Genomic DNA, 255,849 nt, shown 5'->3' with positions numbered 1-255,849 from the left:
TACACTCAGAAGCTGATGATCAGAAAGTGGTCTCTTTGTTATGGGAACTGCATTGCTGAACATCGTCGCTGAAAATAGTGTGGAGCACAGAAATTCTGCTGCACTGATTCTACCAGTAATCATTCAATCTGATGGAAAGAATTGGCTTTCCAAACTTCTTTCAGAGAAGAAGAGGGTTTTGATGAAAATCTTCTGGTGTTCTGGTGTAATAAAAAACGGCCAGGAGGGGTGTGAGTGCCCTGACACTCGTGACGTCCCCTCTTCCAGGCGCTGCAGGCTCCCCGCTTCACGGAACCCTCTCGTGAAGTTCTCAGGGGTTGGAGGCTGCAGGGGGCTGGACAGGGAAGAGCAGCCCAACCCTACCAAGACTGGGTGGCTGTGGGTTCGGGGTCCCATAGGTCCTGAAACTCAAGATATCTCATCTTTGACCGGGGGGGGGGGGGGCGGAGTTGCACTACCCCACCTGGAGTCAGTGTGCAATTTGGGGCCCTCCTGGAGGACAGGTGGCAGCTGTAGCCAGAGGGACTTTTGCACAACTTAGGGGCCAGTTGGGCCCATTCCTGGATTGGGGGTCACTCATGCCTTAGTCACCTCCTGATTAGATTATTGCAACACAGTCTACATGGGGCTGCCTTTGAAGACCACCTGGAAGCTCCAATTGGTCTAGAGTGTAGCGGCACAGGTAGTTACGGGCATTCCTTGTAACATGGAGTCATTTGTTGAGACGGGCAGCTATAGAAATCAAATACATACATACCCACATACATAAAATGTAACACCTCTACTCTGTGAGCTGCACTGGTTCCCCATAGACTTCTGGGTGCAGTTAAAGGTGAGGTTATCATCTATGAGAGCCAGTTTGGTGTAGTGGCAAAGGCACCAGGCTAGAAACCAGGACGCCACGAGTTCTAGTCCCGCCTTGGGCACAGAGCCAGCTGGGGGACCTTGGGCCAGTCAATCTCTCTCAGCCCTCGGAAGGAGGCAAAGGCAAACCACTTCCAAAAAATTTTGCCAAGAAAACTGCAGGGACTTGTCCAGGCAATATCCAAGAATCAGACACAATTGGATTAAAAAAAAACACCTATAAAGCTCTGCATGGCATAGAACCGAATCATTTGCAGGGCTGCCTTCTCCCAAGGGTATCTGCCTGCCCCACAAGTGCCAATGGGGAGGGAACACTCCCAGTCCCTTTGCAGTGGCAGCCCTGGCCTTACGAACAATCTCCCCCCTCCCAATACGTGGGCAACCCCGACCCTGCAGGCCTTTTGAAAGGCAGTTAAGACGTGGCTGAGTCCCCGGCCCTGGGGCCAGGATGAGCAGAGATCCTGGCCTTTGGTTCATTGTTTCCGTTTGCTTTAGCAGTATGTGTTATTTGTGTTTTGGTTTCATGAGTTTGTACGTCATACATAGTCAGGCTGTTTGAGTTGGGTAACCATATGGATGTTCCAAATAAGTTAAAAAAGAAGGTGGAGGGTAACTTTAAGGTCCACCCCCAGCTCAGGTCAGGAATACAAATTAAAGCAACCCCAAAGGCTGTCCAGCCTCCACCTGAACCCCCAAGAGCTCCCATGGCTCTGGGTTGGTTGGTTCTCCCGCCCAACTGCTCTTCCTCTGAGGAAGTTTTTCCTAACGTTCCATGAGAATCTGCCTTCCTCTCATGCAGTCCATTTCTACATGCCCCCCACCCCCAGACAGAAGAGAGACTGAGTGCTTCTGTTCAATCCCCATGGAAGCCCCCTCAAGGGAATCCCTCCTGGGGGAGGTTCAGGTATGGAGCTGCTGTCATCCCAAGGAAAGAGTCCAACCTGGAGAAATGGCTGGGAGGATTTCACCTTCCCTAGAGAAATTTAGAGAAACAAGCCATCCCATTTTTCTCTCTACAAATTAGATAGATAATTTGGAAAGGCCAATCATGGCCAGGTTTCATGGAAAACCAAGAAGGAAGAACTTTAAATTGAGAAAAGAACGATGAGCATATTCCTGCCATGGGCAGATGGTTTACTTCTGAAACGTATATTCTGCTTCAGTCAGGTAGGCCCTAAAGGCTTCATGCTAGATATTGTAGCTTTAGCATCATTTGCCTTTTGGTGCATTCTCATGTTCTGAACCCCGCCTGCTTATGGGTTGCTCATGTATTGGGCGAACCAGAAAATGGTCTAATTCAGGAACCAGTTTGGCATAAACAGAGTTGTTCCATTCTCAAATTCTCACTCCCAGCTCCTTTTATCGCTTGATCTGGCGGGGGTGCAGTGACCTAGCCTTGGATCAGGCTTTCAAACTGCCAGATCCAGCAAAGAGGGGAGCTGGGCTGTCAGCCTCTGCATTGCTTGGCATTGGAATGACCATCAGAGCACTTCAAAGCTCTCTTGAACTACTGGACCACATGTTAAGTTTCCCAATATGCTTGGTTTTTAAGGGGTGTTTGGGACAAATTACAGCCGCCACAACAGATGGAGTCCATCCTTCATGGCTCTTTGAAGCAAGTCCTCTGTGCAACCCACGCAAACCATCTACTATTGGAAGCACCACGGAGGCCATGCTAGACTCTTACCAAGGAGTGAAGACTGTGGGGTTAGTCCCGGTCGCGGCCAGTCTCCTTTGTGCAGTCACGAGGCAGCAGGCTGGAACTGGGCTGGCATTACAAAGGTCCTCCCTCAACAAGCAGTGTTCTTGGCTTGGTCGCTCCTGGTTCCAGTGGCACCTTCTCTGCTAACCACTTTCCAGGGGCAGCTGTGTCGGCAGCCTCCCCCCACCCTGGCCATTTCAGAGTATCGTGTGCTCAGGATCAAAGGAAAGCAGCAGCCACTTGACAAACTGGTCGCAGGCAAGAGGTGGCGGGGTTAGGAAGGGGCGCCCGTCCAGAGGAGCATGCAAGGCGAAGACCAGGAAGGGTCCTTCTCTCTCTGCTGCCCAGTGGGGTGGGCAATCCAGAAGAACGCTCTGGGCTGAGGACCCCCATTCTTTTCAGCCCTTGAGTGACACGCCATGAGTGACTTCAGAAAAGTAGAAGAATGGGGCCAGGGGGAAAAACGGTTTAATTTAAACCGAGCCAGACCTGGTTAGAACTCGGAAGAGAGGCAACCAGGAAAGAAAATATTTTTACCTAATCTAAATGTAATTAATGCATACAGTTCATGATGATCCCTCATCTTGTGGGGAACTTGACACTTAATTGTGACAGTAAGAAAAAAACCAGCAAAAGGCTCCACTTTTCTGATAGGAAAAAATGTTGAGCTCTAATTCTTTTCCTGTACCCTTCCCCAGTTTCTTCTGGGCCTCAGACTCTCGCCTCTCACTGTGTTTCTCCTGGGATCAACACCCTGATGCACTGCCTCAGGTTCTGACTGTACCAGTTCATGGGTTCTGACCATACCAGAGGGTCCATGGGAAATAACCTCTGACTGTTTCCTTTTTCTCTTTTAACCAGAAAGATCCTTCGATTCAATATTTTCTGGAACAATTTTGACCTACACACCCACACACCCACGGTAAAATGCTCTCATCCTCCAACATCCCGGAGAAGTCCAGTGTTGGTCAACCTCAGGCCAAGGCCTCTCAGCAGCTCTCCAAAGGCCGGGATGGGATGGCTTGCAGGAGCCACGTGGAGTTGACTCATGAACCTTCTTCCACTGTCTAGGAGGGCACCCGGCTGCTCAGAAGTGGGACTGCTCCTTTTAAGGGAAGGGAACTGACCTCAGGCCATGTAAGTGGGTTTTCTTGGTCGGCAGCTTCATTGGGAAAAAATGCAGTGTCCACCAAGAACTTCTCAAGGTTTCTGTTTCCTGGGTCAGCCAGACTTCCCCCTCCCACACAAGTAGCAAGAGGATTTCCAGCTAGCGTTTTACTGCTCCATTAAGGTGTCTGTTAGTCATGACTGGTCCCTCAGGGACCATGTGGCATTTCAAAGTGGGAGGGGACGCTTCCATTCACAGTCCTGATGATGGTAACAGACCTTTCTTTCTCCTGGTTTGGCATGACTACAACAGCAGCTGGGGTTTCTTTTAGCGACCCAGTTCAAGCTTGCTTCGATCAATGGGTGCAATTAAAACAAAGCATTGGGAGGACGATAAATAATTCTTACCTGCTTACGCCACATGAAGACACAAACTATTCTGAGGGTTTCAGAGGAAAGATGTAAGTCAGAGTTTTACTGGATCCTTCTCTATTTGTGCATTTGTGCACTTCCTGTTTGAATCCCACCAATTATTATATTAAAACAAAATTATTTATTTATTGTCAAGTTTTCTACACCAGCCCAATCCAATGTAGTCAATGTGATATATGGAAGAATCTTGAGATTAAAGTAGTCTCCCAAAATACATTAGCTATTAAACAATAAATAAGATGATCACCCCTCTCTTCAAATAGGCTTCAGAATAATTGTTTATTTATGCTTGCATTTCTGTCCTGCCTTTATCTTGCACAACTCAGCTTCCCCCTATTCTTCCCATGCCAAGAACCCTGTACAGTGGGTTGGGATGAGCGAGAGCGACTGGCCCAAAGTCTCCCGGCTGGCTTTGCACCTAAGGCAGGATTAAAATTCAAGGTGTCCTGATTTCCAGCCCAGAGCCTTAAGCACTAGACCAGACTGGCTCTCAAAATTGGATTTCCTAACAATCAGGAATGAGGGAGACCAGCTGTTTCCAAGCAGCATATTCCACAATGTAGGGGCTACCATCTACTAACAGGAAAGGCAAGATAACATGTAGGGCTTTATAGGTGATAACCATCACTTTGCAGATAGTTTGGACGCCTCCCGGAATTCAACGCAGCAACCATAAAATCAGTGTTATCTGCAGTGGATTGGTCTTCCTGCCAGCAGTACAGCTGCTGCACTCCTTGCCGGCTGCAGCTTCCGAGTCATCTTCAAGGGCAGCTCAACACACACTGTATTGCAGGCGTCTAACCATTGCCTATGCTTCCTACTGCAGATAGGGCTGTGACTGGTGCACCAGCCACGACTACGTAAAGAATGCCTGGCCAGCTTCCACCTACTGTTCAGACAGAAGCTCTGAGTCACCACCGTCCCCCGCAAGACATGGGCTTGCCCAGAGTCACAGTTGGAACCGATGTTTCAGAGAAGCTAAGACATCTGAGTGGGATGGGCAGAGAACAAATGTGATATATAAGTAAATCAAATAAATAAATAAACTTGTGGATGAACAGCAGCCAGGCTTGCTAGGAGTTAATCTAAGCTAGTTTTATCCATCCAGTCCCTAGCAGCCTCTGGACACCAGCTCAAGGCCTCCACAGCATCTCTGACCTGGCCTGGGGTGGCAATGTCCAGGTCTGAATGCTGACTTGAAAGGGATCTAAATAACCCATTTCCTCTTACATCCTCTGTTCCTGTTTCTTCACCCAAAAAGGGAAGTTTGGAGATTGGGCAAAAATTGCCCAGTACAGCTGGACCAAGAGATGGCCTCTTCGGGAGAGGATACACCACAACCCACCACAGGTTGCTGGAATCTCACCCTACCTCAGATTGCCCCTTGAGTAGTCAACCACACCTGGCAGCACTGATGGAAATCACTTTTTGTTTAACGTGCAGATTATTGAAAACTAGAACTCAAGTTGCTCTTCCATATCCAAAGTTGGTTCAGGGAAGATTCCAGCACCTTGGACCATGGTCTATACTTCTGTGATGAAGTTTGCCTGGAGCAAAGGAACTGTGGAATTTCTTGCCATTAGATGTACTGTATAAATAGTCATCAATACATCGATCATTTTTAAAGGAGATTAGGGGCTTTCTACTGCCACTTTGCTATTTGCAAACACTGCAACAGCCATCTGCTATTTCTAACATCAAAAGTGCATTATTAAATAACCAGAGAGTAATAGCGTAAGAGAGAAATTGTCCTCCCGCCCAAGCACGTGGGCTTTCTGAATGCACACACTTGGCCCTGTGAGACACAGAAGGTGGGCTGGAGGGGCTCTTGACCTGCTCCTCTGGTGTCCTTCTCTTCCTACCAGTCCAGAAAAGCTTTCCACCAATCTTGAAGCGTGGAATGTTTCCCAGGGAGAGAGCTACTGTATGCTTGGGGATAGGAATGATGATGATGATAATGGGAAAGGAAAGGAAAGGAAAGGAAAGGAAAGGAAAGGAAAGGAAAGGAAAGGAAAGGAAAGGAAAGGAAAGGAAAGGAAAGGCAGGCTGCAAGGTAGCCGACAGTGGCAGTTCAAATAGTACATTACATTTCCATCGAAATGGAATTAAAAGAATATACAAGCTGGGCAATTAGACATTCAGTAAATGTCCTCTTTTATCCTGTCCCAAACTCTAAATCTGTAATGATTTGGGCCTCAGGTTATGTATTTCCACCCAGGGAGCCAGCTTAAACCCCAGGAATACGCTGGGATGCAAAGTTGTGGAACAGGAAAGGATTGATTACAGTGAAGAAGCTGAAGTTGAATTAAGAACAGAAAGATTACACTGTATGTAGGACTACCTAAAGAAGCATGTATTCACTCAAAGAAGAAATGCCTTTCTCATCTCTTGGGAAGTTGGACAGCACATGTTTGAAAAATGTAGACGACCACAGAAGAGCAACCGTCTTTGATTTCCAAGGAATACAAGAGCTAAACCAGGCAGGCAGTGAAGGCAGCCTGAGAATCAGTCGGTAGCAAGGGCAGCCTCAAACCATGAGCCACAGCTCTTGTTCCCCAGGGCCAAGGCTGCCTACCAAATGGAGGGCCATCTCGAGGCATCAGATCCAAAAGCTGGGGCCGTATTTAAGCAGACAAGAGCCTTGACCGGCTGCCTGTTATGGGCCTTGCCTCTTTCTAATGCTCTTGAGCAGGACCGAGGTTCATGATGTTCATTAATGGAACAAGGCCTGTTTGGATCTTTCATCCAAGAAGCCAAAATCCTCTCTGCTTTTTAAATTTATTTACTACTTATCTATTAAATTTATATCACTTTTTCTGTTTAACTGTTGAATAAGTGGCTCACAACAATTAAACATATAAATTGTAAAACACACATTCTTAAGCAAGACAAATTCAGTTCAATAAATTATTAAAAACATGTTGAAAGTGATGGACTTTTGCTATTTTCTTAAATACTGAGGAGTGGGGGCCACAGGTGGCTCCCTGGGGAGAGAATCCCTAGCCTGGGGGCCACACAGGAGAAGGCCCCCTCCTATGAACCATTTCTGACAATGGGAACATCTTCAGAAAGGCCACTTTGAAAGGAGTCTTTGGCCTTCAAAGCTATAAATAGGGATAGAATGATTGATAGAATGAGGATCGATGGATGGATAGAGAAGATAGATGATACACAGATGAAAGAGACAGAGAGACAGAATGTATTATAAGAAGCAGTTGTCTTATGAAAACCTCTTTCTATGACTAAAAACACTAGGATTAAATGGATTTCACTCTGGAGCTGGGGGATGTAAGCAAATACAAATTTGGCTGAACTTGTTCAGAAAGGATACCCCCTCCCCCATTAAGAAAACTAGAGACTAGATATAATAAGAGACGTGGAAACTTTACAGAACCCATTATTTTTTCACCATGAAATTTCCCTCTGCTCTTTCTTATATCTCGTAATATCAAATAATTTTTTCAGTCCATGCTTACTTTCCTTCTTTGGAAAGGTAAACCCACTGCTCTTTCTGATTCTGCACCCAGGGTCCCTCCAGATGAGCAGACTTCAACTCCTTGAAATCTCGAGCCAGGGTGTAGGTAGGTTGTTCAGGCTGGGGAAGAGTGGTCTGGTATGTAACTGCTGCAATTAAGCACAGACCTAGGCTAAGCCCCAATGTGATTTCTTTGATACTAGCTTACTCTGTGTGCCCCCAAGCCATTTGTGAGTTGCATCTCCTGCTGAATGGCTTTGCATGAGCTGTGAACCCAGCCAACTGTGGTATATTCAATTCAACCACCTTTTAATTAAACTATAGTTTAGAGCAAACTATGAATGGCTTTAACAACTATTTATTCTTGTTTTACTGTAAACTGCCCAGAGTTGCTTTTTGAGTGAGATGGGCAATGACTAAATTTGAATACACACACACACACACACAGAGTGTGTGTGTGTGTGTGTGTGTGTGTGTGTGTGTGTGTGTGTAAAAATAGTGTCCTGGTAGGAAGTGTGGGCTGACATGAATCTTTGATTGATCAAGAACAATGATATGTTATAGCTGCATTTAAGGAAATCTGTTCACTGAAATGGAAATAATCAACTGTGGCCATCAGAACTTCTGGACTCTCTCATCTTCATCTTTGTTCAGAAATGATGGGCAGAAAACAGTTCCTAAAGCCCAATGAGTTAGGATTATGAACTGGGATGGCACATCACAGTTGTGGCTCCTGATGTGCTTGGAGCTTCTCCTGAGTGGTGCTGTGCAGGAAGAGGAAAGCATGGCACACTGGGTCCCCAACGCAGGCAATGGGGAAGGGAAGGGAAGGGAAGGGAAGGGAAGGGAAGGGAAGGGAAGGGGTGGTTTCTTCAAGGAGGCCCAGGGTGGGCATCTTTTCCCTTTCCATCCTGCCAGCTCTGCTTCGGTGCTGTCTGGGGGAGCCACAGGCACCTCCTGCCACAGGTGCTTGGGGTACTTCTGGCGCGATAGGACCCCAAGTAAGTTTGAAGTTGGGACTGGAACCCTAACCCTTTCAAACTGATGCTGGACTCTTCCCCATTTTGAGGGCTAGGACTGACCGTGCCATGATAAGGCGGTTTCAGACAGCAGCAGGTGTGTTTTTCTGCGGTCATTATCCTCCCCCACAGTGGGCCAGACCATCCAAGTGCATCTTACACGTGTAGTAGAAGGTGGAGGGAGACCAAAAGGAGATGGGGGAGGGGTTGATGAAGGACTGACCTTGGATTGCATTCAGAAGAGGGTGAGTGGGAGGAAGAAAGGAGGCTGAGGCGCTTTGGAGAGCATGAACGAGGACGAAATTGCAGAAGAAACCTAGGAAGGGAGAGGGGATGGGCCGGGTGGCGGGGATGCCATCCCCAAAGGAGGAAGAACAAGGGGCGAGTTATGAAGGGGGGGATGTGGGGGGAGCAGGGCTGGTCTGCGAGGATGGAGAAGTGTGGAGAGGCTACAGCAAACAGTGTTGGGTGAACTCGTTTTAGCTGTTTCTATTCTTTTTCTCTGTCTCCTGCCTTGAACTTAGATTTTTTAAAAGACTTTTTTATCCCACTTTTATTATTTTTATAAATAACTCAAGGCGGCAAGCATACCCAATGCTCCTTCCTCCTCCTGTTTCCCCCACAACAGCAACCCTGTGAGGTGGGTTGGGCTGAGAGGGAGGGGCTGGCCCAAAGTCGCCCAGCCAATTCCTTCCACTCGCTTTGTCTGATGCTGCTGGACCTGAAGGGGAGCAACATGAGGGGTATGGAGGGGTGGATGGAACTCTGCAGCCTGCAGTCCAGATGGGGCTGGCAGGCCTCCCGTGCTGATCAAGGCCGTCGGGTGGAAGGTCCTTCTTTGCGCTTGGAGGACTAAAAAGCTTTCAGCTACTGGAATTGGAGGTGGGAAAAGAAATCTGGGGTTAAATATCTCTGCTAAATGTGGTGGACCTTTAACGCAATGCACAAAATCTGCTTCCTTGAAAAATCTTTTCACCTCTCTCCTTTTACCTAGAAAGCAGCTTAATTTTTCCCCTTGACCAAGTCAGGTACTTGGCTGTGGCCATGCTGCGCTCTGTTGAAGGAACTGCCGGGACAGATGAGCTGCCAAGCCAGGTCTGGCTCTCACTTCTAGCAGGACAGGTGCCCAATGCCCAGGCCCAGCTGCCCTCAGCGCTTACAGGCCCTGCCGAGGGGTGAGTGCCTGTGAGCGTCTGGGCAGCCTGTTCTGTGGCGTGCTCTCCCCCCAAAGGTCAGGAGATGCCTGCTGGAAGACCTTTCAGGTGTTGGAAGTCCTGGCAAATCCAGCATGCCTCATTAGCATACGGATGGTTGCTCTAGGATGCAAACTCTCCGTGCTACTGAGGAAGCTGTTTGTTGCCACTCCCACTTCCTCTCTCTCTCTCTTCCTCCTCCTTCCACCGGGAGCACAGCATGCAGCATGCTTTGCCTCCCGCTCCATCTTGGGCCATGCGGTCAGCCTAAGAAAAGAAACTTCTGCCTCTATTCTATACACAGCTCTTAGCAGCTGTGGGGCTGAGAGATCACCAAGTATAGGTAAAAAACAGAAGAAACAAGGAACATCATTTTCCACTAAAGATGAACGTAACTGGACCAAAGAATAAAGTCAGTAAAACTCTTTTTTACTTTACTTTGCGCCTACTCTGTCTAAGCATGTGATTCTTTATGCTTGGGAGGGCTAAGTGTGTAAGATCAATAACCTGTGTTTCTCTGATGTGCTCATTAAAGCTATTTTAGATAATATTCTTCTGTGCACAGCTTCTTCCACTGTGTTAAATTCTGCTCCATTATGTGGTCCTAGCTGGCCACTAAATGGCTTCATCAGGCACTTTTTGAAAATGCTCCTCTTGGCCCAGACTTCCTGGAATCAGTGTTGAAAGGGGGATTCCCCACATGGCTGTGTTTTAAATTTATGTTATGTTTCCCTTCACTGGGAAGGGAATGGAGGCTAGGGAGCCCTCTGTATGACATGCATTAGCATTTAGAAATGCTGAAGAGATGCTCTTCTGAACCCCACACTGATCAGAGGGTTGGATTAGATGATCTCAAAGGTCCTTCCAATTCCTACATCCCACAATTCTTCTTGAGAAGATGGAACACAAGTGCCCTTCCCTGCAAGGACTCCGCAACAGCGCAGTAGCGGTGGCCGAGTGGTGGCCAGCTGGGCTCAAGAGCCGAGCCTGTTTCTTGTGGGGGAGTCCATCTCCCCAGGATCCCAGTTCTGGGCTTCAGACCTACCGGGGGAAAGAGGCTTGGTGCTCTTCAGCGCCCCTCGTAGGAGCTGCTTGGGCTTGAAGGCAGGCAATGTGAAGGGGGGGGGGATGCTCACAGCATATCTGGCCCTCTATTCTGGAGGGGGCCAAGGGATTTTTGCTCCTGCAGGAGCTTCAGCCACACAGGACAACGCAATGAATTTTGCTCTCGTTCTCAGCATTTTCTGATCCACAGATCGGAGGGTGGTTGCAGATTCTCTTAGAAATGCTTGGAGGGACTGGGGAGAGGAAGCAGAACTGAGGTGGGACAGCCCTGACCAGGGGTGTCTGTGGGGAGGGGAGGGGGTCAAAAGGTCAATGCGTTGGCCACAATCATGCAACTGAAGCCCCGCCCCTTTTTAATGTGCATCATTCGAAGGGCGGGGCTTCGATTGCATGGTTGGGGCCACCATCTTGAATGTTCTGCCCTCTCCCTGTGGACTCTGCAGCACCCAGGTGGGGGACTCCGGTGCAGCTGAGAGCTCTGCCTCAAGGGCTGCTTTCCTGCTCTTCACATAGCCGCCACCTGCATGTGCACGCACCAAGAGAAGCAGACTTGTTCCTCCTGACGCTGGGGCAGCTGTGGTTTCTCTCTCCTGATGGCTCTGACAGCCCCCTCCTCAGAGGATGGACGGTGGAGACACCGGTTTGCTTGAGTGAGAGGAAACAGCCCCGTGTGGAACCAAACTCACAACAGCGATCACCCTTTATTTATTGACAGTGCTGGAAGATAAATGAAAGCTTCCAGTTGTTGCTAGGCTAAAAAGTCCAGCTTTTGGGCTCCTCATTCTCAGTTATAAGAACAGAACAGGAATGTCTTCAAACAAGCCTTCACTTTGCAGCTCCACAGAACTGGAACTGAGCACCCCACCCACCACCTCTGGCTGACATTGGTTTACTCAGAAACAAGCTGGACACTTCTTCAAACACATCCAAATAAACTCTGGGGCACGGGGGTTCTGGCCAGACTGTGTGCAGCTGAATGCATCCACAGAAGCTTCAAATTCCCTAATTTCCCTGACCTTTGTTCAGATTTTGGGACAGAGAAAAATACAGTAGAACAATTACTTCCTGTGATTTGGAAATTATACTTCTGGTTATGCAGCCTAAAATTACATTTGACTTTTCTGCAGCCACATCACACTGCTGGCTCACATTCAGTTTGCAATCAAACCAGCCTGCGATGGGTAGCGTAATGTGTCTCACATTCCTTTTGTAGGACCAGATTTGCACTTTGGGGGCGAACTTGGGTCAGGTTTTGGATATGTAAATTGTTGCCAATAGAGTTTCTGACCAGTTTTAGTCAGCTGGGACAGATACTAGAGGAATGTGGATCTGGTCATGGAAATGCAATGCTACATTGCCTCTCATTTAAACTACATGTAGTTGTATAAAAACTGTCCACAGGTCTTAAGACAATGGCTTATTCAAGAAAAAATACTATTTTGGACTGACGGTTCCCCACTATGTTTTATAGCAAAGGAATTAGTAAATCATTGTGTGGTTGGAGATGCTGTGAGAATAATGCTTCATTAAAACATGTTTTTACAATGTCCTAAAATTGTTATGTTCTGGGAAGCAGTAATTACACATATTATTTTGACTCTGAGACAGGATTTGATGTTATCAGAACATGGAATATTGTTTATATGCTTTTGAACTGTATACTTATTAGGTGGAAATTAACAGCTGGACAAAGAAAATGGATTCTCTGTGCCATTCTTATTGGTAAGAGACCAGTCCTTTAACATTGGAGCGGTAAATTTCTGGCCTCAGTTATTCAGTGAAGACCTGATACTTGCAATTCATGAATGAGCTGCTTACAGACACAGCTCTTATATAGACAAAAAAATCTTTTATTGAAACTCTTGTCTATAAGTTTATATACATATATAAGAAGACTTTGTATATATCATTGGAAAAGACTCCTGAGAATATTGTGGACAACCAAGAAAAAAAAATGGATCGTCAAACAAATCAATCCGGAGTTCTCACTCAAGTCACAAATGACCAGGCTCAGATTATCCTACTTCAGACATGTTATGTGAAGACCTAACTTTCTGGAGAAGGCTCTGATGCTGGGACAGGTGGAAGGAAAGAGGAAAAGAGAGGGGCCAGCAGCAGGGTGGGTGGGCTCGTTACAGTGGCGAGGGGGGCACTGTTGGAAGACCTTCAAGACCAGGTCGGGGACAGATCATCATGGAGAACATCTATCCATGTGGCCACTAGGAGTCGATGGCATGTAATCATCATTGTATACACCTATATCACACTTTTGCTACTGTTTTCTTCCTTTTTCTTCCTTTTTTCTTTTCCCTTTTTCTTCTTTTTCTATCATTTTTTTTCATTGCTTTTTATGAAATAAGGGGCCAAAAAAATCCCTACACAAGCTGCTCGTACAGGATGAGGCAACCAAACTTCACTGACATCTGTATAAGGGACCAAGCATCACTGGCATCCAATTTGCTTCTGAGTCTACTTGAAGGTGATGGTTTCTTTCTACCTCCATGGCCCTCGTTGCTTTAGGACAGAATATCCAAAGGACTATCTCCTTGCACATGTGTTGCGAGAATGGAACAAATGATCCAGAGAGGAGGTGGGCAGCCCAGACTGGCATCCAGGGTGTCACCCGGGGCAAACATGGATTCTGCACCCATTTTGGCACACCCCCCCCAGCATGGCGCCCAGGGCATGTGCCCCGCTTGCCCCCCTCTAGTTGTGGCCCTGGGGCAGCCCTCACCAGATGAGTTCCAGCCTCTGCTTGCAGGCTTCTGGTGACATGGGGCTGATTCTGGCTGACAGCTCCTGCAGTCAAGGTCCTCCTGTTTTCTGGCCTGGACCTCCTTCCTTGCAGCTTGAATCTCTTGGTGCTGCCCTCTGGGGCAATAGAAAAGAAGTCTACTTCTTGTCTGTGACAACTCATCAGATTTCTGAAGATTGGCGTCTCAGTTGTCTTGCCTGTATGACTGACATGGCCAGAACCTTTACATTCCTCACAGGGCTTGGTTTCCAGCTTTCTTGGTAGCCCTCCTTTGAATTTGCTACCATTTGACTTTGTCCTTTTTGAACTGTGGTGCTCAAAAGTGGGCATAGTTCTCCAAAATGGGTCTGGCCTGGCGCAGTAGAGTTATTTACCTACTTCCCCTGATCTGGACTCTACATTCCTATTAATGCATTCCAAGTAGGCAGTTGTGGGCTTGGCATCACATGCAGTTCTGGAAGGGGTCTGGTAGCACCTTTTCCAACTATTTTATTAGATGGTGGAAGCTTCTGTGAGCACTGAGGTGGATTTAAATTGGGATGGGGGGAGGGAGACCAATTACAAGCACCTTATCAATTCACCATTGAACTCTTTGGACAGTGCAGCCGGTTGCATGAGGCTGACAACAACAAGCTTTTGCCCACAAGGCAATTTCTATGGAAAGCTGTTTTGTGGAACCCTTGAAGGAGAAGGAACACCCCTCAAATGGACGGAAAGGTCTCACTTCTTTGCAAAGGCTGAGCCAGGGTGGGGGATCCAGAGTTCGCATTGGCTCCCAAGGGAGGGGAGGAGCTGGCGGCCTCTGCTCTGATCGCTTACCCACTTCGGGGATTGCGTGGCTGGCCTTCTTTCGGCATCAGCTGAGCCAAATACTGAATGGAATCATCTGATAGTGGAGCTGGAAGCGGATCAGAGTTAAGACTGGAGCGCAGTCGTTCCATGCCCGTCTGCAGAGCAGAGCACTTGCCCGCCAGTGCCCACCGACCACTGAGAAGCAGCCTGTGAAAATGACCCCATCTCTGCAGGCTCCTGCCGACGGAACCAGCCCACCACAGAAGGCTCCGTTTGTTTTTCATATGAGGTTTAGTGTGGGTGTACTTTAAGATTACCAGAAGTCTCCTTTATTATTTTAGAGGTGTGTTCCTTATTCCAGCATGTCACAATCTCTTATTTTTATGTTATTCCAATTATTTGTAATGGAAAAGACACCTACCAAACAGTGGTATTTGGGCATTCGCTGCCTTGGCCACTGTGCCTGATAAGCCTCAAATTCCAGACTATGCGGAAGCAGAAGAAAACCATTCTCCTGCTTGCTGCTCCCATCACATGGTCCTCCTAACTTGGCACTGAGGGAGCCTCTCCTCCTGATGGGGTTTTCACATGGAGGGCCTTCCCCCTGCGTTGAATCACCAGAAGAACATCCCCGGCAGCCTCTTCATTCTGCCATATCCCCACGAGGTGGCTTTCCCCCTCTCCCGTGCATGGGCCAGACAGCCTTGCAATGTCTGGGTTGAAGTTTTGTTTCCCCCTTTATTCTGGTAGCAACCAGTGGCAGTTTCTAGGTGTGTCAGCTCCAAACTGCTTCACTGCCCATCCTTCACTGGCCGAGCCAAGCAATCTGTGGGAAGGAGAGCCACCTTCCTCTAGGGTGGGAAAAATTAGGAGGAGACTAACACATTACGAAAAGGCATAAGCTTCCGTTAGCTGCAGCTTACCTCTAATAAAATGTATTAGTCGGAAATGGCGTTAGCACACCCTTCCTGATTTTATTTTAGACTAATGTGGTTCTCCTTCAAGCTGGAGCAGAAATGCCCCCTGCCCAGGCACTTCCCTCCCCCTTCCATTCTTCTTTTCCTTCCCAGGGAAAAAGCTGGGATGGGGCCAGGTTTTAAAAGTGTGGCACTTTCCTGACGGTGCACCATAAAGCACAGCTCTTTTAAAATCCCACATCTCTGTGCTCCTTGGCCTTGCAGACTTGGCGAGAAGACCCATCCTATCCTGCTCTGCCAAGAAGTATATCAAATGAGCATAGATCAAGCACCTGCCCAACTCCGAGCTCCATGCCTGCCCCCCACCCCCCACTTCACAGTTGTGATGGACGGATGGATGGATGGATTCCTGCCAGCTGGTGACATTGAGGGGAGGGGAGTCCAACCAGAGGGCTTAACCAATTGCTTTGCTTAACATGCCCTGCACACATGAAATGGGGACACCATCATTCAGCAGCAAGCCAAAACAAGGGCCAAAGATGCAGGATAGAGATTGGCGGTGGGGCAGCAAATGTCATGCCAGTAGGAATTTCTGCTGACTCAAGTACCGAACTCTGCAGTCACTGAGTTTTCTGATAGTGCTTTTCCTGGAGATGCTGTTTAGAAATTTAGGAAGGGCAAATTAGCAGAAGAAACAGTTATTAGCCAGCTCATAAGCAAAGGAAGAGATTTCTTAGACCAAACAGAGGAGGTTGGGAAGGAATGTTCCATAAAGAGTTGCTGGGAGTCAGGCGCCATATAAATTTATAATCATAATCATAATCATAATAATGAGGAGGAGGAGGAGGAGGATCAAACAAAGGAAGAAGCCCAGTGAATGTTACTGGCAACTGGAATCAGAGAGATAGAAGATTTTATTTGTTTGTTTGTTTGTTTGTTTATTGTTATAGGAGCTTGAGGCAGCATACAAAACTTTCCCCACAAGCACCCTGTGAGATGGGTTGAACTGAGAGTAACTGGTGGGGTAGAAGCATCTTTGGTTGAAGTATTGCAAGTTTGTTCAGGAAGGCTTTAAGCTGAATCCTGAAGGTGTTGTAGATAAAACTCCTGAAGGAAGGATCTGGTAAGTATGTGTGAACTGCAGGAGGTGACAGTATTATGGCATTGGATTGTCTTAAACCACCCAGTGAAAAATCAAGAACATTGGTTTATAATATTCATGGCCTTGGCTGTCTATACCCTAATGCTCAGAGTATGGGAAATGAACGAGATGAGCTTGAACTCTTTATACAGGAAAGTAAATATGCTTTCCTGTGTATCCCATGACTGAAATGCACAGTCCAGGAGCGTTCTTCATAGAAAAGGAGCAGGACAGAAAAGGAGGAAGTGTTGCATTGCATGTCAAGAGTAGAGGGTTAGAGGACATCCAGGCTCAAGTAAGTTGAGGTGCCAACAAATCAGAAGATGTGGATGAGGATAATCCTTCTGCTGGAGAATCTGATTCACCAGGAGCGTTATCAGAGGATGTGCTCCTCAGCATAAGCACAAGGGGGTGGAAAGAGGGGCACCCCACCATGGAAGGACGGGGTTGGGTAAGGAATGAGGCCGGCAGAAACAACAGAAAAGGCCTCAGATGGGTTCAAGATAAAAGGCAGGGAAAAGAAGCAGCCTACCAGCTGTTCCCTGGAAATGGAGGATGGATAAGAGATAGCAGAGAAAAAGCAGCCCTCTCATTTGGCTGACCAGGAAGAGACAGGGTGACCATCTGGCAAATGGGAGAAGTGCTGGACAACTGGAAGGACAAAGATTGTCCCAGTCATGGAAAAGGGGAGAAAGGGAGCTGTAGTCCAGTCAGTGTGATATCAGTATTTGAGAAAATGGTAAAACCATCATAAAGTGACCAATCTGCAAGTACTTTCATTAAGTTATGTAAATTACCAGATGTCCACATGAATTTCTCAAGAATAAGTCTCGCCTGAATAATCTTATCTCATTTTTTCATTGGGCAACTTCCTTAACTGACTGCAGATATGCTAGAGATATATCTTGATTTCAGCACAGCATTAAACCCAGTAACCATGAGATGCTGATTAGCAAACTAGCTGAGTCTCAGCTGGGTGGCCTTACAATTTAGTGACAGGGATGTGGTTTTTATCACTGAAATCTGGGTGGGGAAGGAGTGGGTGTCCTCCTCGTCAAAATATGCCTCCCCCACCCCCAGCTTTGGGCTTGGGACATCCTGGTCCCTCGGGTGGGAGTGGGGTAGATGTTGCCATCCACAAGGCTCTACTGGTGTCAAGAGGCACTACCCTGCAGGTAACTGGATAACAGATCCTGTTCACGGGATTTAGCCTGATGAGCTAGTTGGTGGTGCTGTCGGTGGTGTATCATTCCCCCTGCTGCCCAGTGACATCCTTGGCAGGACTGTTTGGCCTGATTGCTGGGGTGATAGTGAAGTCTCCCCAGCTAGTAGTGTTGGCAGACTTTAATTGGCCCTCTCTTGGTGAGGGATCTGGAGCAACCCAAGAGTTCATGGCCACCATGACAACCATGGACCTGACCCAATTTATTGAGGGCCTGATCCCCATGTGAGGTCTCACACTTTGCCTGGACACATTGAACTCCACCCCTTGCCATGAAAGATCACACTCTGACTGCTCTAGAGTTCTCCCCATCCACAGTACAGAAGAACCTACTACAGGTGCCTGATGGATCCTGTGGGTTTCCAAAGGGTCTAGGATAATTTTCTGAGGATCTGGCAGGCAATCTGGCTGGGACTGTGGGCACCCACTTGCTCTCTAGGTTTGATTAAAGCAACAAATATATGGAGCAGGTCTCTGGACCAGATTACACCAGAGCGGCCTCTCCCTGCTCACAAATTGCTGCAGCTCTCTGCATCAAGGAGCTCAGGGACAGAATTCATTTATTTGTTTGTTTATTTATTCCATGGATTTATAGGGCCACCCCATGACCGAGTGATCGAGGCTGGTGTACAACAAAAACGGTAACGATAACCATATAACATTAAAAAAGAACAACCCAATATATAAAATACAAAATGACACCCAAGAGGGATAATCAGGCAACCCAAAGGGGACTCCATTCAACTGGGCCCAAATGCCTGGGGTTTTAAAGCTGGGTCTTAATGGCTCTTCTAAAGGCGAGCAGAGTTGGGGCCTGCCATGTATTGTGGGGAGGTCGTTCCAGAGAACAGGTGACTGCTCTGGCTAGGAGGCTTTTGCACAACTACATCTTATGGTCCAACTACAATCATTCCTGCACTGGGAGACCCCACCCCCAGTCAGTCATTCTCTAGTCACCTCATGTTTGGATTACTGTAATGTGCTGTACATGGGGCTGCCCTTGAAGAGCTGTTGGAAGCTACAACTGGTATGGAATGTGCTGGTCTGGGCAGCGAGGGCCGTATCTCAATATACTTGAGTGACCCTACAGCTTTGGGAGCAACATTGGCTGACAGTTGGCTTCCTGCTATGATTCAAGGTGGTGGCTCTGGACCTGGTTATCTAAGGGACCACCTTTTCCTGTATTCATCTGCCCATCCAACCAGATCAATAAGGTCAACCCTTTCCAGGTCTCATCCCTACAGGATTGCCACCTGACAGGCCCTTGGAAGCAGGCATCTTTGGTGGCCGCCCCCACACTTTGGAACTGCCTCCTAGGAGATCCAGTAGCTTTGTCCTTCTTGGGATGATCTCCTTGTTCCATCATGCACAGGATGAGGGCGGGTCCATCACTGAAGAGGGGCATGCCATGAAAATACATGGCATCTGTATTTTCTGGCTTTTAATCTTTTTTTTTAACGTGTACTGGGGTTTTGCTTTGAAATTATTGGCCACTGTGAGCCTTTTGGGGAATGGGCTGCACACATACACACACACATACAGCCCATTCCTATAGAGAGAGAGAGAGAGTGCTATGCCCCTGGGCCTGGGCTCCTGAGTTTGTGAAGGGCCCCATTTCCTGGTTGTGCTGACATCAACGGATTATAATATCTCTTGGCTGTTATTTGTATTTTTTTTGTACTGGTTTAATTTTGTTTTTATGATTGTTCGCCACCCAGAGCCACTGGTTTGAGATAGATGGCTATACAAATTGAAGAAATAAATAAACATAAGCAAAATAAAATAAAATAAAATATTTTGATGAATGCTCTTCAATTGTTTATCATCAAACTGGATTAAGCTATCAAGCGGGGCCACAAGAATCAGTCCTGGATTTTCTACTCTTCAATATTTTCGTCAACGAGTGAATGTAGGGACTGCTTTGCTTATCAAGTAATTCAACACCCAAATTTGGCTACAAAAGCAATTCTGGCGGCATCAACGGAGGTAAGGGTGTCCAGGTGGCATGCTGTGATCATCGCAGAGGGGCCCTTGCTACTGACCTCCACTACCCACCACACTTGAGTCAATCACAGTTTTTCCCTAACACTCGTTGATAAGGCACAGAAAGTGTCGGCCAGGCCACCAGCCGTAGCCCAGCCAGGCCATCAAGCGGCATTTGCTGCTAGCAATAAGGAAATGCTGTTCTGTTTGGGCACATTTTGGCCAGTTTGCAACTCTGCAGCCAAAGTCCAGTTCCCCCCAAGCCTCCTCACGCTATCCTAGGCAAGCGAGATCTCTGATTCCGAGACTGCCTTATTCCACCAACTGGGAGGTGCAGGCAGTGTCCCAACCCAGACTTACAATGCCCTGCTTTGTGTTTGGGAGAGAGGGAGGGAATGAACTGATGCCAATGATCCTTTATTTATTCTTGTGGCTTAAAGGTAGTTTTCTGACAGCCACAATGGCTCTCTTCACATAACACACTTAGTCTGGTTGCAGAATGAAACCACCTGGGGCTTCATGCATCATGGTGGCCCACAAGGTAACCAAATGGACTGAGTTACAAAACAAGCTGAGTATGTTGTGTGAATGCTGCCATTGCAGACAGGTGTGTAACTGACCTGAACCCAACCAGGGAGAAAGAATGAAACTACATGCTACGATGAGTATTTTCTCATGACCTCTTGGGGCCATCTTTGCATGGTTTTTAGCGCACTCTTTTCTGTTTTTTGCGCTTCAGTGATGGAAGCAGGATGCATGAGATAAGGGAGGCTGGGAGGAGAGGAGGATCAAATCTGCCTGCATTTTCCATCCAGAATGTCACTGTGAAGCTGAGCGTTTTCCAGAAAGGGCCATTATAAAATGGGGAGGGCAGCACAATGTTGGCAATCAGTGCCCAGTCCATTGCTGTGCCTGTCTGGATCAAAACAACCTCATCCCTGTGTCAGATAGGGAAAAGGGAAACGTGGAAACCAAATGCCAGACTGTCCGGGTGAAGTCTGAAACCATATCGGCACATCCAGAGTCTTGGTTGCAATGCAGAGGTGGGTCACCACTGCCTTCCTCAAGGATGTTTTCTTTAATCCAGGTTTTTCCAGTGGGCCCCCATTCAAGTGCAGTCCAAGATGGACCCTGCTTAGCTTCTTCACATCAGCCACGGTCAGCGTTTCCGATTGACCGGACATAATCTCGGAACACGGTACTGGGAGGCCTTGTTGTCACTGAGAAACCGGTAAAGGCAGAGAAGACCAAGCGAACCTGCGTCAACCTCTCTGTGTCTGTCTTCCAGTCTATCGATTCTTTTCGGTTTCCAGAGCTGCCACCCTCCAACATTTTTATGGGACTTAGTCAAACTGGTTGTTTCTTCTGATGACATAAAAGATTCCAGTCCACTTAATACAACAACCAATTTTTATTGGAATTCCTCCTCCCATTTCATTCAGTGGCTTCCCTTCCCCCCGCCCAGTAATCCGGAAAAGAATGCCAGGACCAAGGGTGGCCTTCTCTTGGGTGCTCCTGGACCAATCAAGTGTGACCAAGACTTTCCAGAGATGGGAAACAGTAACGCAGGTCTATGTGAAGCAGAGTCTGTCCACCAACGGACCAAACATGGGATGGGCTCTTAGTCTGAACTCCCCACCATCTCAGGGAATAGTTGTCTGCCACGGGAAATTGATGTTAACATCAACTTAAAGCCAGCCAAGACATCTGTGCTGAGCTGAAAACTTTCTTGCAAACAACTGAAGGAAGAGGACTAAATATTTGCAGCTATCTGTCAAATGCAATTGATTCAAATGGCTCCTCTAAGTCAGACAGTTATGTTTGATCTGGTGCTGTGCAAGCTTTGCAAAGTATTCAAGAACAACTGACAAGGACCAAGCTTACTTAATAACAAAATGGAAAGAATATGCACCCAAACTCAAATGCGGATGAAATAACCATCAGTGCTAGAACCACTTTTTTACTCTTTTATTTATCCACTTGTTCTTTCAAGTTCCTTGCATTTGCTCTCCATGAGCACCTGCCCCCACCCCCATTTTCAAAAGAGCAGGTAAGTGGAGATGAACTCACTCCACACCCATAGTATGGACATATGAAGGCCCCCTCAGAGGAATCCTTCTCTTTTAACAGGAAGGTACCTTTGAGGCTATCAAGTCCAACCCCCACTCACGACAGAAGCCCTGATTAAAGTTTCCCCAACAGAGGGCTGCCAGCCTCTGCCTGAAACATTCAGGTGATAGGGAGCCCCCTCCCTCCCATTCTGGTCACTGGTCCCACTGTTTTCTCTAACATTCAACCAGACGCTCCCTTCCAATAACAACTTAAATCCACCGTTCCATGTCTTGTGCTCTGGAACGATGCAGGGGTCATATCTTCTCTTCATCAACTCCCTGTGTTTCCTTTCAGGTTTTTGAGGGGTTCAGTCATGTCATACTCCCAGTTCTTTCAACCTCTCTTTAGAGTGTTTAACCCCCTGATCATCATTACTGCCCTCCTCTGAAGCCCATCCAGTTGTCTGAATCCTTCAGGGCACACAACTGAACGCTCCTCTCTGGGTCTGACCCATGCAGAGTGAAGCGGACCGATGGCTTTCTACGATTGGGAAAAAGAGGCTTCTGTGGGGGCAGCCAAAACTGCATCTACCTCCTTTGAAGACATATCACGCTGCTGACTTCTCTTCCGTCTGCAGTCATATACTGTTCCAAGGACACTTCTGTTTCCTAGTGAAGAACTTTGCATTTGCCTTTCTTAAATTTCATTATGTTACTTTTTTACGATTCTACAACCCTGAAGATTGTTTTGAGTGTTATCTCTAGGATATTAGCTATTATTATTATTATATATATGTATATACTGTATGCATATGTATATATGTATATATTTTATATTAGATGTTATCACACAATTTTGCATCATCTGCAAATCTGATAAGCATTTCCTCTATTTCTTCATCCAAATCATTTATGAAACTGTTGAGAACCACGAGTCCTTGAGAAGAAACCTGTGGCTCCACCCATAATACATTTTTAGGAGGAACCACTGAATGGGACACCATGAGTACAAGTTTCAAACCAACTATGCTCCACTTAATTGTCCTGCCATCCAGCCCACATTTTACCAGCATGTAAATCAGAAAGTCATGGGGAACTGTGCCAGATGGTTTGCTAAAGTCATGATGCTCACATTTATTAAGGAAGTTGTCAAAAAGAAATGAAATAAGACTAATCTGACAAACCCTGGCTGACATCTGAAGATTATGCTCATGGCCTGTTCTGGAGTCTTCATGCAGGTGTTGATGCAGACTGACTGGTCTCCTGTTAACAGCAAATGAGCTCTACTGAAACATCTGGCTGAAAAACATTCATCTAAGGCAGGTTCTGCATCAGACACTGCATACATTGACCCTAGGTCAGCATTTGATTTTATTTCCAGAATAAGGCTGTGGGGTAAACTCATAAATACTTACATAGCTAGACAGCTAGTATTGTTCATGTATTACCTTTATGAGGATTCTACCATAAAGGTCACTGCAGTGGGCAAGGCCATTACAGTAAAGAGACCCCAACCCGAAGATTAGAGTGGCAGGGGTATATTTTGGCTCCCTTGTTGTTTAGCTCACTTGTGGCCAAAATAACTAAATGAGAGCACCACTCTCCGAAGTTAACTGGTAGGCAAACTGCAGCCCTACTGGGCACAGGCGATGTTGTGCTTCTGTTGCAAACTCCAGCTGGACTAATTACATCGTCCAAAATGCATGAAAAACAGTGGCAGCAACGCAGCCCTTCCAACCTATCCAAGGGGCCCAGCACATCCCGCAGCACTGAAAGGCATATCAGCAATTCTTGTTTGGTGCTCAGCTGGGACCTTACAGTCCTTTTGCCCTGTTGGAAGGGGTTCAAATCCAAAAGTCTTGTCCAAGTTGAATTCTTCTGGTCATTATTGTGCTCCAGCCCCTGCTAAAAAAATGCTTAGAGAATTTCTACTTCCAATGAAGAATTTGGAGATTCTCTACCCAGAAACTGAGTAGAGAACTTTAAAAGGCCATAAAGATCCCAAGCTGTAAGGAAAGAAATCTTTCATTTGACTTTTCACATCAAAAATGTTCTTACTCTTTCAGTGAAATTGCAGTCACCAGGAGACCAGGATTCAGCCCACAGTGGGGTTTCTTTCCATGCACTCATCAGGATGTTCTCTACCCTGACAAACCTCACATCACCTCTCAAACACACTTCCAGTGAATGTTTGACTTGAGCAAGATTTTCCGTCTTCTCCTGCCATTTCACTTTAGGTGACTTTTGGTCCTAGTAGTGAAGAAGCCTTTCCCTCGGTTTCTGGCTGAAGATTCTGCCTCCGAAATGTTGGCAGCACCAGTGAGACTGTCTGTGTCTTGGACTGGCTGCAGCTTTCAGAGAAATCTCTTGGCCTAACAGGGGAGCAAGAAGTGCACTTTCTGCAGGACAAGAGACGCACTTGAGCACTGCAGATGCTTTGGGCTGAGCCGAGCTGCCGCTCGATGCCTCGAGAAAAGTTCAGATTTCTCAAGCAATGAAATGCCTCGTTCCAGCAGCCCCAGCTTCTGCGACTAAGGTCGACCCGAGTGCAAGAAAAAGCTGCCTCTGCTTTTGGAGAGTTCCCATCTAAGCCTCTTGGACATCCACATTGGAGCCGTGTGTGTGTGTGTGTGTGTGTGTGTGTGTGTGTGTTGTGGGGCAGGGGAAGTACAGTGAGGAAATGAGGGAGAGAGAGGCAGAGATAAACAATTTCCTACCAAGATCTTGTGGCCCAAAACTGTCTTACAAGAAACACATGTTCCCTGACAGATGCTGTAATGCTGCTATTAACATGGTCCACTTGGAGGCTGGTGATTGTGTGGAGAGAACAGCAGAGTAAAACATTCCTGACTTTGAACGCACAGAGAGAGAGAGAAAAGGAAAGGAAGGAAGAAACCAGAATAAAATTAACCCCACTGTAGCTGCAAAACCATTTCCAGTAGATCCCTTATTTTTGGTGCACATCTGGAAAAGCGCCCTGGTCCCGGGCTGTGAAGGGTCCCCGTCCCTCCCTCCCTCCCTCCAGCTCTGGGGTTGTCGATCCCCCCTGCCCGAGGCAGAGCAAAGCGAGTCCGCCTGCCGGAGGAGGGTCTGCGGCCAAACAGCTGACCCTCTCGCAGCAACACAGAGAGGGCTTCGCTGGCCAGCGGAGGGGCGGGCAGTTGGAACGGCCGGGGGCTGGGCGCGCCAACCTATCGCCAGGTTAGGGAGCCTTCCATCACTCGGCCTCCAAGGAGGAGAGGGGGCCTAAGTGGAAGCAGATGGGCGCGCCCCCTTTGCCACTGCCTCCGCCTTCCTGTGGTCTCTTACTCCCCCCCCCCGCCTCCCCCCCCGCACATCCGGCCTGCCCCCCCTCAGGCAGAGGGAGAGGATTAAGCCTTGTGATCCGAAGGGGGGGTCCTCTTTCTCTTCCGTCCAGCCCCCCCCCCTTTCTTCCCTGACCCCCTTCTGTTTTGGCCCCCGTCCTCCACTCGGGGCTTTGCCTGCCTCCATCCCTTCCCCTCCCCACTTGGAGGCCAGGAACACCCCACCTGTCCTCCACGGGGTCGGGCTGGGCCAGGCAGGGCAGCTCTAAGCAGTCCGGCTCCTCCCCCGCTGCTCCGTGCACAAATGGAGATTTGCAAATGGCGCCCTGTGGGTAAGCTCAGCATCAATCTGTGCAAGCACCGGTCAGACGTGTGTGCTGAATGACTGCCACTGACTTCCCCCGCCATCAACCCCACACTCTGAGCAAAGAATCTGGCAGCCGCTTTTTTGCTCAGAACATTTGGCAACCAACTCAGATGAAAGAACCGGCTGAGCCGTCTCCAAGCTCGTTGTTCTGCCTCTGGTCCCACTGCAGGATGGGAGAAATGAACGGGGCTGTTGGTTTGCAACTGCAGAACGCCAGTTCTGCTTGTCTCCCCAGCTTTCTTGGAAGAGAGGCATCTGGGACATTCGTCTCACTTGCCTGACGGACTTTCACCTTTACCCAAACCCAAAGACAGCCTCTTCTTCCTGTTCCTCCTCTGTCCCTCCTGTTTCAGTGCAGAGCCACTTAAAGGATGAGGAAACCATAAAAATCTTTGGCAGGGTTTGCACCACAGGCTCATCCAGATCTGAGCAGCTGCAATCACATAACATGTTGGTTTGGGTTGTGCCTTGGCACATTATGCAAACCAGCTCACTGAGTTAGCAGATGGTGCAAGGTATCGTGCAAACCCAGAAATTGGGAGAGTCCACTAATCAAGTGAAGCATATAGTGCAAATCATGCCATTCTTTTGGAAGGAATCCAAAACTCATCAACCACCTGACAACGTAGGAAAGCTATTGCTACAGCATCTCTGGATGTTGGCCATTCAAACCTCTAATTAACATCTGTGATGAAGGAGGAGGCTCCACCTCAGAAATCTGCAGGAAGACCCTTTAAACCATCCACGAGAGGTGGCTGCCTGGCCTCTTCTTAAAAGCCTCCAGAGATGGAACACCCACAATCTCCATAGACAGGCTGTTCTACTGAAGGACAGACATTGTTACCAGGAAGTTCTTCCTTATATTTACAGTAGATGAAAGTTAGGGAGCTGCAACTAGTACCTGTTATTTCTGGACCAAGTTTTTGAGGACTTTGAGAATAGTTCCCTTGATGTACCTGAGCACAGCTAGCATAGCTCGCCTAAGTCTTGTTTACCTTCTCTCTGTCCACATTTTCCACACTAAGCATAATTTTGTAGAGGTCTGTCAACTCTCCTGTCTAAGCCCAAGTCTTCCTCTGGGGCTAATGGGGGCTGAAGACATTAGCCTCAGCAGAAGACTGCAGCACGGTGCAAAAAAAAGGGATTTATTTCAGTAATCCCTTCATTGTTTTCAACAAACATAATGGACTTTATTTAGAAAACCCAGCAAGTAATTCTGGGTGTTTCACAAAGTACATAGCCTGTAGGGCCAAGCTATGTAGAACTGGCATTAAACCTTAAACCTTCTAAACCTTAAACCTTTCTAAATTTACAATCCTACTTCACATAGTAGAAAGTCCTTTTCCTCTACAAGCATGGCTATCTATCCATCCAACTATACTGTATCTATATGTCTATTGTCTATCGTCTCTCTCTCTCGGATTTCCCTCCAAAGGAAGTGGACAGGGCCAAAAATCTCTCACAGGGGTTCTGTGGTGTGACAGGGGTGTCTGTCCATCCACCTGTAAGGACAGGCCAGAGGGAACGCATCCCTGGAGTTGGGGTGAAGGTAGGGGGGTCCTTTGGCTATATATTTATAGCCTCCTGACAGAGAATCATGAACCGTATCTACCAGGCTGGTGTAGGGCTGAGAGAGAATGACTGGCTGAAAGTCATTGAGCCAGCCTCAGGGAGGACTAGATCCTGGGTCTACTTCCTCCTAGTCCAGCACCTTAGCACCTTACTGGCTCTTAGAGATAAAGAGAGAGAGATGGATAAAGGGATGCTGGTGATGGATTACTAGTTCCAGTACTTTATACAATCATACCACACAGAATTTGAACCTATGCTTTATATATATATATATATTCTTTTAGAAGGATATTCTTTTAAAAAAAATAATAAGATCAGAAACTAGAAACAAAAAGGATAAGATAATTAGATTTTTAGGGAGAAATACCAGAAAGTGAATGGAAGTGAGTATGAAAAACCCCATTCCTAGATCCTCTTCTAGAAGCATATTTAACTCTGGTGACCAAGGCCTGTGAATTCCAAGGTCCGTTAAAAGCAATAATCACCTGTTGATCCATCAGAAAAAGACCTCAAGTCCACAGTTGAATAATACCTTTATTGGGATCAACTAGATCAACACAATCTAGTGTTCCGCATCTTTTTCAGATCTATAATCTCCTTGTCAAGCTGTGGTGGTGGCCACAATAGTCCTCTTCTCCAATACCTTTGTACACTGACGGGTGTTAACCCTTGGTTGGGGGGGCAAACCAGAGAGAGAAAGGAGGGCGGGTTATATCCGCAGTCCTTGAGGAGAAACTGTATTTCTCAGCAGATCCTTTAGAGGTAACAGAAGGGGAGGGGTGCAGAAAACCCAACAGATACAATGGGTGGGACTTTACATTTGGAAATGCTGAGAAGGGGAACAACTGATTGCATTTTGGGGTTACAGTGAAGGAAAGGAGAGTTATTTTCTAGACTGGGTTTCCAATTGAGCTGGAGAAGAATTTGGCACTCCTTATACCCAGGGTCTTCTTTTAGGAATGCCTCCAGATCTGTTAGAGCTGTTTGCTTTTAAGATACCAGAGCAAGAAAAAGGAACTAAGTAACTTACAAATGAACAAAAAAAGTTAGCATGACAAACTGTTTTCCCTGAAACTATCCTGCTGGAGAAGGATAATTTCTTCTCTGCCTCCCCCTCCATCTGAGCACCACCGGCTGTGTGTCTGGAGGGGTTCAACAAATGTGCTACATGCATCTGGGGCAGATCCTGCTGCTACTAAAGGACCCCCCTCCCCCTCCAGGGATGCATTTCCTCTGGCCTGTCCTTACAGGCAGACAGACAGACACGCCATCACACCACAGAATCCCCGTGAGAGATTTTCAACCCTGTCCGCTTCCTTTGGAGGGAAATCCAAGAGAAGAGAGGTAAGGACACGGCAAGAAGAGGGACCACCTATCTGCAATTCTTTCTGCAGCCCCCCCCCCCCCAAGTGGTTGATTAAATGAGGAAGCAGCCTCCTCTGCCACGCCTCCCACCCTCCGGAGCAGCCTCCCACCCCCACCCCCAGCCACGGATGGCGCCCTCTCAAACTTTTAGGCCTGGCTTGGTCTCAGGCTGGGGTTCACATGGGCCCCTGGAGTGTCTGTTATTGTTACGAACGGGCTGCCCATGCTGTTGTATGCTTTTAACTGTTTTTATCCTTTTTGTATTATAAGCCACCCAGAGTCTACTGGAGTGGGCAGATCCATGACAATCACAATCACAATCACAATAAAACACGTTCCCTCCTCATGAACTTTCATTTCATGCAGTCTGCAGCACCAACTACACATGTGCCTTTGCACGCACATCCACACACAGCTGCAGCCATTCCCGTGCTTGTGCTAAGCCTGACCTGCCATCAGGATGCTTCCCCTTGCAGGGACTTGCAGTCAATCTCAGCAGATTCTTTCCTAGCTGTTTTTGAAATTTCCAATCCATGTGCCTGGCTGGCATTTAGCACAAAACTGGGGACATTCCACCAGCAAAGAAGAATGAGAGGATCTCATTCTCAGTGAGCTGAATGGGATGCTAGTCTTTACTGCAACTGTCTGGCCCAGGGGGATTTTGTGCCACAAGACCGCCTTGCCAGGATATCTTGATTTCAAGGGCCTCTGACGCCAGTGAAGCGAGCCCCGTAGCCATTGTGGGATGGCGTTTGGCTCCGTGGGCCTGCTGGCGACTAGAAGGGGCAGCCCAAGACCTACTCCAGGACTGGGAACAATGCAGACTACAAGCCACACGACATTATCGTCGTCTTGTTCTCTCACTGTAAATTCTTAGATAGTGAAAATGTACCACTCAGGCAAAGCGCCAGCACTTGGGGCTTTGCAGAAGCACGAAACTCTTTTAAGGGGAAAGATCTTGCTGGAATGGAGGGGAACAGCCCCCCAAGATTGTGATTGTGATTGTCATGTGGTTAGGAGGAAGAAATGAAATCCAGGCAGGAGAGGAAATGAAATGGGGTAGCCTGGAAGAGGGCATGGCTGATGGTCCAGCACCCAAAACAGGAACATTTCCCCTTGCAAGATTTTGGTGGTGAAGAATCCCAAAGATTTTCCACAACATACCACCTTTGGCCCTAGTTCTAAGGCAGAAACTGCTAGCAACAAAGCTCCTGGATCTTTTCAGTACCACTGAACTTTGCCATCTTTGGATTTCTGAAGCTTGTGAGTCTTGTGAAAAGGGGCTATGAAGAAGCACGTTCCTTTTCCAGAGACACTTAACATGGTTCGTGTCTTGTCCACTGAGCACCTGCTGCTCCCACTTCTGCACAGCAAAAGGGAGCAACTTTAGGCCTTCCTGCAAGCCATGAAAGGTCTCTCCTATTGTCAGGGGGTACCTCTGTCACTCTATGTCCCATTTTTTCCTCTGGAGAAAGGAACATATGAGAAGCCATCAGAGCACCAAACGCCTGCAGTAGCATGTGAGATGTCCATCCTTGTGGCTCAGGCCTGGGAGCAGATGGGCCAGGGAGATGCCTGAAGAGAGGAATGCTGTTCCTGCAAAACTGCTCAGGAATTTCAGGGGAAATTAAAATCATTTCAATTTCTGAAAACTCTCAAGGGCACACAGAGGAGTGCCAGGATGAAATGCAGGGCACACAGATGTTCCCCAACTTCCCGTGCCTCCCCTACCCCTCAGGCAGCAGCCTTCTCCAGCTCTGGTCACCAGAGTCCCTTTTCTTGCTCAGGGATGCCAAGAAAGGAAGCAGGGCCACAAAATCGGCCTCTCTCCTCTTTCTCTGGTGGCTCTCTTGGGGATTAGAGAGAGATTAACAATCTCTAATGGAGATTGTTAATCCCCAAGCCCAAGAAGAAGGAGGAAGTGGAAATCAGGTGACCCATGTGACATCCCACAAGCACAATAGAGATGTGTTTGCTAGAGAGATCCCCTTATGCTTATGAGACAATGCTGAGTTGACCCCTGATAATTCCAACACTGCAGACACTGTAGGAAAAGACCTGTGTTAGCCTTCAGTGGCAAAACATTGGGAAGAGTCTGGCAGCCTTTTTTCCTACTCACATATTTTATTCAAAGGCAGACACTTTTTCTACACATCTGATGGAGGGAGCTGCAGCTCATGAAAGTTTATCATGAGCCTTTTCATAAATGTGCCAATCTGAACATAATTAAGCTTAATGTGCAAGTTCTCTTTTGGTTCATGCTTCTACTCTGCAAGATTGCTGTTAGCTGCTTGAAGTTCTTTTATTAACCTTTAAAAAACTCCATCAAGGGTTATGGGCCCAGGACAGACCAGTGCAACCCAGCAGAGTCCAGTATACCGACCAAGAACTGTTTTTGAAAAGGCTTTGGCCTCACAGCCAAAAAGAAAGCCGCTTGCACATTTAAAAGGCAAACTCTTTTGGTTTGCGGCTCCAAGCAGAGGAGAGCTTCTGCTTCCACCTGTCACCAAGGAGCCCCACCTCCCCTCTCCTTTAAGGAGGTATTCACGATCTCTGAGGAACATGGACCCAAAGAGCCTTCACCCAAGTTGTTCCTGTCACAGAGGCTGAAATAAAGCCAAAGCACAGGAGCCGTGCATCCCTCAGCCTCCACCATCTCGGACTCCGTCAAAGGGACGGGGCAGAAAACAGAGGTGTGGGAGAACTCCAAGAAGGAAAAGGCAGCTGAGCCAAAGGCCACCCCAGCCTGGAGGAGCTGTTGGTTAAGGTCACGGCTCCATTTTCCCCATGATTTGTCTGCTGCTGCCATCAAGGAAGGAGGCTGGGATGGAAGGGTAGCGAAAGCTGTGGGCGCCAGTTCTGTCTTCTCCAGACATGCCCATCTCCACTTTCAAAAAATACCAAAGGTCTTCCCTTGAACCAGACGCTGCAGAACGTCGGCACTTGGAAGTTTGAACGTCAAGATCGGAATGGCAATCTAATGCTTCTTTATAAGTGGGTGCTATAGATTTTTTAATTTTACAGATATATAAATAGTTATTAAAATGCATTATCTCTATCAATACAGTAGAAATCAAATTATCTCAACATGTCTGACTGAAAAGAAGTGACACAAAATGCAATCCCCAACTTTTCAGGAGCCCCCAAGCCTAAGTGCCGACAGATGAGTTTCTCTCTCAAGGAGTCTCTCTCACCGTCCTTAATATCTGCTGAGCTGGGTGGTTGTTCAGACAATTGGATCCAAAACCCTAAGCAATGCTTGACAACCAAGACAGGTATTTTGGTTTAGGTATACTACACCATACATGGAGAAGATGCTGATGCTAGGGAGAGTGGAAGGCAAAAGGAAGAGGGGCCGACCAAGAGCAAGGTGGATGGATGATATTCTAGAGGTGACGGACTCATCCCTGGGGGAGCTGGGGGTGTTGACGACCGACAGGAAGCTCTGGCGTGGGCTGGTCCATGAAGTCACGAAGAGTCGGAAGCGACTAAACGAATAAACAACAACACACCATACATGCATTATTCTTTACCAATGAACAACTTGGCTGCCATACATGGCGCCAGCTATAACCTCTGGATAGTGTTCAAGGATATCTGCCAGTAGAACATATTGCTGCAGTCTAACAGAGGCATGGGTAAATTTTGCCAGAGATTTTTTTTTTTTTGCCAGAGCTGACCAGCTCAGGAATTATTTCAAATGGTGCATCAGACGAAGACCAATGTTTTCCTGCTGTCCAGAAATAGCTGGAAGGCAAGGAGTTTTAGAGGCACTGCAATCTCATTCATAATGGGCTCAAACCCAGTCCAGAACCTGGTTTCTTGCTGGCCAAAAATCTTGTCTAGTTTAGTTTCAAACTGTGTAGCTTTGCCCTGTCCATTATCATCATTTAAGCAATGACTAAAGGAACTGACTGCTTACTTGGAGGTAGAAAGCAAGAAGAGGCAGAATTTGATGTCCTGCTGATGGTGTCTCATTCCAGTGATCCAGATGACCTCTCCGAGCAGTCTCATGTAGAGATTGGACAATATATGCAACAGCATGGAATTCTGTGGGACCCTGTGAGCTGGCTGTGTGCCAAAGAAGAGCATCACTACTGCAAAATGGTACCTCCCGAGGCCAAATACTGCCCGGTGGTCCAGAAGGATACCATGGCCAGTGGGAAACCTTGCCCACAAGAATACCAGGGCCAGTGATGTGAAGACCTGCCTTGCCTAGATGAGCAGAGATGATGACCTCTGAAAAATGGAAAGGCAGAGCAACATTCAAGCGGCAGAAAGCCTTGCACACAGAGAATGAGCAAATGTTTTGCTGATTTGGAGGAAAAATCCCACACAACATATTTTAGGAGGAAGAAGCTAGATAATTAATCCTTACAGTAAGTTGCTCCTGGTGCAGCAGACAAATTAACTCAAAGTAGTGTATTTTGCTCTTTCTCTCTCCCTCCCTCTTTTAGCAATTCAATCCTTTTTTAAGACAGAAATAAATAAAATGTCTTTGTGAAGTACTGTGTTCCTGAGTGGGGATCCCTAAAACGAAGGCATGCCGTATTCTGGGAGCTGCTGTGGGCTGGCATGCCACAGCTACCTCTTCATCCTCTTCCCTGCTTCCTCCGTCTCTGGAGGGCCCTTGGGAGTAACCACATGGAGGGCTATGGAGCAGTTTCACATCTGGGCTCAGCAGCTGCTTTTAAGCAGGGCCCAGTCATGCCCGACACACATCTGGCCTGCCTTTCTCCTCACATCAGCAGCAGCAGCAAAAGGTATCCGTCACTATGAGGACAGCCAGCTGGGCTCCGCAGGACCGCTGATCTCTCGAACAGGCAGGAGCCAGTGACTCCTGCCAGTGTGTCTTGCTGCTTCCTGGAACCCAACAAGGCCTCCCACAAAAACTCCACCCTCCATCCCCCAAGCAACGTGGCAGTCCCCCACCCCCCGCCCCACCCATGCCTTTGCAAAATGTATATAATGTTCCTAAACTTTGGCTTGTAATCCTGGAGCAATATCACAATATTTTGCAATGTAAGAAGGCTGGATTATGGAAAAACAACAAAACCAAACACGATTTGTCCTCTTTTTTCTGTATCACTGTTTATCTCACTGAGCTGGATACTTGCATTTATACGAAGTTTTATAATAAGTTTATTTAAAAGCCTGGGTTACCATCAATTAAAAATCTAATAAAGCATGCCTATAAACAAAATTTAAAAATTGCACCGTGCAATTGATGAAATGAGCAACAGTGCATAAAGCCATTTCACTAGGCATTTGCTTCTGGGTTATAACAGGCAAATATACAGTATGAGTCTTCCAGAAATAACCAGGCAGCAGGAACACGTGCCTGTCCACAAATATAATGCCAGAGGATCATCTGAAGCCCTCGGTATAAAGGGATGCCGGAGGAGCCCCTTCTGAAGCCCATTCCAACTATATGCACTCTGGGGATTCTCTGGTTTTGCTGCACATTTCACCCATCTTCCTTTGCCCCTTTCCTGTTGCTTTGATGAATGACCCGAGTGGAACTTTTCTGCTGCCATTTCCTAAGTGTTCATCCCATTTTCAGAGATCCTGTTCTCCCGCTGCTTGCCAGCTTTGCCAGACAGGGTATTTTCAGACAGATTCATGGCATAACCCACTAGGCTAAAATGAGACTGATTCAGTGTGTTATATGAACCAGCCTATCTTATTAAGCCAGTCACATCATGCAGCACATCATGCAAATACAGGAATAGTGTTTTGTTTCTCTGGATTAGTGTACTGTAAAAAGCCAGAGGAAAAACATCTAGTTTGTCTAGTCTTTATTGAGCAAAATCTTTGAAAGGTTTATCCAGCAGCGTCTTTGTAAACACTTAGCAGGCAATTCATGGGAGTCACTGTGGGTTTGTCACAAACAAAATGTGCCACACTAATATTGTATCCTTCTTTCATAGAGTTACTAACTTAGTAAATCTAGGGAATGTCAGTATCTCGATCTCAGAAAAGACTTTGACAAAATACCTCATGAGATTCACTTTCATAATGATAAAATATGAACTCGGTGATACCATTGCTAGATGGACCCCCGGTTGGCTGAAGGACAGCACGCAGCATGTAGCTGCTAAAAAGGCAAGTGCTCCCTTGAGGTGCATTGAGAGGAGCACAGAGTCCAGATCATGGGAAATAATTGTTCCTCTGCCCTCTGCCCTGGTCAGACCCCACTTTATCCGGTACCCAGTTCTGGGCAGCACTGTTAAAAAAAAGACATTGACAACCTGGAACAGGTTCAGAGAAGTGAAAGGGAGATATCATAGCAGTCTTCAAATGTTAGGTGGGTTGTCTCACAGAAGAAACGGAACAGGCTGCTGAGGACTTCTTTGCTAGAGGTCTTAAAAGAGAGGTTGGATAGCTGGAAAGTCACCTCTTAGAAATGCTCTAGTAGCTAACATGCATTGAACAGGGAGCTGAACTAGATGACTACCCTTCCAGCACTTTGATTTTTATTATCCTGTCTAGTTTTAGGGCTATTTTTCACATGCCTCAGTGTCTGCTTTTTCCTTTTTGACATGTGCTCATGGTGCAACCTTTGTCTCACGCCCCCAGCCCGCAGCTGAGTCATCTTAAAATCATCTTTAGCTCTTCTCATTTCTAAACAGTGTTTCTCCCTCTTCTTTCAAACCACTTTTCTTCCCATGGACACCATCTGGGACGCCTCACCAATGTCATTCACGAAGCCAGGGATGGGGTCTGTCCAGCAACTATTGGCCATAGGAGCTCTTGTGGGCATGCCATTCCTGTCACTGGACCCTGCCCCCCAGCCAATGGGCCCATTTTGGCCTGGGCTGTAGTAGACACTGCACACCTGGCTTCTGCAGAGGCCTCTGTCGGTGTAACCCTTCAAAGCATCTGTGGTTTCCTCATAAACATGGGTCTGGTGCTCTTTTGAAAGAGTGCTAGATCTGTCTTTGGAAAACATGGCTACTGCTTGGGAAGTGCTGGTCCTGTACACTCAGGAGGTTGAGAAAGAGACAACTCTTTCTTACTAGCTGTGTCACAACAGGGGGCATCACAGGATTTCCACTGCTTCTGCTAACAGCATGGCCATACTTCCTACTGTTTATTAGTTGGGTTGGCGGGGCGGGTGGCACCACCAGAGGTTCTCTCGTCTGGCTTTTGCAGCATTAGATGCTGCCAGCCTTAAGATCAGAAATGGACTCTTGGTGATCCAGTGCCAGGGTGCCAGTAACTTGCTGTACGAGTCCAGGATGGGGCACCATCCTTATTGTTACTTCCTGCTTCATCATATCCCCTCCTCCATGCTTGTTAGGTGTCAGCTTAGCTATGTCTAAACATGGGTCTAGCGTTCGTTCAGAGGAGCAAGACCTGCGGCCAGAGAATTCAAGGCTGCTAGTGGTGCTGCTCGGCTCACCCCATGCATTTTCCTCTTTCTCCATTTGGTATAAAATGGACATACATCCCCATGTCTCCTTCCACCCTAAGCGCCCAGCACAAACTTTCAGAGGAAAGCCGACTGGGCAGCCAGCCCATCTGCAAGTGGGTGGATGCTGAGCAAGGCACGGGTTTCCTGCTGCTCCTGGTGGCCAGAATGACAGGAGCTGAAGGGGGTCATCGCCACTGGAGAGGCCGTTGGGAACAAAGCTTCTGGGGATCACCCAGGGAATCCATTTCAAACCCTGTTTCCTCTCTGCAGGCAGCATAACTGGGAGGGGGTGAAACTCTTTTGGGGGTAGGATAGAATAGGGAGGCAGGAAAAGGATGACAATTTGGGACATTGGATATGTATGAACAAGGTTATGCGTGTGCGGTCCTTGATTCTCCACCTGGCCTGGCAATCAGGAAAGCAAATTTGGCCCACTGTTGCTCCTGGCTTGGAAGCAGAGGGGAAGTCAGGCAGGGGCCCTAAAGGAACGTAGTGTGCCTGAACCCTTTGGTGGAGCTGCAGCCTATCCTGGCTTCCTCTGCACCTCCGGCCACTGAAGAGGCAGGACTTCTGCCCCTCCATTCCTTCAGACTAATGGCCATCTTGCAATAACCAACGAGTCCATCCTCAGTTGTCTTCTTCTTGCCCTGGGGGATGGGGGCCAGTCAGATTCAGCCCCAGGTACTGCAGGGTTGTTACTGCCAATCACAGAGATGCAGAGCCAGGCTCACTTTGATGCGTGCACGTGGGTGGGCGGGTGAGTGGGTGGATGTGCATAGAGTAAGCACTGCACTTTCTGGAAGCAGATTGTGCTTAGCTTCAGCTGGACTGCCGTGACAGCTTGGTCTTATATAAGGCTAATGACAAAAACATCCAGGAAGCATCTCAGGGCACCTGGGTCGAATTAAGACCTGTGGCTGTCCTAATATGCAAATGCTTTAATAACAAGTCCTCAGTGCTTTCAAATTCATCCCATGTCTTGTTCAGGCAGACCCAATCATCTGCAGTTGCTGTTCCCAAGTTATTTTAAACTGGGCACAGTTAAGCGCTCCTGATGCCCTCTGATTACCTTTGCAATAGAACAGCCCTCCTTTACATAGCAAGGGGTGTCCTCCCTGCAGTTCCCTCATGTGGAAAATAGAACTGCATTGGCTGGTGCTTGAGGCTGCCGGGGCTTCACTCAAGAGAGGGTTTCCTCCTAAGCCGCATCTTCTACCTGCCTTGTTACTCTGATTTTATTGCCTTCCAGCATTACTGTGGGGAGTCACAATCTACTTTGCCAGCTCAGATAGAAAGACAGGGCTAAATTTTGTGTGGTAGACTGTAGGATTGGAAAATAAAAATCTACATCAATCCCCCATTTGATGTAGGGCAGACTCTCTCCTTTTTTGAAATTGTGTCTCTGGAATAAATTTGTTTTGTGATTCTTAGCTTCAGGGTACTACATGCTACTTTATATTTTCTTGTATGAGCGAGCGTGTGATTGGAGCACCGACAGAACGCTGCCCGTTTTCTATCTCTATGGCTTTGCCTCTTGACGGATTGGAGGTGAACAAGTTTGAAAACCCTTGGTGCGGTGGCCGTGATACTCATCTAACTTATGGAAGGTTGTTGGCTTGAAACCCAGCAGAAACTTTTTTTTAATTACAATTTTTCTTTCTGGGGTTACCTACTTTTTTCTGGCCAGGGTAGCATTTCATTGTTTTTCCAGTCTCTTGAGGCAAAAGGGCTTTACCCTGGCTCCTAAACAGACCAAAAACACTGACTTGGTGGGAGCTGGGGGTGAAATTAGCACGGTGTATTTCTAGATTTTTAAAATATTCTTAGTGTCCCATTTCATTTCATTTGATTTTATAATGGTCCGCATCTTTCTAATTTTCTTAATTGTTTAAAATTTGTATTTAATTTTGGTGCCTGACCATAATCATCATTATTTCACTATCTCATTTTAGTACTGGATGTTGGTATTTTTATTTGGTATGCACGTGTAACTAAGTGCAGTGCAAGACCAATTGTTCTGAACACCAAAATCAAGAGAGCCCAGCAGGAGCATCCAGGGGGAAATGCTCTCGGCGGCATAAAAACCTGACTCTCAACTTAACCCAGGCCTTCCCCCTCTGTACAGTTGCCGTATTATATCCCTTCCAGCAACCTGAACACGGAATTTGGAGGGGGGGGGTCCAAATACTATGGTGTTTGCTTTACTGGCTTCTGTCACTTCACTGACTCCTCAGTCTGTCTCCAGGTGACCGAAAGAGTGGCCTTGAATCCAGGAGACCCCAGAGCTGAAAGGCGGTGAGGTTTTTATTTTAGGGCCTAATTTCAGAAACGCGCAGCACAAGCCACGATGGAGATGCGGAGTTCTTTGTTAGGTCTTTGCCAAAGCCACGACTGGCTCCACTTCCTCCCGCCTCCCTCCTTTGTCTTCCTGCCTTTTCTTTGTCCCGCCCCTTCCTCCGCGCTGACGGCTCGCGTGATGGTGTCCGCTCAGTCTCTCCGTTGTGAACGGGGCTGCTGCCACCGGCCCTCTTCTCACCCCTTGCCCCTTCAGTACTTGTAGCCTCTCCTCTGTCCTCCCTTCCCTTTGATGTGTAAGGTTAGAGCACCCAGGTGCAGTGAACCCCTGCCCCTGGGTTCTCCATACTTACAAAGGCTGACCAACGTGGGACCAGTCATCCTTCCTCAGGCCAACCCCCTCACAAGATTTCTGTTGTCAGGAAAAAACTGAGGGAGATCCGCTTGCAAACTGCGTCGAGGTCTCGAAGGAAAGCCAGGGTGTAAATGCAGTGCAAAAACAATACATAAATTCTGCTCTCTGGTTTCGATGCCGGATGAAATACTCAGAGTTAATACATTTAACCTGCTGGGAAAGATACTAGGAATCTGTTTTGAACCAGCCAGATGAGGCTTTTAAACCCTCACGTACTCGCAGCCGCCTCTGTTTGGTTGCTCTGGAGAGATCCGGCTTCACTAAACTGGCAAAATGGCCTCGGCCCGTCGCATAGCCCTACGGGCAGTGGCCAGATTGAACCAATGAAATCCAGCCCACCCGGCAAGGGCGAGGGCGGAGCGGTCCAACCTGGGGTCCTGCGGCAGCAGGGGTCTGGTTCTCTTTGTCCGACCAGAGGAGGCGGCGGCGGCGGCCGAGGGCGATGCCCGCAAGGAAGGCTGCCCTTCCTTGGCCAGCATCCCTTCATTCGGTGCATCTCTGTGGAAGGGAAGAACCAAACAATTGCTCTTTTGATCCTGTGTCCAACTTTCCTCCAAGCCCAAGTTCATTCCATCCCATTTCCTTATGAATTCTAATAGGCACATTCCGCTGGAAGCATTTTCTCCTAATATATTTATTTATTCATTCATTCATTCACATTCCTATCACCACCCATCTCCCCCTAAAAGGGGGACTCTGGGCGGTTTACAATAAAATTCACCTTAAAACCTAACATCATAAAATCACCAATATTAAAATAATAAAAATATAAATATAAAATCCAAGTGGGAGATTTCCATTCTGTCGGGAGAACTCTACCTCACCAGCCACCCCCAGGAAGAGCTGTTGCCCTTCCCATCCCAGGCGAGGCGGCAAAACCAGGTCTTCAAGCCCCTCCGGAAGGAAGGTCGGGAGCGAAGGGGCCTGCCTCACCTCGGGGGGCAGGATGTTCCACAGGGCGGGTGCCACTGCAGAGAAGGCCCGCCTCCCGGACCCTGCCAGATGGAATTCTCTTGCAGACGGGGTCCGCAACATGCCCTCTCCGCATGACCGGGTGCGGCGGGTCGATGTTATGGGGATGAGGCGGTCCCTCAGGTAGCCTGGCCCCATGCCATGTAGGGCTTTAAAGGTGATAACCAACACCTTGAATTGGACCCGGAAGCAAACTGGGACCCAGTGCAGCTCACACAGTAGAGGTGTTACATGTGCTGGTCTTGGAGCACTCATCACTGTTCGCGCAGCCGCATTTTGGACCAACTGAAGCTTCCGGATACTCTTCAAGGGTAGCCCCATGTAGAGCGCATTGCAGTAGTCTATATGGGAGATGACCAGGGCATGAGTGACTGTCCAGAGGGCATCTCGATCCAGGAAAGGGCGTAACTGGCACACAACCTGAAGTTGTGCAAAGGCCCTCCTAGCCACGACTACCACCTGCTCTTTGAGCAGGAGTCGTGAGTTCAGGAGGACCCCCAAGTTACGCACGGGTTCTGAATGGGGCAGTGCAACCCCATCCAGAACTAAAGATGACAACTTCCGGGATACCGAGGAGCCATCAATCCACAGCCACTCCGTCTTACCAGGGTTCAGCTGAAGCCTGTTGCCCCCCATCCAGGCCCCCACAGCCCCCAGGCACTGAGAAAGGGCATTGACCGCATCACTTACTTCACCCGGGATGGAGACATATAACTGAGTATCATCAGCATACTGATGGTACCTCATCCCATGGTGACGGATGACCTCACCCAGCGGTTTCATGTAGATGTTAAATAGGAGAGGGGAGAGAACCGAACCCTGCAGCACCCCGCAAAGCAGGGGTTGAGGGTCGGATCTCTCATCTCCTATCACCACCGACTGGGACCAGCCCTGGAGGAAGGAGGTGAACCAGCGCAGAACCACGTCGCCCACCCCCAACTCCCTGAGTCGTCCCAGAAGAATACCATGGTCGATGGTATCGAAAGCCGCTGAGAGATCAAGGAGAGCGAGGATGGATGCACTGCCTCCATCCCGCTCCCGCCAGAGATCATCCATAAGCACGACCAATGCCGTTTCCGTCCCATAACTGGGCCTGAAACCTGACTGAAAGGGGTCTAGATAATCCGTTTCATCCAGAATCCTCTGAAGTTGTAACGCCACCACTTTCTCAACCACCTTCCCCAAAAAGGGGAGCTCGGAGACTGGATGAAAGTTGTCCAGGACAGTAGGGTCCAGCGATGGCTTTTTGAGGAGGGGGTGTACCAGTGCCTCTTTAAAGGCAACCGGAACCACTCCCTCCCTCAAAGATGCATTAACCATCGCCTGGACCCAACCACATGTCACCTCCCAGGCTGCTTTCACAAGCCAGGAAGGGCATGGGTCTAGAAGACACATGGTGGCGTTTACAATCCGGAGGATCCTGTCCACTTCCTCAGGCCCAACAGGATCAAACTGTTCCCAGATAACCAGGTAAGTACGTTCCATCAGCATCTCCCCAGACTCTGCCCCACACTTAGAGTCCAACTTGGACTGAATCTGAGCGATTTTACCCTGCAGATGCTCAGCAAATTCCTCCGCACGGCCCTGTAGGTGGGAGACAGAGCCCCCCCCCACCTAATAACGATTGTGTAATTTTAAACAGGGCCGTTGGGCCACATTCTGCGGATGCAATAAGAGCGGAGAAATATTGACGTTTCGCTGCTCTTACCGCCACAAGGTAGGCCTTAATAGTGGCTCTAGCTTATGTTCGGTCAGATTCAGTCTTTGTCTTCCTCCAGCGGCGCTCTAGGCATCTCTTCACCCTCCTCAAAACCCGCAGTTCCTCCGTAAACCGCGGGGAGTGCCGGGTTTGGGTGGGCAAGAGAGGCCGCACAGGCGTGATCCTGTCCAAGGCTCCGGCCGCCTCCCTATTCCAGGCAGCAGCCAGGGCCTTCGCTGGACCGTGCAGGAGAGACTCGGGTATAACCCCCAGCTCCCTCTGAAACCCAGCCGGGTCCATCAGTCACTGGGGGCGGACCAATCCAATGGGTCCGGCCTCCCTGCGGAGGGGGGCAGCACAAAAGAATCTCAGGGCCACCAGGGCATGGTCTGACCATGACAGTGGGGACAGATCTACCTCTCCCCTCAGGTCACATTGCCACTGCTCCGACAAGAAAACCAAGTCCAGAGTGAGGCCACTGTCTCGAGTTGGGTCCCGAATGATCTGAAACAGGCCCATGGCTGCCATGGTAGCCATGAACTCCTCAGCCGCATCCGAGTAGGTAGGTTGAAGTCCCCCAAGACCATAAGCCTGGGGAACTCCACCACCAACCCTGAGACGGCCTCAAGCAGCTCAGGCAGGGAGGTTGCCACGCAGCAGGGAGGCTGGTACAGCAGCAACACTCCCAACTGTTCTCAGGTGCCCAACTTGAGAAACGGTCTCACAACCGGCCACCTGTGGAGCAGTGCCCCCGAAGGCTACTAGAGATTCTCGGGTGACAACTGCCACCCCACCTCCCCACCTCCCCACCCCACATTCCACTGGAAGCGTCTTCTCCTAATATATGCTTTCCAGTATGCAATTTCCCCTGATACATGTGTTTTTGGACACTTTCAAAAAAAGTACACCGAAGAACAGCATTGCAAAAGTCAGAGGCGCCCCATTGTAGTAAAAAAGGGGGCTCTCCGTGTCCCCCAGGCAAGGGAACTTCCCCTATCTCTCTCTCTCTGCCTCTCGTGCTTCCCTCTCTTCAAGGATGGGAATCAGGGAGAAGCCAGGCTTCCTATTCATATTTCTGAACGAATCTAACCTTCACTTCAAATACAATAGATTTCTGTTATTCAGTAGTAGCTGGGCTAACATGTATTCCGCATCCAAGACAACTACTACATTATGAGCATTTTGTTTTAGTGGGATGTTTTGCTATTAAATTACTCAATATTCTTTCAGCACTCTGCTTATGCTCAAGAACACATCCTGCTGATGTGCACAAGGGCTCCTGCTGAAAGCAAATCTCCAACAGACCACCACGCTACCAAGAACGTTTATGTCTATCCCCCTGACCCCCATCACTGAGAGCTAAATGGATTAGATTGAAAAAAAATCATGTTACTAAATTTATTTATGTATTTATTTATTTTTATCCCACCATAATTATTTTTTATAAATAACTCAAGGTGGCGAACATACCTAGTACTCCTTCCTCCTCCTATTTTCCCCACAACAGCAACCCTGTGAGATGAGTTGGGCTGAGAGAGAGTGACTGGTCTAGGGTCACCCAGCCGGCATTCATCTTATTTTAGGGAAATCATTCAAAAATTTTGGTTAGCTTCCTACTGTGGATTTAAGTCTTCTGTTATGAAATGTGAATGATATATTTAAGACTTGCTTTGATACCCACATGTTAAACTGTTTTCATTTCTAGGGAGTTGATTTGAATATGATTTGGGAAAAGTGCAGATAAATAAAGCGGGACCAAGGCCAGAGATGGAAGTGTCCATCCATCAGGCCATCACGGCAATATCCTGGAGCAGCAGCAGAAGCGAAACAGTCATGGCATGGCTTCGGCTGCCACCAGGCTGGTGAGAGACGTTAAGTTGGTCTTCGCCCCCAAGCTCCACATGCAGTCACAAGGACCTTGGGAGCCTCTCTGTGATGCCAAGTATTTTTCATTTCCCAGCAAGATGTTTCCATCCAGCAGCAGGAAGCTTTGATCTTTACATTTGGCCTATCTGCATCTTTTTTCAATAACTCAACTATCCAGGATGCCAATTCAGCAAAGAATCTGCCCTGTATGTCACCCCACACATAAGAGGTTAGAAGAGGCCCAGCTGCCTTTCAGCACTTCAAGAAACAATTCCAATTTCAGGACCCAAATATGGGGAGGTAGCCAGAGGGCTGGGCGAGTCCATGACATGGAATCAGAATTTTAGTCCAGGAAGCCCATGGAAAGACAAAGAACAAGGCAGGTCAAGGTTCAGGGAGTAAAGCCAAAGGTCCTGCTAGCTGATCACAGGAGCTCCTCCGGCCTAGGTTACTCCCTAATGGAGCTCTTGACACATAGATTTCAAGCCTCTACTCCCAACATAGGTGGCTACTTAAAGAAAAGTTTCGTGTATGACCTTAAGAACTATCCAATGTATTGTGGTAAACCCTACATCAAGTTCACATAACATGCTAAGTTCTAAACCTAAGCTAACAAAACAGAATGGTTGTGGGTCACATAACATGCAAGAAATAAACCATGTTACGGCTTACCACGTTGGCCTGGTTCACGCAACATGCTGAGACAATAGGTAAGTTTCTCACATGTGCTGAATCATAAACTACCCGACTTAATTGTAGCCTAGCATACAAAGTCAGTTCCTGAACTTAACATTTGTTCATTCCACATTTAACAAGGACCACAAAAACAACCTCTCTCTTGCCAGCAGCATCAACCCCCCACTTTAAATTATCACAGGAAGAAAAAGGCTGAACAAATTTATGATGGCAGAAAAATGGTCCGATTAGCACCTCCTGCCAAGACCCATTGCAGCCAGTGAGGCTCTGCACGGGGTGCTCTGGAGGCACTCAAATAATACAAGAGCCTGACAACCCCCTGAACATCAAAGAGCCCCCACCGCCACCTCTCTGGTTTCCATGGGAACTTCCCAATATCAGACTCTGTCGGCATTGCTCACAGTCCTTCCCTGATTCTGCTTTTTGAGGATGAGGATGGGTGACATCTCAGAACAGAAACAGATCTGAGTTTAAAGACACTTAACTGAGGAAGGAACTTCATACCTCCAGGCACCCTTCTCAATGGCCCCAGGAAAGAGGGGTGCTGTGGAAGAGCAGAGAAATCTTGGGCTACCCACCATTCAGACTGGCTGCTGAGGACTGACGGTTGGGCCAGCAAAACTGGGTTTGCTCTTCTTTGTCTGTAATGAAGCTATCTGTTGCAGACAGGAGTAAAGACGGGGTACCATTCCTCCAATCCCCCATGGCCTCATGAGATAGGCTGGTCTCAGAGACAGGGGTTGACCCAAAGTTCGTCTGTGGCAGCCAAATACCAGGAGGAGCCTGGTAGCACCTTTTCTGGCTCACAAGTTTTATGAAAAGGCATCAGCTGTCATGAGCTGCAGCTCACTGCATCAGAAGCACCAAGAGGTTAGACCAATGTCGGATTTAAATCGGTGGGTATGAAGGGGAGGGAAGACAGGTTGGTTTTGCAGGTGCACGTTACACGTGAGACTGATTACAACCACCTTATCAATCAACAGTTGTCACATGCTAAAAATCCAGTGTGTTTCTGAGATTGCATGAAACCTTTGATGTTCAGCCATCTCTCGCTCAATAGGGCTGTCAATGTTCTTCCAAAATGGCCACTTTGAGGTCTGCAGCAAAGTGTCCTAGGCAACTGAAATCCTCTCCATTAATTTTTAACTTTGTCCCGTTTGTCCCAGGTAGATTCCAGAGTGGCTTTGTTGGCAGATGAGGGTGTGTGTCACACCGGAGGGCATGAAGGCACCAGTAATTTTGTGCGTGTAACTGTTGGGGCCTGTGATGGTGCTCTTGGTGTAGAAGTGCAAAGTAGACATCTGGGGTTGTGGCAGGGTCTGGTTCCCATGTTGGCATCATTGTCCTGTTGCTTCTTTTTGCTTGTGAGAATTGCTTCAGGTTGGGTGGTTGTCTGAATGCAAGTATGGGCCTGCCACTCAGGGCCTCAGAAAGTACAGTATTATTGTCCAGTATGGGTTGTAGCTGATTAATAATTAACTACCTACCCAGAGAAATCAATAACCAAATCAATACAGCCAGGGAGGACCTAATAAATGGCAGACCACAAAAAAAGACCTAGGTCAAGTCACTCAAATGCATTACTAACAAGCTACAAGCCATACAGGATAAATAAATACCATGTTATGCAGGAAGCCCTCAGATGGCCAGCTTCCATCCAGAACACACCACCAAATCTATCATCTATAGCCAAGATCTATGCTACAACCAGTAAAACATGAACTTTGAAGAAGCAGAACAGAAAAGTATTGATGCTTTTGAAATTTGGTGTTGGAGAAGACTGCTGAGAATGCCATGGGCAGCCAAGAAAACAAATGAATGGATCATTGAAGAAATCAATCCAGAGTTTGCACACGAGGCACAAATAACCAGACTCAAGTTATCCTACGTCGATGTGGTATGCAAGGAATCCTCCCACGCTCAGAAAGGTGGAAGGAAAGAGAAGAAGAACAGCAAGGTAGATGGACTCAATTACAGTGGCAATGGGGGCACCACTAGAAGACCCAAAGGATCAGATTAGGGACAGATCACCATGGAGAGAATCTATCTATGTGGTTGCTAAGAGGTTACATTGACTTGATGGCACGTAGTCAAAAAGTGCTACAACCGCGTTCGTTCTGACCCACTTGACAGAGATGCTCAACTGGTGGGGTTAAACCAGGCATTCAAGAGGCAGAAAAGTTCTTGACCATTGCCCCCCTCTAGAGGCATTTTTTGATGACTAAAATGTCTTGGTCTCTCCTTTCCACCAAACATTTTCACACCCAGTCCCTGGGGGGGAGAAGTTCCAGCTGTTTTAGTTGGCACTGACTGTCTTTTGCCTTTTGGGCAGATGTCTGTCTTTCAAGGGACTGGAGGGGGGCTTTTCTTTGCCACCCTTTTCATTCTAAAGATCACTTGAAATCAAGGACAGACACAGCAACTTGAGCAAAAAAAAAGAGAGCCAGTTTGGTGTAGTGGTTAAGGCACCAGGCTAGAAACTAGGAGCCTGTGAGTTCTAGTCCCACCTTAAGCACGAAAGCTGGCTGGGTGACCTTGGGCCGGCCAGTCTCTCTCGGCCCAACCCACCTCACAGGGTTGCTGTTGTGGGGAGCACAGGAGGAGGAGGGAGCGTTAGGGATGTTTGCCGCCTAAAGTATTTTTGAAAACAATAAAGGTGGGATAGAAAATCTTTCATGACTCATCCAAATGAACTTTCAGCATGGGTGTTTACAAACTGCTTGACATACTATAGCTAACCACTGACCTCCCTTCAACGGATGGGCAACAGAAGGGAAATGGGAACGTTATGATTTACAAGACAAGACCAGGTCCAGATCTGCTGCTGTTCTGCAACAACCAGAATTCAGTGCAGGGGTCTCCAGTGAGCTCCTGGGTGGTCAGTAACCACCAATAAGTCTGTAGTGACTTTGCAGACTTGGCATGACATTAACTGTGAAAATCGCTGTCCGGTCTTGCTCTTCACAATCAGCAAGTCACCTTGGAGCTCAAGCTGTAGCTGTTGCTAAGAGATTCAGCCTCACTGCCATTTTGAAAATGTTCTGGCCTCTAAAATTCCCTAGAAAAATAGTTCAAGGAATTAGCAAGCAGCCTGAAGTGGCCATCTGTTGAAAAAAATCAAGAGAATAACTGCCCTCCCTGCCCAGAATACCTGGGATTTCTGGATGTGTCGTGCTTCCTGCCAGGATCCTTCTGCAACCAAGCCTCCAGGTCTTTCAGTAAATCGATGGGTTCATCCAGAGCCCCAGAAAGAAAGCACTCCTTTAGCCAACCTTCCAGCCTCCTTCCTTTCTTCTGCTTTCACTCCCTGCTGCTGCTTCCTCTCCTTCCCCGGTGTTTTCTATAACCAGGTAGCTGCTGGCCTTTCACAGGCACACATTCTGGATGTCTGCAACCCCTGGCTGGCCCCCGTCTGCACTGTCCCCATCAAGGGGGTGCAGCAATCAGTTGCTGGCAGGCTGCTGGGAAGTTGCTCCCCGACCAGCGCATGGGGAGTGGGGAGCTCTGTCACTCCACCTAACGGCAGTAGTAACATGCCCAGAGGATGGGAGAAACCTTTCCAACGGCTCTGCTCAAGGCAGAAGACACCCTGGAAAGGCAGCATTTTGAAGCCGAGCCCTCGGAAGGGCAAGAAGTAAGGCTCCCTCCCTCCCCCCGTCATCCACGCTCAGGCTCACTGTTTCCCCCGGCAGGGATATAGAAGTGAGTCTACAAGGGGTCCTTGAGGCCATCAAACCTAACCCCTTCTCAGTGCTGAAACCCTAATTATATCTTTCTTGACCGAGGGCTCCCTAGTCTTCATTGAATGCATCCAGCAAAGGTGGCCCACCTTCCTAGTGAAGAATTTATGTTGCATTTTATTGGTTTCAGTTCAATTCTCGAATTAATCAATCTTGCATAGCAATTGTGTGCTACCTTCTAAACAACCAGGACTGGGAAGTTTCCAGGATGGTGGCTAAATTCCATGCCGTTGCAATGGCAGTCAGAAGCTACTGGACCTGAGGATAGTTTAGGTCTGTTTAGTCTCAGGTATGAACAGGTTTTTACTGGATATTTGTATTCTGTGCTATTTATTCAACCTACCTTCCTTCCTTCCTTCCTTCCTTTTTTCTTTCTTTCTTTTTTCCTTTCCTTTCCTTTCCTTCTTTCATTCTAAATACATTACCTAATTAAATAAGTTGCCTAACCAAAAATGAGGTAAGATTAGTCTGGCAAAATTTGTTCTTTACAAATATGAATTAGCACATTGCTTTCAAAGTCTTTCAAGAGAGATATCTTTACAATCTGCTCTAGAACCTTCTTGGGTATCTTTCCAGACTGATCCAGACCAGAATGCAATTCATCTGCTCCTCCAGACTTAAAGTCTTCAGGGATATTCCAGGACTACGTTTCAATCCACCTTCAGCTTCAGTCCCTGCAGAGCACATACCTTTGGGCTGAAAAAGGCTGAACCAGAACAGAGCAGCTGCCTTTGCTGCCTGTTAGCATCTTGCCATCTTCACTAAGCAACCAATAGACTCTTTTCTTTTCCAGCCAGTTTAAGAAGCCTTTTTGTTTTTGTAGCACCCTTCACTAATGCAGCTCGCTCGGAGTTTCTGCTTTCTGGGCACCAGCTGTACAGTTCCAGGCTGCCTGTCTGGGCCAACCCACTTTCCATTTCCTGCCTGTGCCGTTTTGCATTCAGATGTTTACTAACCATCCAGTACAGCCATGGAGGCTTCTTTTGCCGACCTCCATTGGGACTGTCTGCAACTGGGCTTTCTGTGTTCCTTTCTTTCAGAACCCCTGCTGATTTTTATCTCCTTTTTCCATTAGCTTTTCCTGCTTATAGGATCCTACTTATTGTTGCTACTTGACTAGGCTCAGTTTTAAGTAAAGGTAAAGGTTTCCCTACATCAAGTCCAGTCGTGTCCGACTCTAGGGGGCGGTGCTCATCTCCGTTTCTAAGCCGAAGAGCCGGCGTTTGTCCGTAGACACTTCCTCCGCGGTCATGTGGCCGGCATGACTAAACAGAACGCTGTTACCTGCCCGCCGAAGCGGTACCTATTAATCCACTCACATTTGCATGTTTTCGAACTGCTAGGTTGGCAGGAGCTGGGACTAGCAACGGGAGCTCACCCCACCGCGCAGATTCGAACCGCCGACCTTCCGATCGGCAAGCTCAGCAGCTCAGCGGTTTAACCCGCAGCGCCACCGCGTCCCAATTAGGCTCAGTTTTAGTTTCCCTTAAAATCAAGTTCCCCAATTGATTACTACCAAGTCACAGAGAGCACCTCCCCTTCTGAAAGAAAAAACTACCAGCCAGACGAGCCATGGATTTCCTGCAGTTTTACTATCCTTGGTAAAACTGGTCTCTCCAGGGATGATGGGTTATTAAAGGCTCCCAGCACTACAATTTCATGCCTCTTTGAAAGATCAGCAATTTGCGTTTGGAAGGCATCATCCACATTTTCTTTTTGAGAGGGTGGGCAGTAACAGACACCAACAACAGTATTGGTTTTATTTTTTCCTCCACTTATTCTAACCCAGAAGTTCTTTACAGAATTGCCAACTTCATTCATTTGGATTTCTGGGCAGGAATGGATATTTTTAACACGCACTGCAACTCTTCCTCCCTTCTGTTCCTTTTGAACAAATGGTGTCCTTCAGTTGCTATATTCCAATCGTGGGAGTCATCCCACAAGACCTCTTTTATACCTATTAAGTCATATTTTCCCTTCTCTACTAATAGCTCAGGCTCATATTGTTTATTTCAGACATGCTGATCGTCAATGTATGAACAATGAAAGCAGTGAACTTCATGAGCCACCATTCTGATTTTTCACTGAATGGTTCAAGACACACCATGTGAGCAACATTCTGACTTCCTTCTATGCCTGTCTTTATCTATGGTTCTTACTTGGGCGTACAATTTCCACCTTCCACAGGATTTAATTTAAAGCCCTCTCAATGAAGCCTACCACACTTCCTCCTAAGACATTTTTACTAGTGCTGGTGAAGCACCTGTCTCAGCCCATCAGCCCATCAGCTGGACAACTCAGACAATGGTTCCAGAAAGCAAATCCCTCCCATCAATGCTGTTTACGTAGCCAGTCACCGGTGTGCAGGAGTCATCTTTCTCCATCTTCTTCTGTGGAATAGAAAGATGGATGAATGAGAACACCATCCAGATGTCTTGAATTTCTTTCCAAGATTCTTAAAGTCTGTGCTGAGATGGTTATAGCTGCTCTTTGTTGTATCCTATGTCCCCACAAGTACACAGTCTGGAAGTGTTGGAAACAGCCTATCGCATCCCTGACCCTTGCTTATGACAAATAGCACACTTCACACACCAATGGGCATAGTTTAATATATTTGTTTACATTCTTCTTGATATTAACTCTTCTCTTTCTCTTCTTACGGGGCACAGCTGCCCCTTTGGGTTCCACACTCTTTTTCTTTCCATGAACATGCAGAGCACATTCGGCCTGATGGCCCTGAAAACGATGGTCTTCAGCAATGCAGAATATCTCTTATGGGGTCTTCCAAATGGACCACTAACTGCAGCTCATAGATGCCTTACAAAGTGGGTTTAGAGGACATGTTCTTATGACACAGCCTGTGTCTCACCCCCAGCCGATCAAAGAGGCAGCCTAAATTCATCTTTCCTTGCTCCGTTTGTAAAGTGCTGCTTTCTATCTTCTTCCAACACAGGTCTTCATGTAAGAATGCCTCATTCATGACCCTCTGGTGAAGATTCTGTTGAGAACTGGCATCCAAGATCCTGTTAGCTTGTTGAGGCTTCTGCAGACATACCACCTCCCCTCTGGTCACCTGGCCTTTCATGGTCAGTTTGGCTTGGATAGCAGGAGAAACCAGACATTGACAGTAGTTTCCACAGAAGCCTCTCTCACGTTGTGCCTGGCCCACACTTCACAGAGCACTGTTCAGGCATTGTCCAGCTCCTCTCCTGGAAGGCCAGTAGGCCTGTTGTTAAACAGGTGTCTTTCGAAAGACCAGGGAAACGGTCTGTTTAAAAAAAAGCTGCCAGTCAATTTAAACTGGGAAAGATCGGCATTGCTGGTTCTGTCCCAAATGAAGCATCAAGAGTTTTCTGCAGCATTTATCCATTTGGGATATTTAGGAGCTAGGGTGAAAGCGGCTAGAGTCCTGCCCAAATGGTGGGAAAACCAGTAAACCTAGCAGCCTACCAGTCTGAAGATGAAGGAGAAGGCAACTGTCTCAGTGCCCAAGGCGAGCTTCACCCCACCCCACTCCTCGGCCCCAGTGACTTGTCAGCTGGGCTATTTTGGGACATTCCAAGACTTCCAGGATGTTCAGAGATGTGTCGACAAGGGTCAGGGTCTCCAGCCACGGAAGCCCTGCCTCAGTGGGTTGTTGTTTAGCCCTAACTGGACCTGCAGGAGTTCCTTATGTGACCAGAAGGATGTGTGGAACCACACTATAGGCCACCACAGAGTAGAGCGGGCTCAGCGGCTCTCACTAATGCCCCCGGCCTGTTCCATCCTACCTGTTGGTCCAACCAAGTCAGAGAGTTGACTTAGTGACTAGGCGCTGCCTTTCCTCTTCCTCACCTTTGTTCACACACACACACACACACCCCGCGCCATGGATCACATCTGGCCAACACCAAGGCCGCTAGAGAAACCTCAAGCCGTCCAGCCAATGCATTGCCCCAAGTTTCTCCCCTGCAGCCAGGAAGGGCTGGGAGCGGCGAGTGCAGCGCGGATGCAGCCGGCTCCCTCCGCAGGTTGCCCGGGTTTTCCTTCATGCGCAGCTAAATCTGGCAGCCACGCCCGGCGCGGTCTGCTTCAGGCCGGTCTGTAAGAACGGAGGGAGGGAACCCAGATTGCTGAAGGGAGCCGAGTCCCTGGATGACCTCATCGCAGCCACATCTGGAAGTCTTTAGCGAAGCTGGGGCCATGATTACATAGGCTGCACTTCAGCAGCCTCGAAGCCGCAGCAAACGGCTCTTCTCCCGCCGAGCCTCTCTCTGCAGCCCGGGGAGAGAGGAGAACGCAGCCGGGGCGCGGCGGGGGGGACGAAACAGGAATGCGCAGACTCCGTTCCCCCGGGAAGGGGTTCCGCGGCTGCCCAAAGGCCGCGCAGCGCGAACCGAAGCCTTCGGGGGGCGACCCAGAGGGCTGCCCTCGGGCCGGAGGGGAGAGGGGCCCAGAGTGCGGCAGGGCCTTCCCCGCCCTGCGCTCTGGGCGTTTGCTCCCCGGGCTCACCGGCAGCAGCCGCTGCCCCCGGCCACGCCTGCTCCGGCGTTGCTGCCTTCGCCCGCGAACAGAGGGCAGGCGGCGGAGCCCCGGCGCTGCCCCCTGGCGGCGGTGGAGCTCGGCGCACCCCTCGCGCCGCCGCTCCTCTGGGGTTCTCCCCGCGGCGGAGTTGGGGAGCTGGGAGGCCGAGTGCCAGCACGAAGTCTTGGCTGTGGCCTCTGGGTGGGCTTGCAGCTGAACGGGTTGTGGGGATCCCAGCCCTCTAGTGAGCATCTGGTTACCCAGAGGACGGGTTAAGCCAGGAACCAGGCTGCGCGGTGCGTGAACCGGCCATTCCCTTGTGGCCCTAATGCCCCCTATAAACCTTCAGGGCAGAGACCTGGTTTTATTTTATTTATTTATATTTCAAATTTGGCAACCACCCATCTCACTCAGAGAGCAACTCTGGGTGGTTCACAATAAACAGTTTTCCTTTATTTTCTTACCCCTTTTCAAGAAAACTACTTTATTACCCAAATATACAGCAATATGCAACAGGGGAAGAAGAGCAAATTGCACATTCTGGAAAAGGGCCTCCTGCTTCCTGACAGGACTGCCAGAGACCAAGACGCTTGAAGGATGGGGATGCATGCCTCTCTCGCGGGGCTGCTGTCCACCACATTCCCCAGGCCCGCCGGCCTTCCTGCCTCCCTTGCCAGGGGTCTGCAGGCTGTGTTCAAAAAAGTCAAGATTGTGGCTGCAACAGTGTGATTGATTCTCCATCTGTGTTTGTGTGTGTTGCACACACCACGTGCCTAAAAACAGGCAGAGCTTCAACCACACTGTTGTGGCCGCCATCTTGACATTTTTGACCACGCCCTTGTGGACTGTCTTCCTCCTTCCAGCAATACACCTTCTTCCTCTGCACTGTTTGCCCCATGGGGGAGGCAGATCTTTGGGGGATGTTGCTGAGCCCCCCCACCTTCCTGCATTTGGTCTTGGAACCCATCCAAGGAGGGCTCTCCACCTTCTTTGCTTGGGGACACCCCAAATCAGCCAGCTGGTGATGGGGCACCCTCAGCACTCAGCAGTCCAAGGGGAGGGTGCAAAGCTGATGAGCAACAGTTGAGCAGCAGCCCCTTCCTCCTGCAGCAGCCAAGCAAACACTCTTCCCGGGAATTTCAGCGGCACGTCTTAAAAGCTGAAGCAAGTTTCAAGCTTCTACAGTTGCTACGGCATTCCCAAAAGTCCTTTGGCAGACTTCGATGAGGACAGAGGGCTTTAACCCCCTCCCCAGAGATGCGCTTTCCTCCCTTCACCCAACCCCTGCCCCAGGGCATTCCTCTGGCCATGCCTCCAAAATGAGGCCTGCAGAGTTGCTGCCCCCCCCTGCCCAGGTTGAGGCTGCGCCTGTCAAAGGCTTCTGGGGGGCAGCAGGGAAGGAAGGGGGGGGCAGTCCCAAGCGGGGGTGGGGAATCCCTGGAGCCTGGATGCTGGTCTCCTGCAGCAGCGCCCAGTGGCCTCTCCACTGCGGAGGGGAAAGCCAAAGAAGAAGAAGTGCATCCTCACCCCCCACCCCCGAGCCTGAAAGGGGAAAACAAGAACAGCAGCTTTATTCCCCAGACAGGTGCTCATCTCATCTCCAGCGGCCAAAGCAGAAATGGCCCTGGCGGACAATGGCCTGGTGACCGGGCAGGAAGGGTGGTCCTGCGGGTGACCAGCCTCCCTACGGCTCCTTCTCCAGGGGAACCAGAACATTGCTTCCGAGGCCTGGGGCAGCAGGAGACATGGATGAGGCCTCAGGATAAGCCAAAGTAGCAGCTGATACTGACTGCAGCATTTTTAAGACACTGGCAGATAGGATAATTCATGCAAAGTGATTTATGGAGAGGAAAAATGACATGTAGATGTGCAGATAATCACATTTTTTCCATCTGCACCAACTGTGCAGGAGACAGGATTTCACTCTGGATGTGTTGTTGTTTTCCCTCTGCAGAGTTCTTCGGGGTTTTGTTTTTTTTCCTCAGTGGGGGCAAAAGCTTAAGATGGCTTCATATACTGCACTGTGTCCTCACCATATTGGCTGAAGACGGCACTGGGCCTCGCTGCAACCTGGACATAAAGCTGCAGGCTGTGGATGATGCCCTCTGAAGGCTGGGCCCCCTCACGACTCCAAGACCCAGCAAGGTGGCTCAGCCATTCTGCGAGCAGCTCTCGCTCCTGCTAAAAGGCCCCTTTCCTCTTCTGAGCTGCACCCCAATTATCTACCGGCCAGCCTTCCTTGCCCCCCATTGAAATACCTCCCATTCTTTTCACCCAAGTGCCCCCATCCCCCAACGTCTTTCCCCTGTTTCTGCAATGCCTCCACAAACCCCATCTTTTCTACTGACATTTCAGCATGGCTCCTCAATCGTGCACTCCCACAAACATCTACTGCCTCATGAGCTGCCCTTGTTTCCTTTGTCTCATCCCTCCCGGACCTCCTGATTTTGAGATCACCCTCTATGCCCCGCCCAGGCTGGAGTCAGCTCACTGCGGGGTCTTTCTCCATTGCCTAGACTGAACTGGGCCATGATCCAGAAAACACCAAACCTAGACCTGTGTCTCTTCTCGCAGAGTCTCCTTGTTCTTTCTCGGTCTCCCACTGGAGTGGGTCACTGGTTGGACAGCTTCCTAGGGCTCTATTCTCTTGACAGTCTTTCAAAGTAACCATCTTGCAGCGATTATCCCTGCTGACTCCTCTCTGGCTCTTAGACCAGTTATCGAGATTGTCTGAATGCTTAGAAGGGCTTATGCCAAAACTTGGGCGATGGGCTCCCCTTCACTGGATGTGTTCAAGCACAAGCTAGCAGCCACCTGTCTTGGAGGTTTTAATTTGGATTCTGGCACTTAGCAAGGTGTTCCAAGGGCCTCTTCCAGTTCTCTGAATGCTGCCATCATTAGCAATGTCATCCGAGATCTCTCCAAGACCTCTCTGGAGATGCTAGGAATCAAACCACAGATCTTCTGCATGCAAAGGTTATATTCCACTCAGCATGTGAACTGGGAGAATAAACAGCAGTCTGCCACTGGAGCTCAACAGGAGAGAGAGAAGAGAGGAACCAAAGAAGAATGTGTCCAAGGAATTGTGTACTCAGCTGTGAAAAATGAAATAATTGTTGATTGCAAGGAGGTGTCCTAAAAATTGTTGATTACTCATTCAGGGTGATGATGTGATTACTTCTTGTGAGAAAGCAGAGACAGCAGGAAGAATATAAGGCTGCCAGTTCTAGGGAGTAAGAGAGCAAGGAGGTTTAAGGATGTTTGTCGGTTTGCTCAGTAGGAGAGCTGCACTCCCAAGGATTGGTAAGATGTATTTCGTCAAGCATGTCAAACCTGTTCAGGAGGGCTTTAAAGTTAATTCTGTGGGCAGTGGAGTGGAAACCAAAACCTTGACATAAAGGCCTTAGATAAAAACTTGGGTAGTGTGGAAAGAAGGGGTAGCATTCTAATCCCACAATGAACCCCACAATGAAAAATCAGAATATTGGCTCACTGAGTTTATGACTGTCATTGTCTGAACATTAATATCAGAATAAACAAAATGAGCTCGTTTATGAGGCATATATGATTTAACAAGTCATGATGGGATGATTTCTACAACTGAATTATTGCACCTGAAAGGTGCCAGTAGTTCAAAAGAAATAGAAGTAGTGTGGATGATAAAAATACTCCTGCTCAGAAATGTAAGAACTTCATGATACTGTAGAAAGCGTTTGGTTTAAAAAAAAGAGAGGGAGCAAATGCAGCCATTACTGTTGCTGGTGTCCATCAGTATCCACTCACTCAAAGAGGAGACAGAGTTGATGCTCCCAAAAGCAAGCTACAGGTCTTTCCATGCGCCATGAGGTTGTAGCAATGGGAGCCTTCGATTACCCCAACATCTACAGGGAGACAGACTTTACCAAGCATAGCCCTTCCAGGAAACCCACAACTAGTTTGGTGATAATGTTCCTTTTCAGACTGTGGAGGCATCTGGGAGGATCTACTGGGGAAGAAGAGCCAGTAGGGCCCTTCCCTCCGCTCTCCACATGGCCTGTTCACCAGCTCGCCTCCCTTACTGCCTCACTGCTGCCGCACATCAATTCAGACACAGCATCCTCAACCAGCCACCCTGACATCCTCCCAGCCCCTTCCTTCTCTCACCTCCCCTTGGCAGCTGGTACCGTCACCAACCCCTTTGCATTTCCTCTGCTGCCTCCCACCCCACGACTCCTCAGCCTGACACACGTACAGTCAGGGCCCAGGCTGGATGGAACACACTAAGCTGCGTGAGGGCACAGGCCACCTGGTATTGCCTACTCCATGTCTAGAATCATTGTATCTATCCCTAAGAGTTTCCAAGTGTCAAGAATCGGAAGCAGTATGGTAGCCCCTCTTCAGACTAACACATTTCATTGAAAGGCATGTGCTTTGTGCGCCTTCATCAGATGTGTACTTGCTCACTTACTCTGAAAAGGGGCTTCGCTTCTGCACTGAGCAGCAAGGTGGGTCTGATGCCCCCAAGGGCACCTGCCAGAATTCTACCAGTGAGCTTGGGTTCTGCCAAAATATTTTACTAGGGTGGGGGGCACTGTCCATCAGCCCCCAAACAAGTAGAACCCAGCATCTTGGCACAGTTAAGGTTTGGACCATGAAGGCTCCAGCTGGTGAGGGCAGAAGGACACAAGATATTTGCTGTGTTGTCTGGTTGGCTTCAAGAACTGCCCAAAAAGCAAGGGGGGGGGGTCTTGGGAAGCCTTGAGATTCAGAACTGTGGGGTTCAGTGGAAGACCAGTCGTAGCTTGTCACATTGTCAGAAAAGGAAAAAGTTGGACAGTGTGGAATTATTATTTTTTTCTACTGAATGCCTTCAGTAGAACCATCCCCACACCAGCTTTTGCACATTGGTGCCTGTATCTGTGCAACTGAAGCCCTGCCTTTTTTACACTTGACACACATAAAAAAGCCTGGGCCTTCAATTGCACAGGCACAGCTGCCATCTTGACTTATTTGACCTCCCATGTGGACATCCCTGTCCCCCCCTTCACAAATGAGAATGCTCGGGGAATGCCATGGCCTTCTCCATTTTCAACAGGCCAGCAAGGACGGTTCCACACATCAGAGGGCGGTCCTTCTCCATCCATTGCATCACAGTGCAGACTTTGTGGGGTGCCGCAGGTACTCTCTCCACTCCTCTTTAACATCTACATGAAACTATGGGGTGAGGTATCATCAATGTGCAGATGATACCCAATTATACATCTCCATCCCGGGTGAAGGAAGTGATGCCGTGCCCACCCTTTCCAAGTTCCTGGGGGCTGTGGAGGCCTGGATGGGGGACAAGAGGTTGTGACTGAACCCAGGGAAGATGGAGTGGCTGCGGATTAATGGCTCCTCGATTTCTGGAAAATTGTCATCTTTAGTTCTGGATGGTGTTGCACTGCACCAGACAGACCTGGTGTGTAACTTGGGGGTCCTCCTGGACTCACAACTCCTGCTCAAAGAGCAGGTGGCAGTTGTGGCTAGGAGGGCCTTTGTGCAACTTCGTATTGTGCACCAGTTATGCCCCTCCCTGGAGCAAGAGCCCCTTTGAACGGTCACTCATGCTCTGGTGATCTCCCATATAGACTACTGCAATGGTGTCTACATGGGGCTACCCTTGAAGAGTATCCAGAAACTATAGCTGGTGCAAAATGCAGCTGTGTGGGTGATCTTGTCACTCCTTTGCTCCGTGAGCTGCATTGGTTGCCAGTATGCTTCTGGGTTCAATTCAAGGTGTTGGTTATCACCTTTAAAGCCCTACATGGCATAAGTCCAGGTTACCTAAGGGACTGTCTCATCCCCATTACATTGACCCGCCCCACCTGGTCATGCAGAGAGGGCATGCTGCAGACCCCATCTGCAAGAGAATTCCATCTGGTGGGGTCCAGGAGGCGGGCCTTCTCTGCAGCAGCTCCCGCCCTTTGGAACACCCTTCCCCCAGAAGCAAGGCTGGCCCCCTCCCACCTGGACTTTAGAAAACAATTAAAGACCTGGTTTTGTCATCATGCCTGGGGCGGGAGGGAGAATAGTCACCTTTGGGGATGGCTAGTTCCCTAGGTTGGCCCTATTCAGCTTGAGGCTTATAGAGAACTTTTAGCCATCAGGTTCCTATCATATTTATATTTTATTACATATTATATTTATTCTATTGTTTTATAGGGTTTTTATCTATGTTTTATTGTAAGCCGCCCAGAGTCCCTTTTCTGGGGAGATGGGCAGTGATAAATTTGATAGATAGATAGACAGACAGACAGACAGACAGACAGAGGATGGCGCTAATTGTCCTCCATGAGCAGAAGGCAGTAGCTAGTAGCCAGCTGCACTGGGCTGCCACCTTAGGACACCTCCTGCCCATTCTGAGCAGCCCCCTGGGTTCTCCATCGCATCGGATCACCTAGACCATTGCAGAGCAGGCAGGAAGAGAAGTCTTGGGGCCTGGCACCAAACCAGCATTCACCCTGGAGCAGATGAAGGTTTGTGATCTCCCATTGAAAGCAAGGGGGGACAATTGCTCTTTTATGGGCAGGGAAAGGAGAAAGGGAGTAAAAAGCCAACCACTGACCCTCCCATTGGGCTCTAACTGAGACATCTTCTCTCTCCATGGGTCTCCCCACCCAGCTGCTCCCTGGAAAGTCCCTTGGTCCCTCTGCCCTTGTGAGCAAACCTCCCCTACAGGGGCTGCTGTGGGAGCCTTCGGTGGCTCTTTCATAAGGCAGGGGAAAGGGGTCCATTAATTTCAACTTCCTTCCCAATGGAAGACCAGGAAGCCTGTGATCAAGTTAACTCTGCTGCCTTTCCTATTCTGGCCTCCAGAAGAGAGCTTCCTCAATGCACCTTAGGAGTGCTCCTCTCTGCATCTCCATGTCAGATTTCCTACACCAATGGCTTCCCAGAAGCTCTTTCCCCAGTGATATTTGAGATCGGTATCTGCAGGGCCACAACTAGGGGGGGCAAGCAGGGCATGTGCCCCGGGCACCAAGCTGGGGGGCACCAAAAATAGTATTTGTATACTGAATGTTTTATTAATTTAATGTTTAATACAATAATAAAACTTGCTAACACCTCCCTCACCAACCAATGGGGGGGGGGGTGTCGCAGAATCCATGTTTGCCCCGGGTGACACAGACCCTAGTTGCGGGCCTAAGTATCTGACCCCCTGTAGCAACTTAGTTCAGTGTTAGTAAGCGCTCTTCAGCAGCCGAAGGCCCTGTTGGACAGAGGTCCTCAGATGGGACCTGCGCTGTGGACGTTTCTGGCACCCTCACTTGAAAGGATCTTGGGTATCTCCTTATAGAAGCCGCCCAAGAGAAAGAAAAAGAGATCAGTCCACTGGAGCCCCAGGATAGGACCAGGGGAAGGTCTGGGGATCTACCATCTCCCTCGCCTGTCAGCTGTAGCTCAGGATGGATCTAGGAATCCAACTGCTCATTTACTTGACTGGAAGCCACATTTATTCAGCCAAGAGCAGCTGGGCTGCTTGGCAACTCTGAGCTAAAGATCCACATCTCTGTTTATAACATCCACATGTTTAAAAGCAAACATATTTGGCTCTGTTTCTACCCCATCTACATTTTTTTTTAAGTGCATGAACACTGATGCCCATTTGAAGATTTGTGTGCCCTGTTTTTTCCCTAATACCTTCAGGTTTTTGCAAGTAAGTCTCCTTCTTGTATTTTGAAACAGCTTCACAAGACTTGGGGACATTAGAAAACAGAGGGTCAATTAAATTCTAGTTCACATATTAAATTCAGAAAGTGTAAAATACAATAGATCATTTTGTATGTAAATGTATATCAGTTGGATTTCCTCTGCTTCTGCCACAAATTCCTGGGATCATTGAGTATTTGCCCTGACCCATCATTTGAAAACCAGCAGTCTAGAACTCAATAGTGTAGTAGGGAAGCTTCACAGGTCCCACTGCCGAGGCAGTGATCAAAATTAGTTGCTATGGAAAACCCTAGAAAACTGTCTCAGAATTAAAGCTGGGAATCTACTCTTGAGTGCTTTTGGCAAAAGAGCCTTCTGTGATGAGAATATTCAAGTCCAAGCGAAAGTTGCAGGCTGACCAAATCAGGAGGATGGATGTACTTTTAGGCCTGCCAGATGGCTCCTTGCCACACAAGATGTTCCAAGAAACTTTTGTTGCAGCTGTGAAACATTTGGTGGAAGTAAGGAATTCTGGAGCAAGATGCAAACTGCCTCTAGAATGTGAGTGGGGAGATGGGCTTGCCCCCACAAATTCTCCTTCACAAATATTGACGAAACATTCACCAGCTGTTCTTTGTGCGTTCACGTTTTTGCCTAACTTTCATTGAATGGCTGAGTTCTTGTGGTATTTCCACATGAGCTTCTTTATAGACCTTCCCAAGACATTTGGACCCATAGAACTTTAAGCCTACAGGAAGCCTAGGAATTGGAAAGCTTAATTCAAAACACATTTCCATCCCTCTTGCACTTTTTGGACAGTTGTTTTTTCCACCCAAATCATTCAAGGAGTTTGTTGTTGACTGACCATTTTGCACTTCCAGCTAGTCAGGCAGAGAACCTGCATACAAGTCAAGGAGAAAGCTGCACAGATTGCTTTCAGAAACACCTGAAGAGGCCTTACAAGACCATTTGTGATTTTCATCACACGGTAGTGTCGTACCCTAGAGCAGCCTTTCCCAGCCTGGTGTTCTGTGAAATAATTCCCAATTTAAATCTTTAGGAGATTAAATCTCAATCTGCCTAGAGATTATTGGAGAAGAGAAGGTGGAATTGCCGATGGCCTCAGACCTTCCCGACAAGGGAAATGGTGTTCAGCCTAGTAATAACAGATCAAATGGTGAAGAAAATGAATCACAATCCAGGATAAAGAGATGGCTGTTAGCCACACTTAATGAGTTCAGATCTCGAGAATCAGGAAATCTGCACATTATAGCACTATCTTTACTATATAATCTCAGATACTTTGGAATCATCATCATCATCATCATCATCTTGTATGCTGCCCGACTCTCAGTGACTCTGGACTCTGAGTTCATATATATGATAAACATATATATGAAATTTCCTTCCAGCTCCTTTGAATGAGCTGTCATAAGTATACAATTGCAGGAGAGATGGTGGAAAGGAATCTGTCTCTGGGACCATTAAAAGACAGGTTGAGTCAGTAAACTAAGCTGAAAACCCAGTAAGATGGAGCAACCATTAGCATGCAGCTCATCCTGTAACCACCCTATATTTAAGCCCATTGGTTGGACTACCACTGTTAGATGGACTCCCAGCTGGATGGCCACATCCAAAGAGTTCTTATTCATGGTCCACCTCAGCTTGAAGGAAGTACCGTGTGGAGCACCACAGGACTTGGTTCTGTGCCCTGTAACTGCTCAACATTTTGATCAATAACTTGAATGAGGGACTTGAGGGGATACTTAAGAAGTTTGAAGATGACACAAAACTAGGAGGGGTGGAGAATAATTTAGAGGAGATAGAAAAAAAATTCAGAAAATTCTAGACAGGCTTGAGCAATAGGCTGAAATGAACAGGATGGAATTTAACAGGCAGAAATGTAAGGATTGGGGAGGGAAAACCTAAGGCACAAGCATACTAGCTTGGCAGTAGGACAGGCGAAAAGAATCTGGGTGTCAACCACAAGTTAAACATGACCCAGCCATGTGATGCAACTGCTAAAAAGGCATGTGCAGTCTTGAGGAGCACAGAGTCCAGATCACAGAAAGGAATTGTTCTTTCCTTTGCCCTGGTCAGACCCCATTTGGAGTCTAGTGTCCAGTTATGGGCACCACAGTTCAAACAGGACAGAGAGGGAAGGACTACGTTCATTAATATGTCTGGTTCTGAGCAGTGGCAGAGTTGGTCAGATGGACACAATTAAGTCTGGAACAGGAGGTGCGCTGCTGCATCTCTAAAAGAGATGGAAGTGAGGAAATGGTTGACAGGGAGCAATTCCTGTAGGAAGCAGGTAAAGCTATGGGGACAGGTGCCCGAGGCCTCAACCTAGCAGGACCCAGTCCTGGTACGGGCCTGAGCAACACAAGGGAAGCAGTCTGAAAAGGTCTTTCTCCCCCAGCACTTCTCAGGTGGCCCCCAACATCAAGGCCATTACACTTGCCATAGTCAGATGAACATCAGGGCAAATCTCCAAGCGTGAACAAGTGCCCCTTCCTCTTCTTCTTCCAAAGGCTAAGTGGGGATATCTGCTTGAGCCTCATGTGGTCTGGTCATGTCCTTTTCTAACTAGTTAAACTTGAACTGCAGAATGACGAGGGTGGAGTTGAGGAATGGGGATGAATTTCAGCCACAACCTCTCTGATTTCCTCTCAGGCGGCTCTTTTCCTGATCTTTGGTGGGTTTTCCCTATAGAACCAAAGGGGTTACTCTTGATCTATGCTGGGTTCAGGGAAGATGTTTTGTGAAGATAGGTCCTGAGTGGCTCCTAACATCCTTTCCCTCCCAGGGTGCAAAATGAGACTGTTCTTGAGGCAGGATCAATACATTCACATTAGTTAGTTTGTTAGTTTGTCTTTATTTCAGTCTCAGGATACAAATTCTCCTCAAAGTTCCTCCTTTGCAGCTCCGAGGACAAGGTGATCTCACCTGCGGCAGCCCATGTCTGAAATGCTCTCTCCAAGGAGGCTTCTGCTTGTCCATGCAGAAAAGCATTTATTTGTCCAGGCTGTTAAAGAAACAGTATATTATTTGTGCTGCTCAATTTTTAAGAAACAATATGTCTTATGCTGCTGAGAATTTATGGTTCTATTTTGGCCTCTCTTTACTGAATCCATCTAAGGCTCCCTGAAAACATTATTATGTGCAAAATCCAAATATATAAAAGAAACCAGCTCTGCAACAGCTTTCTTACTGGGATAACTGAGCTGGACAGCTTGTCTGGTTGTGAAGTTCCTAAAAATGCTTCCTGTTCCTTTCCTTTCTCACAAGTTCTGGTTGTTGTTTCACAGCCTCTCTGAACATTTGGTGGCATGTTAAGGTTGTTTTCAAAGTTTCCAGCTTGGTTTTACAGCGGCCTAAACCAAGATCGGGTGGTTGTCAAGCATCCATGTTACAGCCAGAGCATGTCAGCCAACCAGCAACACAGAGAGGTCTCTCTCTGCCAAATGGCACCACACACTGTGTTCCTTGAAATTTGCTGTGCTTTGTTTTCTTAAAAAAGAAATAAAAATCTGAGAGAAACAAGGAATGCAGCTCAGGCCTGACTTTGGTTTCCTGAGATCATTCAGGGAAAATATTCCCACCCAAATCTCTCCCTCAGCTACTTTAGCACTTTGTAAAAACTGAAAGCGCCCAGAGAAATTTCTGTTTGGGTCCCTGACTAGCAAGCTGCAGGGCCCCTGGGCCTCTCCTCCTTCCCAGGGTCCCCTGCCATGCAAGGCCTGGGTATCCAATCAGATCCAGCTCTGCAATGAAACAGAGAGACCGAGAATGCCCCCCATTCCAGTTTCATTAGCTGCGGGGAGTGGCGATCAGGAAAGGTCTCCACAGGTGAGATGTGGTGGCTGGAGCAAAGTCCCTCCTCTTCTTCAGTGGAGCCACCAGTGCAAGGCAGGGCCCTTTCTGGCCGGCAGTCAAATGCAGCTGTCCGTCCCGGCTCTCCATCCACAGCTACCTTGTGGCATGCTCAAGGCCTCAGCAAGGGCAGCCGCGTGAGTCCTTTTTTTCTTATATTTCGTTATTAAGAGTACATTCATTTCAAGGAATCCAGATCTGTTGCTGGATTATAATCCCACATGAGGGCTTGTATCCACATGCTTCTTTTAATGTAAGGTTTTAACATTTAAATCTCACCATGACTTGCTAAATTAGGATAGAATTTTTAGTTTAGGCAGAAATTATTATAATCTCTGGATTTCTAATTTATGTTGCCCTGGTTATTGTCAACTTTTGCGTATTATCTTGATTTTAATGATGATCTGAATTTTTCAATTGCCATGAGATAGCTTAATACATAGAACCAAATTCATGTTATTTTGAAATGTTGATTTGATTATATAATGCTTGTAAATCACTTCACTCTTTACCTTTTGTCTTTCCTACTTTCCCTTTTTCTTTGTGATTATGCTTTTAAATATTGAATTAAAAAATTAAAAGTTCATTCATTTCAGTTATTTTCTTAAAATCCTATTGCCTCTGCTGTTTCATTGCAATATGCCCAGCTTTTTTAACTCCCATCTCCTGCCCTGATATTGTGCGTGTTAATGGAACTTTGTGGGGGAAACCCAACCATCTGGTGGTGGAAGCGCCCACAAGCACACAAAGGGCACAAAGCCCCATCTCCTTGGCACATCACGGCCTGGCTCCATGCAGGAACACAGCAGGGGGAGCCTCCCCAAAGCCTCGGCTTCAGCACATTCAGGGGAGGGTGCGTCCCCTCCCTTAGGGGTGGCCCTGCTGCCCAGGCAGGGTTGAAGCGTTGCTGCCGGGCTGCCGTGGAACCCGCATCTGGCTTGCCAAAGGGACCCGGCAAGGCCACTGAGATGCTGCCCATCCATTCAGGAATTAGGAAGAGGTGAGCCCATTTTGTTTTGTTTTCCACACATTCTGGAACAAAGACGACCCTGCGGTCTCGCTTCCTTCATAGCGGGCCAGAGAGCTCAGCGCATCTTCCATTTTCAATTTGCACAAACTGGAATGGCAGCCGACAATAAGTCTTTACTTCCAGTTTGTGCAGAGCAGAAATGGCAAGCCTGAAATGTGGATAAGAAGCTCCTTGCATCAAGGACTAAGTGGCTGCAGATTTAATCAGGCTCTTTGGCTTAATGGGTTGTGCCTTGGCACCGCAAGCACCATTCAACAGCATATCACCATCGGAGGCTGGACCATTCTGTTTGGGAAGGGCTGATCTAATATTCAAATAGGATCACCCCAGATCCTGTTCTAGCCAACACCTACATTTTGCCTGTCCCCTTAAAGAGCCTCCCCTCTCCCCGCAGCACCCGTCCCAGGCCCTGCTTCCTGGGTAGATGCCGGGCGCCGCCTTTTCTTCCTTCCTCGCCCCATGCTGGCAGTTGCAGGAAACACCCAGAAGGAGAAGAGGAATCATGCCTGGCAAGGACTGGAGTCGCTCTTTCTCCCTCTCTGGGATGGGGGAAAAGCCCACCGCGCCATTTCCCTTTCCCAAAAGCAACTGCGTTTGTGGCTCTGAGGCTTCCCGGCCAGTGGTAGTTTCCAGTCGTGCTGGATGATGCAACTGGGAAACTATGAACGGCAGATTGTCTGAGGGAGGAAGGGGAAAGATATTAAAGAGTTGGTTTCTGGCGTCTATGAATCAAGAGGAAAAAAGAATCCAGATGTGTGCTTTCTCTCTCAATTGTTGACAGTGTCAGCCCAGCCTAGAAATGTTGAACACACAAGGAAGGAGGGGCAGGATGATTTTCTGCACAGGGAGTCGATCCAAGGCAGGCCTGCCCCACTGTCCCCCACAGAATGTAGAAGGCCGCACTGAACCCCTGAGGAACTGGGCAAAAGAGCTGGGAGGGCAGACTGCTGGGCACCGTTTCCATCTTTCCGAACTAGAAAAGAGGAAACCGCAGCCTGCTGCTCATGCTTGCTCCCAGCCAAAATAAAAACATAAGTCCAGCCCCAAAGTATTAAAAACAACAACAAACACAAAAATGAAAATAACACACGCATTTCTTTGCTTTAGAACGTCACTGACCTTGCACAGTGTACAGATGGGTGGAGGGGCACATGTCGGTGATGCTTCCATTTGGATCTCTGCTTTGAGCAAGGGTGCAACTCCAGGCTCTCCCTGGTTCCTTCCAGCTTGAGGGTCTTCCGAGTTATTATTATTGTGCTGGTGGTGGTTTTATCTTGCCCTTTTTATATGTAATTCAAGGCAGCAAACATACCTGATACTCCTATATTCCCCACAGGTGGGTTTGGCTGAGAGAGAGTGACGGCTCAAAGCCACCCAGATGGCTTTGCACCTGAGGCAGGATTAGAATCCAAGGCGTCCTGGTTTCTAGCCCAGCACCTTTACCACAGCACCAAACGGGCTGCTCCTAGAATATGCTCATCTGCGGCATTCAAATGGCTTGTTTTAATTCTTCTAAGAAAAAGAAACCCTTTTGCATTTCAGCCTGGACTGAAGTTCTTGCATTTCCTTCCTGCAAGATGAGGAAGTGAATTAAGTCATACTTCTCCAAATCTCACAGCATCAGTGAGGAACAGAAGACCTGGGGTAGCATGATGGTAGGCAGGCGTGTGTTGAAAGCTCTAACCCAGTCCCCTCCTGGCCTGGCCTGGCCTGGCCTGGCCTGGCCTGGCCTAGCAGTCTGGCCCTAGAGCTGCTGGGAACTGATGAGAGGACTTCCAGGCCATCCACGAAAGCACCAGGTTGGGACGACCAACATGAGTAGGCCAGACCAGGATTCCTGGTCTTAAAGCACGTTTGTTTGTTTAATTTTTATCCCGCCTTTATTATTTTTATAAATAACTCAAGGCGGCAAACATGCCTAATACTCCTTCCTCCTCCTCTTTTCCCCACAACAGCAACCCTGGGAGGTGTGTTGGGCTGAGAGGGAGGGACTGGCCCAAGGTCGCCCAGCCGGCTCTCGTGCCTAAGATAGGACTAACTCACAGACTCCTGGTTTCTAGCCTGTTGCCTTAACCACTAGAACCATCTCTGCATAGTTTCTCCGAGATCATTACCTGACCTGGATCATCCTTACACATTCTTTCATTTCTACATTATTTTGTAATTATTTTCTCCCACACAATTCCTGTCAAAAATGTATGTAAAGAATATATAATGTGTATGTATATAAATAACATTCTGAAATTGCTTTTAGCTGGTATCTCAGTGGATATTTTCAATAAAAGTACTATTGAAATACATTTAAACTGATGCTTTTAATCTGCTAGGAACTGATTTTCTACAGTAGGATAAATACAAACATGGATCTACATATCTGTCTGAGGGGCACAGAAGATGAAGTTCTGCTGGAATTTGCAAAAGCCAAAAGTCCACCCAAAAGCCTTTTCCCAGTTCAAGATCTTGCTCCTCATCTGCCCCAAACACAGGAGAGTTTCACAGCCAACCAGGGCCTTCCAGGGGTTGCTAGACTTTGACTCCCATCATCCTCAGCTGAGCTTTCTGCTGAGGATTCTGGAAATTGAAGTGCAACAGACATCTGGAAACCATCAGGCTAGAGGAGGTTAATCTAATCAATATTTTTAATATCACCCTAGGATCATAAGTGCACATTAAGTTGAATTCTGGCAGGCAGTATGTGTGCAGAATAGAAGAAGGTAGCAAAACAGTGTCTTTTTTAAAATTCACTCTATGTGTAAAATCCTAAATCCAGTTAACAAAACACAATGGCCACGTTCACGTAACAAATACACCATCTTACAGTTTCATTAATGACCAGGTTCACGGGATATACTAAGAGGAGAGCTGGGCCCCTTCAGCAGCCTGTCCCCTTCCCTCTTCGCCTTGCCCAGGCACCCCGTCCAGAAGTCAAAAGCCCTTCCGACTGTTAAAGCCCCTGGGTATGAAGCACAGTTGCAAGTCAATTGTCCCCTGCAGGCCCACTATCCAAGAGCGTGTCCACTGATACCATTGGGTATCAGGGTTAAATGTTATCAGAAAGCAAATAAAGCCAATATTCAACACCAGCATTTGCAGGGGACCCTTTTTAAGAGCAAGAACAGGGCAGGTAGGGATTGTCTGAGAGTAGCAGCCTGGAGATCTCTGACGTGGCACATTTTTCTTAGACCTAGTTCTCCTTCAGAGGGAAGGAAACTGGCTTTCAGTGTTTCTTTTAAAGGGGAAATTAGTTGAATTCTTGGGGTGGGGTGTGATCTGTGTGCTTTTTGAATGGCCCAGTCCCCCTGAAAACTGACCCCACAGTGGACTGTTGGTTGCATCTGGAGAGCAGCCACTCAGTCCTCCCAGCCACGAAGGAGGCAGAAGGATCATCTCTGGCTCCTCTCTGGGTATGTATTTTCCTCTAAATAGAGAAAAAGTGTTTATGGTGGCACCGTCAAAGCAGGTGACGCTGCAGGAAGTCATCCACCCCTCTTCTGTCTCTTCCATCCTTGCAGTCTAGAATGGAAAGAGTTAACCCCTGGAACGAGAATCCAAGAGCTCAGATTAATAGAATTTATTAGAAGGTGAACATCCCAGCACAAGAATTCCAGCAAGAACTCTATTTTCAATCGAGACACCCATATATATAGGCAATTTAGGGTGGCAAGACTCTTGTCCATTTCCTCCCACTTTTTCTATGGATGGAAGTTCCCTTTTTTGTGAAGGAGTGGCCATCTGCATCGGCCCCATTTGGAAGTCACCCAGCATGAGAAGAATTCCATGCCTCTCGTGCTTCCTCCATGCCCCATGTTGCAGTGAGGGCAGAAGGGGCACCAGGAGACCAAAGTGGCATTTTAGAGATGTGTTCTTTTTGTGTGGCTTCACAATGACTTCATCTCAGAGTTGGGAAGGGAAAACTGAACTCCTCCCTCCTGATAACTTGGTTGTCCATGCTTTGCATGGACTAAAACTAATCTCTTTCTGGGTAAATGTTCAGGGTTAATTGACTGGGTTGGCATGTTGGCATGATGCATTAACCTCTCCTGCCCCACTTAGCCAGGGTCATTAATTGTCACTCCATCCATCCTTCATTCCACATCACACTATTCCCATTTGGAGAAAATAATCTAATGCAAAGGCTAGAGGAAGAAAAAATTAAAACCCAAATAAAAAATAAAAATAATAAAACTAAAAAGCCAAAGGAGAGAAAAATCTGAAATAACTTTAAGGAAGTAGAAATTTAGATCAATCTCCTTAAGATCTGCTCCAGAATCTTCTCAGGTATCAATAAAGTTTTCTTCTAATTCTATCTCCCCCCCCCCCCTGCATTGTATCAGCTCACTGAGGTCCACTTGCTATAGTTGGTGAATCTTCACAGGAGGCCCCAAGAGAAACAGAAAGGACGGGTTGTAGATTTTCTCAAGGACCCCGAGGCTTGCTCATCAGTATTCTCCTGTCCCCCCGATCAGCAGTTGTCCAGATTCTTGGATGGTGTCCAACACCATTCCAAAGGGTGTCTCACTCTCCATCATATGGCTCAGCTGTTCCTTGATTTTTCTGAGGCTTGCCAGGGCTGGATTTCCAGGGCTGAACAATTAATTCCACTCTGCCCCACCTCCATTTTAAACCAGGCAAATAAGGATGCATGAAAAGCAGGAAAAGTTCTTCAGATGTTCAGGCTAAACTACGCTAATATTTATGGCGCTTGGGTCCAGGCACCATGGAATCAAAAGATTTGCATTTGCTGAGAAGTTAACCGTGGGCAACCTCTTCTTTACTCACTTTTTGGCTTCTTCACTTGGTGGACAGACTTTCCATTCCCCCTTTACAGCTGTACAGAGTAAGGTAACGAGCTTTTTATCGATTTGCCGGGTCCTCACCTCCTTGCTTCGTATTCACTCGCACGAGTAGTGCAAAGCACTTCGTAGTTTGCGGAGTTTCAGTGTTTGTTTCTTTGATTTATGAAACATTTTCATTCCACCTTTTGGTTCTAAGCTGCCCAAGAAAGCTGACAGTCACAAAAAGCTACATATTATAGATGAAACAAGAATAGAGCAGTGTCATGTTAACCACAGATTAAAATAAGAAACAAAAAAACAAACTCCAGTGAAGTGCCGCTTTTGTTGGCTCCTTCCCATGCCTCCCTTGGGCAGGTGGCCACTCCACGCTGTGACCCCGGGCCATTTGTGGCAATCGTCCAGTGGAGAATCCCTGCAGCTCTGAACCAAATTTGGTGTTCCTCAAATCAACAGCAGCCTGTTTCTCCCTTAAAAAGAGAAAGAAACCTTCCAGTTCTAACCACCCAGCATCCCTCCTTTGGGGGGAGATGGGCGGTGATGAAATTTGATAAATAAATAAACTGCACCAGCAATCCAACTTTTTGCAGGATTTAGGGGTCCCACCTGATGCAGGATAACACCCTGCACAGAGGCAGCCTTTCCCACAGTCCGCACAGTGGAAAGAGGAGCATCTGGCACACTCCAGTTTGGGGCTCACCAAGCCAGCTGAGAGACGGAAACTGCTCCCACCACCCCAGGAAGATTTGTGCCGTTGCCCATTTGAATGTGTCTCCTCTGCAAGAGGCTTTTGCAGTTTAGAAGAAGGAACTGTGACAGCAGTGCAGAAGCATCCTCACTAAGAGCATCAAGAATGTGGCTAAAATGCTACCAAAGGCTGAGCATACCCAACCGCAGAACAGGGCCTCCCCACAATGAATTGCCTGGCCAATTCTCTTGTCATTCAGCCTTTAACAGGGCTAGGCGGTTGGGCCGGCTTCTGCTTAGACACAGCCGATGATCCCCCTCTTGGGGAAGCTGCCCAGTATGTCTCTGGACGAGTCATGGCTCTGGACCTACCTCCTGCCTGGATCAGTGACTCACACAGAGGAATGGGCCCTAGGTGTACACCTGTTTCGTTGTGCCAAACACGCACCCAGTTTCAGAATTTTACCTTAGACAGCAGACAGAGCTGGAATGCAAAGGGCCCCTGAGTGAACAGCGGCGTCCCTGGTTGCTCCCTGTCTTCATGATGCACGAACTTGAAATTCTCCACTGCCCCTCCAGTGTGCCTGCGGAAGGCGAGCAAGGCCCCTTTTCTGTTTAAGCTTGTACCGAGTGCCTGGGAAGGAGAAGGCGGGGGGGGCGGGGGGTCCTCGGCTGTGGGCTTCCTTAAGCAGGGAGGAGGGTGAGCCCCCAGGAGTTAAGGCACAGCAGGGCTCGGGCGAGACACAGCCCTGCGCTCCGCCAGGGAGAGCAGGGTCGGTCCTCCTTCTCGCGTGGAGGCATGGCTCCATCTGCTGCCTCTGCGAGAGCGGGGCTTTTAACGCTCCTCCCCATCCTTGTCAGAGTTTTGCTGGCGGACAAAGGGGATGCAGAGGCATAAAAGGGATTTGCCCGCAGGGCCCCAGCCAGTCGCAAAAGCGGCAGCCTCGGCTCCCTTCCAGCTGCCGGGCTCTTGCCTTCGAGGAATCATGATAGGCCGGCGAGGAAGCAACCAGCTGAAGAAAGGAGCAGGCGCCGCTTTCAGAGGAGGGGGTTGCGGGGGCGGCCTGCAGGCCGTCGTGTCCCCGCGCGGACGGAATGGTTCGCGTCGGGTAGGACCCGGGACGCGTCCGATCACCGGGAGCGCCGGAGGTTCAGCGGCCAAAAGTCTGCGTTGCGAGGGGGGAGCGGGGCTCTGAGCGTGGACTCAGCCGCGCGCCTCGCGGCACGGCATCGCGGCTCCGCTCAGCTGGTCGTCCCCACCCGGCTTCCTCGCCCTCGGTGACGCCACTCGCTCAGACCCGATTGGCCCTGTGCTGTGACACCGCCTCGCTCTTGCCCTGGGGGCGGGGGACCTCCGGCTCCGCCCACCCACCCTCCGCGCCCAGCCTCGGCTGCAGCTCCCGCCGCAGGAGCGCCGGCCGCCCGCCGGGGGGCAGCGCAGGGCCGGTTTTCGCAGGCGGCCTCCAGCCCGGCGTCGCGGGTCTCGCGGGGTCGCGCTGTCTTGCAAGGACGGGCGCGCCGAGCGGAGTCCCGGGCAGAGGGGCTCGGCCTCCGCGGGGATGCTGCTCCGCCTCGCCTCGCGATTTGCGGATGCGGTCCTTTGCTCGCCCTGTCCGGTTCCCCACGCCCCCGCCGCCTCGTTTTCTTCCCTTGCCCCCGCCCTCGAAGGCAGCCCCCCCTCCGTGGACGGATCCAGTTGCGAGCAGGTTCCGCTTCTGCGGCCGAGGGCAGCGTCTTCCTCTGTCTCCTCATCCCCGGCCTCTCGACCAAGGCGCGCCTTCGGTATATTCCCGCGGCCCCCTCCTCGGGCTAGGAAAGTGGCCGTCGGAAGGCGCGGCCGTCTGTCCTGAGGCTCTTCGGTTTCTCTCCCGGAGGACGAGCATCGCGCTCCGCAGCGGGCCGTGGCGGAGAAAAAGCGGGCCAGACCGCGCCCCTTCGGGACCTCCGTCGGTGCTGCCGATTGCCCTTAGAGCCGTAGGTCCGTCGCGCCCCCGGCTGAGGGCAGGCCCCCAAACCAGGCCTTCCGTGGGGTGCGACACGCGACCCCCCCGTTGCCCTCCTTGTGGTATTTGGCGGCCGAGGTTTCCTTGAGAAATGAATGCCATAATGGATGTGCTACCATGTTACTTAGAATGTTACTTTAAATGTCTTGACGGGGTTTGGCTGGAAGAGATTGATTCTGAATGGTATTACTGCGAGCCTCCCAGAGTCATACGAGCTGGGTGGGCTCTAAATGTTGTCCAGTGCATGAATGCACTGCCAGGATGCGTCCCTGTGACCCGGGTGTCCTGCTGGGAGCAGCATCCTCGCCCACAACTCCTGGCCCCGGGTCAGGGCAAGAAGACCCCAGCCCAGCTGCAGTTAATTCCTCCCCTTTGTCACTTTCAGCAAAGCCTGCTCAGAAGGACCTGCCCGACAGCCGCTGCAGCCATCTCTACGCACCCCCAGAGGCCTTTGGGGCTTTGCTCGTGGACCCCCTGACCCAGGAGACCTGTCCTCTCTCCTGCTGGCGAGGCAAGGTCTTCCTTCAGCAGCCCTGTTCATCACCGGCAGCAGCTTTGCTGCAGCTTTTAGCGTGTGAAGTTCTCATCTGATATTTATGGGCCACTTTGTGTATCTCAAGGGACGCGGTGGCGCTGCGGATTAAACCGCTGAGCTGTCGATCGGAAGGTCGGCGGTTCGAAACCGCGCGGCGGGGTGAGCTCCCGTTGCTCGTCCCAGCTTCTGCGCACCAAGCAGTTCGAAAACATGCAAATGTGAGTAGATTAATAGGTACCGCTTCGGCGGGAAGGTAACGGCGTTCCGTGAGTCATACTGGCCACATGACCCGGAAGTGTCTATGACAACGCCGGCTCCAAGGCTTTGAAACGGAGATGAGCACCGCCCCCTAGAGTCGGACACGACTGGACTTTACGTCAAGGGAAACCCCCCCTTGTGTATCTCAGGCTTGAAATGGAAATCCTGATTATTTATGTTAAATTGATTGATTTACTGAGCCGCTCCAGTCCGATTACTCTGAAGGGGCAGCAAGAACTTGAAGTTCATTTCATTTTTTCTACATGGCTCTCTTTTCTCTAAAACGGGAAGTGGGCTCCTTATCTTGGTTGAGACAGTAGATCCCCAGGTCGCTAGCAAAAAAAGAGGGTTAGGGATCTCAGATGGAGAAAAGCAGTCCTTACATATTTTGCAGGGAAGGTTTTAGATCAAAACAGAGTATGTGGTATAGGTTGCTGAAAGGGGAAAATACAGAAGGTCTCAAACCAGTGGATCATTTGTGCAGAACTTTAAAAACACAGCTGCCTCTTTGCTAATTGCCACTTTGAATTCCTTAGCACACATTTGCAATTTAATTTTTAGGCTACAGTCCTAGACAAACGTATGTGCCAGTTAAATCCCACTCCATTCAGGGGGGCTTCTGAGTTGAGGGCTATATAAATCTCATTCACTTATCATTTCAGCCTGTATGTTTACACTGTCATGCTATGAAATAATAGTAAAAGTGTTAAATGTTCTTAAGCCTAAGGGGAGGGCCTTGGGTTCCTCCACCCCATGGCAGAAGCAAGAGTAATCCTGCTTAGCGTATTCTTGCTCAAGAAGCACAAACACTTGGTGTTTGGTAGCAGGCGGCCAACACAACTGGCAGGTGTGCCCAGGCGGTTCTCCTTCCCAACTGGCAGGAGGCAGACATTTTCCCCTGCTCTTCAGAAATGCCTGCAGCCTGCCAGCATGCCCACCCAAGGGAGCATTGGGCTCAACCAGCAGCAGGCTGAGCAAGGTGGTCTGGAAAGCTTCCCAGCCTGCTGCAAGAGGCCCGGGGTCTAAGCAGCTGAAGAGGCAGGAGGGGACCCTGAATGGAGCGGCTCAGGAGAGGAACATGTGCCTGCCTTCTCAGTCTAAACACACGTAATCCATTGGTCAAATGTTTCCCGGAGGGGAAATGCAGTTGAACCCAATTCTCTGCCTTCCCAGATTCACCCTCCTTGGGAAGGGGCCTCTGAGGTCAGAGCAATATGCTGAGCCCCTCATAAACCCTCCCACCAGATGCCCCATCAATCTAATCCAAACGTCTGCTTGGAGCATAAGCAAGATTTTAGGTGTGCCAATGAAGGCACACCTCTTGGTCTTCCCAGGGGTCCCCTGCAACACCAGCATCCAGGCAAGCCCCAAAGCCAAGTCCCTTCTGGCTGGTCCTCTCCCTGTCTCTGAAGGCCTTCAAGCAGAGGCTTTGATGGCAATTCCTGGTGGCCCCTTCCAAGCCTTTGATTGATTCTGTGGACATTGGTTGCCATCCGTGCACAGTTGAGTATTATGAAGTGCTTCCTGAGGTCCATGAAAGAAAAAACAATGGGAAAGCCAAGGGTCTCCCTCCCTCGAAAGAAGGGTCCAAGAGTCAGCTCTTGACTAGAGAATGGTAGAGTATTTGCTCTCTTATGCCAGGCAACTCCCACAAAAAGCAAAACAACAGTGGGGATTTGACTCAGCATCATCATCCACACTGTTTTCAGATAAGCATTCCTTTTTTCTGTTATAAAAACGTTCTTGGACTTCACATCTAATAAGCAGAAACTGAAACATGGCTGTGGTTGCAACAAAGCCAAGGGGCAAATTAAAGTGAGTGCAGAACATACAAAATATCCTTGCAAAACAAAAGAGAAATAGAATTCTATTGAATTTTAAAATGCTCATATATTTTCTTTAACTTTTTTTTAAACAATCCTAATACATTTCTTCAAAATACTGGCATTTCCAGCAGATTTTTAATTTTTTTTTTACTTTATTTTTAGTGAACAGTAATATACGGTAGTGATTTCACAGTAGAGTAGATCTGCAAAAGGAGAGGCTCAGAGGGGATGCAGCCAGAGGTTGCATTTTGTGTTTCGCGGTGGGAAGAGAATATAAACCCATTCATTGAAAAAATGATTTCTGAGATTCGGAATAAAGATATTTCAACACCATATAAAGCTTGTCCTTTGCTTCATACAGGTGTGTTTAAGGCTGAATACATTAATTTAGGACAAATTCTATAAAAGCAGTCTCCCTCCCCCCAAACAAAAATTATCTAAGCATATGTAAGGGATAAAATTACATTTGTACAAAAATAGATATTTAACTTTATTGACACTTAGATATTTTGCTCACCTTCTAAGTTTTTCCTTTATCATTTCCGTAATCCTTTTTCATTGTTTAAGCTACCCGCTCCAGAGCGAAGGCCACGGGTTTCCTAAACGTCGGGAATTGCTAAAGCCGCGTCCAGTCCACCCGCTTCTCCCCCACTTCACGCATCTTAAAATAGATGCAGCGTTTCCCTCTTCTCGGGTTACAAAGATCCAGTTTTGTTTACCACCAATTCAGGGGGAAGGCAAAGTACTTGCTTTCATAAAGCAAATAAAATATGAAGAAAGACGAGAGATTGAAAAAAGAATAGCACAAAGGCAACCCTAAAGGTGGGCGTAATATTACGTATATGTGAATGAGGATATTTATACAGTGTATATATCTACACTACATACATGTATACACACACGTGTGTCAACTTAAAATGCATCGCGCCACCGCAGCTGCCAGCCACTCTGCGGAAGGACCGGCTTGCGCGGGGGGGGGGAGGCGGCGGCGGCGGCCCCCGTGAGCTGCCCAGCCCCCCCCGCCCCGCCCCGCCCCGCCCCAGAACAGAAACTCCGGGAGGAAACGTTGCAGCCACCCGGGGCCGCCCCACACGGCTCTCCTAAGGGAAGGTCCGCCGCTGGGACTCCGCTTCGGCCTGCATCCCCGAAGGAGGCGGAGCGGCTTCCTCCCTCAGCAGGTCCGGCCCTTTCACGGCTGACTCCGCATCGCAGCGCGACTTTCCCAGTTTAGAAAATTCCACGCATTTCCTCTTCAAGCAGGTGTCGCTCTACTAGGCTCAAGCGCATACAGAGATGGCGCAGGCAGCTGCGTTCTGTGCCACGAATGAAATGAAATCGTCTCCTACCCGGCAGGGTGGCAAATGGGGGTGTGTGTGGGGTGTGGAGTGGGGCGGATGGAAGAAAAGCGGCAAAATCGGAAAGGAAACGCAGACCGGTCGCCCAAGTTAATGCTGCAGCCTGCAGGCGAATCCACGGGCCTGGGGGTGCTCCCCGGGAGGAGGGATTCCCAGCCGTGCTCCACCCATCTTCGCCGCTCCCCCCAGCTGGAAAGAGGGCCTCTACGGACGCTCCCGCCGCAGCTCACCCGGATTGGAGCGCAGCCCACGGCGAGCGTCGGGGACGCAGCACGCGGCCGCGCCCCGCAGAAGCAAACCCCGGCGCTTCCTGCGAGTAGCAAAGCGCCGGGCCGGGCCGCTGAGCAGTCGCTGGCCTCAAACGCTCCACCGGTGGTGCGCGAAGGAGCCGGGGCGATGAACTTCCAGGATGAAGAGAAAACCCCCCATTTCTCCGCAGCCCCGTCGCTGAACTGAACCCAGTTGGGATAGACGATTGCAGTGTAAGAAACAGGCACCCAGGCACTCAAGGACAGCAAGTACGCCGCCCCACCCCCGCCCAGACGTCCCAAAATACGATTCTCCTGTGAAGCATTTTCTGTTATCCAACTGAAAGCGGCCAGGCAAAAAAATGCAGCAGACTTTGGAACCGGCACAATCGGGAACCAGCCTCGCGAGGTGGCTCAGGATTTCCCTGCCCCCCTCCCCGCTCTAAGGCACCGGGAGTCCCAGAGACGCCCGCTCTGCCCCTCGGCTCCCCTGCGGCAGCAGGTGCGAGGCGCAGGCCGAGCAGCGGGTCCCTTCTCGGCTGCTGCTCGCGGGAGGAAGCGGGCGCGCTGCTGGGCGAACGGGCCAGGCGTTCTCCAGCGGCGCGCGAGGCGGCCCCACTGCCCCTTGCTTCGGGCGCCCAGCCTCCTTTCCTGGAATCCCCACGAAAGGCGCAAACTTTGGTGATTCTCTCCCGCCAAAGGGCCAGAAACGGCGCACGAGTACCACCGAGGACGCAGCGCCGTTTCGAGCGCTTTGACCGACGAGGAACCACCGAGCCCAGAGGCGCGCTCACGGCCCCAGATGGCAACGAAGGCCAGACGCCCCCGAGCCCCCCACCTGGGCGCAGCTAACCGACGGGAGTCACCTTCTCCTACCCAATCAACTCCTTCGCAGCCTTTCAACAGAGGAACCCCGCAGGGGAGCTGCAGGCGCCAGAGGGAGGCACCTGGGGGGCTCAGATTCAGCTCCTGGGGGTGGGGGGACACCTCCAAGGCAGGGCAGCCTGGGCGAGGGGATCCCAAGTGCAAATGAAAGGGGTTTTCAACGGTGCCAGGCCAAGGGAAAGCAAAACCTTCCCTGCCTTTATCCAGCCCAGCCTTTGGGATCCTCACAAAGGGTCATCCCAAAGACCCCCCCCCCCAGTTGTAGCCTCCCACCCCCCGTCTCTCTGAAGAATGCCGCAGTAGCCTAGTGTGTGTGTGCGGGGGGGGGGGGGGACAGGCTGGCACTTTTGACACATTCTAGTTTCCCTTTTCTTAGTTAGAAATCTACAAAAGAACCCTGGGTGCCAAGGAGCGTGCCTGTATTCACTCTTAGGGGTAGGTAGTCCAGGGCTTCACAGCGTAAGAGGTCCTACTGTTTCCATCCATGTCCAGGCCAAGGCCTCCTGGAAAACCTAGAGAAGGCCCAGGCTGAACTGTGGCTTCTGTGCGTCTTGGAAAGAAGCGTCAGGGCTAGACTGTCCCTGCACAGGGAAGCTCCACTTAACCAGCACTCGAGTGACAGCCTCAGCCTGAAGAGGGTCCGCTGGGGCCCAAGTCTGACCCTGGGGCCCACAGAAGTGTTGGGGATGGCAAACACATGGTAGTTTGGTAGAAAGGAAATGACCGTGCCTCAGACATTTGAACTGGAAAGTGCCGAAACCTGCCCTAGATGAAGCAGCTTTTAGTGCTTTTTTGCTTGCTTGTTTTTGGTGAACTGAAAGGGAAGGCGTGCTTTTATTCCCAAAAGGTTCTTTTTCAGGATGGGGAGCTTGTCTTTCCGCACAAGTCCCTCTTCTAGGCGCGGCAGGAGCAGGGATTCACACACAGGCACGTCATGTGTCAATTTAGGGCTTCTTGTGGGACCACCAGCTACAGCCAGTCCCAACTCTGGCAGAAGCAGTGGGGCTCCCGTGAGGGCAGGCTCTGCCTCGACAGCCAGCCCCGAAGGCCCTACTTCTGTTTCGTGCCTGCACCACGGCTCTCCGACACTCAAAGTGAGCCAGGGCATTCCTGCCCCCGAGAGCCCCTCTCTGGCACCCTGACGTTGGAACTTGCAAAGCATCGTGCTAGGGAAGCTGCCCAAGACTGGGAAAAGTAGCACCCCCCAAATTGCAGAGCTTTCCCGCAACTCCCATGAGCCCCAAATCAATTTTTCCTGGCCTGACTCACCGAGCCAACCCAAGGCCACTCCCCCTCCTGATGCGAATGCAGCAGGCTCCCAGAGGCGCCCCGATCCCTGAGTTGCTCTGCGCAAGGAGGTGGGGGGAGTACTTTATCCAGCAGCACTTTGTCCCAGGCCACCCCCCCCCCCCACTGGATGGCTGATATGAGCAAGAAGAGTTGGCCAATGGGGAGACAAAGGCTGGCTTGCAGCCCTGCCTGCCCAACTTGAAGCAGCAGCCTTGGGACCAGCTGGTGCCCAGGAAATGCCATCTCTGGAGGCAAACTGGCAGAGGTGACCCCCCTCCCTGCTTCTATAGGTCACTGGCCAGCAACACATGGCTTCGTTTCCCACAATCCCTTGTTCTTAATTAAAGGTGGCTTTACAAAATCCTGAAACCCTTCAGGGGAATTGGAGTAAATTCACCCTCCTGCACCCCAGGCAGACCCTGGGGAAAAACCAAAGCCTGAACTGGGGGGGCAGGGCCCCAAGTACAAGCAGACAGTGGCTGCTGTTTGAGCAATTCTCCATCTGCAAAAGCTGGTCGTCCTCGGGTGCAAGGTGGTTGTGGAAGCAGCAAAGGGCCAAGTTAGCCACGCCACCGTACCCCAAGCGGGGCAGGGCGGGGGGGGAGGGGGAGCGTCTCTTGCACCAAGGGGGGGGGGTGGACAGGTCTCAGGGCAGAGGTCCTGGTGGCAGGCAGCCCGCTGGGCTGAGGACAACAGCTGGCGTGGCCAAGCCTCCCTTAAGTCATCTGGTGTGGCGCTTCCAGCATCTCCATCAAGAAGGTGTCAATCGGTGTGTCCCCTATTAGTTTGAAGAAAAAGAGGTGCTCCAAGCATTTCAGACCGATGGACCGAAGGGCAGGGAGGCGAAGCAGCAGCTTGGCGAACCTAGAAAAGGAGAAGGGCGCATCAAAATAGCTCCAGTCAGTTCAGAAAGCGACTTTTCATCTCCACACCAGCTGAGGATCTGCTGAAGGGCCTCCCACAAAAGTTCCCTTTCACACATGCTGGGAAGGCCAAGGGACCTCCTCCCACCTTCAGAGGGAATTAATGGGTTGTTTTCTTAATTTTATTGCTGGTTTTTTAATGTTAAAATCAGCTGTACTGGCATCTCAGTTACCTTTTTCTAATTGCGTTGCTGATCCAGCCAGAGGAGGCTGAAAGGGGCTGTGTTCTTGTGGTTGGGAGTATGGTGGAAACCCGTCCCTGGTTTTAACACGTGGAATGAACCGGGCTGCCTGGTAAGCCGTGAAGTGGTTGATTGGTCTGGGCAGAGCAGTGTGTGTGTACACAGACCTTTGATTCGTGAACCTGGGTGCAGCGCTTGGCATGTGGCGCAAGTCCAGACCATGCATTTGGTTTCATGTATATTGTCTGAGAAGGTCTTTTAATGGCTGTGCAAGCTACTGACTCCAGTGTGCATGAGACAGTGCGCCCTTCACTGAAAACCCTTGCAAAAAGTTTGGCCTCCAGTTTCCAGTCCTTGCTGCTGCTTCCTGAGAGTCAGGAAATGCCACCACACACACACACACACACACACACACACACACACACACACACACGCGCGCGCGCGCCTCAGAGGCTGCATCCACTTTCCAGCAGCCCCTCTGATGCTCTCAGTCTCATCCTGCCCCCTTTTGGTCTTCCCTTCAAGCTCCCTCCATGATGGGCCAAGAGGCCTCCCCAGGGTGCCTGCCGAGGGCGGGGGGCGGGGCTGCGTCCCGACTTGCATTTCCTTCAGATGCTGAGCTGGCAAGTACGGCAGGAGCATGGCCAGGAAAATATGAATCAAGCCGTGCCACTCTTTTCCTTCTCCCCTATAATCCAAACGCTTCATGTTTAAACTAAAACAGATGACAGATGTACAGAAACATTTTAACTATGAAGTAACCAGCTTGAAGAATAATTTGGCTGAAGGATGACAGGAAGCCAAGGGGGCGGGGGCGCCCATGGCCACGTCTCCATGGTGCTGCTTGGATGCTTTCCTCTGGCCTTGTTACCAAAGGCAGGATGGTCATTTAGCACACAGATGAACAGCCATTCGCAGCCATCACCCCAGAGCAAGCCACGTTGGGTCCATTCTGGTTAAAATTCTGGGGAACTCCGCTCTTCCCAGGTCCTGGCACCCTTGTGAAGAAAGCTCCAAGGGAACAAGACATGCCAGAGCGAGGCTGTTCCCAAATAGGACATCGATCTCTGCTGCAGGGGGATGAGGTGGGGGGTTTCCTTCTCTGGCTGTGCACAGAAGTCTTCCCTCCCTGACCAAAAGATGCACAGAGAAATCGGGAGGACTCAGAATGCAAACCCCTCGGCCAGCGGAGTCAATCGTGCTCTCAACAGCAGCCAGCCCTGAGAGCTGCGATGGGACCCTGGCCCCAGTCCAGCCTGCAACTGTTAATTACCAGGACTCCAGTTTCAGCACGCAGAGGGAATTTGGGGGGAATTCTGGTAAAGCAAGACCACCCACGAAAGGTGGTGCCTTGCACGATGCAGGAAATTCCGGCGCCCCTGCCTAGGTTGATCCTGGAGGTGGGCCAGAGCGCGGCCTGAGGGGGATTTGGGGAGCTGCTGCCGCCTCAGGCAAAGCACCGGCTGTCTTCCAGCTCACAAGGATACGTTGCTCTCTGTTTCCAAGAAGGCGGTTGAAAGGCCACCCCGCGTGCGAGGAGGAGGGCAGCCCCTGCCTTCAGCGCAGCGACTCACCTCCCGGGCTGCTCGGGGTACTTCTGTTTGCAGTAGGCCTCAAGTGACGCGTAGACCTTTTCGCGCAGAGCTTCGACTTCAGCAGGGTTAGAAAGCCCCTTTGAGTCTGCAAGAGAAGGAAGGCCCTGAAGGCTGGAGATCTTTCAACCCCTCCCAAGGAACATTAGAAGAGTACAGCAGGCTTTCTGGCAAGGGGAACCGAAGGCTGTCAGGAGCAATTCTGCATTGTGCTTGGAGATGAGAGCAGCCCCAATTTTATGCTGTCCAAGACAGTTCTGTGAGTAGGAACTTGACATGAAAGCCAGCCCAGGATTGCACCAAAGAACGTCAAAATGCTCTTGATGGGATTTGGTTCTACATCAGTCCATTCCTCATCACATTGCTCCTTGATTTGTCAGGATTTCATAACCTGACAAATCTAATTACTCTGAATACATTTCAATGTTTTATTTACCCCTTTTGATTTATCTAACGTGACACTCTCATCTCACAAAAAGGTTTCCTCCTAAATAGCATCCAGAAAGATTTTCCCCAAAAGCTTAAGAGGATCCAAGAAGCTGAACATACTATGGGGCTGTCTGCTGAAATAGTTCTTCTGCAGGTCTCCTGCAGCAATGACCTGTGTTTCGGTAAGTCGACTGGTCTTAGCACGCTTGACGGCACCTCTCTGGGAAAGCCCAGAAGGCTTCCCACTCTTTGGAGCCGAACCCACGACGAGAAGAGCAGGCACGGAGTTCAAGCGATAAGTGCATCCAGCCTTGAAGCCGAGGGAAAGCGCTACACCAGTGCCCCAAGTGTGGGATTCTGGCGCCATCAGCCACAGTGATGTGGAACACCCCTCTTCCACAGATGTTCCATAAGCCTCTTTAGACTTCCAAAGCTGAACTGCAGATCGAGAAGCCATCACGAAAGGAATCCCAGTTAGAGCACCCCCAGCAGATGGCTGTCCAGACTCAGCTTGAAACTATCTTGTGGGGGGGGAGTCCATCACTTCTCTAGGTTACTGGTTCCACTGTCCAACTGCTCTTACCTTTAGGAAACTTTCCAGCTGGAGTTCACCTCCCTGTAATCTAAATCCAGTGTTCTGTGTCCTGCCCTTGGGAATGACAGAGAAATCTGGACCTCCTTCCATGTGACATCCCTTCAGACACTGGAAGAATTCTATCCCTTCGCCCTGTCTTCACTCTGCAAAGTTACAGCTGCTCAGCTCCTGCAGTTGTTCCTCATCAAGACCTAGATGCTGGTTCTACTGCAATTGCTAGTAACAGCATACATAACTTGCCGACATTAATCTCTTTAGGACCAAGGTAAGCATCTGCAAGATTGAGGAATATTTCCAATAGGAAAGTTGTTCACATCTCTTAAAAATGTTGATGCTTTGAAAGATGTCTATTTCTATTCTTTCCACTTTAATGAGTCAAGAGACAATGGTGGCTTAGCCTGCCTTTGGCCAACTTGAGTAGGCCCATCAGTCTTTCAAAGGAATGACCTTGCCAGAGTTTATTTACAGATGAAGTCACTTCAAGAATGCCGCCCCCAGAAACACAAACACCTTACAATTTAAACCTTTTGAAAAAATTAAAAACTCTAACCCTTATCCCTGCTTAGGTGATTTAGGGAACGCAAAGCCTACAGAGGCGGGGGCAACCCGAAACATTCTCACCTTGCCTTTATCCACCTTGAAGATGTGGGGCCACCAGGCCGCCTTTGAAAAGAATCGCTTAGGTCTTATCATGCATGAATGCTCATTTCCTTTCAGCCACCTCCCTCCAGGTAGAAAGGCTGGATGCAAACATTTTGAGCAAGGAAAGCCTGTCCTGACTGGTGGAAGATGCCCAGCTACCATTTCAAGGGCTTGCAAAGTTCTCCATGCTCAGAGATCAGCTTCATGAGGACGGAGGGAGCTGACTGCCAAAGGGAAGGCCTTCCCTCTGTTTGGCCTCGCCCAACCTCCCCTTCCTCTCTAGAGGAGGAGAGGGCGAAGTTACCTGGGTTGAAGAGGACGATGGCCCGCAGGCACCCAAGCTCCGTCTTGTCCATCTGCATGTCTCGCATCTTTGACACAAGTTCTGTCAATACCCTGCATGTGCACAGCCACAAGAACAAAAGGAACCTTGTGTAAGCAGGCTTTAGTTTTAACCCAACGTAAGTTTCCCTGATTTAAAACCGTTTGCACGGTGGCTGTTAGCAGCTTCAGCGTTTAAGGAAGCCTCTGAGACCGCAAGGGCGGGAGCTTGTGCCGCTCTTCACAACCATGAGCCAGGCTGGGGCTTCCAGGCGCGAGAGGGAAACAGGCAAGGCCTCCTCCTCACCTGTCAAAGATGGCCCCGACCCCTGCGCTGTGGGCGCTGTTCCTGTGGACATGGAGGCCTGTCGCGAGGAGGATCCCATCTTTCACTGCGATGGATCGGTGGGAGAAGGAGGCGATCAGCAATTCGTTCCAACCTGGGGAAAGCCAAGTGGGAGGTGGGGAGAAGTCGGCCAAAGCCTTGCAAGAGGAGGATCGTCGCACCCCAGAGCTTCATTTCAGGGTTAGATGCCTCAAAAATTAATTAACTTGGCACTGTAGGGTAAAGGCAAAGGTTCCCATTTAGTCGTGCCTAAGGACACACTGGGGGCGGTGCTCATCTCCGTTTCATGGCCAAAGGGCCAGCGTTGTCTAAGGACACTTCCGCAGTCATGTGGCCAGCATGACAGTCACGGAATGCTGTTACCCTCCCACCGAAGTGGCACCTATTTATCTACTCGCTTTTGCACGCTTTCAATTGCTAGGTTGGCAAGAGCTGGGGCGAGTGTGGGAGCTCACTCCATCATGCACTGCTCGGGTCTCAAACCACTGACTCTGCAACCTTCTGGTTGACAAGCCTGGCGTCTTAACCGCTGAGCCACCACGCCCCATCTTGGCACTTCACGGAGTGAAATTAAATAACAAATGAATTCTTCCATGAGATCAAGTAAGTGGGAAAAAGTACTAAGAGTGAATACATAGTTAAATGCTCAGAAAGTCTGGGAGACCGAAAGAGCCAGGTCAGGACCCCAAAGATGCCGCCCTCCCCTTTTCCATAGTGGGAAGCAGGGCTCCCCACTGAAAGGGGCTCAGTAAATCAGAGATTCTTTGTGCTAAACCCTCCTGCATTTGAGCATGGCTGTTTTCAAAGGGATGCTGGGGTGGGTCCACCCTAACCAATGTGGCTTTCTGGGAATGGAGGCTTTGGGGGCAGCCACCAAACAGTGGGAAAATTGGGGGAGGGCTCTCTCAGCTGCTGCTGCAAAGTCTTCAAAAGGCTCCCCAGCTGGGGATGTGCCCATCTGAGGTCCCTCTCCTGAGTCCCAGCTTGCCTGAGGTTTCCATACCAGCAATTCTGGCTGTGTGGATGCAGCAACTGCGGGCCGTTTCCCAGCCCAGTTAGCAGCCAGAACTGTGATAAGCAAGTGGGTGGAAGCCAGCGACATGGGCAAAGGCTCTCGCTCTGACTTCCAGGGAGAGGCCAGCCGTGGGTGCCAAGACGGCCAGGGCTCAGGCCTGCTTTCCAGATCACCCAAGCCTTGACCTGGGGGGCTTCCCTGTCCACACAGGCTCTCTCATGCAACCGGGCTCTTCCCTCCCATCTCCCGCAGCCAACTCGGTTCTAGCTCTTCTCATTTCCCACAGCAAGTTTCTCCCTACGGTCTGAGTCTAAAGGATGTCTTCGGATCTGTGTCTTTCAACCTCAGCACCAATTATATGCGCAGAGGAAATAAACAGCCCTTCAAGAGTAATAAACCTATTCTGGGACAGGCTTCCGTGGTTGTTGCCGACAAGTGCTTTGAACTCTCAGAATGACCTCCAGAGGTATGAACTGAGGCCTCCTTGCCAGGATACTCCAGGGACCCGTTGAGAAGTAGTTGGGAGGCTCAGCCCGCAGCTCCTTCTAGCCATTTCAGGACCCTGAGCATTCCCAGGGCGCATCTCGGAAGGCTGCTCAGTCTCCCCATATTCCCAGGCAGAAGGCCATTCTCCCTAAGCAGAGCTGGATGATCTCCCCCTCCTCCTCCTTGCTACTGCTGCTACTATTAACTACCACTATTATTTTCTCTCACTTGCTCCATCCTGACTGCTACCCTCTCAGAATTCTCAGGTTCTAAATCTTACTCCAGAATTCCCCTGAAGACAGAATGTGAAGTAAATTTCATTTGGATATGACTGTTGGTGTGTTTCTCAAAAGGTCTGAAAGGGGTACAGAGAAAGGGATGGGAAGAAAGTCATCTTTTGTGGGAAGGGGATTTATAACCCAGGAGGGTAAAGGAAGAGGTGAACTGAGGGGGATCAGTGGAGGCCTGGCTGGATCAAGTGGGAGGAAGCACCTTCCCCCAAAAGGCTAGAGCTTAAATTATGGCAAGCAGAGGAGATGCTTCTTCGTAGACTACGTGGTTTAATTTTGGGACTGGAAACTAGGCAATCCCCAACTCAGACTGTTTCCAGAAGGCATCAGGCCAATCCCTGCTGAAGATTCCTTGCATCAGGACAGGAGGGGGGAACAGAAATAGTGCTGGGGCCCTCATGTCCTCCGGGCAGACTCCCTGGAGGCACCTGCTCTGGTCCAGCCTTGGCATATGGAGACAACAAGGACTGGGATCCCAGACAGCCCTACATCGATCAGGGCTTCTTTGACTCATGAGAAGGAGGGAGGGAGGGAGGGAGGGAGGCAGGCAGGCAGGCAGGCAGGCTGGCAGGCACAAGAAGGAATGGCAGAGGCTTTATGGAACTGCAAGCTATTCTGAGGCCCTCAGAAACCATTTGAAACAATAGGGGACTCCTGGACTTTTGGTTTCATTGGCCAGATTGTTTGGAATTCACACAATCTGGGCAAACCTTTGGAAGCAATCCTAACTTTAACCTGCTCTCCTTGTGGCCATGGCACCCCAAGGGAGCTGAACACTGGCCTCCCTCGCCGCCATCCCTCCGTTGCCTCGGTCACAAAGAGTACGTCCTCCTTGGCTTGCAGGACTGGAGTGCCCAGGCTTTGCTGCTCTGCAGGCAGGGGGTGAGCAGAACCACGGAGCTGGGAGGGACCTTGTTGTTGTTTATTTGTTTAGTCGCTTCCGACTCTTCGTGACTTCATGGACCAGCCCACGCCAGAGCTTCCTGTCGGTCATCAACAACCCCAGCTCCCCCAGGGACGAGTCCGTCACCTCTAGAATATCATCCATCCACCTTGCCCTTGGTCGGCCCCTCTTCCTTTTGCCTTCCACTCTCCCTAGCATCAGCATCTTCTCCAGGGTGTCCTGTCTTCTCATTATGTGGCCAAAGTATTTCAGTTTTGCCTTTAATATCATTCCCTCAAGTGAGCAGTCTGGCTTTATTTCCTGGAGGATGGACTGGTTTGATCTTCTTGCAGTCCAAGGCACTCTCAGAATTTTCCTCCAACACCACAGTTCAAAAGCATCTATCTTCCTTCTCTCAGCCTTCCTTATGGTCCAGCTCTTGCAGCCATATGTTACTACAGGGAACACCATTGCTTTAACTATGTGGACCTTTGTTGTCAGTGGGAGGGACCTTAGAGGCCATCTAATCCTACCTCCTGCTCAGTGCAGGACCCAGTAGAGCACTGCAGGCAGATGACACCCAGCCTCTGTCTAGCAAAGAAGGATTTCTTTCTTAGGTAGCAACTGTTCCATTGGCTGACAGCTGTTACTGTCAGGAAGCTCCTCCTGAGGTTAGACTCCCTTGCTGTACTTTGAACCCAGGTTCTGGCCCTGCCCTCTGGAGCAAGAGTGAGTGAGCCCACTCTCTCTTGGGTGCCCCCTTCAGCTGTTGAAAATGCTGGGCAAAGCAGGGGAAGCAGCTCATGGGCCTGAATGCCACCCAGTTCATTTTCCACAGGGGCTCAGGAGCAAAAACACCCTGAGCCCGAGAGGGAACGGGAACCCTAAAAGCCTTGGGGGGTGGGGGCAGGCCGTCTCCCTCTCAGCTGCCCAGAGGAGATTAGGGCCAGGCTGCCTGGGAAGGCCTGCCCCTCCTCACTCAATCCAGGTGGCAGTCTTTGGCTCCAGAGAAGCGAAGGGGGCCCAGGGGAACCTAGCCTCGATTCCCCTTCCCTCCTCCCACTCCACCTTCTGGAATGTGGCAGGGCCCTTGAAAAGACCTCTGGATGCAGAGCCTGGACGGTTCCACTCTGCCGCATCCCCCTTCCACGCCCAGCACCTGCTGTCCAGAGACATGTTGGGCTGCTCGGCTCTGCACTCCCAGCAAACGGCCGCAACCAAGCTCTGCTGGAGCCCTGGGCCTGGCTCCCCACTCACCAGCTCGGAGCAGGATAACCTGGTCGTCCAGTGGGAGCTCAGAGAAATGGGGAATCCTCTTGGCCCACTCCACCAGCGTGAACAGCTGCTTGTCTGCCGCTTGGCAAATGTTGGTGACCGGGTCATTGGGCTGCCAAGAGAAGAGACCCTGGCGGTTAGAGGGGCCAAGGCCCTGGCTGCTCTCCCCATCCCCTACAGGCCCCCCTCCTTAGCCCAAAGGCAAGGCTAGCCCCCTTGCAACCTCCTTTGCCCACCTCCCTCCAGGGGGGCAGCCATCATTCCCATGCAGAGAGCAAGAGGCAGGCCCAGGGGCTCCCTTTGAGCCGAGGAGCCTGAAGCTGCTGCTTTGAAGCCAGACAAATGCCCAAGGTGACCAGGGTCTGTGTCTGAGGTGCTGCACCCAACTCACAGGGGCCACAGACTAGGAGAAGGCAGGAGAAGACAGAGGAAAAGGAGGGTGAGAAGGATGTGCAGCCCCTTACAGAGAAGGGTCTCTGCCCCAAAGGAGCTTCCTTCGGTGAGCCCTGGGATCGAAGGCTGTGGCACCCAGGCCCTGGCAGGAGATCTCCCAGCAGCACAAATACTGCAAACAGGGCACTGGGCTCGCAGATTCCCTCTTACCCCAAGCCCACTCGATCCCTTGCCCTCCCATCGGCGCGCCAAGCCGCCGGTGGTCCTGGAGCAGAGAGGGACACCGAGACCTCACGCCTCTTATTCTCAGTGGAGCTGCCGCAGAGAGACTTGGGGTGGCTGCCTGGATCCCCGCAGCTGCAGTCCCCACATCCCTGCCCTCCCTCTGCTCCTTCCACCAGCTGGAAGCTGCACAGAAATTCCCCAACCCAGAGGCTCCCGACTCCCCTCGCAAAGGGGCTCTTCCTGAAGGCAGCCCCCTATCTTAGCTAACCAGTCAAACTGAGTGGTCAAAGGCCAGACTCTCCAGCTAGGTTGCCAAGAGCATGGGTGGCAGGTGGCTAATCTTCCAGACAAACTAGGTAATGCCATCGGAGGGGGCAGAGGAGGTGGCCAAGGGAGCCCTTGCCCTGCTGTGCCTCTTCCCGTCCTGGTACTCTCCAGATGGGTGGACTTCAGCGCCACCATCCTCCAGCTTCTCTAACCTGAGCCCAACATCTGTTGTCTCTCGCTCAGCCAGCCCTACTAGGCCAGTGACCCATGCCTCTAGAGTCATCTGGGGAAGGGCCCAAGGTGTTGCCTCCCATCCCATAATCTGGCCCATCCTGGTTTTAGGAAATCACCTCTGCAGGCCTTAACAGAGAAGAGATGGGACTGTCTCCTTACCGAATTTGGGGTCAGGCCCATGTTAGCTTCAATGTAGGTCTCTGTCTTGGGTTCCACAGCCAGTTCAGCTTCTAGGATCTTCTCCACCGGCATGTCCTCATTGGCATTGCTGGTGGACTCAACCTCGTTCTCGTTGCGGTCTTTGCCTCGTTGCCGCTCCTCCTGGACAGCTGGAAATGCCAAAGTGGATGGGTGTCAACCTGTGACCTTTGGATGCCTAAAGCTTTCATGGCAGGTAGGCTTGGAAATGAAGTGGGAAACTTGTGGTCTGTGGGTGTGTGCAGCACCCCCAGCATCCCAGCTGCAACTTCCAGAGGCAATTCTGGCAATTAATTTACTGTCCAGCTAGTCCTCATTTAGTGACCACAACTGGGACCAGCAACTCAGTCATTAAGTGAAGCAGTCAGTAAGTGAAACTGCGACTGTGCTTATGATCTTATGCTTTCCTTTCCTTACTTCAGCTTTCCTGTAAAGTCAGCTTTACAGGCTTGCAAAGGTCGTAAATGCGAGGATTGGTTGTAAAGTTACTTCTTCATCACTATCATAACTGCAAATGATTGCTAAATGAGGCAGTCACTAAACGAGGACTACCTGTACTCTTCTTTACGTTGGGGGCGGAGCGATGGAAAGGGATAAATAATGGTTGTCTTGAGGTTTATAGGGGTGGTGTCCCCTTTTCAGGACAGGGGACAGAGTCCCCTTTTCGGGAGAGATGGGTGGTGATAGAAATTTGAAGAATAAATTAATAAAAATAAAATTAAGGAACAGTTTGCCAGCCCAAACTGAGCTGACTTTTCCCACTATTTTGTGGTTTTAAGGGGCAGTCTGCAAGGCTTAACATGCCCATTTCACCCAGACGCTCCCTCCGTGCACAATTAAGCTGGGCTGGAAAATGCATGCTGTTTGGTCTAGTGGTTAAGGCAGCGGGCTAGAAACCAGGAGGCTGTGAGTTCTAGTCCCGCCTGAGGCATGAAAGCCAGCTGGGTGACCTTGGGCCAGTCCCTCTCTCTCAGCCCAAGAGCCAATCAGGCGCGGTAGGAGAGTTCTAGTCCCGCCTTAGGCATGAGAGCCAGCTGGGTGACTTTGGGCCAGTCCCTCTCTCTCAGCCCAAGAGCCAATCAGGTGTGGTAGGAGAGTTCTAGTCCCGCCTTAGGCATGAGAGCCGGCTGGGTGACCTTGGGCCAGTCCCTCTCTCTCAGCCCAAGAGCCAATCAGGTGTGGTAGGAGAGTTCTAGTCCCGCCTTAGGCATGAGAGCAGGCTGGGTGACCTTGGGCCAGTCCCTCTCTCTCAGCCCAAGAGCCAATCAGGTGTGGTAGGAGAGTTCTAGTCCCGCCTTAGGCATGAGAGCAGGCTGGGTGACCTTGGGCCAGTCCCTCTCTCTCAGCCCAAGAGCCAATCAGGTGTGGTAGGAGAGTTCTAGTCCCGCCTTAGGCATGAGAGCTGGCTGGGTGACCTTGGGCCAGTCCCTCTCTCTCAGCCCAAGAGCCAATCAGGTGTGGTAGGAGAGTTCTAGTCCCGCCTTAGGCATGAGAGCCGGCTGGGTGACCTTGGGCCAGTCCCTCTCTCAGCCCAAGAGCCAATCAGGTGTGGTAGGAGAGTTCTAGTCCCGCCTTAGGCATGAGAGCCGGCTGGGTGACCTTGGGCCAGTCCCTCTCTCTCAGCCCAAGAGCCAATCAGGTGTGGTAGGAGAGTTCTAGTCCCGCCTGAGGCATGAGAGCCGGCTGGGTGCCCTTGGTCCAGTCCCTCTCTCAGCCCAAGAGCCAATCAGGTGTGGTAGGAGAGTTCTAGTCCCGCCTTAGGCATGAGAGCCGGCTGGGTGACCTTGGGCCAGTCCCTCTCTCTCAGCCCAAGAGCCAATCAGGTGTGGTAGGAGAGTTCTAGTCCCGCCTGAGGCATGAGAGCCGGCTGGGTGCCCTTGGTCCAGTCCCTCTCTCAGCCCAAGAGCCAATCAGGTGTGGTAGGAGAGTTCTAGTCCCGCCTTAGGCATGAGAGCCAGCTGGGTGACCTTGGGCCAGTCCCTCTCTCTCAGCCCAAGAGCCAATCAGGTGTGGTAGGAGAGTTCTAGTCCCGCCTTAGGCATGAGAGCCGGCTGGGTGACCTTGGGCCAGTCCCTCTCTCTCTCAGCCCAACTCACCTCACAGGGTTGCTGTTGTGGGGAAAAGAGAGGAGGAAGGAGTATGTGGTATGTTAGCTGCCTTGAGTTACTTATAAAAATAATGAAGGCAGGATAGTAAATAAAATAAAATAATCCTGGCCAAACCCTCGTGGCCCCCAGGCAGGACAGAGGGACAAAGCACAGCCTGCAAGCCCCAGAGGCTGCCCTCCCATTTTGCAGAATGGCACGAACACCCAGAGTTGTAGGAGAGTTACCCTGAGGGGCAGGGAGCTGCCCCTGCTGGGCCACGGCACCAGTGGTTCTCTGCTTCGGGGAACTCTGATTTTGTCCAGTATGTTGGGAAGTCAGGCCACTGCATTAAACTGAGGCACGCTGTGGGAAGAGCAGGACTGTGCTTTTTGACCCTGCCCATGCTGAGCCCCCAGAACCACAGTCTGATAGCTTTTCAGAACAGTGTGAAACTGTGGTAGGTTCCATGTGGAATTAGTGTGTTTGCTTCTGATGCTGGAGGAAACACCCACCGACCCTCTCCTTGGAGACACGGTGAAGGCAGAAGGCAAGCTGTGCAACCTTTGCCCTGGCTGCGCTCTGCATTCTCGCCCCTCAGTGTAGTTCATTGAAATACACGGTCATAGACCAAACACACGGAAGTTGAACAGCACATTACACAGCAGCCAATAACACCTATTCATCCCTGCTCTAGATACACCGGGGAAACAATCAGCTCCAAAAACTGCTAATAGTCATAGGAATGGTACAAAATATGGCTACAATTCTAGAGACTTGCCGACCTTGGTTGTTTAGTAGGTAGCTGGCAAACGCCCTGTGAAAGCGGTTTGAATAGTTTGTAATTAGAGGAGAAATTAACTAACCCATCAAACTTCCTTTCAAGGAAATCAGCCCCTTCCTGATTTGGTCAATGGCTCCCCAAGAACTCAGGGGAGGGCCAACTCCCAAGTCGCACGGAGTCTAGTTACACCACCGATGCAATAGAAACACAGCTTGCTTTCAGACGGACCCCCCTTCTCTCTGTTAACCAGCCAGAACAGGAAGCCGCCGTTCTTTGCTTTATCCTCGTCCACCCTGATTCTGCCCCCACCCCAAATTACGTTAAGGTTGCAGTTGACCAAGATACGTTTCCCTTGTACCAAGCCATTTAATGAAGGCTATTTCGATATCTTTTGACACATTTGCTGTCACATCTATACATGTCACCCTAACCCTGGGAAGGTCATCCACGATACAAGGACAGGGGGCCAAGGACAGCAGCTGCCCATCAGACAACAGACATCTGGCCGGCAAGGATGGTGATAGGAGTGGCCAAGGGGACGGTTGGGGGCCGGAGGTCAGGCCCCTCCTTGCTTGAAACTGCAAAGGGCAATACAGAGGAGCACCCCGCCTTCCCTTAGGTTAGCCATTCATTCCCTTTGAGGGCAGCGACCCCGGGGGCTTTGCCCAAACCTGCCCGCTCTTCTACAGCAGCCAATGACTTTCTCGGTGCCCCCCATTCCTAGTTCACCCTTCGGAGGGGCACGCGGCTTCCTTTGAGGGACCGATTCTCTTCATGACGCTCACCACTGAAGTGCAAAGTAGACTCAACCCCAGTCCAGAGCTTCACATCCACCGCCATCATTGGGAAACTGCTGCCTGAGGTCACTGCTGCCAGCCCCTTTGGCGTGGGTCACCCCGTGGCCCACATGCCCGCCACCTGTGAGAGCCTGCCTGGCAATGCCCAGGATCTGGCCAGGCGGGTCAGCCTTGCAATCAGAGATGCCTGCACAGTGCGTGAGGCTCCCCCTGTGTCCCACCATCTCCATGACGGGAGACCCCCAGCATCGCGACCTTTCTCCATCGCAGCCTCCCAGGAGCTGGAACTGGGGCCTTCCCCAAGGGCTTTGAGGGCTATGGCAGCGAGACTGGCTTCTCCTCTCCTTTCCCTTACGAATCTTAGCTTAAAGGGGCCCTAGAGGTCACCTAGCCCAACCCCTGCTGAGGCAGGAATGCCTAGGCCATCTCTGACAGATGGCCAGCTACACTTCTAGTGAAGGAAAATCAGCCACATTATGCTGCAGCCTGTTCTTCCCCAGGAGCCCAATTCCTCGGCATCTGGAGAGAAAGCCTTGGCTGGTCCTCACAAAGGAAGAGGATTGTTGTGCTTGCCTGGCTGAACAACCACGGTTTACAGACTGCACCTCACACATAGCTATAGGTGGGACATGCAGAACCTCAGCCCACCCCACAGGGCCCCAGTGGACCATCACCCATGAGGCCTCAGCCCAGCTCCAGGACTTTGGCCATGAGACAGAGTAACTTCTGTCCAATTCGGCTGCACCCTAGTCCACCTCAGCCTACCCAGGACACTGAGTATGAAAGCCTTAAGCAGAAATGAAGGCAAGTGGACATTGCCCACCACCTGTTCCCAGAACCACTGTAACTGAGCTACACTGCCTTTGCACATGGAGGCTCTATTTAGGGCACAGTCAATGGAACAACCCACCAGCTTGTTCTCAGGAACTGCAGAGCCCTACCTATCCAGGTAAAGAATTTAATCCAACTGTCCCCAATTCCACAATTCCCAAACCCTCAGGGGTGCCACGGAATATTTTACTACTTAATGAACAGAACTGTTGGTGAGTTTGTTGCGGCACCTCGGGGCACCGCGGCGCAGAGTTTAGAGATTGCCAGGGGCACCGCGAACCAAGAACTTCTGCCCTATCCTTCAACATCAGCAGCACATGGCCTTAGCAATGCAAGCGCTTGCTTAAAGAAGCTCCGAACTCTGCACTGGAAAAAAACGGACTGTGCGTTCAGTAATGCGGATTCTGAGCCACAGAAAACCATCGTTTCCAGCCTGCCTGAATGAGGCCTCTAACCCGCAGTGTGCTGCTGAGCCATCCCAACTGTTTGGGGCGCACTGAGGTTTGCGTGATGCAACACGGGCCTGGCCAGGCGGAGACCCTCGTTCAGGTCCACCACAAGCCCCAGCAGCCCCCGGTGCCTTTGGGCGGGCCCCTCCCTCTCACTTCACGTATTGCTCTGCTTCTTCCATTCCCTTTGAGTGGGGAGGGGCAGACAAAGGCATCTCCCACTCTGGACAAAGGGACTGTCTCTCCTTGACCCTCCGGCCCCTCTAAGATTGGTCCTCGATCAGGGGATCCCTTCAGCATGTATCTCCTTGTCTCTTCAAAGAATCTGCTCCTGAAAAGGTCTTGGTGGAGCAGGTGAGAAGGACTCACCAATCCTGGGAGGACTTTGCCTCTCCACTGACCTCCACAACCCTCCTGGAGACACCAACATATGTTGCTGCTTAACAGCTGGTCTAGTAATATCGAAATGGGAGTACCTGGTTGCTCCTGCCTTCCAGGGAGTCTTGTGGGCCGGGATGGATGGTGCTCCATCCCTGTAATAGAGTAGAAATTGTGAAATGAAACATTGTTAGAGGAAATGCTGCTGCTGCTGCTGCTGCTTCATGTTCCGACGGTTTTATCACTGCCCTCAGTTTTGGCAGCACCATCTAAACACACGGCACTCGTACATTTTACCAAACTGCCCCAAAGGGATTTATCTGAGATGAGAAAGTTGGGGGTGGCATTTTTTGTCCAGTTTTTATAAGGTGCCCTCCTTCCTTGCTCACCTCAAACCAGGTCTTGGTGGCCACGCGGGGACTGGCCCATCCAAGCCTGCATTCTCCCGCCCCCACCCGCCCCTGCTACAGGCAAGCCGTTGCTCGGCCGAGGCTGCTTCTCTCACAGAGGCTGAGGAAGAGTGGGGAGGGGGCATTATTTGCCATTTATTCCCATCAAAGCAGAACCAGGAATAGCCAGTGCCTGAATTCCCATCATGTCACATCTTCCTTTAAACTGAAATTCTGATTGCACAGAACAAGCATGTGCTACTTGATTTTATTACCTTGCAAATCTTTTGGGGAGCCTGCTTTAAATAAACCCTGGATATTTCTGGGGTCAGCATCTTTTTATGGGGGGATGGGGAGAGGGCCTGGCTGAGATTACCAGGCCTAACTGCCTCCTAGCCTCTGCTCCCACACCCCGGATCCCACAATCCCAAACTGAAATGAGAAGTTTTTTGGGGAACAAGGTGGACAGGCACAGTGCCACTTGCACCCCTAATCCGCTGCAGTAGGAAGGGGATGGGGCAGGAAAAGTCACAATGGAAATGTTACGCTGCTCAGGGCTCTCCATCATGCTGTCTTCACTTCAGATTAAATGAAACTCGTTTTTTCAGAATAATGGCCAGTTTTGGCACAGCCAAAGAAAGGCTCACAGCAGATGAATCACATCCAGGGCTGGCAGGAGATTCCTGCCACCCAAGATGGCAGCGTGTGACATAAAGAGCACCCCCACCCCCGCATTCCATCCCAGAATTTCTTCCCAAGGTGCAAAGGATGCTGGGGATCATGTCAAACACATTACTAGGACAAGAATGCAATCTAACTTTTGTGTGTAAAATTTGTTGCGGGTGTATCTCATTTTAAATGTTTGCATTTAAATTCAGACCATTTCTAGTCCTTTACGAGTTCTCAGACTGAGAAACAGCCTCTGTGGATTCCCTTTCACAAACGTCTACCACATGGAAGCCACAAACATTTCCTGGACTCAGAAGGCATGTGACTGTCATCTGCAGAGCGAAGTCTACTGTCACCATTCGCACACGTTCCAGATGAAAAGCAACTCACTTTGCCCAAACACGCTGACTTCCCTTCCGCTTGCGGGGGGGCAGGGGGGGCAGGCTTTTGTCACTGTTCTCTGGCGGCTCTGAGGTTGCCCACACTCTTTCTTGTCGTCTGCCCAGCCCTGGCATTGCTTTGGACCAGCACCACAGCTCCGGTGCAATTTTTTAGCCCTCTTCACTGTTGAAAATCTAGCTTTCATCTTCCTTACCATTCCTACTAAGGCAAGATTTAATGTGCCATGTTGGATTCAGCAAAGGCTGAACAGCTGCAAGAAAATAATAGAAAAAAACTGTCCCATCTGTTGATTCAAGTACAGATTTTTAGCCAGGCAAAAAAGTTCTTATTTGTCCTAGTGTACAGTTTCTGATCTGGAGCCTTTCTCAGGATAAACAACCCAGAAACATTAAACGGTCCTATCAGTGGAGACAAAGTCCACCATCTGGAGCGACAGAAAGATCCTGGGGCCGAGGGCAGAGCCCCCACCCCCACCCCCAGGGCTCCCTCCCTCTCACCTCACCCAGGACATCAGCTGGGCTCTTCGAGTGCCCTTCCAAACTGCTCCTCTGTTGCTCAAGCAACGCAAACGGTGCCAACTGCTGCGCCCCGGGCTCCATCTGACCAATCACCCCTTGGAGCTTAGAGAAGGGCAGAAACCCGGACAGGCCAATAAGGGAAAGCTACCAAGGAAAGGCCAAAACAATGGTAGCAACTGTTAGGAAAGCTGGTGCCCGGAAGAAACGGCAGCTATCAGGCAATGTTGAGGAGTGCAGGATGAGCTTCTGAGCTATGTTCAGCAAAAAAGAAGAAAGAATCGGTACATCAGATGCCCAGGGAAGGTAGCCCAGGAACAAGAGAAAGCAAGGCAGAAATCCTCAGCCCCCGGGGTGGGGGGGCAGTCTTCTCTGAGGAGAGGGTACGTGTTCCCGAGGGAAATTAGGAAGGGCTGGCTGAAGGAGCAGGATACAAGCTTGGGCCTCCCTGGGACATAATCAGGGAGTGCCTATTGACCTTGAATGAGTTCGATCTCCAGGGCTCAATGCAGGGTATCTCAGGGTACAGAACGGCCTGGGCCAAATCTTCACATACAACCTCTGGGAAGCCCCGCAGAACATACATCATCAGACACTGAAGGGAGCCCCTGCCCCTGTCCAGCAACAGAATCCAGGGAATGGCAGACCAGCTGGTCTGGCCTCAGTGCTTGAGGTTCGGAGAGCAGCAGTGAAGAGGATGGGGGAGCTAGAAACTAAGTATTCTGAGAAGGGAACTGGGCACGTCTAACCTTGAGAAAAGATGACTTAAGGGGGAGATACGATAGCGCTTTTAATTATGGCCAGCAGAGGACATGAGCAGGTACCACAGCGGCATCGCCACATCTTCTGTGTAGCAGTGTGGCTTCCAGAGAGCAGATGACCATGTCCTTTGCAACTCTGGCTGATGCCCAGTTTGCATCAGAGCCAAACTGCAAGCAATTTGGGTGCTGCTTCACAAACAGCTTGGGCTGGGATCCATTCCTAAGAAGTCTACCACACGGTCCAATAATGTTCCTTTGAGACAGTTCTGGAATCTGTTTTTCTGAGGAGGTGGAGAAGCTTCTCGAACCATGTCACTCCCTGTATGCTGGATCCCTCCCTGGATTAGCCTGTAAGGCCCTCTGCAGACTTTGCCCACAAAAAAAGAAGCATGAATGCTCTCAGCAACCCTTGGCAGGGCAGAATTTACTGCCCGCTTACAGAGGCAACAGGGCCGCTCTTGCTTAGGAAACCATCTTTGGAGCCAGCTGAATCCACAACAGTCAAGCCGTGTCCAATACCCCCTCTTAAGCCAGGTTGGTGGAGAAAGCGACAGCACAACAACGTGTCATCTTCACCCTTTGCAACCTGGATTTGGGCCTGGATTGGTCCCCTAATGGGTGCTCAGTATCAAGAGAGAGACAGGTTAGGGTTATGCAGCTCTTCCTTCTTCTGGCCACCAAGGGTGGGGGCCTCAGAGGGCTCTGAATGTCTCCAGGCCAAAAGGGAGAACAGATGTGAAGCTCACTGTGGACAAGATGGGAATACGACCTACTCTGAATGGGGAAGAAAGGGTCACACCACCCTCTCAGAGCAGGTGGCAGCCTGGGGCACCTCTTGGAACTGCAGGATCCTGGACACGTGGCAAGTAGAGCCTTTAGCAGCTTTGGCTGAGAAACCAACTGGTGCCCACCCGGGGGAGAAAGACACAGTTTTGATGACTTGGGCACCAGTCACCTCAGGGTGGGAAGGCAGGAGCACCCCTCCTGCACTGTCTGCCCGGCCCACTTTGCAGGTCTGCTGTGAACACAGTCATCCTCTGTGCCTATTTGCTTTCTCTGGGCAAGTCTAGGTTTGGAACAAGCTGCCTCTTTGCTAGAACTGGGGAGGATACTCAGAACACAGCTATTTATCCAGGCCTTTTAATTACACAACATTTAGCTGATTCAAAATCCAGTGCTTTATTGTTTTAAACTGTGCTGTAATTGTACCTCTATTGTTCTAATTAGATAGCTGTAAGCATCCAGAGCCATTAAAAGAGGTTGGTGGCCTACAACTGCTTAAATAAGTCATTAAAATAAACACCAGAAGGGGTGTCAAACAAGGGAGAGTCAAGACCTGTCCTCTACCTCCCCATCCCCCATCTGAAGCGGCAAGAAAAGCTTTCGGGGGGCAAGAGATGTTTGACCGCATATGAGAGGAGACCCCGAGAGGGTGGGCTCCAGAGGAGGCTGGCAGCCATCTGTGGGGGGCGTCCGAGGTTAGATTCCTGCCCAGAGGAGGCAGGGGCACTGCGTGGCCCCAGGGCTAAAGCCCCGAAGCAGGAAGCGCTGGCCGGGGAATCCAAGGGCTGCTTCCTGCACCAAAGCCCCCACCCCGTTGAAAGAACGGTGCCATTTCCCTGCATTCCTCTGCCAAACAAAGGGGGAGGAAGGCAAGTGGGACCCCCCTGAAATTCCCTGCGCCTCTCCATGGGGCCATTATCATCAACTGCCCTGCAAATTTTGTTTCTGAACAGTTGGGTGCATTTTTATTTACAGTTATTTCTACTTCTTGTAAGCCACAATTGTTAACCTGAAAAGAGGGGTATGAAAAATTGCAATCAATCATTAAAGAACAGCTTGCCCACAAGATTTTTGTGAGTCTGATGCCTGGAAAGGCTGGTAAGGGAGAGTCCTATCCAGATGGAAATTCCACTTCCAGAGGTAGACTATCTTGAAGACGAGCTCCCAGAGAACAGCAGGAGGGTGGAGGCATGTCTCTCCCATCCTGCCTGTGAGCTGCCACGAGGTCTCTCACTTCCTCCTCTGGCAACCAGGACCTGCACAGGGGTCTCTGGTCCAGAAGTGAGCCAAGCCTATACCCCGTCCATTCACAGATGGTTGGCCAACCTGCCCACACCGTCCAGGAAGGGACTGCCAGGGTTTACCAGCCCATCTGCTCACCAGCAGCAGCTGCTCCCCAGCTTGTGCCCCCAAGCGGCCTGTGGGCATGCCATCACCATGAGCAGCCTGAGTAGGCAGATAGAGAGGCTGGCTTCCTTGCCCCGATTCCAGTCATCTCTTGGGATTCACAAGCGCGGGAGAACGCCCAAAGGCATCAACTCTGTGGGTCCGATCACCTCACCAAGCACCTTCCGCAGAGCCAGCCACAGAGCAGATCCTGCTGGGGCCCACGCTGGGTGTCCTGGGCCTTCCACAGAGACAATGAAACTGCAGGAGCAAAGGGGGGTGGGGAGGCAACACTTCGCAAAGGGGCTAAAGGGAAAGCTGGCGCCACTTTCCTTCTGCACTCAGCAGCTGCAGCTTGGAAGCTAAGGAGAGACCACCATGGAATCCCAGAGTGCAGGCTGGAAGTCAAAGTGATGCCCGTGTGGTGCCAGGCACCAGGCTCAGCTGAAGAAGTCTTACTCATCCTGTGGATTTTTCTGGTTTCTTCCCGATGCCCTCGCAGGGGCTGTTTCTCATCAACCTGCCTAGCATTTTCTGCCCTCTGGAAGATGCTGCTTTCCAAGAGGATGGTGAGGCAAGACCCTTAAACTACGATTTAGAGTGACTCTGTGAAGCCCAGCATGAAGCGCTGGACAAGCCAAGGAAGGGAGCTCCCAAACCATGCTTGAGAACCTACAGAATTCACTGCCACAAGAAGCCCACTAACTTAGAAAGGCGGAAAAATCACGGAGGACTAGCGAGCAAAGCCGCAGAGCCGCTGGATGGGGAGGCCAGTGAAGTCGGGTTCCCTTCTCAAATTCCTCCCACAACCTGCTTTACAGCAACTCGCTTTGGCCTGCCACCTCCAAGCTCCCTTCTTCCCTGCGCTTCCTCCAGGAAGAGTGGGGCCTGACCTTTCCACCCACAGCCCAAAGCCCAGGGCACAGCAGAGTCTCCGCTTCCACCCTCCCCTCACCTTTCCTGCAGAGGCCCAGCCAAGTCACCCCAGACAGCCCAAGCGGGTGGCTGGGCTGGGAGAGGAGGAGACGGGCTTGGGTCCCCCGATGGGGCGAGAGCGGGGACAGGGCCTCCCAGCCCCACAGAAGTCCTTCTCCTCTGCCTTGTCTCTCTCTCGTGGAGATCAGTAATTGTTCCCAGCAGCTCCTCTGAGCTCGTGGCCCAGCTTTCCACCAAGGCAACAGAACAGCATGCATTTTGTCTTCACTACAACCCTGCAAGGAGGTACACGGGGGGAGGGGTGGCAGGAAGGGAGAACACACACACTAGTCGCACCCCATGAGTTTCGTAGCCAACTAACTTGGATTTGGATGATGCAAAAAATCTCCACTGAAGACTAATCCTTTTTCCACCCTGAACTCTTTGGGGAGGATAAAGAAGATGGCAATATTTTAAAAGACAAGTCAAAAATTACTCAACCAATTGGGCAAAAAGCCTGTAGGACCTACAAACATGGCTGCCTTTTCCTGTAATGGGCAGGAGAAGTAACCCTGAGGAACAGGAGGAAGAGCCGCTACCAAGACAACGGTCAGATAAAAAAAGAAGTCTGAGTCCAAGGCCGGAATGTAACCCGAGAAAGTGTCTGAGGCAAGACCCGCCCCATTCAGACGGGCACGGTTCTGCTACTGTAGCCTTATAATAAAAGTAGTCTTAGCATGCAGACTTTGCTAGTCTGGTCTATCCTGAAGGGCTGACACGTCCAACACACAGCAGGCAGCCGGCTTAATCACACCCATCTGAATGTTCTCCCTGAGATTTCCCACCCCTGCGCCCCAGTCGCAAATTCTGGAGAAGGCCACAGTTTGGAGAGAGAGAGGGGACGACTCCATGGGGGGGAAGCAGACAGGTGCGTGCAGGAAACCAGACCTCCCCAAGCCCTCCCAGAAGGTCCACAGGGCTGGTGATACGAATCTGCCTGCTGAAATTCCTGCCATGTGTACTTTCCTGCAAGGGGATGCAACCAAGGCCCAGCCTTCTTCTAAACCCACAGAAGGGGGCTTCTTCCTTGGTGGCTTTTAAGGACACGAAGAGGAGAAAGGACACACAGCAGCCAAAGTCACTTCCTGAGAAGTCCACTCCATAACATTCTCTGGGCAGACCATGTAAAACAATCCTAAATGGATTGTTTTAACCATAAGTCTGTAGTCCTTCTACAGACACATCCAAGTATTTGAAAGAGAGTGTTGCCATCCCAGGCCAGAGGGACACCAAAATAACTGTCCAGTGGCCATGGGATGGATGCTGATGCAAAATAAACAGTGTGGAATCATGGAAAAATGCAGAGTTGTGAGGATTTTAAAAAGTGATGCAGACTGATATGCTAAAGCATGTATTATTCGCAATACTCCTGTTTGACAAAACTCTGGTTTACCATTTGAGGGGTTTTCCTCTTCTTTCCTGAGAGCACAGTGGCCCCTAACCACACTGGGTCCTCTGCCACAGTTTGCAGACCTGACCTGCATGTTACAAGAACCAAGTGGCAGGGCTGGGACCTCACCCCCATCTGGCCCGGCCCGAACGCTGAAGGAAGGAGGAGCACACATGAACAAGGGACGAGGCAATGCGCGTGGGCCTAACAAAGGGCTGTTCAACTGATTCTGCTGTGCCAGCAGATAAATTCCAAATGCTCAAGCACATTCAAGAAGATCACAGTTGTCAACTTCCGGTGGGAATATGGCCGACTGAACAGCTGTCCGCGAGCTCTGTGGGCAGAACTGACAGCAGAGGCTTTTGGGGGGGCGGGCACGGACAGGTTTCTTCCTGAAGCCCAAGAGCATTTTTATGACAAAGAAAACGCTCAGAATTATCCAATTGTTCTCCAGGATGCTGTCTTGCAGCCAGGGAATCGCAAACAGCATTCACAACGATCCAGTAAGAGACAATGGGAGGCGGGGACACCTTCATTTCCAAGCTCCACTGCAGCCTTAAAGGGACACTAGGTCGAGCCACCCATTTCTAAACCACCCAATTTATATATTTTTAAAGCTTATGTACCCCAAGAGAGGCTTTCTACAGCAAGAAGCAAAATCTCTTGGTGCTTATCGTTATTTCTGGATTAATTTCAAAATCTTTTTTTTTTAAACTTTGGCTTATTTTCCATTTAAACATTAAGGAGGACTGAGAATTAATAATAATCTCCCCCACTATTATTTTTGTATCTAATTTGAAGGATTTAACATTTTCCTACAGTTGAAGCTGCCCTTTTTGAGTCTTCAGTTTTCTGTTCAATTTCCTTGGGAGCCTTGGCTGCTGGTTAGCATACTTTATTTTTTGTCAACTACTTTTCAAAGCCTTTCATTAACCCATTAGCTCCTATTTGCGCTAGCCAAGTGTGCCGGGGGTACCATAATCTACTGCCTGAAACATGGAGGAGTTCAAGGAGATTTTCTCAGAGCTTCACTCTGAGCTTGTTGTGGTTTCAAACAGATTTTCCATGACACCCTTCAAGTTATTCTGCAAGATATTTGGGATATTGCAGAAAATATCAGTTTTAACATCTGTCAACAGGCTGAGGATGTTCTAGAGGAAGAAGAAGAGTTAATTACCGACAGCGAGACTGGGCTCTGAAGAAATGCCAGGTGTCGAACACACTTTGGTGATGAAGACAGTTCAACTTGCAAGATACTGGCTTATTTTTCTCAGGGACTGTTTTAGGAACCAAATGGCTCTGTTCTGTGGGAGGCTTTCTGCTGAGAAGTCTGATTTTTTAAGGGGGGCAGTTGGGCTGTTTGATTTTTTTTTATGAAAAATGCCTTGTGTGTAATATGGAGACAAGTAAATGCTCTGGTGTATTTCGATGTGGGATAAAAAATTAAGAATATGTATTTGGTTTTATATTAACGCTTATATGATTCAATTTTTCTTTAATGATTTGACTGGATTTTTTTAAATGTTTATTTGATCTATAAGATTTATAAGGTATTTATAAGATATAATAATAAGATATAATAATAATTACTTGGTTTTTAGGGGCAAGTTTGTTGTAGTATTATTAATTATAAAAGTAGACAATTTATATGTTTTTATAATTTGATTTTTGTTATAGCTGCGGGTTAAACTGCTGAGCTGCCGATCGGAAGGTCGGCGGTTCGAAACCGCGCGGCGGGGTGAGCTCCCGTTGCTAGTCCCAGCTCCTGCTCACCTAGCAGTTTGAAAACATGCAAATGTGAGTAGATCAATAGGTACCACTTCGGCGGGAAGGTAACGGCGTTCCGTGTCATGCTGGCCACATGACCCGGAAGTGTCTCCGGACAATGCCGGCTCTAAGGCTTAGAAACGGAGATGAGCACCGCCCCCTAGAGTCAGACATGACTGGACTTTACGTCAAGGGAAACCTTTACCTTTACCTTTAGGAAGGAAATAATTAAATAAATGTTGCTTTTCAGGGGAAGGGAAGTTGATTTAGAGATCTATATATTTCTTTTTTTTTTTCTGTAAGGGGAAGGAGCAATTGCATTAGTGATTTGTATATGTGCTAATGGAAAAATTTATAGAAATAATGCGATTTTGGTTTGATATACGGTAGAATAAGGGATTGAATATGGAAATTGCTGTATATTCTTTTTGTTGAAAGTCGGAAGTCACTTTATGTATTCTCCAAAATTCTTTTTTCTTACATTTTGCACTTTTTTAGTTTTTTTCTTTTGGTAGTTTTTTTCTTTTTTTGTTTTTGTAGTTTTTATCTTTCTTTCAAACCTAATAAAATTCTTATTTCAAAAAGATCACAGTTGTCCAGTTTAGAGGAAGCTGGGCTAGATGACCTCCAAAGCCCTTTCATTCTATGATTCCACACTATTTGACCACCAGATGGACACTGATTATGAGGGACAGCATACAGAACTGTGACCCACCCCTCGATTCTGGCCTTACCTTCCCTCTTCATGCCCATCGCCAGGCACTTCTGGTACCGGCAATACTGGCACCGGTTCCGCTGGCGCTTGTCGATGAGACAGTCCTTGTTGTCCCGGCAGGTGTAGGTCAGGTCCTTCCGCACTGTCCGCTTGAAGAACCCCTTGCAGCCCTCACAGCTGTACACCCCGTAATGTTTGCCTGGGGGGGGGAGAGAAGACGGGGGGCCAGTAGTAAGGAGGCGGGCACAGACACCCACAGGCCCTGCATGGCACCATGAACCCGGTGGGGTGGGACAGGCATGGCAATGCAAGCTGGATTGCGGGGCTGAGCCTAAATTGCTGGCTTCAAAGAGATCAGTTCCATTTCACTTCAGCATCTTGATGGCCCTCCAACGCCGGGGATGGGGAGAGCCACCATGTTCCTTTCTAAGAGTAAGCCCTCTTGCCACCCAGGGGAGGACTCAATCAAAGGTTAATGGGACATGAGCTACCTCAACTCAGAGTGATGGCGCCAGAATCCGGACAGAGAGATTCAGCTGCCACACCCTGAAGTTCCCCCGAGTCATGCCTGGGTGGGGAGAGTCCCCTACACATGAAGGGCGCATAGGGCGCTTCATGAGAGAGGGAGGAGAGTCCTTAGTCAGTCAGTGCAAAGAAGTCTTGTGCCCACTCCATTCTCTGCCAAAAATGCAGTTAAAAACTAACTGGGGACAGAGACTTTGGCAGAGCACCGATTCCAGCTAGAAATTGCTCGATCACAGGCAACAGCGCAAGGTCAACATTACCTGACGATCTGTCTCCACAGATAGCACAGATGTGCTTGGTGAAGGAGGCCATGGCAGAAGAAGGGTGCACTGGCACTTTGAGAACCCCATTGATGCCCAGGGGAGGCTTGATGTCTTCTGTGCTGCTTACTGGGTTCAGGGGGGAATTGAGCTGTGAAGAAACGGAGACAAGAAATGGAGGTCTGTGGTTAGAAACCTGGCCCCAGCACCTGCTGCGGAGGGCAGTTTTGTGGACCAGCCAGGGCAAAGGTGCACAGCTTGGCCCAGCAACAAGGCAGGACCCCAGAGGGCAATCAGGAAATAGAGGCTTCTGGATGGACCTGCACCGTGGCTCCCGTTCTCCCCGCTGCCCAACCATCATCGGTCCCTCTTAGCACCCCTCAAAGGCCCTCGTCAAATCTCAGAGAGACGAGGAGGAGGGAGGTGGGGATCCCTGAACATCAAGCAATGGATCGGAAGCAGGGGGATCGTTGGGGTCTCTGAGCAGCAGCTCATATCCCAGCCAGGGCCCCAAGGGCAGCATCCACTCCTGTCCCAGTGCTGGGCGGCCAGGACTGCACTTTCCTCCAATGCCCCCCTTGAGGAGCTGGTGGGCCAGTTTGAATGGCAGCCTCAGGGCGGAAAGCTCACCTAAGTAGGGAGGCTTTTCACAAAACCTTAAGCCATCCTAGATGATCCCAAAGCACCCAGCAACCCCCTCTGTCCTTGGAAGAGTGACTTCTGAATGGCCCTGGGGAGCGGGGGGGGGAGGAGGGTCAGGCCTATTCACATGAACTAGTTGTGCTAATGCAAGTGAGAGAAGGAAGCGGTGCTTCATGCCAGTTCTGGGTTTACTCTATTTCTCATTTTTCACCTACTTCCACAGCAGTTTGCAACATACACATTTTCAAGTTCATTCTTTTAATACATATTTGCATCTCCTGTTTCAAATTGATGCCTTTTCCCAAACAGTTTCCCCAAATCCAATGTGGTTCTGTGCGCTTTTTTCATTTGTAAACCACCCTGTTCTCTCTAGAAAAATGCCGCCATCAGCACAATCCTATCTCGTGGTTCGCTTGTATGTTTGGGAAGTGAGAAGTCTTCCCGCCACAAAAGAGCAACGGAACGCCTCAGTCTCGCAGACTGTGCCAGCCCCACATGCCAGGCCCCCAATCTGCCCGGGCTGAGGGGGAGACCTTCTGACTGGGCTTGTTTGAATGTCACAGGACCAGGACCACCCCCCTCCCCCCCGTCACATGAAACCAACACTGCAGGCAAATTCAGCTTATAGATCTCCCTGTTTTGAACATACTTGCATTAAATATTCTTTATTTCTTTCAGCCATGTATAACACGTTTTCATGAAAAAGAAGTTTATGAACATTTTATCACGTCTTACCCATTTCTCTATACATTCCTGCCTCCAAAGTTCCCAAGGCAGCCTGGCTCATCCTTCCTCTGCAGGCCGCTCTCGCCCCAGCAGTCTGGCAACGTGGGTCAGGCTCCAAGACGGTAGCAGCCTGAAGAGCTCCACCGCTGGACCCTAACCCTCCCAAGCAGCTCGAGGCCCAACTTGGCCACCCAACCAGAATCCCCCAGCGGGCAGTGCGGAGGAGGGAGACTTTGGATTCTAGCCCTGCTAGATTGGGGCCTGAAACCCAGAATCCTCCAGGGGTTTCCGCGTGGGCCCAGGAGCAGCCGCATGGCACCCTGGTGGGACAGAAAGGCTGGGAGTGCACAGCCTGTCAGCTACAGACCCAGCAGCTGCAGTCATCCACGTAGCAGCCTGACTCGGTTAGCTGTGGGGCCTTGGCACGTCTAGGGAAGGCAACCCGGGCGCAAAGACGGCAGGCGGACCATCTCCTAGCGAGCCATCCCAAGCCGCGACGCCAAACTCCCTCATTTAACTGTGTCAGATAAGGGGGGATCGGCATAAAAGCTCGCAAACAAACAGCAGTGAGCAAGAAGCAGGCGGCCCTTGTGCGCGCTTAGCCGAGCTACTTCAAGAGCGCGAGGCTGCGCCAGGCGGAGTCGGCTTCCAGTTGTGAACTTTCCTGTGAGGCCTGGGGCTGAGCGTGCGGCCCCAACCCTGACTGTCCGGGGAGCCCGCGGCCCAACGGCCGGCACGAAGTTAACACGCGGCTGCTCTCGGGGACGGGCTAAGTGGCTCGTGGGAATGCAGCGGCTACTTGGCCTCCTCCCAGTCCGTCGTACGGGAAACGCCTGCTCTCCCGAAAGGCAGGACGAACACCGCCCGAGGCAAAGGCGAGCAGTCCCGCATCCCCGATCCGCAGGGAGCAGCTTCCTTTCCGGCAGCAAGAGGGCAGCCCGGCCCCAAGCGCTCCCCGCGCCCAGCTAGCGTGACCAGGCGGGCGGCAGCGGAGGGAGGCGGGGATCCCCACGCGAGGGCTTTTGCTCTCGGCCTTCGGGTCGCTACCTGCAGGAGCCACGCAGGGCCCGGCCGCTCAAGGGAGGCCGGTGGTGGGGCGGGCCTGGAGACGCGCAGGCTCCGGAGGGGCAGAGCTGGGCCGCCGCTTCCCCTCGTGGGGGCCAAACATGCAGGGCCCGAATGCGCCTCCCCGAGCCCGGCAGGGCCCTCGCAGGCAGCTCCGGCACAGAGTCGGAATCTCCGGCAGAGACGTCTTTGCTGTTCCTGTTCCCGCTTCCTCCCGGGAACCGAAGCCGCCGGGCGCAAAATCCCCCACTTTCCTTCTCACTCGGGGGCGAAACGGGGGCGTCTCTAGCAGAGGAGAAGCCCGGCTCTCCCCCACCTTCCCACTTGCCCGAGACCAGGAGGCAGACGGGAAGCGGGGGCCAACAGCAGCGCTATTCGGGCTTCCAAGGAACATTATTCAACCTTTTCGCAAGGGCACTCTGGGCAGGGGTCGGGGGGGGGGCGAGAGAACGACCCTAATTCCCTTCAAGTCTCATGAAACACCCAATATATTACAAGACATTTTAACCGCAATATTCTAAGGTATTACATTACCATTAAAGCCAAAAAACAATGGTCTTACTAACCTTCAAAACCCCGGCGTGCATTTGTTAAGACTGCAACGTGGGAACCACCACCCTCATTAAAACCAGGGAGGTCTCCCTGCCCTCTGCATGCCAGCCCCAGGAGGCCTCTGGGGTGAAGAGAGCGCAACAGTCCGTGGGGCTTCCGCCTGGGGGGCACCTGGCCAGTGAGAGGGGCCCAGCTCTTGCCCTCCTCGCATCTTTCATCTGGGCAACCTCCACTTAGCTTTTCTGAGGAAGGGGCAAAGGGGGCTTGGAGGACACCCTCCACTGGAGGAGAAAGCGTTGCAAAGGGGGTTAGGGGCTGTGTTTCTGCCCAGCCTGCACCGAGGCTCCCTGCATTTCTGACACAAAACAAGACAAGACCAATGCTCCCTGGGAGTTGGCTGAAACCTCAAGTGGGTGCTGACTCAGAGCCTCCCTCCAGAGGGTATGCCCCCCCACCCACCAGGGGTTCCCCTTTTGGCCCTGCCTGGAAGTCTTGGCGCCGCGTGGGCTTCCTTCCCCATCAGGCACCGACAGCCTTCCTCTTCCATTTGTGCAACGCCAGGGTGCCCAGGGTGAGGACCTGGCCCTTCCCTGTGGGTGGACTTAAGCGCCCATCGGTCCCAGCCACCGTGGCCCATGCTGAGGAATTGGGCCCCAGAGGCTGTCCAGTTCTGCTGCTGCTCATCACACAGGTCCAAATGAAAACACCCCAAAAGATGGGCGTCCAGACTCTACTTGGATGCGTGTGCACATGCACACACACACAAACACCCAGCGCTCTGGGTCACCGGTTCCAGTGCCAAATGCTGTTACCCTCAAGAAACCTCTTAGGGGAGTCCTTGGTGCTCTCTGAGCCTTGTTGTTTTCTTGCAGACGTTTCCTTGCCAGACTCAGCAACATCTTCAGTGCGAAGAGGGAGTGGGCCTTGCTCTCAGTTTATATACCGTGGCCTGCCCAGCTTGTGTTGGTGGGGGTGTTGTTCTCTCTTGGGAGTTCTTTGATTGGGCTGTTGTTTGCTGCTTGGTTGATTGACTGAGTTAACAGTTCCTTGAATAGGGTGTATTGTGCTGTTTGTGGTGTTAATCTGGTGTTAATCCTAGTGTTGATTTCTGCATATCTGGGTGTTGATTGCTGGCGAGGGAGTGCACTGGTCTTTTGGCTTTTCTATTGTCTCTTTTGAATGCCTTGCCAGCAATGTGCAAAAATACTCACTTCGATTGAAACCTCTTAGGGGAGCCTGAAACCTTACAAATCCCCTCGCGAGGAAGGGGCGGCACCTCGGCCCCCTCTGCTCTCCCAGCAGCAAAACCCTTCCTGCCACCCATCTCCAGAAGGGGCACACAAGGAAAGAGGGGGAGAGCCCTCCCTGGACCACAGGGCTCTTCCACTTGGGGTGCACAGTGAAATAAGGCTGAGAAGTAATCACTCCACCGCCCCCCAGTGCTTGTCTTGTTCAAATGGGACCAATGCTGGAAGGGTTTCACACGATAATATGATTGTGGATTTATCCGTGAAGTGTGTGAACAGGATCCTGCACCCCAAGAGACAGCCTCATCAGAAGGAACAGACTATCAAGGAATGGTGCCAGTCAGTCTGGCTGTCCACCACTTGTCTGTGTGTCCTCCGGGGCAATGAGCAACTGGCTAACTCCCCCTTCCCTGACACCATCCGGTGCCTCTGAGCTTCGCCTGTTCCTGGCCTCTGGCTCTTGTCTGAGGGAATTATTTAGAACCTGCTTGTGTAGCTGGGCACCAATTATTTTATTTATTTATTTAACTTTATTGGCAGCCCAAGTCCAGTGCACAATTAACTCCCCCCTCCTCCAGAAGGTCCTCCCCCCGCCCCCAAACAGCATCCCCAGAGAGCCCTCAGCAAAGCAGGCAGCGAGGCAGCCCTGATGGCTGCTGCAACCCACCTGGTCAAAGGTTGAGGTTCTGCCACGGAAGGTGCCAAATGAAGAGAGGGAGCGGTTGCACACTGCAGTGAATGGGCAAAAGGGGCTGATGGGTTGTGCTCAAATTCCCCAGCTTTGCAGCCAAAGATTGAATGACCTTTTTAAAAATATATAAATAAGCAATTCTATCCTCAGAACTCCTATCTAAATGGTAAAAGGAATTGAGCTGACTGCCCTATCCAGGGGCTGTGTGTGTGTCTGTAAGAAGACTGCACCACATACTTCGTGCTGATTCTTGGCAGGACAAGCTTCAAGCTCTGGGGCTGCTTAGATATGCTTGAAGTTGAGCAGAAATCATCTGGGTGGTCGCAATTCAGAGCACCAGAGACTCTCCTTATAGTTAGCAAAATTGGAATATTATTCTGCAAGATAATACAAATTGCAAAAGAAAAGGATGCACACTTTATAGGCAACCCTTAGCATAAAAACAGGCCAGGAAATTCCCCAAGAAAAGGGTTTTCTTAACACAGGGCACAGCTCTGATCACGGGCACCAGCAAAATCGAAAACAGCAAGATTGCCTCAAATTGAACCATGTGACAAGACCCATTTAACCCCTCGCCCCGGGGGAGGAGAGCCCCCCCCCCCCCGGCAGCTGCCCCTTTGCAATCCCTGGCGTCTGAGCATCCACCCTGGCACAAGAGCTGCAGCTCTGAGAAGGCCAAAGCAGATTGCGAGCGACCCAACGCTTCCATCCTTCCATCCGCACAGCTGCTGCTCCACCATGGGACACAAGCTTCGTTAGCCCTGCAGCCTGGTAGGCTGGAGGGGGCGGGAGGGGGCGGGAGAGCCTCTCCTCTGTCCCCCTGCCAGGGCCTGTGCTGGGCTCCTTCTGGTTGAGGGCAGAGAAGAGGGGGAGGGCAGGTGAGCCACGAGGGAGGGAGAGAAAGAGCCAGGAGCAAACAAGGACCACCCCTCCCTGGGCGCTGTCAGAATATGGAGAGGCATTTCCAGTCTTCATTTCCAGATCTAAAACTGGGCAGAAGGCAAAGCCTTTTCCAGAAATGCAGAGGGAAGGTGGATGAAAGCAGCCCCCTCTTCTCCCCACACTGGGTGCTGGAGTGCAGGGTATCTGACCAGCTATGGGCGAGAGGGCCGCTCCTGATGGGTGGCTCTCCTTCCTGACCCCCATCTTCAGCTTGACTCTAAGCTGAAGATGGACACCCTGGGGATGGGTGACTTTCACAGGACCCGGGGTTCCTGGGCCCCTTCCGCCTTGATGCTGCTCCTCTGACCCCCAGGAGAAACTATGCGGGCAGCCCTCCCACATCTCACACCCCCCTCGGCTCCCCCAAGAAAGGGAAGGGAAACCTATGACCAGTAAAGAACCACGGCACTTTCCGGCCAGTCTCTGGGCTTCTCATTGGCTGGGCTCCTGTGATGTCATGATAGGCACAGAAGCTTTCCAAGACCATCCCAGTCACACAATGGCACAGAATTAAAGAGCAGAGCAGGGGGTTCAACCCTCGAGTTGCCCGGCATCCACATTTGCCGGGATTCTATGGGCCGGTGCTGCAGGGGCCGGAGTTTAAGGAAATCCCCCATTACTCTTTCCCGAGCCACAATGGCATTTGAGGGTGGACGAAGGTGGGTGGGTGCTGCAAGGGCTGAATGCAGCAATCCTGAAAGACACCCCTGCCTCCGACCTCCACGCAGGCCATCTGGAAAAGCCGCTCGTGCATACTCAGAAGCCACCTGCCCTCAGCCAACAGCACTTCTCCACAAACTCCATGGGCTGAACCAGGCGGTTTGCAAGGTTGCCCATCTCTGCCAGAGTCTCTCTGCCAAAGGCTCTCCACTGGGCCTCACCTGAACTGAGCTTCTTGGGTTCCCTTTGTGATACAGCCTGGGGAGCCTTCCTGCATGCAAAAGGAATACGAGAACCCCTCCACTTTGTGTCCTACAGCTCTTTCCCATTCCAGCTCCCAAAAGGGCAATTCAGGCAGTGCGGATCCCAGGAGGGCCCCTCCCTCAGACACTCAGCACCCCCTTGTCATCCTAATCCCCAGGGCTGGCCAGGCTGCCTCCTCCCCCCCTTGCAGTCAATCAGGCCAATGAGCAACGCAAAGGCCTGGTGGGTGCCCAGGTCCCTGGGAGCAGCGGGAATCAATCAAGTGAACAGCAGCAATGCTGGTGGGCGGGAACCGTGTCTTCCTGGCCTCCCCCACCCCGCTGGGCCACCCCACCCCTCCTTCCCTGGATGAATGTGTGATGGGGAGCCACGGCGCCAGTAACAGGTGGCCAGCTGTCTGAGCTGTCGCTATTTTTATCTGAAGGGCCGATCTCCCTAGCAGGGGGGACTTCTCACTGGAAAACATCACCTTCGGGTCCATCCATCCTGCAGCCTCCCAAGAAGGATGCCCGACTGCTCCATCGCATGGGAGGAACAGCAACGTGGCTTTCCTGGGTAGCGCACAGCCCTTGGGCCTGACGGCTTTGGGACCCCTTCTTGTTCAGGAGCAGGACAAGCCCCTGGATCACACCACGGCCCTCCCGATCCTGCACCGGCTGCTTCAAAATGGCATGAAAGCAGGGAGGGTGGGGGGAGGCAAAGGGTCTGCACGCTTGGGCTGCCCAGGAGCAGTTCTGCATGAGGCCCTCCATTCACTGAGCATCGTTCATTCTCTTTTAGCAGCCACACGTTTCTCAATTTTCTTTGCAGAAGTGATCTCTATGCAGCCAAGGGGACCCCCTTTCAGGCAGCACCTGTGACAGAGGCCGCCGGACAATGAGAGCTTCGCTTCAGTGGGCACAAAGGGAGAGGGGGAGCACCAGGCATGCCTGGTTGTAAACCCACCACCGGACATGATGCTTAACGTGGCACTTATGGGAGAAAGTAGGCCCTGAAAGGTCCCAGGACGAACCCACAGCATTTCTTCCATGGCGTGATAAAAAAACAAACACACACATTTATTCTTAAGCAATGAGAAGCACATGTGGCCCTGCGTGTCTTTCTAAGGACCACACAGCTATGTACAGTGCAGTTTTTAATGTTTAATATATTCCTCAGAAAAATCTGCACCAAGAAGACAGAGGGTGGCTTGCCCAGCTGCCAAGGTGTGAAGGTAAAGAGGACCTGAAGTGGCAGGACGCAATCTGGAGCAAAAGGATGCTGAGCGACACACACACACACACACACGTGGCCTCCAGAACAGAATCGGCCACAGCAGCCCTTCTGTTAGAGCCCCCTCTCCACAGGCGCCCCTCAGTTCGGATAGCCGGTGACTCACCTGGGGGCTGCTGGTTCCGAATCCCAGGCCGGGGGTGGACGGTCCAGACATCACGTGAGGCCCCATCGGGGAGCTGATGACAGAGAAGGGCGGCCCCATGCCGTTGATGGGCGAGCTTAGGGTGCTGACGGGCGAGTGGAGCTGGCTGGGCGACCCCAAGGAGCCCCCAAGGCCGGGCCCCATAGAGGGATGGAGGGCAGGCGTGGTCATAGGGGCCCGGCTCGGCGGAGAACTTAAGGAGCTGGAATTCACTTGGGCGGAAAAATCTGTGAAGCAAAAGGAAGAAACCAAGCTGAGCAGAGCTGAGACGGGTGGGGGCATTTCCAGCCTTCCGATCTCGAACGCCCTTGGCTCAAAACAGAAGGGAAAGAGTCCATGACATGTTATAGAAACACAGTTTAAAAATGGGGGGGGGGGGCAATGCTCATTCCAGCAATGTTTGGGCACATAATGTCAGAGGTCACAACAGGCTTCATGATCAACAGTGTCATAAAAAAACTTTCGACACAAGGCAGAGAAACTCTCCTGAGTTTTGTGTCGGTTGCATGGCTGGTATTCACCAAAATTCCACATTGAGGCAATTGAAAAATTCTCATAAATAGTAAGTTCAAAAATTTGAGATCCCTGTGTTATTAACTGACCTTTAAGGTCATTCCTCTACTTATGGATCCACCAAAGTGGACTTTATATAAAATAAAAACCACCAAATGTAACCACCAAACTTTATATTAAATATAAAATAAAAACCACCAAACTTAACAAGCACTCCAGGTTCAATGTCCACGCTTCAAAACTAAGTGCTAAATCAAACAGTGGAAAGAGGTGCAAACCCCAAAACTAAGTTTGTGGGAAAACAAAGCACGTGATGCCCCCTAGGCCCTAAGCTGGCCTTCCTGTAGAAAAAACACTGTGCTCTTCTCCCCCCCCCCAACGTGAAGGTCTGGTGGGGCCAGGTGGGGCTGAGTGGGATGGGCTTCCAAGGCAGCAGAGCGCCAAGAGCGCCAGCCTTGCTGCCTCCAAGGGGGGTGTGAGGACAAAAAGAAGGCTTGGCGCTCCTTCCCAAACTCCCTGACGGGAATTCGGGGGGCCAGGTCCTCCCACTCTAACAGCCTCAGCAAGTAACACACATTCAGAGAGAGAGAGAGAGAGAGGAAAAGAAGCCTGGCATCTTGTGCTGGGAGCTGGTCTGGGTCAAAGCCATGGCTCAGCTGCAGAAGAGAACGGAAAACACGGGGCAGGGTGGGGGGCGACAATCCTCTTCTGGCCTCAGAGGTGAGTCAGGAGGCATAAAGAACATGCACACACCTGGATGAGCCTGCAAATCAATACCCCGCTCCACCAGATGTACTGGGGGCTTGACATTTTCTGTTTGTTTTGTGCTGACGGGGCCTCCTGCAATGCATCTGGAGGACAATCAGGGAGACTACCAAGGGGGAGGCCGGCTCTCTTGACTGTGGTCCACATCACTGGGATCAGTCCAGAGCTGGTAGTGCACCTCTCATGCACCACCCCACACTGACACCCACATGTCAGCCATGCTGCAGGAACATCAGTGACATATGATAGTGTGGAAATCGCTAAAATATAGAGCACGTTGAAGAGCATGTCCCCTTCTGACATGGGGGTGCTGTGGCCATGATCCCTTGGGTCATCTCTGACATGCTGCAAGAATTTCCCTCTGCAGCTGCACAGTAATGGGATGAGTGTCCTATAAAACGGGGGAAAGTCACTTCAATGCAGACCCAAAGGCACATCAAAAATTCAGTATTTTCAGCATTTTAGAAGTGTGAATGCAATAACCAAGCAAATCAGTTCTTGTTTTGGAAACATCTACTTTCTGCAGCCAACATTACACTGGGCAGTGTGTGAAATTATCTAATGGAACATTTTGTACACTGCCTCAAGGTAGTTTGCAAAATTAAAATCAAACTAAACGACCACCATTTAAACATTCTTCTAAAAATGCTTTGGGGAAAGACAGTCCAAGCCCGGGGCCCACCAGGCATCCCCCCTTGCTGCCACAGTGTCCAACCGTCATCCGTGCATGTAGCAGGGCCTGCTCTTTTGGGGGCCAAGTAGTCAGCAGAAACTGCTGCTAGCAGCCAGGCACAAGGACACCGCGGCCAGGGCGGCAGATATTCCTCTGGAAGTGCTGGCAAAGGTCCTTGGTTGCAACGCCAATGGGATGGTCAGTGTGGGAGTCTCCTCCCCCCACCACAGCATAGTCCACCCAGGTGAGAAGTGGGTCCTGGGTCAGACAACTTGCTTAATCAGATGGGAAGGCACAGTGTGTTGCACAAATGCACAGACCTTGTCAGTGTCTGGCTGACTGAGCCACTTGCCCTGCCCATCGGCCACATTTACCAAGCACAAAACCCACTGAAGGGGGCAGTGATGAAGCTCTGCCCAGTCAGTCCTCCGAGAAAACAAGGTCGAGCTGCAGAGCAGCTGAGAATGCAAAACTCCCTGGCAGGCCCTGACACTCCAAGGAAACTTCTCCAACTTGACCCGCTGCCCTGTCCAAGCCACATCCACTGCTGCCTGGCTGGCCAATGGGAAGGGCACTGGCAAAACAGAGCCTCGCTATCCTTTCCTGAGGCAAGGGCTCAAGGGCCACAGGGCAGCACATCAGTGTGCGTCGTGCTGCCCGATCCAGCGGCAAGGGCACTGGTTGCCTGGGTTAAGCGGGGACCTCAGAAGAAATGCCCGAATTCACACCTTTATGGACCCTGCCGCCGCCGCTGCTCACAAACATCCGGGTTTTGGGCTCCCCTCGCCACCACCCACTGCCCGCAGCCCAGCCACAGTCCCCGTGTACCGCTGCCCTCCATATCCCTGGACCTGACATGCTCGAAGCAGGAATCCTGGTGCTGGGCTGCTGACTGGGACCAAACAATGGAGACCCATCCTGCTTGCTGGGTGGGTCTTCCCAGCTTTAGTCCTCCCCCCCTACCCCCAGTGCTCTCCCCAGGAAGGCTTGGCTAGACCCCCTTTGTGGCAAAGTAAAGGATGCTGGAGACTGAAACTGGACTGCTGCCCTTGGCCCGGGCAGTTTAATTCCTGCTGTTTTCATTCCTTATCCTATGACAGGATTTCCTTGCTTTGCAGCCCTGAAAACACAATTAGCACCCAGCAAACAGAGTAAATGGCGGGTGGCTGTTGCAGCTCACCCCACCGACAAGGCGAGATGGCAGCCGTCGCCCAAGTCTTGCAGGAACTTGCATTCTGAAATTCGGGCTGACGCTTGCCAGCCCCCTCGGGCCCATCCCCCTCCAGCTTCTCTAGCTCATCCTGTTTACATGCTCTGTGCAGACACATGTCCGAGTGCCAGGACATTTTTGCTGGAGCCACGCTCTTAAAAAGGGGGGGAGGGGAGAAAGCGTTGACTGGGCAACAGGAGGGCAAAATATTACCAGGAACCCCAAACCCCATATAAATTCAATTAAATAAATTCAAAGAGGCCATGATCATGCACACAGATGCAGAATATGCTGTTGGGGGAGTGATCCATTTCATAACCTTAGAAACACACCAGCAGAGAATTCTCTCCCTTCAAATACAGCCACTTCCTTCATGCATTTCTAACCCTTTGGGTATTTCCATCCAAGCTTAATCTACTCAAAATCTGCATCCACCACACCAGGGAGGGACCTCCTGTATTCCAAGCCAGAGAAAGGAATTCATTCAGCAATTGACATCTCTTGTGTTCTGCCCTTGACAATTATTTTATTCATGTTCTAATGCCATGTTCTCATTTTAATGTTTCGTTTGCATTTTTATAGTTTATGGTTTCTTTTTCTGTATACCACTCAGATGATTGCTCTAAAAATAGTAATTTTTATTATAAACAAGTGGCATTGGAAGGCTTCCATGAGTTTACCGAAAGGAAGGCTGGGCAATGAGAAAAGCTCTGGCATTAATTAGCCCTCTGATTTTATTCCACAGACAGTTTTGAAGACATCAGTCGAACTGTTTGCATCTGGTTTGAACTTGAGAAAGTTGGTGGGGCTGAGCCCCAAACTCAGGGCTAAAGTTCAGTGGAAGAAGAATGAAGGGAAATGTCTCTCCTGCAGTATGGAGGTACAAAGCCTTGGGGTCCTTTTTCGACACCCCATTTCTGCCTGCGGAGAAAAGTGCCAAGGCATCCCAGGCACAGCAAGCAAGGGCAATTTTGCTCTCCACTGGAAGATGTCAATCTCTGTAAGGTCGCTGATCTATTTTCAAGACACTTCCTGCAGAATAAACATTCAGAGCAGAAGGGAGCAGGTCCTGTCTCAGCAGGTATGTCAGACTGCACACTCAGGTGTGCACACCCACCCCACCAAGTAAAGCTTGCATTCACCCACCTGCTTTCTTTCAGCCTCAAGGCAAGAGAAGGCTTCCCAGTCTTTCATCAGGAGGGCAAATATGGGGAGGATGCAAATCTCAGAGCCTGCTTCACCACCAGAATGCAATGCATACCTGGATTTCAAGGGGGCAGAAGGTTTGCCTTCCCCAACCTGACCCTTTCAAGGGCATCCAGGGACCCACCTACAGGGCCGTTCGGAAGAGTTTTCACAGCATCTGCAGGATAAAATCGCTCAGATCCATTCTAAGTTGGACTCTAAGCGTGGAGTGGAGTCTGGGGAGATGCCAGGGGAATGTACTTACCCTGTTATCTGGGAACGGTTTGATCCTGTTGGGCCTGAGGAAGTGGACAGGATTCTCCGGACTGTGAATGCAACCACGTCAGCTTGACCCATGCCCTTCCTGGCTGATAAAATCAGCCCGGGAAGTGACTTGCGGTTGGGTCCAGGCGATGGTTAATGCATCCTTGAGGGAGGGGGTGTTTCTGGCTGCCTTTAAGGAGGTGCTGGTGTACCCCCTCCTCAAGAAGCCATCCTTGGAACCTACTATACTGGGCAATTTTCGCCCTGTCTCCCACCTTCCTTTTTTGGGAAAGGTGGTTGAGAAAGTGGTTGTGTTGCAACTCCAGAGAATTTTGGAGGAAACGGATTATCTGGACCCCTTTCAGCCAGGTTTCAGGCTGGGATACGGGACGGAGACTGCATTGGTGGCGCTTATGGATGATCCCTGGCAGGAGCGGGATGGAGGGAGTGCATCCATCCTTGCTCTTCGTGACCTCTCAGCGGCTTTCGATACCATCAACCATAGTATCCTTCTGGGGGGGCTCAGGGGGTTGGGGGTGGGCAGTGTAGTTTTGCGCTGGTTCACCTCCTTCCTCCAGGGCTGCTCCCAACTGGTGGTGATAGGAGAGAAGAGATCCAGCCTGTGGCCCCTCCATTGTGGGGTGCCGCAGGGTTCGGTACTCTCTCCTCTCCTCTTTAACATCTACATGAAGCCGCTGGGTGAGATCATCCGTCACCATGGGATGAGGTATCATCAATATGCCGATGATACCCAGTTATATATCTCCATCCTGGGTGAAGTAAGTGATGCGGTCTCCACCCTTTCCAGGTGCCTGGGGGCTGTGGGGGCCTGGATGGGGAACAACAGGCTTCAACTGAACCCTGGTAAGACAGAGTGGCTGTGGATTGATGGCCCCTCAGGTTCCAGGAAGTTGTCTTCTTTGGTTCTGGATGGGGTGGCACTTCCCCATTCGGAGCCAGTGAGGAACCTGGGGGTCCTTCTGGACTCGCAACTCCTGCTCAAAGAGCAGGTGGCAGTCACAGCCAGGAGGGCCTTTGCACATCTCCAGGTGGTGTGTCAGCTACGCCCATTCCTGGACCGAGATGCCCTCCGAACAGTCACTCATGCCCTTGTCATCTCCCATATAGACTACTGCAATGCACTCTACATGGGGCTACCCTTGAAAAGCATTCGGAAGCTTCAGCTGGTCCAGAATGCAGCTGCGCAGACAGTTATTGGCGCTGTAAAATCAGCCCATGTGACACTACTGTTACGCAAGCTGCATTGGGTACCAGTTTTCTTCCGGGTCCAATTCAAGGTGTTGGTTATCACCTTTAAAGCCCTACATGGCATGGGACAAGGGTACCTGAGGGACCGTCTCGTCCCCATAACATCGACCCGTTCCACCCAGTCAGGCAGGGAGGGCATGCTGTGGACCCCATCAGTAAAGGAATTTCATCTAGCGGGGTCCAGGAGGCGAGCCTTCTCTGCAGTGGTGCCCGCCCTTTGGAACATCTTGCCCCCGGAGTTGAGACCGGTTTCCTCGCTCTCGGACTTCCGGAGGAAACTGAAGACCCGGTTCTGCCGCCTTGCTTGGGAGGGGGAGAGTGATAGCTCCACCTGGGGATGGCTGGCGCCATAGCACCTCTTAGTGATTGTGTTCCATCTCCACTTGGATTTTACAGTTGTTTTTATGTATATTTTAATGGTAATTTTTAGATGGTTATGTTTTTAGTGTTATTTTATTGTAAACTACCCAGAGTCCCCCATTGGGGGAGATGGGCGGTGATATAAATTTAATAAATAAATAAATAAATCCTGGGGGTTGCACCCAGGTCCTTGGCCTTCTCACAAACAGCTGGTCTCATGTCCCCAAGTCATGATCAGTCCCCACCCCAGGTTGCACCAGAGGGAGGCAAAAGGCAAGCAAGCAACCCTTGCAGCAGCTGAAGAGAACAGGAAGAGTCACAAGTGTGCCTCACCATGTTTGTGATTTATTTTGGGCACAGCTGATGGGTGAACACCCCGACTGTTGGGTTTCCCCAAGGTGCTTAATGGGCTTAGGGAGTCAGTACATTTTCCAATTTGCACACTGGAAAGCCACAAAAATAAACAAGCAAATCAAGTCTACAACTAAGCACATGGTAGAAACTCAGCGAATGCACCTGTTATATGACAGAGAAAGTTTTGGCCTACACAGCATGTGGATCAGCTTTGCGCTGAGAGGTGGTGGGAAAACAGAACAGCTTCATCATCCAACCACCTTCCCTGCAAAAAGGCAGATGAGTTTTAAAGGGTGTATTTCCTGACCTTGCGCTACCTCCCATCAATACAGTGCCTCAGACTGGAAGCCGTCATGGAGATACTCAAAGGTATCAAGTGTAAAAATCAGCACCGGCTAGCAAAGCTTGGCCATGCAGAGGGGTATTTCCTTCCTGTGCCAAGAAGATCCACACGGCACATGCATGCTCAACAAATCCCATGCAAACAGACATTTTGACAAGGGCCATGAGTTGGTGTTGCTAATGAGGAACAAAAATCCAAATGGAAAACAATGTCAACTGCAAGCCTGTTTTCTAAGTGGTGCTTGCTGAGTCCAGGCACCAATGTGCGCCCCCCCCCCCGCTAGCAAAACCAGGGTCCCAAGTCTTGCTCTTCCAACCACCCCTCTGCTGATGGAGAGCATTGGACCAGAGGCAGCTTCCCTTTCTGACCGATGGCAACGTCCTGCCTCAGCAGCCAAGACCCCAAAGAAGCTGCCGCTGCCCATCTGCAGGAGAGACGCAGCCTTTCTCCCCAGATGTTGGGCTCAAAACAGAGTGGCTTCTTTTTTGCTTCTTAATGGTAAAAACTAGTTTATGACAGGATCTGGCCTGCATGAGTACCCTTCTCAACAGCGGCTTACATTTTGGGCAACTTTATTTCATAAATTAAGCATGGAAGACCTGGGATCAAGCCCTAGTTCAGGGAATTATGAAATCCTAGAGTTGGAAGGGACCCCTGAGGCCATCCAGAACAATGTCTGTTCGATGCAAGACTCCAAACTGAAGCATCCCCGGCAAATGGGCTTCTGCTCTGGGTCAGTGGCTCCACTTTCCCACTGCTTGACATTATTTTCTAACATCCAAACAGTGTTTACATTCCTGTAAGCAAATCCTTCTTCCAGTTTCTGCACCCTGGAGCCAGAGAGCAGATCCTGATGTTTTTGGCATGGCACTTTTTCTATCATAACCCCCTTGGCCTTTTCTTCATACAATTAAACAGCCCCAGTTCCTTCAACCTCTCTTTATGGGCCTTGTAGTCCCTTAATCATTCTTGCTCAACCTCCCTCCTAGCACAAGGAGTCTGCAGGCTCTCCAAGAATCCCACTTGGTTACTTCTGCCAGTGGGCAGCCTAACTTTCAGAGCTGGTTTGTTTAATGTTGCATCCAGACCAGCATTCCTGGCTTCCCTTCCTCTGAAGAAGGCAGAATCTGAAGCACGGTTTTTGCTGGGTTTGGAAGGAGATCCAAGGCTAAGCCAACCCAGCTCTGGAAGTTTCCCGGGGTCTTCAGAAGACAAGCAGGAATGACCCACCACGTGCAGAGAAGTGGGCTTCTTGAGAGCAACAAGCTGGGATTCTTTACAATTTTGGGTTCCTGTTTCACGTGAACCACCTGAATATGCGGAGCCCCAAATGGTCTTTTTTTTTTCACCCTGTAAATGGCGATAAAAGCTAATGATAGAATGAAAGTAGGTAAAATTAAGATATGCCAAGAAATCCAGTTGAAACTATTTGTGGCTCTTCCTCAAGCCAACTTTACAGAAATGTCGGCAGTAGCGAGAAATAAGGAGGAAAGCTGAACCTCAACCACAACGCTGTTCCAGTGGTGACTGTGCAGCTGCCACACCTGTGGGACACCCTGGAAATGGCCTTGCTCTGGAGACCTCCATCCCGCCGGGATGGCGAGAAGTTCCCAGGCTAGACCACGTGGGAGGGGAGGCCCCAGCCCAGTCTGCGGGTTTCAGCCTTGGAATTGCAAGTAACGGCACTCTGATTGGAAGTGGTGTAATTGCCCGTGGGGAGGTGCTGAACTTTGATCAAAGAGAAAAATTGGAAAGGGTTCAGCAAGCGGGGCAGTTTGCAGTCAGAATAAAGTACAAGGTCTGTTTGCTGAGGCTGAAAACAGGCAGAGGAGGGAACCTTTCTGAGGCAGGTTTTTTAAAATTCAGCGGGAGGGTGAGAGAGGAGCGGTGCTGTAGGAAGGAAAACTCCAAGATGGCCCAGCAACTTCGCCACATCCAGCGCCTTCGTTATTCTGAGGGAGCCCTGAACAATCAGAGGCAGCTGGACAGAGGACGGGATCGAGCCTGTGAGGAGGTGCGCTTTTTCTAGGAAGTTCTCCTTCCTCGGCTTTGCAAGGACGATCAGCGCTCGAGAGTGGATAAGGCTGAGTGGGTAACCCTCGCTGTGCCCGAGCCTGGCCATGTAGCTCTTCCCACCTGACACACCTATCTATCTCCAGCACCTGCGACTGCCACCGCAGCCCCTTCCTCCAGGCTGACGGGGAAGCCTCAGAAAAGTCGGGCTACTTTAACCAAGTTCTGCTTGGCTAAAGCACTTTTCCTGAAGCACACACAGCCCTCGTAGCTGTCTTTTTCAGGATAAAAGCTTCCTATGGTATTCATTCATTCATTCATTCATTCATTCAATATATATATCACAGCAAGTGACTCTAGGCAGCATATAGTAGGTTAAAAGACAAAAACAGTAACACAATTTACAAAAAATGAGCATCCAGAAACAACAGCATAGCACAGGCCCGGGGTTAGCTCTACCCACTCTTTCACTCTCTCCCTCGCCCTATGTCTCCAGCACTGACTGAGGACAGCCACCCCAGAGCAAACCACTGCCCATCCAGGAGCATGGCCGCTCCCTGGACCTTTAGCACCTTGGCCCGTGCCAATCTCTGGGTTCCAACGGTTGTTTTCCAGCTGTGGGATCTTGCACCCATCCTGCACTTCCTCAACAGGGTTTGGGGGGATTCGCTCCAACCTGCCTGAACGAACGTCAAGGCTTCAGGCGTGGCGAAACCAGAATTCCCACCGGCTCCAACCAAAGGGAGCTGGAACTGAGCTTTTTGGTAGAGCGCCAGGAGGGGTGTCTCTAGGCAGCATTTCCTTTTTGTTGCCTTATGTTTCATTCTCAATTTGTTCACAGTGCGGATGATCACCCATTTCCCTATAGTTTCAAGTTAGTAACCAAGTAATGTTTTGCTGATTTTCCCTAAATGTTCAACCTTCCCCTACAGGACCTCATAAATGTTAGAACATTTTTTGCCTTTTTCACAGACACGGAATTATGGCGCTTGGTTTCAGGGACAAAAAAATGAATAAACTGAGAACGATAAAGCCAGTGTTTCCATCACCTTCCCTCCCTGCAGAATTGAACTAGAGTGTCCCAAGGCCGGAAAGGAGCACCAGCAGCCCGCACCCGGCAGGACTGAAGTGCCAGGGGTAGAAGGCTGCCTGGCCTCTGCGCAACACACCCATCAAAGGGAAGCCTCCGCCCCCCGTCACTGCCCCGCCCCGCCCATCCTGCTGGAACACGGTTTCTCAATTTCACGGAATCGGCCTTCCGATCACCTGAACTCCTCCGCTGGGTCTCGCGCTCTGGGAGGCAGGGGAGCTGCTCTCCGGCTCCTCTCCCTCTCCGAGGCCTCAGTCCTGGTCCCGTGTGTGTTCACCCCTCTTAACCTGGCTTTGAGGGGAGACCTCAAGAGGGGGAGAAGCGGCATCAGTTCTTTTGGGAAAGGGTTCAGCAGGGGGAGCAGAGACCAAACGCTGAACTCTCCAAACCCAGTTTAACCTTGGTCAGCACACAGGTTGAACCCAGCTTCCGCTTGCTGCTCTTGCAGCATCCCTTTTGAATCTACTTTTCTGCAAAATGTCCCCCCCCCCCATCACAAAATGCTAACTTGGCGCATTGGAGCAAAACCCTTTCTTCTGAAGAACAGGAGCTCTTCACAAGGACAGCCAAGGTAATGGGGCAATCTCAGAACTTACTCCTTTTGTCCTACCCACTAAAATTGTTTGGGTCTAATGTCTGAAATCACCGAGCAACACATCAGGAACTTGGTCCAAGGATTCATTTGAGGAATTCCAACAAGCTACTTTACCTGAGTCCCACCCCATTTATAGTGCCAGAATAGCCACCAAAGAAACCACGTAGGTCCATAATCAATTATCAAGCAATGCTTTTTCCTAAAACAGCTCACTGATCACAGAATGGGGCTACCTCTTCAGATCTTAGAGAGATAGCAAAACATGCATTTTGTTGGAGGGGAGGAGGCAGGGACATCTTGAAGCCTGCACATGGCCAGATGCTTCGGACAGGCAGAGGAGGAGGTGTAGGTCTCTTCCATAGGTCCCTTCAAGCTGAAGGCTGAAGAACAGCGATGGGACAAGCAGTAATGGCTGGTCTACCCGTCCCTGAAAACAGAGGATCCACTAAGGAGGGAGCATTGTCTCCTACTTCAGAGAAACACACAAGCTGCTTGGTAGGCAGAAACAGGCATCCAGACCAGGACAGCCTTCAGATTTGCAATCTATTCCAGCAGGGCACAATCTCCCAGAGTGGCCCAGATCCGAACCCAACTGAGAGGTGGAGTGGGCATTTCAAGAGGTGAGCTGGGTTCCTCAAGTACCTGAAAAGCTTAAGCTACTCATTTTTTATTCTTAAAGGCCACAAGATATCAAAAACACCTGACATTTTTGGCCCATTTATTTCTTGCACCCATGATCTACTCTATGAGAAGATGACCGTAACACCTTCATCACCACCAATAAACCTGGGAACTTCTGAGCTACCACATTTACCATTAGAACTATATCCCAGGTGAGCACAGATCTGGCCTTACAAATATTTTCTTTCTCCTCTTACTCCACCCCAGCTCCATTCCATTCCATGTGAGAAAAATTATGCTTTATTTTCTTCCCAGCTGTTTGGACATTTTCCTCCTTTCCCCTCCTCTCTGCTCATCCCTTTTATGCAAGGAAGCTGCTTGGAATGGATTGGACCGTCACCCCTGAACCCAAAGGATATTTCGTTCTACCCTCTCCCTCCCTCTCTTGGCTCCCGGCCTAATTAGGAAGGAGCAAGGTCCTTTAATCACAGCTGCAAGGTTGGTGGTCTGGAGGCAATGTCCAGAGAGTTAGCAAAACTGAGCAGAGAGATTCCTTGACCTGGATTTTCCTCAAGTTCCTCCCGTGGGAACCAGCAGCCCAACGTTAACGCTCTTTGAGCTGCAGAAATTCTTGCCACAAAGTCACACATTCTGCATTTTGCTCCAGAGCACATCAGCACTCTGAGCCTCCAGCGAGAGCCCCCAGCCTTTTTCTAGCCAGGACGCAGTAGGTCTTGAGAAGGATGCGGGCAGGCAGAGCCGCAGTGGCCGTGGGGAAGCGGTCTAAACTGGGGAAGGTTCATCCCAGGACCAGGAATGCGAGAGCTCAGATTCACAGTACTTATCCGGAGAAAGCTTAAGGCCACAGCACAAGAATTCCAGCAAGGCTCCCGCTTTCAGATGTGGCAGGAAAACTCCTGTCTGTTTTTTGTGACGCAGGGGGACGGAAGCGCGCCTCTTTGGAAGGGGGGGCGTCCGCCTCTCTTGTCTGGTTTCAAAACTGTCAACCGCTTTTTAAAAATCCAAGTGAGAAGAATTCGCCCAGGAGACAGGAGGGTCAAGTGGTAGAACTTAACCCAACAAACTTGTCCCACCAACACCACAACCGACGTGCGGGAAACAAGGACACAGTTCCAATGTCTGCGTGAGGATGTGGCCTCGCGAGGGTTGGTTTGGGGGCATCATTGTCCATTACTTAAATGTATACACAATCAACTCCGTACACACTTGTGACAGCCTACCATAAAAGTTGAAATGCCAGAGGTGTCTAAGCAAAACATCCCCCTCGACACAGCAAGTTCTAAAATGCTAAGTATCAACACGACGACAGTAGACACTGACGGCAGTGCACACCAACCGAATGACACTCTGACATAAATAAATTAAGTCAGACCACAGATTGCTCACACTAAGGGTGGGCTGCAGATGCTGCCAGACAGAACCAAGAAGGGAAAGGGCGGGAGACAGGGAAGAAGCAAGATCTAAACCATTTAACCTCAAAACTTAAACCACTTTGTCACCAGCTGGAACCTCTAAAATGAAGGGGAAATACTGAAGTTGCACAGATGAGTTCTAAAATATTTCTGAAATGAAGTGTCCCTTCAAACAAAACACCTTCAGATAATCTGGGTCTGTTCCAAGCCCGTTATGTGACTAACTGCCAGGGCCATGGAGGACTTTTTCAAGCCTGGAAGGACAGTCAGTTGCCCACTCCACCCCCACCCGCCACCCCCGCCAAAAGGACCTGCAGCTGAAGCAGGAAGAGGCCTCCCTCCACAGGAAAGGAAAACGCAGCAGCCCAGTGGTTGTCCTAGTGTTTGAAAACTTCTGGCCCACTTCCTTCTGGGAGGCTGAACTTCCTAGACCCCTAAAGGGGAGTGGAGGAGTAGGTGCTACACCCCTTCTCCCCCTTCTGTGCATGCTGAGAACTCTCTTCCTCTCCCTTTTCTCCCCCACCCCCACCCCCAGGTTTGCAACTCTTCCATCTGGCTCCCCCTTGCAGCCTTCCCAGGACTTGGGCAAAATGATCCTTGGTGGCATGGAAGGGAGAGACTACCTGACAGAGGAACACCAGCTCTAACCCAGGAAGGCAGCTTTCTTTCCTGGGGTGGGGGGATCCTTTCACTGGCCACGGGCATTTTGGCTAAGAGGAACAGAAAGTCCTTGGATCCAGAAGACCCCAGGTTTCCCAGGTGGGTCCCCAATGCCCCTTTTCTGCTGCAGCCTCAGGAACGCGGAGTCCAGTGGGGTAACACCAGACCTTCCTGAGCCATTTTTTACAGACTCCCCCCTTGATCAGGCCTGGGAGGCGGCACTCTGGTTAAATGCCAGACCCGATGCCAACAGCTCAAGTCCCCTGCTGTGCTTGTGCCAATAAGTCCACCAGGCTCATGCGAAGTTGGTCAGCTCCACTGGGCGAAAGAGCCTGGAGAGCAATGAGAAAGGGGAATGAGCCTCTCTCTATTTGCCCCCTCTAACCGCCCTTGCTTTTATTCAGCCCCAGCACTCCTGCTCTGGGCTCAATCGCAAGGCTCAGGACTCAAATTGCAAGAAAGTTGACCGAGAACAGAAAATCTCTGCCCTGGTTTCAATGCTAGAGCTGGAGAGAGAATTTCTCCTGCATTCTGCCACTTCCCTTTCCGTTTGACGAGGTGGCATTTCTTTTTTTAACTCCTTTCGGAAGACAAGAGAATTCGGGTGAAGTTCCCCTTAGTTGGTGGTGAGGCAGCCAAGGGCTGTGTGTACAGGTAGTCCGCGACTTATGACCGTTCGTTTAGTGACCATTTGAAGTTACAATGGTGCCGAATGAAGGGACTCACGACCGGTCCCCGAAGTTATGGCCATTGCAGGCCCTGGCATGGCCCAGCCCTTCTCAAGGCAGCTGCTGGCCATGTGAGGCTTCCTTCCCAAGGCCACGCATGGCAGTTTCCTCATGAGACCTGGGGAAGATGGACTCATCTGGCCAGCAGCTGCCTCCCAAAGGGCCGGGCCAGGCATGCTTGGTCAGCAGTGGGAGCAAGACGACGAAGAGCAGCCGGGGCAGAGGAGTGCAGGGCGACTGTGGCTGGGACCGGATCTCTCTTTGGGCCCCTGGAAGAAGAGGGAGGCCGCGTCCTAGGCTAACCAAGTGAGCCTCCTTGTGGAGGATATCTCAGAGACGGAGGCAGGGGGGTGTTCTGCTTTGCCAAGAAAACCAGCTCAACCTTCTGGAGAGCCTCTCCCCCCTTCACAAGGGACTCCCGCGTGGCTTCTCCCCACCCCCCACCCCAGTCCACTGCAGCTCTACCCAGTGAGTTTGGTCGCTAGACCTGTTCTGAGACGCCTGGATTTTCTTCTTCTTTCCTCTTTCCCCCAAACATAATTGAAAGCTTTGACAATGGGGCCTCATGCTTAATTGCACAAGCATGTGCCATTAAGCCACCACTGTCCCACCGCCTACAGGAACAGCCCCGGGAGCGCCGAGCATCAGGGAAGAGCAGCTGGGGGAAGAGCCTTCCCTGCTCAGGGTGGGGGAAGGCCCACAAGTGGGGGGCAAACCCAGGAAAGGGGCGGCTCAGAGCAACTTCCCTGCTGGAGCAGGGGAGGGTGGGAGGGAGAGGAGTAAACATGGTTCTAACTGGCTGAGCTCACACAAAAACACAGAGCCCATTCAGACCCGGAGGCTGCATTTGCAAAACCTGCCGAACGTGGTTCATGTTCCTCTCAACTCTTTTCCTAACTGTTGTGTTTGCTTTGCTTACAGTTTGCTAACATTTACAAAGCAGGTGCAGGGTGTTACCCTTTAGCGTTCCAAGCATTTTGGCCATCCTTAGAAATAAGGATATCTAAGGTTTAAAAAAGGAATATTATTGCAAACGTGGCATTTTGTACAAAGAACAAAAACGCACAGGTAATAAGGCACGTGTGTCACACTGGGAGGCAGCCATGGTTGTTCACATGGTGCAAGAGGTTCACCCCAAAGTGTCGAGGGGGGAGAGCTCTGGCTGCCACTGCCACAAGACTGGGGGGTCCCGGAAGGGAGGGGGGTCTGGAGGAGCTGGACCCGCAAGCCCCGTGTGCCGCCCAGCCCGGGAGATCTTGCGAGGAACAGGAAAGGGCTGGGCTGAGCACGGGCAGGAAAAGCCACACTGGTTGATTCACCCGGTGAGGGGCAGCAATTTTGGTCTAGGGAGCGAATAATGATCCTACTTGGGATGCAACCACCAACCAATTTGTTTGATGAAAGAACCGGGACATGCGAGGAGAGACGGGAAGAGGATGGGCAGAGCTGGCCCTCGCGATGCGGTAAGCCAGAGGTGAGCTGCCAGCCGCCTGGCAAGAAAGCCGAGCTGGTTTTTTGCAGCTTCTCCCTGGGTAATAACAGCCCGTCTGGCTATCTCTGGATCCTGCAATTTGACTCTTGCGAGCAGCGGGAGAGCAGCTGCAAGGATCTCACTGCCTTTCTTGAAAAAGGAGGCGGGCTGGATGCCATTTCCGTAAGGATGAACAAGGAAAGGGAAAGGTGCGCAAAGCAGAAAGCATCCGCCGGGCCGCACCAAGATGCATTTCCTCCTGGCTCCACAACCCTTCCTGTTGATCGGCACAACGGAGAATCCTCACCCCCCCCGCCCGCCCCTCACATAGGGACAGACTCCAGACTGAAGCCGCTGCCTCTGGCACAAGCGGACCGACTCCTCTTTCGATCAGGGGCGTCACTGCCCAGTTAGGAAGGTCCCCCCCCCATGAGTGGCAGTCAGGGTTCCTGCAACAGAGCTCCTGATTCCCCTCAGGAACAACAAAGAACAAGGATGACCGCCTTCTTGGAAATGGCGAGGAACCAAAGGGCAAATGATGGATGTCTTAACAGCGGTTTTTCCAAATTCACTCAGCAATTCTTTCTGATCCATCCTTTGCGTCAGAAACCCCAAGAGCAGCCTCTTCCAAGGGAAATATGGCTCATCCCCTTCCCCTCTCCTTGTCAGACTCGGCTTGGATTAGTTCTCGACTGCCCTGTTCCGTACCTGCTCCGGTTGCCCAAATCCTCCTTCAGGGGCAGGTCCCAGAACTGGACTGGCCATGCCAGCTGGGCTTTGCCTGAAGCCAAAGGGTGGAACTGTTATCCCCCTGATCTGGAAATTAGATGTCTTGCTGCCACCACCTTAGACTGCTTTGCTGTCCTTGCTCACTCTGAATCATCCAACCAGCAGCTTCTTCGCTATAATCTTCCTCTGAGTACCATTGCCAACCCAAGTATCACCACCCTATGCGTGTGCATTTTATTTCTGTACAGTATTATTCTGTTACTTCCAGCCCATTTCTCTAACCTACCAGCAAACATAGCCACCACATTGTTTCTTCTGGGTAAGCAGCATTATGCAAAATGCAGAAAAGGTTCACCATCTAGGCCTGCAACCTTACCATGTTTGAAAATTCTCACAGCATGTGGGATCTCGTTTTCATAAAAGTTTTGGGGGTGCTAACTTTTACAGCATTCATTTCAATTCCACTCTATGACCTTTCACTATCCATTTCCAAACTGATCTCCAAAATATTCCTTCTAGCCCTCCCTCACTTCCATTTCACCCCAATCATTTCATTGCTTTTATTCTTAATTCTGTTCCTTTGCTGAAGGCTCCTTGTTTGTCCTTTTACCCAACTTCCAAAACAGTTTTTATTTCTATATTCCTTCTCTTTCATTTGTATTTTCTCTTCCACACCCCCTCTGCCTTCCTCATTCCACCAAGCATCCCTTTTTCATAGTTCATACACAAAGTAACCCCACACATTTCTACGGCTCTTTTACAGAACTCTAAGCACTTTCCATCCCCTTTTCATTCACTCTGCTGGGAAACAAATCTTCTAACGGTTTTTCAGTTACTTTTACATTTTACTTTTACATTCTCATTTCTCTCTCCTTCATTCCATTATGTACCAGCCCTCTGCTGGCCCCCCTAGCTGAGAGTTGGGGGCGACGTGCTGCTTGTTTGCAAAGTGCCCCTAGATCAGAGATTGTCCCTTGCACAGAAGAGGGTGAGCACATTTGGGACAAAACTGGGCTTTGTGCGAAAATGAACGGGTACTGCCTTTCCTGTCAACAAGGACTGCTGCCTGTGGCACAAGAGTCTACACTTTCTCTACCTATCATCATAGTCTTGAATTTTATTTAATTTTGTTTCAGCCTCAGAACTAGCTCTCCCACCCAATTTTGGGCATCCAGGAGAGGTTCCTGAGTGGGAATCGGGGGTTGTCTCCACCCCACCATGTTGCTAAGCCCAATGAGTGAAGTCCAGCATCAGTGGAACAAAGATCAAGGCAGTAACCAGCACCAGGGACAAGCCTTATGGGTAGCAGTGAGGGCTGGGTTCACACAACATGTCAAGTCCTAAACGTGAGTTAACAAATCAATAACATGAATCAGGTAACACGTGATGTCCAAACCAATTATGCCTTAAACTGATGACATGCTTCATACAATGTGCAAAGACAGCAGCTCAGTTCTCAAAACATGCTGAACCACAAACTACCCAACCACATCCAGCCAGAAAGTTGAGAAGAGCTCTTGGAAACTTGGTTAGGGCAACCATATCTTGGCTGCAGGATTTTGAACACCCATTAGATGGCAGCAAAGAGAAACAGAAATCTAACTTTTGACTGCCATCTAATGGTTATCCAGATTCCTGCAGCTTGTTTAGGTAGCCCTAAACTTGTTTCCTGAATATTTTATTTATTGATTCATTTATTTTCCAATATATATATCTCAATGGGGTCTGGGCAGGTACCAAGATAAGCCATGTGATACCATTCCCTACCCATAAATAAAATAAAAACACTAAAGAAGGTGCCTCAGACAACTAAGGGCCAAAACCACAATCAAACAGATCACTTTTAACTTGCTTGCAAACAGCAGCAGGGTTGGGGCCATCCATACCTCCAAGGGGAGGGCACTCCAAAAAGTGGGGTCACCCCCAAGAAGGCCTGTCACCTGGTCCACATCCCACATTCCTTACCACAAGGAGGAACCCACAACAGTTCCTCTCTAGTAGTCCAGACAGGACAGGCAAATTCTCCCCTCACAAGTGTTGCCTGAAACATGCAGGAATTTTGAACCGGGTCCAGAGCCCTACCGGTAAGCCACACAGTGACCTAATGCTGGGGTCCCACCAGAAATCCAGCCCCAAACTCAGCCAAATCCTGTGGCCCCCAGGCCTCTCCATGGGCAGTCCCACTAGAGCACCCCACGCTAGTCCCACCAGGGGTGAGAGATGAAGGCAGTGATTTGCAGCAAGAGCCCTGAGGCAGGCGGGCCAGCTGCAGAGCACGTAATGCTGCCTGCCTGCACATCCCTCTCTCCAGGGGACTGGTGAAGCCCACCCTCCAGCGGGGTCTAACATCGGCCTCCCACCTCCACCCAGCCATGCCATTCCACTCTCGGCAGCTGGGGCGGGCGAGGGCGGCAGAGGCAGAGGCAGGCCGAGCAGCAGCCCCTCTCTCTCTCTTCCGGCCTCCCCAGTGCCCCACCCCCATGAGTCGGGAGGCCCCCAGAGCCGCACCAGCACCAGCACCATGAAAACTAAACTTGCTGATTTCTGCCAAGGTCATTTTTTACATCCATGCCAAGGAGCGCACAAAGAGAGACTTGCAGTGAAACTGATTGGAAGCCAGCTCGGAAGAGAAAGAAAGATCGTGCTCCCACATTCCTACCCCCCTCCCAAATGCCAAGACAAAGGAGTGGAGGGGATGCAACGGATGGATGTTAAGCATTACAGCTCAGCGGAGCCTCCATTTTCAGCAGCATCAAAACTTTCAGCATTCCATACAGTTGCAGTGGACGGAGAAGGATTCTTGCTTTGGCACTTTTAGGAAGTATGTTGCTGGAAGCTGAAACATTAACACATTATGATTATTATTGATGAAATGCTTATAATTGCCTCGTGTCTAACCTGCATCTGCAAAACCACCCTGTCTCCCCTCCTCTCCCCCCAGCTCCTCCCCCCATTACACCCTGCATCATTCTAGCCCTCTGTGCCTCTGAGAAAGTGAGCTGCAGCTTGCAAAAGCTTCTGCCTTGGAGAAACATTCGTGAGTCGAACCCTGATTTGGGGCTGGAAAGAGAAGGGAGATTCTTTGCTCAGGGACAAGAGGGGGGTCTATTTTGAGTGTGTATGAAGCATCCTGTTGTCCAGGCTTGTTCCTGTATTCAAGACCAGCTACAAAAAGAAACAACAACAGAACTGAATTTAGAATTGAAACAGCTGCAGGCTGGTTTAGCACATCGGGCACTCGCAGCAAATGTGGCTCCTCCACTCCTGAGTCCCCAGCCCAATCGCACCACTAAGAAAAGGGCAAACGTTTTCTATCTGTGAGTTAACAGACCCAGAGGGTGTGCGGTTGGGAAACGAGCTTACTTTAGTGAGCTGATTACAGTCCTAGACCTGAGCAACTTAAAAAGTAAACTACTGTAGATGCTCTTTGCAGAACAAGCCAGGGTGCAGCACATAGAATGAAAAATATTCCTGCCTGTGAGCGTCAAAAGCGTCTGCCTTTCTCTTTTGGACTTTCTGTTCCAGAAAAATAACATTCAGAAGAAACCCGAAACACAACAGCACGCACCAACCCATTTCTCCTGTTGTTGCCCTCACCTGCCGTCGGAGCACGCTTCCCCCCAAATCGCCAGACACACCTGCACCGAAGGCCTTTCCAGTCACCCACCGCATCACCGCCCTTTTATGTTGAGGGCTGGATGAAGCCCTTGCGACTGGATGGGTCTCCCCTGCGCGAATCTTTCAGGAGCTCAGAGACAGCAACACATCATCTCAGCAAGGGGAAGGAAGAGGGGCTTGCTGGGCATCCTGCCAGCGAGAAGCAAGATCGAGGGACAGGTGCACGGGGCAAGAGCTGTGGCAAACGCTCCGGTCTGGGGAAGAGCAGAATTAAGGAACAAAACCTTGAAAGCAGAAGCAGAAATTGCCAGAGGCTTTCATGGCGATAACATGTGGCTTATCTCAAGGTATACATTTTAGCAAAGGAGGCAACAGTGTAGTTAAGTCTTGTGCAACACTGCATAATGCGCCATGAAACTGGCAGCATTTCAGGGGTCGCAGGAACCATTTCATCAGTTTGCCTTCTTGGAAATAGGTGACCTTTGACTGGCCACATCCTCCCCAGCAGCATGTTGTGGCAGTGCCTCCAAATACTCTTAAAAGTCCAAATCTGCCCCCTCTGCTAAAATGATTGGGACTCCAGGTTTATAGATTTCAAAAATATCTTTCAGAAATACGTTAAAAACATCACACACATACACACATGAAACCCAGATCGCAGGTAACATTATTTGTCATTGAAACACGCAGTGCCACATGTCCTCCAGTAAGTGTGCCCGTAAAGACGAGGCGCCTGCCCGTCCCTCTGGGGAAGAGCAACCCCCCAAAGGAGTCTGTTTGGAGCAGGAAGAGAAGCTTCAGGGTGGGTGAGCTCTGGCCAGCAACGGCACACTCACCAGATTGGGCTCTTTCAGGCCAAACTCAGAGAAACACAGGCAGATGATGATGTCCCAAGGGCAACTGGGTGGAAAACCAAATACACTGTACATGTTTATACAATAAAATGTGTACAGAGTGAAATTAAATGCATCCAGACTGCACAGCGTTATCCTAACTAGCTAAATTTGGGGGGCGGGGGAGACATTTCAAAGCCAATTTCATGCCAAGAGAATAGCAGCATCTTTTAAGAAAAAATCTGGGTGGAGAAGTCAGGGAAGAAGGATGCTATGGGCACTGGGCAGCCAGAAAGGCCCTCTCCCTGAAATCAGCATCATGAATGCACGATGGGCCTCTGACCCTGACTGAGAAGGGCCAGGATGGAGAGTAGAAAAGACCAGCCTCCAATATTCTGCCCACAAGTTCTTGAGACCAACCTTGGTCAATGTAGGCTCAGCCAGGCTTTGGACCCGAGCAGGGCCAGCTCTTAACTGGGGACTGTCTGGAAATTTTGGGGCAAAGGATTAGACTGAGAGGCCCAAAAAACAGTTGCAGAAGTCAACAACCCCAAGCCGCTTTGGCCAAGACACCTGCATGGCTGAGTTCGGCTTAAGAGTGATTGTGCTTACAGCACCAGAAATGCACCAAACTCATGCAGTATTGGCAAGAGGTGTTTGCTCGTCTTACCCCATGCACCCAGACTTACCCGGCACTACTCTGAGCAGACAGCTGAGACTGCCCCTGCCTGCACTAGATGCGGCTGCACTTGTCTTTGCAGCCTGCATGGCAGAGCTCATGCACAGAAATGTTCCCCGCAGATGGAAAGCAAAGTGGATCAAAACCAGGAAATGAAAGGGTGTGAAACTGCTAGCCTGGGGGGGGGGGCAACTGGCTGGTGGCTGGTCTGGCTGTTAAAACCCAGCCACTTTTAGTATGCTCTGTGAAGAAGGCCAGGTTAAGCCATTACAGGGTCTCCCTGTTGGAGCAGAACCCACCACGTGAACACAGAACGGTAGTTATTAAGCCAGGCAGGCTGTGCCAACCCAGCCATTAGACAGGCCACCCTCAAGGACATTTCAAGGGAAAGAAGGTCAAACATTTCCTGGAATGGAGACAAGGACAGGAGGGCTAGGAAGAGGCCAGCATCTGGTTCAGCGCTTCCCCTGGCTGCATGGAACCACTGGGGGGAAATGTTGACATCTTTGGGCACATAGTTGGGGGGGGGGGGAGAGAGAGGCCACCCCCATTTCAGCCTAGCTTTCCTATCTGTCTTCCCCACAACTGGTGATCTTCCAAGAACAGCCGGCAGGAAATGGCAGCCCTCCCCATCCCTCTGAGCCCCACCAAGTGACTCTAAACCGGTTTCCCGCCTTCTGTGAAAGAAATCCCTCAACCCAACAAGCAGAAATGGGCGTCTCCTGGGCGGGTGCAGCTGCTGTTCTTGGGGAAGCAGGTCAGGTAGCTGCCCTTCCAGGAACGCAAATTCTGAGGCTTGCGGCCGGTGGAACAACCCAGGTAATTCCCTTTAATCTCAGGACTCCCTTTGAAGTGAGACATCAGCAAGCACCTTGTAAGCCTCCCCAAGAAGCAGGGTAGGCAGGAAACAGGAATCTAGGCGGGATCTTCCAATTTCCTCTCCGCGGGATCAACAGGGAATGTTTTATAAGAAATATAAGAACTGCCTAAGATTCTGTTTTCTTAAAAACAGAGAATAAAGTTCAGCTTTATTATGAAAAGATGCTTATGAGTGTGTGGGAAATTGTTTCTCAAACCTCAGAAGTCAAGGGGGGGCCTCTTCCCCGCCCCACAAAGAGCAGAACCAGATTCAGGTGCAGGAGGAAAAACAACACAACCCACTGTGCGCTCTTTTCTTGGGACAAGATCTGGATTCCTTAGGCACCAAATTATACTTGGAAAATAGGCCTGATCTTTCTTTCTTCCTTTCACGACAGCTCTGGTCTTCCCAAACCACAGGTCCCCGGTGCTGGAAGAACGAACTCTGCCTTGGCTGTAGGCATTTCTCCCCTGCTGGCTCTCCCCCACCCGCGCAATCTGCACATCTCATTGTGTGTTGCTGCTGCTGTATTTCTCCTGCAAGTGTGGGCGCATTCTTTTTGCTTTAAATGTGTTTCATAAACTGCCATGAGCAATTTCTGAACTAGCACAACAGGATACCAAAACTCATATAAATAATTAATGTTACTAGAAATGTTCTATGATTCTCTGATCTTTTTGGATTTTCTCAGAAAATAAAAACTTCCCTGCCAAATTCATGAAAACCTTACAAAGAAACAAACCAACAGTTTTAAAATCCCAAGACAGTTGTCGGCTGCAAGCAACGGGGGCCAACGCTGCAGAACCATTTTCTCTGAGCAGCAGCAGCAAAAGCTCTTTTACAAATAACTACTGTCCCTCACTCTCTTGGCACTGCATTTACCTGCCAGGTAAGAGGGGTGCTGTGCTCATGGTCAGTCTCTAACCGAAGCAGACACCAGACCCCAATCCTCGTGGGAGGGCCCGCCCTCCATCTCAGGAAGGGTCTGCTACCCCCCCTTCTTTCTCATGCCCTCCCAGTTTAGCACTTGCCTCTGGCGCCATGCTTGTTGACTTTGCAGAACGATGTCCAGGTCAAAGGCAGCGTGTTTGTTTGTCTTTCTAATGCTCACCAGGTGACAGGAGAAATCGGCAACCATTTAAAGGAAAGCAGCATCGCTTGCTGTCCACCATGTTGAATGTGGCTCCCCAGCTCCGCTAAGGAAGTTGGTATGGGCCGAACTACATGCACTGCATGAGATCTGGAACTGGTTACACTCCAGCCACCCATCTGTGAGGCACCCTATTTGGATTTCCCTCCACACCATCCTTTCCTAAGCTCCTGCAGTGAAGCCGCTCTTCAGACGTGTCTTAATCGTGTTGCCTACCCCGGACTGCAACGTCTGTGGTGGGCTACGCAGACAAAGTTCCAGACCCTGGCTGAAAATTCTGGACAAGCACTGAATGCCTGCAGAGGTGCAGAAAGTGCCTGTGCTGTGTTTTCATGGGAATCTGGCAGTCCTCCCCAAAGGGCTTGCAGGGACTCAGTGTACTTGCTTTGCCCTGGGATTGGGGCAGAATTCATTCCAACCCAACAGGGCTTCTCAGGGCTGGGAATGAGGGGCCCAAACCCAGGGAAGGTGAAGGCAAAGAAGGCGCTGCAGGGTTCTGCAGAGGAAGCTGCAGGGGAGAAAGGGGAGAACGCCATTCCCCGCTCAGTCGGCCTGCAACCTCCTTCTGCCTCTTGCCAGGCTGATGGGAAGAGAAGAGAAAACAAACAGGATAACGGTCTTTGGTATTTTTCACAGCCTCTCAAGAGCCACTTTGTAGAGCTGAGAAGACCCTGAATCATCAGCACAAAACCTCTTGAGCAAGCTCAAAGGCTGAAGGGAAGCACAATGTCCTCTCTCCAACTGCTCTAGCAAATGAACGGCCAGCAGCTTCAAGCAACAGCCGTTTCACCCGTGAAGCTGCAGCAGACTTTGGAGAAGCCACAAGCTCACATTTCCGGGATCTCTCAATGACCTCTTGCATCTCCATGCGCACAGAGCCAACATCAGCCCAGTGCAGCTGCGCCATTGCGTCTTCCTCTGCCTGGCCGGGCGAAGACACACCAGCTGCACCTGTCTTGCAGAAGGAAGAGGATGGCAATGTGCAGGGAGGGGGCGTCGTGCAACCAAAGTCCCCTCTCATTGCTGGGGAAGAGTCTGAAGCAGCATTGCTTTCCCCGCCCTTCCCCACCCTCTTCACTGGCCATGCCTGAAGTGGGAAGCAAAGGGCAGCTGGCCTTCTCGGTGGGGGCACCTCAATTTCTGAAACTCCTTCGCCTTGTCCACCTCCCTCATCAACAATGCCAGGCCCTGGCAAAAATCATCATCACCTGAGCAAGCTTTGGGAAGGTGATCAGTACCATCCTAGAATGCATCTCTTTCCCCAGTTTGAAGCTGGCTTGAGGTTCCTGAAGGTGTATATTTCATTTTCACTACTATTGTTTTTGTTCTGAGGTTGGGTTAATTCCACCCATCACCTGCCATACTGCTGGCTCTGCCGTACTGCCCTGGGTTGACAAGCCCGTACGTGCATACAGACAAGATTCTCACAAACATAAAAAATACCAGGACAATGATGCCAACAGGGGAACCAGATCCTGCAACAAACCAAGGTGTCCACTTTGCCCCCACAACTACACCCACAGCACCATCTCACACACAAGGTTAGAGGTGTCTACCCATGCTCTTCCTCCAAGGTGGGACATGCCATCATCTGCCAGCGATGCCCCTCTGGATTCTACACAGGACAAGTCTTGGGCAAAAGAGTTAAGGACACCAGTTTGTCATCAGGACTGAAAGGAAAGCAAAGTTTAGAGCATTTCATCCTCCGAGACGCTCCACTGCAAGTCTCAAAGTCACCACTTTGGAAAAAAGAGACCTTACTCGCAGAGCTGAGCAGGGGACAGCTGAGCTCCCGTACACCTCCAGAGGTTTCAGGCGATCTCAGAAGGTCTCAACAAATGCAATGGGTTTTTAACCCTTTATAGTGGCAACTGATAAAGTGCCTGTAATCTGTCTCACGTGTAACCTGCATCTGCATAACCAGCCCTTCTTCCCCCACCTTCCCCATCTCTCCCCAATTTAAATCCTCCACCTGCCCAGCCACTCCTCCGTGTAGCCGATGAACTGCAGCTGACAAAACCTGGTGCCTTTTCGTAACATCTGTGACTCAGAAAAGGTGCTACTAGATTCCTTCTGATTTTTTGCCACCCTCGGCTAACACGGCTCTCCTATAAAGCCTTAGCCCTGAAGCTGCCACCAAAAGTAATGACCAAGAGTCTGGGCACAACACTTGAGAGATTTCTTCCTGCACTTTAAAAATTTATTCCTGCGAGGCAAGCTCCAAGAACAGCCCCAGATATCCAGAGCCCTCACGGCTGTATTGTGACTATATATGTTGAAATGGAACAAAGTTCTTTAAAAAAAAAAAGATGGGAGGCACTGAAAAGGCTCTGCATAGGTCCCTCTAGGACCATCCCATGGCTAGCAAAGCAAATTAGGCCAAGGTATGTCCACCAGCTTAGCATCTTCTTAACTAGACAAATCTGAAATTTGGACAAGTATTACTGATTTTAAATTGCAGGTGTATGCCCCAGCTTTCTGCACACATCAGCCTTCAAAAAATAATCTCAGAAAAGAAAAGCAAAATTTTGTTGTGCTGTCTGACAAATTCTGAGTCAAGGAAGAAAGCAGAGTTAGCCTAACCCTCTCATATTCACACAAGCAGATGCCTCCAAGATCTCCCTGAAAGAAAACTCCAACGCAGCAGAGGAGAAAATCCCCAGGAAAGATTGCTGGTCCCACCACAGATCAGTCTGCTTTTCAACGCTCTCTGGATGCTTTGGCCAAGCAGAAGTGGCCACATTCATTCAAAGACGGGATTTACGCAGCACACCAAACTGAGCTTGCCATGCTAAACCACAAACATTCCTTTCTCCAGTCCGCGTTATGCCCACAAAATAAACAACTAATACCAATGTGCCACTCTTCACATTTGCAGTTCACACCCTGTACATTTGTCTGGCCATTTGCAAAAACCCAACACAACAACTCAGGCTGCTAAGAAGGGAGAGCAAAACGGTCTTTCTCCCATTGCTTCTAACAGCTCCTCTGAGCTGGGACGTAAAAGGAGGGAGTAACTTGCATTCAGGCATTTTTGCAACCAGGAGCTTTCCCCAGTGGCTGTCGCCAGTGGCTGGGCTGGTGGTGGAGAGATGTGGGGGGGACACTGAGACTGGAGAGAGGGGGCAAAAGTTCCCATCAGGAAACAGTCCATCAACTCCACAGAGCGAGAGCTGCAGCCCCACTGCGAAGAAACCTCCCCGCCACCTGAGTTCCCAGAAGCCACAGTGAGCCAGAAAAAAAGAAACCCTAAAACAAGGCCCTGTCAAAATCAGCTTTCTGATAATCAGGCTGCTTGTGATCTCTAGCTGGGGATAAGTTTACTTTGGAGTTCTTTTTTTAAAAAAATATTGTGTTTGTTATGAAACTAATGATTATCATTATAGTTGCCTTGTTTGGGTACTTTCTGTTTATTCTGGAATGTTTGGGGCACAACTGGTGGAAGGCAAGGCACAACAGGAGCTCTGACCCAATGAGGCACGGTCCAAGCAGTCCGGGGAAAGCTGGGCAGAGATTTAGCTAGGAGCAGAGACCGGCAGGCCTGTTTATTGCTCTATTTTTATTCTTTGGGTCTGGCATGATGACCGGAGGCCATGCCTGCTCGCTTGCACCGATACTTGAGATGGGCAGAGAGTGTTGGCAGCTTCTGCTTACCCAGAGAAAGAAGCAGACTGCTACTTTCACTCTGTGCTAAAACGAGAACTAAATATTTGGGGAAACCCATGGGATCGGGTGGAAAGAGGGCACCAGGAGGGCCACCAAGAGGAGCCACCCTGCCCTTCCCTGTCCAAGTGTGAGAACCCGCACAGCCTTGCCAGGAGCGGCTGTGCACTCTGGACTCCTTCGCCTTGCCAAGAAGAAACCAGCTCCCCAGAGCGGCTGGACTCTGCTCTGCCGGGCAGGATGAGCTGGCTGCTATCCAAGGTGGACGGCCACAGGAACAGGCACGGGCAGCCACCCCAACAAAGCCCACCCAGTTCACGGCCAGCAAAGCTGCTCTCAGCAGGAGACCACGTGGAGACCCAGACCCCCTGCTAGGGGGTCCCCAAGCACAGGGCAGCCTTTCCCATTCACTCGCTTGAGTGACGCAGTGTGTCACTCGTGGCCCAAATTTCAGCCAGTTGCTCACATGCTGTGCAACTCCTCGGAGAGGGGTCCCAAGGGGTCTGGGCACTGCATGTATTCTTAAACTCCCTCTTGGTCTGGCAGAGGGGCCTCAGGGGGCCGCTCCCCGGTGGCATTAAAAAAGGCAGTAAGGTTCAGGAGAAGGACTGGGGGGGTGGCATCCACACTGCAGAGAGGGGGCTCAAGCCACCGCTGGCCAGGAGAAGGGCTGGCGAGAAAGTCAGTCAGCTGTGCAAAAGGCCACAATTTCGGATTGGGGTTCATAAGGAAAAGGATCAGAAAGGACCCTGCCAATCTGGCAACTCCCTTCCATGGGAGTGTAACTGTGTAACGCAGCCATTTCATCACACCACTCTGCTTGTCTTGCCGCCAAAGGGCACAGCAGAAAGGGGGGAGGCGCTGCAGAAAAGAACAAGAGGAGTGTCCAGCCTCGCTACAAATCTCACGACGGGTGCATCATGAAGCTTTCCTCTGCTGGAATCATTCTTCTGCTGTAGCTCAGACTGAATGCTCCCCAAAGGGAGAAACTCCTCTACACCGGAGTTGTGGGGTGGGGAAAACCAAGTTATCTATGACGTGGCGTGGCGTGGCATGAGGAAGTGGGGGATGGAGGTTTGGGGTCATCCAATGGTGGTGAGTCAGGACAGAGAAAAGGGCTTCTGTGTCTAGCCCACCAACAAGGGCATCTGCTGCCCAAAGAGGGGGCAGCAGAATGGAGTGGACAGATGACCACTTGATCCAGAAAGTGCCCCTTCACTGGCTGACAACAGGAAGAGCAGGTTTGGGCCACAGCCCTCGATGCCAACCTTCTTCCTGTGCTGGGAACCCTGTATCGACCAGCGTCGAATCACAAGTAACAACAGGGGAGGCCCAAAGGCAGAGATCGCCCCCAGGGGAGCCTGTCCACACACGGGCTGCCAGTTTCTTGTTTGGAATAAAAAGGAATCTAATTTGACAAGCTTTCCTGGCACAAGAGAGGGAAAACAGGAAGGTGCTTCACTGCTAGTTTCTGCCCACCTGCAGCCTGCCAGGGCCTATGGGCCACTCCCGTGCCTAAGCCCCAGCACTGCCAGGCCTCACTCAGCAGCCAGAAGGGCAAAGCATCTGCACTGGACACTTGGGGGATGCGATCCAAGGCCTGTTTGCCAGGCCCCAGACTAGATCGTATGGCTGGAGATGGGCCCACTGCTTCTCCCCTAACTATCATCCGCAGTCAAAGGAGTCCATCTCACAGTTCACCCACCATCCTGTGGCCTTCCTCAGTGCCTCCATGCAGGGACAAATTCAGCCGCATTTGGTTAACAGGAGCAGCAACAGATTAGCCAAGAATGCCGGGCTTTAAAAGCTGCATTCTTTTAAGAAGGGTGATTTTGGCCAATGCCAGACCCCCCGTGCCTTTCACAGAGGCCACTGTCTCTTGTGCCCAGAACTCCTTTAGTGTGCCAGTGATGCTGGGGGGACCCAGGCCACTAAAAGCCAGAGACTCATGTGCAACTGCAGGTTGCATTCATACCTCACACTTAACCCAGTTTCTGAATTAAGCCATTTTCTGGGTTCGCAAAGTACACAGAATCATAGACTTGCCAAACAGGGAGGATTCATCCAGCACACTAAGCCACAGAAGATAAACATATGAACCAAGGCTAACGCTAATCCCTGATCAGCAGGTTGGACAGTGAAAGGCGGTGTAACGGTTCCACCCGATTCCGCCCCTCGTGGGCCACGTCCGCGTGTGGTGCCCAGAAGTGGACGTGGCCAACAAGGGGCAGAATCGGGTGGAACCGTGGTAGTTCTGGGTACCACACGCGGAGGAGGATTCCGAGACCCCAAACCAGCTTCAGAGGAGCATAAGGAGGAACAAAATCAGAGACTGGAGGAAACCAGTAGCTTCATTCCGAGAAAGGGAAGCAGAAGGGAGGATGGAGAGAAGAGAGGTATCGATAACGTTCATACAGAGAACTTTGTACCATCTTGGGGGCAGACCCAGAATAATGAATGTGAATTCCAGGAGGAGGATCCCAGTTAGGTCTCTAGAAAACCTTCCAACCAGGAAGAGGAGCTGGACAGGGAAACCATCCCTGCCCCTTTGAAAGACTGTGACAAAAATGCTGTGCATCTCAGAACGTCCCCGTGCAGCGGGTGCCTTCCTGCTTTTTAGGCTCTGTTGCGCGGAAGCAGGCAGGCACTTGCCCAAATCCGCCAGGACGCCTCTGAGCAGCTCATGGGGGAAGAAATGCACAGGAGCAGCCCATTTGCTGCCATCCCATGCACACACACACAAGCACACGCCTGGGCAGGCCTGCAGAGGAGCCCCCCTTGTCTGCCCGCAGGACGGAGGAGCGCCAGGAGGCGAGGCCCAGCCGTCTCTGCACTGAGGCCAGCCCCCGCAGTAACCATTTCCAGATGCGGGTGAGGAGGCAAGGGGAGCGGCACTTCTGGCTGGGGAGGGCGGAAATGGTTTCAGGAGCGGGGCTTCCCTGGAAGGGGGCAGCTGCTGGTCCAGGGCAGGAAGGCCCCCACACACAGGGCAACCCAGCCCGCCAGCCATCCTCCCTGCAGCAAAGGTGCCTGGCCCAAAGCACAGGGGCGGGGGGCCCTCTGGAGAAGCCTTCCCAGGGCCCTGGGCTCTGACCCAGTCCGCCCTCTGCCAGCCTCTCTGGGAAGTGGTCACCATGCCCAGCAGGAGGTCACAGCCACCCAGAGAGCTGCTGTCCCCTCCCTGCCCCTCCCTGTCAGTGTCACCCGGCCAGGGAATGGCTGCTTGTGCCCTCCAAGCCTGCCCGGGGCCTCTGGGCATCCCTGGGAGAAGCCGCAGCAGCAAATCCAGTGGGCCTGACCCTAGATAAAGTGTCCCCAAGTATCTGCAGAGGAGGAGGAGGATGAATGCACTCCCCTGCCTTGCTCCAGGAAGTCCCTTGGGGCAGCTGAGTGGGGAAGGGAAACAGCCCCTTTCAGAAGGAGGCACTCTGCCCCACCGCGTGGGACCACTGCTCCTGGGGGACATCCGGATGACACAGGCGGGGTGGCTTCACGCGGGCAGAGCCAAGCATGCAACCTGGGAACGGCAGCTCTGCAAAGCCCTGCCCAGCAACCGGGACACACGGGGGCTGCCCATCCCGTGCCCTCCTGTCCAGCGCAAGGGCCACGGGTATCATGGCAGGCCAGTTTCATCATCGTCACCCACCATTCCTCTATTGTGGGTAGTGCTGAACTTTTCCACTTTTGAACATATAGTAATCTCACTGCGGTTGTCATATATCCCTTTATACATTTTAGACAATTTCTCTGGTGACAAATACCAACAATACATCATTTTATAAAAATTCTCTTGAAGGTTAGAACATAATGTCAGTTCAATCCTTTCAACCACGTATTTTCCCATTGATCCATTTGGATATTGTAGCCAAAATTTTTAACCCACTTTATCATACATTCTTCAACTTGTTCTTATATTTCAACAAAAGTTTATACATTTCAGCAATAACAGGTTCATCATTTGTACAGAGTTCAGCTTCAAATTGAGTCTTGCGTTGTTCTTTGCATAAAGAATTGGGTCTTGCATAAAATATTTTATCCACTTTAAACTTAAATTGTACATAAGAAAACCACTGACGAGTGTATCCTTCTGTTATCAAATCTTTTCTTGGTTTTATTTTACAATTCCCTTGAGAAAATTCTAGTACATCACAATAAGTTAACCATTTATGTTTACTTATCCTTTCTCATTTATAACATGCTTCTTGTACTAAAACCCACAAAGCTGTTTTTGGGCACATTTATTTATTCCATACGCTAAGAATGGCCCGCCTGACATAAAGATTTTTCAAATCTGCATTAACCTTAGCTTTGTCATACCATAGATATCCATGCCACCCAAATCTCAGATGAGAAGCTGCTTTTTCCTACTTCCTTCTTCTGCCGGTTGCAAGTCCCACTTTGCCTGCACCTTCCAGGCAACCCCATCCTGCTTTCTTTGGGACATTTCCTCCACTGCATCCCTGCAATTCAGAGGTGCCCCCTTCCAATGGCCGGCCAGGGCAGGCCCTGCTTAGCTTCTGAGATCCACCGAGGTCCGCTCAGGGCTCCCTCCATAAAGGGCTGAGTCTCCATTCATGCCAGAAGCTCCAGGAAGAGCTGGGAATGGTCTCTCTCTGCTCCTCCCTGATTGTCAACACTGAGATTGCAAGATGGGGGCAGGGAGTTTTCCCTTTCTTCCTCCTCCTCCATTTATTTATGGAGCAATGTGTGCTGCAGCAGTCATCAAGCATTTGGCAGATCCTTTTATGAACCATTGCATTGACACCCTTACGCACAAACACAAACGCTCTTTGGAGCACTTGCATCTCAAGTCCACAGTGAAAGAGGCCAGCTCAGAATAAAGCAGCACCAAATTAAAAAAATTTAAAAGTCAGAAAGCCTGCTGCTGACAAAGAAAAGGCCAGCGTGCTGGCAAATGAGGGCCCTGTCTCCATCCAAGGCTGTGATTTGTGGTATTAATATTTCCAGGCAAAACAGTGAGCAGGCATGAGTGACCGAGGCAGGAGAAATCACTTCCTCGTGGACCAGTTGCCAGCCAAATTGGCCAAAGGCGCTGCAATATAGCTGATGGATTTGGAAGTTCAAGGAGTGAAGCGACAGAAAGGAGAGAGGGCTGTTTCTATCAGGGCCTCCATGCGCCCCAATGCAGCTGACACCCTGCCAGGTTTTAGCAACAGGGCAAGCAGCACCAGGCGGTGCGCCAGGGCACCTTTTGCCTGGGACAATCCTGCCGAACAGTTGCCTGGTTTGAAGAAGCGCTGCCAACCGCACCATGGCCAGGTCTGCACCCACCAGTGGGTCAGAATGGTGGGTCAGAAAATTATGCCAGCAGAAGCCATAAAGCTACACTGAAAACAGCTGCTTAGTCTCCCATCCAGGTGGGCCCTTGATGCTGAGGCACTCCCAATTCCCAGCCGCCCCTGGAAAAAGCCGCTGCAGGTGCCAAGATGCTCCCGAAAGGCTGCTGAAACTTCGTGAGGCAGGAGCAGATCCCTGGCTCCTCCCTTACAAGTTCCCAAATTGCTTACTGTTGCTATTTTCAAAAAGAGGCTTAAAAACATCTCCAGTGTCCTCCTACAGGCTCCAAGGGGCCCTCAGAGCTTCAAGGACAAGAATAGCTGGGAAAACTTGGCAGAACCCACGGGCTCCTCTTTCAGACCAGCAGCCCAATCCCACACCCGGCACCTCTCCTTGGGGGGGCCATGAGCTATGCTGAGCAAGAACCCTTGTACAGCTGAAAGCAAGGTGGGCGAACACAAACACTGGCTTGGAGCAACCCATCAGAAGAAAATGTGGTTTCGTCTCACTCTCTTAGCTGGGAAGAACAGAAAGCTGCCCCCCAGAGAACATCCAAAGGCAGGACTTTGGCCCCAGCACGTGACTGATTTCCAGCACCATGTAGGAGGGACACTCTTGGTTCAGCAAAGTCATGGAGGAAAAGGGGAGAGGCTGTGGCACCTGCAGGGTCATGGTGGCATGCTCAGAAGGAGGGAGCTAGCAAGGGAGGACCATGGACTTCTGCTTCCATGGCTTCTCGTGGCAGGACATGGAAGCCGGACTCCCATTTCATGGGGAATGCTCATGGGAGGCTGGAGGTTCATTCCCTGAAGACGCTGCCATTGGATGAGTGAGTGGGGGTGGCCCCCAGGCCCTCAGGGCCCCTTCCAGCTGGAGGATTCTGCAATGATGGGGACCAAAACTGGACTAGGAATTTTCTGAATAAACACATCTCTGCAGCTTTTGCCATTTACACTGTCTGAGAGTGCCACCGTCACTGGGCAAGCTTCCTTTTCGCTCGGCATCAGTAGAAAGTAAGCAGCCAGCTCCACCCAGGCAGCCAGGCAAGGCATGCTGAGAAGAAGAGAAGGGCTGCAGGCCGGACCGAGGGGCTCCCCTTCTCCCCCAGACGGGCCACCCAGGTCTTCCCACTATCCCAAAGGCAGGCCACAAACCAATCCTCCCAGATCAGGCTCAGGGAAAGCTGTTCTCCTGCCAGTGGAGGGCCGGGCCCAGGAAGAAGCTGGAGCCAAGCTAGAGGGAGCAAGCCAGCCTGCGCATCACCCAGGAATCCAGCTGGATTCGTCTGGCACCAACGGACTGGGAGGCCAGGGGGATCAAGAGCTGGAAACTTCCTTCCTTTATTCAAACGAGTACTCAGAAAGGCAGATTCACGTTTCACGTTTGGCCTGGTGTGCAAATCAACTCACTTTCTTGGTTCACATAAGGCAACAATCCATAAACTGACCAACTAGATGGTGTTCACACAACAAGCTTAGCCACAATAAAACTAACCAAGGTTAAGATTAGCCAAAGCCCAAAACAGTCTTGTGGAATGTGCAAACTCGGCAACTAAAAGGATTGAAATGTAAAATTTCAGGGATCGCAAAGATACGGCTTAAGAATATCCCTCCCGTGACTCACTTAGCCAAAGAAACAAACCAGTAGCAGAAAGGGTCATTTTCATCCAGAATCTCCAGAGGGCGAAGGGACTGCCTCACTTGGCTTCCATGCCAGAAATAACATGCAAATGTAGTTCAAGTTCAGCCATACATTTGCCACGCGGTGCAATTTTACCCCTTTTTCTGGGGGGATCCTCAGGAGTGGCTCTTGGGAGGAAAAGGAGGTGGGGAAAAAAGGAAGTGAGAGACACAAGGCTGAAAGCAGGAGGGCGGCAGGAAGAAAAGGGATGATGGAAAAGAAAGCAGACCAAATGGGTGGAAGGTGGGCAGTGAAGAAAAAGAAATGGAAGCAGGAAGGGAGAGGAAGGAAATTGGAATGGAGGGAAAGGAATTCTGTCACAGGAGCCTATAGAGTTCTGCTGATAGGAAAAATGAAAAAGGATGCTTGTTGCAACGATAAAGTGAGGGCTGTGGAGAGTAAAAAAGGCACTCAAGAGGTTTTGATTGCCGCACTTCTTAGGGTGAAAGGCCCTGTCCGGTGGGTAGACAGAAGAAGACACTGCACAGAACACAGACAAAGAGAGCAGGGAAGTGACGTTGCAGAGACAGGAAAAGTGCAGAGAAATTCTGATGGAAATGTAAAATAGTTAAGAAAGTGGGTGAAGATGGGTAAGGCCAACAGAGTGAAGAAATTATTTGGGATACAAAGTGAGCAGGTGCTGGAAGGAGTTTTTTAGAGATACCCATGAGAACAACTGCGATATGTCAAAGAATGGAACTGAAATGAGTGTTATAAATGTTAAGAGTCCAAAAACACTGGATGAAAAGGAAATCATAAATGCTGTAAGGAAGGCTGCAGGAGCCAAGAATGCTAAAATATGGGTGTGAGTTGTTTATGAAGTGGTTGTGAGACACATTTACTGTGTGTAAGAAGGCTACATCTGCGCTGGACCAGCCATGAGTATATCCCTCTACAAAGGGAAAGCAGCAACAGTGAATGCAAAAAGCACGTGGGAATTTATTTGCTAGGTGTCCCTAGGAAAGGATTTAGCAGAATTCTGACTGGGAACACAAGGAACTACAAGGGGCAAAATTTGGGAACTGTAGTGTGGCTTTACATCAGGCAGGGGGTATGCCGATTGCTGTGCGAATGTAAGGAAGTTGGCTGAGAAACTGAATGAAGTGTATCGAGTGTGAGATTATACAGTTACAGTTACACACCTTAGTAGAATGTTGTAAAGATGGAAAAACCGAGCGACGTTAAAACATTCAATGCTGGAAGAAAAGCAGTAGATAGCACACGGCCTGTAGGGAAGGGTGGGTGTTTCAAAGAAAGAAACCAGAAGGACACCAGATATGAACATTCTTCTGCCCGCTTTGGGAAAACTGGGTCTGTCCGGAGAAGCATAAAAGCTGGCAGAAGGCAGTGGGAACTGGGAGCTTGGCACATGAGAGGGCAGTGTGAAAATGGCACGTTTTAGGGGATTAGGCATATTGAGAGACATATGATATGATATGATATATGATATGATATGATAGTTTTATATTATATATAAAATATATCTATTTATGAGACAAGAGTGAATGGATTGTGGGGGAAGGGAACATGGAGAAAGCAACCGTTGGATGGAATAGTCAAGATGCCCTAGAAGAGAGATGAGAAGCTGAAAGAAGAAAAGGCGATGCACAAGGCAACGTATGTACAGTAGAAGGATAGGAAGGTGCGGAAGAGACAGTCCCAGCCGTGGGGTAGGCACGATCTAAGCATCGGTCCTTTTACTGCCACCTTAACTGTCTTCACTCGCCCTCCTCCTTGCTCCTTTTCTGCCATTGGCACACGCTGCTCAGCCCAAAGGGAGAAGCATTTGGGGGCATCCCACTTTTATCGCCAGCGCCTGCGGAAACCAAGGCCTTCTGAGCATCAGAAAACAGAGCAAAATGTGCAGGTTGGACGCTGCCCAGTCACATTCTGAAAATCACACTGGCCGTGGCTTCTTGCTTTCTAGACCAGCTACGACAGCCAGAGAAGCTCTGCTTCTCCCTTTGGGCTGCACTTTATTGTGCTATTGCTATTATGGATTAATTAAGCCTGCTGCCGATCCACTATAGCTGCTTGTTTGCCTTGCCCGCCTGCATGTATCGCAATTCTTGCGGGCTGACAGGCTCCGTAAAGGAAGCCAAGGAAGTCGCAGACCACATGCCCAGCTCCTGGCCCCGCTGTCTGGGCCTGGCCAGTGGAAAAGACACACACGCACACACTCCCATCTAGACCGGCAAGAAGAAGAGGCTGACGCCACCAGGAGTGCTCCGTGGGGAGCTTCACTGGCCCAGAGTGCTCTTGCGCAGCTGCTGAAGGAGAGGCCGGCCAGCCTGGCCTCCAAGGGCCGTGAGGTGGGCCTTGGGGGTCCTGCTCTTCCATGCAAGGACACGGGGGAGGGGATTCCTAATTAGCACATTAGTAATGGGGGGGGGGCGATGCTGTGAGAAAAAGCAAATGAGGAGAGCAGCAGCGGAGGGGCACCGGCCAGAGGAGGGGCGGCAGAAGGAGCCATGTCTCACACCCACACCCCGGTCCAGCCACCAACTGCTGGGGTGGCGCCTTGAAAGGAGGGGTTGCAGGAACGCAGCTCCCCACCTTCCCCACCTTGCAAATGGCTATGGAGCTCCAAGAAAATCACAAATGCTCTCAGGTGCAAAGCAGCCCACGTGCTCTCTGAAGAGCGCACACCAGCTGCAAGGGCTTGCAGGACACAGCATGGGGTCACGCAAAGCCACAGAGAGCCCGGGTACAAGGAAGCCCCTTGCTCTCTGGCTTCCCTAGGAGAGGAAGATTGTGAGTTCCCTCCCCTTTCTCAGCCATTCCTGTTGCAAGGGACAGGCGGCTTTGATTAGACCTGACCTTCCTTCTCAGCCCTCCTCCCTTTGCACTCTGGAGACGATGAGGAACCACCTCCTTCGAGGCAGCAGCCAGAAACCCAAACATCCACGTTGGCGTTTGGGAGCAGCTGCAAACACCACCCGTCTGGGCTTCATCCACCTCGTTTGCGCACCGGCTTCACCCCTGCTGCCACCTGACCAAGGCTTCCCTTCTGCTACTCTGTGTGTGTGTGCGCGTGCGCACGCGTGCATGCATGCATACGTGCCAGGGCTCTCTGGCCGAGCCTCAGAGTGAGAACCTGAGCACAGTCCTCACCACAGATATAAGCCGCGAGGGCCTCACCACGAGCCCAACTCACCTGGGGAGGCGGAGGGGTCCTGCCAACCTGCCCACTCCCTTTGGCACGGAAGGCCAGGATCCCTGTGCCCAGGGAGCCTCAGCCTCAGGACCCTGGAGGGAGTCCTCCTGTTTCTTTACCGGCTGGGGGAGCCTGGACTAGATTTGCACTGGTGCGGAGGGAGGGGGGGTTGGGGCAAGAAGTCCTTGCCTGAGAAAGGCTGTGCTTGGAATTTAAAAAATCCCCCAACAAAGCCCATTCTGTCCCAGGCAAAGCCTCCGCATGCCATGACCACCACCCGTGCCGAACTGCTCCGTTCTGCCAGCTTACCTGCCCTCCACGTAGCCAGTGGGGAGGCTGGCCGGTTCCTTGGTGCCCAGGGTGGTCCCCAGGCATTCGGGACCAGCAAGACTCCCCAAAATCAGCCTGTTGGTTTTCTTCACATTCAGGGTGCCCATGTCCCGCCGACTGCAAGGCCAAAACACGCTGTGCTATGAGGCCCCCAAGAACCTAGGCTTTTAAAAAAAAGTTGCCCGCCCTCACTAATTGCCACCAAAAACTGCCAGTGGGTTGTATGAAACCAGGCAATACCTCTGAGTGTGCCCAGACCTACGACAAAAGGCTTGACCTGGTTTACCCAAGAGACTCGCCCACCAGGGCACCCTCACAGGACATGCCAAGCCACCAAGAACCACCAAGGTGGACCTGTCTTTAACGGGCCTGGCCAAGGCTGTCTTCCTCCTAAGGACGGCCTCAAGGCAGTCATCTCCCCATCCTCAGCTTCTATTCTCATCCAGAATGGAAAAGACATCTCTGCGGCCCTGAAGGCAGAGGGTCTTGGACTCCCCGGCTCCCAGCTCCTCCTGGCTGCCCCTGCAGATGCAAGAGCCCAAGACCCACAGGGGCAGGTTCCACGTGTGATCCAGCAATGACTCCTTCAAAGCAGGCCTCTTCCCTTCAGAAGTCTTAGCTAAGCCCCCCCCCCCCCCTGGCCCAGCTTCCTAAATGGGGAGCCTACCCCTGACATGCCTTCTAAGAACCACGAGCAGGTTCTTAGAAGACCCAGGGCAACATAAGGGCCGCTCTCCAGGGGGGAGGGGAGAACCAGCAATTCATAAGAAGCTGATGAAAGTCACACCGCAGTGAGCTTCTGCAATTCACATCGCTTTTTATAAAAAAGAGGGGGTGTAGAGAGAAGCCCCTTCCTCAACATGCTCTGCAGGCAGATGGAAATTCAAGGACCGCCTTTCTCCACCTCTGCCTGGAGTTCTTGTGGGGGGGAGGTTCTCCAGGCAGCTCACGGTCAATTTTTAAAAATGCAAGAGGGCAGATTGCTGGCCCTGCAGGTCGCCTTTATTTGATCCTCTCTGGAACTTCACTGAGGATCCCTCCATGCCAAAGCAGGCCAGGCCCCAACCTCCAATGAGCCATCCCATTCTCATTTTGATGGTTAAAAATTCATTAATGAGGGCAGATCGGTATTATGCTGTTGCCTTAATTAAAGAGGGACACGGAACAGCATTTTAAGTAGCAGTGTCATTTTTCTAATTGACACAGCTGCATAATAAAAGAAAAAAAATATTTAACCAGAACTTGAAACCAAGCCCCCCCATCCCCTCCCCAGCAGCAAGGTTCATTTGATTTTAAATATTTAATATCCTCATGCAATATTGACGGCTGGGAGAAAAGAGATGATGTTTCTCAAGTAGCAGGTACCTCTCTGGATGTGCTCAGAGGAAGAACACAACCAAAAGGCTGATGGGCAGCCTCTGCAGAGCTTCCTCCCAAGAACCCAGGCAGGGTGATCCATTGGGAAAACATCCAAAATATTGCCTCTGCAAACAAACAGGCTGACCCATTTCTGATGACTTCCCTTCTGCATCTGAAGGGACCAGGCCATGCAGAGCATTTCTGTTTCCCAAGAAGGGGGAACCAGCTGTTACTGGCTTCATCCCAGCTGCTCTAGGGCTTGAAAAATCTGTTGGGCGCCTTTTGCGTGCCCGTCTCCTTCCAAGGCAGTCTCGACTCCCAGCAAGTGCCCGGACAAGTCCACAGGCTTTTCTTGGCCATGTTTTCCTGAAATGCCCTGCCTTGCCTCCTTCCCAGGGCTGAGAGAACAAGACCAGCCCAAAGAAGCCAGGCAGCTTCGTGAGTAAAGCCGGGTTAGGGCTCCCTGCTCCCGGTCAGCATCCTAACCCCCAGACTCCACTGGCTCTGTTTGGTCCTTTGCCAAGACCGAAGTGGTAAGGCCTGCCGAATCCTGCCAGGGCAACCCTGCATGGCTGTGGCAAGCCACAGACCCAGAGGGCAGGGGCACCGCATTCCCACCACCGCTGGCCATCCCACCTCGTCAGCGGGGCAGAAGGACTCAAACCTCATTAGTTACTTGGTGGTCAGAATAAAGATGCCCAGGGCGCAGGTGCTGCCACAGGTGTTTGGGGGCACTGATCCTATTGTTTGGTCAGTATTTAAGGTGCCCCAAGACTGTTTTCAGTTCTTATAGTTTTGCTACTGTTCTCCACTATCATCCTTATTCTGCGTTGGCAAACCTTTCCTTTGTACTTTGGAAGCTTCTGTGCATTTAGAGATGCTGGCCTGGAAGGGAAATGCATCGCGATGAAAAGCCAGAAGAGCAGCCCCAGGGAAAGGCAGCGGTGCAGCAGCCAAGGTTTCGTGCCCGCTGCAAGATCAGCCACAGCATCCTACACCTTCATCTTTGCAGCGGGGTGGCCTTGAAGTCAGTGCTGACTCCTGGCAACTGCCTGGACAGGCCCTGCAGTTTTCTTGGGCAGGTTTTTCGGCAGTGGGGTGCCACGTCCTCCTCCTTCCTGGGGCTGAGCAAGAGGGACTGGCCCAAAGACACCCAGCCAGCTTCGTGCCTATGGCGGGACTAGAACTCAGGGTCCCCCGGTTTCTGGCCTGGTGCCTTAATCACTAGGCCAAACTGCCTCTCATATTTAGAATTACCCAGAATTAATTTCTGAGAATCTCGCCGAAATGCGGCAGGGAGGCACTCAGCTCAGGGACCACGGGATGCCTCTTTGCGAGAGCCGCACACGTCTGTGGTCCATTTGGGGCCCTGCCTGTCATCGCTCTGAAGCCATGGAGGGGCCAGGTCAGGCCAGAGGATTTAGATGGTGCTCCTGATGGCAGAGCTACAACTCAAGCCCCCCTCCTCCTTGCCAGGAGAAGCCCCTCCAAAGCCACCGAGCCCTCTGGCACAGCTCCTCCTCAGCAAGCCCCTCTGGCTGCAGTGCCGATGAGCAAGCATGGCTGTCCTGGACCCCGGGCCATCCTGCCTCGGCCACTTTTGCCTCCCCTAAACCAAGCGCTCTATGTGCCTTCCAGCTCCCTTGCGTCCTTGTTCTTAACTGCCGCCACAGACTTGGACGGGAGGGGAGGATTGCCGCATTTCTTAAGCTGCTCTGATTGCAATGAAACGGCTGAATAGACATTGTCATCATACATCAGTCAGTTATGGATTAACCGGCAGAACGTCTCCAAGTAGCATCTGTGTCCAGAAGAACAGGCGCTTACTTGGTTCGTACCTAAGTTCTCTGACAGTGCGCATGCACATGTGAGGGATGGAAGCAGGAAATTTCCACTTTAAAACTAGGAGGAAGTACAACCGTGCACCTCCCTGCCCATGTTCCCCACCTGTAAAAGATTTTACTGCCACGTCCAGCTGGTACATTACACCATGATCCACATATTTGCTATTAATAAAAAATGGAATATAATCTGATATTTGGAAAGTTTATGCGCAGATCTGTTTTGGAAAACACTTTTATAGATGTTATTTATACTGAACTTTCAATATTTATAGCTTTAAAAATAAAGCTATACAACTAGTAAGACTAGTATAACAAATGAAATTATTTTTATTATTATCATTATTATTAATGTATACGCCACCCAACTCCCAGTGACATGCAAATCCCACCACACTCTATTTCATCCATAAACTCCTTCAATCCTTCAGATCCTAATATTTAATAATAATAAAAAGCTTGCACAATATTTTTATCCCACCTGTACATAATTTGTTAGCTTGGCCTAATTAGTGATACATTTCATTTTTCTTAACTTGTTTTCTGATATTTTTACTTCTTCACCAAAGAGAGGCCCAACTTTTTGCTATTCACGGGTTTTTCCTGCAAGTTGGTAATTTCTTACTGCCCCAGCCCTGAACGGCAAGAAGGCAGGAGTTTCATGGAACTGTCCAGGCCATCGTCTGTGGAGACACCGGGTAGTTGATGCTCCCATCCTGCCTTTACACTCCCTCCCTGCTCTTTCTTCCTGGAGGAATTCTTGCCCCTTTTCTCAAGCTCCCAGACCAGGGCTTCTCAACCAGGGATCTGCGAGAGGTCACTAGGGGTTCCCTGGGAGAGCACAATGTATTTAAAGATTATTTCAAATTCAGGCAACTTCACATTAAAGAGGTAAGTTCCATTATTTTTAATTTAAAAACACTATTAACGCATATATACAGGCCTACACATGAAACTAATGCAATGACTTTGGAACTTCTGGCCTATATTTGAGCCTGACTGTGCAGGGGTTCCCTGAGGCCTGAAAAATTATTTCAAGGTCTCCTCCAAGGTCAGAAGGTTGAGAAAGGCTGTTCCAGACACTGACACCGCGGAGCCTTCCTGGAAGTTAATTAATTCCCAAATCTGTTTGCCTTGTGGCAATTGTTCCTCCACTCTCCTGAAAGGCCTCACCCTCTGATTCCACCCAAGCTTGTAAGAGGCATCTGGGAGATGCTCGGGTAATTGTCCTTACACAACCCGCCAATCAATCTCAGTTCATCGTTGCTCAAGAGGTTATTAACCACGAGTCTTCCTTAGAGGAATGGATTGAAAGGGAAGATGCAAAATACAGGGTAATGTGATCTCTTCCTAAGGAGTGCCGGCTGATTCCACCAGTTGCTACTTGTTTCTAAAAGACTGTTTTCTGCCCAGGCCCCCAGGGAACATGGGGAGTTCTGAGAAGTTTAGGCTTGCAAAAGGAGAACGTGCACACAGTCAAAAACAGCCTCTTCCTGGAGAAACATCCATCACCTGGATGGGAAAGGCAACTTTTGGGAGCTGGGCTGCATCCAAGAAGTGGGAGAGGCTCAAGCAAAAACAGAATTTATCCCCCCCCCCCAATAAATTCATGTCTAATAAATCACATCAAGACATCAAAGTTCCACCTCCTTCAGCAGCCAGCAAGAGCGGAAGTCCCAGCAAACAGGTTTGCACGCTTTTCCACATCTACGGACACGGTGGCTCATATTTTTCCTTAAAACATAAGATCAGCCTGCATTAGGTTTTTAAAGCAAATGCACCCAACCCATTTGTCATCGAGTGGGATACAAGGTAGATGAAAAAGGTGTGGTTAAGAAGGTAGACAGATCAAATTCAAAGTATTTCTGTCAATAATGTAAAGTTCATCCACAAGCCTAACATTCATCCCATCCGGAGTCTTTTCCCTGTACTACCTTTTTCTCACCTGAGCACTAAACAGCGCACAAATTGGGTTTGCACACTTTGCCTGTGCAGCTGCTGCTCTTTCACTGACTCCATTAAGCGACTTAATTGTGAGCCAGAGAGAAACTGTTTCCTTTTTTTTTTTAGGGCACCTGACAATGACTCTGGTTGGCAAATAAATAAATAAATCTTTTCCAATTCTTCACCTGACAGGGGTGGGGTGGGGTGGGGTGGGGGGTTGCCTGGAACTTGGCCTTTTGCTGCTTGGCCCCCGGACGATGCCACAGCCGGGCTGAGGGTGAGCTGCCTCTCACTGGGGCTCCAGCACAGCTTGACACGGAAGGCCAACAGAGGCCGAAGCCGGCCAGGCTGCTCGCTGGGGAGCTGGTCTGGTCTAAGAAATTGGCACATTCCTGCAGCCTTCCTGATTCTGCAGGGTCAGCTCTAAGCCCCACTCCCCGTCCCTGTCCCTGGGGCCAGTTCCTTTAAGGGCAAAATCTGCCAAGTGGGAAAGAAACAGATTGACTTATATGGCACTCTGTAGGCCACCTTGTCCAACAATGCTGAGTGCTTCTCCTTCCTCCTGTCCCCTGCCTCCCCCCAAGGTGGGATAAGGTCCCACACCTGGCACCCTGCACAGCCCCAGTGGCATTTCACACCCAGTCCTGCAGCAAGCCACAAAGCAAAATTCATCTTATTTCTGAATTTATGATTTCTGCAAAACAATACTGTGAAATACCAGATATAATTTCCACCACAGGACTTGCTGGAGCTTTTCTCTATGTCCTAAAATGTACATAATCTGTTCGTATAGGACTACTTTTCTTTACAAAATAAGGCTAAAGACTATTCCTGGAGTTTAATAAAGCCAGAAATGGGACTGATGCATAACCACACACACACACCACATACATACACAAGCACTCACTTAAAGTTATTTGGAGTGATTCCCCAGGACCAGTGACAATCTGGAGGTTTTTTGTCCATTCTCAAATCAAGTTCCAGGCAAAATGTCTTGAACATAAGCACAAGCCACAGCTTGTTCGGCATAAACAACAATATCCAGTTGGCCAAAGCAGAATCAATTCTCAGCTGAGAAAGCTATGGGCTTCTACCAATTCCACTGCACACAAGACTGTGCCTTCCTCACTGAGAACACGACCCAGCATCAGTTTATTCATGGCCTAATCAGGACACAGGCATGACAAGATGGAAATCACCTATGAAGGGGGGAAGTCAACGGTGAGCTTGGAAGGAGAAAGTACCTCCATCCTGGGGAGAAAAGATGTTGGCTCTGCATGAGAGAATGAGGCTGACTTTGGAGCTCATGAACCCGGGGACTGTCCCAGTTACAGGTTAACGCCCCCCAGCTGGGACTCTGGCACAGCCCATCAGCTGAATTCTGGTGAAGTGTATCTTACTCATCTTACAAGAACTAATTCCTATAAGGACAATTCAGTGAACAATGCACCGTTGTAAGAGCAGGCAAACTAGGGCACACCACTTGGGTACAACCACCCAGATTCCTGCTCTCCTGCCTCAAAAGACGTTGGCTCGGCCACCTTCCTTTCACTGGACCTCGCTCTGGATCTGAGGAATGGAAGCCCCACTGGAAGCTGATCCTTAGCTTGTTCATCTGACCACAACCATTTTGGAGCTTCAGGTCATTGGATGATGGACCTCCTCTTCCATTGAGAAGGCCGGATTGAAACAAACTTTCTTCCTGCCACTTGGGAAGAAATTCCCTTCAGTCCCAAGAACTGATCACAGCTGTATAGAATTATCACTTTACAGCTTGGAGTCATGTAACAAAACCCAGCACAACCAACGAACAAAAACATGCAAGCAGGAACAAAGGGTAAAACCCAGCAAGATGAATTTGAATAGGGACAGATGCAAAGTCCTACATTTGGGCAGGAAAAATCAAAGGCATGGAGTTGGGGAGCCATTCTGTGCAACAGTACAGGTGGATCAAAGCCACTCCTGGCTGGGCCCCTCCCAGCCCCGAGCCTTGGTAAGGTAAGGGAGTGCCCATCTCCCCCCCATCTCTGCCCTTTTGGCCACCTTGCACTCCACTGCCTCTGCCAGCCCTGCCACCCTGCGCTTGCTCGCCCTGCCAGCCCTGCCACCCTGTGCTCACTGGCCTTGCTGCCCTGCCACACCCAGCTGCCCTTCACTGTCTTCCTTCCACTGCTGACAAGGCTCACCCAGCCTGGCCCTGCACGAGGCAGCTGCTGGCTGCACCAAACCTTCTTCCTAAGCTTCTGAGGCCTTCCAAAGCATCACAAGAACGGCACACAAAATTTGGAGAACGGCAGGTGAGGCCTTCTCACAAGGTTTTAGAAGGCCTCAGAAATCTTCCAAAGCATCACAGAAATGGCATCTGCTATTTGGAGAATGTGCGAGCGGCCTCAGGAAGAAGGCCAGGCACTCCTCGCCAGCAGCGGGATGAAGACAGCGGCCAGATGGGCGTGGCAGGGCCTGTGGAGCGCAGGGCAGCAGGGGCAGCTGGGGCTTTGCACTAAAAAAAAATCATTTTTAAAATTGATTGGCACCAAACAAGCGCTGTCCACTTCTTCCCATCCTCAGACTGATGGTTCTACTGAGATTTTGAACTCCACTCTTGAACAATTTCTTAGAGCATACCATCAGGACAATTGGGTCGAGTTGTTACCATTTGCTGAAGTTGCTTACAACAATGCTGTGCATCAAAGTATCGGACAAACCCCTTTTCGCGTGGTTTCTGGTCACGACTTTGTTCCCATCCCTGAACTGCCACAGCCCCCTTCCCAAACATGTTCTGCATCTGACTGGGCTGTTAAGCTATCTGATTCCTGGCCAGTAATTCAACAAGCTTTGGCTGATGCCCAAGCTGCTTACAAGTTGCAAGCTGATAAGCATCGTTCCTTACAACACGACTTCAAAGTTGGGGATCAGGTGTATCTATCTACTAAATTTATCAAGTCGCCACAACCCTCTAAAAAACTTGCTCCCAAATTCATTGGTCCTTTCCCTATTGTTGGTCTTGTCAATCCAGTTACTGTTAAATTGGACCTGCCTCACAATTTGAAACGCTTGCACCCTGTTTTCCATTGCAGCTTGCTTAAGCCTATGCACCACTCCTCACGCTGGCATCCTCAACCTCCTCCTCCTGCTCCGATCATGATTGACGGCCAACAACACTTTGAAGTCAAGGACATCATTGATTCCCGCAAACTTTGAGGCACCCTACAGTATCTCGTCCGATGGAAACATTTTCCTCATCCTGAATGGGTGTCTGCTCACCATGTTAACGCTCCTGACTTAATTAACCATTTCCACCTTGCTTATCCTTTAAAGCCTGCTGCTTAATGTAATCTTTATTTTGGGGGGGCAGTATGTCATGTTCACTGATTCAATGTAGTTTATACATCGTAACGTTTCACATGCCATGGTGCTGACACGCGTTTCTGTTTGGGAGGGAGCTGCTGTGAGACCTTGTACCAAGCTCTGTATGTGAAATCAGTACAATGGAATGTGTTTGGGTTATGTTCTCTGTTCAAGGCCTTTTCCCGCAGACCATCAGAAGCCGTTAGGAGCACCTGGGATTGTGAATTTGAGAAGATTCTACAGGGGGAGGGATTTCATTTGCACCGAGGGTTTTTAGTTTGAATTTGGTGCACTTTCATCATTCTCAGCTTTCTTTGTGATCCTGCACACTATTCTTTAATAAATCAGATATCTTTGAATTCCTGCTCATGAGTCTGATAGTGTTTTAGAATAGGCAACCATTACAGGTGGCAGCACTGGGGCTGAAGCAGATACCTGGGAGTGGTGGTAGCTGGCTGAGACTGCTGAAGGCACTGGGCCTCTACTTCAGCCCCAGCACCGCTGTCGCCGAGTGCCACTGGGCAGGACAGCCAAAAACACAAGAGATGTGGGGAGGAGATGGGGGGGGGGAGTTGAAGCGCCCCTGCGGTTGTAAGTGCGGGCGGGCTGCCAAGCACCTGAATTTTGATCATGTAACTTCAGGGACCACACATAAACACCATTTGTTCAGCACTGCTGTAACTTCGGATGGCTGCTGAACTAATAGTCATAACTTGAGGACTACCTGTACACCCACAGCAGTGAGTAGATTGAGGCTAATCATTGTACCTTGGAGGCAAGCCAGCTTTATGTTTGTCAGATACGGTGTGCCACAGTAATTTCTCTCATTGGCCATGTGGATTCATTGCACGCTTCAGTGACAGGAAGAGTATAGTATTTGGACAGAGACCACAAGCTTCTGACTGTGTTCCTGAAAAATCTGTGGTCTTGCAGACAAAGTATTGTGAGTTGTAGAGTGCATGCTGTGCTATATTTGGGAGTGATTCTCATTAGTAGAGAGATACATGTGCATGTCCCAAGCCTTCAGATGTCCAGCTAATCACCTGGGTGAGCACAGTGGGGGCCAACATCAGACCAAAGCATATGGTCTTGAACTGAAATAGATTATCCTCATAACTGAACCAGAGAAACATTCAGAAAGCTGGTCTGGTGGGGATCTGAAGACAGCTTCTGATTAGGTTCATTTAGACCGACTTGTCTACTAGTGTTGCCTGTGCTGTTGGTCTCAAAGTTCCCACCTTGAACATTTTCTATTTGATGAACCCTGTTCAGAATTGCTCTCCAGTTCCCGTTCTTCATGCGGACAGTGAAAAAAACAGATAATGTTCCAGAGAAGACCAGGAGGACCCGCAGTGCCCATAGTGTTGCTCCCTGGATGAAAGGGGGGGGGGTTTCTCCTGTGATGAAAGGGGTCCAAGGGCTTATTTCCTGCCCTGCCTCCTCCATTTTGTGTGCCGCAGACAGGGCTTGATGTTCATTCTTGCTCCCCATCAGTACTGGTACCAGGACCTGTCTAAACAGTTTCCCTTCCAGGAAGAGAGCAAAACACACACCGGACTCGGATGTAGCTGGCTTTTGCCCACTTCCTCTTCTCAAATTACTCTACGGCCTCAGCATTTTTCAATCTCTGTTCCTCTCATCTGCCCTGCTGCTGTTGTCCCCCCCCTTTCCTTCTCCACAGCTGAGCCTGACATCATCATCATGAATGAGACCACGCAGAGTCACCCAACCGGAACTATCCCCCCCGCACCTCCTCACCCCATGTCCCAGACTGGGACGGATGGGAGTTGGGGCAGGGCCATACAGGCAGGCAGTGCCAGCACCCACGGGTGGACTGGCCCTCCCCCTGCGTAACGGTCACTGCGGGGGGGTGGGGGTGGGAATGCTGGCTGGGCTGTTGTAAGGTGGAGGGTTTCCTCTTCTTCTTTCCTCCTAAATCCGGGGGCAAAACATCAGCTTCCCGTCAGAGAAGCTTCAGGGTGCATTTCCCACACTGGAAAGATTATGCAACACCACTTGGCAAACACTTATTTATTAGATTTATAAGGCCACCCAATTCAAACCATGTCACTCTGGGTGGCATACAACAAAAAGCAAACAATACCCCCCCAAAACCCATCATGTAACATTAATATATAAATATAAAATACAAAATATAAAAAATGGCGAACAAGCACCACAACAAACCAACCAGAGGGGTCCACTCACGCAACTGGCGGGAAGAGCCAGGTCTTAACAGCTTTCTTAAGGTGAGCAGAGTCGGGGCCTGTGGTATATGGGGCAGGGGAGAGAGATTGTTCCAGAGAACACAGAAAAGGCAGGCTTCCTAGGTCCCATAAGATGACAGGATTCAAAAGAAGGAGCCTGGGGTATGCCCCCCCCCCAGCAGCAGGGGTGGGCAGGCAGATGTTTCTGGGACAAGGCGGTCCCTCGAGTAATATGGGAATGTGAGCATTTGTCCTGCCTGTGGTTCTACACATTAGACGCACACAACTTGCAAATGTTGTGGCAAGAGAAGCCAGGGGCAGCCTTGGCACCCGGATGGGCTGCACATGCCTGCTTTCCATCTGAAGGGTTTAATACTGATTGAAGTTAGAGAATATCGTCCCCAACTAGGCTGGCTGCTCTCTTAACTGAGGATAATGGGAGTTGTAGGACCAGATTCATCTGGCAGGTACAACTTTGGAAGGCAGAAGAGATTTAAGATTTTGGGATGCAAACGGTAATCCTACATGATATGGTTTTGTTAATTTGCTGTTAGTCTGATGCATTCCTAGCAATTAGTAGCTCATCCTGGGAATTTAATCAAATAAATATTAGGAATATTAGCTATTTAATAAAATACTGTACATGTAACATATTATACTGTGCAATGTCTCAGACTGGCCAAATGTGTGACCTGTGCCCCCTCTGTTTATGCACTACTCCTGAACTAAGAAGCTCCATGTTGCTAAGAGCTGTTGATTTATCTCACCATTTTCTGCCACTGGTATCAATCATCACTGTTAATCCCAGGCAAAAAGACTTGCCTTATGACTGGTCCATGATCATGGCAGAGGGCCCAACCAGAGCATCCCTCCCCCTCAAAGGCCCTTCCAAATTCTCACTTCAATAGCTTCCACTTTTGTCCTCCAGACAATCCTTCTTCCCTGTTAGTTCACACCACCCTACACACTCTTCTGAAGCACCTATTCTAGAGCATTCGTCCCTCAGACATAGGACCATCAAGGCATCTTTTCCAACAGTGACCTGGAGCTTGGCTCCAGCCATTTCTAGCCCTCTCAGTGCAAAGAGTTTTCTGAAACTACCAGGTTTCCTGGAAAGTGGTTGGAAAACAACCATTCCAAGGAACAATTGAATGCATCTGGCCAGGTTACTTGGCATTTCCAGTTGAAGATGCCCACCTCTCCCCCAAACAGGAAGGACTGCTGAAATGTCCTAAGGACCACTCCCCAAATCCAGGCTTTTCTTGGTATGTGGCACAAATGGATCTTACTGACTGGGACAATAAATGGCTTTATTGTCCAACTCTCAAGCCTGGAAATGTCCACATGGGCCATTTTCTCCTAATCGCTCAGGAGGGAACAAGGGCCTGCAGAGGACAAGCTCAGCTGCCCATTGGAAGGCCACTGCTCCCGAGAGGAAATGGTGCTGACCTTGGCTGGATCTCAGACAGATGATTGTTTTAAAGAAAGCTCAATGGGTTAGCAGTGTCTGACTTGGTTAATATCTCTGGTGCAGGAAAGTGTGATCACACCTACGCACAGAGAGGAGCCCCCAAATCAGAATCAACGTGGCAGAAGGCCAGGGAGGGGAGAAGGTGGGTTTCAACCCTCTGCCAGAAAACAAGGTTGACAGGCCAAGCGGAGTCACAGGGAACCTGCAGAATGGATCTGACCTGCCCAGGTCATGGGCTACTTCAGAAAAAGGGCTGAATTGCGGAATCCTGCCTTGCTAACAGAATCACAGGGGTTTTAGAAAGTAACTGATCAGCAGTGGCCATTCGCATAACTGACAATCATGCGCTGTTGTGCGGCTTGTTAGCATGCAGCCCACTGGAGGCAAAACAGAATTGGACGCTTCATAGTTCGGTGTGTTCAGAGAGCTCAGCCATTGTGTGACCCAGGCCATTACCGTAAGCCAGATTATGGTTTATTTATTGGAGCACAGTGTGTTGTACAAACTATGGTTTGCAAGCTCTGCTTGGGTGGTTGGGCTGGAGTGTGACGCTCCATACTCGGACGCCAACTGCGCCCTGCAGCCACGCGTCCTCCTCCATCCACACAAGGCACCACTGGCTGCCCTGCAAGGGGAATTCCCCCTCCTGCTCTGTGCCGAAAAGGCCCCCCTTATCAAGGGCCTGTTTGGATGGAAAATGGCCAGCTGGCCCCGATAAGGAAGGAGGGCTCCTGCAGGCTCCAGCACACGTCAACTTAGCCTCCCGTCTCAGAGCCCGTCATTCCTCTCAGCCGGCTGAACAGGGCTGGGGCTGGCCGATTAGGCAGCACTGGCAGACTTGGGGGCTCCCACCAGCGGCTCCCCAGGGCCCAACTGAGCCAATGTGATTCTGTGCCTGCTCAGGGCCCCTTCTGGCTCCCTCCCCCTTTTTCTCTCTGCCCCCTGGAGTTCCTCCTCCAGAGGATTCGGGGCCCTTCTGCTCCCCAGCATCCCTGCCAACAAGGCCAGCCCTGCCAACCGCCGCCAGGCAGGTCTGAAAGGAGACCTGAATACGCTGCCAGCAAAAGTTCCTGGGGGGGCCGATGTGATTTGTGATTCCATGGCAAAAAAAAAAGGAGAGTGGGGGGCTTACAACCCCACAGACCCCCAGCAGATTCGCTATTATCGAACAGCTTTAGCAGAACGCAGTGTTGCGCGTCTCGGGGGGTGGGGTTGCAGAGGGGAGCAGGGGCCAGGGGAGCGCTTCCTTTCTGAGACTTCCTTCTCTCTCTCTCACCTTCCCTTTCTCCCGGTCTACCAGATCTGGGCTGCAACAGTCCAGATGCCCATTAGATGGCGGCAAAAAGCAAGGTGCAAGGTGCTCTCTGCTGCCCCCCAGGGGCCACTCAGATTTCCACAACCAGATATGGCAACCTAAACAGGGGAGACACCTGAAAGATGTAACCACGTTCTCCTACGGCTGCCGAGTTCCTTAAGGAAACACAAATGTTGGGAAACACAGTTTTAGCGACAGATGTTTGTGCAAAAGCGACTTGAACCTGAAGCCGCTTTTTCACTGTTGAATGGAATAAGTTGCTACCCTGAGGCTGGGGGGGAAGAGGGGAAAGGCTGCTGAAAACCTGGCCTGCAGGAAGCCTCCTGGCCTTCTTAGAGGGGAAGGGAGAAGATCCCTGATGCAGAACCAGAGGAGCTCTGGGCGGTTGCAAAGCCTAATCCTGGGGGCCCACCAGCCACCCTGGAAGGTGGCTGAGCACACCTGGGAACCCAAACTGGGCAGTCAGCCAAGTCCAACTGGTCTGCTCATTTCAGACTTTCCCCATGGACAGTGGGATGGAAAGAGTGAATCTGGAAAGGGTGACTCTTCTCTAAGATACGGAGTCACCTGGCAAGCAGGCCCCCACGTAAACTGAACCGATCAGTACATGAAAATTTCGGCTTTTCGTTTCCTTTTGTTTCAGCAGGCCAACAGCACAAGCCTCTCAGAGAAGAGGGCAAAGGGGAGGACAGTGAAAAAGTATATGGAAGGACCAAGGAAATCCTCCCAACGCCCTTGGAAGAACTCCAGGAGTTTAATGGTCGGGCAAGCATCTGGCCACCCGACCACCAACCCAACAGCTCTGAAGGTCACGTTTGCTCAAAAATAAATCCAACTGGGTGCGGCGGTCAGGGCCGCAACTAGGGTCTGTGTCACCCGGGGCAAACATGGATTCTGCACCCTTTTTGGCGCCCCCCCAGCACTCATTTTGGCACCCCACCAGTGCGGTGCCCGGGGCACATGCCCCAGTTGCCCCCCCCACCCCAATTTCAGCCCTGGCAATAGTACAGCCCATAGGTGTGTATAGACTGCAGCCTAATTCAATGTATATATGTGAACAGATTAGAAACAGAGACCCTCCCCATAATCTTTCACAGCCTCAACCACCGAAAATTGAGATAGCTGTTCCTAGGAAAACAGTGGGTAGAAATCTCTTGATGAAGGTTTTTCTTTCCAGACTTCCAAATTTATCCCAGCATTTCAGCTTAAGCAACTTGTTTATCAAACTTTTTAATGCCACCAAATTATAATCAACCACATTATAAAAATAACCACATTTCTTAAGGAAAAGCATCATACATCCTTATCTTGCTGTCCAAAGTTTGAGGAACTCCAGAGTTACCTGATCAGCTTCCATCCTCAAAGACCTGGGGAGGGGCATCAGCTAAACTCCAAAGAAGGCAATGGCCAGCTATACAGCTACCAAAACCAACGCTATGTTCGAGCATCACCAGGAGCCAAGCTTTATTCAGGGAGCATTCACATTTATCGACTTTCCAACAGGATTAATGACATTTCTCAGAGGAGCCTCCTGGAATTTCTTCAAATGATTTTCTTGAGCAAGAACCTTAAAACTCATCTTGAGATTTTGCTCAAAACTGACTGGCAACTTAAACTGAGGCTTGATCAAAAGAGGATTATCTTGGGGACCTTTGACAACACAGACACGGAATTCCAGGCGATTTGCCGTTATCAGGTCATCAACGGGTCAACAGGCATCTCCAGGGAACTCAATCCTCGGCCTACCTCAGCGTATCAGTCCCTCTCAACATGACAGATCACTTTCAGAGCAAACTGCAAGCGCCTGACTTCGTTTCCACTGGCCGTCTCCACCTGCATCGGAGGTCAGCCGCAATGAGGAGCCCCCTCAGACAATGCTGCCAGGGCAAGGGGGCAAGAGACGTGGGCCAATGTTAGGGCACAGAAGTTGCTCTTGCTGCTTCTTATCACTCCAGCAATGTGGCAGACCTTACCCTCGCAGAAGCTACTGATGCACAAAAGAAATGTGCAAGGACGGAGGATGTAACGAGAACCCCGAAGAGGCACAGCTGACCTATTAAACTCTCCTCTTGGTTGCACAAATGGTATCCTTTCCATTAAGACGTCCTCTGCCTAGCAATGCCACAAATCCACAGACCTCAAATCTCCTCCTCTGCCAGACCCTCCCTCTCCATCCTCTCACTTAGCCTGCCTCACATGGTAGGAGACACGTCACATTCCTAGGAGATTCCTGGCCTGCAGGTTTTCCGTGGCTGTACAGTTGTTGACTCTGGATGACCCCCCGAGTGAGAGAGCCAGGAGGAGGCTGCTGCCAGGCTCCCCTCCACCCCTTTAAACTGCAGAGACCAAAGGTTAACCGCCCTGTCACAGGACCTCCCCCCCCCAACACAATTCTGCAACTTAATGGACCACAGCGAGGATGCGGAGAGATCACCTTCCAATCCCTGGATGAGCATGATGCCTCTCGGTGGTCTTGAGTTACGCTGCTGCCTCCACACTTAACCTGTCCCAGAAGGTTGGTCCAGGCCACACAAAGCCTTGGAGGAAGCTGCTTTTCGTGGCACAAATACCTTTCCTGAAACAGAGGCCTGAAGATCACAGCACCAAGGGAGCATTCATAAATAATGCCAATTAATTAGTGCTTGCTCTCCAAGTGCTTTGCCAAGGAACTAATTAGTCCTCTGAAAAGTTAAGTAAGCTGATCTGGTTGGTGTGACTTTGTGAGCATGGGAGTGGAATCCAAAAGGTGCCTCCACCTGGTGTGAGGACCCACCATCCACCACTGCCTTGTGGCAACGCTACGGCAACTCCCTCTTTCTGCCAATCCTCCTGACAAGGTTCAAATCGCGTGAGCAACCCCACCCACAAAGCATGGTGCTCAAAATCCAAAGAAACAACTTTTCTCGATACTCACAAGATCCAAGCTCAAGCTGGAAAAGTGTCATCTGCACACTTACACACAATATATACACACTTGCAGCACCAAATGCAAAACAGGATGTATGACCATGGTACTCAGATTTCCCAAGTAGTTTGTGTAGGGTTTGTTTTTTTTAATGTGCCTTTAAGTCAATTTCTGACTCCTGGCAACTGCCTGGACTAGTCCCTGCAGTTTTCTTGGCAAGAGTTTTCAGAAGTGGTTTGCTAGTTCTTTCTTCCCAGAGCTGAGAGAAGTGACTGTCCCAAGGTCACCCAGCTGCCTGTGTGCCTAGGGTAGGACTAGATTTATCTGCCCTTATCTACACAGCCCTCCATCAAAACTAGCTCAGGGACATGGATTCCAAATGCCCTTGTGTTACAACATGAAATATGAAGGCCCTGTTTGGTAACAGAAAGGCAAAGAGAGGTTGTTTGAATGCAAACTCGACCTGGAAGCTAGTTCCCAAAGTCCAAGAAGCTGGCTAGATGCCAGCAGGAGGGACTGCAGAGCAACCCCAGAACCTGCAGGGCTGCACAGAACCCCCAATCTAGCTCCACGAGAGATCCAGTGGGTCCCTTCTGATGCCATCTCAGGGCCTCCCCTGCATGTGGAAAGGCAGTCTCCCCACCACACCCAGAAAGGAAGGATGGGAGGACAGAATCCGCCCCAAGTGATCTGACTGCCTCAAAGCACGAGACAGGAAGCCACTCGGTTGCACATCTTCTGCACAAGGGTGGGGAGGACAAGAACAAAAGGCAATCTAGAGAGTTTGTTCTGCCTTGCAGAAAATCAGGACAGAAGAACAGAGTTGCCACTTAAAACACTGGCAAAACATGAGCCTTTGTGGAAGCAAAGAGCACGGGAGCCAAGTCTGCCTTCCCTCTGCCCAAACATCACTGCTGTGGCCCTTGGGGGTGGGGGGACTTTGTGGAAGAAGAGGGGTTTTGCCAGGCAGAGTGTCCAACTCCTCCCCAGATTCACTTTAATTAACTGGAAATGTCACTGAGAACTGGGATCTCTGGTTTAAATGGCCTGCTTGGCAGGGAGGTGCAAGAATTAAAGTGCTTTTGCAGTAAAAAGCTCCATCTGAATTGGATGAGTACCTCTATCCAGGTTTCACAAGGGACAGGAAACACACCTTTGAGACTGTACCAGCTGCAATAAAACTGGGATAGCGCATTTAGAATTATCTGCTGGAGGTTGAAACGCAAGCCTTAATCCAGGTCTCTCTGAAAAACAAGTCCAATGCTTGTCAGGCAGAGTCTAAATAAGGCCTCTCAAAACACTGGGGGATTATCCCAGAGATGGCCCGTCCTCCTCCCTCTTCCCCCAGCCTTCTCAGGCAATCCCCCTTGCCCCCTCCCTCATCTTCAGATCTGCCCTGCCCACCACCACCTTCCTTGCTTTACTCAAAGAAACCCATGAGCTGCTGTGAAGGATGTATCTGTTTTTGCCCCACCTATGACTCTGGCCTGCATCAGCTGCAGTCTCCCTTCACAGATAAGCCGCTGATCCGTGTGCTGAGCGGGTCCTCGAACACCTCCTCTGCAATGGAGCTGGAATGTCCTGGGGTGGGGCACAAGCAGCAAGGCAACATTCGGCACAGCAAGGACACCCGTCAGCACCAGAGAGAAGAACACAGCGGCTCAGGGCTGTCTAGGAACACGGGAACAAACACGGGGAGGAGTGAAACAGCCATCCAAAGGGCACGGAACAGCTTCCAGCAGCCTAGTCAGGATTAACCTATGTAGCCCTTTCCTACGCCCCATTATGGAAAGCTTGCCTTTCTAAACCAAATCTGAAGCACACCCTCAAAATGCAGGTTCTGAGCTTAAGAAGTTGCATCTCAAGGAAGCCAAAACGCAGTTTCCAGCCGAGAGCCAAGGCAAGAAAGGAACACCTTGCCCCCTCCAGCAGCAGAGACCCATGTGATGATGTCGTCCTGCAATGCTGCAGTTGTGTACTTGTGTCAGATCTTTGCAGGACGACATCATCACATGGTTTGTCATTTGCCCCCAGCCAAATCTCACGGGTGGAAAAACAGCCACCAGCACGAACGGCTACGAAGCTGCCGTTCAGCTGCGTCTGAACAAGAAGCCGGTGGCTGCGAACTGGGGCTCTGAAGGCTGGTGAGAAGTGGGCAGAGGAGCAGGGGCAAAGCTGCAGGTTAGAGAATGGGAAGGGGCTCTAGCCCTGAAGCCCACCAACTCTTAGCTTTGCCTACCCAGGACCCCATTCACAATGTTGCCGTCCCCAGAAACCATACTGGGATCTTGCCAGAGTTGATCCTGCTGCAGTGGGGAATGAAAGCTCTCTGGCCACATCCCTGGAGAGGGCCTGGGAAGCCTCCGTCTGGATTGCTCTGCATGGATGACTCTGTTCACGTCGATCTGACTTGGTACAAGGAGCTTTCAGGGTTCCTCTTCGTTTGGCACTCAGCAACCAGCCGGGCCTCCTATGCAGCAGAACCCATAGCTGATGTTCTTACAGACACTGCACAAGCTACTCTTCACACTATCTCGTGCGTACACTCAAGGCCATGAGAAGTGGAAACCTAAAAAGCCATTTGAATGTTCCCAAAGGGCAATAGCAACAAATCCAAGTGTTATTATGATTCAGGATCTTGACAAGCTGGAACAATGGACAGAAACTAGTAAGAGGAATTTTAGTGGAGACAAATTAAATGCCCTTCATTTGGGTAGAAAGAAATTAAAGACATAAGTATGGGGAAAATCCTACTGGGATTTTGTACATGTAAAAAGAATCCCACCCATCTTGGCGAGTGTTCTGGTGGTGTCAGGCAGCAGCATGATGCAGCTGCAGAAAAAGGCATCTAGACTGCATCAACAGAACTACTATGCCAAGAAGTTCTTGTTTCTCTCTATTCCACACTGGTCAGATCACTCCTAGAATGCCACATCCAGTTCATCAGGGCATCCTAGAGGAGAGAGAAGGAAGAACTTCTGAGGAACAGCTGGGTGTGTTTAGCCTGGAGAAGACAAGACTGGAGAGATGAAGCTGCCGTCTTCCAGGGTTTGAAGGGCTACCATGCTGAAGATGGGGCAGAATTATTCACAGTTCTTCCAGAAGACAGGACAAGAAACAACAGGTTTACGTTACAAGCAACCAGATACAGATGGAGACCAAGAACATCTTCCTAATGGTAAGAAATGTTTAAGAGAGCCAGTCTGGTGTAGTGGTTAAGGCACCGGGCTAGAAACCGGGAGACCATGAGCTCTAGTCCTGCAGTGGGCATGAAGCCAGCTGGGGGACCCTGGGCTGGTCACTCTCCTCAGCCCTGGGAAGGAGGAGGCAAAAGCAAACCCCTTCCAAAAATCTTGCCAAGAAAGCTGCAGGGACTAGTCCAGGCAGTTACCAGGAGTCAAGACTCACTTGAGGGCACAAAAAAGAAAAGAAATGTTTAATACTGGAACAGCTGCCTCAGTAATCCTCACTGGCAATGTTTAAACAGAGGCTGGATGGCCATCCATCAGGGATGCTGTGGGGGGGATCCTTGCATTAGGAGAAGGGTTGGACTGGATGACCTCCAAGGTCCCTTCCAACTCTCCCATTCTGATTCCATCAACAGGGCAGTCATGTTGGTCACTTTCCAAGCACAAAAACAGAACCCAGCTGTCCAACAGAGCTGACGAAGAAAGGCAGAATTTCATGGGCAGAACCTGCAAGACTGATCAGCCCCTGGCTGAGGTGAAAACAGTAAGGAGACCCTCAAGTCGAGCTGGACTTCCAAGCTGCTTTCTCAGCAGCATTATGGAAATGGCTTGCCTTCCCTTCCTCCAGTTATGTGATTCCCTGGGAGGGCCCCCCCCCACTCCAAGTATCAACCAGGCCAAAACCTGCTCAGCTTCCCAGCCCAGAAATAAGTTAAATGACCATGCAATGTTTCTGACTATTCTAGGCCTTCTCAGAAATGCCATCCATGTCTAACGGGCTCATTTCAGCAAAAAACAACACGGAGGGCATTTAGCAAAATTAGAAGTGTTCAGGTTACTTACTTACAACTGATTTAAAATATTTTTTATCCCCACCAGGACCTTCCCTACCTCACTTCCTCACCTTCACCTTCACCATGAAAAAGGAACCATGCCCATCCCTTTCCAGGCTCCTCCACATGGCACTGAGCAGGGAGACGCCCCCAACAAGCACTGATACCCAGGCAAACCCAGAGTGGCAGCCACGCCCAGCCATTCTGCAGGAGAATTCTGCTAGTGCTCGTTTTCTGCACCGCTCAGGTGCAGAGGGGAGGGGACGTGTGTCCCTTGGTTGGCCAGCAGCCCACAGCCTCACTTTCCCAATCTGCCTAAATGCGCTTCTCAAAAGCCCCAGCTGCACAGCCTGAGGCCGCTAAAGCCCAGCGGAATTGGCCACCGACTCCGCCTCGGGCGCCAGCAGCCTCCACAGGGCAAGCAGTTCCGGCCTCCATCTGTCTGTCCATCTGTCCTTGGGGTTCCCGTTTTCTGTCTGGGTGAGGCACTCCTGAAGGGATCCCGGCTCCACCCTCTAATTACAGCTATCACATCACAGCATTTCTCCTTCAAGAGCCCCACGTTAATTCCCGGATCTGCAGCAGGGGGACAGGGGCACCTCTTCATTTTGCACGCAAGAAGCATCCAACCACCCCAGGAAAGCCGCAGCTGTGGCCCTTTGCACAGGGCCTCTCCTGCTGCAGCCATCACCCCCAACTCTCAGCAAAGCTCTGTGGGGCCCAAGAACACTGGGGCGGCCCACGAGGCCTGGGCAGGCCCAGGAAAGGGGTGGTGCCCTCCTGGTTTGGGGCCAGCTCAGAGGCCCCTGAGTCCAACCTCCCCCCCTCAAAGTGGGAGACCCAGAGCCCTGCCTGAGGACCATTCAAACTGCAGCAAACTCCTGGCTTCCTGGCCAAAGGGCTTCTCCACGGCTGCCTTCCCACCCACTGCACTCAGCCCCAGCTCCTTGCCTCCGGGCCCGACAGCAGGCAAAGAGGTCAAGAGCCGCCATTTGGGGCCCAGGAGCCCCGCCTGCTTTCCCAGTCCTGCTCATCGCCCCTGAGCTGGGCAGAGACCACAGGCCCCCTCAGGTCTGGGGTCCGCACAGCCTGGCTGACCGAGGAAAAGTAAATGCACTAAGCAGGGCCTCCAGGCAAACCCTAACCCTGCTGGTTGGTGAGTTCATGCCACACACTGAAGCCTTCACTGACCCATGCAGGGATGTGGTAAAAAGGCAGTTGATGGCCCTGCCTTTCCCCCGTGTCCTTGTGTCCTTCACAGAGGAGGAGGAAATGCTTTATTTATTTTTTATCCTGCCTTTATTATTTTTATAAATAACTCAAGGCGGCGAACATACCTAATACTCCTTCCTCCTCCTATTTCACCCACAACAACCCTGTGAGGTAGGTTGGGCTGAGAGAGAGGGGCTGGCCCAAAGTCGCCCAGCCGGCTTTCATGCCCAAGGCGGGACTAGAACTCACAGGCTGGTTTCTATCCTGTGCTAGACCAAACTCTACTTATCTCTTTAATTCATGGCCTATCAAAGGATTCCCCACACAGCTCATCAACCAGCATCTGGCCATTTGGGGTTGCCACATATAGAAAAACAGGCTATTGCATGGTTGTCGCATATCTGGAGGCAAATCCATCCACCAAGTTCCAACCCAGGTAGAACCCACAAGAACACAAATTTACTTGGGAAGTCTGTTCCTCCCGGTATAGCCCTCTCCCTTTCTAGGACAGCTTTGCCCATGTTGCCTCCCAAAATTTTTTGGAGGGGTGGGAACAGTCCTACAATGGGGCACTCCATTTATTCTTAGAGCTCCTCCTCCACTAGAGATATTGCATGTTTACACTGAGGAGGGCCCACTCCTTCGGGGACAAGGGGGCAGCGAGGCAGAGTGAGTAGAGCCTTGGCAGGTATAGGTTGGCTTGCCGTAACTCAAGTCAACGAACACTTGATTCTTGCACTCAGATAAATGATGCCTGAACAAGTGATTCATGTGTTAGGGTTTATTCACCTGTGCTAAGACTAGTCTAGGTTCCCACAGTTGGAGAATCCCAGAGGCCCCAATCCAGCAGCAGACGCTCCAGCACAGCCTCTTCTGGGCTCTGGGAGAGCTTGGGGTCTTTGGAACTGTGACTCAGGATGTCCACACTGCTCCAAGCCTGCAGAAGACACATCCACCTTCCTCATTTAGGCCAATTACCCAACGTACTTTGCCTGTTTGTAAGCGCAAATCCATCCCATTCCTGCACCAGGAGATTTCCTCAGCAATGGCAGAGAAGGGTCACGTCTCTCCCGGAGCAGGGCTTGGGGGCTGTGTGCCTTTCTGGGCAGCTTCTGCTTCAGACTCCTGATGGGAAGCTTGGCTACTGCTAGACCGGCCAGCCGGGGGAGCTTCTTCCAAAGGGGGCTTTCGTTTTCCCCCTCCCTCCCCCGACCCCACCCCCACCCCCTTTAGAACACTTCATTAGCTCTGCTCTAATGAGGTCTCTGCAGGGCCTGGAGGCCATTCTGCCCACCAAAGAGGAGGGAGGGAGGGTGATAAGGACTAATGAGCAGATAAGCCTGCAGATGGTCTGGGTAAGTGCACAGAGTTCAAAGCAAGGAAAAACCAAGCGGGCTGCTCACACTCTAAACTGAACCTAAGCTGAACACGGCTTGGGGTAAGCCCAGGCAGAAGAGGCGTTTCCTTGGTTCTCAGCAGAGCAAGATCAGTCCAAAGCACAGGAATGGCTCTCCTCCTCTTCCTGCCCACGCCACGTTCCTGCCCAGCTTCATTGGTCAGGAACCCTGTCATTTTAGGGAGCTGACGTCTTTTCCCAGGAGGTTGGCCATGCAGGTCGTCCAAAGGACTGGAAAAGCTGCAGAGCAGGAAATTCCACTTTTGGAGAACTTCATGCAGTTATTGTTGCTTAAAAGAGAAGACATGCTTCTGGCCCTCATGGATAAGCTTGACAGGAGTCAGGCAATGGCTGCAGCCAGATGATCTTTGCTTGGGACCTCAGACAGCTATACTGCGTCAGAGCAACGGCTCCCTGGGGACACCCTTCTCCAGAAACCACTGCGCCCAGAAGTGACAGCCACCACAGATGTGGTCACGGCACTTCCATTCCACCATTGTACTCTGGCCCTCGTCTGCAGAGCTCTTCCCTCTGCAGCTTGGCCGTGTGCTACAAAAAGGACCGGGGTGCTCACGTTGGCGGTAGGCCTCAGTGGCTTTGTGCTAGAGATCCTTCAGGGTGGCTGCTCAGCCATGTTTGCTTATCTCCATAACATCCCATCCCTCCAAATCTGCATTTTTCCTAGATGAGAAAACCAGGAACGATGGGGGTATTGGAGCTCTGACCCCCTCCCCACCTTCACCCTCTTCTTTCTTGGACCCCTCCCCAGGGCAGCATCGGGGGAGGGCAAGCAGGGCATGTGCCCCAGGTACCACACTGAGGGGGGGCACCAAAATGAGAGCTGGGAGGGTGCCAAAATGGGTGGGGAATCCATGTTTGCCCTGGGTGACACAGACTCTGGTTGCGGCCCTGCCCCTCCCCGCCAACTTTCCAAGGTGTGCAAGCCTCCAAGAGCCCAGCGGATGACCGGTTGCAGCCACCCTCCCTACCTCCCTTCAATGGAACTGCAACATGGAAAGCAACGCCAACTCCTTCTTGCAAAGGCAGGTAAAGACTCTCACTCAAAACGTAACTCAAAACATGTTCTCCAAGCTCGCTAATAAAATGGTGGGCTGGGGAAAGGAAACAGCTGGTGGATCTCCTGGCCCAGATGGAGGAAAGGGAAAGAGGGTCACGGAGCTCTATCGGCCCCTTCATCCAAAGGCCACTCCGCATGTCCTCCAGGCAGAGACCTCTGTTTAATAACCTGTCTAACCGCCCTCACCCCCTTCCCCAGAGGACTTCATCTGCCCCCAAAAGGAGAGGGCGGCCTTCTGCCAAGGACTGCCAGCCAAGCTGCTTCAAGCTGTAGTACTTTGGAAAATCGAAAAGGTTCAGAGTTGGTTCTAGGGAAAGGATGGGCAACAGAGGCCCCAAGGAGCATTCCATGCTCACGGCCCTAAGGCATCTTCATTGTTCCTCTGCAAACCTGAGACGCTAGTTCTCCTGGCCACAGAGAAAAGTCTGAAAATTCGAGATGGGCAGTAACAAAATTAGAGTAATAAATAATAACAAATAAACACGACCACCTCGCTTTGCCTCACAGCACCCATTCAAGTTTTATTGCAAGATTCTGAGCTACAACTTCAAATGAAGAATGAGCAGCCTTTGTGGGAGGGCTGCATAGACAAGCATTATCCACTGTTACTGTACGTAAAATAATAAAAGCCAATGAGGGTGGCACTGTTTGGCAGAGCACAACCAAGGTCTATGTCAGAAAGGAGGAAAGGAAGAAGCCAGCGCTGAACCCATCTGCACATTCCATTACACGTCACTCAGCACACCAGGTGGCACAACATAAAGATTAATATCTGAATGTTTCAAAACAAGGTCCCCCTGCCCACCACCAGTCTCAGTGCCCCTCTCCCAAGCATCGGGCACACATCCCAAGGAAAAAGGTGGGCATCTCTCTACACAGGACACGTGGAGGGAAGTTGTGGGGGGGGCGTCTCGGGAGAGGGAGCAACCACAGACACCCACTGCAGCCTGCTTTTTCTGCCAGACGAGCCCGGCACCACCCTCCTTGTGAGTACCAAGCCCAACGCAGCAGAGGGGGAACAAACTTGCAAAGGCTGGCCATGCCTCTCTCAGCATCAAACAAGATTCCAGGAATTAGAGCAAAATCAGAGCAGACAAGGAGAAAGAAAAGTCCTCAGGATCCTCCCGTCTCCTCCCCATGCCACATTTTATCAACAGCAATTCCATTTTTAAGCGGAGGGGGCAGGGAGTAGAGGAAGAAAAATATTGTTACAGCTCCATTTTTCTTTTCTGGAGCACAACAGAGGGAGACAGTAGCCATTTTTCCTCCCAAGCTTATCCAATTCCATCGTTCCTGCACCATTTCACACTCGTCCCACAAGGGAACCACTGCTCTCTAGCTCCTGGGACAAGTCCCCGTCCAAGAGGCAGCATGCCTGCCCAGAGCGCAAGCCAAGCCTGAATGGCCTCTGTCTTCCAATGAATTTCTCCCTCTCTGAACAAAGCTGAGGTGTCTTTTAAAAGTGTCCCAAACAAACCACTAGGGACACAGTGGGAAGAAACAAGGTGAACAGAAGCAGCAGAAGCCCAGCAAGAAATAGAGAAAAGGAATTTGCATGACATCACTGGAGACAAAGGGGGTTCCTAACACAGGACAGAAGGGTGGGAGGGACCCTGCAGATCATCTAGCCCAACCCATGTCCAGTGCTGGGTTCCGCTACCACAGCACCCCCAACAATGATAGCATTCTCGGTTTCAGCAACGCAGTCTATCCCATTTCTACATAACAGCCCTTCATGTACTTCCAGACAACTGCAGCATCTCCCCAGAACCTTCTCTTCTCCAGGCTCAGCACCTCCAATTGTTCCTCCTAAGTTTTTCTTTCCAGCCCTTCATCGTTCTGGTTGCTCTGGTACATCAGGTCCTTAAAACGTTGAACCCAATGTAAGATTCTAACTGTGGAAAGAACAGAGGACGACGACGACTTCCCTGAATCTGGAGCTCTACTCTTGCTGAGGCTGTCAAAGGTTGCTTCTGGTTACAGCAGCATCACCCTGCTGGTTCCTGATCCTTTCTGCTTGTAGTTCTTCCCAGTATGGTTCCTTCCCACCCTAAACATCCTTTGACTTTCCTTATCCAAATGTAGGACTTTGCATTTGCCCATGTTGAAATTCACCCTGCTGGTTTCTGCCCATTGTTCCAGCTTGTCAAGACCCTCCTGAATCTAAGGTGTTTGTGTCCCCCCATTGCTGTGTAATGTACAAATCTGATCATGTTCTCACCCCTTATCCAAGTCATTTATTAAATATGTTAAAGGACACAAGACCTAGAATGTTTTGTGGTATGCCAAAGGTTGCTTCTTTCCTAATTGACAAACACTCTGAATTGTTCAAACAGCTTTCTATACATCTAATGATAGCATAATCCATCCCTTATCTGTCCATCTTCTATACCAAAATCTCATGGGAGACTTTTCAAATGCGTTGCTGAAATCAAGTTACACTATGTCAACTGCATTCCCATGATGAACGAAACTGGTCACTGTATCGAAGATCAGGTTAGTTTTGCATGATTTCTTCTTTCTGCTCCTGCCAAGCAGTACATTCTTATCTAAATACTCGTGAGCCTTAAAATTTGTTCTACGTTTTTGCCTGGTACCAGCATCAAGCTGACTATTTGTAGTTTGTTTATTTATTTTTCAAATTTGTATCACTACCCAACTCCCCCCAAAAGGGGGACTCTCTAGTTGTCTTCCTTTTGAACATAGGCACATCATCTGCCCTCCTCCTCCTATTGTCCTCTAAAGACCACAGAAAGGTATTTAAAGATGACATGCACAAGTTTCTTCAAGACTCTGGGATGCAACTGGTGGGTTGCTGGACTTAAACTTGCTTAAGTAGCCATAATCCTTCTTAATTATCTTGGTCGACCCTCCCTCCTTTTGTCAATTGTTCTGCTTAGGTCCATTTGAACACAGTTCTGCTTTGGGGAGAAGACTTAAGCAAAGTAGGAATTGAGAAGTCTGCCCTCTCCCTATTGCCTGTCACTGTCCTAACATCTCCCAGCAGTGGGCCCAGCCCTTCCTTTGCTTCCTTCTTCAGTAGAAAAAAGGCCAGTGGGTTTCCCTTGTGAGCCTAGTTCTTTTTGCACTGTAGGCTTTCTTACTTTCTTTTTGCAGATATTAGCTACCTCCTGGGATACCTCCTGGATGACACACATCCTGCACTTCCCACACACAACCCTTTTAGCTCAGCTGAAAGCACCCTATACATACCCAACTCTTTCCTAAGCTGCCCCACATCTTCTTTTTCTCCCTGGGATGGTGTGCAATTGGCATTTCAGTACCTTATTTTTTAGAAGTGATCAACCCTGACACACTCCTTTTGTTCTGTCCGTGGGATCCTCCCAGCACTTTTCTTAAACTAGCTCTCCTGAAATTTAGCATGCATGCTCCAAAGTTTCTTTGTGTGTCCTTCCAAAGTCCCACTGCTTTTACCTCTTCATCCCGCTCTCTTCTGTTGGTTGGGATCAGGTCTAGGAGAGCTGATCGCTTCAGCCCTTTTTCCAACTGTCTGGAAGATGAAAGAGCTGGCAAGACCACTGAGGAATCTGGGGGACCTTTCAATCTTGGACACAGCATCAATGGCAAGCTGCTTTTCCAGCAGTTGCCATCGATATTATGTCCATATTGTGCAGTCTGGTCCATAGACATGATCCAGGTCTTTTGCCTACTTGGTGCCCCACGCAGATCAGACCATGCTGCTTTCCCGCCCCTCTGCACAAGCAGGTGGGCTGTTCACAAGAATTCTGTCGAAAATACAGAAAACCAGAGCTCTGCACTATCAGGAACAGGTTCTGTTTCCCAAGAACTAAAGAGCTCCTTTGTTTTGAAGCCATTTTTAACCCTCAAACAGCCAGGTTATACTTCAGAGTGAATGTGGAGTTCCTCCCCTTGATATGGGGGTGGCAGACAATTGCTCCGTTGCCGCCTCCTCCCCCTCCTTATGGATTCAACCCTGACGTTCAAGGCTTCACGCCTGCTACATAACTGTAGACACAGAAATGTGCCAACTGCTCAAACCGCAAGCTCAGCAGACAGGCACATGTGCTGAGCCTCCCTCCATCTCCACAGCCTCACCAATCCGATCTGAAATCCAAAATCATGAAGGTTTGGGAGGATTTCGAAAGAGCCAGCACACTGTGACGGTCAGACTCTTCTCCATTCGACCATGGAGAGGAGGGCCCCGATCCGCATTTGGCCACAAAGCTGCCTGGTCCAGTCCCCTCCTCTGAACCCCAGTAGACTTGCTGTGAAGATACTGTGCAACTTGATGGGACTGTAACCCACAAAGTCCTTTGATTACAGTGGGTAGAAATTGGACAAACAAACAAAAAGTGAGGTCTGGAAGGAAGAACAGAACAACAAACCTAATAAAAGAGAAAGCGCAGGTTTTCTTGTAGCTCCTTAATTTTCCCTGTAATAGTAGAAGAACACACAATAGAAAATGTTAACAAATGCACAAATAAGACTTCTAAGTAATTTCATATAACATTCAAGTTGTATAGGTCAAGGAAACCCCACTGTCCCTTATTTTAAAGCAGAAAGCTCACACCATCCAGGCTAAGCAACAGTAGCATGGGAGGTGGGTTGGAAGGAAAGGGGTCCCGGACTTCTGACCCAGAGGGAAAGGGTGCTCCATGCTTGTAATCAGTTCCAGCCACACAGAGAATTCAGCATGGATTTGCTTTTCCTAAGTCAGGGATCATCCCACAATTCAGCCAATTCCAGATGGCCCTCTTAAGACATCCATCTGGCCAGACTTGCAAAGGCAGGTATCAGAAGCGACCTGCCCAACTCCCTGGGCTGTGAAGGGGCCAGAGGACGTGAAGTCCAGCTCCCCAACAAGGGAGGGCCGGCTAATGTGAGCTGTTCCCCCAAATCCACTCCCTTCCTGATCAGCTTTTCACGGTTCCTAAAATGCCACTTGAAAGCAGAACACCCTCGTGGATGCCAAGTGCTGAACATCTGTGGGAGCGGGGAGGGCTCCCCAGGACCTCTCACCCACCAAGGCAGCAACAGTGAGGTTGTCCCAAAGGAGGACACCGGGGACCATCACTCTGGTCCAGAAAGCCCCGTTCTGAGATCCGCCTGCTTCAAAGCAGCACAGGGAGAAAGACGAGGAACAGAAAGGGCAGAACACAGACTGGCCTTTCCCCCAAGTCTATAAAACTGTCCGAAAGGTATCATGAAGGATGGGGAACAGCCAGACGACTTCCCTTCATGGACCAGCCAGCCGCTTCATCCTGGTTCACAGGAGGTCCAAATTTGAGAGAGGAAAGAAAGCTCGACTTCGAGGCAGGACAGGAAAGACAGTAAAAAAGACCTGATGTTGCCCCCCCACCCCTCCCACAAATCCTTGCAGCTGCTGCTCTTTTCTCATCCTTTGGCTTTCCCCAAATCTGCTAGCTGAGGGATTTGGGGCGGGGGTGCTGCTGAGTAAAACTGGAGGCACACACACACACAGCACTGCCTCCAGATTACTTGAGGGCTGGATTCGCATACCACATGGATCCAGCAGCTCTATTTCTGCAACACACTCAGCTGCCTAAACTTTAATCTTGGTTCATTCACTGTGGCTTGTTGTTCTGTGTATCCAACCTGCCTGGCTCACCGTGTTGTGCACACCTAGAAATGGGTGAATTATTTCAAGAGCATTTTCAGCATGTTATGTGAACCCAGGCTGGGTGTCCCAGGGCAAACCTGCTCTGTTTTCAGAAGGTCCCAGCTTCTGGAAGAATGTTTGCCCAGCCACTTTGGCAAAATGAACTGGGCAGAGAAAGAACCTGGAGCACAGATTCAGGCACAGATGCCATCCGTTGTGGAGGGCTGGATCCAGTGGAGCCTCTTGCAGCCCAGGAATGTCTCTCACCTGCCCAGTCAGGCCAAGTCTTCTGGAGCAGCCCTGTGCACACCTCTCCCTCTCGCTCTCTGTCTCTCCCTCACACACACATCCACAAGGAGTGCAGCTCCAGAGCAAGCAGACACCCACCAAGCTGCTCTCTGGAATAAGTGGCAGGAGATCAGAGGTCCAGATCGACATTCTGCACCTGACTCACCCGACAGCTCTTCTGGCTGCATTCACACTATATCCTGACTCCCAAGCTAATCAAACAGGCCGGGTTTGCACAAGAAGCCAAGCCATCCAAAATAATAATCCAGGTTAAGGTGACCAAGATTCGCCCATGGTCACTCGCAGCGGCAAAGTCAGGACGGCGGGAGCCAACCAATGCCCCCGCCCCAGGCATGCCTTTTCTCCCGGGTTCCTGCCCTGCTTGGCGTCTGGCTCCTCCGAGGCGTCCCGAGCCTTGCTTTACATCGTGCACCGGGCGCTGCCCAAGGAGCGTGGCAGACTTCGTGCTTTCGGGGCCGGGAGGCAGCCGCCGGGCACCCCGAGCAATCAGGGCGGACAAGCCCCACGGAGGCGTCAATCCCCGAAGGCGCCGCTGCGGCCCCTCCACTTCCCCTTCACGCCTGCCTCCTTTCTGGCCTTCATGGGAAGCCACAGGCCACGTGGTGGGGTGGAAAAGCATCTGTGCGGGTCCGCCACTGGACCCCTTCCGCAATGGAGGAAGGCGTCGCCCAGCCCTCCCCATGGCCAAGTGTTCACTCCAGTGCCCCCCCCCGCACCATTTGTCTTCAAGTTTCTGGCCCCCCGAGAGGGGCTTGGAAGCGGGCAAGAGCCCCGCCGGCCACAAAGCCCCGCTAGGGCTTGGAAGGAAGCCCAGGAGGCCTCTTCACCAAGCCAGCCCTGGCCTCACTGGCAAAGTCCGGTTGTGTGAAGGTTCTTTTCCCTTCTCTCCAGCTGGAAAGAGACCCCAGCTCCCCAGCAAGCATCTAAATGAAGTCCAGCCTCCAGAAGAAGGGGGTTTGGCAAGGTGCCTTCCATGCCGGGGATATGCTGGACTCCCCCCAAATGACTCTGCCGCTGGGTCTAAGCCCCGCTCCATACAGCTGCTGTGTTCCCCCACACGCTGTTGCCAACTGAACCAACCAGATGGTGCCTTAATGGGACGACACAGGTCATCCCCTGTACTAAGACAATGGCCAGGTTCCCACAACATGTGGAACAACAAGCTGTCAATTCTGCCTGGGCCACACAAAGAGAGAGAGAGCAGACCCCTGGCACGGAGCAGACCCCTGGCACTCTGCGTGCAAAGATGCCAACTTGGCTGGGAGGCTGGACTCTCTCTTCTTGGTGGAAGGAGCACCAGCTGGCTTGAGTGCAAGACAAATAGCCCCACAAAGGTTTAACTGGCATCACTGTTTACATATAAAAGGGAAGGTTGTTGGGTTTTTTCGCTATCACCAATTTCTGCTTAAAAAGAAAAATCAAGCAAACAAAGCTAGGACACGTCTCCCACACTGAAGCAACATTTTAGTAATTCATTCTATAACTAGAGCACTGACACTGGGTGCCCAACTGTCCTGGAGGGAACAGAGGCAGACCATTCCCCACCCTGGAGTCTCTAGCCTGATTCCCATTTCTCTCTGCTGCCTTTGCCTCCAGTGCAATCGCAAAGATCTCTGAGCCAGGAGGATCATGTTTCTACTGCAAAGGGTGCAAAATGCTCTCTGAAGATTCCCCGCCAATGCTAATGCTGAGGAGCAGAGCAGCTCCACAGCCAGACAGGCAGATGCTCCCTACAGGGCATTCCTTGGGACAGCCAAGTTAGGAGCTTCTTCCTGAGTGGCTGCAAAGTACATGATCATTCCATGACATCACGGCTGATCAGCCAATAGTCAGGGCCTTACAGCAGGGGATCAATCTCGCTCAAGACTGTGGGCAGGACAGCCACGGTGGGGAAAAGTCAGAATTACTTAATTAGAATTATATTTTAATGAAAGCGAAATACAATTACTATGTTGTGCCCAACTGTCACACCAAAAATTATCATTTAGTGGCAATTCTGGACTGTTGGACCCTGGCACTGGGTATCTGCACAAAAGAGGTTCTGCAGCTGAGCTGGCAAGTTCCAGTTTACATCACCTGGATCAGAAATTCACACCAACGGGATGGTCTCTGGTCGCCCCGAGATGCCGGCAGTGTGCCGGGGACACTGAGCGGTGAGACTCAAATCCCACATCAGCCGCACAGAGGTTGTGAGTCTCCGGTTGCAACGTAAATGTAAATGCAACAAAGGCACCTTGCTGGCACTCAGCAGGCGCCCCAAATGGCCTCTCTCCAAACCAAAGCCACGGAGCGCATGTGCACCATATGTTTTCCAGGGTTCATTTGACTATGGTTCTCTCACTCAACCAATTCTCTGGCTTCACTTGTCACAATGAATCACACCTTAATCACACAGCTTGTGATTAGGATGAAACGTAGCTGATTAGTTCATGGCAAACTACGTTGTAGGAACACAACCGTTCTCCTTCGAACATCAGGTACAGAATTGCGGGTTTTCATTATGACCCTGTCTGTCAGTCTCCACCTGAATCGTTCTCTTGCTTTCAAATCACAGAAGGGCCAACAAAGCCTCAGCGAGGTGATTTCCATCGAATGAGTTGTTTACATGCTGTGGTAAGCCCCAACCCCCCCCCACTCCCAGAGTCTCTGCTTCACACCCACAACATAAATAACACGCCTGCTGATGGCTCGCAGTTGTCAACAACACCTCAATGAGCCTCCAAGCCTTATGAGGATCCGGCCTTTCTGCCAGGAGGTTTGGGGGCAGAGTTCGCAGGGGAACTGGAAGGAGCGGCGCAGGCCAGTCCAATCGCCGAGCCGCCCTGCCACAGCCTGTCTGAGGCGAGGGGGCCATTGCCCTCCCCTCGTCGTCGCCGCCGCGTCCGGCCCCACTCCCCCCCGCTGGCTCGACTGGGGACTCCCTGTAGGAGCCCCACCACCCTCCGTCCTCAGCGCGGACCCTGACGGACAGGCCAGCCCGCCTGCTGGAGGAAGGCCCGCTCCCTGCCCCGAGGAGCACGCTTGGAGGCGGGGGCCGACTCCCCCGGGCCTCGGGGGACGCCCGGCCCGCTTCGGGAAAAGGGGCTCCACGAAGCTCCACGACGCGGAAAGCTGCGGCCGCTCCGGGAACTGGGCGGGGGAGGCGGAGGGCCGAGCCGCGAGGGCAGAGCTCAAGCGCTGCAAGTTTGGCGCGGGGAGTGCCGAGGGCGGCCGGGCGACTCTCCCGAAGGTCCCGGCGGCGCCCCCGAGCAGCCCAGGGGGATCCTCCGCGGCGCACCAGGAGACCGAGCGGGGGGGTCCGGGAAGCTCCGGTTCTTCCCCTCCGCGGGGCCACTTCGACCTCCCGCCCGCGGCCTCGCCTTGCTGGGCGCCCGGACAGCTCCCACACCCCTTTCCCGGCTTCCCTGGGCCGAGCTTGCAGCGTCTTGCCGCCGCCGCCGCTCCTGGAGGACTCGGACCCGACCCCGCACGGCGGCGAGGCCTGGCGCCCGGCTGAAGCTCGCAAGCCGCGCAGAGAAGCGCTCCGGGCTCGTGCAACTGGCAGAGGCGGCCGCTGCCGCTCCCTCCCCACCCCCCGCGCCGCGCGCCCGGGCCTGCTCGGGGGGCGAAAGAGGGAGTCGTCCCCGCGCCGTCGGCCAGTCGCCGCCCCCAGCGCGCGGGGTCTCCCGTTTGTCCGAAGCCCCGCGACCCTCCCGCTTTCTTGAAGAGAAAGAAGCGAGCAGAAACTCACCCAACGGGAGGAAATGTTTGGTGTCCATGTCCGCGATTTAACTCATGCCCAGCGGCTCGGCGAGGAGATCGGCGGCAGGAAAGGGGCGGGGGAGAAATGGCCCCCCGTGCGGAGCCCTCCGAGAGTCGCCCGCAAAGCCAGAGGCGAAGGGGAGGCGGATCCCGGGGCGGCCGGCTGGAAGGGACCTTCCGCGTCTCTCTGCGTCGCGCTGGCGTATCGGGGGGTTGGGGCTCTCCTCCCCGCTCCCCGCCGCCGCGGCTCTGGGGCCTCGCTCCCTCCCTCTCCCTCCTTGGAAGAAAACGCGTTTCGAAACGCCGCCGGAGGCAGAGCCGAGAGAAGCCAAGCCAGTCCCACGGGGTGTGCGCAACGCCGAGGCGAAGGGAGTTGTTACAAACTCACCCAACAACGTAACTAAAGTACTTGTGTCGGTGCCTGTGCGCGCGCCCCGCGAGCTCGCTGTGCGCGCGCGCGCGCGCTTGTCTGTCTGTCGCTCTCGCTCCTAGCCGCGGGAGCTGCAGTTGCAAAGGGGCCCGGCCGAGGGGGAGCCCGACAGCCGACCGGCCCGCAGGACGGGCTTGCGTTGGGCCGCTCTCGGGGCGGGGGCTCGCGGCGGTCCTCGGCCCGCCCCCCCCGCCTCACCGCGCGCCGAGAGGACCGGCTCCGACGTCTCCGGGGCGGATGGGCGGCGGCCTCGGGTCCCAGCCGGAGAACTAGGGCTTCGTGCGAGGCGCGAAGCGGCGTAGAAACCGCGGGGGTCCCGCGCCCTGGCTGTCCGCAGCCGGCCTGGACGAGCTGCGGAGGGGGTGCCGGGCGGCGGGCCCGGCTCGGAAGAAAGCCGAGATGCCCGAAGAGCCCGAGCCATTTGGGCGCCCTTGGCGCTGCAGGAGGCAAATGGGGAAGCGTCTCCTTAGCGCGACGCGAAAGTGAGAGTTTCGGGAAGGAGCGGGCACTGCTCCCCCCCAGTTGCTCTGGCAAACCGCCCGCGCCGGGCTAGGCGGAAGGGCCTCGGCCTTCTGGCGGTGGCGCGTGTGCGGCCGCTCTCCTCGCCTGAGAAGCGAAGCCACGGACGGACCTGTTGGCTGCTGCCGCCAGGCGCGAGCAGCGTCAGGCCGCCTGCAGCCCCCGAGCCAACAGTTCCCCCACTCCGGGCTGGGCTTGACTTGGCGTTCCCTCCACAAACAAAACGCGCGCGCGCGCACACATACACACCCCGGGGCCGAGAGCTGAGGCGGGTGGGCGCCCGACCCTGGCCGGCCATTGGCTGCCCCGGACGGACGGCTGGAGCCCGAGTCCCACCCAGGATTATTCCGGGCGGGGGAGCAGCCGCCTCTCGCCGGCCCTCCAATCACAGCAAGCGGGGCGGGCCTAGCACCGCGCACAGCCACAGTGTTTCTGGTTTGTTGTGGGGAGCTCGCTTCATCCGCCAGGCCGGCACACACGAGCGTGCCGCAGATGCCGCAGAAGCCCACAGAGGCGGGAGCAGAGATGTAGCTGGCAAGCCGGCAACGGGACTTGTTCAAGCTGGCTGCCTGCCAAGCGAGTGCCTTGTGTACAGGCAGAGTAGTGCGAAGCAGATGATACATTTATACAAATGTGCAAAGAGCTGTGAAAAACTTATCAAGGATCCAGACATCTTCAAGGTTCCCCACCAGGATGGCCACTGGAGAGCATCCTAGTAGTTGAAGTCCACCCTTCTGGCGCCCAGGTGGAGGAGGAACAGGCTGGTCAGGCAGGACAGCCCCTTCCTCATTCTATTTCTGGATTGGTCAGCACAGCCGCCGAAGAAAGTGTCTTACCCTGAAAAACAGGACAAGTCCCTCAGCAGCCTGGCCTCTGCATTCCATGTGATGTCTTCAAGGACTGCCCCATCTAGAAAGTGTTGTAGTGGTGTAACCATGTAGCAATGAGGACTTGTGTCACTGTCACCAGATTATCATGATCGAGAAAGGGCCTTTCCCAGCACACCAGCAGAGAGATATGTGAGTATTATTAGCATAGGGGTGAAACCTCACTCCAAGCCAGCAGATGGTCTCTCAGAGCAATTGCTATAGATGTTAAACAACATAAGGGAGTCCTTAGCTACCCCATGAGAACAATCAAGGGGCCCCACTGTTGCACCCCGACTATTAACTGGAGCCCACTCATGCAGGGACACCCCAAGCCTTTCAGGTTGGGGCCCTGAATACCCAGGATACCATGGTTGATGGTACTGAATGCTACACAGAGATCCACAAGGAACAGGACAGGTGCTGTCAAGATTATCCAGCAGAGTGACCAATAATGTTTGTTTTCCAGACATGAACTCTGACTGGAAGGGGGGATCCAATTAATCTGCTTTATCTCAGTTCCTCTGTAGCTGACGCTCCACCGCCTTCTCCAGAATCCACCCCCCAAACAGGGAGGTTGAAGATTAGGCAGAACTTGCCTAGCATGACTAGACTGAGGGACAGCCTCTTCTAGACAAAACACCCCACTGCCTCTTTTCAAGACTGGTGGCATCTACCCCATCTCAAAGAACGATTTATCACCACCCAGATCCAACCACCCAAAGGAGCCACAGTGAACAGAAGTCACCTCTGGATGCTATTGAATCTCCATAGAGGCCTGAGGTCATTTCCTTGTGGTCTTGTAGGACTCCTGTCCAAGACTTGGGTGCTCTTTGGGATGGAAACACTTGACCTAAAGACTCCAAACTCCTGCTGGACAGAGCATTTGGCATACATCTGAGCTGAGTGCCAGGAAACAAGAGGATGAGGGCTGGAAAACAGGTGGAAGAGAGCATAAGAGAGGGCCTGTCATTTGGCCTGTGTGAGGATGGGAAGAAGCCGTTCTCCTGATTCTCGGTATCATCCAACAGATACTTTCTGAGGCCTTTCAAGGGTGGGTGGCTGAGGGAGATGTGCTGGAACCTTTACTAGCATGCTGAGACACAGATGCTTTGGCAGTGATGTTCTTCAGGCCATCACAACTTGGACCCCACTGTTGAAACCAGAACTGTTTCTTTTGGGTTTGATGGACAAACAGCTTGAGAAGCAGCAAGGGACTTTGTTTCTATATATGATAACAGCAGCAAGACTTTTATATGCTCAAAGATGGAAAGATCCACAAATTCCCACAATCAAAGAATGCATGGTTAAGTTAATGGAACTGGCACAAATGGCTAAGTTGACAGCATTGATAAGAGAAAATACTGTGATTGGATTTATTTCTATTTGGAAACCACTTCTGGATTATTTGCTTGTATCTGAAAAAGATGAGGTTTTTGATTTTGGGTTTTGATGATTGTATGGTTTGATTTTATAGAAATAATATTACTAAAGATTTAACTAATGGTAAGAGATGTGTACAAGATCGGAAATCATGGAGAGAGCTGGCTTATGGAATCACCAAGGGTCGGATACGACTGAATGGATAATTCAATTCGAAGAGATTTGTATAATATGTATTTACATCTGTGTTGGAGAAAGTCGGAAGTCACTTTCCTTTTATATTTTCTATCTATTTCTGCTCTTCTATAGTTTTTCTTTAGTTCTGTATTCTATCTTTTCTGTACTCTACATTTTGTATTTTACTTATATTTTGGAAAAAACAACAACAACATGGACCCCACTGTTACTGTAGTGTTGCCACGGAGGAGTGCAGAACATCATCTTGGCAATACCACTGGAAGAATTTCAGAAGTTGTGAGCAAGGGGCTTGCTTAAATCCTGATAGCCACTTGTCAGCTCAGCATGGACCTTTTATGGCTTTTCAGCTCTAGCAAGGAGGTAATGCCTGGCTGAATCTAGGAGTCCCCAACAAGTTGTTGAGAAAAGGAGCAGCCTCTTTTTTTTCAAAAGAAACCATCATGCAAGTGCTTCTGAAAGGTGCCAGCAATGAGGGGCTGGTGGCAGCCTTCCTTTCCTGGCCAGAGTCCCATGGGAAGTGGTGGCTGGCCAGGTCCAGTCACTCTTGAATGAAACCAAGTATCCCCAGGTTTGCATTTTGGACAGAAACTGCCCTGGCTTTGCAGGAGAGAGACGGGAAGGTGACCTCTTAGTTCTTCTCTGGGTCTAGATGGTCCTTCCCAGAGTGGTTCTGGAGAAGGTCTCTGGTCTAGTATTGGAGGCACCACTTCTGAGCAGCTCTGCTTTTTGGAGGACCAGTGCCAGAAGCGGTGGCTCAGCTGCTGCTGGGCACGTTACTGAACCACTTGGCCATTGTGCTTTCCTGCAGCAAAGATCTTGTTTTCCACATTATGGTGTACCGTACACACTGTAGAAATTCCACAGACCTGATATATCTTCACTTCAGCAAAGCCTTTAACAAAGTGCCAATGACACGCAGATTTAGCAAGCTAATTATGCATGGGATGGATGGCAGGACAATTAGCTCAAAAACCCTACTCCGCGCCCATCGTAAGACTGATTCCTGAAAAGGCAAAGATTAGGTTAAACGGCTTACAAGTCTGGACTAAAATGGGACAGGGAAGTTGCCATTCCTGGAGAAGATGATGTCAAACCACATCTGTGTTGCTGCCAAGAAAGCAACTTGGATGTGCCTATGGAACCACCAGGAGCCGAAATTGATTCCAGAGAAAGTTTGGGCACCCACTCATCCCATTAAGGCATCCTCTGGTACTATTGATCTGAGTCTTGAGAAGAAAACACTGCGGTGGGGACGTGAAAGTATTCTTCAGATATCTGAAAAGACGTAACAGAGAAGGTTAAGACCTGCTCATTCTCGTTCCAGAGTGCAGGACACAAAATAGGGATTTAAGTTCCAGGATGGCAGATACTAATTGAATAAGAGCAGTGGGACGGTTCATTGTCCAGGTGTTGCTTTGTCCTTTGTAGTATCATAATTGGGGGACCATCAGCAGTTCTCGATAACTCTCACAAGCTGGGGGTACAGCTAAACAGAACAGATGCATTCTTACCACCAGTGACCAATCTCAACTCACATGAGGAATCCTGTGGATTTTAGCAACGGGAGGTCAGGTCCAAACTCTGGGAATTAGTCTTCCAACTTCTGAACTGCACCCCCAAAATTAGGACAGTTGTATTCAACCTTTGTTAAAGTCCAGTACACCATTGTAATTATCTGTTTTGTTATGAAGCTGTTGTTCAGCTTAAATTAATTCTGCATTCTGCAAGGTGACCACCTGGGTTAGCCTTATCTGGTAGAAACACTAAGCTCAGAGGCTAAGCAGTTTGGGCCTAGTTAGTACTTGGATGGGAACCTCTAGGAAATTCCAGGGTGGTAGCTAGTTCTGGGAGAAGCCAACGGCAAATCTCGTCTTTATGGTTGCCAAGAAAATGAATGGGTGTGTCCATGAAGTCACCAGGAATCAAGATCAACTTGGAGGTGATTATCTTTTAATCACCTAACTGGAAAAGGAGATAATCATCTCCAAAGTCTGCATAAATAAGCAATGTCAATTTCATAAACTTCCTTCAGCTTTTCATAAAAATAGGTCACCGGCTTAGGAACTCTGACAATTTTCCCCCAAACTCTAACAAATCAGGACCAAAGAGCCCCAAAACACACACTTCAGTTTAATAATAAGAGGGGCCCCCAAATGCCCCCTCTTAAGTAAACCAAACCTATTTTATATTATAAAACATGTTTTGAAAACAACTAAATTGGTCCACAATAATAATGTTGTGAGGAGATCCAGTTTAACTTGAAGGCACCGAAAAATAAATAATTAATTTAACATTTATCTTCCCCAATTACTCCAAGGAATCCTACAGCATCTATTAAATCCTTTCTTTTTTGTCAAAATCATGGATACGTTCAGAATTACCAGTTGAGATAACTTTTTGGAATCTCTGTATCAAGAGACACAAGGAATCAGAACATAACTTCAAACCATCATAAAGCTGTCAAAACTGAGTTCTTGAATCCTACCAAGACCAAATGACTGTTTGTGTTTGGACCACCCAGAGCAGGGGATATTCCATCTTTGAGTTTGGATGGGTTGGAACTTCCCCATTCAAAGGTGGTACACAATTTGGGGGTCTTCCTGCACTCGCATCTCCGCTTGATCATGTGTTGGCTGTGGCCAAGAAGATTTTTGCACAGATTCCTCTGGTGCTCCAGTTACACCATTTCCTAAATTGGTGGGCCCTTCAGACAGTCACTCATGCCCTGATCACCTCATGGCTTGACTACTGCAACACACTGTGTGTGGGGCTGCCCTCAAAGACCACACTGAAGCTTCAACTGGTGCAGAATGTGGTGGTGCAGGTAGTGATAGGCATGCCTTGGGATGCCCATGTAATATTTCAATTTGCTTCTGGGTACAATTCAAGGAGCTGGTTGCTACCTATAAAGCCCTACATGGCATAGGGCCTGGTTACTTGAAGGACCACCTGCCTCTCATAGCAGCTGCCGACACGATCTGATCTGGCAGGATTGGCACACTCCGAGTTCCTTCAATTAAATAATGCCATTATTGGGACCACGAAAGTGCGCCTTCTCTATAGAAGTGCCTGCTCTCTGGAATGAGGTTCCCCGCAAGGTTCAAATGCACCCCACCCTGCCGGTGTTTTGAAGGGGCCTGAAAACCTGGCTCTTTGCCCAGACCTTTGGTGAGGGTGAAAAGAAAAGCCTCCTTTTCTTCTTTTTCTTTGTTCCTATCTGGGTTTGTTATTCTGCCATCTCTACTTCTTTGTTTTTTGTTATTTTTATTGTCTTGCTTTCATCGTTTAAATCATTTGTAAACCACCCAGAGTCACTGGGAGTTGGGTGGCATTTAAACTAAATTAAATTAATTTTTTAGACCCAATGGCATCCAGCCGGTTTTCTCCAATTATATTGTAACCAGACAGGTTATCAAAATGAGATTAGGAATGAGACTGGCTGGCATATAAACATGTGAATTGTCCACTTGCAGCAAATTTGCCCTCTGCTTCTCCCGTTGTGATCCCTTTCATGTTCTCAGGGTTTCTAATAGCACAGAGAAGATATTCTAAGGCCAGATGAAAAAGAAAAGGCATCCTTGAGATGTCCCCCTTCATAACTTTATCCAGGATGACGATGCACAGAAAATTGTACATGATTTAGGGAATAAATGAAAAAGCAGGGAGGGGAAACAGGGAAGCCAGCTACACATTTCTGGAGAAATCACTACTACATCAACACCTGTGTCAGAAATTCCAGATAACCAGGACAAAGGTTTTCTCAGATTCGAAAGAAATTAGAGCTTCTGAATTCTGTTGAGGCAACTCCACTATTTAAAAATTGAATGTTATCAGAACCTTAAGGGTCTTGTACAAATCCAGATTGAGCTGGGATCTATAATAATTGGAAGAAGAACCTGTGAACTACTGGCCCAGACTTTAGCATAGACTGGCTGAAATATTAGGCTGTACGGATATCAAAGAAATGTGTTGGGAACAGATAACAGGATCTTTATCTTGTTCAAGAATGACAATAATACTTGCTTCATTGAAACTAAGAGGTCAAGGTTCGCTTAATGTCCTCCTCCATTAAAAGAAGAGATAAGAGCCCAATCTATAGTTTGATATCAATCAGCTGGAGGGAAACCATCTAGGTCATTCCTCAGGTTTGTCAATTGAACTGTAATCACAATTTTTGGAGAGAAGTAAGTGCTGGGCTTGTGATGATGATGGTCTCACATTCTGCACAAAAAATAATATTTTGTTAATATGAGTAAAATTTTAAAAATTGATAATTAAGTGATCTAGATTCCATATGGATTTCTACAGGCCTAGTTTTGTTGCACATTAAGTTCATAATTCTTTTTTTTTAGACTTTTTTATCCCATCCCCTTTTTTATCCCTGGAGGCAGTTGCTAGCCATTTGCTCACTCTAGGTTGACCCACCTCCTTTTAGAGAACGGAAGGGCTTAGCCTTCCTACTCCCACCCTCTCTTTTCCAGCACAAGGCAAGCTCCCTTCCAGAGCAACCCACATCAGCCTCAGCTCCTTCTGAATTGGATGGGAAGACCATGTTCTCGACTGAGGTCACTTTTCCTGGCAATGGCTGTAAATCTCTCCCCACTCAGCACATGAACTCCTCCTTAATTAACATGTGACATGAGAAGGAAAAACCACCCCAGGAAATGGCTGGTGCGACAGACCCACGAGGGCCACAGCACCAACTGTAAAGCCTCCCATAGGTCCCTCCGGGCAAGACGTGTCGCTTAAATATTGTATGTGGAAGACCTGTAGCATGTATGAGACTGAACATAAAACAAATGTCTTTTTGTGCAGAGAAACATGATAAATAAGTTACTGACGGAATGGACCACCTTGTCAGCAGTGCATCAAAAGGAAGCATCTGCAGGCTGATGGAATTTTTAAAGGTTAATAAAAGAACTCCAAGCAGCTAACAACGATCTTGCAAAGTAGAAGCATGAACCAAAACACTTGCACATTAAGCTTAATTATGTTCAGAAATAAATTCAGTCTTCACACAGTAGGTAGATGAAGAAAAAATAGTGATAGCTTACTTTTATTCAGTAGATCTGGATACAAGTAGATTCATGGTAGAAGGCACTTATTCATCACTGGTTCTTTGTAGACATTCTTACGGAAATAGAAATGTCTGTGTGCAAGCAAGATGAGAGGACGAGAGCTGCATTCTGCAGCACCTCCTGCTTGCACATGTGCCGAAAGGTAATGGAGATCGTTAATCCCCAAACCCAAGAAGAAGGAAGAAGTGGAAATCAGGTGACCCATGTGACATCCCACAAGCACAATAGAGATGCGTTTACTAGAAAGACCCCCTTATGCTTATGAGACAATGCTGAGTTGACCCCTGATAATTCCAACACAGGCCACCTCTTTCCCAGTCCTCCCCTCCCTCCCTCCCTCCCCCCCTCCCTCCCCCCACAAAAATCAAGCAGTGGGAGCAGGCCCTTTAAAGGAATCCATGATTCCTCAATACACACAAACCTGGTAGGAGAAAGTTGACACTTCTGGGACAGTCTTTCCTACCACAACTCTTTGGATCAGGGATAGTGAAAGAATCTGGCTGAGGAGGAGGAGGTTGGTGGTGAGACATCAATGCCAGAACAGGCTCCCCAGTAGCCCTTTGCCTTGGAAATATTGGCTGCTGAGTTTACCTTCCTCCACGCTTTTCACAAGGGCCCCAACAGAAGGTCCCATGAGGAGCAACAGTTTCCTCACTTTATCTTCTCATTTTGACATCTTCACTCTCCCTCCCACCACCTGCCTTGCCCTTTTCTGCATCTTTCCCAACATTTCTATATTCTTTTTGCACCAAGGAAATCAAATCTGAATTGTCTGATTTTATGAAAATAGCATATTTTCATTCAAGATATTGATAATTCAATATTTTTCTTCTGTTCATCATGCTCTCTGGAATGGATTTTGTCTTTTTCAGAAACCACTTCAGATGAACTCAACATTTGCATGGGGCCACCCCAAATCTCTCTGGTCAGTCAACACCAGCTCAGGCTTCATCAACAGATATTGGAAATCATTCCAAATCAGCTGCAAGACTTTTGCCCGCTGGGCTTTTGCTCTGTTGCAGTCAGTCAGGTTTGGCCTCATTTGTTTCTCATCAGTCCAACCTGAAGTTTGTTCTGCCTCATATCTGCATCAGTTTAGGGTTTTTTTCCCCTCAGCTGGCACAAAATTTGAAGTGGACCTTTGTTTACTTTTCTCCAAATACAATGTTTTTCTAAGAAAAGTATGCAAACTCTAGGAGGTGTGAATATTTTTTTAGAAAAACTGCAAGTTCTTTTAGCTTAGCTTTAAGGGAGTGAAAACTAGGTAAGTTTATGTGACAATGCAAACAGAATGAATTTCTTCACTTTTCCTAGCCACTGTTCAACCACAGAAATGTAAACAATCATGATGACTCATGGTGGTCAAATATTTAAATTAAAGCTGTCCTTTAAGAGAAAGGTGAAATAAACCATTGTCCTCTTCTGGCTTTGGAAAAAAGAACCCTGCAGTCTATTCAAAGTTATGATGAAGATGGTGATGGCTCACCCAAGTGGAGGAAGGTGTTAAACAGAAGCATGAGTGACTTGCTCCCCTTCTGTGCTCCATTACCAGCACCCTTGCCCCCATCCATCCTCCATCCAGCTGTGGTGTCCTCCCAAGCATCCACACAGATACTGGTGAAACTGAGCCTCCAGAGCAGAGAGGCGGTTTTATTTTGCTCCTCATGCCCCACTTCGCATGAGGGCTCCCCTAAGTTTAGCTCCAGATGTGGTCCTTGTGCATCCTGGGTTAGATTCCAGCACCACTTCTGCTGCTGAGGGGCGGCTCCAGCCTCTCTTCCTTCCTTTTCCAGGGAAAGCCTCCTTGCGCAAATTGTACTACAATTGAACAATTGAAACTACAGTTGAACTACAGAGAGTGTACAAATGCAGTTGCTTCTCCACCCTGGATGAAACCCATTTGCTTTGATTGTTGGAAGACCTCTGAGGACAGTTTCCAGCAATCTTTCCACTGTTTGTTGTCTTTCCGTCAGACTGGCCTCTGTTGGAGCCCAGCTCATCATGGTTGCTTTTTCCTTTTCTATCATTGTTTAACTGCATCTTTCCTCTGAAATGGACCTTTAAATTATTAGGCAATGTTTGAACACCTGGGTGGTGCAGTAGTTAGAGTGCTGGTGGTGGACTGAGGTTCCACCCCCAAGATGCGATGCCCCCAGCTCCTAGGGGAGTCACCATCCTTTGCAGGTTCTCATCACAGTGTTGTTGTGACAATAAAAGAGGTGGCTTGAAACATGCCTTGGGGAAAGGCTGGATAGAAATGCAACGTGCAGGCAAAAGATGGCTAGAGCTCTGAAGTGGGCTCCCCAATCAACTGGCCTTGGCCTCTGGCTGCAGCCACTCCATCCACGATGCCTTTGGAGGTTCTCCACCAACCAACACATGCACAGAACCAGGGCTGCAACTGGGTGGGGGGGCAAGCGGGACACGGGGTGTCAAAATGAGTGCTGGGGGGGTGCCAAAATGGGCACGGAATCCATGTTTGTCCCAGGTGACGCAGAGCCTACTTGTGGGCCTGCACTGAACAGATCCCTGCTTTGTTCTGATTCTATGGCAGAGTCCTCTTCCGGCAGGGATGTTGCCTTCTGGCTGGACAGAAGAGAGAGCCCCAGAATTCCCCCACTCTCTTGGTCAATGTTGACCTTGGATTGCCTTGTAAAACTGACCCCAGGAACTCTCACAATGCTCAGCAGCCAGCCAGACCTCTGAAACCTTGGCCCTGATCCCCTGGGCATCCACAGGAAGGGGAGTGGTCCAGCTACTCCAGAGGGAACCAGGTCAGCCTGCTCCCTGGAATGGACAGCCTGACTACAGCAGAGGTTGCTCCTTGGGGCGCAGAGTAAGGGGCCAGCTCTGTGCAGCTGGCCTAGGCCATGAAGTTAGCTTGTGGAAAGCCCACAGATCATTTTAAAGTTTAGATAAATGGCAGATGTCATTCAAAATGGCAGATGACATTCAATGTGAGCAAGCGGAAGGTGATGCACACGGGTGCCAAAAATCCTAACTATTCGTGCGAACTAATGGGGTCAGAGCTGATGAGGACAGAGATCTTGAAGTAATGGGAAACAGTTCAGCGAAGGTGTCGACAGAGTGTGCGTCCGCCGTATAGAAGGCCAACAGCATGTTAGGGATGATGATAAGCAGTACCGAAAATAGCGGTGCCAACGGCATAACGCCCTGATATAACTGTGTGCCGTTCTAGTCGCTGCTCCTCGGAAAGGAGCTGGTGGAGCCGGAGAAGGTTCAGAGGAGGACCAGGAGGCTGGTCCAGGGGCTGGAGCAGCTTGTCTGTGAGGAAAGGGTGCGACATTGGGGGCTTCTGAGCCTAGAAAGGAGGCAAATGAGAGGGACAGGATGGAGGCACAAAAGTATGCACGGCATGGATAAACTGGCCAAAGATAAGCTATTTTCCCCTTCCCAAAATACTAGAACCAGAGGCCACCCAATGAATTTGAGTCATGGATGGATCTCTTCGGCTGGCGCTCCCTTTCCTGGCGCTGGGCCGGCTGCAGATGCAAGTCCCCTGGACGGTCCGGGGAGTGGCTCCGGCTGGTCAAGGGGCCGAGAGCGACCGGTTTATTCCCTCCGGTCAACTGACACCGTCAGGGTGGCTGTCCTGCCTTTGGCCGCCGCCTCCGTTTCGCCTCCCTGGATCGCGTCTCGCGCTGCACGTGGGCGTTGAGGGAGGGGAAGCGGCCTCTGGGAGACGTCGTCAAAGTTGATCGATCGCATCCACTAATGACAACCCGAAACTGAGGAAGGCGGAAGCGTGTGGTCCCGGGGGTGAACTCTGCCCATTCGCGCCGCAGTTGGATGGTGGGCTTGTCCCCCTCCTCCCCCCGCTTTCTTTCCCTCGCAGGGACCGCTCGGGGTCAAAGGCAGGTCAAGGCGGGCGGGGGGAGGAGAGGGTAGCCCTTTCCCCCCGCCCGGGAAAAGGGCAGAGTGACGTCAGAAGGGAGCGCGCCAATTGGCCACGGCTCCTTTCCATCCCCTGACTCGGGGAAGCGGGAGGGGCGTGCTCGGCAGAGCTGCAGTTGCTCGGCTCCCGCCTCCCGCCACCGAGAGTCTTTCCCGCCGACTTGGCGGCGGAGCCTTGGCAGACGAGCTGCTCCCACGGAGCCTCCCTGCCCGCGGGAAAGGGGCAGCTTGGGCGCGGCCGCCCTGGAGGGGCCCCGCCCGCTCCCCCGCCTTGCCTCCGAGGCCCGTGGGCCAAAGAAGCAGCGGCGGAGGGCCGCGCCGGGGCCCGCGACCGGGCGAGGCTGGAAGCTTCGAGGGCCCAAAGCAGGCAGCCGCTGCTCCCTCCACCTTTCTTCGGCTCCGCTGGCTGCCGGGCCCTTCCTCGCTCGGGCTCCGCTACTGGGCGCAACGGGCTTGCGGGGGACGGTCCTGTCTCAGCTCACACGGGCTGGTCTGCCCTCTCCCCGGCCCTGGGTCCTCCTTTCTAACCACCCTTGCCCCGAAAGCCCAACGTTAGCAGCTTATTGCACGGGGGGGCTTATTTCAGCCCCCCAACCTTGTGAGGCTGTGGGTTGGGCTGGCCCACAGGCCCCCTGGAGGCCTCTATGGAGCAGGCCTTCAACTTGGGCTTCCGGAGGCAGACTTGCTTCTTCACCCCACACTGGAGCAGAATTCCCAAAGGAAGGGGCTGTGGCACAGGAAGGACATGGAGCCACAGAAGGGGGACGGGTCAAGGGTCGGGTGGTTGGAGGGCTACTCCCATCCGGAAGGACCCCTCAAAACTCAGACCTCAAGGTGGCCAGTCCAGCAAAGCAGGACCTCTTCTCCATCAGGGTCCCTTGGCCCCCAGTACATGGGGTTTTCCCAGGAGACAGGAAAGGATGGAGGACGATGTGGGGAGACCCTCCAGACCTAGAATTGCCAGTCAGCCAAGATGAGTTTAGGCACATTAATTTATTGTTGGTCTGCAGCCCTGTGGTCTGGGGTGTTGCGTGAAGTCAGAAGACAGATTAATTAACAGGTTAGGCGTATTGTGTGCATGCAGCCAGACTTCACTTGGGTGCAAGGGTGGCAAATGCTTTTTGGCTTCCCAAAGGAAGGGTAATTACTGTGCCTCTAAGAATGCCCCGGGAAGGCAGGGAGTGTTGGGGACCTGTGGAGCACCAGAGGCTCCACAACAAAAGCTGAAAAAACTGAACTTGATTGAAGCCTGGGTCACCCGGATATTAACCACAAGCAGACTTTGGAAAGGGAAAATAACTTTCGGGGAGAAAACCCATTTGTCTACCTGGAAATAAACCCAAGGCCTGCCCTGGTCCAGTAAAAGGGGGCTCTTCCTTTAAAGCTAAGGGTATTTAGGTATTTATGTACTCTTTCTGCACTACCCAATTATACAGCTCTAGGTGGCTTACAATAAATAAAAGCAAACCCAACAGAAACAATAGTAAAAATGAATAAACTCCATTGGCCAAATATAAGCAGCAACTCCCCCAAAGTGTCCTTCAATGTCCCTTTTGTCCTCCTGGGGGGGGCTCTTTGGCTGGATTGCAGAAGGCAGCATTCATCCCCCTTCACATTGCAAAGCGACTGTGGGATGGCCATCCCTCCCTGGGCTCTGCGTTGGGCTGGGCCCAGATGGCCTTTACGGGTTTCCCACCAGGTGTGTGGGCTGAACAGGGGGGGGGGGATTTCCCAAGGGCAGGGTCCCTGGGATGCGGTGTTCCCTTCTGAGGTCTTCCTGGGACTGGAGGGCAGGGGGGAAGGCAGGAGGCTGCAAGCCAATAGCTTCAGTCCAGTGGAAGGCAGGCCGCTCGCCCACACGGTGACCATCTTGTTCCTCAGTAAGTGGGGGAACATCGTCTCTCTAAATTCTCTTCCTTGGAAGGCATTTTGAAAGTCAGTTCTGTGTCTCATCAAACCATCAGGAACTGGCAGGAACAAAGGCAGGAGAATTTCCCTGGCCCCTTTCCCTGGGTCTCCTGCAAGGGTCGCATCCAGGGCAGTACTAATATGGATGGTCATCTCAACCCCACGTGGGGGACTGGAGGCAATGCAAGTGCCAAGAAGGCATCCATTCACACACACACCCCGCCCCAGAGAGTGGTTCTCTAGAGCCACCTCCCGCTGCTTCCTGCAGTCCCACTTTCACCCCAGATGCTGTTCTTCAAAGCCTTCTTTTTATTCTGTTAATTCAGTTTCTGAGACTGCCTACTCACTAAGTGATTTTCTTCCTAAGTACCCTTAAATAAAGCAGATGGGAACTTTTAAGTTCCCACTTTCTGTGTAGAAAATGAAAAGCCCACCAAAATGCCGCAGCCGTTGTGCTAAAGAAGTATTTGGAAGAATGAAGTTGGCCTTTGGGCTGCAGGTTGCTGCCTGAGTCAGAGCCCTGGCCTTGCGGGGGTGAGAGAAGTGCCACTGCAATGCTGCAACCCTGCATGAGCAGAAGGGGCAGGAAGGCTGCCGCCCGCCGCCCCTCCCAGTGAGGCCCTGCCCAGAACACCGACACAGGGATGGAACAGATGGCCCTTACCTTTTGCACATTGCTAACTGTACATTTTTGAAGGATCACCCTGCAGAGAGATTGTTCTCAATTTGACCTCAGTGGGGAGGAAGCTCAGCTTTTGAAGTCTTAGTGATCTTGGAGCAGCCAGGCGATTGTGCCAGCCTGCCTGCAATCTGCTCTTCGCAGAGATCCATCCGATGACACGGCACCTGCTTCTGCCTCCAGTTGTCAGGCAAAGTTCATGGCAGCCACGGTGGGGAGTTAAACTTTAACCAAAGGGTTGCAGCACCAGGCATTGGCAGGGGACGGAGCTGTTTGTCCCCCCCCCCACCCCATGGCTGCTCTTGGGGTTTCTGATCAGCAAGAACAGTTGCATGAATTTGGAAAAAATATCTGTTAAGACATTCATCATTGGCCCATGTATGGTAGCCTTAATTTATACCCCACCTTCCCATTCAGAGAACACTCAGAGACACTGCAGACAGAACAAGAGTTTCTGTCTTAACTTGGTTACCAAATCAATGTGTTTTCTAGGTTTCTACAACATGCCAAGCCATACAAAAAGGGCCTGTTGCAAGACTCAAGTGCATTCTGCAGACAGAACCTGGGTTTTTATGCTTGGACTGAGGGCGAGCCTCTTGGGCAGGGAGAGGAGAAAGCCGGGGGTCTAAGACTGGCCCACTCACTCAACCCGAGGGTGGCACCGTTGTGCTCCAGAATGGTCCAAGGAACCCTCTGAAGGCCTGGGGAGGGGGGTCAGGCAGAGGCTGGGACACCCATCCTTGTCAAGGGAGGTGGGTGCCCTGGATCATGGGTGGGGCTTGTCTTTCCACGACTCCTACAGAGACCATGGATTGCGCAGGACTAGGAAACTCATGGATGGGCCCCGTCTGCCGTTCTGCACTGAGGCTGGGAATACAGCACAAATTCGTCATGGTGCCTCTATCCCAGCACAAAGTTCTTGGAAGGGAAGCCTTCAGTTCTTCACCATTTCCCTCCCTTCTTTCCAGCACCTGGAGTGGCGCTGGCTGCTTCGATGGAGGAGCGCCCAGTGACCAAGGCTGCTGCCGCCATCGCAGGAAGAGCCTGTGGCTGTGGCTGTGGCTGACCTGGCAGGGAGGTGGTTTTGCCAAGGCCTCCCTCCCACCCACAGAGAGAGGAGGACGGGTGCTCGCAAGCACACTGATGCAACCAGGCCCCAGAAAGCAGCCTAAACTAGGGATTTGTTCCTGTCTGGATTTTGGGCTGCTCTTCTGGCCAGATGCTTGCATGTGCCCCACTGCACATACCAGAGCCTCCTGGATGCTCCTGGGTGGAGAAAGGGCCCAGCAGGATTGACCCCATGGGAGCCAAGGCAATAGGGCTGAGTTGCAGGAGGGCTGAGCTGGGCTCTTTTCCCAGAGGAAGCTGAGGACGATGCTACGGAGCAGCCAGGCCAGGTGGTCCTGAAAGGGCAGCTAGACCAGCTCCCAAAGCAGGTCTTGGAGGAGGAAACAGTTTCATCTGCATTTCAGCACATTTTTTAAACAAATGTTTTCTTCTAGATATATGGAAGGTCTATACAAACTGTAAACATTACTTACTCATGAATGTGTAATGAAAATTCTAGGAGGAATTCAACTTTGGTCTGAGGTTTAAGAACCATTGTAGTAAAGGCTGAAGCTCACCTGCACTCTTGATCAGAGGTGCCCAAAATGGCAGCAAGAAGGGGTCAGCCACGAAAAAAAATACCAGATCACAAGGGGATGTGTTTTTCTTAAAACCTTGAAAAGCCCCACTAACAAACTACACAATCATGCAGAGGGAGGCAATCAAATTGTGCTCTGTGCACGCTTCAAAATAGTTTCTCTGTTATTATGTCCATGCTTGCACAAGGCTGAGTTCCAGAATTAAGAAGAGGGATCCAGACCAAACTCCCAGCTCCAATTAAGCCAGTTGGTTTACTGAATTTTATACATGTTTCATTATGCTGCATCTTTTATAGACCCAGTTTGGGGGAAGCTTGACATGGGCTGATCTTGAAAGCTAAGCAGGATTGAACCTATTGGGGTACTTGGAAATCCCAATGCAGGCTACGCTGGGAAGTTGGAAAACATCCTGTAAAAATCCAGTGGCAAACTATTGCTGCCCAAGCTAAACAGGTGCATCCATGAGATCCCCAGGAGAAGCTCAACTCAAACAAGACTTTACTTTTCATAGAGTTTCTTGTAAGTTCTTTTTAGAATCACTTGTTATAACACTAATTCCCATCTTGGACATGCCCAGGACAGAATCAAGTGAACCCTCAATTTAACAGACTATGGGAGAGAGGATGCCCATCAAGCTGAAAATCTGTTAAATTGAGGGTTAATGGGGGGAGGGTCCCCTCTATCCCTTCCAGCAGGGTATATCCCACCAGCCAGCCTGCTCCCCACCAGCCACTGCTGCCTTTTTATGTCCCAGCACAAATATCCCTGCCCAGCTGATCATGTCCATGAAGTCTGAGGTCCAATAAATCAAGGGCTATAAAATGGAGAAATTTATATGTGAATTTATTCCTGCACGATCTGTTTCCAGGTGTATCAGAGGTGGTCTGAAAGTTTTGCTTGCTTGCAGTTTATAAACAAGAATGATTGAAAATTGGCACAGGGCCAGGCTGCTTGTGGGGCCCCCTTTCTCGCATCCTCTCTGCCCCCTCCGACCCCCAATCTAGCAGAGAGGGCAAGCTCCAGGTCCCTTCCGTGAAATGATGTCATCTTGTTGGCTCTGGAGCAGTGCCTTCTCAGTAGAACAGCATCCCCCCCGTCACAGATTTGGATGGCCCAAACCCTGTCAGCCTTTCCCAAGACCAGGCCGTTCCCCAGGCATTTGGGTTAGGTGGGTGGACGAGCTCCATTACCACTGATGGCAAGTCACTGTTTAGGTTTGGTGGGCTTGTCTGTTTCCATCTTGTAAGCCATCCAGAGCCACTTGTGTGGGATGGGCAGCTATATGCATCATATAAATAAAAGGACTGCAAAATTCAATCATATTACTTTTAGTATTTCCTATTTGTCTTTTAAACCACTTTTTTCCTTGTCTGAATGTTGCTTTTAAAAAAATTGTGCTAGTCTTTGATTCCAAATAAAATTGAATGTATTTAAATGCTGTCCTATTTAATGAATTCTTCAGCAAATGATTGTTACCTTGTTGTGGTGCTGGAGCTTGAGCACCTCAATGATGCCATGAGCTAAACCGTGAAGGGCCACCCAAGACGGGAAGGTCATGACAGGGAGATCAGACTAAATACGATCCCTGGGGAAGGTAATGGCAACCCACCCCAGTATTCTTGCCGTGAAAACTAAATGGATCAGTACAACCAGAGATATGTTGGTATACCATTGGAAGATGAGACCCCCAGGTCGGAAGATGGTCAAAATGCTACCGGGGAGGAACAGAGGATGAGCTCAACTAGCCCCAGACGTGATGACGCAGCTAGCTCAAAGCCAAAAGGACGGCTAGCGGCTGATGGTGCTGGTGGTGAACAGCGAATCCGATGTTCTAAGGATCAACACACCATTGGAACCTGGAATGTAAGATCTATGAGCCAGGGCAAATTGGATGTGGTTATTGGTGAGATGTCAAGATTAAAGATAGACATTTTGGGCGTCAGTGAACTGAAATGGACTGGAATGGGCCACTTCACATCAAATGACCACCAGATCTACTACTGTGGACAAGAGGACCACAGAAGAAATGGAGTAGCATTCATAATTAATAGTCAAGTGGCTAAAGCAGTGCTTAGATACAATCCAAAAAACGACAGAATAATCTCAATTCGAATTCAGGGCAAGCCATCTAACATCACAGTGATCCAAATATACGCCCCAACCACAGATGCTGAAGAAGCTGAAGTAGAGCAGTTCTATGAGGATCTGCAGCACCTACTGGACAACACACCTAAAAGAGATGTTATTTTCATCACGGGAGACTGGAATGCTAAGGTGGGCAGTCAAATGACACCTGGAATTACAGGTAAGCATGGCCTGGGAGAACAAAACGAAGCAGGATATAGGCTGATAGAATTTTGCCAAGACAACTCACTATGCATAACAAACACTCTCTTCTGACAACCTAAGAGACGGCTTTATACATGGACTTCACCAGATGGACAACACTGAAATCAGATGGACTACATCCTTTGCAGCCAAAGGTGGCGGACATCTATACAGTCAGTAAAAACAAGACCTGGAGCTGACTGTAGTTCCGATCATGAACTTCTTATTGCACAATTTAGGATCAGACTAAAGAGATTAGGGAAGACCCACAGATCAGCTAGATATGAGCTCACTAATATTCCTAAGGAATATGCAGTAGAGGTGAAGAATAGATTTAAGGGACTGGACTTAGTAGATAGGGTCCCGGAAGAACTCTGGACAGAAGTTCGCAACATTGTTCAGGAGGCGGCAACAAAATACATCCCAAAGAAAGAGAAAACCAAGAATGCAAAATGGCTGTCTGCTGAGACACTAGAAGTAGCCCAAGAAAGAAGGAAAGCAAAAGGCAACAGTGATAGGGGGAGATATGCCCAATTAAATGCAAAATTCCAGAGGTTAGCCAGAAGAGATAAGGAATTATTTTTAAACAAGCAATGAGTGGAAGTGGAAGAAGACAATAGAATAGGAAGGACAAGAGACCTCTTCCAGAAAATTAGAAACATCGGAGGTAAATTCCAGGTCAAAATGGGTATGATCAAAAACAAAGATGGCAAGGACCTAACAGAAGAAGAAGAGATCAAGAAAAGGTGGCAAGAATATACAGAAGACCTGTATAGGAAGGATAACAATATTGGGGATAGCTTTGACGGTGTGGTCAGTGAGCTAGAGCCAGACATCCTGAAGAGTGAGGTTGAATGGGCCTTAAGAAGCATTGCTAATAACAAGGCAGCAGGAGACGACGGCATCCCAGCTGAACTGTTCAAAATCTTGCAAGATGATGCTGTCAAGGTAATGCATGCTATATGCCAGCAAATTTGGAAAACACAAGAATGGCCATCAGACTGGAAAAAATCAACTTATATCCCCATACCAAAAAAGGGAAGCACTAAGGAATGTTCAAACTATCGAACAGTGGCATTCATTTCACACACCAGTAAGATAATGCTCAAGATCCTGCAAGGTAGACCTCAGCAATTCATGGAGCGAGAATTGCCAGATGTACAAGCTGGGTTTAGAAAAGGCAGAGGAACTAGGGACCAAATTGCCAATATCCGCTGGATAATGGAAAAAGCCAGGGAGTTTCAGATACACATCTATTTCTGCTTTATTGACTATTCTAAAGCCTTTGACTGTGTGGACCATAACAAATTGTGGCAAGTTCTTAGTGGTATGGGGATACCAAGTCATCTTGTATGCCTCCTGAAGAATCTGTATAACGACCAAGTAGCAACAGTAAGAACAGACCACGGAACAACGGACTGGTTTAAGATTGGGAAAGGAGTACGGCAGGGCTGTATACTCTCACCCTACCTATTCAACTTGTACGCAGAACACATCATGCGACATGCTGGGCTTGAGGAATCCAAGGTTGGAGTTAAAATCGCTGGAAGAAACATTAACAATCTCAGATATGCAGATGATACCACTTTGATGGCTGAAAGCGAAGAGGAACTGAGGAGCCTTATGATGAAGGTGAAAGAAGAAAGTGCAAAAGCTGGCTTGCAGCTAAACCTCAAAAAAACCAAGATTATGGCAACCAGCTTGATTATAACTGGCAAATAGAGGGAGAAAGTGTAGAAGCAGTGAAAGACTTTGTATTTCTAGGTGCGAAGATTACTGCAGATGCTGACTGCAGTCAGGAAATCAAGAGATGCTTAATCCTTGGGAGAAGAGCAATGACAAATCTCGATAAAATAGTTAAGAGCAGAGACATCACACTGACAACAAAGGCCCGCATAGTTAAAGCAATGGTGTTCCCTGTAGTAACATATGGCTGCGAGAGCTGGACCATAAGGAAGGCTGAGCGAAGGAAGATCAATGCTTTTGAACTGTGGTGTTGGAGGAAAATCCTGAGAGTGCCTTGGACTGCAAGAAGATCAAACTGGTCCATCCTCCAGGAAATCAAGCCCGACTGCTCACTTGAGGGAATGATATTAAAGGCAAAACTGAAATACTTTGGCCACATAATGAGAAGACAGGACACCCTGGGGAAGATGCTGATGCTAGGGAGAGTGGAAGGCAAAAGGAAGAGGGGCCGACCAAGGGCAAGGTGGATGGATGATATTCGAGAGGTGATGGACTCGTCCCTGGGGGAGCTGGGGGCATTGACAACTGACAGGAAGCTCTGGCGTGGGCTGGTCCATGAAGTCATGAAGAGTCGGAAGCGACTAAATGAACAAACAACAAAATTTAATGAATTATCCTATTCATTTATTCAGTTTGAATACAGTACTTCTATACTTCTGTTATTTACATCTTAGTGGTCATCAGTGGTAATGGACACTGAAGGTGGACATATTGGTTAAACAAAGTCAGAAACCACAATAATACTGTAATGGTAACAACCAGAGTATAAACCATGATAATGAAATGGCAGCAGAACAATGGTTCTAAAAGTGTTTTTCCACCTTGTCAACTGCTGGCTGGGGAATTCTTGAAGCTGAAGTCCATGCATCTTAAAGTCGCCAAGGTGGAAAAACACCATTCTAAAACATCACAATGGCTCTTAAAATGGAGAAGAGAATAAAAATTCTTCAAGCAGGGCTGAGAAGGTGGTAAGGTGGGTGTGCGGAGGGCTTCTCTGAGGAAGGTGCCCTGTGGATGGCCTGCTGTCACTGGAGAAATCTTTTCTCTTGAGGGCATCTGCCAGGCTTCCTGGAGGGAGAACTAGCAAAGGGGCTGCCCCTTTTGCAGCAACGTCAGAATCCCCACCTTCTGAGGCAGAAATATCTCAGGGGTTCTTGGAAGACGATTTATCTTCCTGCCGGTCTTCTCAGACATGTTTTTTCTCAGACAGGATCTCTGTGGTTTGCAAGGCAAGTAGTTGCACGTTTTGTGAGTCAAACTCTGTTCTGGTAATATTGAATTAGCTGTGTTTTTTTAAACCCTAACCCTTTGATTCCCCCTTCAGGGCCTGCAGTGGGATCAGCTGGTTGACTCAGGAGGACAGCTCAGTCGCCTTTAACTGGAGGGCCCTTAACCTCCTGCTGGTGGCCAGATGCTGCCCGTTTCTCTGAGCGTGAAATGAGGCAGGAGGTGGAGAGAAGTTGCACCTGCTGCCCAAAGCCTGGAAGCTGAACTTCATTATGCAGAGATGCAAAGCTCTCCTGGAGGGAAACAGAAGGTCCTGAGGGCAACTGAGTGGGAATAGGAAGCTGTCCTCAAATACTGAGCCACCCAGTGAAATGACTGAAAGACAAATTCCAGATGAATGTCAGAAAAAAGCTTCCTGAAAGGAGGAGCAGTTGGGCCCTGGGTGGGCTCCCCTGTGCTGGGTATGTGAAGGTGGAGGCTGGACAGCCAGTTGCTTAAGGGGGGGCACTGGGGCCAGTCTCTGCCTGAGCAGGGGAGGGACTCCATGGCCTCAAGGGCCCCTTCCAGTTCCATCCCCAGGACTGTAGGATCTGAGATAGGCCAAGGCCAGCCAGGTGTGCCCCCTGTCAAGACACGCAGTGTTCACTCACTGAGGCAGAGTCACCAGGGCCTTTAGCAAGAAATCGCTCCCTGTCTTGCTTTTTTGCTAACTTTCAGTCCAGCACGGTAGCAGCATCACTAATGAGAAGCATCTGCATCTTACTTCCATAACTTTGCTTCTGGAACCAGGAAGCCTGTAACTGTGTATTTCCTCTTAATTTTTAAACTTTTTTTATTACAAGTTGTGCCATTTCAAAATTAAATCTTTAAAAGTAGTAACAAAAAGTAAGTAATCCTCACATCAAGGAAAGGTAATTACGTGAAGAATTAGATAAGGATGAATTACAGCTGCAGCCCTATAGGCTGGGGAGCAGCCAGGGATGAGAGGTTGGTTCCAGGATGAAAAAAGAAGTGTTATTTAATGTAATGTGTAGTAGCTAAGGAACCAGGCTAGAAACCGGGAGACCGTGAGTTCTAGTCCCACCATAGGCACAAAGCCAGCTGGGTGGCTTTGGGCCTGTCCCTCTCTCTCAGCCCCGGGAAGGAGGCAATGGCAAACCACTTCTGAAAAACTTTGTCCAGAAAACTGCAGGGACTAGTTCAGGCAGTCAAAAACTGATTTGAAGGCTCCATAAAAAAATGTTTTAATTTAGTATGGTAAACATGATTACTCTCCAATCATGCATTTAATTGCTTCCCACTTTTGTCACATTAAAAATTATAATTTAATGAAAGTCACCATTTTAGGGACCTCTGGGCTGCAGCTGTGAGTATTCCTGATGTGGACACTAACAAGGAAGTAAGTCCCATTGAGTTGAATGGACTTACTTCTGAATAGATAGGTATCAGAAGAAAGCAAAGGGAGGATGACAAGCCATGGACTTGCAGCCATCTTCAACCCAGTGCTCTCCCATACCCTGGGCTATCCTGACCTGCAAACTCGATGGAGATCCATTTAATGATGAAACACTTAACTTATTGTAAACTGCCCGGAGTCCCCCTGTGTGGGGGAGATGGGTGGTGATAAAGTTTGATAAATAAATAAATAACTGCTTTAATCGTGCCTGCACACCTGGCTTCTTCAATCCTCAAGGACGGTTGTTTGCAACTTGGGACTATGCCAGGGGCCATAAAATTCTCCTGTGCTGCTACTCCACTCGCATCTGACACACCTTACCAAAGGAGGAGGGTTGGAAAATGTGCTGGCTGTGAGGCTCAGCTGCAGCCAGGTTCAGTGCCAGCACAAGCTGGTGTTTACTATGGATTGTGGCAGCCAGTTGCCTCAGTCCATGAAGATGCTGCATAGGAGCCTGAGCATCACAGACCCAGAAGGGAATTTCCCACAAGCCCTAGGAACGTGGCAGTGGCTGTGAGAATATAGCTTTGGGGAGGAGCAGGATGAAGCCAAATGGCTGGCAGGAGCTTGTGAGCTTCTCCAGGGGGACTGGGGCATTCTGGCCCTTCTGGTCCTCTTTCCAGTCTCCCCTTTGGTGTGGCTTGAAAACAGCCAGGCCTTCCTGTTGCCATGCTGCCAGCTCTGGGCTGGGAAGTGCTCCTTCTTAGCATGTCCCCTTGGCAAGCAGAGGTTGCCTTCGAACTGGGCAGGGCGGGGCACCATGATGGTAAAGGAGGCAGCAGATCTGGGCAAGCAGAGACTTGTCAAAATTTTCCCCTGCAAATGGGGGCTTTGCAGTCCAGCTGGGCTAAAGGCATCAGGATTGGATCACAATTTCACATGCAGTCCCTCAGAAGCCTCTCCCTGCTGCCTCGTCCTCACTTGCTGGCCAGTCTGTGTGGTTTCTTTTCTGGACATCTTTGAAACAGACCAAGGGAAAGTGCCTCACAGCTGAACAGTGCATTGGGGGAAGATAAGTCTGGTGGAGGGAGGAGGAGGAGGAGACAGTGGCACTATCAACAGCCAGGGTCCCTCTATGGCCATGTTTCCACTCTCTCTGGCCAGTCAGGAGACACAGCAGGGGAGACATAGAATTTTTTCATTCTGTGCTTGTTTTAAGCAAAGCAGGTATAGTCAATTGATCAAAAGCATAATGCATTTACTTTCTGCATACTTTGCAGAAAGGAAGGAAGGGAGGCTTATTTATTTAATTGTACTTATAATCCATGGTAACCCTGACTTGGTGGGTATTTGGGACTGCAAATACCCAAAAAGATCAAAGGGAAACAGAAAAAGAGTGGGAAAAATACAGTATAACCGAAACAGGATAAATCCAAGACAGGCGCCCACAGTCCACTGCCTGAGACCAAAGGTCATTGGGATAAAACTGATTTAAGTTGTTTCTGGAACATTAACAAAGTGAAGGACATAATATTTCACAGAGGGGAGAATTTTATATTCTTCAGCACTTTGTCATCGACTTGGGGCTGCTCAGGGGGCTACAGGGCTACAGAAAGAGATTTGGTAACTGAGTGGTCCCCATTGCTCATGGGCTGATCCTCACCTGCCCTGGGGGAGGGCAGGCACCCCCCACCAGCTCAGTACTGGTGGGGAAGATCAAGAAACTAAGGCCTGAGAGGCTGGGAATGAGGAGTACGTGACTCTGGGGAAGGCTCTCCTCACGTACTTGAAAGTATGCTACGTGAAGGTCCCTCTCCTTCCAGCATGCAGGACATGGAATAATGGGAGTTACGGGAAGGCAGATTTTAGGGGAAATGCCCTGACATTCAGAGCAGTAGATCCAATTCCCTGGGTGGGAGAGGGGTCCCCTTCTCTGGATCTTTTCAAGGGTTGAGGATGCTGTGATTTGGATCTGTGCCCTGCTCAGGATCTGGAACCAAGGGCTTTGGTGGCTCCATCCAGCACTCAGATTCTATAAATGACCTTGATGAAACCTACAGCATGGGATCTGTCAATCAAGTCAGACCCAGGCTAAGCAAGAGGTTGAAGGGAGAGCGATCCTTTAGGCGGCCTTGCCTGGAAATCTTCCCTTGCACTCTCTACCCGTCAGCCTGAAGATTGGGAGGTTTTCCTCTGGCAATTGCACACAGCACGGCCTCAACCCTTGTGCACCTCAGAGCAGAGGGAAATGGCTCAGGCAGAGGCGGTACCTTCTGGGCCGCCACAGCATAGGCTGAAGGAGCCCCCTGCACTGATTCAGATCAGCTGAAGGATGGAGAAGAGAAGGTGTTCCTCCTGGCTGTTTTGTCCAGAGAGAATGACTCATCTGGCAGGGATGGAGTCAGACAGAAATCTTCTGCTTCTGTTCCACCTCAGGGAGGCTGAAGGCCAAGGGCTTATTTTGTGATTGGGAAGGAATCCAGATGCATCTATCCCACTGGATGCCACAATGGTAATCCTTCAATTCTGGTTCACTCATCCATATCTGTTATGAATAGGCCATCATAGATCTAACCAGCCACATGCTGCAGAGGCATCATTCCTCCCAGTCTGCTACAACCCCACTGGTGGCTGTATTGGTGGTTGCCCTCCTGCCTGTCGGTCCTTGGAGCAGAAGGTCCAGGCCATTCGCCCAAGTTCTGGGTTGGCGGATTATTAATTTCTCTCCCACTATGAACCTGTAGCTCCTCTGGCTTTGTTCATAGCCAACAAAGATGGCTTTCTTTGTTGTGGGGCCTCCTTTCCTTCTCTGCTGTTTTGGAATATGAACCCAAGCAGTGCTACCAAGCACTCTAAGATGGTTTACCTTTGGTTTCACACCATAAAACAAGTGGAATGGAGTGTTCTGGATCACAGAGTTATACAGTCTGTTTTGCACATAACAGGCAGTGGACATTGCCTCTGCCCAATATATAAATTCAAATCTTTCAGCATGCATAACATTCCATTTTGCAAGGTTCTGCCCTTTCTTCCAGCAACACCATTTTGCTGAGGGGTGTAAGGGTTAGAAAGAATTTGTTCTATCCCCTTTTCAGCTAGGAACCTTTTAAATTTGTGAGAAAGGTACTCTCCTCCTCTATCACATTGGAGTGCAGATACAGGCCTTGGAAATTTTCCATTTGCCCATGTCACAAAACTTTTAAATTTCTCAAATGCCTCATCTTTGTGTTTTAAAATGTAGATAAATGTGTATTTTGAGAAATCATCAGTGATGGTCATTGCATACCTTGTTTGTCCAAGACTTGGAGCAAAAGAACCAATAATGTCAGAGTGTACAATTTCCAAAGGTCTAGTTGTAACTCTGTCACTATGCTTACTCACAGGAGCTTTTAGTGTTTTGCATTCTTTGCAAACTACACAGTCTAAGTATTTATCAGTGTATAAGCCACACTAAGGTCACAGGTGTTGTGACATCATTGCACAAATTATTACGCTTGTTTTGCAGGAAATCTGGCTGCTCATCTCCCTCCACCATGGGGAGATTTCAAATTGCCCAGGGAAACCAAGTGACTGGTACAACCCCCCACCCCCACCCCTCGTGCCCAGGGCTCCAGAGGCGAGGAAACCCAAAGGGGCATGGCTGTCCTCCAGGGGGCTTGGCCTGGGAGGATGAGGGGCTCGTGCCCACTTGGGCTTCACAGGACAGAAGGCGGAAGGGGGAGCCAAGGGAGAGCCTACACACACCCCCAGTCTCAGACTTCTGGGGACCCTCGGCCTAAGAGCAGCGACTCCTCCAGCTCCCTAGAATCATCACTTCTTCTCTTCCGAGCCCAGCTGACGGCAACCTGGGCAGTCACTTAAGTTGCAACATTGGGTGGGTGGGAATCCCATGAGTTCAGGGTCAGGGCCGGGCATCGTGGTCACTTCCTCCAAGTCTTGCCCACTGATAGCACAGCTCAGACTGGAGGTGTTGTTCTCTAGAATGAGGTGTATGGAGTCCATGATGTCAAAATTCTGGCATCACCCCCCCCCCCATCCTGCTGCTCTGCTATGATGGGGGGTATCCAGCAGAAGGGGTGGATAGTGAAGCAGAGGGTCAACTGATTGCTTTGCCTGGCACCCCTGAGCCCCCAACCTCCAGCTGCCACACCGGCCAACTCCTGCTCCCAAGCTTCAACCTTCTGCTCCTGAAGAGCCGCTGATCTTTCTGCAGCAGCCTCAAAAGTGCCAGCTGAGAAAAGGGGTCAGCAGCAGCCCCAGCTCCCGATCCTCGGTCAACTTTGTTGGCTGGCTTAAAACCAGGTGGGCATCCTCACCCCACACAGAGATACTTTTGAGGAAATGTTTGTTTTAGCCACCAACATTTCATGTCTTTTGGCACTGACTGAAACGCTACAAAAGCACAAATCTGATCTTTGGCCTGCAAGATCACAGAGCTGCTGGGGGTGGGGTGGGGCTGAATAAAAGTCTTTTTTTCGCTGTCTCTTTGGGAACCAAAATTATATCTGTGGTTTTAAGCAGTGAAGAAAACTTTGCCTGATCCTTATTGAGATTGATGGCTTCTCTTGAGCTCAATTGTCTTTGGAGCCTCGCACGCTCTTAACAGTCCATGGAAGTGGCACTAAGAAGGATGAGAATCCCTCCCCAGCCTCACTCGCCTTCTTGCATCTGCGAGCTAAAGCCTGGTGGAAATATCCAGCCCTGAAAGGCTTGCAATTATTTCTTCTGCCTTGCAGGAGAGAAGGGAGCAAAATTCTCTGGGCATGTGCAGAGCAACTCGGAAGCAATTTGCCTCAGTTGGTATGAGGATTCTTGCACTGGGCAGGGGGTTGGATTACATGACCTCCACGGTCTCTTCCCACCCAATCACTCTATGCCTCTAATCTCTCTGGCAATACAGTAAACTCCCTTGACTTCAACACCCCTGCTGGGTTGAGGCTTAGGGGGATTGTGGGGAGATCTACACAAAACGCTGCACCAGTATTTACCGTTATACAACAATACTTTAGAGCAGTCAGCTTTAATCAGGAAAGTGATCCAGTAAAGCTGTAGCCGATTAAATACACGGGGCCAATATTGGTGGCCAAATTTTCTTTTTGAGTCCCAGAACTGAAAGTAGGCATATCCCTTTGGCTCTTGGTTTTCAGGGGAGAGAACTGTGCAATTTATGATGCTCTTCAATCCTTTAAGAAGGAATTTGGGGAAATGTTTCTGAGATGTGACCTGATAAAAAGATGGCTGATGCTTCCAATGGTCTTCCTTCCCTTCTGCAGTCACTACCCTAGACGAGAAGACAGTTCAGGAGGGTGGGGTGCGGGAGGGGGAATGCCAACCGTCTACCTGGCTTTAAATAGTTCCCAGCCCAGACTGAAGAAAGTGGTGCCAGCTTTCCACACCCACCCCCGCTTTAGGAAAATCATGCTGTGCTTCAAGAGCTGAGGGCCAAGACCTTTGGGGGGGGGGCGATCCTCTGGGCTGGGCTGAGATGCGAGGGGGGAGATGGTGGACTTGGCCAACGAGAGCCACGTCCAGGCCCGCTCACTGCAGAGCCCAACCTGCCTCACTCATGGCATCCCCCTGGAGCTTCCTGGAAAAGGCAGGGCACCAATGCCATGACTAGAGGAGTTGAAGTCCATGCATCGTAAAGTTGCCAAGATTGAAAAACACTGGGCTGTGCCCCTGCAGATGTGGGGTAACAGCAAAACACATCCCAAGAGCTTTGGGATGGCAGGATGCTCTCTGGGGATCAGATTCCTCATCCCGAAGAACAAAGTCACGTTCTGAGGACTTCTGCCCACAGAAACAGAGCCCACAATGTGTACAGTCAGCCCTGCAACCTGGCAACTATTTTGCTGCCCTGCATTCTGAAGATGTTATCTGTCCCTCTGGTTTTCCTGCATAATGATTTATAAATCAGTAGCATTTAATAGCATACTTGGGCCATTCAAATACCTGAAACCTACTTAATCCTCAAGCTGCTGCCTGTTTCTTTACAAAATGAATTATTTGTCTTGGAAGTTTTGGGAGCATCCTTCTCAAAAGCAACGGTTCACATTCACTATAAATCAGGTGGATCAAAGGAAAGTCTTGCCCACATTCTCAGTCGCCTGCAGAACCAACCCCGTAAATTTCTCCCTAGAAGCTTTTGGGACTCGATGGTGCTTGCCACACACTATGCTGGCATCCTCTGAAGCACAAGGCACATGATGCTCTGGGTTTGGGTCGTGGAGCAGAGATGCATTTTTCAATGCCCTTCCAAGGGTTTTTGGTGTCACCATGTTTTCTGTGGGCTGATTGAGAAAGGGAGTCCTAACTGAACCTTGGGAATCTTCACAACTTGGGAAACCCCCAGGGTTCCTTCCCAGAACTGCCACCTGTCCTCAGAAAAAGGTAGGATAAGTTTATTCTGATTGTTTGGAGGGGGTGTGTCATGAGCACTGATGGTGAGCAGGAGGGGGCCCCTATCCAGGGGGGGAAATGCATGCGTAGTACTGAGGAGTTAAGCAGCCATTCGAAGAGACACAGATCAGACCCGCCTTGACTTTTGGGGTCTATCTGTCTGGGTTTTTCCCACGCTTCTTCAGCTTGTTAGGATTTTCTGTCTAATGTAGCAGTAATAAAACACTAGAGACCTATTCCTTGTCTCAGCGTGGTTCCTGGCTATTAGGACATCAACCCTAACAAACTCTCTACTCCCATTGAAAGAGGGAGGAACAAAAGAAAGAAAGGAAGGAAGGAAGGAAGGAAGGAAGGAAGGAAGGAAGGAAGGAAGGAAGGAAGAGACATTTGGGAAAATGTCTTCGGAAAACCAGGAAATTCAGCTGGCCATTCAACAACTGGCAGCAGCATTGCAACAACATCAACAACAAGTAGATCTCCAGATCAACACATTACAAGCAGCCATGCTACAGCAGTTACAACAACCAGCTCCGATTAACCCACAACCAGTACCAGCAGCAGCAGCAGCAGCAGCTCCGCCAGTAGTCTTGAGATCCCAGGGCAGTCTACCAGAGAAGTTCGGAGGAGAAGCAGGACAGTTGAGAACCTTTCTCACACAGTGCACAATGTTTTTCGACAGCAGACCGGCAGAGTTTCCCACAGACAGAACCAGAGTCACCTTCATTTTAAGCCTGCTAAAGGGCCCAGCAGCCAAATGGGCTATTCCCATGGTGGAGAACAACGACCCAATTCTCAACAACTACCAAAATTTTCTGGCAGGGTTCCGAGCACACTTTGACGACCCAATCAGAGAGGTCACTGCCAGCCGGGAAATTCGGAAGCTCAAGCAAGGCAACAAGAGGGTGGGAATTTACATTGCTGATTTCAAGCTGTTAGCAGGAGATCTGGACTGGAATGAGAGTGCCTTGAAAGACCAATTCAAACAGGGGCTGGATGAAGAAATTAAAAATGAATTAGTGTGCCAGGGAACACCAGCTACCCTAGAAGGTTTATATCAACTGTCTGTGGTCATAGACGCCAGGCTAGAAGAGCTCAGACAGATGCAGCTGGGGAGAAACAGGGGCCTCAGAGCGCTTCCAGGATTTCCAGCTCTCTCCGCAGCATCTCCTTACTCAGGACCAGAGGAGCCGATGCAGATCGGGGTGAGCAGGAGGCTTATTTCCAAGGCTGAGAGACAGAGGAGGAGAGAGAGAGCCCTCTGTTTCTACTGCGGAGTCCAGGGGCACATGGTGAGAGCTTGCCCAGCGAGAAGCCAAGCAAATTCCGTAAGAGCCCCAGGGCAAGCAGCAGAACCAAGAGCCACCTCCGCCTCTACTTCCAACCAGGGAAACTCCATTGGTCTCCCTCCACAGAGCTCAGCAGGGAGACCATCAAGAAGGGCTCATTCCGAGGATTCCAGGCAATCCTTTTACTACTTACCAGTCATAATGCACGTAAACCCAGAGCACCAGGTCAAGCTAGAGGCCCTTGTGGATTCTGGAGCTTCCACCAATTTTATTGATGTACAGACTGTACAAGACCTCAACATCCCGACCATAGAATTGCCACATCCCACAGAAGTTGAGACCATTGACGGCCAGCCCCTCAAGGCCGGGCCAATTAGAAGTTTCACAGAACCTTTGCAACTAACAACGGGAGACCACACTGAGTGGATCCAACTTTATGTTACTGCATTACTTAATGTGCCTATAGTCCTGGGCACACCTTGGCTGAAGATCCACAGCCCATTGTTGAACTGGACTACAGGAGCAATCTCCTTCCCAGCTAAGGAATGCCAGCACCACAAGATTCAAGCCGCTCTTCTCTCTCCAGCAACCAACGCAGTCATGGAAGCAGGGGGGGTCCAGTATGCAGATTTTGCAGATGTTTTCAGTGAAGGCCACAATACTACCCACCCCCCCATAGGGACTTTGATTGCACCATTGAGTTGATACCAGGAGCCAGAATTCCAGCAAGGAAACAATATCCCATGTCCCCCAAGGAACTAGCCATCTTAAAGGATTACTTGGATTCTAATCTCCAAAAGGGTTTCATATGACCATCTACTTCCCCAGCGTCTGCTCCTACCTTCTTCGTACCAAAGAAGCCTGACCCATTGGCACCGGCAAACCAGGAGGCACCCATGAGAGTGGTGCATGATTTCAGTTCCCTCAATAAAGTAACGGTCAAGGAAAATTACCCACTCCCCCTAATATCTGATCTGCTGGATCGCTTACAGAAAGCACGCATTTTTACTAAGTTGGACCTCAGAAATGCGTACAATCTGATCTGGATGAAAGAGGGGCATGAATATCTGGCTGCCTTCGATACCAGGTTTGGTAAATTTGAGTACCTTGTTTTGCCCTTTGGCTTGTCTAATGCAGGAGCCATATTTTCCCGATTTATGAATCAAATTTTCTCTGATTTACTAGATAAGTATCTGGTCATTTATCTAGATGACATATTAATATTCTCTGAGGATGCTACAACTCATGTAACCCATGTACGTAATGTCTTACAACGACTGAGAGAGAACAAGCTGTTTGCCAAGCTAGAGAAGTGTGCCTTCGATTTAACTGAATTACATTTCCTGGGCTATAAAATATCAACAGAAGGCATATCCATGGATCCTTCTAAGGTCCAGGCAATTCTCTCTTGGCAACCCCCCCGAAATGTGAAAGAAGTACAAAAATTTCTAGGGTTCTGCAATTTTTACAGGAGATTCATAAATAAATTTAGTGACAGTGCTAAACCCCTCACACAGCTTTTGAAGAAAGGATCAAAATTCATTTGGGGGGAGAGAGAGCAAGCAGCCTTCCAAGAATTTAAGCAACTCTTTGCATCCCAGCTGCTTTTAAAGCACCCTGATCCCACGAAGCAATTCATAATGCATTCAGATGCTTCAGATTTTGCTATTGGTGCTGCTTTATTGCAATATACAAACAAAATAGAGAATACATTGCTCCCTTGTGCATTTTTCTCCCGCACGCTCTCACCAGCAGAGAGAAACTATGATGTTTTTAACAAGGAGTTGCTAGCAATTAAAGCAGCATTTCAAGAGTGGAGGCACTGGCTAGAAGGTGCAACCTTTCCTGTGAAAGTTTGCACCAATCACAAGAATTTACAGCTTCTACAAAACACCAGATCCCCCACCCCACGCCAAATCAGATGGAGCCAGTTTTTCTCCCGTTTCAATTTTGTTATTTCTTATGTTCCCAGGGTGCAGAACCGTTTGGCAGATGCCCTGTCTCAATCCATTCAGGCAGCCCCCACTACTCATCAGGAGGTACAGGCTACTATATTACAATCTCACAACTTTCAGCAGTCTATGAGGAGGAACCAGACAGAGATTTTAGCAGCAGGCAGACAAGCAGAGGACCTATTTACAAGAGTCAGAGCTCAGCAGCAACAGGACCCGTATGCCAGGGCCAGGATGGATGACCTCCAGAGGGACCCGCAAGACACTGCCTCCCCCTTTAACGTGGAGGCAGGAATCCTCTGGCATAGCGGGCGATTATACATTCCCCACTCATTGAGGGAAGAAGTACTGAGACTTTGCCATGACCATCAGATGGCAGGCCATGGAGGTGTTTTCAAAACTCTCCATAGAGCTCTGAGTGACTACTGGTGGCCTAAGATGACTGCAGACATAAAGGGTCATGTTGCTTCTTGTCTTACCTGTAGATGAGCCAAGCCTCTCCCAGGGAAGCCCACAGGACTCTTGCAACCCCTAACCACCCCCAGTAGGCCTTGGGATACAATCTCCATGGATTTCATCACTGATTTACCCCGGTCCAGGGGCTGACTTCCATACTAGTGGTGGTGGACCTTTTCACTAAAATGGCACGTTTTATTCCTTGCAAGGGCCTCCCATCTGCGCAAGCCACAGCACAGTTGTTTATGGACCATGTTTTTAGGTATAGAGGCATGATAAATCACTTGGTGAGTGACAGAGGCCCTCAGTTCACTTCCAGGTTCTGGAGGGCCCTTTTCCAGTCATTAGGGGTCCAGATCCACCTATCATCATCGCATCATCCGGCTAGTAATGGGCAAGCTGAGAAAATTAACCAATGGTTACAGCAGTATCTCAGGTGTTACACCACTTATCAGGAAGACAATTGGCCAGCCCTGCTCCCCATGGCAGAATTTACTTATAACAACTCTGTGCAATCCTCTACCAAGATGTCTCCTTTCCAAGCACTCTACGGGGTTAACCCTCAGGTGTTGCCCACCTCCTCCCAGCAGGGAACTGTTCCAGCCGCGGCTGATTTTCTTAAAGAGCAACAAGCCGCACAGGAGTTGTTAAAGGAGCAGCTGAACAGGGCAAAGAGTGCTTACAAGAGAGCTGCAGATGCTCACAGACAAGAGGGGCCAGCGATTGCAGTAGGAGACAAAGTGTGGCTCTCTACCAAGTTTTTGACCTCTACCAGGCCCTCCAAGAAGTTGGACTCTAAGTTTGTGGGCCCTTTCACTGTGGTACAGCAGATAAATCCAGTTGCTTATCGCTTAAAGCTCCCAGCGTCCATGAAAATCCATCCAGTCTTTCACAGAGCCTTGCTAGCCAAAGACCTTCCCCCAAGTACCTTACGATTGCAAATGCCCCCCCCCTCCAGTAATTGTGGAGGGGGAGGAGAAATACGAAGTCGAGGAAATTCTGGACTCTAGGAGGAGGGGAAGGGGCATCCAATATTTAATACACTGGAAAGGGTACCCTGAGGAAGAGCCCACGTGGAAAAATGCCAGAGACGTGCATGCACAAACGCTGGTTCATCGATTCCATCAGCTTTTCCCTCACAAACCCAAGCCTCGCACTCTACCAGAGATTCCTCACTTGACTGAGCAAGCAGAGGAATCCCAAGCAGAGGAGTTCGTAAGTTTGCAACCTCCACCCCCACCAGAGGCTCTGAGGCCAGAAGGAGAGGAGGAGGGAGAGCCGCAGCCCTCCACCTCCGGTTTGCATTTCCCAAGGGGGAGGGGGGAAGAATCTTCTAATTATCTAGCTATTTTCCAGCAGCAGCCACCTGGGCCAGAAGCGTTATCAGACCTGGAGAGCAGCACTGATTTGTCCCTGGAGGAGTTTTCCTTTGAAGAATTTCCATCGTTGCCCAGTTCCCATGGGAGCTTGGAGGGGGAGATGGACTCTCATGAGACCTCTGGAAGGGAGGTGTAATGATTGCCTTATCCCAACGAAGTCAGTCTCACCAGGGATTAGTGAATAAAACTGATTTATTGGAAGGATAGTATGCAAATACGAAGAAAGCTGAGAATAAGCAAAAGTGCGCCAAATACAAACTAAAAACCCTCGCCTCCAAGCCGATCCCGCCCCCCACCCCAACATCGCAACCACCCCCTCCCAGCATTGGCAAGCGTCACACATCTGCCTGGGAAAGTAACCTTGAATACATGTCATAACCCAAACACACATTCCTTCAGGGCAGCACAGAGATAACACCCTGGCAGGGCTGGAATTCCCCACCCCGCAGATGATAGATGCGGATCAGAAACATGACATGCGAAACGTTACGATGTATGCAAACCATTGAAACGATGAACATGACAGGAGGTGGCTGAAATGGAATGTGAATCTGGAGGGGAGGGTGATGTCATGAGTACTGATGGTGAGCAGGAGGGGGCCCCTATCCAGGGGGGGAAATGCATGCGTAGTACTGAGGAGTTAAGCAGCCATTCAAAGAGACACAGATCAGACCCGCCTTGACTTTTGGGGTCTATCTGTCTGGGTTTTTCCCACGCTTCTTCAGCTTGTTAGGATTCTGTCTTATGTAGCAGTAATAAACACTAGAGACCTACTCCTTGTCTCAGCGTGGTTCCTGGCTGTTAGGACAGGGTGTTGTTGTTTTCACTGTTTTGTGTAACCACAAGAATTGTGGTTACAATATGGAAGCTATATAAGTCTTTTAAAATAACACACTTTAACCTCAAGGGCGCTCCCATCCCATTAAGGTAGCCTGCAGGGAAAGGCCTTCCAACCTCTGGAGGGGCTGCAGAGGGGGGGCAGCATCCCATGAGCAGGACCCTGATCTCACCCTGCAGAGGAGGGAGCTGGGCAGCCTTAAAGGTCTGCTCAGCCCCCCATCTCCCCGCCTCCCTTTTGGACAGGTCGAGCCCCTGTTCCTCATTGCTTTGGGTGGAAAAAGTAGAAATTAGTTTCTACTATTTCATGTAGACAGTTCGATAATTCCAGGATCTCCAGTCCTGGGAATTTGGATTGTGTTTATCTGGCTTTAAGCCAGCCAGGAAAAGGTGCTTCCCTCCTCCAGGGAAGAGAGAAGGTTGAATGAGGCAAAGTTGACCCCCAATCTATGAGAAGCTCATGGGGGGTGGGGGGTGGGGGGTAGGGATTCCCTGCATCTGATTGGTCACTCCAAGTTTAAATGCCCTGGAAGTCATTCCCAGGATTCCATGGATATTTGGTGGAGGGGGCCGTTCACTGAGCAGCAGCACCAAGAGGGGGGTTTGAGCTTAATACAATTAATCCATGTTTGTATTTTCAGTTGTGGCTTATTTTCAGCTTGTGGTTTTAAGGCATTTTGAGAAGGCAATTTAGAGCAATGCATGTACAATTACTCTACAATGTAAATAATGCCACTTCTGGAGCCATTCGTTCCACTCTTTCTCTTCCTGCAGGAACAGCCCAACATGGTGGCTCAGGAGGGGCTGCCAACCAGAGGCCCGCTGCAGGGGAGAGGGAGGGATGGTGGCTGAACTGGCACCTGAGTTGCATGTTAACCTATTGAACAAGGTTTGACCCTGGCTAGAAGCTGTGCCAGATGGGAAAAGTGCTACAGCCCGTCGCTTGCTTCTGACTGCATTCATGCTCCTTTTCTCTGTGTGCCTGAGGCAGCACAAAAGGGTGGCCTCCTCTCATTTTCCCCTTCAACAACCTTCCTGCAAGGTAGGCTGGGTAGAGATGGAGAAAGAGAGACTGGGCGAAAGTCATCCATGTCAAATGACCACAAGCACCAGGGTCTGCAGGTCCCCCAGTGGCTGTTGGTCTTTGTGTGGATGAGGCCTCTGCAGTTCCCCCTGACGAGGGGCCTCGTGTTCTTCGAAGCCTCCTCCAGCAGTTCCAGCATTTGAAGGGAGGCACCACTTCGGATCTTTGCTCAGCCCTCCTGCTTTGGCCTCCTGCCCCCAAACCTTCACAGCCGGCCGGCCTTGCAACCCCTCCCCAGGTCTAATGGCAGGCTGTGGCTGATGCCCCTTCCCCAAACTCTGCCTTCCCTGCTCTCTCTCTCTGCGGCAGCTGAGCCTCCCCCGCGGTAAGTCCCCCGTCTCCTCTTGCCATGCAAAGTTCAGTGGCTACTAAATCCTTTAAAATAATTCATTTCCAACTGCAAAGTGCAATAGAGACAGCATAATCACTATTAATATTAGTTATAGCTATTGATTTCCACTTTAGAGGATTGATTTTCAGTGCTAGGGCTGCATTAATGAGTCTCTGCTGAAGATGCACCAGGGGCTGACTGCTGTTGAGTGCCTTGGACCAGACCCAGGGCCTCCAGCTGGAACCAGGGTCAGTCAGCAAAAAGGAAAAAGGATTCTGATTGCTGTCAGGAGGAAAGAAGGTTTTAGCTCCTTGGGAGCCAGAAATTCATCCCCCAATCCTGCTTCACCAGTTTTCAGGACGGAGTGGGGGGGTTGTGCAGCTGGGAATTCATTTGGTACAACTTATGGTGCTACTGACTACTGCGGTTTCTCCACACTTTACAATCAAAACGGATTGTTCCTTTCTTGCATCTGTGTTTCTTTTCTTAGCCGACTGTGCACTCAAGTTCTTTCCCCCCTTCACAAAGGCCTGCATTGCAAGAAGCTGTATTTGATTCTAAATTGTTACTTGTTTGTTGAGACAATAATCTACGTCTCATCTTTGCACTATAAAAACTGTGCTCAAGATGACCAGCAACATCTGAGACTGAAAGAGCAAGTCATACTTTCTTGAGGCATGTTGAACAATGGCTGTCGTAGGGATTCCTGAACTGGGCAGGGGTTGGACTAGAAGACCTGCAAGTTCCCTTTGGATGCTTCAAGGGCAACTAAGTCTATGTGAACCAGAAGAGAGCTAGAGCACAGGAAAACATCAGCATTTAAGAGACCATCATTAAGAATAAACCAAAAGCAGCATTCTCTTTCCCAGGCAGGAAGATCTGGAAACAGGATGAAGACAGTTGCTTGCCCCCATCCCAGGAGAGAAACCAGGGCCTGGGGTAGAGCCGTGGGATTGGCCTGGGAACATGCTTCGCTTCCGCAGGGGCTGGGCGTGAAAGCCGCACCCTGCAGGATCAGTCCAAAGGTTCCTGCCTCCTCCCTAGGCCTCAGCATTTCTCCCAATGGCAGCCCTTGCCCTCTCTGGAGGCTGGTCTTCGCAAGGCCAGAGGAAAGTAGCCTGCCAAGTCCGTCCATTCCTCAAACAAGAGGCGGGCGGAAGCTGGCCTTCTCACCCGGACGGAGGGGCTGTCCTGCCTGCTGCAGAGCTAGGGAGGCACAAATGTGTGAGTGTGGGTTCTGCTTGCTTTTGATACCCAGCAGGGGCGGGAACCCTTGCACGGCGGCTTCCCGGCCTTTCTTGCTCACACTGGATTCTTGTGGGCCTGTTCATCAGCGCCAGTCCCGCCTTGCCAGGGCAAAATCTGGTCATCTTCTCCCTTCTCTGACCACGCAAGAGCAGCCCCCACCCATTGGGCATTCTCTCAGTGCCCAGGGACCAAAAGATGGAGGTAGATCGGGGGCCGAAAGCTAAGCCCATCTCCCCTGTGTAGTGTAACCCGGCAGGTAGGTGTGAGTTTTCACCTTCAAGCAGACAACAGCTTAGCAGCAAAGACTTCCAGAGGAAGACTAGAATGATACTCTATTGAGATGGGCTACAGTAACAGAACCTTGCAAGTCTGCCTTCCCTGGGCGGGGGGGGGGGGCATACGAGTCTCTTTATCATGCTCTGCACTCCCCCCGCCACCAAGCTTACCACAGGCTTCTTCTGCACCTGCCGCTGTTCTAATGGCTTCTGGATGGTTCCTCCGCGGGCGTCTCCATGGCTCCCTACAGACCTCCATCCTGCCCCTCAGAACTCGAAAGGGACCCAGATTCCCTCTCCTCGCCTTCCGGTTGCAGTGCCTTTCCTTCATAGCCCTGGTTACCCTCACCTTGGAGTAGGAGATCAGGACACAGTTTTTCCCCTTCCCTTCACAGGAACCCCTTTGCAAACTCAGCCTGAGAACAAGCCAAGTCGACAGGAGACTGAAATCTTGTCCTCTTTGCTCATGGCTACCTCTCTTGGGGCATGACTCTCCGTCCCAACTGAACTCAAAAATTATTTTCTTCTCCTCCTCCTCCTCTTCCTGACAGCAGTTTATCGCCATCAGTGCTGTTGGTTCTTTCCAAGTTACAGTCTGAAACAAGGACATTGTATTTTTGCCAAACTAGGTACATGGACATTTCAGTCAGGATATGCGTCATCTTCCAATATTATCTATTCTTTGAAACTTTCTTTTTGTAAATAATTGAAGTAGTTAGTATTTCTCATTGTGTATAATATGTCCTAAATATAAATGTTCTTTTTTTGATAATGTTCACAATTCACATGCTTTGCCTGTTCCTTGAAGGGCCATGGCATTTTGTGCGCATTCAGCCCATTCTGTAAAACTGCCTTTCAAAGTCTTCCAGTCTCCTGGCTGACACTGGGGTTTCCTGCAGAAGACGATCCTGGAAACAACTGAACCCGGGGATGTATGAGCTCAGGTCTCAACGGCGCCTGAAGATGTTGCACCAGATGATTGTGAAGAAGTGTGGAGTGGATTACTGTTATGTAATAGAGGCCTTTTCTGTTTTAATTGTTTGTTAATTGTATTTTAACCTGACATCTGTAGTGAGCAGAGTGTAAGCCTCCCAGAGTGTTTTTATTGGAGCAGCATGTAAGCCCAAACAAACAAACAAACAAACATTGTTGCATGCAACATTCAATCCAGCATTTGTTAATCATGCCTAGAAAGAAATGTGCCATTAATGATTATATCTTCTTGAGAGTCTTCTAAAGATTCTCTGAAAATAGTTTCAGAATATATGTTAAATAGCAAGAGAGGTAATACACACCCTTGTCATGATCCACATAATATTTGAAATTATTTTGTTGTTCTCCCTTCTACTATAACAGCTGATGTTTGCTTGCAGTATGTGTTCATCAAAATGTAGACAGTGTGTCTCAATCACTGTATATATTTAATATATCGAGCAACTTGCCATGTTCCACTCAATCAAATGCCTTTTCAGAGTCAATAACACACGCACAAACATCTATATCCCTATCTCTTCAATGTTCTATTAGATCTGGTCTTCTCAAAAAGGGCATCTGTGGTACCAGGATCCAAGCTGGATTCAGAACAACTTCACATTTCTGACCTGTCCCATTGGGTCTCCACTTTAAGAAAAGTCTTTAAGGTATGACAAATTAAGTTTATTGGATGGTTTTCATTGCACTGGTGTTGCATTTCCTTACTTTGGTAGAGTAGGAAACATCAATATAAGATGATCATCTGGAATAATCCCTGCATCATATATTATGATTTAGTAATTTATTTTCTGTTAAATCATCTACGCCAATTTGACCATCAGTCTAAATATTCCTGCAAAGAAGTTACCAGGCCCCACAGTCTTGCCATTTTTCCACATTTTAATTGCTTATACGGTATTACTTCTTTTCTACATATAGGACTTTATATGTGTAGAAAATAAATGTTACTTTATGTATTTTATTTTGAATAAGTCTCCATCCAACTCCAGGCTGGTTCTGGATGGCTCATAATACTAAAACAACACAAACACTACAAAATAAATGGAAGTACAGTAAGGGACATAAGCAAAATGGCAAATCCAGATACCTACATCAGAATGAATGAGATCTACGACAAAGGTGTCTAACGAGGGGCTTCCACCCACCCAACCACAAGGCCTGGGAGGATGTCCAGGTCTCTAAGGCCTTCCAGAAGGCCAACAAGGCGAGAGCCATCTGGATCTCGGGGGGAACCTCATTCCAGAGGGCAGGCGCAGTGACAGAGAAGATCCCAAAAGATGACATCACAGTACAAGCAATTAAAACACTGGGATGATGGTAGAACCCAGCATCTCTGCTTGTATAAGAGGGAAGGAAAGAAGAAAAATAATTGACATTGAAGGGAAGCTAATGTACAAGAAGTCTATGTGGAACAATATTTTGGATGATAGAGCACCACATCATTCTTAATAAATTGACATTTTAGGTTTTGTGGACACCTTTAATTTCATTTATAGTCCTGGTATATTATGTTTTATTATATAAAAAAAATTAGATTTTTATTTTTTAAGAATTAGAAGCTGGCATGCTGCAAAGCAAAGGACCAATTTCCTGGGTCACTTTTACTTCCACACCTTCTTCTGGTATACTTCGAAAGCTAAACTGGTAAGTGACTGCACTCAGCTTTGTGTGAAGGCACACTCACCTTCCCTGTCACAAAGAGAAAGAGAAGTGTCCCAGCACTGGGGAGCCCCTGGTCTTAATCCTGATCTGACCCTTGAACCAACAGCTAGAAAGCAAATCAATCTGTATGGGCAGTCTGGGTAGACAGCAGTGTAAAGGCCGCTGATGTCATAGAGTTCCCAAAAAGAAGCTTTAAAAAGGACTGTTCTCTCTGCTATTTCAGGGGGAACGCTTGTATGAGACCCCCCACCCCAGACAAAATGCCTGCTTTCCCTTCCCAGCAGAGTGCCAAGTCTTTCCTGCTGGTCAGCAACATCGATCCATGTTCACTGCTCAGATTTATTTGCAAGATCTCAACAAACATGAAATCCTGTTAGAAATCCACACTTGCTAGTAGTAAATACAATCCAGTAGAAATTAGAATTTCAAAATGATTGGCTGTTGAAGAGAAATTCAGAACTGGAATTCTATTTGGAGTACACAGTGCTCTATTTTTCTTCTATCGCCACAACCTGGCGCGAGAGGCTGGGCCAAGAGAAAGCCACTGGCGCAAAGCTGAGGATTGAATTCTACCTGCGCCGCCCCAGTCCTAGTCCAACGCCATCATTGCTCCCCCCACTGCTTCTCATGCTCACAGGTTTTCTCCTTTAGCCCTAGTTGAATAAGCCAACCTTGTATTCCTTCCCTGAGTTTGTAAAAATATATTTTAACCCCTTCAAAAAGAGTCCCAGAGCTAGTTTTCTGTTCATCTGTGTTTCAAGCCAAAAATCTTCCAGAACTTTAACAGATTTCTTTTGTATATCCAATTAATTTTTTTTTTTATCCAAGTCAATTTATTGGTTCAGTATTTGTACACCTCTTTTTTGCGAATACAGGAGGTCATCCATTGGTTCCATTTGTGTGCCCATATCTTTCCCCATATCTTTCCCATTACCTATTACATTTAAGTCCCCCTTCAGAGTAATTTCAAAATCATCCATTGTCACTTGTTCTTGTGATGTAATTCCATTATAACATGCTCTGTCAATTTTGTCAAGCAATTTATCTATTTTCTCAAAGAACTTGGCAGACAAATTTCAGGTTTTCAGTTTAGATGTCTGTTCCAGTTTCCTTATCCTCTAGCTCCCTCTAGTGTCCAATCTACAAAGCCCCCTCATCATGAAAAAGCTCAAAACAGTGACATTTTCCCAAGGGAAAATTTCTTCTAATTAATTCAAAGCTCTTTTTGAGCATTTAAAATTATTATTCCAAGTCCATACGAGCCCTTAATCCATTCTTAATCTTTCTAAAGTCCTTACTCTGAGCACCCTTTTGCTGTTTAATCCAAAAAGTAATATTTTTCCAAAGCTTTTAAAAATCACATTTAAAAGTTCTTTCTCTAAGGAGAAGGCAACTCACCTAGCAAATACAGTATAATTTGCCATTCCAAAGAGTCTTAATCATTTTAAGGCAGCAGGGAAAAAAATCCAAAGTGATTAAGAAGTGGGGCTCAGTCAAGCTTATTGTCCTTTAAAAGGCTGCACTAAGGACAGTGAGCAAAGATGGCTCCTCCCCCCACTTCCAGCCACTTGACCCATAGGCAAACTGCAACATGATGATTCCTGCAGTTTACTCACGAGAAGGGCTGTGCAGGCTGTGCACAGGCAATCTCAAAGAACTCTTCTAATCTGGAGAGCATTTTGGCAACCGGGATCTTGCATCCTATGCTGATCTTCATCGAAATGCCATCCCTCTCCAAAAAGGGACATTCAGCTCGCCATGGCTCACACCTGGAAGTGAAGTCCAAGAGCCTTATCTCTGCAGGAGAAAAAAAGCTCCTTACAGAGAGTTGGAAATAACAAGAAAGAAGCTCTCGGAGATCTCAGGGTATATTTGCAATCCCTAATACCTTTCCTAAATGTATCACAGACCTCATCCCTCACCATCTTTAGGTTGAATGTGGAGGGATTTTAGTCAAAGAGAGAGAAATCAGTGTAAATTAGGGTAAATGTGAATCAGTGGAAAACTGCAATATGCAGCAGCCAATATCAGACCAAACGCTGAGTGACTTGACAATCATATTAAATAGCCATTTTGTTTAAGGAAATCTTTTTATACACTTTGCAGTGCTATTTATGGTTGAAAGAATTTACAACTTTTGTATTTTGAGCTTCTGCTGGAGTTGGGACTGATGGACAGGGCAGAAGGCCACCAATGGAATTCCTGGGAGCAGAGCCAACAGCCAGCCAGGATGCATTTGAAAAAAGGATTGACAGCGAAACAGAGAGAGAGGATTCTCTCTTTGGCAATTTGCAGATTTTCTGGGCACTTCCATTTTGAGGGGAAAATAGACCTTAACTAATCTCATCAGAAGTGTAAATGATCATTTGACAGTCCTGCAGCCCCATGAACAGTGCTGTGGATCCCTTGGGTTTCCTGGTTCCTCCCTCAGGGCCAGGGCAAAGCTGGGTGCTCTGAAGGGGTAGGGTGAATGAGTGGAGGATCAGGGGCACGGCCAGCCTTTGGGACCGCCTTCCTTGTCTGAGGCTCTAGTTTCAGGTCTACACACGGATGTCATGAGGAAGAGGGCAGGAGAAAGCTCTCTCTGCCAGCTCTGTAGCTGCTTTAAAAATGCCAGCAGATGCTTTGCATTAATATCCGGGTGGACGCAAGCAGAAACAAGCAATCTATACAAGGTCATGGATGTCTCCCCTTTTGCAGCATTATTTTAATGAAGAGGGGATATTAAGAAAGTGATTTAGATGGCAGGACAACACAACACAAAATCCTCTGGAACTCTTGCCTAACGATAGTATCGGTTCACCTGACTGGTTTCAGTACCTCCAAACACATAATACAGTTATCAAAAGAGAGTTTTGACTGAATTTGAAACCTTCCAATGTTGGAACAATTGTTGTGCCATGTTTGTAGGCTGCTGGTGAAGTATGACTCAGAAACCAAACCGGTCAAGGACAGTGTGGATGTGTGGATGCAGGACTTGGAGTCAGTAATTCAACGGAGAGGCAACAGTGGGAATTTCAATGGAAGAGCATTAGATTCACTCCCAGCGTTATACTCAGAGAAAACTGATATGTGTTATTGATTATATCTGATTATATATATATATATATATATGATATCATTATTATATTGATTATTGATTATTATATTGATTATATCTGTTTATATATGTGTGTGTGTGTGTGTGTGTGATTATTATATATTTGATTATATCTGATTACCAAAATGGATAATAAAAAATTGTTGGAAATGTAATTTGCAGATTGGATCTTTTCATAAATGGTGCCAATGGTGCTCAGCTATTATGAAAACTGATTTACACTAGTATGAAACAAAAAAGTACTGAATTAGTTTTATATATGATAACTGCTGCAAGGATATTATAAGCAACTTATGAAAGGATATGGGTCAAACCAAGCTGGGGAAGATGCTTTGATGTCTAGAATCATTTCTTGCCTTACAAGCAAATCTGACAGACTATAATCCACAACGTGGATGATACTGCATTCAGAATTTGGGTTTACCTATGCACAGAATGTGCGTTTCAAGTTTGGTGTAATGGCTGAGGCACCAGGCTGGAAACCGGGAGGCTGCGAGTTCTGGGTCCGCCTTGGGCACGAAGCCAGCGGGGTGACCTGGGCCAGTCCCTCCCTCTCAGCCCGGGAAGGAGGCCAGGGCAAGCCACTTCCGAAATCTCACCAAGAAAAGTGCGGGGACTTTCCAGGCGGTCGCCAGAAGTCAAAAACTGACTTGCACGCGCGCACACTCACTCACTCACTGTTACTACTGTTTCCCTTAAGTTCAGCAGCGATTCTTAGTGCCTTAATGTGACATGCTGTATATAAAGTCACTCGGAACTCATTCATATTTTAGAAAGCAGAAACACCCAGGACACGTTTACATCCCGGGTTTATTTACATGCGTTGCTTTCTTTCCCCCTCGTTCGGTGTTCTCCCCTGGACTCGGGTGTCTCTTTTCTTTCAAGGGCTGCCTCAATCCCCGTCGCTGCTACACGGGCGTCTTGGGTGGAAGGGGGCCACGAGGCACGTGGCTCTCGGCAGCAGGAGAAGCCAGGCTTCCCTTCCACAGCCCCCCACCGGCTCTGCTTCGGTCCGACAGAAGGGAGCGCCGAGGAGGGGTGCTGCGGCGCTCCCGCCCCCGAAGCCGTCCCAGCTGGCTCTGAGCGCTGCGGGGCTGATTCACCGGGAAGAGGTGGAGCGCGGGTCCCCTCCCTCGACGCAGCCGGGGGGTCCGGCCTCGGGCGGCGGGGCAGCGCGGGAGACGCTTCTGAGCCCCGTTCCACGCCCGCCCCGATTCACTCGAAGTCTACAGGGAGAGGGGCGCAGCGTGGAGCGAAGAAGGAGGGAGCCACCTGGCTCCGCTTCTCCGAGAGTCCGGCTGGCAGCCGCCAAGTCCGCCCCCGGGGCTGGTGGTTCCGAGTGCGGGAGGAGGGTCTCCTGTGAATGGCGGGGCGGGGCGGAGCGAGGAGCGAGGCCGGATCGCGCGGCGCCCCGCGGAGAGTGAGGACCTCCGCCCCCTCCGTCCCCCCCCCCTCGACACCCCGAAAGAGCGGGCGAAGGCCACGGCGACCCTCTCAGGCCGAGCCCCTCGAGCTACCCCACACGGGGCTGGCTCTGGAAATGCTTTGCCTTGCAGCGCCCCCCTCCCCCGGCCCGGGCTGCCCAGATGGGCCGCAGCACGGGGGCGGGGGCTTCCCTCCAGCTCAGCCTGAGCCAAGGCCGGGTCCCCAGCTCTGGGCCACGCATCATGTGGGCCTTTCGTGCCCCGCAGCCCGACCTCTGCCCCCTCCCCACGCCTTGGGAGCAGCTGTGCAGGGTACCCAACCCCGAATGGCAGCCAGCTATATCAGGGCACAGCAGGTGCGGCAGGCAACTTGCCTGGGGTTGTCTCTAGGTGATGTTCGGGTGGTTGCAGCAATATGTGAGCCTCAAAAAATGGAAACCAGGCAGAGTAGCTGCGGCTGCTTTCTTCTAGCTGGTCCCAACAGTCAGGCTCCTGTCTGGAGGAAGCCAAGGGCAATTTGGTTTGGTAGCTCTGAAGACATCCTAGTCTGGCTGGGTCACCCAGCGTAATGGAATGTGGGAATGACCTTGGAAGGAGGATGAGGGGAAGCAATGCTGTCTAAGGAACAATCAGATAAAAGGGGGAGGAGCCCACAAGTGAGCAAAGGGAAGAGGAAGAAACTTGGGAAAGACCAGCCCTAAATTATCAGGCAGTAAAAAGAGATGGCAGGAGATCTGTACTTTCAGACTTGCAAGATTCTGTTAATGTAGCCTCACAATACAATAGAATTAGTTCATCTGGTTGTGTTTCCTGTCTGGCCTGCTTGGGAGGCCGACATGTGCGATGCAAAAGCCCCTGCATCCTTTTTAAGCACACATGGCAGTCACTGGGCCTCTGCCGAAAATTATGGGATGCAGAATCTTCTTTTTCCTTCTTTTGAGCCAATAATATTTTGATCTCATTCTAAATGATTACAAACAAACCCAAGAGAGGAAAATACGTTTCTGAGCCACTTAAGAACTCATCACTCCCTCTTCAGACACAACTTACTCCTCAGCTAGATTGCACAAAGGGGCTTCTTTGTGGTGTGGGTTGTCACAAAGCAGCCGGTCCAAGGGGTCTGAGTGGGCCTAAAGTTTTAAAGCAGCTTGCTGTGCAAATCAGCTATCGTCCCAGGTCCACTGTCCTCTGGGCTTAACCTGAGCCCATGTGACCCAGGTGCCTGATTCATAACCATTTCCATTTTTTGAATGATGGACCAAGGGAAACTGTTGCCCCCCCCTCCCCCCCTGCAGCCCAGTGACAGCGAACAAACCAGCATGGCATCTGCTCAACCTTCCATGTGTCCTGTGGATGTTGTTGGAGCAGCAGCAGGACTCCGCTTTTGCTTTCGGGGAGTGAGGCGCTCAGGTGGGAAAGGGCTGTTCCAGGCAGGCAGGCAGGCAGGCAGGGAGGGCGTTCAGAAACTCGTCAACATCTCGTCTCTAGAGATACACCTCACCTAGGAGCGCAGGCTCAGCAGAGCTGCTCAGCTCTGAGTATTCAGCTGCCCTGTGGAGACTTCATTTTGGCCAGCAGCCACACCAATCCCATCCTCAACAAGCTGAAGAAGTCCTTCACTTCATGTCAAGGAGGGACACCATAGTGGGGTAATGCTGCTTCCTTCTTCAAACCCTGTCCACACATTTCTAAGCCTCTTCCTGCCAACTTCTGGGGCTTCCCAGAATCTCAGGGAAACCCCTCTCCTCCCCCTCTTCCCCTTTTGCTCACTTGCATTGCCTCACAGTTCCTTACCCGGGAACACTGGACTGGCTGCGCAGGACCTGTGGCTCTGGATCTCGGTCTGAGGCAGTCCCTGCGACAGCAGATGCTCTTCTCTGTGGGGAAGAAGAAGTGGCACCCTTCACCCTTGCAAGAGACAACAGGCCACCAAAGCCCCTTTCATTTCCAGGGAGAAGCTCTCACAACCCCCACGTTTTGGGCATTTGAAATAGGCACCTTTGGGGGGTGGAATTCGAGCTCTGGCACCATTAAGTTAGAAGCTCCTTTCCTGGAATTTTATTCTGGTTCCCTTAAAACAGCCCACTTGTGCCCATCTGCCAAGGCCCAGAAGAAAGCCCCTTCCACCTGCAACGAGCGAGTCTGCTGCTGCCAATGACAACCACACAGAGGCTTCCTCGCTGGCCTCCCTGAAGTCTGACTGGGTCCCTCTGGAGGGCCACCATGCCCTTTCTCAGAAGACCACAGGAGGTCTCCTGAGTGGCCTCTTTTATTGGGCCCAGGAGGAGAAGCCCAGCCAATTCTTGCTGGCTGACATGACCAGATGTCCTTGCTGGGAGCAGTCGAGGGGGAAGGTCCTCAAGAGAGGCACGGTGTGTGCAGCCTTGCCGATGTGGGGCCGGCCATGCACGAGGCGCCTTGACTCTGCTGGAGGGCGGGCTCCATCCCAGTGGCCCTGAGCCCTGCGGAGACCCTCCCGCGTGAGCAGGGCTCTGCCGCTTATGCCAGCCCCTTCAGCTGCTTGCCTGCATGAGCTCAGGCCTTGCAAGTTTGTGGACCTCTGCAAAACGATGGCAAGGAAAGGCCTGTGTTTTTGGCAAGGAGAGCTTAGTCTTGTGCCTCCTTAAGATGGGTGCTCCAAAGCAGCCCCCAAAGTTCCAGATCCTCCTCCTCCTGCTGTCGCCAGGGGAGCCATTTCTTCCACTCTCAGCCTCCTTGACTGCCCATTCAACATGTCAAGACAACCATGGTGTGAAAGGGAGCATCGTTTCACACCTGGGCCTCTTCAGCAGTTGCTGCCCCACTTGTGGTGGGATGTAATTCTTGAGGGCGGGGGAGTCTGGCCGCACTGGAGTGGCTGAGCCCTCCCCCTCAGTGCTGGCTGCCCCCCTTTCCCAGAAAAGAGGAGCTGAAGAGTGGAAGTTCAGAAGGAAATGATGGAGGGAAGGAGCAAGCCAAGCTGTCCGGGTCTCAGAAAACTCTTCCCCATCGCCTGGGAGAGGCCAAAGGGGCCGCTCTGAGCCCTCCCTTCATCGGTGCCAGCACCTCTGTAAAATGTCTCCAGACAGGCTCATTCCGTGATGATAGGGTGCTGCAGGAGGATGCTGCCCCCAGCTTTGATTGAGAACCCCCCTTGCAGCAACGGGCACGTTAATGGCATCTCATTAGAGGGAGACGGTGGTGCGGCCAGTGGCCAGGGGTGGGGGGATGAGAAATGAGAGCTGTGAGCAAATGGCTACATTTTGAGCAAAGGAGGAAGAGAACTTAGTCTCTTGCAGGGGTCAAATCTGCAGCGTAAGAGAGGAAGGCGGGAGAAGGAAGTGTGGATGGCATTCCTCGGTCACTCTATGCTGCATCGACCAGATCTGTGGGAGCAGCTGGCCGTCCAGCCCCCATCCTGCCCCATGTGTGCTGTGCAAAGAGGCCAGATGCCTCTGCAGGGGAGACCCCCAAGTGCATGATAAGCCCACTCCTCTCCCCAAATTTGCTCTTTGGCCTGGTAGTGACACATCGCAGCGAGGGCCAGCCGATTAGGATAAACCCTGAGCAAGTACCACTTTTTGAACTGATCAATGATATACAGCAAAACATTTTTGGGAAAGAGAAAACGTGTGAACTTGTCATTTTAAAAAATACAGTGAATCTAGAAAACACAGAGCAAGCCATCAGCTGCTCCAAAATCCCTCCTTTCAAATTTCAAATGGGCATCAGGAGATCCTGCCGCTTCCACGCTGGCTCTTCTGCTCCCCTGGAGCTCTGCTTCAGAGGAAGAAGGTGACCAGGACCACCACCAGTATCAGGAAGCAGCAGACAGGGCAGGAAGGGTGAGGAGGGGACCCGTTGCAAAGGTCTCTGCTGCTGCAGCAGTGGATCCGGACCACCGGGAGCTCCTGCTGCTGGCAATGGAGGGGGGTGGCACATCCGCTGGTCAAAGGGACTCACAGCCCCACTGCCAAGGACAGAGAATGGAAAGAAGCAAGCTCAGGGATGGCGGCAAGTCAGACTGAATGCCGGCAACGCATTTGGTTTCTTGGGAAAAACTGTCTTGATCGCTTTTCTTAAGGAGGTGTGACTTTTTATGTGTGTCTTTTATTTAATTACCAACCACTGCTGTGCCGCTCTCTGGCTTGAAAGCATCCAGCCTTGAGTAAGATTTAAAGTTATTCCTGAACAGGAGAAAGAAGTGCGCTTCCCCGGGACTGTGAACTTGAGTCTGACATCTACAACGCAGAGGACTAACTGCTGCTGACAGCAGGTGCAACATTCTGCTTCGCTGTGGTGCATCCCTCACCACAAAACAGGCAACGGATTGGGGCCCCCGAGCAGCTGCACCCTTGCGGCAGCGGCAGCGGCAGAGGTGGCACCACCGCCCCACTTCCCAACCAGCCACTGGCTCGGGATTGCGAGGAAACCCTTTGGGCTGGACCACCACAGAGTCCGCTGAATGTGGAGGGGGCAGGATCTGACTTGAGCAGACGGCTCGTCTGCATCAGAGGAAGCAGAGCCCATCCTCCAGCCTGCTGGCACAGCAGAGGCATGCAGGGGTTGACTGTGGGCATTCAGCATTTCCCAGGATGACGTGACCTTTCCCTGTCTTGAGAGGTTGGCAGGGAATGCTCTCCATCTTGAGTGACTTTGAACTGCAGATCTCATCACGGCAAGGCCTGGCCTACATTCCCAGACTCTGCTTCTGCTGACCTAGCCTTGCAGGTTGCACCGATCAGGGCTTGGATCGGGGCCACCAGGGCTAGAGTGGAGAGAATGTGAAACATCAGAGAAGGCGGCAGTGGCAAACCACTTTTGTATTGCTGCAAAGAAAGCCATGTGGATGTGTCTGCAAAATCACTGGGAGCTGAGCTCGACTTGAAAGGACCTTTACTCCTACCTGACCAAGAGTCAGGGAGGACATGAGACTCTGGTCACTTTTTTGTGTCATTTTGGTTTGTGCCCATAAAGAGACCCCACAGCTAACTCTTCATGGATCAACCCTCCCTCAGAGCCCTGGAATAGGCGAAGAAGCCTCCCATTCACCACTCTCCATCTTGATGCAAAACCGGTGCTTGAACCCTTGGTGTGAACGGGGGCAGGCGATCACTTCTGGACCGGAGCAGCCCGAGTTGACTGACCTGCTGCCCAACATCACGTTGCAGACATAACACTGGAGGCCAGAGGCTGAAGCAGGGGCAAAGTGGGGTGTGAGGGGCAGGAACCCCTCTGGAGCAAAGCCAGGGGGCTTCCGCTCCAGCAAGGAGTGTCCTTCCATCCAGGCTGGCTCAGTTGCTCTGGGATGGTGGCTTTTAAGTGTGAGACACACGAAACTGGAAGAGCTTCTCTGAATTCCTTGTTCTGCAAGTGGCCTTTTCATTGTCCACCACCACCACCCCCATTTTCCCTGGCCTGTGCAAACCCAGAACTTATCCCAGAAACATGGGAAATAGGGCTTTTAGTAGAACTATTCTTTTTAAAAAAAAAAATACAATTTCATTACTCTTTAAAAACATCACAATCAATCTTCCTTTTAAAAAACAAAACAGCAGTATAACAATATAATATTGTATACAGAAGAAAGTTAACTACTATATAAACTATTATGTAATTACCTAAATTATAAACAATATTAAATTATTCATATAAACTATTATATGAAAAGAGTTATGGGGGGATAAAAGTTATAGTAGCATTGAGGGCAACCCCACCTGCTCAAGCAGCCCAGTTGGAGGCCAGTTTGAAGATCAGAAAGGGTCCCAGGATGGGCTGCTCAGGGTGGGGTGGGGGGCAAAGGAGTCGCAAGGGTCCTGCAAGGGCCATTCATCAGGGAGGCCGCCCAGACAGCTCAACCGCAACCAAGTTCCTTTAACTGTTCTTCAGATGCCGCTCATACAAAACACATAATACTAAAAACTATAATGCAAATATACCCATTTCTTTTGCTCTAGCAGTTAAGGCTCCAGGCTAGAAAGCAGCAGACAGTGAGTTCCAGTCCCCCAACTTAGGCATGAAAGCTGGCTGGGTGGCCTTGGGCCAGTCCCTTCCTCTCAGCCCAACTCACCTCACAGGGTTGTTGTTGTGGGAGGAGGAAGGAGTATTAGGTATGTTCTCCACCTTGAGTTATTTATAAAAATAATAAAGATGGGATAAAAAAAAAACTAATTTTTTTTTAAATTAAAAATTATAGAAAGACTTCTGATTTGACCATCCCAAACCTCCCGTTCAGGAACAGAATCAACACTTGTCATACTGAGTGGTCTCCTCCTCCTCCTCCCCAACACACAGCAAAATGCCCCTCCCTGCTCCCCAGAGGTTGAGGAGTCCCAGAAAGCGCCTCCGAGCAGCTGGAAACCTTGCCCAGTTTTCCACTCCAGTGCGAAACGGCCCGAGGCCGGAGACGCGTCTTCCCCTGTAAGGACCGCGGCCAACGCCGGTCTCCGCCACCGCGCGCAGCCCATGGGCCTTTCCGGAGTCCGGCTGGACGCCGGGGGCTTCCCGGCAGCTCAGCCCGGGGTCTTACGGGGCTTGGCCGGCCCGGGCCTCAACGCAGCCAGGAAAGGCACGGGCCGCCGGAAGGCAGAAGGGGCCAGTCGGTGGAAGACGGCCACGGGGAAAAACGAGTCTGCCTTTAAAATGAGAGGATGAGCGGCTGGGAAATGGAGCGCAACCAACTTCCCACCAGCCGCCAGAGCAATTTGCTTTCCGCCTTGTTTAAGAAACCAGTCCAAGGGGCACTTACTGGTGGCGAGTAGAAATGATCCGGCCAGGAGGCGAAGGGTCCCGCCAGCAGCAAAGCCAGCCCCGCCCCTCACGGCCATGGAGGCTCCGCCAGGTCGCTCTCCTGGGCTCCAAAGAGGCGGATGCTTTAAAGCGACGCGGGGTTCCTTAAGCAACGCGCTTGTTCGCTCGCTGCTCTTCCCCTCCACCCCCGGAGACGAGGACCGTCCAAGGTCCTCAGAAGCCCATTAAAGAGTTGCCAGCGAGGTTTCTGCTGGGTCTCTCCCGACTGGGGTTAGGAATCAGCACCCGCCCCCTTTCCCTTTCCCTTTCTTTCTCTTTCTCTTCTCTGCCGCCTCCTGCACGGGGAGCAGCGCGTGCCCATCGGCCCTTTTCCCCTTAGCAGTTCCTGCCCCATTTCTTCTTCCCGCGATCTTTGTCGGCTGATGCAGCGATGCAGCAGCTGATGGAAAGAAATTCTCCTTAATCGATCTTTAACTCTAAATCTACTTCAAAATCCTCTAGTTGGATTAGATGGATTAGATTAGTTTCTCTGATTAAGCTCCCTGCTCCCATTTTAACCAGCAGGAGAAATTTCCCCCAATGCCATTGTTGTGTTGATGCTTAATAGAAATAAGGCAAGTTTTAAGCCTAAAATTATGGCATTCAAAGAACGAAGATGACAGAAAAGGGGCATGCTGAAATGTAACCGGCTCTTTTTTAAAAATCATATCTTTTTAAATATTTGGTGGCAGTGTTGTAAAGCTCAACCATTCTGGAAACTGATTTAAACCAGAATGAAAGAAATTTTAAAAGCTGGATTTCCTTTCTAACCTGCTACATTTTAAATTCTTCAGCAAAGGATCGTTACCTTGTCGTGGTGCTGGAGCTTGAGCACCTCAATGATGCCATGAGCTAAACCGTGAAGGGCCACCCAAGACGGGAAGGTCATGACAGAGAGGTCAGACTAAATGCGATCCCTGGGGAAGGTAATGGCAACCCACCTCAGTATTCTTGCCGGGAAAACTAAATGGATCAGTACAACCAGAGATATGTCGGTATACCATCGGGAGATGAGACCCCCAGGTCGGAAGATGGTAAAAATGCTACTGGGGAGGAACAGAGGATGAGCTCAACTAGCCCCAGACGTGATGACGCAGCTAGCTCAAAGCCGGAAGGACGGCTAGCGGCCGGCGGTGCTGGTGGTGAACGGCGAATCCGATGTTCTAAGGATCAACACACCATTGGAACCTGGAATGTAAGATCTATGAGCCAGGGCAAATTGGATGTGGTTATTGGTGAGATGTCAAGATTAAAGATAGACATTTTGGGTGTCAGTGAACTGAAATGGACTGGAATGGGCCACTTCACATCAAATGACCACCAGATCTACTACTGCGGACAAGAGGACCACAGAAGAAATGGAGTAGCCTTCATAATTAATAGTAAAGTGGCTAAAGCAGTGCTTGGATACAATCCAAAAAACGATAGAATGATCTCAATTCGAATTCAGGGCAAGCCATCTAACATCACAGTGATCCAAATATACGCCCCAACCACAGATGCTGAAGAAGCTGAAGTAGAGCAGTTCTATGAGGATCTGCAGCACCTACTGGACAACACGCCTAAAAGAGATGTCATTTTCATCACAGGAGACTGGAATGCTAAGGTGGGCAGTCAAATGACACCTCAAATTACAGGTAAGTATGGCCTGGGAGAACAAAACGAAGCAGGACACAGGCTGATAGAATTTTGCCAAGACAATTCACTCTGCATAACAAACACTCTCTTCCAACAACCTAAGAGACGGCTTTATACATGGACTTCACCAGATGGACAACACCGAAATCAGATTGACTGCATCCTTTGCAGCCAAAGGTGGCGGACATCTGTACAGTCGGTAAAAACAAGGCCTGGAGCTGACTGTAGTTCAGATCACGAACTTCTTCTTGCACAATTTAGGATCAGACTAAAGAGATTAGGGAAGACCCACAGATCAGCTAGATATGAGCTCACTAATATTCCTAAGGAATATGCAGTGGAGGTGAAGAATAGATTTAAGGGACTGGACTTAGTAGATAGGGTCCCGGAAGAACTCTGGACAGAAGTTGGCAGCATTGTTCAGGAGGCGGCAACAAAATACATCCCAAAGAAAGAGAAAACCAAGAAGGCAAAATGGCTGTCTGCTGAGACACTAGAAGTAGCCCAAGAAAGAAGGAAAGCAAAAGGCAACAGTGATAGGGGGAGATATGCCCAATTAAATGCAAAATTCCAGAGGTTAGCCAGAAGAGATAAGGAATTATTTTTAAACAAGCAATGCGCGGAAGTGGAAGAAGACAATAGAATAGGAAGGACAAGAGACCTCTTCCAGAAAATTAGAAACATTGGAGGTAAATTCCAGGCAAAAATGGGTATGATCAAAAACAAAGATGGCAAGGACCTAACAGAAGAAGAAGAGATCAAGAAAAGGTGGCAAGAATATACAGAAAACCTGTATAGGAAGGACAACAATATCGGGGATAGCTTTGACGGTGTGGTCGGTGAGCTAGAGCCAGACATCCTGAAGAGTGAGGTTGAGTGGGCCTTAAGAAGCATTGCTAATAACAAGGCAACAGGAGACGACGGCATCCCAGCTGAACTGTTCAAAATCTTGCAAGATGATGCTGTCAAGGTAATGCATGCTATATGCCAGCAAATTTGGAAAACACAAGAATGGCCATCAGACTGGAAAAAATCAACTTATATCCCCATACCAAAAAAGGGAAACACTAAAGAATGTTCAAACTATCGAACAGTGGCACTCATTTCACATGCCAGTAAGGTAATGCTCAAGATCCTGCAAGGTAGACTTCAGCAGTTCATGGAGCGAGAATTGCCAGATGTACAAGCTGGGTGTAGAAAAGGCAGAGGAACTAGAGACCAAATTGCCAATATCCGCTGGATAATGGAAAAAGCCAGGGAGTTTCAGAAAAACATCTATTTCTGTTTTATTGACTATTCTAAAGCCTTTGACTGTGTGGACCATAACAAATTGTGGCAAGTTCTTAGTGGTATGGGGATACCAAGTCATCTTGTATGCCTCCTGAAGAATCTGTATAACGACCAAGTAGCAACAGTAAGAACAGACCACGGAACAACAGACTGGTTTAAGATTGGGAAAGGAGTACGGCAGGGCTGTATACTCTCACCCTACCTATTCAACTTGTATGCAGAACACATCATGCGACAAGCTGGCCTTGAGGAATCCAAGGCTGGAGTTAAAATCTCTGGAAGAAACATTAACAATCTCAGATATGCAGATGATACCACCTTGATGGCTGAAAGTGAAGAGGAACTGAGGAGCCTTATGATGAAGGTGAAAGAAGAAAGTGCAAAAGCTGGTTTGCAGCTAAACCTCAAAAAAACCAAGATTATGGCAACCAGCTTGATTGATAACTGGCAAATAGAGGGAGAAAATGTAGAAGCAGTGAAAGACTTTGTATTCCTAGGTGCAAAGATTACTGCAGATGCTGACTGCAGTCAGGAAATCAGAAGACGCTTAATCCTTGGAAGAAGAGCAATGACAAATCTCGATAAAATAGTTAAGAGCAGAGACATCACACTGACAACAAAGGCCCGCACAGTTAAAGCAATGGTGTTCCCTGTAGTAACATATGGCTGCGAGAGCTGGACCATAAGGAAGGCTGAGCGAAGGAAGATTGATGCTTTTGAACTGTGGTGTTGGAGGAAAATTCTGAGAGTGCCTTGGACTGCAAGAAGATCCAACCAGTCCATCCTCCAGGAAATAAAGCCAGACTGCTCACTTGAGGGAATGGTATTAAAGGCAAAACTGAAATACTTTGGCCACATAATGAGAAGACAGGACACCCTGGAGAAGATGCTGATGGTAGGGAGAGTGGAAGGCAAAAGGAAGAGGGGCCGACCAAGGGCAAGATGGATGGATGATATTCTAGAGGTGACGGACTCGTCCCTGGGGGAGCTGGGGGTGTTGACGACCGACAGGAAGCTCTGGCGTGGGCTGGTCCATGAAGTCACGAAGAGTCGGAAGCGACTAAACGAATAAACAACAACACATTTTAAATTAAACGTTATTCAACTTAGCGCATGGCAATGGCTGCACGCGCGCTTCCCGCTGGAAAGTCCGTCCGATTCCCACTGCGGGGACGAGCGGGCGCCCTTCCTCACATCCGTCCGGCGCGCCGCAGAAGCAGGATCCTGGCGCAGAACCAGGGCCAAGCCGCCGGGCAGTGAGCAGGCTTGACCAGGACACCAGCCCGAGTCCATTCGCAATCAGGAGGCTTCCGGGTGACTTTGCGCTCTCAGGATTGACGCCGGGATTAAAGGAAGCAGGACCCCGGGAACGCTGCCTTGAGCTCCTGAATGGAAAGAGGGAATGAGCAGGAAGGGCCCCGTACTGGTCAGCGGGGCACACTGGGGCCAGGAAGCCCCCACTGCTCCAGAGACTGTCTGGGAAGACCATACACTGGGGTAGCTGAAGGGTACGGTCAAAAGAGTCAAGGTGGCAGCCACGACAGTGTGATCGAAGCTCTGCCTGTTTTTTTATGTGTGTCAAAACGTGAGCGGAACTTTGGTCATACCATAGCGGCTGCCATCTGGGCTTCTTTGACCATAACCCGCGGATGCCGCTGAGCCTGTGTGAAAGGATCGGGTGTCCTTTCAACCGCAAGGTGCCAGCGGCGTCACGCAGCTGCAAGCAGGCAAGGGCTGTCTTGAGCGCCTTTCCTGGAGCACGGAGTCTGGCTGAGGGGAAGGGGTCGCTACCCCTGCTTTGCCCTGTCGGGCCCCGTCTGGACCTTGGGTTCCGGGAGGTCAGCTTGGAGCGAGGCCGAAGGAGGACGCCTGGACAGGGAAGGGTCCGGCGCCCAAACCTGTCAGTTTTGCGGGACTGCCAAGGGTCTGCCGGCTCTCCTGGAGACGGCTGCCCGGGGCCGAGGACGGGCGTGGCCTGCCTTGCCCTGGAGGGCAGGAGCCGAGGTCGAGGCGGCGGGGTCCGGCCGGAGGGTGAACGCGCCAACGCAGCGGCGGGAACAGAGGCGAGCCCTGTCCTGAGGAACGGAGGCCGCTAGAGAGGAGCCCGGGGCGGGAGGGGCCAGGCTGCCCCACGAGTCCTCAAACAGAGGCTGGTCGGAGCGGCCTCTGCCCTGGGCAAAGGGTGGACTAGATGAGCTCTTAAGGACCCTTCCGGCTCTCTCATTCCGGCAGCCAAAGCGGCTGCCGGCAAGCGTGGGTCCCTGCCCGCTTTGGGATCCGGAGTGGGGCTGGCACCGGGGAGGAAGGAAAAGCGAGCTGAGCGCGGTGGGACGCGGCGAAGGGAGGTGACAGCTCAGCAGGCCGAGGAAGCTCGCGGGGGGGATTTCTCCCTATTGATTTAACTTGCCGGCATTGAAAGAGCTGGGAGAGAGATTGGTGGCGAGTGAGCAAGAAAGGATGACCCCTCTGGCCACCGTTCCCTGCCTGCAGCTGCAGGACCGGAGGGAGGCGACGGGCAGCCGGGCACCTCCATCGGGGCAGGCAGTGCCAGCCCGCAGGCCCGGCCCAGCGGCATTCCTCTTGCGCCTGGGCACCACCCTTCGCCGGGCGCCCAAGCAACGAGATTCCTCCTGGGGGGCCGCCTCCGCCCCAGCCTGCCTGGCCCTCCGCCGCCGCCCCCCCGTGGCATCACAGCAACTCAAGCCAACACCTGGCACCGCGCCAGGGTTTTTAATTTTTAAAAATTAAATCTTTCGTTGCTTTTTAAAGTAATAACAGAAAAAGAAAACAGCAACAAAAAGAAACAATGCACAATCTCCCAAAACTTAGTCAGTACCGGGCAGTGTAAGAAGACGTGTTTTAGAGAGGCAGAGCGCCAGGTTAGGACCAACGTTCAGGCGCCACTTTTGATCCGTATCCGGGGCGGGGTCCCCAAACTGCCCCGTCCGGATTGGCCCTCTCCCCGCGAGGAGCCCCAGCCGGTCCCCCGGGCAGCCCTGCTCCGCCCCTCTCTGTCGCAGCCACGCGGGGACTCGGGCCGCGGGTCGAGGCGGGCGCCCGGTTGCCGCTCCTGCGACTGGGGGAGGGGCGCCGCCTGGCGGGGGTGCGAGGAAGCGGCGCGGCGGGATTCGAACCTGCAGCTCCCGGCGCCCCGGCCTCCCCGGCCGCCATCTTGGAAGAGGGCAGGGGAAGCTGACGCTCCGGCCCGAGGATTCGCCGGTCTTTTCTCCCGGCAGCGATTCCGCTTATCGCGAGGCTCCATCCCCGTTGGGGAGTTTCGGGGTGTAAATAAACGACTTGATTATTTTGAAACGAGGCAACGCGAAGACGCGTTTTGCATCCTGATTGGATAAATGCCGTGCATATATTATCGCGGGCTGCATGGGAAAGGGGTCACTGATGGCCCCAGAATCCAATTGCTTCAGATTTACACCTTTGTTGCACTGAAGAGCTATTGTGCATGAACTCCAAAGGAGGGAACAAAAACGACCAAGGTTCCTAACTCCCCCTTTTTTTCTTTTTACCTCACTGTAACCTAGAAACTTCTCTTTCTCTGAGGTTTAAATGGCGCTGGCATGGGTATGCTTTGCGTGTTGTATGAAAGGAGAGAAGGTTAGCACTCCCCTTGATAAGGATGGAAGAGGCCCTCGCGGCCTGTGCAACACGCATATGGTTAAGGCGCTGCCACTTACGTTGTGGCATCTGACCAATTTTTGGGGGACGAGGCCACCAAGCCCCTGCTTGCTTTTGTAGCATCTCAGGCCCCCTCCGACAACACAGCCAGGCCTGCCAGAGGGCGCTCTCGGGTAAGAGGCGGGGACCTCGCTTAAGGGCTTGGTCGCCTCTTAAGAGAGCTCCCTCCTACTCCGAAGCAGCTAAACGGAACCACTTTGGGGATTTGCACCCAAGGCCACCCCTTCGGTCGGGATCCATCACTGCCACTCTAAAACCAGCCAGGTGGCAACCCCCCCCCCGCCCCCCCGTCTAATCTCTGGAGAGTTAAGCAGGGTCAGACCCTGTGAGGGCTTGGATGGGAGACTACCAAGAGATCCCAGGGCTGCAGGCTAGGGTGGCAAGTTACCGGAAAAAGAAATCCTAGAAGGAAACGGCTGCCAAGAAAACTACTGTAGAGGCATCCACGAGTCCTCGGCAGCCGAGTGCTATTTGAGGGCTTCTCTTCCAGTCTTTCTCCTTACTCTGGAGAATCAGGAAAACAGCACGAGAGCCATTAAAAAAAATAATAAAGTGGTGGGGGGAGTGTGCGTCCTGCTGGCTCCTTTGGCTTCCTAGCTGGCTTCACGACCCCCTTCTCCTGAGGGCCCCGAGCTTTCGCCTGAGCCTGGCCGGCCAGACCCAACACCCTGCTCCCAGTTGCGCTCCTGGGGTCGGCCCTCCCAATCGTGCTGGACTCCCCCAGCCAGAGGGCTTTCAAGAGCTTAGCCGCCTCGACCTGCCGCCCACCTCACAGCCCTCGGGAACACCCTCCAGTCCCTTCTTGGCCAAAGTTCCCGGAGCGACGGGGCTCCCGGCGTTTGCGAGGGGGAAGAGAAGCGGCCAGCCCCTGGGCGGCTGGGGTCCCGCCCACGGGCCCTGAACCCGCCCCGGGCACGTTCCGCTGGCGCCCTGTCCCTCTGGACCGAGTTACGGGTGTCCAGGTGAAGCTGCCTTGAATGCCACTCCCAGAACACACTCACGCCAGCCAGCTGGTCCTGCTGTCAACCACATTAAATCCCACTTTTTATTCTGTCATGCGGTCACTGTCTGGGATGTGTCAGATATGAAGAGAGTGGTAAGAGGAAGGAAAAGGATGAAAAAGTGTCAACGCCAGAAAAGACACAGTCATACTATTAGCAATACAAGTCCATACAGAAAGATTTTCCAGATAAAAAAACTTTTTACACTGAAGAAACTGTACACATATTGTGAAATTTGCCAGAACGGTTTTAAAAAGTAAAAACAAAAAAGGGTCACAAGAGCTGGTTCTTTTGGGGGGGGGGGGGCAGCTAAGAGGGAAAAGCCTTGAAGATTTTCACCGCAGTAGCTTCTATCAGAGCACACAACACGGAGGAAAGGGCTCTTGAAACTGGGTAGAAAGGGGACAACACAATACACACTCATTTGGTCGCATTAAAAATATTCTTTTGTCTTGAGTGATGAGGCATATCGTTAACCGCTGAGCAATTCCATGTAAGTTCACTGAGCCAGGACTTAAATAAGGACTTTAAAAAGGTTCACCTTATTTCTAGCTGTGGGGGACAGAAAGCCCTCCCCCCCAAGCACAGGGCAACTGCTTTCTCCGAGCAAAACCAAGGAGACTCCCAGCAACAGGATCAGGCAAAAGAAAAGGAAGCTTCTGTTCTCCATCAAGTGATGCTGCACCTTCCCTCTGAAAAATCACTCCAGGTTTCCTGCTAATGCGGCTGAAATGTGGTTTTTTTTTTCCTTTTTTAAAAAACACAAACACGAAATAACCTCCAATGTTATGGACACCACCCCAACAGTCTCCACGTGATGTCGGTGCCAAAAGTATTTAACAGTCACTCTTCCAAAGTTTAATGGTTTTGTCGTTCTCTAGGGCTGCAGAGGCGATGATGTTTTCGGTCGGATGGCAAGCCGTGGAGATCACAACATCTGTTTGGAAAGAGGGACCGAGACCCACATTATCACCCAGCGCAACAAGCCCACCCAAGCAGCGCACGTGCTCCAAGGAGCCTCAGGGGAGAGGCCGTGACCCACTCCCACCTCAGCAGAAGGTGAAGGTCTGCGTCCCCCTTCCGGGCATGGCCTTGGCCCGTTTGCTGGTGCACAAAAGGATGGTATTAGCCTCCTTGCCACAGCCAAATTGTGGGAGGATTGTGGGAAGGCGAAGCTCTCCCTGTGGCGTGCAGCAGAAGGGGGCCAACCGGAGGAGCTGCTCCCTGTTCTCAGCCTGGCCAGGGAGCAGGAAGGGGGGCTCGGACCATCACCAAGGCAGCGGGAGCCAGGACCAGCGGCTGCAGCTGGACAGTTGGCCGGCAGGAAGTGCGCTACCTTTGCGGCCAGGGGTGTCATGTTCTTACATTCCTAGTAAACAACAGCGCATGGCACAATCGTATTCCTTATTTATTAGCAGTTACGTAATCGTAATGTCTGCAACATGATCATGTGCAAGCCACTCTGGATGCGGTTACTGTGGAGACATGCTCAAGAAGAGGCTGAGGCAGTGGGGGGAGCACAACTACTCCAAGCAGGGATCCCCAATTCTCCCACCCAGCCCAGGGGGTTAGGGAGACCCCTTCGGCTGTTCGTGGCTTTACAGGGGGACCACAGGATTGAGCCAGATTAGTGTAGTGTCCTGGGCTGGAACGAAGGAATCTCTCAGCAGGTAGGAGGGAATCCTGAGTGCAAACAGTGGTAGAAAAGCCGGAGGCAGCGGGCCAGAATTCTGGATTGGGGCCCTACAGTTCCAGGCTAATGCGGCAGGTCCAAAGGGGCCCCTTAAAGATGTACTTGGCATAAAGCTGAAAAGACCTGGATGTTAACCTGTCCCCAAAGCCCTAGCTTTTTGGTGGGACCAACAGTAACCCCGTTAGCAAAGTTACCGCTGCAAAGTGCTGGCAGCATGCAAGGGTGCCTTTACGCAGCCCCATCAAGGCAGCTTCCAAGCCAAGGTTTTCAGTTCACGCCACCTGGCTGCCTCGCCCACATCCTGGGCTTCACCCAAAGCATCCCAGAGCTCCTACCTGTGTGCCCTTGCAGCTTCTGTACAATCTCTTTTGTTTGGAGGTTCCAAATATAAACTAGGTTGTCCTCCGAACCCGATACGATCCACTACAGGAAAGAAAGAAGTGCATTCAGAACAGGAGGACGGAGTGTGGGTGGACCCAGGCAACTGCAGATCCGGTCACAAGGGCCGCTTCCCGCTCTCCTCCTTCGATCGCCAGGGCTTTCCTCCTCCTTCACCAGTCCAATCAGCCACCCCTCACCCCCGTTGGAAACGTGGCTCCAGAGGCGGCTTTCTAAAACATCAAGAGCTCCATTTCTTCTCATCTGGGAGGATGCACATCGCAAGGAGGGAAGCAGCGTCCCTGCCTCACAATCGACACACGGTACGTCCTCGGCAAGCACAGGTGCTCCGTGGCTGCCCATTTCTTTAAGTGGTAAGTCTCCCGATGTCAGACCCAGCGCCAGGCCCTAAATCCTGTTCCCCTGAAAGGAGCGGCTGCCGCTGCCTCACCTTACCTTGTCCCTCCACCCAGGCCCTGCCTCTGAGTACGAATGCTGTTCTGCACAGTTGCTCAGACTGATGGGGAAAGCACAGGGCCCGCTTGTACATCTGGGCTCAGTAACAGCTCAGAAAAGAGATCCTCACCTTTCCGCCAGTAACAGAAAAGTTGGCAAAAATGCAATACTTCTCATTCTTGTGGCCTGTGTAGGTCTTGAGGCACTGGAAAACAGAAGGCCGCAGAACCACCTATCACACCCCAGCAGTATGGCCAAGACAGGAACAGACTGCTGGCGGGGTGGTGGTGGTGGGGGTTAGCCACACACTTTCCCCAAAGACTGATCTCTGGACAAAGAGGGAACTTCTGCCCCAGCTACGCATCACCCTCCCCTGCACCCTCCCCAACTCGGCAGTCACACATGGTAACTCTTAATGGCCTGAGGATATTCAGAAACGGTTCTTTCTGAAACGGAAGAGGTCTACTACATCAATTGCAAATTACTGTTGAATTGAGCTTCAACTGTGGGAAGAAATAAAGTTAACAGTACATATGGCTAGTCTGCTTAATACATTCACCACACCGAAGACAACGGAACTTGTTTCTGTATAAATTCAGCTAATTTTTAAGGGAAACACCAGAACTCACCTTCCCTTTGCTGTAGTCCCAAAGCTTTAGAGTGCTGGAGGGAAGGATGGAGGGAAGAGGTCTGGTTAGAGAGCGGCCAGGTGCGTCTGTCTTTCCCCCCCACAACCGCCTCTTGGCCTTTCGGTTTCTTTGGGCCAATCTTCCCTTTGCTGCCCCAGTGACCAGAAGAGGCTTCGGAACATCTCTTTCGCCTTCCTGCTTGTCTACCCGTTCTTTCATACCACCTGTTTTTCCCCTCCTTGAAAGAGTTTTAAAACCGCACCTCAATATTTATCTTTTGGAGTTTATTCTTTGCTTAACCACTTCACTCTTTGGAGGATCCTAGGCTACTACTTCTAAATTTGGAGCCTAAATGACAGCTGTTCTAAAAATAAAGGGGGGAATAAACTCTGTAGGGCTCATTGAATTGCCAGAGGGAAGGATAATTGCAAGCAGAATTAAGCATTTTAAGAGAATAATTAAAAACAGGATCTCCCAATCAGTATTTCTGCAAGATGCTGAGACTACAATACTGTTGATCAGTGTTTCCTACCCGTGGCAACCTCCTGATGTGTAGCCTTCAGTACCCAGAATTCCCCAGCTAGTACGGTCATTGCTGAGAATTCTGGGAGTTGAAGTCCATACATCCAAAAGTTGCCACGGGTGGGAAACACTGTGATAGATCCTACTGTTCTTCTCTCTCACGGGGTCTAGAGTTGATCTGGGATGCAGCCAAAGGTTTGTCCAGGCCCTCTGGATCCTCTGATTCTCATATCCGTCACCACGGGATGAGGTATCCATCAATATGCCAATGATACTGAGTTATATATCTCCATCCCGGGTGAGATAAGTGATGCGGTAGCTGCCCTCTCCAGGTGCCTGGGGGCTTTGGGGGTCTGGATAGGGAACAACAGGCTTCAGCTGAACCCTGGTAAGACGGACCGGCTGTGGGTTGATGGTTCCTCTGTATCCGGGAAGTTCTGTTTGGGGTGGCACTGCCCCATTCAGACCCAGTGCGTAATCTGGGGGTCCTCATGGACTCATGACTCCTGCTTGAAGAGCAGGTGGCAGTGGTGGCCAGGAGGGCCTTTGTGCAACTTCATGTTGTGCGCCAGTTACGCCCTTTCCTGGATCGAGATGCCCTCCGAACAGTCACTCATGCCCTTGTCATCTCCCATATAGACTACTGCAATGCACTCTACATGGGGCTACCCTTGAAGAGTATCCAGAAGCTTCAGCTGGTCCAGAATGCAGCCGTGCAAGTAGTTATTGGTGCCCCAAGATCGGCACATGTGACACCCCTGCTGCGCGAGCTGCACTGGGTACCAGTTTGCTTCCGGGTCCAATTCAAGGTGTTGGTTATCACCTTTAAAGCCCTACATGGCATGGGGCCAGGTTACCCGAGGAACCACCTCATCCCCTTAACATCGACCCGCCCCACCCGGTCATGCGGAGAGGGCATGCTATGAACCCCGCTGGTAAAGGAATTTCACCTGGTGGGGTCCAGGAGGCGGGCCTTCTCTGCAGTGGCACCCAACCTCTGGAACATTCTGCCCCCAGAGGTGAGACAGGCCCATTCCCTCCCAGACTTCCAGAAGAACCTAAAAACCTGGTTCTGCTGCCTCGCTTGGGGTGGGAGGGGCACCGGTTCATCTTGGGGGTGGCTATTATAGATCTCTCCCCAACAAACAAGATCTGCGCTGCTGGATTTTGTATTTTATATATGTTTTATTTTTGTAGTTATTTATATTGTAATTTATGTGTTTTAATTCTGATTGTAAACCGCCCAGAGTCCCCTTTTTGGGGAAGATGGGAGGTGATGGAAATTTGAAATATACTATACTATACTATACTAAAAAGCAGGTCCTACAAACTCATGGGGCTCCAGGCTACAAAGTGGTTGGCCATGTGGGCCTCAGGAACTCTCACTGCAGAAACACACGCGCAGAGCCATTTTCTCAGCACGGGTCTTACTGTGGTTCTGCGGAACAGGCCGAACTAACACCCTGGACTCTCCCTGCTGGCCCAGACCAAACGTGGCCTGGTCCAGCATTTTGTTTTCTGGCAGACAAAGCAAGCAGGACAGAGGAACCCCTGCTGGTCTCTTTCCACCCGCCTGTGCAGCTTCTGCCAGGGCCAGTCTTCAAGGAGGACCAGGCAGCGCCAGGAAAAAAGCTGAAGCCATTTTTTAAAATATTAAATCTTGTGAATATGATTATTCTCCAGTCATGTATTTAAAATAGCTTCCTTTCTGCCACTTTTACAATTATGGTTTGGCAAAAACTTTTGGAAGTTTTGGGGGCAACAAGACACTCTGCCCTTCAGGTTTTTCACATCTAATCTAGGAAATCAAGACACAAGCTGGCACCAAGCTCTTTCGGGTGAGAAGCACAGAGGGACCTTTTCTCCACAACCTTGGTTCCCTCCTTCCTACTGCAATTATTTTTCTTTTGAAAATTGGAATGGCATTCTTTGGCTCTTACTTATCCAGAGTTGCTGCTAGAATATATTTGCCATTTGGAGAGAATTTTACAAATGACACAGGGGGATTGTCGTCATCTGAAAGAGAAAGAAAGAAAGCACTGTTTTAAGTCCAACGTGGTGAAATAGGGATTTGTTTGAGCCGATTCCTTTTGGAGCGGAGCCAACTCACCAATCAACGTTTTCAAGCACTGGCCAGAAGCGGTGTCCCAGATCCGACTGCAACGCCAAGGGAGAGCCACGTTAGTCATGCAGAAAAGCTTGGGGGATGGACGGATGGACAGACACGGACACACATGCACTCAGCACAGCCAGGGCACTCTGAACAGAAATTGCCGGAACCAAGTCTGGTAGCATCACTTCACTTTGACAGGTTTTGACAGGAAATGCAGACCTTTCCTAGCTGAGACTAAAAAGCCTGTGATTGTAGCATCTGGATCAGGGCCACCTTCAGAAACTGTTTCTCAGCACTGGTACATTTTAGAGCAAAGGACTCAGGAATTTATTATTTTTAAGAGTAAGCTTTCAGAATTTCCTTCTGGAGAATCTTTTGTCCAGAAAGATTAAAACACTAGGAACGTTTCCCACATGCAACAGACGCATCAAGGCAGCGAGGCAGAGGCCGGGGGAAGAAAGTGCTGTGACTATCAGGGTGGGCTGAGCTCACAGTGATGGGGGGGGTAGGCAGGCTGACGCACAGGAGGAGGGGAGGGGAGGGGCCAGGCGTACCGCCTTACCCTGCTGCCCTTCAGACACTTTGGGATTTTCTCAGATGAAACCAGGCATGAGTGAAATGGTCCAGGCTTCAGCTTGACCTGACCACGACCCACCACACTATCTCTAAGACAGAAACACGGAGGTATCTTTCTGCATCAAGCCCATTATTTTCTCCAACCATCTCCATGATTTTCAGTGGGGCTGAGATTCTGATTTTTCAAGCTGCCAGCCCAGGAGTTTTTGGAAAAGGGGGATGGGGTGGGGGGGAATAACAGAGACACTGTTTGCATCAAACTATGGCAGTTTCTCCTCTTCCCTCCATTTTAATTTATCTCAACAGACGTCAGCCCCATGAGGTAGACCAGACCAGGAAATCAACTCCACAGGAAGGCTGATGCTGCTTTTATTGAACTTGGCTCTGCTTGGCTCTTTATCAGTCTCACTGTGCTGGACCTCCTCCATGTAATCCAGTGACTTCAGGGAGGCATCGCCTGAGCTGCTTCTGAATGTTACCTCGCTTCTCAGGACTTACAAATGTTTCAGCCCCTTTTACCCAGGGAATGGTTGCCGCATATTTCCATCAAGGTCACCTTCCTTACTCTCTATAACAGACTACCGTGAGTTCATTAGGAAACTGGTGGCACAAATAAAAAAAGACAATGTACTCAGGAGCACTCCAGGCTACCCTGACTCTCATCCAGGAAGCCGCCATTAATCCCCCACCCCGACACAACCCGTCATTCGCAGTGCGGGACACGCAGCTGCTGGCCGCTTGGCAGTTCCCCTGGCTTCCTGCAGGTGCTGCAGCCAATTTTGCAGGCTCTTTTTCAATGTTCCTAATAATTTTGTGATTTTGGTTATAGCCAAATTTTCCCCCACAGCATTGTTTTCTCTTCACCAATTAGGGTGAAGAGACTTTTTCAAATAAAAGTTTCCTCTACAATAATGGAAACACCGCTACCTTTTCTTTTTATATTTTCCACCCCAATGGGGTCCCGGAAAGCAATGAGGGACAGGGGCTCGGCCTGTCCAAAGCCCCACAAACAGGGCGCGCTGGGGGTGGCGGCAGACGTCCGAAAATGGGCTGATCTGACGGGGCCGCAGGAAAAGAGCCCAGACACCCCCCCCCCCCGCTATCCCGTGGGAGGGGCAGCCAGGCAGGGGCGGGAATGCTGCCACCAGCTCTGCTCTAGGCCCCCCCACCCCTCAGGTGACCCAGAGCGGGGCTGCGCTAAGTGCAGCTTTGTTTTTAATAAGGGAAACAGAAAGAGTAGGAAGGGAACTGCAAAACAGGGGAAGCCGAGGCTGCCTTGAGGCATCTGGGGGCTCTGTGGGGGGTTGAGGTGTTGCGGTTCCAATTTTGCCCCTTCAATTGCCAGAAATGGAAAAACACCTGTTTGTTTAAACAGCACAAATGCACAGTCTGAGCCTCGGCAAAGGTCAAGGGACTCTTGGACCAAGCCAAGCCAGAGCCCTGGCATTTCTTCCCCTCCATCCTGCCTTTTTCACAGCCCTGCAGGGCCACAGGAGGGGCGCGCGGGGGGACATCTGTAAAAGGCGGGAGCTCATTTTAAAGCACAGAAAAAGCAGCTTTATACAGCACCCAAAGGAAAAGGAACACAACGCTGTTAACAGAAGAGGAATAAACCAACAGCCCTCCTCTGAAAGCCCCTCCCCAATAAAAAGCCCACCATTCTCCAGTCCACCTCTGAGCGTGGCGGCCTCTGGGGAAAGAGCCGGAGAGGTACACGTGGGACCCAGCCCCGGGGGTGCAAACCAGGCCGGAAGAGGCCTGCTTTCTTTGGGCAGAGCACCTTTTCTGGCTACAAGAATGGTGTTCCCTTGCCCTCAGTTTAGGGACGTGTGTCTTCACTGGGTTTTCGCCATGAGGCAAGAAACCACACACCACTGCCCTTTTCCAAAACCGAGGGTGGGCACACTGGGCTGATCCAAGGGACACGTGCTCCCCTCCCCACTCCACCCCTGGCCAGGTCTGCAACTCCCTCCCCGCCATGCAAGAATGGTTTGCGGCACTGCCTATGTGCCTGCCTCTGCCAAGCCTGGGCAGCCTGACTCAGCAGGCATATGGGGGCCTGCTCTGCACGCCAGGCGGCTTTCCTTCCCCCCTACTCACCACAGCCCGTCGTAGCTGCTGGACACAATCAGGGAGCCATCGCGGTTAAAATGCACCTGAAGGCAAGAAGAGAGATGCCATTTGGGCCAGAGGGGAGAGAGGAAACCAGCCCTGTGCCATTCCCTGTTTTTGCCCCTTGGAGGAACACCTCGACAAGCACCCTAAAGAGGCTCCCGAGGGAAACGTTACCCTGATTCACCCAAAGAGAACTTACAGCAGAAACGGGATCGGAATGAGCTGGCAGTGTTTTCAGGCACTTCCCAGTTTTTACATCCCATATCCTCACGCTTTCGTCAAACTGGAAATGAAGCAGGGGAGACATTCAAAAGCTGCTTTTTTGAACCTCAAAGACCGCGAGGGGGTTCTGCTTAGCAGACAAGCACCCAATGCTGAGGCAGCGTTCCCCGTGGAAGCTCCTATTCCTCAGCACCAGAATGAGGCTTCTCACAATTCTTGATGCGAACAGATTTGTTCACACGTTATGTCAAATTAATAAGATTAATAAGATTTTATCACCCACAGAGAAAACAATAAGGAAAAAAGACAGATGGTGCTGTAACCTATATTAAACCCTACCGTCCCTTTGACTGAGAACAATCCAGAGCAGCAGCCATAAAAGGTGCCTCCCTGCACCCTGAGGATCCACCTTCCTGCCGGGGGCACGGGGGGCGTGGTTTGCTACTGAATGCTTCCGAAGGCAGAGCAAGCAAAGCTAAGGAGGCCTGTCCAGCCACATTGCCCTGAGAGGCCACCCGTTCCTTTCAGCTACAAATGGGAGGAGGCCTTTCTCAGCCAGATGCTTACCGATCCCGAGACAATGAGGTTTGACTGGGGGTTGAAATTGCAGCAGAAGACATAGTTGCTGTGCCCCTTCAGAGTTTTTAAGCATTTTCCCTAGAGAAAAAGAAAGAGAGAAGCATGTTAATAGGGAGCTCCGCCCACAAACTTTGCAGAAAGAACAAGAACAGACTCAGATGGTAAAACGGTGCTGGAAAGGTGGCCAGTGAAATGCTTGGCTTTTTCTCAGAGCTCTGGGTGGAAGAAGAAACACATCCAGGTCTGCCCAAATTTCCCTTTTTGAAAAAATGGGAGGGGAGGAACGCCTCCTTCAGCCAACCTCCATACTCTGCAACCTGGAACCGACCGATAATGCTGACGCTTGGTTCCAGATAGGCAAACCGGCCACTTTCTGCACAGAATGCGTATTTCACTTGGTGAATTCACACGACGGGGCTACAAGGAGGCGGCTGTCCTTCTAGAAAGCCACGCAACATGGTGTCCCCTCGGATGCAGTTGGATGGGCTGTTCTAGCCAAGCAGCATCAGGACTGCACACTGGCTGGGGGAAGCAGGTAATACGCCTACGTTCTGAAGACCACTCAGACGCCTCCAGTCCCTCTTCTTTTAGTCATCTCTTTGATTTCTATCTTGCCTTTCTGCCCACAGAACAAGCATCAGTGCAATACTGTCAAAGCCCCATCTAGCGGAATGAACGTTGTCTCATTCAAAATATTCAAATGGGGAAGTGGTCAAGGACCAGCCATCTATAACTGAGATGAGGTGCTTAATGCAGGATGTTTCTATGCTGCCTTTGTAACTTTTTTTAGAGTGATCAGCCATGACAACGAAATATGTGCACCAGCTATGTCTTTCACGTGTAAAATCACTCCAGAATCACAGCAGATTTTCTTTTGCTGAAATGCAGAACAATGATTTTAAAAATCACCCATTTTGCTTCTGCTAGTCTAGAGTGGTTTCAAAACTAAATACATTTTCATTTTTGCACATACCTGATCAAGAATTTAAAAATAATTCAATAGATGTGGACTGGAGTGAACTGGGGATGCAGATCTGGTTACACTGTTGCACCCAACAAAAATGCCTCAATGATTCTGCTTCAAGCTGGAGGAATGGCAGATGCTCAGCTCTGAGTGGCAGAGCGCAGGGCACTCCCGTGTGTTCCGCATGCTTATAAATTACTTGGATGAGAGTTTAGAAAAAAGGGGAGAGCAAATATCTTAGGACAGTATTGCTATTCAAGAGGATCTTGACAAGCTGGGATAATCAAGAAAAACCAACAGGGACAAATGTAAAGTCCTATGTTTGGGTGGGAAAAATCAAAGGCCTCGGGGTAGGGAACCATTCTGGACACCAGTACAAGCAAAAAGGATCTGGATATCTTGATGGATCACAAGCTGAACTCGAGCAAAAGCCAACGCAATCCTAGGCCAGATAAACAGAAGTCAAGTCTCAAGATCAAGAGCAGTCAGTCATCATTCCGCTCTGTTCTCTCTTGGGCGGCCCACGCCAAGAATACTGCATCCAGCTCTGGGCAGTGAATTTTAGGAAGGACACTGGCAGACTGGAGAGTGTCCAGAGGAGACCAACTAAGATGGCAAGGACCAGCAAGGAAAAAATATATGAGGAATAATTGGGGTTCTTGGGGATGTTTAATTGGAAAAGAGAAGCTCTACAAGGAGACACGATGGCTGTCTTCAAGAGCCTGAAGGACCATCATTTAGAAGATAAAGAAAAATTGTTCAGGTTCTTCCAGAAGACAGGAACAAGGAACAATGGGTTTAAATTGCAAGGAAGGTGATTTTGGCTGGACATCAGGAAAACCTTCCCAGAATTATGGCTTGCTCATCAGTGCAACAGCTGCCTTCTTGGCTGAAGATGTTTAAGCAGAGGCTGAAGGGCCATCTGTTGGGAATGCTGCAGCAGTAGTTCCCTGCACTGGGGAGGGAGGTAGACTAGCTCCTCTCCAACCTCCCTTGCAATCTTTACATTCCACGAGTCATGCAGAAAGCAGATATGCCTTTCGGATTCCCTATGGGAGAGCATCTGTAACTCCTCTGCCCAGCATTCAGTTCTTTCCTAGTTCACCTGCAATCTGGACCGCCTACCTCTACCTGAACAGGGAAAAAAAGCTGCACTGGAAAAGAAGAGCAAGTTTAAGAAAGGTTTCTGAGACACAGCAGTTGATATGCTGGCTCTGGAACCTCCTTTGTACTCCCCTGGAGCACTGGGTCCCACACCAAGGCCAGGAGCAGATCCAGAGGGAGCAGCCTCTTCCTGCCTGAGCTCCCAGACTTTCTCCTGGAGGACGGGGCAGGGGACCTTCCATGTTTTTATCTACGTATGAGAGGATTAGACCCCATGGAAACTGTCAACTCTATTAGTAAAGACTGTCATGAGTACAGAGGGTGA

General features: G+C 50.3%; 2 protein-coding genes and 1 non-coding gene across 6 annotated transcripts in view; 1 reads left to right on the top strand and 2 right to left on the bottom strand.

The window, feature by feature from the left end:
• Window positions 1-78,697: 78,697 nt before the first annotated feature.
• On the bottom strand, window positions 78,698-184,398 carry RXRA (retinoid X receptor alpha). Of its 3 annotated transcripts, none has more exons than XM_063316004.1 (11): window positions 184,028-184,398; window positions 112,708-112,973; window positions 104,541-104,691; window positions 103,775-103,954; window positions 94,102-94,158; window positions 88,642-88,811; window positions 87,346-87,475; window positions 83,376-83,508; window positions 83,052-83,143; window positions 81,064-81,169; window positions 78,698-79,248 (listed from the first exon to the last, which is right to left on the bottom strand). In XM_063316004.1, the coding sequence occupies exons 1-11, from the start codon at window positions 184,053-184,055 to the stop codon at window positions 79,101-79,103; spliced, it is 1,461 nt and encodes a 486-aa protein (XP_063172074.1). In that variant the 5' UTR covers window positions 184,056-184,398; the 3' UTR covers window positions 78,698-79,100. The 3 variants fall into 3 exon arrangements, with proteins under 3 accessions (XP_063172074.1, XP_063172073.1, XP_063172075.1); XM_063316003.1 differs by lacking the exon at window positions 184,028-184,398 and adding an exon at window positions 132,661-132,700; XM_063316005.1 differs by lacking the exons at window positions 94,102-94,158; window positions 184,028-184,398 and adding an exon at window positions 132,661-132,700.
• Window positions 184,399-243,069: 58,671 nt separating this feature from the next.
• LOC134506382 (U6atac minor spliceosomal RNA) lies at window positions 243,070-243,194 on the top strand. The gene has a single exon (XR_010068802.1). It is a non-coding gene; the product is annotated as a U6atac minor spliceosomal RNA (small nuclear RNA).
• Window positions 243,195-244,186: 992 nt separating this feature from the next.
• Window positions 244,187-255,849, bottom strand: part of WDR5 (WD repeat domain 5) — an 18,883-nt gene continuing 7,220 nt past the window's right edge. For both annotated transcript variants that reach the window (XM_063315992.1, XM_063315994.1), the window contains exons 6-14: window positions 253,445-253,534; window positions 252,855-252,938; window positions 252,641-252,696; window positions 249,962-250,008; window positions 249,792-249,867; window positions 247,330-247,363; window positions 246,831-246,905; window positions 246,202-246,289; window positions 244,187-245,110 (exon numbers count right to left, since the gene is read on the bottom strand). In XM_063315992.1, the coding sequence (XP_063172062.1) occupies window positions 245,010-245,110; window positions 246,202-246,289; window positions 246,831-246,905; window positions 247,330-247,363; window positions 249,792-249,867; window positions 249,962-250,008; window positions 252,641-252,696; window positions 252,855-252,938; window positions 253,445-253,534 (651 nt within the window). In that variant the 3' untranslated portion in view covers window positions 244,187-245,009. The remainder of the gene's footprint in view (window positions 245,111-246,201; window positions 246,290-246,830; window positions 246,906-247,329; window positions 247,364-249,791; window positions 249,868-249,961; window positions 250,009-252,640; window positions 252,697-252,854; window positions 252,939-253,444; window positions 253,535-255,849) is intronic.

This window comes from Candoia aspera, chromosome 16 (genome assembly GCF_035149785.1).
Source record: "Candoia aspera isolate rCanAsp1 chromosome 16, rCanAsp1.hap2, whole genome shotgun sequence".
In the NCBI taxonomy this organism is placed as follows: Eukaryota; Metazoa; Chordata; class Lepidosauria; order Squamata; family Boidae; genus Candoia; species Candoia aspera.
The sequence above is the reverse complement of the archived record's forward strand: the minus strand, read 5'-3'. Positions and strand labels throughout refer to the sequence as shown.

Bases quoted from the DNA above. Each gene is read 5' to 3' on its own strand.
- RXRA (XM_063316003.1), bottom strand. From the start codon at position 132,694: ATGCGGTGGGTGACTGGAAAGGCCTTCGGTGCAG. The intron at 103,955-104,540 runs GTAATGTTGACC...TCCCCCCCCCAG, and splicing joins CTGTGGAGACAGATCGTCAG to GCAAACATTACGGGGTGTAC. The intron at 83,509-87,345 runs GTGAGTGGGGAG...GGCTTTCCCCAG, and splicing joins GGTTATCCTGCTCCGAGCTG to GTTGGAACGAATTGCTGATC.